At 37.1% G+C, this 232,145-nt stretch overlaps 3 protein-coding genes, 1 long non-coding RNA gene and 2 other non-coding genes across 10 annotated transcripts in view; 2 read left to right on the forward strand and 4 right to left on the reverse strand.

The window, feature by feature from the left end:
- Positions 1-32,536, reverse strand: part of IPO11 (importin 11) — a 168,794-nt gene extending 136,258 nt beyond the window's left edge. Inside the window, exons 1-5 of one of the 2 annotated variants that reach the window (XM_006206039.4) lie at positions 32,371-32,536; positions 14,587-14,730; positions 11,052-11,152; positions 5,869-5,941; positions 4,222-4,425 (exon numbers count right to left, since the gene is read on the reverse strand). In XM_006206039.4, the coding sequence (XP_006206101.2) occupies positions 4,222-4,425; positions 5,869-5,941; positions 11,052-11,152; positions 14,587-14,724 (516 nt within the window). In that variant the 5' untranslated portion in view covers positions 14,725-14,730; positions 32,371-32,536. The remainder of the gene's footprint in view (positions 1-4,221; positions 4,426-5,868; positions 5,942-11,051; positions 11,153-14,586; positions 14,731-32,370) is intronic. The other variant, XM_031675666.2, reaches the window with a different exon arrangement.
- On the reverse strand, positions 10,847-10,948 carry LOC116280120 (U6 spliceosomal RNA). The gene has a single exon (XR_004189454.2). It is a non-coding gene; the product is annotated as a U6 spliceosomal RNA (small nuclear RNA).
- TRNAA-GGC (transfer RNA alanine (anticodon GGC)) lies at positions 23,597-23,668 on the forward strand. The gene has a single exon. It is a non-coding gene; the product is annotated as a tRNA-Ala (tRNA).
- An 8,547-nt stretch (positions 32,537-41,083) lies between the features above and the next one.
- Positions 41,084-51,630, forward strand: DIMT1 (DIM1 rRNA methyltransferase and ribosome maturation factor). Its single transcript, XM_072958612.1, has 12 exons — positions 41,084-41,361; positions 41,719-41,792; positions 42,954-43,040; positions 45,069-45,130; positions 45,215-45,308; positions 45,394-45,443; positions 46,548-46,671; positions 46,810-46,902; positions 47,718-47,782; positions 48,401-48,464; positions 49,439-49,545; positions 51,089-51,630. Exons 1-12 carry the CDS (start codon positions 41,283-41,285, stop codon positions 51,129-51,131), a joined length of 942 nt encoding a protein of 313 aa, XP_072814713.1. The 5' UTR covers positions 41,084-41,282; the 3' UTR covers positions 51,132-51,630.
- Positions 51,631-52,878: 1,248 nt separating this feature from the next.
- Positions 52,879-120,209, reverse strand: KIF2A (kinesin family member 2A). 3 transcript variants are annotated; one of them, XM_072958611.1, is made up of 20 exons: positions 120,079-120,209; positions 81,072-81,166; positions 80,562-80,681; positions 78,734-78,788; positions 77,423-77,545; positions 76,760-76,860; positions 75,037-75,132; positions 73,301-73,355; positions 72,751-72,913; positions 70,545-70,635; positions 70,382-70,445; positions 69,732-69,823; positions 69,190-69,332; positions 68,665-68,869; positions 67,619-67,729; positions 66,533-66,600; positions 62,296-62,446; positions 59,328-59,429; positions 56,918-57,053; positions 52,879-54,831 (listed from the first exon to the last, which is right to left on the reverse strand). In XM_072958611.1, the coding sequence occupies exons 2-20, from the start codon at positions 81,147-81,149 to the stop codon at positions 54,746-54,748; spliced, it is 2,040 nt and encodes a 679-aa protein (XP_072814712.1). In that variant the 5' UTR covers positions 81,150-81,166; positions 120,079-120,209; the 3' UTR covers positions 52,879-54,745. The 3 variants fall into 3 exon arrangements, with proteins under 3 accessions (XP_072814712.1, XP_072814711.1, XP_072814710.1); XM_072958610.1 differs by lacking the exon at positions 120,079-120,209 and adding an exon at positions 117,168-117,500 and having other exon boundaries at positions 77,480-77,545; XM_072958609.1 differs by lacking the exon at positions 120,079-120,209 and adding an exon at positions 117,168-117,500.
- Positions 120,210-128,541: 8,332 nt separating this feature from the next.
- LOC140695676 (uncharacterized) lies at positions 128,542-212,274 on the reverse strand. Of its 2 annotated transcripts, XR_012071435.1 has the most exons (9): positions 212,211-212,274; positions 173,955-174,107; positions 171,509-171,712; positions 134,172-134,439; positions 132,118-132,243; positions 131,378-132,024; positions 130,275-130,459; positions 128,995-129,120; positions 128,542-128,688 (listed from the first exon to the last, which is right to left on the reverse strand). It is a non-coding gene; the product is annotated as an uncharacterized lncRNA (long non-coding RNA). The 2 variants fall into 2 exon arrangements; XR_012071434.1 differs by lacking the exon at positions 128,542-128,688 and having other exon boundaries at positions 128,879-129,120.
- Between the last annotated feature and the right edge of the window lie 19,871 nt (positions 212,275-232,145).

Here is a 232,145-nt window from a genome sequence, read left to right on the forward strand (position 1 = left end):
CATTTTAAATATTCCTAAACCTTTTTAGCCTCCAGACCACTGTCCTCACACTTTTCACCTAAGAAAAGTCAGCACCAAAAAATGTTTAAATCAAGGTCTTGTCATTCATCACTAATACTGGAGTAATAAATATTATACATAGACTGTAGCTGTCAAAACCTGCTTAACCTAAATCGAGTGAACAAGACAAACAATCAAAAATGTTTTTTCAACATTTCAATGGCATGAAAAAAAATGAATACTATTCTAACCTAAAACATACTTGAGACGTGACCAAATGTGACGTACTTGCCATATTTACTTTTATGGCTCAAACAAACCACTTATAAAAATTGGCTAGACGTATTAAATCACTCTTTGTACGTGTTTTAAGGATGATAAAAGTTAAATGATCATATTTGTTAAAGTAACCAGATTAAGCCCAAGATGGACTCGCTCATCCTAAGTCCCACATCAGCAAAACCAACATTTAGAACTAAGGTTATATGCTAGGCTCTCCCAGGAAAGACGTCTAGGTCAACCAGTCAGTGCCTGCCCACTCAACACAAGCTACCTGACCCCGCTCTAAGACTTTCCTGTGCTCCAAGGAAAGTAACCCTTCTTTAACCAATCAAGTAAGGCCAACCAGTCTAACTTCCTTGTTCCTGCTCACTTTAGTCTGCAAAAAATCTCTCACCTTGCACAAATCTTTGGAGCTCCTATCTGCTGGGACTGGATGCTGCCTGATCCATGAATAGTTGAATAAAAGTCTCCTCGATCAGTAAACTATCTGTGGAAAATTTTCTTTTAACATATACAAAAATAAATCTATCTTTTTATAGATGAATACCAAAGTATTTAGTAACAAAATATCATGACATCTTTTAAATTACTTTAAAATAACTTAGAAAAAGAAACAAAGCAAAAACAGGAAAATGTTAACTGCTAAATCTAGATGATAGTGTAACACAGTTAACATTTTCTCTTTTCTATATATTTAAAAAATTCGTAACAAGTAACTTTTAAAATACCTGTACATTCTTCATACTAACAAGTAGTAATCAGCTTTTTCCTCAACACAGTATTTAAATATAAATTTGTTTCCACTTAACTATGACATACATACATATCAAATTACCAAAATATATTAGGCCAGAAGCTTTGACGGGCACAAGACCTCACAATTTCTAATCAAATTGCCAATATCTCCCAACTGATATTTATTAACTTTCAATGCAGGACATTCCTAAAGACTTGCAATATCTCTTACCTTCTTACTTTTTAAGTAAACCCTAATTTCTATTTTGTTCTCGAACCTGTATTGGTACACTTCAGGCCCAGGAAGGTCACTCTGGCCCATTTTCCAAATCCCTGAAGTTCTCTAATCCTAGCAACAGCCATAAGGCTGTCTTTAGCTACTGATGCTTAGACAATGCTCTCATGCATCCAGGGTACAAACTCAGTATGAGGGAGGAGGAGGTGAAACCGTCCTTCTCTCCATTTGGGACCCTATCTTTGTTCACAGCTGCATTTCAGGCATCCAACACAGCGACTAGCAGAGTAGGAACTCGAATATTTGTCAAATGGATACACAGATGGGTCAAAAACCAAAACATAAATCAGCACTGCTTCAATAGCCCCTTTTCCTAGGACCCAGACAAGTCATTATGAACCATATAAAAAGGATAAGCACCATGCTATATTCAAAATCTCTTCTGTTTAGTGCATGGCTCCCCACCACCCACTTTTTTTTGGATCAAGCTAGTCACCTTGAGTCTTTTTTCCCTTAAAGTTCCCACCAAAAGGTTCCTCTTTCCCTCATATTTATATAAGACTAGACACACTCTTTCTCTCTCACATACACATTCTCTTAAATCCCCACATAGGTTCATAGCAGAAATGACCCTTAATATATCATAAGAGTCATTCTTTGAATAGTGTGTTTAAAAGTCAGCATGAAATTTGGCAGAGCAAGAGACAAGATCTAGAATCAACATTTATTTGGCAATTAGAATTACCCAAACAAAACCAAAAACAAGATGAATTGAACCTACTTGATGATTTGCTTATAAACACACATTTATCTTTTATATAAATTTCACTATACTATAAATATCCTGAAGGCTTGAGTTATACTATATAAGTAGCACCTTGGCATTCTCAAATTTAACCTTCATAACTTCAGCTATTTGGGCATTTTCCCTAAGGATGACATCATGAAGTTATAAGTTAATAAGGAATAAGTATGCAAATCTCTGCTACCAGACTGAATGATCTATCTTTTAATAATCAAGCCATCTCAAAGCAGCTATGTGGTTCTGTTTTGTTAGTTTATTTAGAAAACAGTAACTCATCAGGAGGACTCTCCTGAAGTAATGTAACCTTGCCTCACAGTTTCCTCTTATTCTCATCATGCAAATCTACGTATGCTGTTAGTGGGAACATTATTGACCATACATCCTTCAATTTTAAAAATTCTGCTAAATTTTAGCCTTGACTATAATAACATAATACAGTGTATAGTTTTCTTCTATGGCAGATTCTAACAGTTTACTAAATGATCTTTGAGGGTCTGTGTCTTAACGACATTCTCTATGAATGTCAAGAGACAATTTGTGTCTTTCATCTCCTTCAGCATCATATATATCTCTTGCACATAGCAGGCAATCAATACCTATTGACTGACTTTTAGGAAGAAGTAAAAATTTAAGATTAATTCCTAATATACAGCCTTAAAAAATCATAATAAAAACTGGTTAGGGAAAATGCTGTTTTTTAGATTCATACTCTAAATATTATTGAATGAAATGACGTATCAAGACCTGCTCTAGCAAAGAGGAAAAACAAACGTGACAACACCTTAAGAACTGTTAAATATGACTGAAGAGTATATAGGGGTTGTTGTATTATTCTCTCAACTAGACTATATTTGAAATTTTCTTAATTGCAAAAAATGTTTAACTAGTCATATACAAAACTGCACATCAAAGTATCTAATAAAGCCATTAGATCAACAACATAACTGTATGTCAAGAAAATACAAAAGAAAAAATAAAACTAAATGTACACAAAAAGGTCTTCTAGGAAAAAGAGTGCTTAAAAATGCAAAATCAATATTTAAATTATGCTGTAATTGAGATTTCAATCTCAAAACTTTAATGGTGTTTATATAGATTAACTTGGAATAATAAAGGATATAAATTCATAGAATCACACAATTTTAGAACTGAAAGGAAATTTTAAAGATTCATAAAGCTTAAATGTCTTGCCCAAATCCCATTGCTGCTTAGTTACAAACATTCTTCACTGGAAAACAGGTCTTCTCATAATTGTTAACCCATATTTCTAAAAACCAAGTGAAATATACTTGCTTCCAAAAAATCTTTTCTTTTTTGGTTTGGGTTACTTCATTTACTACAGCATATACCTTTGTGGTTACATACCATGTTTACAAGATATTATTTGGTTAATACATTTATAATTACATTAGAATTACCAATACTACCTTAAATTTCCTTGCTTTCATAGACTTTAGATTTTAACTGTACTTAATGTCAACTTTTATAATCATGTTTGTATTAAAATCATATGGTTTTCTAGAAAACAAATTCCCTTTGTGTCTAATCAAGCTCAATACTGTTACTGGAAAACAATTTTCTCTCTACTGTTGTTTTTGTAATTTGTCACCTCTGAGGCGAATTTCGTGTAGAGGGAAAACAAGCTATAAAAACTGTTGGGACATGTAGAGCAGTAGGGAGGGTTTTAAGTGTACACTGCACTACTCTGCCATACCAACCAGCTCAACTAGGAGCTTATGCTTTTGTTATATGGGAAAATAATTTTGTACATGAAGACCATCTTAGCATTAAAGTAAACATATTATTAAAAGGGAGATCTTACATCCATTAATTACCCAGGCATGTCAACTTTAACTTCCTAAATTTCAACTCTATATCCTCCTAAATGTTCTTTTTACCACTGAACAACGTCAGCCTCAAACTAGTCCCTTTGCCTTCATACTGCTCTCTACCAACCAATCCTCCTCACTGGCAACTGAGTGATCTCACTGGTCAGATCACTTTCCAGCTTAAAACTTTTCAGATATCTGTTATTCTGAACCCTCTGAGGTCAATTAAAAAGTATTCAGAATCCTTCAATAATATATTTAGGAGTAAAATTATGGACATTGTGATACAGGTAGCACAGTTTTCATAGTCAAATTAACTACGTTAAATCACTCACATCATAAAACAGTTTTCTATCAGCAGCCAGACGTTTAGACGCCAGAGTCTTGGTAACATGATAGAAGGTAAGTAATGCTCTGTGCTGTCGAAGATCATCTTGGACTTTCACAGATTCTATAAGAGTAGGAATCAGTTCAGGCCACTGTCTAGGACAGTCCAATCGAGCAACTTTTGCAATCAGCACTGCAATCTGAGTTGCAATCTAGAAGGAGAAAAAATTAATCTTCTGAAAAAAAGGTATGAAATTAAAGCACTCAATAAGGTATTCATTCATTGTTGGAAATTACTTCTTTGGTTAATTATACATTAGACAAAAGTGAATGAGATTTCACTGAACTGCTTAAGATAGTAGTTCTCAGTGTGGTCTATGGATCCCTAGGGGGCCTAGGATCCTTTCTGTGAGGTCCTCCCTTTCCCAACAATATTCCAGTGTGAAACTAGATTTTACCATATAACTTCGATCAAAATAATATATCACAACACAATAAATGAAGAAGGTGATATGAAAATCTAGACATCTTCTTATAAACAGCCAGACACTAAAGAAATAGGCAAAAATGCAGAACGCCACTATTCTCAATAAATATTGTTGTTTGGGGAAATAGCTAATATTCACTTTTTTAAATTCTACTTATTAACAAATAAGGGTTTTATAACTTTTTAATTAATTAAAAACTATTTTAAAATTTCTCAGTTTTAATTTCTAATACAGTAAGTATCAACAGATAGAACCCTTCAGGGTTTTATTTTAAAGCAGTATAAGGAAGTTCTAAGGACACAAAGTTTGAGAACCACTGACCTAAGAGAAGAAATGAACAACAAATATTAGGTATTTAAATAATGATATTTATTAAGATTAGTGTTTTCACAAATGCTGGTTGCCAAAACACCTAAACAATAGTTTACCCCTCAATCACCCAAACCCTCCTGCCCTACGGAGAGTAACTGTTCTCTCCATCTTCCCTCATCTCCTCATCTGAGGAACTGCAAAGGAGAGAACTTGGATCATTTAAATAAGCTGAGATAAAACTGTACTGGATACACATCAGTGTGCTTTAATACTCAAGTTAAAAGAATCAATGTAAGAAACAGTAGTAACTTGGAAAAATTAAATAATTTTTGTAAATTTAATTATTTTATTCTTAAAAGAAAAATCTCACTATAAGGGAAAGAAAAAATAAAACTGTATAATCTACTATCTACCCTCCCATACAGTGAGAACTGAAAATGTGATGAACTAAACAGAGGAAAACCTGAAGCCATCCTGCAGTTTAAAGGGGGACCAAGGAGGGGAGGGGGGTTCTAAATCACTAAAATTAATTTCTATGCAGCAAGACCACAAATATATAGAGATGTGCTTTCAATACTGGCTCACAAACTGACACAGTTACAAAAAAAATTATGCAAGTATATCTTAAAATGACTCCTGAGTTTTAAATCATTAATCGCCAAATCTAATCAACATTCTTAACAGCTACAATTGGATCTCAAAATTTAAAAACCATCAGAGATGTGTGTATAAACATCACAAATAGACATTATGTAATAAGATTTTATTTTCAATGCCAAGAAACAAAGTTAGTTTAGAAAAAGAAGCAAAATTAAGGGGAGAGAAAGAACAGTTAGCATTCATTTTCTTACTAACCTGGTTTATTGGTTCATTGAAATTGGTGATTAGCCCTGCACGCAATGTAGATTTCTCCTCCTCTGAGAGAGCACTGTAAAAAGATATACTTATTATGCAAGAGAATGCTGCCTAATAATGGATGCAGATCAGCACTACTAAGAATTTTAACACTAAAAAGCCTTTCAAACAAGGTGTCTCTAATTGTTTTTGGTAATTAAATAAAATTATTTCCACTGACACATCAACTAATTCAAAATTTCCTCACAATTGAATAAATAGGAAGCACAAAACAGTAAGGAATAGGAAATAATACAAATTAGAGTAAAGAATGTGATATTTTGATGTTTGCTTTTATTGACATAAGAACAATTGCCTACAAAAAAATTAATGACTGGCTTTAAAAAATCTATATGGGTTAATATTAGTCTTTCACTGACTTTTTTTTTTTTTTTACAAAATCTGATGAGGTTATTCTATGTGGAAAAGGATCAGGACTCAGAGACTATCTGGGATGGAAAACTTATTAGAAACCAATCAGTTTAAAATCTTTCATTTTGCATGTCAGAAAAGGATAAACACGATACTATAATTTTGATCACAAAAGAGGAAAGAAACTAGATAGCAAAAGGACAGAGATGGGCAATACTCACTGTATAAGACTGTATGAGACTATATACATTTGAATTTTGAACTATATGAATGTATTATTTATTTTAAAACTTAAATTTTAAAACCCTCATTTTAAAACCCTCTCCATTTGGGCTAAGATGGAGGAGCTGGCATTGGATGAATCACACCAAAAAAATCAGTTATACAGGTTGCATTCAATTTTAAGAAAAAGCTTTAAAACATCTGTTGAGTTGAATTGTGTCCTACCAAAAAGGTATGAGTCCTAACCCCAAACACCTATAAAGGTGACCTTATTTGGATACAGAGGCTTTGCAGATACAATCAAGTTAAAATCAGGTCATGCTGGATTAGGGTGGTCCCCAATCCAATGACTGGTGCCCTTCATAGGAAGAGGAAAATCTGGACAAAGACATCAAGGAGACACCTGAAAATAAGGCCATGTGACACTGGAGACAGAGACTGGAGTGATATTTGGAGAATAATGCACCTCAGTACTTGATGAAAAAAGTGACACAAAATCAATTAGCAGTATAGAAGACCTGAACAGCAAAATTGATAAATTGGACCGAATTGATATATAGATATATCTAACATTACAATCAACTATGGCAAAAGACACATTCGTTTCAAGTGTACATAAAACATTTACCAAAATACCATATGCTGGGATAAAATAAGACAGTACATTTTAAATAATGAAATCAGTAACAAAAAAAATATTGAAAATCCCACATGTTTGGAAATTAGGTGGTATGTATCTAATTAATCTATGGGTTTAAAAAGAAACCACAGGGGAAATTTTTAAATATTTTTAACTAAATAGTAATGAAAATATTACATATCAAGGCTTGTAAAACTGAACTAAAGCCATGATTACAAGAAAACTCTTAATGTTTTAAATGTATATAAAAGAAGAAAAACTGAAAATCAATTATACAAGCTTCCATCTCAGAAAGCTAAAGAAAAAAGACCAGCAAATTGAATTCAAAAAAGAAAGAGAAATTACATCAAGCCTTCTAAAGTACAATAAGCAAAGACAGACAAATAGGCCAACAGGATAAAAGAGAATCCAAAAACAGATCCATACATACAAAATGCCTGCTATGTAACAGGGGAACCACTGAAGTGCAATAGGGAAAAAAATACATGGTACTGTCCCTACTTCACATCCATAACTTACACAGGAATTACTTCCAGATAGATTATACACCAAAATGTGAAAAATAAAACAAAGCTTTTAGCAGAAAACATAGAGTATTTTCACAACCTTACATTGAACAAAAATTTTATAAACAGGTCCCAAAAGAATTAATTATAAAAGAAAGGTAGCTAAATTGAACTTCATTAAAATTAAAAACTTCTTTTCATCAAAAGACATCATTAAGAAAGTGAAAAGGCAAATCACAAAATAGGAGAAGATATTTTCAATATGTATATTCAACAAAGGACTTACATACAAAAAATATATATAAACCCCATAAATCAATAAGATAATCCAATTTCTTTTAAGTGTGCAAACAGCAGGCCCTTCACAAAAAAGGCTATCCAAGTGACTAAAAAATACATAAAAATGGTGCTTATTGTTTATTAGGAAAATGCAAAAAACTACCAGGGACAGCAGTATGACTAAAATAAAATAGGTTAGACCAAGTACTGCTGAGAATATGACACAAATGCCAACATTCATGTTACTGTGGAACGGCAAATTAGTACAACTAGTCTGGAAAACTAACTGACAGTATCTAATAAAGGTGAACATACATCTGACCACAAATGACAGTAAGATGAGCACTTCTGTACAATAAGACATTAAGAAGGTTTTTCAAAGAAGCATTATTTTTAACAATCAAAAACTACAAACAGCCTTAATACCCATCAACAGCAGAATAGATAAGTAACGATGGTATGTTCCTAAAATGGGATGTTATACTCATACATAAAAGAGTAAACTACTGCCCCATGCAACTACATGGAACAACCTCACAAATGTAACACTGAATAAAAGTCAGACACACAGGAGAACATGCTATATGATTTTCAGTTGTATGAAGTTCAGATATAGGTAGAACTAATCTGCAGTGACAGGCATCAGGTCTTTGAGGAGCGTGTATAGGTAGGTTACCGCGAGAGGGCAAAGGGAAGCCTCTGGGCTGATAGTACGTTCTACCTAGTTCTGAGTGGTAGTTACATGGGTGTGTTCACATTACATTCAAACTATACCCTTCGTTTATGCACTTTTTAAGTATGTTATATATTATACTTCAATAAAAGTTTTTTTTTAATCTTAAGAGTGACTTGCTCAACATTAGTAAACAAATGAGAAAATAAGATTAAGATAAAAATTTGGGGGGTGGGGTGTGAAAAATGGGTAAAGGGAGTAAAAAGGTACAACTTTCCAGTCATAAAATAAACAAGTCATGGGGATGTAATGTATAGCATGGCAACTGCAGTTAATGATAATGTACTGCATATCTGAAAGTTGCTAAGATAGTAAATCTCAAAATTCATCACAAGAAAAAAAAAACCCTGTAACTATATATGGTAACAGATGTTAACTAGACTTATGGTTGTGATCATTTCACAATATATAAAAATTCTGAATCATTATGTTGTATATCTGAAACCAATATAATATTACATGTCAATTAAACCTCAATGAAAAAAATAAACATTTAGGCAAAAGGAGTCAAAGCCCAGTGCAAGTCTATGCTTTCTCATTAAAACTGATCTCTAATCCTTTTATAACTATGCTTCACTTTCCAATTTTAATAGCTCTCTTCTATCAGCCAAATCCCTGAAATAATGTTTTCTCCTATTAGCCTTAATTCAAGCTTGAAGTTCAAGTTTTATTCTATGCCAAGAAGCCAGGTTCAACAGTTTTCATAATTTTAAATTAAGAGAATATAATAATTACCTACCAAATTACAAAAAGAGATTATGCAAAAGAATATACATATTAAAGAAAATAAGCTATTAACCTGGAAAATCCTCATGTCTTTAGCAACTCTCCAATAACAGTTAACATTCCACTTTCAATTTTATGCACATGTTATCATTAGATGAATTCAGACTATATCCCAAGTAGAAACTGGAGAGTATCTAATTAGGACCCAAAAGTGGCATTGTACATACTAATAATATATAGGCTTAAATTAATCATTCTGTGAAAATAGTGATAAGAATAGGAAGTATAAGATGGAACTTAGTTAAAAACACAAATAAGCAGATTTTTTTCAAGTGTCTTAAATTTAAATATGAATTTGATAATTAATCCTTGCTCCCTAAGTACATTCTTCTCCTTTCTAGCTTGTATCTCAATATATACTAAAAGATCCTGGGGTATAACTATGTAATACCATATGATATCTCCCTTAACTTTTAAAATTTAAACTAAATTCCAGTTCTAATTTTTTACATGAAAGTACAATCTGAACTATCTCATCATAATTTACTCTCCCATCCAAGATCATCATTTATAACCATATTCTTCAGATAACCAGTAAAACAAAGTGAATTTTAGGAGACATAAAAAATCTAATTGGCCATAGCAGTAGAAACATATGTATTACTGCACTGTTTCCTGCAACTCAATAATATATAATTTCTTATCACAAAATACTTCTTTTCTCTTAAAATTATGATTTCTAAAATAAGAGAGTTTTGCTTTATACTATAGTATTCTCTGTGTAGCCTTAAAATATTCTAGTTACTTCTAATATTATTCAAAGGTATATTTTAAATGCACTTTGAGGACTCAGTTTTTTTTTTAAGGTCTTATTAATATAAAAACTACAGAGCTGTAGTGCCACAGTGCCATCTACTGGAGAACAAAGACTATGTTACTTCTTTGGCAAAGTTTACTTATTTTCCTATCAAATTCCTGAGTCCTGACTACACATCTTTCTATCTTTAACATGTAATTAACTATTAAGAGAAATTTGTTCACTTAACCACCCACAGAGAAGTTACAACTGAACCTCATGAGATTACAAATGTATACTACCCAATTTCCACCACAGAGGCAATTATGCAGAAAGACTAGGGAATTAACTTCCAGTTGGCTCAGAAATGATCTGGGACTTCCTTCTCAATGACACTTTCCAAAATCCTAGCCTTATAAAAAAAAAAATCCTTTAAAAAAAAAAAATCAACATGAATCATTAACTGAGCATTTGTTTTATGCCCATAAAATTAGAAATCCTCAAAAACACAGACAAGAAAGTCCACAAGAAATCCACATACCTTATCCAAAGAGGAAAAAAAAACAAAATGAAAAACTCATGGAGAAAAGCAATAATATGGATATTGACTGTAATTAACTATGTAGAACACTTTTCTTCTTCAGTAGTTACGCACTTTTTTTCTTTTAAGTATCAAACACTTCACAAATTTGCATATCATCTTAGCTCAGGGAGCATGTTAATCTTCTCTGCCCCAGTTTTAGTATATGTGCTGCTGAAGTAAGCACAAATGCATTCTTTTACATACAGAATGAAGATTAACAGATAAGTCTTATTCCTTCCTGAATTTGAAAAGGATGACACAGAAAGAGGGAGAAAGATGGAACTTACTGAGGTGCTACACGTCTCCAGTAGCGATCAATTCCATTTTTAAAATATAGCACAGCAAGCCACCTAACATTTATATCCAGAGTGTGGTTTGTGAAGATATTCTGTAAATAAAAAACAAAGTATCAGAATGAACATGTAATAAGTTAAAAGTATCATTAATATACCACAATCAAGTATGGATAGATTGGGGGGGGGCGGATAATTCGGTTCATTTATTTATTTACTTATTTCTTTTTTTTTTAAGAGGAGGTACTGGGGATTGAACCCAGGACCTCAAACATGCTAATTAAGCATGTGCTCTACCACATTGAGCTATACTCTCCCCTCCAGATACATTTTTAATTAAATGCTTCATTTAAATTTTATCACTACATATATCATATTGTTATTTTCTACATATCGATAGCTCTACAATTCATGTAAGAAAGCATATCTGCTCAGGAGTATTTTAATTATGTAAGCTGAGTAATAGGTATGTGGAAATTCATTATGTACTCTACTTTTAGGTATGTGTGAAATCTATCGTAGTAAGAAATTTAAACTTGGAAACAAACAGCATCATCTACATAAACACAAAAACAAAACTAAAATAAAAAACTCTAAATTAAAAAAGAAAAAGTAGACCTATCACAGCATAGATTCAAAGAGTCTAAGGAGTCAAATACCCTGGCTTATCAATTTATGCTATGAAATAAACAATTTCAAAGTACTCCCTTATCAAAGTGATTATACTTAAAGTTTGATAGCAAAACAGTTTTAAATAATATAAAGGCAGATGTGATATGAATAATTTCAACTCAAAAATAACCATTATTCAAAAAATGCATTCACTGTGTTAATCCAAATTACAGGCAGTCCTCGCCTTGCACAGTAGTGGGACATGTAAAAATGACTGTAGATGCCAAACCATACAATATCATTTTGATAATCAAAATTACAACTGCTCTGTGACTTTTAAAATTAATCAACAGATTTATTAAAAGTGTTCTCAAAAATTTATAAATGATAGTTATAAATGTATATGGAAATTAAAAGGATAGAAAAACTAATATTTACACTATAACTTAAAATGTCACAAACACTGAGAGTTAAAGTGTTTTACTGCTTTCCAAAAAATGTTTCTAAAATAGTGAGTATCTAGAACAAAAAGGAATTATAGGAATGTTAACTGACTAAAATTGTACTACACCTCAGACCAAAACAACTCAAATTCCTAGAGCCGAACTCTTAAACAGAACCTTGTGTGGAAAAACTTCAAAATCAAAAATAATAATGCGGAAATAAGTCTTTTACTATCAAAAAATATTTACATGTTAAGTATTAAAAACTGGTATGTATCCCATAATCCTATTTTTTTTAAATCAAGTGCATACCAAAGAAAAGTTAAAAAGAAAGCAGTATAATGCCAATTTATTCCTTAAGACCCCTGACAACTGAGTTAGAATCCCTATTTCGGGTCTCTTTTGCAAAAGAAGACATGGGTTCGCTCACCACATAAATTGCATTTGATTTCAACACTTTACATGTCTACCTTCCATACTAGATTGAGTTGTGTCTCATGCATGGAGTCGAGCACAGAGCTCAGCAAAGCAGAAACTTCATAAACATCTTTTGAGCAAATGAGTGAATGAATGGAAGTAATGTGGGAATACGGTGGAAGGTGGTGGATCTCAGCATATTTCAGCTACACTTAGGAACCAAGAAAAGCCAAGCTTCAGGTGTCAATCCAAGTAGAAATATTCCATAAGTATTTTAAATAACAGACTGGAACACAAGCCTGAGATCAGGTATACAAATTAAGGAATCTCCAAACTGAAATGGACAGCTAAGGCTCAATTAGACCAAATGTGCCACAACAGTGAGTACGGGGGAAAAGGAAGAAATAAACTCAGCAGTTTTTAAATCTACTGTAATCTATTCCATATGAAAGAAATTTTACTATCCCTCTAAGAAAAGTATACTGGTAAAAATAAAAACAAAAAGGTCTAGACACTTAATATTAATAATTCATACATTGCACAAAAGTATCAAGCAAGCCTATTTTTTTTCAAGATCAAGCAGTAACTAAAATGAGAAATTCCAGAAGTGTTTTATATTTTGGCATAAAAAACAGAAGGCCAATTACAGAACACATTTATTTAAATAGACATATGAAGAGTAAAGACACTCAGAGGCTGTCTAAAGATTTACACTATGCCCAAATTTTACAAACACGATGTTCAGATTATGTATAAGACTAAGATATTTTCTTTAGAATCTTTAGAAATCAGTTTTTTATCTTTTGTTACTGTGCCAAACAACCAACTTTCATGTTATATTCAGAATATCAAGTATGATTCTAGACATTTAATTTCCCCTACAGGCACTAACTAGTATCTTCTTAAATTGAACAACTCAAACTTTTGCCATGAAGTCATAATATATATGTCAAATTCCATGGCTTTCTATTTCACAAGATACAGTAAACAGTTCTACTCCGAATTTTTGACGCAGTCACAAATGCTGAATCAGTTTTTGATCCAATTGGTAGCCTCACTGCCATGGCCAGAAATTAAATCTCAAACACTTACCAGAGTTCTCAAATTTTCAGAAGAAGAAAAGGGTAAGAAAGACCCTCTGTACAAAAAGACATCGTTTAACTGGAATGAAAGGCCACCGCTGGCATTGATAGAATAATTTTGATTAATTAACCAAAAGCTTTAAATTTCCAGAAAGATTTATTTAAAGCATACATTGTTATTTATTAAACCATTTCCCATAACACCTAGGAAAAGATCAGCTATGTTAAGAAAATTAAAATTTTAGATGTGGAAAAGAAAATGATGTTTTAAAGTGAAACACCTACACCTAGGGGGGAGGGTGTAGCTCTGTGGTAGAGTGCAGACCTAGCAGGCACGTGATCCTGGGTCCAATCCCCAGTATCTCCATTTTAAAAGATAAATAATAAATAAACCTAATTATCTCCTCCACCAAGTAATAATAATAATAATAATAATAATAATAATAATAATAATAATAATAATAATAACAACAATAACAATAATAAAAATAAAATAAAATAAAATAAAAATAAAGTGGTGTTATTAAAAAAAAACTAGACATAAAAAACAAAATGAAATAAAAGTAAAATACCCTGAGCAAGGTAGACCTGACTCTGATGCTGCAGTGGGGAGACCTGAAAGACCCTAATGATATAAATTAACTGGGGTGAGGATAAGCATGAAGGCAAAGCATGGAAGTGTACTATCTACGATCTTCAGGTCAGCATTAACATGCTAAACCAGAATACCAGCAGTGTTGCCTTCTGAGCAGATACTACCAGTACCCTATTGGGTTATTTATTCAAGCATCAACAAACATTTCTTCAACATCCTCAAAGAACCATGCCCTGAATTAATATGTGGCAATAGAAATGGTAGCCAAACATCTGGATCAATTTCACTAAACGACCAATACATGTAAGATTTTAGAACAATGAAAACAAGAGTGTCTCATTTTATTAAAAATAGCAGTGAACTATTCTAAAACAACTTACCAGTAACACTGAATAGAAACCAGGTTGTGTCTCCCACTGTTTTAATTGCTCCTCAGCTGGTTTTAACACAGCAGTATCCTGACTAGTGGCCTGTGTTAAGACCTGAAGAACGACAGTACTGGCACTATTGAGATCCATGGAAACCTGGCAATGACAAGTTAACATACCTGAATGTACATTATGCTTAAAAAATTAACAGTAATTTAAACAGAGAAAAAGCTTCAATGTTCTGAATTATTCCTATACTTCAATCATTTACCTACTCTCATGTTTCTGCTGGATTTCTATCTTTTTAATGTACCATCCATAATACTTAAATCTCTAGCAATTCAAGTCGCTTTTGCTTAAATTAACTTCTAAAGGAAACTGCTTTTTATTGTCCCATATACAGAATGTAATAATAAACTGGAAAAAAACAAAAACCAAAAAACCCCGACAAGCAAAACCCAAAGTTACTAAAGTCTGGTTAAATATCACTGCCTGCCCAAGACTCTAATCATAATGCGTTCTGTCTTAGTTTTTTTTTTTTTAAGATAAACATTATAAAAGTATTAACTACTTTATCCTTAATTAAATCAGAAGGAAGAGAAATGAGAAAGGAATGCTTTGACTGACTGCTAAGTACTTCATAATATCATTTTATGTGCCATCATTAATACATGTCGAAAACATTTTTTGAAATATAAAAGACAAATACATACCTAAGAAAACATCATGGCGGGGGGAATGAAATGAACCAACAAACAAAATATAAACCCCAAGTTAGAAAGGATCTTAAGGGTTGAATCATCTAATCCTACACCAAGTATCTGAAACCATTCTAAAAATACGAGAGCAATTTATTGAATTCTCTAGGATTCTGTTTCTAATCATATACAAAACTGTGTACAATTATATACTTAGGGAAGCATATGCAGTTGTTCACAATATACATATACAAAGTATGTAAGATTAAAATTGAAAGCTAAAAATGACCGAAAATAACTCTAGTTCTCAGTGCAGAGGTGACTGGAAATTAGCTTTGTGTTAACAGTTACCTAAAACTGAAGAATGTTCCAGATAGTAAAAGTTTAAAAGTCATTAACCTATAAGGAATATAGCCAAAGTAAATTACTTCCCTTGTTAAAGAGCTGTAAGTAATTGCAATGACTAATGAAAAGAGAATGTCTCAAATGTTGATTCAGCAAGAAATTTGACCCAACATATTACAACATTTAAGGAAATTAACAATTTTGAAGTCCATGGGAGTAAAGCAGGGCTAGGGCATAATAATTGGAAACAAGACAAAATATTACCAATTACCAATAAACTGGATTAAGATTTTAAATTAGTACTCTGTTCTTATCTATATTTTAGAGCTGACTAGGGTGGTACCTTGTAAATATATATTGTCTCCCTCACTAATTAGGTGTTTCTTGAACAATATAAGTTTCTGTGTTTGTTACCACTTAAAAATAAGTGAATGGATTTTTACTCAATTTAGAAGATTTGTTGGTAATGTATGATTTCAAAAACAGACTATATAAGAGAGATTCACTTTATGGAGGCCCTAAGAAGATACTTTAAAGAAATAGGCAGTGTGTTTTTCTGTCTAGTTGAAATACAACACAAGCCACAAAACAAGCCATGTATGTAATTTTTACCTTTTCTAGTGGCCATGTTAAGAATTAAAAAGAAACAAGTGAAATTAGCTTTATCACATTTAACTCAATGTGTTCAAAATGTTATCCTTTCAACATGTAGTCAATATTTTGAAAATACTGATTAATAGAGGTATTTTACATTTTTATACTAAGTATTCAAAATCCTGTGTATATTTTAGACTTAAGGCACATCTTACTCTGAACTAACCACATTTCAAGTACTCAATAGCCACATGTGGCTAGTAGCTCCTATGTTAGAACAATTCTAGAAAAACCCCAAAGTGCGGTCCAAGAATTGGCAACCAGCAACACCAGCACTACCTCACAGAAATGCAAAATTCTCAATGCTCTCGTCAAACCTACTCAATCAAAACAGACTGAAGGCAGGAGGCAGTGGGGCAAAAATCTTAAAGTGCTTAAAGTTTTCTAAGTAAATCTCAGTAACTGTCAAAGTATCAGAAGCACAACTTCAGAAACTCTAAAACTGAGGTACGACTTAGAAAGTCTAGCTCTACTAATGTACTGAATGACAAAACATAGTTTCAATTGTACACTCTTGTAAAAGAACGTAGACCAGCACTGATTTGCAGTTCTCTCAAGGGAACTGTCCACGGTATGAGGAGCAGACATTCACTGATTCTCCCCCAAGCAATTTAAGAGCAGCCAGCTAAAATAAAAATTAAACGTTAAAAAAGCCAGTATCTGAGCATGTATTACACATCAAGTATTGTACTAAGGGCTTTATTCATTCCTAATAATAATTCTATGTGGTACATACTATTATATAACCCCATTTTTGGGGTAGAAAACTAAAGGATCAGAGACCTTACCTTGCCAAGGTCACAATCAACTAAGTGGCAGTCCTTGGACTTGAACACCAAAGCCGTATTAGTCTTCAAATCTAATATTGCCTTCCTTGAGTGATAGAACAGACATCTCTGTAATCTTATGGGCCCAACAAGATACATGATACATGCTTAATATTTGCTGAATTAAAACGGATCAATGTTAAACAATAAAGGACTTCACACTGAATCACATGGGAGCTAATTAATTGATTTAGCCAATAATACTGCTGAAAGCATTGTTCTAGGTGCTGAGAATATAAGAGTGAACAAAATGGTGCCCTTGATTTCATGTAGTTTACATTCTAATGGAAAATGACGTATCTGTTTTAAAAAGGAAAGAAATGAAAGAAAAAAGAAAATTAAAGAGGTAATGAAATGAAGAAAATAAGATAATGTTAAAGACTATAATTGAATGTGTTACTTTAGATTGGATGTTCAGAGAAGGTTTCTCTAGTGATATTTACGAAAGACATTGAAACCCAGTAGGAGGACCCTGTGAGGCCCTCCCAGGCACAAAAGCCTTTCCGCGTCCCAATTTCTTGTTTGTAGGAAAAAGCTTTTTCAGCCTCGTGAGTTTCAAAGAGCAGATTCAAACAGTTACTAATTAGGGGAGTGAGGGAATGTGGAAAAGAGCAGGGCCCTGGTTCCCCCTCAGGGGGGATGCATAACAATCTGGTACATATCTCTAAGTTCTTCCACAGGAACTAAGGGCCCTACCCAGGTGGAGGATGTTAACTTTAGGCTAAGTACAAGCACAGAGACCCCAAACTCGTTGGAACCAGAAGGCTGATGATTGAGATTCCTGGAACACTATTCTGTTACCTCACCACCAACCATTAAGAGGAAGGTTACACACCTTGCAGCTCTCCTCCCAAAACTGCCTATAAAAATTCTTCCCCAAAAACTAATGAGGAATTCAGGATTTGGGGGCACGAGCCATCTGTTCTCCTTGCTTGGCCCTTACTTTCTCTGCTCCAAACTTTCTCTGCTCCAAACTCTGACATTTCAGTTTGGCCCCACTGTGCACTGGGCACACGAACTTGGGTTCAATAAAAACATGAGAATGACAAGAGAGACCCAGAGCTCTGGATAGGGAAAACAACTGAAAATAAGGCCTTAATATTAGAAGCAAACTTAAGAAGGCCAGTACTGATACTTACTGAGAAAAGGGGATAATACAAGATGAGGCTGGAGAAGTAGGCAGGAACAGATCACGTGGCAACTTTATAGGGGAAAATAAAGTCCTTGACTTTCATACATGTACAAAAAAGCAACCGGGAGATAGGAAGAATATGAATATAAATACATTAATGTGAATACAATAATGGAGAAATGCTCTACCAGAACTTATCCCTACCCCAACTTCAGCCCCCAAAAAGAAAAAAGCCGTATCTCTATTATGGGCCACTACGTGAAAAACAGAATCACTGACTACTGCCAACCCACAGAGCAATTTTCACCTAGAGCAAAGATTGCGCAGAGCGCTCACATACATATACACCTTCACATGTCACACTTCTCTGGATCCTCACAACAAAGCGACTGTTAAGTCCATGTACTCATCTCTATGCCCCACCATTCACCAGTTCTAATGGAAGCTGCCAGAGTTCCCCATCCCTCTAGCGTCCTGCTTCATCCAGGTCCCCTCCTCTTGCTTCTGATCCTTGCTCCCAAGAAGCCCATCCATTCTCGGAGGGAGAGCTCAGCTCATATATTTTTGGAGAACCAATTTTGTGCCAAGCACTGAGACAGTTGTTAAAATAAGAATCAAGAGTCTTTTTCTCTAACCAAAATATGGGGGATGATGAGATGGGAGGTGGAGAGAATTATTTTCATTAAAACAAACTAAAAAATAAGTTTCTAGAATACTGCTGGAATCCAGAGCACATTACCCCCACAGAAATATCTAGTGAGTAAAAAGGCTTTTCGATCTAAGAAACAAACCATCACTCATAACTTCTATTGAAAGTATTTCCAAGTACTAATTAACTTATAAGGGAAGCTTTAAGCAGGAATCAGTTCCTAAATTACAGATTAAATACATCATGAAAAACCAACAATTCAGGAATGACAGACTGATAATGAATCATTAAAATACCATATTACTAAAGCCTATTAAATTTTTTAAAGATCCCATAACAAACCTATGAAAAGCAAATCTGGCATGTGGACTAATAATCGCTATTTCACAGAGGAACAATTTACAGTTGTTAGAACAATTAGAGTTGTCCAGGGTCATGTAGAAAACTAGTACATGGCAGAGTGAGGCCTGATAACTGTAACATAAAGCGGCCTCACCACACCACCCTACTCCCAAACACCTACAAACACCATGCCCTCTCATAATAGGTTCCTGGAGAGGAAGATTCCTAAATCCATCAGAATCAAAGGACCTCATTTTCTATGTATAAAATATTCATACAGTACTCAATTGTGGGATTCCCCTGAAAGGACAACAATGGCAACAAAGAACAAGGGGAGATGTGTATAGTCATTCAAATGTAGCAGTGTGGAAATAAACTTCCTTTGAGATAAAAGATGATTACTGACTACTAGTAGTCAGTTGGAAGGGTAGTTCACTGGAAAACTAACCTTCCAATATTTTTCTTTTCGAATTAGCATACAGAAATACAATAGGGTTGCTACTGCTACTTGCACATAGTAGTGAAGCAGACACAATTAGTCTCCAAAAAAAACTGGAGACCTGAGACTGACAGAGAAAGACAGTAAAGAGGAAAAGGAGAAGAGGAGGAAGGAATGAGAAACGAAAAGCAGGGTGGAAGGCAGAAGGAGATGGAGACACAGACTAACTCGTGAAAATGGCCAGAGGTATTTCTCAAAGCACTTAACAGGATTTTCACGAGATCATCACCGGGTAGGCCTGAAGGCCAGGGATGCTAGTCTTTCACAGGGGAAGCGCTGTCTATGTGCATTGAGAAAAATCCCACACCTATGTTAGAAGAATGTATCCTTTGCCTTTCTGTGTTTCTATCAATGATCAAGACCCTGGAGACAACCAAGCTAACAGCAAAATTAAATTCGGCTAGGTTTTTTAATAAATAATGTATACACTGAGGTTGCTTTGATTTTCATTAATATGTATAGTTTAAAATCATGAGCAAGAGGAAACACTGCTTGTGAGTATTTTACTAGCTTTCAACCACACTATAAAAAAGCATTATTCAAAATCTAAATGCATACTCTTTTTTTCCCTAAGAACAATAATAGGAGAAGGTGAAAATTAAAAGGGCAGGCATTTTGCCCTTCTTACTATTTCTCAATTCAGTCAGTTCAATTTATTCATTACTGGACTTAACTGTAGTCTTTGAGTCTATTAAAGTCTAAACAACCAAGCAATATGTGACCCAGAGCTTAAAAATAACTTGTACCTTGTAAGTGGACTTTCTAAGCTTTATTCTATAAGATACCTTCCCAATTCTGGTAAAATCCAAAATCCAAAGATAATACAGATCTGCCTGTAGGTGGAAACTGACTAATTTTCATTGAAAGAAACAAGTACATACAGTACCTCTGTCTGCTACCAACAGACAAGACTCCTCAGGCCTGCATCGACTTTAATCTCGCCATGACAATTTTCTTCAGATTACTACATATCTGTGTTTGTCCTTAGTTTTAGGACATTCCACACAAGCCACTATTAAAAGTTAAAGCAGTGAGTAAGCGGACTGACTTAGAAAAAGGTGTTAGACTACAACAAAAATAGAAGAAAAAAGAATTTCGAAATCAAAAAAGGTACTCTCGGTAGTTTATTCCGTAACAGAACAGAGGTTAACAGAATTAAGTGAAAGAACAGCTGTTGGGGAATGGAATGTTCCCAGTGTGTCCACAGGTTACTTGCTAAATGCAATGAAGAAACAAACGTTTAAAATGAAGGTATCTGTCAGTCAGCTTAAACAAAAAAGCAAATTTATTATCAACAGCTGCACAACTTGAGCTTAAGTGCCTCCTGATGTGATGCAGTAAGAAGTATACAACCCATTTCTAAACACCAAAAATGATCGGCCATAATCTGATCAAGACTCTAGATCCAATTTCCAGTTTAAAGTGAGAGACAGTACTTCTGCAATGGTGGTATGAAGAGCTCCACAGATCCTCTCCTCACTGAAACAACCAGAAACTGATTTAAGTTATAAAGAGCAACTATGTATAGTCTCTGCAGAGTGTGTTTAAGGACGTACAGCAAATGGAGAAACGTTTATGCTAGAAATACTACTACACCTTGGAAAATCAGCAAGAATCCATGGTATCTGAGCCATGAATTCACTCTTGCCCCACAGTGTGACAGAAGCTATACTCCAGGCAGAAGTAGCCACGAAGATGGGGCTTCCTCTCACCTCAGCTCCCAATTGATGGCTACAGTTTCTCCCCCAGGAGGGGCAGCCAGCATCTCTCACCCACCCCAGTAGCTCTATTCCAGACAAGCACGACCAAGAAGTCTGGGGCACTCTTCCCTAACCCAGGCACCACTAATGTGGCAGCAGCTCTACCCCAGGCACATCAGGAGAAGCACAGAGGCCTCAATCGTGCCCACCCCACTTGCTGAACCAGGAACAGTAACAGTTGGAGACTTCAATACTCCACTTTCAATAATGGACAGAACAACTAGGAAAAACAACAACGAAATACGTCTTAAACAACATTAAACACAAACTAGTCCTAACACACATCCATTCAACAACAGTAGAATGCAAGCAACCTTTCTTCTCAAGCACACATGAAACATTCTCCACGACAGACCATATGCTAAGCCACAAAACATACCTCAATACATTTTAAAAAGAACGAAATCATATAAATATGTTCTAAGATCACAATTAGTAACGGAAATATGGGAAATTCACTCACACTTCCAAATTTCAAAACTTACTATAAAGCTACGGTAACCAAGATAGTGTTGGTACTGGCATAGGATAGATATACACATCAATGAAACAGATTTGAAAGTCCAGAAACAAACTCTTACATTTAAAGTCGACTGATTTTCAACAAGGATACCAGGATAATTCAAAGGAGAAAGAATAATCTTCAACAGACGGTGCTGGAACCACTGGATATTCTCATGCAAAAGAAGAGCTGAACCTCTTCCTTATATGATACACAAAAATTAACTCTAAATGGATCATAGAGCTAAGCATGAAGAGGTAACCCTATAAAACTCTTAGAAGAAAATCTAGGAGTAAATCTTCATGACCTTGGCCTAGGCAAAGCACTCTCTAATATGATACCAAAAGCACAAGCAACTGGAGTAAAAAAACAGATAAATTCACTAAATTTAAAACTTTACCAAACAACATCAGCAGGAAAGTAAAGACAATCCACAGAATGGAAGAGAATATTTGCAATTCATATATCTGATAAGAGGCTTATATCCAAAATATATAAAGCACTTTTATAACTTGATAATAAAAAGACAAAGAATCTGATTAAAAGGCAAAGGATGAGAGGAGCCTTCTCAACCTGATAAAGACTATGTGGAGAAAACCTACAGATAACACCATACTTTACGGTGAGAAACTCCAAGCTTTCCCACTAAGATCAGGTACAAAGTAAGGATGTTTCCTTCTCACTACTCCTTTTCAACATGGAACTGGAAGTCCTTGCAAATGTAATAAGAAAGAAAATAAAAGGTACACACATCAGGAAGGAAGACGTAAATCGTTGTTCAAAGATGACATGACAATATATGTAGAGTTCTTTAAAAAAATGAATCAACCAAAAACCTCCTGGAACTAACAGGCAATTTGTAGCAAGGCTGCAGGATACAAGGTTAATACACAAAAGTCAACTGCTTTCCTACATACTTACAATGAAAAAGTGGAAGTGAAAATTTAAAAGCACAGTATTCTTTGCATTAGCATCCTCAAAAGTGAAACACTTAGTTATAAAAGTAACAAAAGGGATACAAGATCTACATAAGGAAAACTACAAAACACTGATGAACAAAATCAAAGAGCAACTAAATAAACAGACATTTCATGTTTATGGATAGGAAGACTCAAAACTGTTAAGATGTCACTTCTCAACTTGATCTACAGATTCACTGCAATTTCAATCAAAATCCCAACAAGTTACCTTATGGATACAGATAATCTGATTCTAAGGTTTATATGGAGAAACTACAAAACTGGAATAGCCAACACAATGCTAAAGAATAATGAACTGGGAGGATCAACACTACTGACTTCAAGACTTACTATAAAGATAAAGTAATCAAGAAAATGATATTGGCAAAAGGACAGACAAATAGATCAATGGAACAGATAAGAAAGCCCAGAAATAGACCCTCATTAATATAGTCAACTGACCTTTTGACAAAGAAGCAAAAGCAATACAACAGAGGAAAAACAGGCCATTTAACAAATGGTTCAGGAAAAAAATGGATATCCATCTAAACAATGACTACACCCTTCACAAAAATTAACTCAAAATGGATCACAGACCTAAAATTTAAAACACAGAACTATAAAACTCCTAGAAAATAATACAGAAGAGCAGTTTAGGGGTATAGCTCAGTGGTAGAGCACGTGCTTGGCATGCACAAGGTCCTGGGTTCAAACCCCAGTGCCTTCATCAAGGAGGAAATAAATGAATATATATATATATAGAGAGAGAGAGAGAGAGAGGGAGAGAGAAAGAGGAAAACCTAGATAAACTTGGGTACGGTGATGCCTTTTTAGATACAACACCAAAGGCACAATCCATGAAAGAAATAATTGATAAATGGGACTTCACTAAAATTAAAAACTGCTCTGCAAAAGACAGTATCAAGAGAATGAGAAGACAAAGACACAGACTGGGAGAAAATATTTGCTAAAGACATATCTGATAATGCACTATTATAGTGTACAAAGTATATGAAGAACTCTCAAAACTCAACAGTAAGTAACAACCTGATCAAAAATTGGACCAAAGATCTTAACAGACACCTCATCAAAGAAGATACACAGATGTGAAAATAAGCACTTGACTATACCTCAATTATAAAAATAATAAATAAGCACTTGAAAAGATAGTCCACATCATATGTCATCAGTGAAATGCAAATTAAAATAACAAAGATATACCACTACACACCTATTAGAGTGGCCAAATGCTAGCAAGGACATAGGGCAAGAGGAACTCTCAGGTGTTGCTGGTGGAAATGCAAAATGGTACAGCCACTTTGGAAGACTGGTGGTTTATAAGAAAACAAAACATATTCTTACTATACAATCCAGCAATCGCATTCCTTGGTATTTACCCAAGGAGTTGAAAACTTTATGACCACACAGAAACCTGCACACACAAGTTTATGGCAGCTTTATTCATACCTATCAACACTTAGAAGTAACCAAGATGTACTTTAGTAGGTGAATGGATAAATAAACTGTGATACATTCAGACAATGGATATTGAATATTGAACATTACTGTCAAATAGTATCAAAATTGAATACTAAGTATTATTCAATGCTAAAAAAGTGATCTATCAAGCCATGAAAAAGGACTGACAAAAAATGCAGAGTGACTGCTATTTGGGGTGATAAAATGTTCTAAAACTGATGTAGTAATGATTGCACAACTCTGTGAATATACTAAAAACCATGGAATTGTACACTTTCAGTGGGTGAATTGTATGGTCTGTGCATTTTAGAAAAGCTGTTATTTTCTTTTAAGTGCCCTGACTATATAAATGACAATTAGTGAGAAAGGGAAAAGTGACTGAAGAAATGAAAAATACATGGCTAGACTATCAACAACTGATGTTAATTCATAGCAAGAAAGAGCATTTGTTCAAGAAAGTAAAGCAAGATGAAAAAACATAAGATTTGACATAAGCCAAGAAGGTTCCAAAGGTGCTCTTGCCATTCAAATCCACGCTGCAACCATTTAGATTCATTTCAGTTTCTCAACAGAGGCTGTTGGCAGTTTGCACAGGAAAACTCTTCTCTGTCGCATGCGTTACAGGTTGTTCAGCATCCCTGCATACAATGAGTAAATAACACTTCCAAGGGATTGTTTTGACTCCAAGATGCTTCCATGTATCTCCAAACATTGTCACATTAAAGACCCACCAGGGCTACTGAATCATTCCCTATGAGACTTCATGTAAAGATCAATCAAAGATTGATATCAAAGACTGATCTATTTTGGAATAAAATATACACAACAGAACATATATAATGAGAAGGAGAGGAGATACTTCCATGTTTTCTCTTCTCTACTCCTAAAATACCCCACCTACTCAAGAGTTTCAAAGGACCTACAAACTCCTGCTTGGTGATAGAACTCAAGTTTAAATCCTAAACCAATCAAGATTTTAAAATATTCTTAGTCTGTTTTGCAATTAGGGGAATATCTATAATGTCAAATAAAAAATACTACATAAAATATATGTAATAAAGCTAAACAAATATAAAAATGCCTAAGAATAAAAGACAAGCAGGAAACATAAGACTATAAACAGTAGTTGTGTTACCACAGTCCCAGAGGTTATGGGGATTCTAATGGTCTACACATTTTACCTTTATGATGAAAAAAACATACCTTTCTTAAAATGCCAAGAATTTTCACTTTATATGTATTCTAAATTTCCATGGCAATATTTACTTGATTTCTCTTTCCTATTCCTAAAACATCCCAACCTCTCAAGAAATCATCATGTATTTCTCTTGTCAAGCACCTACCAAGAAATCAATACATTAAACATACAGACTTAAGTAGATAATGTGATCAATAACTGCACTCTGATCATAAAAGTTCAAGAGAGAAAGCTTACAAACAGTTTTCAGTAGTAAGTGTTGATAAGCAATCATTCTGCCATATTACCTGGATTTGTGATGGCAATGTTTACCAAAAGACAATCTTCCTCAGTTAGGGGACTCTGAGTCTTATAACCGAACAGCAGTTTTAACTATTTAAATATTCATCTATTTAACTATTTAAATATTCATCTCTAAAAGGCATTTAATGTTCTTACTATTTGGTGCTTATAAGGACAAGAGTTTGAAATAGTTAACAATCTGAAAAAATGAAACCAACCCCAAATACTAACTTATTATTTACCTTCCTTTAAGCATCACATATATATACTGTATACTTCCATCATACAAAAGGAGAATAAATTTGTATTTGTTATCAATAATATCTTAATTTCACTTAATTTCATGTAAGATTCCACATCAACTTTTTTTTTTATACCAGATAACGACCTACTAGATCTACTATTTCTAAAGATGCAAAAATAAGTTGAGTAATCTGCAGTGCCACCTGATGGTTAAGAAGTAAGTAGGACATCCCAAATAGTAGGTTCCAAGTATCCTTTTCCCTCAAGAAAAATGGGCGAGGGACGTGGGGGCTGCAAGGGGCAACCCTGGAATTCTCAATGACCACTTGACTAGGATAACCATCTGCAAGGTGGCAGGACAATCCTACAGCAAGGGTTTTCAGGGTTCAAGAAGTTATGGGAAAGAATACTGAGAAAAGATTCCTGGAGGAAAGAAATGAATGAGAGCCTAAAGATTAATGTAATACATGATGGTACTGAAAACATGAAAAAGAAAACTTCGCATTGAGGCAAAATATGACAACCGAAGAACTACCTTACAGCACTATCTCTACTTTTATAATTAAATACTGCATCGTTTAAAATACTCTTTATCAAACAAAAACATAAGATGAACACATGAGTGTGTTCTGAGCTTTATACAACATAGATGACTGAATTTTTTAAAAAGTAATATTCATAAGCAATGTTTTAGAGTAAAGAAGATTGAGAAACTGTGGAACAAGAAAAGGCAGAATGATATAAAGAGAGGGATGAAATCACCTAGTGAGAAAATGTGTAGCCCACATTTAAAAGAACAAATATTCAGAAAAAGCCAGATACAAGCCACTGAGAAAGCGACACTAACAACTTTAAAGCTCCAGTTTTCCTCCTGGAAAAATAGGTACAAAAATTTGAATGGTGCAATGTATGAGCAATATAGTATTTACCATGTATTACTGGAACATTTCCTACAGAGGGATGAGAGGAAGATGTCATTCTTTGAAAGATAGCTAAATTCCTGCAAGTCAATCATGATCTATAGCCCAAATCTACAAAAAGAAGAACAGGAGGCAGAAAACATGTTCCTGGGGAATTATGAATAGGAAATATTACAAAATTGCTAAACTGCCTGGAGTCAAAAGCAAACTAGAGAAAGTAAATGTGTCAAAGACAAGAAAGAAATGAAATTCTGTGGAGACCAGAGGAAGAGTCCAAACATAATCAAAACAGAAAAGTTCTATCAGAAAACTTAAAGGGATACATTATTACTTTGAGAAAACAAAATCTTAAAACAAAGCAGCCTGCCAAAATAAATAAACCTGAATCTGACCAAGTTTCTAAACAGCTCTCCCAGTGTAGTTAGAGGGGAAGCAGGCAGAGGTTAAGATGAAATAAGACTGACCATGAGCTGGTAATTGTTAAACCTGTGTGGTGAGGAGATAAGGGTCATGATACAATTCTGTCTACTCGGTGTATGTTTTTTAGAATGGCAGCTAATGGACCACAAAATAGAAATTACTCAAGTTGCTGCTCACTGCCGACTGCCCACCACCTCTGGGAATCTTCAACTGCACTAGACAGTAAAGGCTCCCTCCTCCGCACAACTGTTCCACACATCACATACTCCTATTATTACATCTATTTCCTTGTTTACTTGAGTCTCTTCTACAAAATCACAAGTTGCTTAAAGGCAGGAATGCGTCTTAGTCATCTCTATATGCCAGTACCTAGTACGGTGTCAGGGATATAGCAAATGCTCAGTAAACGTCTGATGAACTGAACAGAGCAATAATGTGATTATGACTTCTAAGAGTGGAAAGCAGACTTTTAGAAAAGGTGAAAAAGAGGTCAAAGACACAACAATCTTTTTGGAAGTAAAGGAATTTATATCACAGTAAAGAGAGAAATACCTATAAAAGATACTACAGACGTAAACAAGAGGCTGAAGTAACTGAAAAAAAAGAATGAATAAATGAATGAACAGTTCACACAGTATCTTCGACTACTTTGAAATGGGGCATATTGGGACAACCAAATTTAACAATGCTTTTCACTGGAATATCTAATACCCTTCATTCTAATCCTGAACTCTCAATCACTTGGCTAATCCTTAGACACATCATTCATTCACTCGTTCATTCATTCAAATATTTATGAACACCTATAAATACCAGACATTATTCTAGGCACTTCAGAAACATAATGAACTAAGACAAAAAAAATCCTGCCCTTATGGAGAGTATATTCTAGTAGGTGGAGACAGAGAAATAATTGTGTAAATTACATAGTATGTAAGAAGGCAGGATACAGTGCCAGGAGCCAGCTGTGAGAGAAGTCCTATCCAATAAACCTGAATATTTGTGTATCACTAGAAGTTTTTAGTAAAATGTCACTGGTAGTCTCCAATAAGTCTTTGGCCTGTTTGGTATACATCAGAGTTCCCCATGACTTCACAATACTAATAGGGAATGTTAAGGAGCTTACTCTAAACCACAGTGACCCCCATCAAGGTGGTGCCAGCAGTGAGGCCCCAACAAGTGTCACCACCATCCTCTTTGACATCTGTTTAGCTGAAAGAAAAAAAAAAATACACACCTGTATAAAAACTACTAAAGAGGAGCAATTATGCTTATTGGTTTTAAAGTTCCTTCTCTGATGTTAAAGAAATAGGAAGGAAAAGCTATAAGCTTGATTTTGAGCAAGATACTCTTTACCAGATGGAAGTAATAGCATAGACTATAACTGATCAAATTTTAATCAAAACCTTTTGCTAACTGTTAAGGAATCATCAGTCCTCTCCAAATATAAGCATCTCTGATCAGTAGTTTCCAATAACTGGTCCAAGATATCATGTAACTTGTCTTAGAAGAATCTCATTCTTTTTGTGAGAGTTTAGCCTAAGGAGTCACTGCATTTATACACATTCATGCATTAAAATATGTATAAGCTGTATGCCCAGCAGTGCCCTCAAAATCAGGAACTGTTTCACATTTTATCACTAAACTCATGCTTTGAATCATTAAAATAATTTTCTATCACCTTGGAGCCATCCGTGTCAGCTCTCTAAACAGTAAGTTTATCTAATTTAAGCATCTTGCTCTACTGATTAAGAAACTGTGTCCCAAAAAGGTTAAAGGGATAAATTGTGACTTCTCGAGGGTCACAGGCTCATTAGTGGCATTTCTGGGAACCTGGAATTCAAGTCTCTTATCCCAACCCAATACTCTCTATTGACCACCACATTGTTCCTTTTGATAACAGTGCTGTCCACTGACACCAAATGAAATTAACTTATTTTTGCTTTCGTCTTTAGACATGAGAAGCAAAATACCAAGACTACAGCTTATCTTCCTGATAAATTTTACTACAGCAAAATTGGGCTTTGAGGGATTTGGGGAGTCATCAAAATAGAGATAGCAGTTGAAGTCATCAGGGATGAAACCCTTCAAGGAGAGAAGGCAGAGGCAGAAGAGAACAGAAGATAATACCCCAGAGTGAAATGAGCATCTACAGTGGTCAGAAAAAAGAGAAAAGTAAACCAAGGAAAGACCGACCAACACACAGAAGGAACATAAGGAGACTATTGTGTCAAGAAAATTTCAAGGAGGGCAACTAGTTAAAATGACAAATGATAAAAAAAATTCCTTAACACTTCAGAATAAAGAGATCAATGGTGACCTTCACCTTGTCAACTTCAGTGACAGCAGTGGATTCCCAGACTTTAACATATTTGGGGAAAAAAAACAAGAAGGTGGAGAAAATGAATACAAATAACTTTTTCAAGAAATTTAAGGGATATAGCTCAGGGGTCCAGTGTGCTTAGCATGCACAAAGTCCTGGGTTCAATACTCAGTACCTCCATTTAAAAAAAAGAAACAAAAGAAACTTAAGGGAAATAACAACAGATAAAACTGAAGAGAAATCTAGAATGAAAACAGTGTATTTAAGATGAATGCATTTAAATCCTGATAAGTTAATACCAGTTGAGAGTAAAAATGGAATAGCCAAGTGTGATGGACTGAACTACAATTCATATGTTGGAACCCTAACCCTCAGTATCTCCAGTCCTGAAGATAAAAATGTTTGAAGATGTGGCTAAGTTAAAATGAGGCCATCAGAGTGTCCCCTCATCCAACACAATTGGTGTTCTAATAAGAAAAAGAAACATCAGAGGTTCTAGTGTACAAAAGTACGACCATGTGAAGAGGTAGAAAGAGGGTGGTCACCTGTAACTTAAGGAGAGAAGCCTCCGAGGAAACCAATTCTGCCCTAATCTTGGTCTTGGACTTCCAGCCTCCTGAATTGCAAGAAGGTAAATTTCTGTTGTTTATCAAGTCATCTAGTCTCTGCTATTTTGTATGGCAGCCCAAGCAAACTAATACACTGACGAAACACTGTCCTTGAGGAGAAGAAAACTTGGAGAATAATGAGAGATGAACAGATAGAGGCAGACATGTACGCAGGTGAAAGAGGGCAAACAGCAGTGAAGGTCCCACCACATATGGCAACATTATCCAGGAAAGAGTAAGGAAAGAAGGAGGTGGTGGGTTAATAACGACCATGGGACACACAGGATTATTGGGTTGCCTTCCCATTAGTCAATAAACGTTTGTTGTTGAATGAATACAGAACTGTCATCCATGAATGCTGCATGAAGTGGGTTTTGCCATTCCCTAAAACACTCTGAAATTAACTGACAGTCCCCATTTGGTGCAGATAGGAAAAGAAAGGAATTGACATCAGTAACACTAAATTAAGAGAAGGTTAAGATTAAATACAAACACACACGCATAAAAATATAAGGTTAAAATCTATCTAATCAAACATAGCGCTCTCAAGGTACGAACATTTCTGAAAAAACACATGTATATATCTGGAAATATCTTCAGTATACTTTAACTGCCACAGGTTTACAAGGGTTATTTTGCATCCTGGTTTGATCCTGAATGCAAACACACTATGTCACAAAACCTAAAGATTTTTATATTAATTTCCAAGTAATCTTCAACTACCTGTTTAGAACTACCAATCGTATTACCACACTAAATTTATGTTGAGAATTTTCTTCTGCTTTAGGAAGTGTAACTAGGGCAGGCAGCCCAGCTGCCCTGGGGCTATAATACACTGCCACAAACTACTGCTATAATTAAACTGTTCCTACTATTCCCTGTACCCGGGGTTACAGGAGGGAAAAAATTCCACAATCCTATCACAACCAACACGGAGACATTTTCATTCTAATTTCACGGAAATCTTCCTCAGTGATGAAAGATTTAAGAAAAGGTGTCATGAAATGGATGACTTACATCGTAGAGTCACTCTGCCTTTAACCTGAAGCCTCTGTACTGAATAGAGAAGTATGAAATAATGTGACAGTGAAGGAATGAACTCCCTATCGAAACAAAAAAGAAAAACATTATGGCTGTAAACTGCTCTTCCTCACTCCCTTCTGAAGAAGAATCAAATCTCAAGGGCACTACCGAACTAAAAACTGAGCTCTTTAAATGGGGTGGGGAGGAGGGATGTCAATTGCAATCTTGGCACCAGGAGGCAATCTACCAGTCCTACCTATTTAGTCAAGTCACTCTGAAATACTTCCCTCGTTCACCACTATGTCATGAAAAGATTAAAAAAAAATGACAAATGCAACGGGCCTCAAAATAGTTTTGCTGAATCACAAATATCCTCAAATATACAGCTGCAGAAGTCGCTGGGCTTGAGCACTGGCGGCCATACCTTAGCGAGTAGGTCCTCTGAAAAACATGTTAACTTCCTTCATTTGTTCATTAACGGCAAGCACGGGTCTAAAGGTTATTTAAAGCACTCATAATATTGCTATTAGTAGCAATGTCGTGTGTACAATAACAATACACTAAGGATGAGCACGTTCTCTGAAAATTGGCACCACCTATCCCCCAAGGGCATATGCACCACCCCGGCCCGCAATCGGAGCCACAATGAGCACCCTACGTCCTCCTCATCTTGGCACCCAGCCCCTGCCTCCCCGCACCCTGCTTCCTACGTGACCATGCTTCCCGTTCCCGGGCTGACTGGGACAGCCCCGAGCTCCCAGGGGTTCTTAGGGTAATGGAGAGGCAAGCCTGCAGGCCGCCCTCGCCGCGCTACTGCTATCCCTGGCCTCCGGGTAGCCCCACGTTCTTCCCTCGCCTCTCCGGTCTCCGCTGCCCAGCCCACTGCTCCCTTCCTCTCGCGCGCGCACTGTGGCCCTCAGGCCAGGGCCTCACCGTTTGGTTCGGTCCGCAAAGGCCCGGCTCTCCCGCTTCCACGCCCCGACACGAAGTGGCGTCGGTTATCCGGCGCCCCACGCTTCCAGTCCACACGCCGCCGCCTACTGATGCCGAAAGCGGCTTCTAGGAACGCGCCATGTTCAGCGTCGCGGCTCCAAACGACGCGGACGCACGAATACTGCGTCACGGACACCCAGAGCGCGTGGACTCGGCAAAGGAAGAAGGCGATAGGAGAACAACGGAAGAGGAGGGAGGAGCTTTCTCTTCGAAACCAAAGGCGCCGGGTGGCTAAGGCAGCTCTGTACGCTTGCGCAGTATAGAGAGCAGGGAGTCGACGCTACGCGGTCTGTAACCATGGAAACCATAGGTCCGCTCAGCCTCAACTGTGGGAAAATCAACTGTCTCCTGCGTTGATCGAAGCTCAGATCAGAACCATTTTCCCTTTCTTATTCTAGATATCAGCTACCAAACTGCACTGCTTTACGAATCGTCTCGGTAGAGAAGAATTTTTAAATAATCCTATTTTTATCAGTCAACCCTCCCACGAATAACTTATTTTGCTGGGAGGTCTAGTCCAGAATGATAGCAAGGGTGGAAAGATTGAAAAGAAATAAATCCACTTTTCTCTGCCTCTGCTAATAGCTAGCTTAGTGATCTAAGTGTTCTTATCTTTAGGGAAAAAAAGTTGTAAGCAAATAGTTGAGTGTTCATAAGATGAATAAAAATAATAGATAACATTCATTAAGCATTTAGAACCTGCCAGATACTGTTCTAAGGTCTTGACATGAATCATGTATTTTAATCCTCAAAACAACCCTATGAGGTGCTTTTTGTTATGCCCATTTTGCAGATGAAGAAATTAATGCACAGAGTGGTCAAGAAACCTGCCTAAATTCACACAGCTACTAAGCAGCAGTTAGGTTTTGAACCAGACAATCATAAGCCCTGCATTACAAGGATGTTCATCCCACAAGAGCTGTTTTTAAAAGTAAAAACATAAAAATCACCTAAACGACCACCAAGAAAGGAATGACGAAAACATGATACATGCATATATAATAAAATACAAATTGGCCATTAAGAATTATGTTGACATGTTAACACGTTCACAATGACCCAGGAAAAGAGTGGGTTACAAAACAATATGCTCCATGTGGTTCCATTTTTGGAAATAAATATATGTCAGATGTTAACAGGGTTTGTTGGCTGGTATTGTGGGCATGTTTTATTTTCTAATTTATTTTGCTTAATTGTATCTTTTATAATTTTACTGAAAGGTAATACTTCTCAAATTTTAAACATGCAAAGAATCACGTGGCAATCTTGTTAAAATGTAAATGCTGATTCAGTTGGTCTCAGGTGGGACCTGAGATTCTTCATTTCTAATGAGTTTCCAGTTAATGCTGCTCATCCATAGATCACACTTTGTATAATAAGGCATGAGGAATATGCAATAAAGTGAAAAAATTACCTAATTTTAATTAAAATTTTAAAATTGATTTAGAAGGATCTTTTCTATTTGGAATAATGGATTTTTTGGATATCAAAGGAAAGCTGTAACTTAGAAAAACACACATACACAGATTCTGCCTACAATTTTAGGACACCAAATTAAGATGCACTTGGAGGTCCTAGCTTCAGCTACTATGAACGTAAAATCTAGTAATATACTTTTTATAATGCAAATGTGTACATCTGTATAAATAATCTCATATTTATTTTGTTATGTCAGCTGCATTTTGTTGCTATATTCTCATATTCTCAAGTTTTTTTGGAGACAAAGACAAATACTAAATTAATTTAAATTAAATCATCATTAGGTCTGTTCAGAATATTTAAAATATAAACATAAACTCAGTGCTGTCCCCAAAAAACGATTGAAAAGTAAAAAGAGAAAGCAGAAAGTTGAAGAAGCAAATGCTATAATTAAAGAAAAATTAGCTTCCCTCACCCCTGTCTCCAGTAATTTCCAAGAAACAGGTAAATAACATGCAACTCCTTTGTTTCCGTAATTATATTATGATAACTAATTTCTTCTATGTATCTCCTATGTGCCAGCTACCTTTCTAAGTGTTTTTAAGTGCCAGGCATTGAGCAGTAAACATTTCCTATAATTTAATTTATTAACCCTCATCACCACCCTATATGGGGTGTATTCTTTCCCTCATTTTACTGATTAGAAGATGATGCTCATATGAATTAAATAATTTCAGATTCTTAAATAGAGGAGCAGATTCAAGTTTAAACATATGGTTTGTAATAGGTAGAATAAAAGATAAACACATCCCAATCCCCAAAACCTGTGAATATATTACCTGTCATGACAGAAGGAACTTTGATTATACAATTAAATTAAGGATCTTGAGACAGGAAGATTATTTTGTGGGCCCAATGTATTCACAAGGGTCTTCATAAGAGGGAGACAGGAATGTCTAAGAGAGAGAAGATGTGACCAAGGAAGTAAGGTCAGAGTGACATGGGACCATAAGTCAAGGAGTGCAGGCAGCCTAGGGAAACTGGAAAAGTTAAGGGAATGAATTCTTTCCTACGGTCTCTGGAAGAAACTCAGTCCTGCAGATGATTTTAGACTTCTGACATTCAGAACTCCAAGTTAATAAATTTGTGTTGTTTTAAGCTATTGACTGTGGTAATTTTTTACAGCAGCAATATAAAACTAATAGGTGCTCCAAAGTCATAGGCTTTCCAACTTGCTACACTGCATTTGATACTGCAACTTGTGTAAAAATGGGTCTTGGGCATTAGCTGCTTATAAATTAACTCATTAGAAGCTTACCAGGTTAAAAAAAAATAAGTCTTTGAGAAATGAGTTCATCTGCTCATCAAAAATACAATTTTGTAGCAGATTGTTTTGTTTATGATTTTTTTATTGAGTTACATTTTTTTTTAAAGTGGAGGTACTGAGGATAGAACCCAGGATCTCATGCATTCTGAGCATGCACTCTTACCACTGAGCTATACCCACCCTATTTACGATTTTCTTTAAATTGAAATAATATAAATGTCTTCCCTAAGAACTGATTACATAAATTATAGTCTGTTCATACTATGGAATATTCTTCACCTGTTCAAAATGGTGATGTAGATTTATATTCATTAACCTTAAAAGATGTCTACCATATTTAACTAGGTAGGAGCAGGGAGTTAGAAGAGTTTTATACATCCAAAAAGTCTTGGAAAATATCAATATGTTAACGGAAGTGAACTCTGGGTGGTAGGTTTCCCTTTCTAAAATCTTGGTATTATCTAAAATTATTTGCCATGTTTAAGTATTAAGTAATCAAAGAAAATAATAAATAACATTATTTATAGTTTTGAAAAAGTACTGTAAGAATACCATGTACCTATGTATTTCTTAGGTTGAAACAACCTTTTTTCATATTCTACTGGTAAGAATGAAAACTGATTTAAGTGTTTTAGAATATAACATATTAATGTATATTCAGAGACTAAAATGTTCATACAGTTTGCCTAACTCCAGTTGTAGAAATCTATACTAGGGAAATAATACAAATTATAGAAAATATTTTTCATGCGTGCAGTAAAATGGGCATGGCTCTATTTTTTACAATGACGGCATAGGAATGATTTAGTAAACTCTTATACGTTCACAAGATGAAATCTTCCGTAGCAGCTTTCAGTATTGATTATCAAGATTGCATAATAACAGGAAAAGTGCTTTTTATGTTACTGTATTTTATGGAAAAAACAGCAAATTGTGTGATCTCAACTATGTAAAAATATGTGTTGCTAAAACAATAGGAGAAAAGTGTGTGTCAAAATGTTTACAGAGGTTATGCCAACATATTGCAATTATACGTAAATTTTTCATCTTCTCTTTACTGTCTGTATTTTTCAGAATTTTTGCAAGCTAAGTTTTTGGTTTTGTTATGTCGTTTATAATTTAGTTGTTCTATCTTTGGGGCCCAGGAAATGCATAGAAGAGGAAAATAAAATTAGTTTTACTTAGTACATCTCTGTCATTAATTGTTGCTTTGTACACAGTTTATTCTTAAATTTATGGTAAACAAAGATCTAATTTTTTGAACTCCATACTTTAGAATTCACTTGAACCATATATTAATTTATTAAAAAGTGAAATTGCTTAACATTGTATTTAGAAGGGCTCAGCAGTCTCTTTTGCTTTCCTGCCATTCCATCAGTGATGAGAGTAGTCATTCCTCAGTATCCGCGGGAGATTTATTCCAGGATCCCTCCTGGATACCAAAATCCCCGAACACCCAAATCCCTTACAGAAGATGGCACAATCTGCACTGGGCCCTTGGACTACACCGATGCATAATCCGCAGATATCCAGAGCCAAAGGTAACTGACTGTGATGCCAACGTTCTGTTGTTAAGTAGAGACCAGCAGAGACCACAAGAAATAGGCTGGTGTCCTGCTGTGGCAAGGGCACAGGCTTCCACCCCTACCTCTGCTGCCACCTACTTGAAGGACTTTGAGCAATACCTTTAATCTCAATGAGACTAAGTTTCTTAGACTAAGGAAAATAGGGTAATCAAGCTTGCCCTAACAACTTCCCAGAGTTTTCCGAAAAATCTAATTGTGTGGAAAGTACTTTGAAACCTATAAAATGCAATATGAAAATATAAGTACAAATATAAAAATATAATACAAAGTAGGCTCTGTGATAATTCACAAATAGAAATCTCAGTGCAATAATTTTTTTGTTGTATTTGGAAAACTTCAAACTGCTTCATTTTGTGACATGATCTATATTACTTTATGGCAATGATGAAAACATTCATCTGACAGATGCTTTTGGAAGGTATCGATTATTAGGTATTAGATTTTCACTGACAATTATTAGATAGTCACTGGCAATGCTTAAACTCAGCATGCTGGTATTAAACAGAGATCATAATCTTTTAAAATTAATTTGATTAATTTAAGATAGCATTTTAATGATCAGAAAAAAATGAGAACATTTTTTATGGAAGAATCTTATTCATAGTATTCAAGGTATATTACTTCTTTCAGCCAAATTTCGTCACATTTTTCTGTTAAGATTAAGACAGCACAGTAGAAATCAAGTCTCTAGGTACTCTGAATTGTCCTGCTTTGTAAAGGAGCACTTCATTTTAGTATTTAGATTTGAATATCGTCACAACAGTAATAATAATAGCTCATTGTTCTAATGAAATTAAACAGCTGGATATTAGTTAGATTTCAATTTGATTTTGTTTTATTTCGTCCGGGTGAATTATATTCCTTTTTCACAGGAACATGGTGTTTCAATTACTGAATCTATGTTAAAAGTGTAAAATTCAAACAATCTTAGTGTTTTTATGACTTTTGAACACACTGAAAGTCTGTGAGGAATTATACTTTATACAGGAAAGTACTCTCAATATTTTATTTTTATTCTTTACTATTTCTCTGGCACATTAAAAATGTTACCATTTCAAGAATGCTGTGAATTTTAATAAGTCTCTTCTACCAAAACAAATGCTAGTATAATTCTTTTTCAAGTTATGATATGTTTTATCGACAACAAAGCATTACAAGAATGGCAATGAATCAACTGTGCACACCCAAACTGAAAAATAATTATTTTTCATAAACAAAGGATATAAATATGAACCAGAGAAGCATAAAATTATTTTTTATAATTATAAAGCCATTCACAGCTGCAAAGATAACTCAAATACATTCCAGCATAAGTTTCATGCTCATTTCTTTAATGGAGTTCATATCCCAATATCATTCAATTCCCTAGGACTCATGGATCCATGATATATACCCAACATTGTCTCACTTCTAAATGCTGCCTTGGCACTAAGAGAAAAAAAATTTTTGGATGAAATTTGGCCAGAATAGTAAGTGATCCCAATTATTAGAACAATTTCCATGTGCTGATGAGGGTAGCCCTCCCCATCCTTTTTTACTTCTGAAGAAATTCTTAAACCAATCGTGTTCTTTTAGTGCAGAAAATAGTGAACCCCTACCTTCCATGTGCATCAGAACCTCCTAGACAGTCTGTTAAAAAAATGGAGTTGCCGAAGCCAAATCTTTTTCTGACCCAGAATGTTTGGTTTAGAATTTGGGAATATGAATTTTCATTACACGTTCTATTAGTTTGCTGGGGTTGCCATAATAAAATGACTCAGACTGTGGCTTAACTGAGAGAAATGTATTTTCTCATAGTTCTGGAGGCTTGAAGCCCAAGATCAAGGTGTCAGCAGGGTAGGCTTCTCCTGAGGCCTCTCTTCTTAGGTTGAGGGTGGCTGCCTTCTGGCTGTGTCCTCATATGGCCTTTCCTCTGTGTATACACTCCCATGGTGTCTTTTTGTGTCCAAATTTCCTCCTTTCATAAGGACACCAGTCAGACTGGAGTAGGTCACACCCTGAAGACTTCATCTTAACTTAGTTACCTCTTTTAAGGCACTATCTACAAATACAGTCACATTCTGAGGGACTAGAGGTTGTGGCTTCAACATATGAATTTGGGAGGGAGACAATCCAGCTCATAACATGGGCCCTAATGTTTGTGACACAAGTGACTCAAGGTTCATACTAGACAAACAATTTGGCCTCTAGGTAAGCTCAAACTCACCTCGGTCATTAGTCTTACGTGGCTTACTATGTGCCCTCTTCCAGGAGGGTCATGCTATTTTAGTCAAAAGTAAATTATCATTTGGGTTCCATCCTTGCGCTCCACCATACTACATAAAAAAGCTTCTCCCACCCACCCTGTTGATCTCTTTCTCCTTGGCTTTATTTTTTTCCTCACACTTATCACCTTGACATAATATCTGTTTTTCCTCACTAGAACGCAAGCACCACTGTTTCACTCATCGCTGTGCCCCCAGTGTGTGGAGCAGTGACCCAGGAAGGCGAGGTGATCGTGCATTCCTTCTGTGAAGTAACAAGCAAGGCCCCCTGCTGAGGAGCTGGGGAGGTGGCAGTGTAGGAGACCTGAGAATTAAGCAGCTTTGAAGGTCCCTTAGGGAAAAGGGGAGAGGAAGATTTGAGGGAATTCAAGAGCTGGCCAGGCAGGGATCAGAATTCAGCTAAACGTGGAGCCCATGAATGTCTCCTATCTGCCTTGTTGTGTGACGTCCAGCAGTTCGCACAGCTGGAGGGAAGAGAGAGCAAAATGGTTACCTGAGTTCCTCAGTGACCACCATAGCTCCTTGGCAAAACATTTGAGGCCCTTTACGGTAACTCCCTACTTACCTTACCTGTTTGTCAGGTATACTAAGTTTCTTTTTCCTTTTCAAACACTCTTATATCTTGGCTTTGTGGGTGCTGTTCTCTTTCAATTCCCAAACTTTCGTAGCTAACTTGTTTGTCTTTTCATTCAGCTCAAATATTATATTTTGAAAGTGTCCCCCAGTTTCCTCAAGTATTAGCCATAGTGCTATGATGATGACTCTTTTAAAGCACAGTCTTTGGAATACAGACCTAGATTAAAGATGTAGCTGTCCCTTACTGTGTGATCTTAGCAAAACATTAAACATTTTTGTTCTTCAGTTTCCTCATCTGTAAATGAACATAAAAATAAGGCCCCATTTTAGAGAACTGTTTGGAATGGTGAAATGAGATAATGGACCTTAAATACCTGGCAAATAATTGATCATCAGATGGTACTATTATTATAATTATTTGCATGTCTCCCTCTCTAGACAGAAGGTTTTTTAAAAGCAGGAATTATGTCATAGTCTTTTTTTTTTTATTCCTAATATCTGACACAGTGCCTGGCCTGTACATTCTCCAAAATTGTGGAATAAATTAGTGATTAGTGGAATGAAAGGTAGTTGAAGACGTATATGGGTATATGAATTTTTTCCTGAATTAGAATTACAGCGAAGAACGAGCAAGGCTTGGGAATGCACACAACTGTGCAGGGAAGAGTCAGCTTTGGTAATGACCCCCCTCCCCCAGTCCCACCCCCATAAAAAACATGTTTCTTCAAGGAAATAAGGTACATACAGGAACTTTAAAAACTGAGAACCATTACAGTGCCAGGCAAAACAAACATGGACCTTATATTCATGATACTTACAATCGGATACACTGTCCTATCGTAACACCCAATGCGCACCAATTACATTTACAATTTCCGACTTTTTGTCTAATTCTCTCAATGGAATAAACTTTGAGAAGACCAGTTTCCTATTTAACTTTGAATCTCCAGGCCCAGCACCTGTTTAATACACAGCTGGAGCTCAATATGTAAAGGTTTAGGAAATGAATGTCGTGGCACAGAAGGAAGGGAAGCAACTAGCAGCTCTAGTGGAAACAGACACTTACTTAAAATTACATTCTTGGAGTTCCTTTGCACAACTCAAGCGGCGGAGAACTCACTCCTCCCAAGGAGCAAGCTCCTAGTCCCAAGATCCTGGGATTCTCACCCCATAGGCTGCTGGGAAACAGGAGCGAGGGACGCGACAGAAAGAAACCTTTGGATTTCAGCGATTCCAGAACCTGGCCTGATAAAGCATGCACAGGCCTAATTGCATTACATAACTTAACCCTCCTCCATTACCTCGAGGGACCACACCAAAACCTACTTAACCTTCTCGGTACCTGTAGGGGCGACAGGCCCCGCCCCTGATTCTAAACTAGCCAATCCAAAACGCCAGAATCGGTAGCGCGGTGTCTTCTGGGATCTGTAGGCTCCCGAGGTTATTTTTTTCCTCCAGTTTATGACTACAATTCCCGGCGGCCACCGGGCTCCAAGGTCGGCCCTCTTTTTGGGGGCGGACTGCAGAGCGAACCGGGGGGCGGGTCCTCGCCCCTCCCCAACGTGGCCAGTAGGGGTGCGGGTGATGCCCGCTGGCGATTACCACGTGTTGCGGTGATTCCGGGCTGTCGTCTTTAGACCTCCCTGACTTCCCCGGCCTGTGGGCCCGCTGCTTGCAGAGATGCCGAAGATCAAGTCAGGGGCGAGCGGCCGCCGGCTCCAGCGTCAACAACAGCGCCGGGAGCTGAAGAGTGCCGGAGGTGGGGACAGCCGGGAGGGAGCTGGGGTGAGGTCGGGTCCAGACTTCCCGCCGGACCCAGCCTGGGCCGCGCGCGGGCCGCGATCTGGGCCGGGAGCGTGAGACCCGGCGGGCCCGCGCTTCCGGAGCGCTCAAGTCCCGGGCTTGCCCAGGCGCCGGTCGCAGGCCCCGCGCGCCGCCTGTGGCTTCCTTTTCAGCGAAGGGGTGGACTTACACTATGTCAGTCCCGGCTCCGAGCGTGACGTTTGGTGCCTCTCGTAGGCGTAGAAATCGTCCCCCAACTATCCTTTCTTCTCTGGGATGGTCTGATACCTGGTTTTAGTTGGGAAATTAAGGCTGTTTTCATGTTCTCTTCCAGGACTCATGTTCAACACGGGGATTGGGCAGCACATTTTGAAAAATCCTCTCATTGTTAACAGCATTATCGATAAGGTGGGTGTGGAAGAGTAGAGAGAATTGTTGGGTTATTGGTTTTATTCTTAGGAATACCTAAGCAGAGAAAGGATGGCTGACATCAAATAGATGCTGTATAAATACTTGTTGAATGAATTGAAGAATTGTGTAGGAGTCAAAAGCTGTCTTCGGTATGATTTGCTTCATTCTGTGGGTCTTGGTTTCTCCTGGCTCCGGATTCTTTTGTCCTTCGGTAGACAGTTACTTCTTAGCTTGACATGTCTGCTTGTTCAATTCCAGATTATTATTCTTCTATTCCCAGTCACTTTTTGTGGGCGCCATTTATCAGAGTCAGTTTTTATTTACTCTAGAGCCTCCAAATATGTCTAAACAGACATCTTAGTAAGTTTGTTTCCTAGAGAAACTTGTGTGGTACAAGCCGGTGCCACATGTAAACTCTGGAGTGTTCTGTGTAGGTTATTGACATTCTTTTATTGTTCTGGATGATTAGGGTGCTAGGACATGAAACAGGTGGTGCTCATTACTTTCATGGCTGCTAAGAAAGCATCCTGGGGCTGTAGAAAGAGCATTGCATAGTTAAGGGATCTCATCTTGACCGAGTGTTATTTGCAAAATGAGGGTTGGGCTAGCTTTTTAACCTTTGGGTTCATGGATTCCTTTGAGCATCTGATGAGAGGTATGGACTCAGAATACTGCAGCTGTGTGCATGCAAACACCCAGTTTTATGTACAATTTCTGGATACTCCTGCATCCCTGAAACCATACATGGATGTAGAATTAAGAAATCCTGGTACATACAACGTACTATGATTCTCAGGCAAGATCACAATCTTTACCTTTCTAGTCTGAACTTGGTGATAACAGTTGGTAACAAGATGCTGTTACAATCATTTTGAAGGTAGAAAGCAGAATACCACTCAGAAAGAACTGCTATTCCTGCTTTCCTGACTCCTAAATTTTATGACTGTTAACTATTGTCCCAGGTTAGGAAAGATATTAGATTTTCAGATGCACCTTTGCCGAGATAATTTTGTTAAGCACATAGATCATGAAGAGATCTCCTAAAAATGAAGTCAGAGTAAGATCTTCTAACTGAGCATTTTTGAACAGAAATATTCAGATGTAAATGAAATGGTGTGTTCAGATGTGCCTGTAAAGCTGAAGTGTGCTTGCTCGTAGGCTGCCTTAAGACCAACTGATGTGGTGCTGGAAGTTGGCCCTGGAACTGGCAATATGACTGTGAAGTTGCTAGAAAAGGCAAAAAAGGTAAAAAGAGGTTTTAGTGTTTGGTATCAGAAAAGACTATTTGAGCAAGCTCAAGTGGTTTACAAATATAAATCTGTTTTAATTAATTGTTTTTGTTTTACAAGTAATTCTTACCCCTTTGCTAGAAACTTTATTTTAGAAAACATGAGCAAAATGGGTGATGGGGTTCAAAAGGTACAAACTTCCAGTTATGAAATAGGTAAGTCCTGGGGATCTAATGGACAGCATGGTGACTATAGTTAACAATACTGTATATATTGTATATTCTTTTTTTTATAGTATTTTTCTTTCCTTTTTTTTTGTATTGCATATTCTTAAGAGTAGTTCTCAAAAATTTTCATCACAAGAAAAAAATTTCTAATTGTGCAATAATGGATGTTAACTAGACTTATCTTGCAATACATACAGATATCCAATCCAATCATGTTGTACACTTGAAACTAATGCTATGTGTTAATTATATCTCAATTTTTAAAAACGGATTAAAAGAAAAAGAAAATATGGGATATATCAGTCTGGAAAACAGAATCCGTATTAGATATTTCAATAAAGGGAACTTAATATCGGAAATTGGTGACATGGTTGTGAGGAGGCTAAGAGAACAAAATGGAAACACTGAGGTCACCCAAAAATAGAAACTACAATGAGCAGTTACCACCTGTAGGCTCAGGGAAACAAAGTAAGGAGGTTGGAGTTATTGGAAGCTAGAACTTGGGAGGAGGAGACCTGAAGGGCTGGAGCACAGGTCTCTGAGATCAGGGTGTCACCTGGCCTCTGGTGGTACCTTCTTTGTCTCTTGGCTGACCCAGTCTCTAATTAAATGGAACCTTTGTTGTCTTCTCTGTTGGAAATAGGCAGCACATTTTAAAGAACTTATTTGAATAGAGTTTAATGAAGAGGCTATTTCCAAAATTGGGAATGTTAAGGGAACCAGTAAGCTTTAGTGAAACACCTAGGGACTAGCAATAGCAGGAAACAGTTATCATCCGAAGGCCTCAAGGGACAAGAGGAGGGAACTTTGTTACTGGAGCCCAATAAGAGTGGGAGCCACTGAGGGGAGGGTATAGCTTAAGCGGTAGAGTACCTGCTTAGCATGCAGGAAATCCTGGGTTCAATCCCCAGTACCTCCTCTGAGAATAAATAAACCTAATTACCTCTCCCCTCACCCTGCCAAAATAAAATAAGTAAATAATATAATAAATAAATAAAATATTTTTACTGTTCTCCAAACACTAAAAAAAAAAAAGAGTGGGAGCCACTGAGCAGGGGGCATTCATAGCAGAACACAGACGCTGCCAGAGCTTCTGCAAGGCAGGGGCAGGCAGTAGGAAACACGCCCTATAATGCCTTTCAATCCCAGCCAGAAGGCAGAGGGTAATGGAGCTGGACTGCATCACCCTACAGGGTACAGAGAAAGCTGGAGAATGGATCCTGGAGCCCAACAGACTAGGCAGCACGTATGTCTACTCTGAAGACCTCGTCTTCCTGAAAGTCAGTAAAACCTCAGCTTATATTGAATAAAAATGAAGATTTCAGCCTATCTGGCATCCTTTTTCATTTACTTGGGAAGTTATCTATGCTGTGAATTCTGGATCTTAGAGCTGAGAGAAGTGATATACTCATTCTGGGAGCGGTTGCTTTGTATGCTTCTAAGAACATTTACTGTGAAGACATTGTATATTCTTCTCATCCTCTGTTGATTTATAAACCATGGAGCCGTATGAGCACAATAATTCTGTCCGTTATTTGGGTAGGACTCGCACATAGTCTGGTTGTCTACTTTCCTGGGTGGTATTTCTGTTGTTGTTCCCTTAACAACATTCCCACATTTCGTAAATAGTCTCTTCATTAAACTCTCTTCAGATAAGTTCTTTAGAATGTGCTGGTAGATACAGTTGAAGGAATATTGATGGTAGAATTGGGAAGAGAAGTTTAATGCATTTAAATCATGTAAGAGTTACTGTTGCGATAACTAAAGATTTATACTCCATACACACACCGACTTTTTTTTTTTTTTTTTTAATTTAGGTAATTGCCTGTGAACTTGACCCACGGCTAGTAGCTGAACTTCACAAAAGAGTTCAGGGCACGTGAGTATACATAATAGAATTAAAGTGCATTTCAGTCTCATGAAACAATATATTTTTTTAATTGCTTCTTTTTCTCATCATCAGACCTCTAGCTAGCAAACTTCAAGTAATGGTGGGTGATGTGCTGAAAACGGATTTGCCATTCTTTGATGCTTGTGTGGCAAACTTGCCTTATCAGGTTTGTTTTAAAATTGCAGAGGCCATTATTCTAAATGTTTCTCTAGTGTGTCTTTCCCAGAAATAACCAGTTAATTCTCTTGCAGATCTCATCTCCTTTTGTCTTCAAGCTGCTGCTGCACCGACCTTTTTTCAGGTTTGTGCCAAAAAGACCAAAGTTACTGTTAAATCTTAGAAAGATTGACAATTTAGGCCATGAAGACAGATAGCCAGTGACTAAAATTAACTCAGTTGAAAAACTACTAGAGAATTTCTTTAGAATTTAGTAGAAAATGCCAATTTGTGTGGAGGTCTCTCTCTCTCTTTCTTTTTCAATTGTCAGTTGTTTGGGGGAGGTGTGGTGTAAGTCTTGCTTCTGAGGCCAGGTGGCCTTTCCCTGTTTCCTCATCCTCCTGCCGTTAGCCCTGGTCAGACTTGTTATTACCTTGTATGTAGATTCCTACAGTGGCCTCCGAACTGGTTTCTAGTACAATCTGTACCAATGGTTTTCAAACTGCAGTTCAAAAATTCCTTAGTGGGTATAAAATAAAGTAAGTGAATCGTGACTCATCTTTTTAAAAAAATGACATGATGTAGAATATATCACAGGGCATTCAGTGCATGTGGTCCAGGTGTTTATAGTTTCATGAAACTTTTGTTTGAGTTACAGAAACACATGGACATACAGATATTTGTGGCCTTGGTTTCAGTGTCAGATGTCTTTCCTAGTGAGACTTATGTCAAAAAAGTTGGAGAGTCAAATCCCAGCCTTGAAGATCTCTTCTCCTGTTCAGGAGTCTGCAAAAAGCCTCCTGCTTGCTGAATAAACCGTCCACATTCCTTAACCTGTTAAATCAGGACGCTGATGTCACAACCTGCCTCAGCTCTTCCAGAAGGGTGTTTGCTACCCCATGAATATAGTTCGGCTACTGAGCCAATTTTGTTTGTTTGGGTTCTGTTTTCTAGATGGGATGATAGACCAGTGCTGATCTGAAGTGCTTTCTTATCTGATCATTGGGGGCTTACATGTGTAAGGGGTTAGAGGTATAGCCATCACACAGTGAAAAACAAGGCCAGCTGGATCGTTTTGTAGTGCTAAAGCTCAGGCTGAAAGTGTTCTCCCTCCTAACCAGCTGGACTGATTACCGTTACCCCAGATATTGCTTTGCTCTATTTCCCACCTGAGAAAATTAATTCAAGTTAAAATACATTTATAGTTGAAAATGACCTTTTGATTTATTCCTTTCTACTGTCTTTTCAGATGTGCTATACTTATGTTTCAAAGAGAATTTGCTCTCCGACTGGTTGCAAAACCTGGGGATAAATTATACTGCAGACTCTCAATTAATACACAGCTGTTGGCACGTGTGGACCATCTAATGAAAGTAAGTAACTGTTGTTGAAATAATATGGCTTACCTCATCCTTGAGCATCTAGCTATGCCTTTCTGTGAGGAGAGCATTTTTGATTACTCATTTAAAGTTGTTTTTGAGAGGACTCCTTGAACATTTTCTCATTAACAGGTTGGAAAGAATAACTTCAGACCACCACCCAAGGTGGAATCCAGTGTCGTAAGGATAGAACCTAAGAATCCACCACCACCTATCAATTTTCAGGTGAGGTTAAAATACTAGGTCATTCCATAAAGGAAAAAAAAAGTCCAAGCTGCGAGATGTGTGCCTATAGTACCAGAAAAATCCTGACTAAACAGGAAGATGTTAATTGTGATAGATACATCCTTGTGGTGGAGTAGATGGAATAATTTTACACATGGTAGTTGAAGACCTCAAAAGAGCATGGAAAACGTCTGCAAAAAATAAAAAAGTTAGAATGCCGTTGCACTTTGCTGAATTTAAAGCTGTGGAAAACATGTATCTATTTGAATAAGAAATGGGAAACAAGATAAAATGAAAATAGTTATGTTAGAGTAGTAGTATGGGTCACACTTTTTAATCAAAATTTTAATTTTTGCGATTTAAAAAAAGAAGAAAGCCAGATGACTTGATGTAAAACTTCACAGCAATCACGCTGGATGAAAATGTGTGTGGTGACTGGTGGCAGTGAAACGGTTTGTCAGTTACTTCTTCAGTGAGGTTTAGTTAGGTGTATTGTACAGGCTATATTCTAAATCGTATCTTTTTTGAATCATGTTTTTTGAAAATGATACTTAGATTTAAATAAATGCCACGTCCTCTGTTCAGATGTGGAACAAATATGTATTTTTTCTAATTTTTAAAATTGACGATGCACAAAAGTGGGAAAATCAAGTATACATCTTTACTTTTGCACGTGTGCCAGCCAGATAAATATTTAGAACATTTTAATCACTCCAGAAAGTTCCTTTCAGTTTTATATATTAAAACAAAATAATATGTAGCAAGTATAGGCAGAGTTTGATATTTTGTAAGAAAATATCCATCTACTGTTTCAGGAATGGGATGGCCTAGTAAGGATCACCTTTGTTAGGAAAAACAAGACATTATCTGCTGCATTTAAGTAAGTGTTCACCAATTTATAATGTTTAAAAGTTCAGTGCTTCAGATACTATGCTAAGTGCTAGAATTTCATCCTTTTCTTGAACAGATACCCTAGAGCGTAAAGATGATCCATGTCCAGACACATTTTTATCTTTTTAATTTTGTACTTTGGGGAGAATTTAATGAAGTTTCTAGAGATGGGAATTAGATCATTTGGTTTTTTTGTTGTTTGGTTTTTTTACAAAACGGGCAAAGAACAAAAACTGACCACACATCTGCCTAGTTTTCCCTTGGGAAAAATGAGGTGATGATGGACCCCTTCCATACTTTTGAAAAATTCCTGGCATTTTAACATGGAAAAATGTAACAGCAATTTGGGGCCCAAGGTCAAGAGAGGTGAAAGCCATAATGAAAAAAAAAATTTTTTTTGAGATGTTTTGTGGAGAGTGTAGAGTTCTTTAAGAATGTAAGAGATGTTTATTGGGACTTATTCTTAAAAATTAGTTGCTTTTGATTATATCATAACTTTAAATATTCAACACTTTAGTTTCTTAATTTCATCATATGGAATATAGACTTGAAGGAAATTATAATCTGATTTGGGCATAATGGTGATATCATTTCCTTATGCTCATAGGTCAAGTGCAGTACAACAGCTATTGGAAAAAAACTACAGAATTCACTGTTCAGTCCATAATACTGTAAGTAGAAAATGTTCCTGTTGTTTCAATAATTTGTTTTAAAATATCCTATTTCTTATTCTGTTTCACCTATCATCACAAGATTCTTAATTTTACATGACATAGGATCCTTAAAAGATGGTATGTCACATCTAACTAGCACAACTTGGACTCTTTAACAAGTCAGTGCTGCTGTGTATTTTGCGCAACAAATCTGAGCAACCTGAATACCCCACTCCATCCTCTTTAGCTACTGCAGCTTTTTTAGTCATAAAAAGATTCAGTTGTCATAATTTTTTAGTTTTAGGCATGTGTAACTTACTCAGCTTAAAATAATTGTGACCATCCCTTCTTGCTTGTTGCTTACTATTACAAATGTAAGCAGAGGGGACTAATAGAAACAAATTAGTTTGCATTTCTTGACTCAGGTCTTACATGGTTTAATGTACCACACTGCTACTTCTATTTTTCTTCTTTATGGATAAAGTCATTGAACATATGCCTACATAGGAAAATTTTAAGCTAGATTAAGAAAAATTTTTGGGTGAAAGATGTGAAGTATAAAATACTTAATATTCTTAAGTGTTGGAGGGGCCACCTCTGAGAAAAACTAACTAGCTGGTAAAATAAAATTTGTGCCAAGAAAATGTGTTATTTTTAAAGGCGTTAACAGTTGCTCTAAAATTTAGTTTACAGCTTTATTTTATGTGTTATGAAGTACTTTGTGAAGCCCATAACCATGAGAACGTTCAAAATTTTTAAGAAAAAGGGTGATGCACATGGTTAACTCATTCAGGGTCTTATGAGTATTTGTATGTGCTAAAGATCAACCACTGAACTCATCAGAGATCCAAGTCTTATCTGCACAAATAGGCTTTCCAAAACTACCATGAACAAACAAGGTGACTATTTTGACTTACCGAACTGAAAAAAAAGAGTCAATGTGACTTCATTAAAGATACGTTGTTCATTTATTCTGAATCTTATATTGATAGATAATACCAGAAGATTTCAGCATAGCAGATAAAATACAGCAAATCCTAACCAGCACAGGTTTTAGTGACACACGGGCCCGTTCCATGGACATAGATGACTTTATCAGGTAATTACATTTTTCTTTTCCTACATGTTTACATTTCTTTACTGTGATATCTTCAAATTAAGAGATTTAAAGACTTTTAAGCGGCATAAGGTGCTACCTGGGAGTTATTGCATAGCACTTCCACGGCATGGAATAGTATTTGGTGTAGAAGATGGAGGCTGGTTAGCTGCAGCAGAATGAACATTTTCTTTAAGAACAGTAGTAAAGAACAGTCCGAGCCTGGAGATAACCTCTGTGGCAATTTGTGCTGTGTTGTGTGTGGTCCTCCCCTCCAGCCCCCTCCCCTAACTCCCATTCACAGTCAGTCTTAATAGTTGTTTGTCTCTTCTAAGTAGCCTGTAAGGTAGAAGAGTCATAATACATATAACTGGGTCTCGTTCTTTTCTTCTTTATTGAGAATAGCTATTATCAAATAGATCTTACGTATGAAATAATATCGGTTACAGTCATATCTGGTTATCATTTCTAACTGGTTTAGTAATACAGTAACTTGTTTTGTGGTGGATTGAGGCAAGTTCTACATACCTGAACTCAAAGAAGGGTGTCATAATTATCTGGGCAATAAAGACTAAAATTTGTTTTCCTTGAATTAAGTAAATCTTATGAAAGCAGAGTAAGTGTCAATTATTATCCAGGTAATTTTAGGTTAATTATTAACCTGTATTGTTTTTAATCACTGACACTTTGACTTCCTAACTAATAAGACCATAAAATTTTGCCTGTTTAGCCAATTCATTTTTAAAGAGGCTGAAGGAAAAGAGAGAGCAAAATGTTCTAAAAGTCATTGGTTTGACTTTTCTATGTTAGAAACAGAACAGTATGTAATTAAGACAATAGCTATTTAATTGGCAGGCTAGCAGTACTATTGAGTCTTTATTAGATGTTAATCCTAGAAGTTGAATAAGTACCCATCTTTTTTAATTTATTAAGTACCCATCTTCCTTTTTCTGACATCTTAACTCATCTTCATGGTCCCTATGGGTCATCCTGAAAATAATCTCAGGTCTAAATAGAAATGTTTCATCTTATTTTCCTTCATTCTCGTTAACTTTCTTCAAGGTTACTAAACATGCAATTTGCTAACTAAGATCTGATAAGTAGCTAGGTGCCCAGAGAGAAGCAATGTGTAAGTATTTAATTTGAACCTCAGTAACATTGAGCTCAGAGAGGAAGCATGGACATGTAGCCATTCCTCTCTTCTAATTCCAAATATCTTCATGTTCATTTACCATGTTGAAATGGAACAAGTTTCGGTGTGTTCTTAGGCCAGAGAGTGTAGGTCTAAGATCATTTTATAGTTAAATTCATCATGCCTTCAGATGTACAGTCTGTGACAGAAGAGGCACCAAAATGATGTAGTTTTAATTAATATCTCTCTCATAAATGTAATTGAATAAAGTTTCTTTAGTGACTACTGTTAGGAGTGAGTGGGCCTGACAGGTTTGCAGATGTGTTTGTGTTTTAGAGTATAGGACTATGTATGCACTATTACATGCTACAAATTAACATTTCAATACCATCCCATTTCGGTTTCTTTTTTCAGATTGCTACATGGATTCAATGCAGAAGGTATCCATTTTTCTTAGGTATCTGGAAAAGAATTTTCAAACTCAAGAAAAGAATTACATTCTTAATAATTTGAGAAGATGAATTATGTATGCTTGGACACTTTGTGCTTGACTATTTTTGATTTAGTATTACTAATGCTGTCACCATTTATTACTTTGAATTTTTAAGGTAGTAAGTCTAAGTATCCAAGGTTTTTTTGGTTTTGATTGTAATATATAGCACAGGGCAGGGTCCAATTTATACCTGATAATCTTCAAGTTTAAGAGCCGCAGACACGCACAACTTTACACTTAAAAGTTATCACTTCTAAGTTTATTATATAGAGATGTTATATTTTCTGTTATATATCTGGGAGTACCTTTTTATGCTTTTAACTCTTTAGGCCTTTGTCCTTCAAGTCATAAAAACAGTTAAAATATAAGCATATTTAGTCACATATTCCGCATGCCATTTCTTGTTATTTATATGTACAGTACAGCAGTTGTTTCTTAAAATGTTATTTTGCTTCTCTCAGTCTTTCTGTTTGTCCTGTACAGTTATTATCATTGCCTACCCCTTTAGCTATCCTGTATTGTAACGGGCTACATCAGGGTCTGGGTAAGCCTGAGTGTGCTACTGCCACCGTGTGGTTCAGGCATATTACTTCTGGGCATGATTCCTTACCTGTGAAATGAGGATGCTCAACTAGAATGATATGAACTATAAGATTATACAGTTTTCTCTTGGGGAGACAGTGAGAGTTAACAGAATTTCAAAGGGTTTTGTAAGTCATAGCTGGCTTAGAAGTTAAAATCTCTGCCCTTCAATTTCAAAACAAACAAAAAATCCCAACCAGCCATTATGCCATAAATGCAGGTTCCCAGTATTCATATGACTTCTAGAATATTAAAATTTTCAGTACTTTTTCACATAACTGATGAAAAAGCTTAGTTTTAAGCTATTTTTAAAATGTTAGGTTGAGAATTTCAATAATGTCGTAAACAAGTCTTAATTAGCTACAATGTTTAAGTCATTATCAATATACTATTATTAATATCCCTTAACAAAGAATTATAGTAGCTGATTATTTATATAAGGAAATTAATAAAAATATTTTCAGTGATAGCTGGCTTTCTTTACACCTAACTTAATAGAAGGAGCGTTTCCAAATTATTTTAACAAAGGTACACTGAGTGAGCCTAGAAGGGAAGATAAGTTGTTTGCCTAAACAGATTTGTCTTTGAAATCTGGCTGCAAAGTGGTATCTTAGATAACTAAAATAATGTATATTTTAGTTACTTATTAATAGGGATATCAGCTTTCAAGTCTGATAAAGTAAATAATGTTTAACCCAGATCCAAAAAATTTAAGTTATTCTTTAAATAACATCTGCATCAAGCCACTTTTGTTACATAAATACTACATAAACTGAAGAGTAGGATTTTTTAATCTCACAAAACTACTTACTTTGCAAAGTTCACTTGTACCATCTCTATCCTTAAAGGAAATACTTAGTTTAAGATTTAAGTCAGCTTTCCCTCTTATTTCCCCATCCCCCTCTAAACTACTCAGTTTTAAGTCCTTTTTGTAGCCTTCAGATTTCCCTACCTGTAAAACGGAAGTCCTCGATTATACTACCAAGATCTTTTCTGATACCAATTTTTAATATACTTCGATTACTTATCAGAATGAAGCCATTACGGTATCAGACAGCATGTGTGAATATGAGGAGACCTTCCAGAGATAGTACCCTTCTAATTTAAATAATAAATTAAGACTAATCTGTTGTGCTTTAAAATGAGCAAATTCACGTATCTTTATTGCCCTTTGAAGGTCAGTTAGGCTCAGAAACTCCTTTTAAAACAGCCTCTGCAAAGTCAATAGCAACAGTTCCCCATTTTTCCTCTTCTCTTTGAAATAAACACAAATAGAACATATCTTACAGCTGCAAGAAAACCTGAGTCCCTTCCAAAACAAAGGTGATTGGTATTGAAGTGAATTGTGTCTAAAACTCATTCCATAGATTTCATTTATTAATAATAAGCACGTTGTGAAAACCTACATTTGTTCTAGATTTCAAGTTTACAGAGGAGTTTTTCACCACGGTGTTAGGATTTCCCACAACTACCTCGGAGTTCATAAATGAACAGTCAAGTAGGGAATTTGGCTCATGTGACTCTCTATTCACAGCTTCCCTGTAGCCCATATGAGTGAGCTGGTAGTTCCCTAGTCAATCAAAACAAGATATCCTTGGGAGATTTTTTTTTGTTAATGTACTCCTATACACTATCCTGGGAACTGAGGGAAAAATCCTAGAGAGAGAGATAAATGTAACAAAATATTTACATGTAAAGTGGCCAGTTTTCTTCCTTGGAATAGCAATCTGTAAAAATAAGTGCCACCGTTTAAAAAGTAGCATGCCCTAGACCAACTTGTTGGTGAGAATTTTGTGATTCTCACCAAATAATGGTGAAACATCACACATTAGGTAACAGGTGGAACTTGGGTTAGATCTGCCTTTTAAGGCAAAGCCAACTCTTTTTTTTTTTGTTTTTTAAGCTTAAATTTGTTTTCAAGGGAGTTATGTACTGTCTATACTTGGCTTAAACTAACAGCTCTATTATGGACTACTTTCAATGTACATGTAAATGTTCATGCATCAGAAGCCAATTTCCTTTAACAGTACATTTAAAGGGTACATTTTGGGGTGCTAATGGACACCTCAACTTAAGTAATGGTACTGGTAAAGATCAAATTGCACTATTAGTCTTGTTAATACCACACTGGAACACACACTGCATATATATGTATTATCCTAAGATAAAACTCTTCTCAGAATTTCATTACTTTTTATTATACACCAACTAGTTTATATTTTAGTTCTTTACAAAGAAAATGCTAAGAAAATTATAACCACATTATATGGTTTTAAAATCATAATTCCAGATTTCTTTACATATAAGATGGAATGGTCCAGCAGCTATGTCCACTGTCACAGACTTTAGTTCCATTCAATGATATGGCACATCCTGCAAAATTAACTAGTCACACACAAAAAAAGTCTCAATTACAGTAAAAATGTACACACAGTAAAGGTAATTTACAATGACAAAAGGAATGTAATTTATCTTGGCTGTGCTTCAGAAATTTAGGGTCAATAGCCTTAGTCAAGGCACAAAGCAGGAAGAGGTGAGCACAGCTGTCGCCAGGAGTGGGCAAGGTATGTACAACCACTGATGAGGTATGCATGCACGCAAAGGACTTAAAACTGCTCAGTCTTGCTACGAAAATTCAACTGAGTTAAAAGGAAATGCTGCGGCTTCCCCCTACTACTCACCTCTGGATCAAGTCCACAATCTTACTTCATCATATAGAAAATAAAATTGGCAAGGATCTCCAAAAGTAAATCACTATTAGGGGAAATGAAACAAAATGCTTCACTACTCCCAAATCTTGGTTGTGCCTCCTGGTCTAGAAGCATCTCGTAGACAAAGGAGTGTTTCACAAAACTGAAATGTCATTCAGGTGAAGGGACAAGACATTTTCCACAGACACTTAAAATTTCAAACTTTCAAATGGCCCTGACAGCTGAACCATTATTGTATGTTACAGTAGTGAGGGTCCTGGGGATCCTTTAACAGCAAATGCCGATTTAAAGAGCACGGGGTCTCTTCGGGTTGATTTGCTTGCTGGCCTGTTCTTCCTCTTGTAGAGCTGCACGAAAAGATTTCACTTTATCTTGGAAAAAGAAAAGAACAAGGGAATAAGTACTGCATTACACAACTGTATAGGTCCTATCAAGTCAACTCTTTTATTTCTTAACATTAACAGAAATTTTCCTTTGTTCTTTGTTGCCCAGAAACTCACAATACAATGCTCAACTACAGCAACAGATTAGTTACAGATTCCTGGAAATACTTGTTTTTTTCTGTATCTTCTACATATTTCTGTTGTATTTGGCACATTTTACAGTGTTCAGCTTTATTTGAATTCCTTTTTGCAGTGTAAACACGCTATATTTGTGTGTAAAATATGTACAGCCATGTCTGAAAGGAACACTATGAATCTACTAAACTAAAATAGACATTTCTTCTCTCAATATTAGGAGATGTCTATTCCCAGCTCCTATTTTACCTTAAAAGATTATTTGAATTTTTACGAAGAAATGTTATTTTTTTCTTCTTACCAGGGATTACAAAAGGGTATGACAGTAAAGGGGGATTACAGAACATACATTTCTTGGTCTTAAAATTGGGTCTTACCACCTATCATGTACAAATTCAGTCACATAAGAGTAAGAAATAGGTAAGTAAAAACCGGCAAAGGCAAATAACAGACAGCTGTGATGAGAAATCTTTTCTATAACAGGGGTTCTCAACAGTGATTTTTGCCCCCACCCCATCTCTAGGGACATGTGATAATGTCTACAGACATGTTTGACTGTCAGTCACAATTGGGGTGGTGCTACTGTCATTTAGTCAGTAGAAATCAAGGATATTGGTAAGTATGGTACAAAACACAGGAGACAACACCCCCAAATAGTTACCTAACTTAAAATGTGTTAACAATGCAAAGGTTACGGCTTTCAGAAGAAAAGAAAGCTATGAAGTTGGAATCTTAATTTCTTTCCCCACTTTCTAAGTACACAGATGTTTAAAAAGTTGACTTTTCTGAAATTTAGAAAGGAACTGAAAGACTTCTGGATCTGATACCTACTAATATAAAATAATTGCTCTCAAACTTCTTACATTAATACCAAAACCATCTCTGGAAGGTTAAAAAAAAAATACTTCCTAAGAAAGGATTGAATAATACGGTATGTAGAATCCTGCAAAAATTAAGGAAAGGAAGTGAACTAAGATGAAAGCTACATATTACAGAGAAAAAAATATTAGAAAGCATTGTTATCTGTCTTCTAAATAAAACACATAGAAAAAGCTGCTTGTGCATTATGGCAGATTAGAAAAATGATCAAAACACTTTAAATCAAGGCTTGAACATGAAGAACATTAAAAACACAAATTTTAGAAACCCTACATCTGCACAAACAATTCTGAATTGGCACAACGGTCACTGCTGACTCTAGGATATGATTTTAAATAACCAAGTTTAGAAAGAATCTAGTTTAAAAAGTAAGCAGCCTGTTTGGTGCTAAAAACTAGCAATTTCAATCTGGTTTCATGTTGCATTGCATGTACACACACATAAAGAAGCCTACTTGCATATAAATGAACACAGCCAATTTGCCAATGCCTAAGAAATTAGCACACATAATAAATGCTTATCTGAAGCTGCACATAGATAAGCTAATTTAAAAGCCAAGAAAAAAGACATGGCATATGGGTAAACTACATGCTCCGTATCATAAGCAAAGTAGAATCCTGAAACCTTCCCCTTGATTTTTTTTAAAACAAGTGTTCAAAGGAAAAACATGACACAAGATGCACAGAAAGGAGGCTGTAAAAAGATGACCCTAAATAGATCTAATCCAAGGAAATAATTCTGAAAAGCATTGGCCTACCAAACAAACTGAATGTGTATATAAAATTTACAAACTTGTAAAAATATATTTCCCTTCTTTAATTGTAAGGTGTCTTTATTGTCCCCAAAGACCAAAAAAAAAAAAAATGAGAGAGCACCTGAAACGTTATTGTGTTTCATTTTTAGAAAAAAGCAGAATGGCTATTATGTCTTTATACCTCTAGAAAGATGTTAAATGGTGCCCATAAATTTCACTTCAGATGTCTTCTCATAATGAAATCCTCCCACTAGATATGTACAAACATTAGGCAGATTTCAAACGCTAAAATGAAAAAAGAATTACCCCGCAGCTCAGTTAAAATGTCTATTTTTTGCTCAAGAATAGCTTCAAGTTGCGTAGCATATGAATCTACATCATAATCTACTTCTTCAGTCATCTCTAGGAGAGCCTTTTCATCTTCTAACCATCGAATAGATTCCTAAAATGACAAAAATTCTAATAAGCCTCTTTTTAACATAGGAACCAATTTACAAATTTTATGTTAAACATAATCAAACATACTGAAGACAGTATTTTCTAAAATATTAATAACCATAAAACATTTTTATTCACAGAGTAAAATTAAGAAATATTTCCTTAAATTTGAACACCAATATGACAGGCCAAACAAGATGACTTCATTTTCCTATTTTTACTCTACCTAGAGTGGGCATTTGGAGGAGGAAATGAATCAAACATGCACACACACAATATATGTGTATCAATGAACAGAGTAAGTCTCGAAACCTCAACAGCTATCCAAAACAGGGAAAGAATGGGTATAATAATAAAGCTACTGTGCCAAGTGATGAGGCCTTTGGTAGCCTAGAGCTTGTAAATCATCTGGAATTAACATACCTATCTGGGGCCTCACAGTGGTTAGGCCAGGAGACAGTCCTAATTACTGACTATAAGAAACCAATGGATAGTCAATTTTAGAAGAGTCAAATGAACCACTAAATAGTAGCTACTTACTACTATTCATAAATGCTTCAAGGAGAGTCTTCATTCTTGACAGATTTTAGATATGTGGAATTTATGAGCTTCATTTTCTAGCAATGTCATGAATCATATGGCTAATTAACAAGGTCACATTATTCTGAATTGAAGAGTTTTTGGACATAAAAATGGACACTTTCTAGCTTTTTAGGGTACATAACAATTTCACTGTTCTCAACATCAGCGCAATTTAATGGCTAATTATTAGACTGTATCACCAGGCAGAACTGGTTGACCGAGGTATAGGTACCTATTAGAAAACTATGTATGTATGGATTAACACTGCCCTCCTTAGTACTCTTCCTTCTCCTTCGGCTGTATACTTTATCTTTTAAAACAAAACCCTATCGTGAGAAACAGAAGATCACAGTTTGGAGGAATAATGAATGGAACTGTGAAAAGAGCACGGGATTGAAAGTCAGAACACCCAGTTCTGCCAACAAAGAACTTTTAGACTTCATGATAAAATGGCAGAACAGGAAATGACGATCTTTATAGGACACCTTGTTCCAAAAGGGCAGAGACAACAATTTTCTTAAATTTTAAGAGTCCTTTTTAAGAAAATTTACTGAGTTATAGTCAGTTTACAATGTTGCATCTATTTCTGCTGTAGAGCACAATTTTTCAGTCATACATGAACATACATATATCCATTTTCACATTCTTTTTCACCATGAGCTACCACAAGATCTTGTATATATTTCCCTGTGCTATACAGTATGAACTTGTTTATCTATTCTATATATATGTCAGTATCTACAAATTTCCAACTCCCAGTCTGTCCCTTCCCACCCCCTCCCCCATCAAGTGTCCTTTATTGATTTAATCTAAGTACTCAGGCCTCTAAAGAGATTTTCATAATAAGGGTTTCACTAAAACTGTAACAGTTTTAATAAACACATATCCTATTCCGAAATTATAAGAGTCCTCTTATATTTCTGAGCCTTTCATCCAGGTGCTTGAATTGCCTAGAATTGAGGAATGTTAGTGTTTGTTTACAGATAAAGATTTCTTCAACATCAGAGAAGGAATACAACTCAATAGGGGGAGTGAACCATCGTTCACTTTTTTCTCAGAGGGTATTCATAGTTCTGTAGGAAGTGGGCAGGGGTGAGGACAAGCTGACCACACAGTCTACACAAAGATGTCGAAATGTTATCCTTGCTTCCTCATAGGTATCACCCTCTAGAATATTTTTTGTTTAAAAAACCACTAAGGGGAGGATCTTACAGTAAAAGTGCTTTTAAGAGGTTGAACATACAGTGGGATGGATACCTAAGGAGTTACTGCTACAGGCAGGGATTTAACACCCCTCATCTGCCACTGACAGCTCAGATGATGCACAATCTTCCTTTTCTGCAAAGACTGACCAACTCTTCTTCAACAGCTCTGAATACCCTTTAGAAGACTTTTTTCTACTGCTGTGAAACAAACTGGCCTAACATGAAGAGGCAGTGAAGGGAAGTTCAACCTCCCTAAAAATGAGCAACTGACAAAAGCAAATAAAGAGGTAAATAAACTAGATCTTTTCACCACAGCTACAAAGAGAGGTTTGTAGCCACCAGTCATTCTATGCAAAATTTGACATGTCATATGTCCTACAAATACATATACATAAACAAGTGTTTTTTCTAGATTTAATGTGATATTCAAAGAATTATGAAAAGTTGTTAATTTCTCTAAAGAAACGTGATGAAAGTTTCTCTTACTTTACCTGGAACACTGCCCTGTGATCTTCTACAACCTGTTCTTCCATTTCTACCATTTGTGAGACAGCTTCATGGAAAGTAAACAATTGTGGAGAAACCTCTTCTTCCTTGAAAATAATTAAAAAATTATAATATAAAGTTTATATTTTTAAATGTTGTAAAAAGTAGTTTTTCTATGTCATTTACAAAAAATGCCATTTAGAAATTGAGGAAGCTTGTGGTGTTAAACACTACTAAAATACAGTATGAAAGGCAAAGCTACAATTTCTTTTTATGGGTCAAAAGTATTTAATGTCACACTCAATAAGACAACCCAAATTTTAAGCATATTAGTAAGGGATAGTTTCCATTTAGCCCAAGGTTTACTGCAGAATTACCCTGAAAAAGCAATCTCTTTTGGAATACTGCAACTTTCTGAAAATATATTTATCGCAGGCTACAAATACACTGATGTATTTCCTCAGTATTATTTACTTTTCACCTAGAAGAGAGATGTAAACGTAATAATCTTTCATGATTGTGACTATCAAATTAGTGTTCTGAAGGTCTCAACTCTTAGTACATCTTAATTTCCGAGCTGCATTTATACAATTTGCTTACCGATTTTTATATAAACTTGGACAATTCACAACTTCATCAACAAAAAACCCATCTACATATACAACACGTATTTTGGTCTTACATCAAGTCAAACCTCTATGGCCTTGCTTTCTTTTTTGAACTTCCTTCCCAACTCCAATGTCTAATGATTTATTTCCTCAAAAAGTGATGTTAGTGAGATAGAAGTTCACTTATAATTGTTTTATAAACTGTCAGTAGGAAACGCAACATTTTTCAAATAAAGTACGCAATTCTAAATATATGTGTGTATTTTGGTTAAATTAAGTCTATTACACATAGACATTTGACTCTCTCATCAATAAACTATCATCTCTAAAAGTTTATATAATCAAGTTGGCCAAAGAACCTTTTATTTTCTGAGTAGAGACATTTTATCAGGACACACAGGCATGATTCTCTCATATTCTCTCTCTTTCTGATAAACACCTTTACTCTTTTTATCTGCCACTTCCCTGTCAAGACCAAAATGCCTCTGTCTTTCCTTTGCTTCAAGATATTATGCAAGTTCCTATCACTTCCATGTACCCCACTCAGAATACCATTTTTGCCTATACAGCTACTTCTGTTCTAACGTACTTGATTACCCTCTAATTTGTCTACCTGTATTACTTTTATCTCCAGGAATGTCCTTAACACTATCCCATTTTAAGCTACCTTATTAAAACTTACTATAGCAGTGAGAATATGTATACATGCACCAACACTCAACTAAATGCTACTAATGCTGAACCATCTCAAGACAGTTCCCTGGGGAAGGAAAAGTTGAAAGAAATTTGTACTCTCTCAAATATGGAGGAGGCTGCAAGAACTCATGATGTCACGCTTTAAAGCCTCCAGATTAGTTCTGGTCACCTAGCCAACCTCTCTGAATTAAGGTCCTGCAGAGACCCAACAGCTGCAAAAATACAATGGAAGAGATCTGCTACAGGGAGTGGCTATCTTATTCTAGTTTTCCATATTTTTGGTAGGCGCTGTATCTAGGAGCAATGCAAGGTTTGCTTTAAGGATTTTAAAAGCAACTGTGGTTTCCCTCAAATCTTTTGAAGATAGGGGAAAGACTAAGGTCAGGATCTCATTTGTAGTTCTTTATCTTCAATAGTTCAAAAACCAGGTTTCTCAACTTCAATACTACAACATTTTTGGGAGGAGGAAGGCTGTCCCTATGCATTGCATGATGTGCAGCTACAACGCTAGCAGCAGCACCCCAGCTGTGACAACCAAAAATGTCTCCATACATCTCCTGGGGGTGGGAGGAGGGGCCACGCAAGTCACTCCTGGTTGAGAACTGCTTTATTATTAGAGAGTAATTTGAAACATTAACAAAAAGTAGTATAAACGTTTGCTACTTTAGAATATTTTGGACTTTGAAGCCTGCTATAAAAACATCAACTTAAGTATACTGTTTCCAAAGAACATCTCATTGTAGCTAGCAATAAATTTAGGTGATATAAGATTTGGCTTTGGAATAAGACAGACCTAGGTTTCGATCCTGCCTGACTTCAGCACTTACTATTTGTATGACCTTAGTTAAGTTACTTAATCTTTTAGAAAATCACTTAAAAAAGCAAGGATAATCAGAGTACCTACCACACTGACTTGTAAGGATTATACCACATAATAGGTAAAATGCTTAGCAAATACACGTCATACTAGCAACGAATAAGTGCTACCTTTTATCATTTTGAAAAAATGCTACTTAAGGATTCTTACAGAGAAAAGAATGACACAAAACTATGTACTTCACTTAATATAAGTGAAATAACTGTGAAAATGTGTATTACTTGTGCTTTTTTATTTCTTTATACCTCTTTGTCCTTATGCAATGCGCACCTATTATTTTTGAATAATGGGGGAATCAAAATTTTAAATTATGAAATATTACCAAACACTTCAAAAATATAGAAAGCAACCAGACTTAACAAATGTCAGTATTTTGCCATGTTTGATTTTTGATATAGTTCATGCATTCTTTTAATATATATGCATGTGTCCACAGTTAATCTTGTTTCTAAGCTCTCTATATATGATACATTGTATGTACAATTCTTAAATTTATTTTTTCTCTACATTACTTTAAAAAAATCCCCAGATTTTAATATTAGTATAAAATCTGAAAAAAAATAGTTTAGATCAGGGGTCAGCAAACTTCAGCACATATTTTGGGCTCTGAGCCATAGTCTTTGTCACTTCTATTCTAAATGAGCACGGCCATGTTTCAATGAAACTTTATTTTTAAATAGATGGGAGGCCGATAGGCTGTAGTTTGCTGAGCCGATTTAGGTAGTTTCCACCTATACTACTATGGATGAAATGACTAAGAGTAGATAATTACAACCAAATTAAATCACTCACATTTTGTTCACAAAGAAGTTTGAGGTCATCCCTCTGAGGGGAACTCCCCACACCCCACTGAGCCTCTAAGTCATCAATTTGATTTGGTGGATGATGCATTATTGGACGTACATCACCAGCAGCAGTTGGATCCACAGTCAGTTCTTTCACCCTATAAACACATAAGGGGCATCTAAAATTAACAAAGGCTAATGCAAAGGAACAAGAAAATATCAACCTAGTCAATATAAAGGTAATTCAATTAACACTAATACTGATGATGTCAGCTTTCCAGATCAAATCTAACTGAAATCTGTGGAAATACTAAAGGGATGTTTAGCTGTTTAACCTTAGGAATTTACTAAGGTATAAGTTTACAATTACTTCAAATGTAATTACTTTACATAACAAATGAGAATCAACAAAGTATATAGATTCAGTATTTCAAAATAAATAAGAGACCATTGTTGCACTTGAATTATATGGACAGGAAAATGCTAACAATGGTACCCAGATCAATACATGGATCACTGCCAAAATCAAAGAGTTTAATACACTTTGCAGATCTGGCAGTTATAATGCTCAATTAAAATAGCTACATATAACATTATATTTCTAATCTATAAAGATTATAAGATGTAAAGTTTTATCATAAAGTTCACCCATTATACTTAAATATACACATTTGGGAGAGCGTACATTTTTCTAAGTCAAGAGGATCCTTATGATTTCCTTGCAGACAAGGGAGTTTACAAGAGCATACAGAAGGAAGGTAAGCTTCTCATTTTAAATAAGACAGTTTATCTTTCAATGGTAAACATGCAAAGATGACATCATCCTTAAAAATATGAGGGGAAATAGGAAGCCTGAATCGTAAATCAACATTTTACAGCAAATAATAAAGTACATAAAAATGAAGATCATGCAGTACAACCACCACCTGCCAAATGAAATGAAAATGAAAAATAAAATGGCTCAGGACAAAAGAAGTATAAATGAAATATCTGTACATAGCACAATCCAAAAGAAACTATTAAATAAACATCTTATGTATAGAATGAAGTAGACCTGGTAATCGAAGGAGAAAAGTCGTCATACTCATAAGAAGGAGAGAGATCAGGGCGACTGCCACTACCCTGTGAGAAGGGAATGTCTGATGGACTAATTCCAAACTCCTTTACTCTGCAGCACCAAAACAGCAACAAATTAAAAGAAAATGCTCTTGTAAAGACAGCAATGCACATTTCAAGTCTTCATTTAGTACTCAGTTTAGTTTGTTCAGAAAAGGATCAACACTGTTGTGACAATGTATTTATAGAGTATTTTAAAAATAATCAATGTGAAGAGGTTTTCAAACTTCTCTGGTCTACTTATTCACTACTCTATAGTCTACTTTTCTCATGATCCTTTCCAGAAGTTTAACTAGACAATCACATAAATTTGAAATGTCCCTTATTTAACTACATGACCACTCAATCTAATTTCCTTGTGTAGTCAATACCATGAATATTCTGTTTATTAGTATTATTGAGTCTTCAACATTCTTGCCGTCTTTCCAAACAGAACATAAGAGAATTAAGTCCTAATGACATCCACTGTTTATAATGAATTAACTTCTTTTCTATGCACCTAGAATGGGATTAGCTATGAAGTATCCTTGGAACAAACAGAAAAAAGTTACTCAAATTTCTGTGTTTGGTGATTCAGGTGAAGAACCTTGGTGAAGAAAAGCCTTTAGCAATGGAATTTAAATACCGTTTGCTAATGTCTCCAGTAGTTATATTTAACCAAATCACAGTTTTCCTGACCCAATTTTTGTGATTTCCTATGTCCTCTTGGGGGCAATTCCATTTCATAACAGTAGGCAGTATTTATTAAGTACTTCCTATATGTCAGATATTATGATAAGTAATTTATAGGCATTATATTATTTAATCATTATGACAATCTTGTGATACTGTTATCACCACTTTACAGATGAGAAATTGGTTCAGAGCAAAAAAGAATCTCATCCAAGTTCATTCAGTCGGAATGTGGTATAACTGAGGTTCAAACCTAGCATTGAATACAAACCTTAAGTAATTAAACACTTCAATAATCTAATCATATTTTGTTTTTCTCATTACTTCTCTTAGGTAATGAACTAAATGAAATTACTGTTTTTATATGTCAAAAGTAGTCATATAGATCTAACTAATAATTTCTTCCACTTGGAATCTTTCTTTGACCTGTTGGTAATGACTGCTCTCAAAGGTTCAATACAGGATTCATCTGCCCTTTATCTTTTACAGTCACTTTGGAAAGCTTACCTACGCACAAGCTGACAAGCCTGAATTTCTAATACTGACTTAACTCTTTTTACTCCCAACCCCATTTCTTATCTATTTCTTTCAGAATCTCCTAATTTAGACACCCTATTAGCCCCACAGTTTCCCTCTATTTGAAACCCACTTGCCCAAGATAAACTATACTATATGCAGGAATTATATTCCTCAAATGAGCTATCAAGCAAGGTTGAAAATCTTCATTCCTAGAGATATGGAAATAAAAGACATAATTATTTGTCCCAGATGGTTGCAAATGAATCACATTACATGATAATAAATTACAATGTTTTACTTGGACCTAAAATGAACTAGAAGAATGGCCAGACACAGGATTTTTCACATTAGGGGGATTCCTTTGCAGCCAGAAGTCTGAAGACCTGGAGGGTTTTAATTCTACAACATGATAATATTCTACTACACAAAGCTATTCCTCATCTCTCCCATGAATGATTATGAAATAAAAAGCATTTTAAATTAATGATAAAAATGCCACAATATCAAAAATGTTCATTACAGAAATTGATTAAAAGTACTCTAAAGGTTTGTAGCTAGGATCTCTAATTCAAAGTTTAAAGGGGATTAAATTTTAAAGTAAAGTTCCATTACATTTTAAAAAGTCATTTAGTATCTTTGTGTGAAAGGTCAACAAGTTTACACTTTCAAGTTCAAGTTTACACACAGTTCTTAGTATGATTTTCAAAAGTCTTTTTAGTTGAAGCAGAAGCAAGATATAAAAGAGTAAAGGGTACGATGTCATTTATATGAAGTTCAAATACAGCTACCTATATTGTTCAGGGATACATTCATAGGTAGTAAAACTATTTTTAAAAAGAGAGAGAAAAAAAAAAAATGAAAATTTTCCCACACCAATCAGGACAATGGCTACCTTGGTGTAGAGATGAATGGATTTAGGCATGTTATTCAGGATTCGTGATCAAGAAGGGACATATTGGGAATTTTCTGGGGGACTGGAAATCTATTTCTCAGTGTGACAATAGGAATTTTCACTTTATAAGCATTTATTAAATTATTCACTTATGTTTTGGGTACTTTTCTGCATGCATATGCATTTCCTATTTTAATAAAAGATTAAAAATAAAATTTCTATAATTATTAAAACAAAATATAGTACAAATCCTTGTGTTTATTAGCAAAATTAAGAGAATCTCTATACTAGAAATGGAATACAAGGAGGATTTTATCTCGAAGTTAAAATCACAAATGCAGTATGTAATAACAAAAATTTAAGACTATATATATAGTCATTCAAAACAAGAGCAATGGGGACAAATCTCTGGAACAAATATAAAAATGCCCATCACAACCCCAAATTCCAAGGGCATTTCATAATTATAAGGAATAAATTGCTTTGTCTATAATGCTTTTTGTTCTTTCATATGTAATAATCCAATTGTCTACTGAAGTGTGTAACACTATTGCCTAGAGTAATACAATATAACCCATGCAGGACACCAGAAAGAACTGTGCTATTACCACTTAAACCCTAGGTTCCCCAGGTGTAACATTTAATATCAGAAATAATTTTCAGCATATAGCAAGACAATTTAAGAAATATCGACTGGCTCCTGATACTCACTTACTTTAGTGTCTTAATATAACAGGAAGAATTTGCATGATTTAAATGTAGTCAAATATTATGAAATATAACTTGGTTAAATGGAAAAATATAATCCTGTTCCAGGATAGAAATACCAACTCTAATAAAAATGTAACTGGTCTTCCCAGATTATACAACAGATTCCCAATTATTTTTAGAACATAACAAAACAATTCTTAGTATCTCAACAAATAACATGCAATTTTTTTTGAAAACTCAACAATGTAATAAAATTTACCCTATCAGATATTAAATTAAACCATTTATTGATATACTCCCCTCAAATTTCAAGATAAATAATCATTTCTCGTACCTATTTGCATATCTTAGTGTATTGAGAGTATTTTCACAGGATGCCATTCCTGGAGAGATTGTGGCAATCTATGAGGGAAAAATGCAAAAGATAAAGAAAATGTTATAAATGATGATGACAGTAATATTAACATATAGCTCATTAAGGTCTAATGTTGATATGCTTATCTAAAAAAAAAGATTTATTAGTATCTAAACTCCACAATAATTCACTACCTTATACTCATAATCAGACAGTAATTATAAACTCCAGTTAAAATATAAACAACTCTGACAGCACCAGAAAATGATCAAACATCAGGAAGAAAATGGAGGTCAACACCTAAAAGAAGGGAGTAACACTGAGTGACTGTCTAACCCCCTCTTCTAGTAACTTTTTTTGCCTAAGGGCAAACCCTGTTGCTATCACATAGAACAACTAAAACTTCCTTAGTAACCTGGAATTTCACTGGTTAATAAACTAAAGGGCAGAGTTTAGAAGTGAGCACCACAGCAGCTGGGAAGTGAAGTTGGTTCCAGAAAAGAAATCACCACAGAGAGAGAAACTCAAATTCTACATATATACTACCCACATCTCTGGCTGACCTCTGAACTAAAAGTATACAAAGTTGACTTCAAGAAACAAAGCTAAGTCTAAAAGAGCTAAACAGAGATTTCAATGTCAGGTGCTGCCCACAGCAAGGGAGACAAGTCCAGCTATATTAACTTCTTCCTAAAACAACAACAAAGAAATCAATAATCTTTAGAAGAACATAACAGAATACAAAGTGTCTGTAAGATATTCATAATGAAAATTATATAATCCCCAATTACTAGACAAACAAAGAAACAGAAAAGTGTGACCAACACTCAAGGAAAACAGTAATCAATGGAAATCAACCTCAAGAAGACTCAGATGCTGGAATTAGTAGAATGCATTTACACTGCAATATTATTCTATTAGACTGGCAGAAACTACATACTGAGTGTCACTGTATCTCTCACAATAAAAGAATTTAAATGACTGTCATTAATGTATTTTATAATTTTCCCATAGATACTATATAATAATTCACTTAGGATTAATACAAAACAAACATAAACTTACCATGCAGGTACGAGAGTTTTCACCTATGAATGAATCTCTTAACACCTGAGTGAGTTTACTTGCTCGGAAAGGAGTATGAGGTTTATTTCTACCTAAGGCTCTGATGCACTCCTGAAAATTAAAAAGCAAGTTTCACAGATTAGGCTTCTTATAAAGAGTAATCTTTTTGTTTGTTTGTTTGAAGTATAGTTGATTTACAATGCTGTATTAGTCCCTGGTATACAGCATAGTGATTCATTTATCCATACACACACACACACACATATATATATACATACATATACAAATAAATTATATATATATTCTTTTTCATTATAGGTTATTACAAGCTACTGAATATAGTTCCCTGTGCTATACAGTAGGACATTGTTGTTTATAAAGAGTAATCTTAAAGAACATATTTAAAAGATCTCTTACTATAACCCTAACATTTAAGATCTGATCAGCCCTTAAAATTCTACTAAAAGGTTGATAGCATAGTAAAGATGTTCCCATAAACCTTAATTCAAGAAAATGAAATTAAAAACAAAAACTAAAACTAAAACCAAAACCAACAAACTACTTTATTATTCCAAAAGATTGTTCTGGAGATTATGACTAACGTTTAGCAGTGACAGGCAGTAGGATAACTGCAAAAAGGTACCACAAAAGAAAAAATACAGGATGCTTTCTTGCAGTGCTGCCAACCTTTGCTTTTCTAGTCAAGGAAGAGACATTATACTGGACTAACTTTTTCCACATTTTTCACAGAAACTTTCTTAGCTTAGTTTTGTGGTTCCTTGCTCTCCTCAAAGAAAAAAGACTAAAGCCCTCTGGAGTCTCAGAATTGGCCTGCCAACTAGGAAATCTTTATTCACCCTAAAAAGAGTAATTAATATACATAAAAAATTTTCCTGGGTGCAATATAAATCTGTAACTGCAAATACAAATGACTAAATTTTGATCACTTACTAACTACACAAAACAAGTACTACCAGTTTACAGCTGAATAAATAAAATTAGAGTCACAACTGAAAGACTTTCACAATTAAATGCATTTTATTTACCTTGAGTGCTAAAAGGCTTTTATTAATTTCAGCACCTTCAAGCCTGGTTTGCCTGTCTGCACTGGAAGTATCAGCTCCTCTTTCATTGCCAGCCAAATCAATAAGAGAAAATTTGCCATGTAGTTTTCCCTTTCTTCTAAGAATAATCTGAAACACTGCATGGCTCCGAGATGAATGTGCATTAGCAGATGTTTGACCAGATGTTCTACAAAGTGATTAAGGAAATTCTGATAGGTTAAAAAGTTCAACTTATATGTTCAAACACAGTATTTTCATTTAGAAAACAAATAATTTTAAAAATCTAGTTTTCATCATTTAAACAGAAAGAGACATTTTGCGTTAACACTTAAACATAACAAAATTCATACAATTTAATCTGGCACACACTGAAAGTTTTTATGAACAATGATTTTTACCTCTAAGACACAATGAGTAACAAACTTGCTTTGATTTTATGCTATACCCGAAGTATCTAAAACTGATTATGAACTTAAGTTCCCCTTTCTTAACTAAAATGAGAGTTACCTGCAACTGTTGCCTATGTCAATGAGTTTCAGTACATCTTCAACACATTTGACCTCCCGTTCCTGTAATCCTACCACTTGAACCTGCTGTTTTCCATCTTCGAGCACTCTTAATTTTGTTTTCCTATTTAGCAAGTCAAACACCTTAAAAAAAAATCAAATTAAAAAAACTAGCTTAAAAAAAAGGGATTGTTCAATAAAAAAGTCATTTAGAGTCTGAAAATTACTTCAGAGAATTCTAATAATTTAAATAATTATTATTAGGACAATAATGCTCAATACTGAAGTTAAAGAGTTTCAAAGGGAATCTTAAAATAAAAAATCTCATACACAAAATTTTAACATACTATTCCAAATACATATAGCAATTATGTGGAGACAGTGGTTGCACAACTATGTGAATGTACTTAATTTTGCTGAATTTGTACACTTAAAAATGGTTAAAATGATAAATTTCACAGTATGTATCTTTTAACCACAATTACATATCTTTTAACCACAATACAAAAAACTAAAAAAAATTATTTTTAAGTTTCCACTTACCTTTCCACTATAAATTTCAAAAAAGGTTGCATACACTTGAAGTTCCAACTTCTTATAGTTTGGCTTCTTTAGCATTAAAAAAACATCTCGAGCTGTCAAAAATTTCATACAGAGAAAACTTATTAAGATGCAACAAATACTGTTTTTAAAAAGCAATTCAAGTTTTCTATTTTTAGAGGACTCAGTTTGATATTTACTTAGAATGATAATATCAATAATAAAAATGAAGATTAAAGTAAACAATTTTTACAAAAAAAAGTAGTAATAGTTTTTCTACATTTAAGGTTTAGATGTCACTCTCCTTCATATTCAACAAAAGACTACTACTACTTTACAAACAGCTTAAAATTATAGACGGTCATAATAAGGTCACTCTCATAATCATACCAAATGGAAATTTCCAACAAATCAGTTATTTGACAACAAACACTAAGCTCCCACAATGTGCCAGATTACAATGACACAATTAAGATTCCTGCCCAAAAAACATAGTTCTTAAGCAGTCAGATAACCAAAAACTGACATAATACATTTTAAGTATAGCATTATGGTTACCCTTAAATTCTAGATGAAACTTCCAAATCTTATTTCCAAGCCACCTGAATAATATTCAAGAATATTACAAATGAAATTCAAAAAGGACCTACTACCTGCTAATGCATAAATTCCTTTAGAACAATCTTGGTTCTTTCCTGAAAAGTCACCTCCCATTGTCTATATTTTAAAAAGAAAAAAGAATTCAGGTCATAGAATTAAGCTATAAGGAAAATAAACCAGCTTCATACCAGGACATAACTGTAATGAATTACTTACATGAGTTTTTCCACTTCCAGTCTGCCCATAAGCAAAGCATGTAGCCATTCCCCTTTCAAATATAGTTTCCACTAACGGTCTAGCTGTAAACCTTAAAAATAAAATGCACGTCAGAATGTACTGTTAACATTTAAACAAATAAGAAATAAAAGTAATATCAAGTGTTATTAATAAGCAAATCTTACACCAAGATTTTTAACAAATCAGTGGGCTCAACTGTGAGGTCACAATTGAGCCTACTGATTTGTTGAAAATTTTAAATATACCTATCCTAGAATAGCTTAAAGCTCTTTAAAACGTATTTTCAAGCAATAATCCAAAAAAACAATGATCACAATAATGGACAGGAAAAAAACAACTGACAGCAACTGAGCTAAAGACATACATAGGACACAACAGGAAAGTTTTAAAAAATAATGACAAAAGATGATAATATTAGCCAGACAAGAAAGACAGACATATATAATGAAACTCAAAAACAAACAAGCAAACAAACAAAAGAAACCCCACAAACAAAAACAACCCAACTCAACAAAGGTATCAAAAGTTTCAACAAGAACAGAATCAAGAGTGGTAATCTCAATAGAGAAAAGTTGAGAGGAAAAAAGAATCCTACACTTTATGTAAGACCATCTAAACAAGCAGAAAACAAATACATTGACTCAAATGTGAATAAGTAAACAAATTATGTTTATAAGACACTGAGTTCTAAATTGATAGTCTTGATTCAGTAAAAGGATGCCAAAAAATTACATATTGGTATAATCACTGCTAGAGGTAAAACAAAAAGATAAGGAGGGACAAGAAATACTTCACTGAGCACAGCCCTAAAAAGTATGATAGAAAACAAATCTACTTCTTAGACAGGCTTCAAAATAATATACGTTGAACACTTTATACAGCTCTGTTGATTGTTTTTTAAAAAGGCACGATTGGAGTACAGAACAAAAGCAGCAAAAAAAAGCTCTAGTCAAATAGAACTAGAAATGAGTCTGCAGGCTGATCAGGCCAAAAAAGGCTTAACCTCTCAATCCATAAAAGTTAAGGATAAGAGAAAGGCGATAGGATAAATATTGATAGAGTTAAGAAGCACAAATACAGGATGAAAATGAAACACCAAATGTTTACTAAATCTAGTACACACAGAAACATACCTTCATTTATAATGATTTCTTGAAAATGATTATAAAAGTCAGACATTTTATGAGACAAGAGTGAAAGGAGAGAAGGTAGTGAGGGGGCAGGAGAGGATTCTATTCTCAGAAAGGTAAAAAATACACAATTTATAATCCTCTTTTAAAATAAATTCTTCACAATATTTCTACCTAGCATTCACATGTTCTTTAATCTCGCCCTTTTTCTTTACAACTGTACTCCCAGTTTACTGGCTTAAGACTAACAGAGTTGTCTTATTAGTATTTTATTTATAACATCTTTAATTCTTAGCACTCTTAACTCTTTAACTTTGTTTTCCAGTCATATTTACACAAATAGAAGGCCAATGAAACATAGCATTCAACTGACAAAAGACAGTTCTATATAGAAGGAAACAGCAATGCTATTAACACTGACCTATTAAATAATTATAAGTAAATGTTCACAAAATATGTATGAAAATCTAAATTTGGATAAAAATTTGGGGCATCCATGTATAATACATGAAAGTATGAGTTGTTTGGAAGTTGAATAAGGGGACATAGAAGAATTTCATGTACTAAAACTATTCCAAAGTTTAAAAAGGTGATAAAATTATACAAATGCAAGCAGATTTACAGAAAATGTTTTCCCTTAAGTTGTCGTGCATGCTAAATAAAGACTTAAGACAAATAAGTGACTAATGTATAACAGATATTTCAAATCTTTTCACTAGTGCAGAGATTAAAAAGTAAAAAATGAAAGTCCTTTACACTTACCACATGCCATTTCTAGAGGTACAGAAAATGTGAACATTTTCTAGAAATTTCTTATCCATACAGTGTTAGATAGTATATAAGTTAATCAGCAATGAAAACTGATTTGGGGAGCATTAACAAGAACAAGTATGAATATTCATTGTAGTGTTTATTACATATTCTTCTTTGTTTAAACTCAAGGCAAAAAAAGAACATTAAACCTCTGGAGAGAGGTCAAGATCAATGTAAGATGTGGAGTGGTGATGAACACACAGTGTAAGAACAAAATCCTAATTTAAAACACATTTACCTACCTGTAAACCATTTCATTAGGAGCTGAGTCATCAAAGGCATAATCAAAACGAAATGTTTGGTTTTCTAGGTACCTTGTTAAATCTACTTTTTGTTTTGGTTCATGTACCATCACAACATCTTTACTAGGGATTGTGATTACATCAAGATCTTTCATTTGAGTTTCTGAAAGAATAAATGAAAACCAATGCCCAGTAATCTGCAAAGCATTTGAATTAATGCACAAAAATTATTTTAAGTAGTTAAGAATTTAGATAAAAGTAGTTAAGTCCTGTAAATATAAATATCCCACAAATATGCCATTCAATAACAGAATATTTCAACAACACAGGAAAAAAAAAATCAAGATTTCTGTGAAGCCCAGAGGAATGGTAAACATTCACAGAGCAATTAACAAATCAACACACCTAACCACAGAAATCTGCATAATGGTTAGGTACAACAGAAATGATTTACACTAAACTCTTCTAAACCAATCTGATTTCAGCTATTATTAAAATAAACTACAAATAGGACAAAAATCAACCCTTAATTAGAGCTCAATAAGCATACCTTTTTTATTGAGTGGTCGTTTTCTCACACAAACACATATCCTATGTTCATCAATCTAAAAGTAAAATATTTTTTTTCAGTGATTATCAATGGTATATAAAACACTGGAAAGTCAATTATGCAATATTTCCTCCTGAGGTTTTAGAAATTTATGCAAAGCATAAACAGGATAAGTAAGCTTAAGAAATAAATTACTTTGCACAAAGTTTAATAGTCATCAGACACAATTACTTCAAAAATTCTAAGTATAATTGAAACTTGCTTATTTTGCCATTTGGTAAACCATTAAGAAATAACTTCATAGACAGCACTATCATTCTTAGTAGCAATTAGGTTCATGTTAAGAAGGTGTCTTATTCAAGTTGTGCTGTATACAACAAAAGTAAAATTTCCCACCAAGTAGCATATTTTCAGTTTGATTATAGGGAAAGTTGTTAGCAAAGTTAACTAGCTATATATAAGAAACATGAATCCCAGAAGATTATTATTTAAAAACATTTTTTTTTTGGAAGGGGAGGCAATTAGGTTTGTTTATTTATTTATTTTTTAGAGGAGGTACTGGGGATTGAACCCAGGACCTTGTGTATGCTAAGCATGTGCTCTACCACTTGACCTATATACCCTTCCCGACAGAAGATTATTAACCAAAATAATTTAAACAGTTTTATAATATGCCAGTTCTGACATAAATATTTTTTCATACAATTTGTATTCCCAATACTTGCTTTGTAATGATATTTAACATAAAGCAGGAATTGGCAAAGGATGGCCTGAAAGCCTAATTCAGCCCACTACCTGCTTTTGTGAAGTTTCACTGAAACAGTCGCACCCATTCATTAATGTATTGTCTATGGCTGCTTTTCATGCTGCAAAGGCAGAACTGAGCAGCTGTAACAAAGACCATATGGTTCACAAAGCCAAAAATATCAGGCCCTTTTCTGAAAAAGTTTGCCAATCCCTGCCCTAAAATATGAACTCAGATATAGTGCATTAAACAAATGGAGGAACAGCAAGGACTAAAATGTATGAGATGCAAATATTAAAAACTGCTCTACCAAATCCTATACATCTGCCCAACACAAATGTATTTTGTGTTTGTGTGTGTGTGTGTGCACCCAATACACAATACATTCTGTATATGTTACATCAGATGGATTATTTTTCACATGTACAAATTACAAAAGTATTTTCTATCCGACAAATACTCATTCTTCAATAGGAAAGAAGTTGTATAATAAGATAGTAGAACATTTTTCAAGCACTAGATTTCTGGTCTATAGCAGTCCTCAACAACCATTACTTACTGCTAAAAGCCAGAATAACACTTATTTAAAAATAACAAATTAACTAGTAGTAAACTGGAATGATACTGGGATCTATAGCCCATGTCAAAGAGGATATAAGCTTGGGATTGAGATAAACGTCTAAGTGATGGTCAGAAAGGAAGCTGCATCTTCTGACATCACTCCTTGACTGTTGCTCTGCACCACCAAGGACATGGAGGCTGTGCATTGAAATGGGTGTATTTTGGGGAAGCATATCTAATCTGTCAAGTTATGGGAGATAAGTGTAAAGGTGGATCATTTTCTTGATTTTCCTTTGTAAAATATGGAAAATGAACACCCATAAAGAGAGGAAAAATTACAGAGTTAAACACAGTATTAACTCAGTGGCTATCAAACATATTTTTATTTATAGCATAAAAAGTTCCAGACCAATGGTTTAAAGAGTCTTACAGGATCTGCTGTTGTTAATGGTCTATAATCCAAACTTCCTCTAAAGTCTCTGATCATACACATTATTTCATAATTTGGATTTGTAGCATCAACATCCTGTAAGAAGACAAAGGGAATTCATCATTTATTATAATCATAATACTGTGGTATTTGCTGCATTTATGTTACACATGGTTTGAAAATTAAAATTAAAACTAACAGATTGTGCCCTTTGTTACAGCCAAGCCCAAACTTTAACTGGAGATATGATAGTCTGAATTCAGGATTAATAATATACCCAGGAAATCGCTTTCATATTAAAAACAATTCTTTAGTCTAAATGCACTGTTAGCTCCAAATGAAACATTTCTTATTAAAGCCACACTTAACCTATTTCAAAAATTCATTTGTTACATACATAACTTAATTATCCTAGAAAATTGAGCAGAAGAGACATACTGCTCAACCCAAACATGAATAAAAAAACTCCAGAAAAGTGTAAATTCTTAGGGGAAAAACTGATTTAATCATATTCTCCTCCCCAAATCCAAATCCAGTGTTTTAACAAAGCAGAAATATGGATTCTTTTATGTTCACTTACTATTTTTATTGACTCTATAAAAAAAAACTAAGGTATGGTATAAAACTGCCCCAATAGGATAGTAGGACACAGAATTTAAAGGAATTAGAAGGCAAGATAATTTTAAAAATCTTTAGAATTCAAATTATTGAATACTGACTGTAATCTACTTTTTTGCTTCAAAACTGCCTTCTAAGGAATAATACCAACTATGTCAACTGAGAAGCAGAATATAAAGTAAGAATTAAGAGGTCACAGAGATGTAAAAATATTATGAAGTACCCACAGAAAACAGTAGGTGGCATGTGTTAAGTACCAGTAGATCTATTTGTTTTATTATTTTTTCAAAACCCAACTGGTCATTCTCAGGTCACTTTCAGATATAAGCTGATTTATTTAGGCTGAATATTATACTGATTCCACAGTTCCACGGCACAACATCTTTATGATTAAGGGCATTTGAACATACTCCTAAGTAAGAAAACAATCCTGATGTTTTATTACAGGAAACAAGTTCTGAGAATATAATAGACACAATACGAGTACAATGGAGGAATTATATTTACAACAGCAGAATTTCTAACATGTGAAGACCCATAAAGAGATAGAAGACCAGTCTTCTACACAATTTTTCCACTGCTAATAAAGTTTCGCTACCCCCTAAGGGAACATGAGAGCGGCACTACAGAGCTACATTCTCAACATGTAGTATAAATCAAAACACAAGGAATTTCCACTCTTTCATTGTGATATGTTGAACTTATTAATCATGGAAAAACAATAAAATTTATAGTATAACCATGCATTTTAATTGGATATTCTTCTGAATGTATTTTTAGATGTTTTTAAAATGTCAAAATCTTATTATTCTTGATGTCATAATACATCCATTAGAATTCTGTAACACAATGGCTTATTATTCAAAATGGACTAAGATTTAAGACTAACTCATATCCACTAAAACTTGAAAAGCACATGGAGTAAAAATCTGTTATGATAGATAACTTATTTTCCCAAGCGTCTGTTAGTTATTTCTTAATATCAATTTAAGGAATTATACTGAAATCTTTAAATGAATGCCTAATTACTTTTTCAGAAGCTAATTACTTTCACTGACACAGTCAAATCCTTGGTGCATAAACAAAATGTGTTTCTTTTACAAACCTGGGCTCTTTTTTCTCTAAGTTCTTGCTGTTGAAGTCTCCTTTTTTCTCGTTTTTCCTGTAATTTCTCTACTTCTTTCACACAATTAGATTTTCTACGTGCTGAAAGAAATAGATGAGCTATAGAAGTATAGTTTCCTTTTCAGAGTACTGTACTTACACAAAAAATTTTTATGTTGAATTTTACCACATACACCAAAAAAAGGTACACAGTGACAAAACATGCCTATACCAAATATGTAAACTTTACTTATGAGCTGCTTTAACAAAACTAGGAACAGGACAATACACAAATAAGAGTCAAGAAAAAAGACTCTAACAAATTGATACATGTCATCTCTTGGTTTGGAATCAAAGATCTTTGAATTGGAAAGGATCAAGAAGCCTAAGAATTTCTTCTATAACATCTGTCAAATTATTATCTGGCCAGATTTTTAAATTCAAAGCAACTGAAACACTGTTATAGTTTTATATTTATAAATTTTTTCCTCCAAAATAACAAACTAAACTAACAAGCAAAAAATTTTTCCACAGTGGTAAAAAGCTGCAATCAAGTTTGCAATTAAAAATTATACTCTTTACCATTTGGGGACTTGTAAGTTGGACCAAGAGAGAATACATGTATGCCTAAAATGACTGAATCCTTGATACATGATTTACATACAAGGGGGTCCAAATTCCTTTTTTGCAGCTTGAACTGGAGATATATCTGAAACACTACCATTCTGTTGTGCAGAAGAAGACTGTTCAGGAAGTTGACTAGGCCGTGCACGTGCAGAACCAACCACTGTAAGTGACACAAAATTTTAAAATTCAGAACAAAAAATTAGTAAAGTTAAACCCTGGTAAGAGGAACAGAGATATCTAAAAAGAATTGATCCTTAAAAGTTGCATTAGTAAACTGCCAGGTTCTCTACTTATGTGTGTATAAACAAAATATATAATAATCAATTCTGTTCAGTAAACTGACAAACTAAGAGGTTTTCCAAGTAACATGTGCAGACTTAGGTTTTACCAATGTAACTATAGCTATAAAACTCAATCTGAGTAATTTATACAACAACCAAAGCCAAGCTTGATTTTAAATAATCATTTAAAAATCAAAAGTGTGCAAAATATGTATTTTATATGCATTCTCATTTTTTAAAACTTACACAATTCAGAAATACAGAAAGTAAAAACTTAAGTCCTTCAACCCTCCCTGTATTCCAAATTCCACTCTTTGCTCCTCAAATATGCAAATCCTGAATGGAGAATTTCCCACTATGAAAGTTACAAAAGTCTATAAAGGAATATTAAGTTAAATATAAACATCACATTTTACAAAGAAATATAAATTTTCACAAGGCTCAAAGGATAGTGCTTCAAGTGCTGGATTCTCCCTCTACCTTCAATCTCTTCTCCAATACCTATGCCCGTCCTGTCTCACCATCCATACATGCAGAGAAACATCACTATTAGGAAGGACCATTCTGAATTGCTGAATAGTAGAAAAGAAATTAACTACACTTTATATCACCCAGCTGAAAACATATGAGAGACCTGCAATTAACTACAATTTATACCTGGTTCAACTTGTCTTCAGCTAACTCCAAAGTAACCCATGACCCTTTCTGAAAATCTGTCAGCCAGAAAATCATGTAAAAATGTCACAATGATTAAATTTACCCTTTTGAAATCAATTAACGGACTTCCTCCCCATTCCTTTCTTTCTCATAATATTCTCTTCAAATCTGAAAAATTACTGGTTAAATAGGATGAATTAAAATTGCACATATCATGCAATTTCATATTCATCACATACCTTTATAAATCATTTTTTGATATCACTGACACTGTTGTGTTGGGAAATCAATATACCAATCTTAAAATTAGCCATGTAAAGTTTAAATAAATAATGTCGAGGCTAATGTTTACTTTTGATTCACCTTGTCAGGGCCGTAGGCAAAATTAATAGGTAAATTTTTATTTTTACCTCTATTATCTCTTGGAGGAGGATCATTCTTAACAGAAGCCACAGTCCGTCGATTCTACAAAACAGAAAATGTTCATTTCACTTTCTCTCTTTACTCCTCATATATATATGTCTATCATAATCAGCTTTTTTTAATTAAACAAAAAGTAGTTAGACACACAATAATATAAAACTAAATAGAAAAGAAGGAAAAAATAAATGGAAAAAAAGTGTAAATAATCTTCTATGAATTACCAGTAATGCAATCAATATCTAACTTTCTTTCTATGAGTATCCTACCACTGCCCCAAAATATTCAGGAATTAATATGAACAGGCACTGCTCTAAGAACTTTAACCAGGCATCGTTCTAAGGACTGTATTAATACATTTAATCTTCACAACAATGTTATGAGATCATTGTTATTGTTACGCTGGTTTCATAGATGAGGAAACTGAAGCAGAGAGGTTAAGTAATTCCATTAAAGTGTATGTTTTTTAATCATCATACTATCCTGCCAAAACCATAATTTCATCTTTGAATGTCGAAGGTAATTAATAAAATACTAGTTTTAGACAACTTACAGCCCATTTTAACTGAAACATCAAACTACTATAAAATGCACACTGTCAGGTTTATTAAAAGGTTTCATTAGACTTTCAAAGACTTCAACACAGCATAGATTAAGACAGCAAATTTTTGGTCCTATTATTTATTTACCAAGACTTCATTTTATTCAAAAAAAAGGTATTAAGAAGGGAGGGTAAAGCTCAGTGGTAGAGTATGTGCTTTAGCACACACGAGGTTCTGGGTTCAATTCCCAGTACCTCCATTAAATATAAATAAATATAAATAATAAATAAATAAATCTAATTACCCTCCTCCCAAAAAACTTTTTTAAAAAAGACAGCAAATAATACAATGGTTCTCAATGCTAACTGCACATTCAAATCAGATGGATATTATTAAAAAGATATTCTAGGGCTTCCCTTTAGAGAAAATAAAACTGAATGCTTGGGAGTGGGCCTAGGAATCAGTATTATAAAAAATTCCCCAAGTGATTCTAATGCACAGCAGAAGTTTTTAATGATAACCAAGAAAGATAAACTGCGAAGATCCTTCAAGGTTGAAAAGCCAAATATGAAAAACAGTCCGTTTACAAGTATTAATGAATGATCTTTCTAAGCAGTGACTCTCAATATGCTGAAATTAAATGAATCGAAAATCTACTCTAAGTTCATATGCTTGGTTTAAAAAGCAGAATGTTTTGTTAATATTGTTGAGTTTCTACCATGTTATATTTAAATGCTTATGTATGTCTTTCCTGTAAGATAACAAATTCCTATAGGACTATAGTCATGTCACATTTATTTTTTTAGAAGATAAAAACAATGTAGAGGAATTTCTGAATACAAAAAAACTACAGACTTAACTTTGAGGGACTACTTGATTTAAAAAGAATTGTATTTTGATACAAAGTTTTAACAGTGAGACATTTTGATAGAAAAAAACAGGAATTATCTTTTAAAATAATAAAAATAACATGCCTTCCAAGTTATATGGATTCATTCAATAAATACTAATAAGCAAAATGGCTTTGACCCATGTCTCCTAAGAAACTTAGTCTCAGAAAACAATCCTGATCAGGCATGTAATTTCTAAGATCTTACCTAATGTCAAAACTATAAACTAGACAACTTTCAATCCTTGAAAGTATGTGTAGATGGCAGAAAGAATTAAGGGTTTTTAAAAAAAAAACAAACTAATACATAAACATATTCTTCACAGCCTGTCCATTTCAAACCAAAATACACACACACAAACCCTGCTCTGAATTTGCATCACTAACCTTTACAATTTTGTTTACTTTGGCTGAAGATGTTGGAGGTGGGGGTGTTTCTGGACTGGGTTCAATTTCTTCATCAGGTACAAGGTCAGGGTTAAGTGAAAAGATGCTTTCCAGGTCAATCTGTTTTTAAAGATGCATATATTTTGAGAGCACATTTTGACAATTAACCTTTCATTTTTCAATTAAATGTATGTTGTTTATGAAATGTTAAACAATTTCAGCCTAATGAGTGATATTATCTTGAAAATTAGATTATCTAGAATTATAACCCACATATATTTTAAAGAATCTCCCTTAAGGTACAACTTTGCAATCTAGATTGTATGTTCAATCACATAAGATATGCAGGAGGAAATCTACCTTTGAGAGAAATTTTTTAATCATCTGAAAGTTTTTCAAGGAATGATAAGGAATACATGCTCTATATTAAAATTATTTACTTTCTATTTTGTTCTATATTCAAAATCTTGATTATAAGATTAGAAATAAAATTTAACCTAGTGATCATACCTCTTTGCCTTTTGTATCTCCATTTTCTATCCATTCAACAGTTACACTTTCATTGTCTTCATTTAAAGATGTTACCATTGCTTGATGTATTCGGCCTAAATGGGAATAAAATATACACTTATAAAATACCACGAATTACGGTGTTCCTAAACTCTGTCAAAAAACAATTTTATAATTTACAAACTTAAAAGACTATGATACTACTTTTCTTACAAGAGACTTCCACAGATTCTCAGGATTACGGAACACACCTTTGCCTATGGAAACATACATCAATTTGCCACTTGTCAAGACCAGGAACTCAAGAAATTGGATTAGACTGAAAATTTTATTTTCAGCATACATGAAAAGTGGTTAAACAGTGGCATGGAATGCCTGAAATTTTGTACTATTAAAACAATTCTAATCCTTAGAAAGCTTTTCTGAGCCAATACTAATTCTGGAAAACACAACAAAAATTCATAAAGCATTTTTTAATACTATACTGATATAAAATACTTTTTTCTTAAATTTCACTAGCACATAATGTACAAATTGATGATATTGTTTTAAAATTAAGGAAAGGATTCTGAGTTCAAGAAGTCTGGGAAACACTAGTCTAAAATGTTCTTTTTCTTCATGTTGCCTATTCAAATCCATTCTACCCCTTACTTTCTCTGACGATTCCAGTATTTACCGTCTATAGAGAGAAGACGTTATATATATCTTAAACTTTTCTCTCTCCTAATAGACTATGGATCTTACCTGCTAATAACTATAGATATAAATAATTACTATACATTTTTACATAACATTCCATTATTTTTTTTTATTGAAGTATAGTCAGTTATGTGTCAATTTCTGGTACACAGCACAATGTTCCAGTCATGCATATACATACCATATATTCGTTTTCATATTCTTTTTCATTAACGGTTATTATCAGATATTGTATTCTAAGTGACCACCAATAGGTTATCTGCAACTTTTTACTACTATAAACACTGCAATAAATACTACTGCACATTTTTATTATGCACTTGTTATCAAGCATCATTTGTCTCTGAGACAAATTCCTAGAAGTAGATCAACAGGTTTACACACACACACACATACATCCCATACACAAGTATAGGTATATGCATGTGTGTGTACCTATATATGTGTGTGTGTATATATATATATATATATTTTAACTTATTTCATCTGTTTTCATCTTACCTACCCATTTGATTACTAGCCAAGTAAGGATGGACTATTCATTATATATCTGCACTTTCAATATTATCTAATAAAATGCTAAGCATATGGAATTTTCATATATATTTCCTAAATGAAATACACAAGGCATTTATAATTTATCTTAGAATAATTTATAGTTCTTTAAATATCTTTTAAAAAAGACATAATATATAAAACAAAGAATATTATAATAACAAAGCATATAATATCTTTAAAGAAAATATGAATACTAATAATTTTCTAAGTATTTATGTATGAACTTACTATCACTACGTTTCCATATGGGCTCATATAAAATTTGAATAAATAAATAATCTTGTTAAAAATTCAAATACTGAAGATTTAAGTACATACTCTCAAGCAACATACTGATGCTCCTTTAAAAACTGAATATATACTGGCAATCTTTCCATGACAGCATTAAAGCCTGACATTAATTTTAACAACTGCATAGCATACCATAAAAGGAATGCATCACAGTTTATTCCTTTACCACGAGTAATTTGTTTCCAAATGTTTGCCATTAAAAGATGTTGTTCTTTGTTATCTGTACATACGTTTGAATGTTTTCATAAATAAAACTGTTGAAGGCAGAATGGGTCAAAGAAATTGAAATTTTGATAGATACTTGAAAACTGCCTTCCATTTATATTCCCACCAACAATGGGACCTATTTCTCCATATCTTCACCAAAACTGAGCATTAATTGAAATATTTTTCCAATATGATAAGCCATACCCTTATTTAAGTTACTACTTTTTTAATATAGGTCAAAGACCAGCTCATTGGTTCATTTAATATAACATACCTATGAAGTAGGTATCTTCCTTTATAAAATGAGAAAACTGAAGCTCACCATTACACAGCTAATAACTAGCACGGATTTTAACCTTAGATGCAAAAGCACATGCTATTACCACTACGCTTCTCAACTCCCCTAAATTAAGCTGATGAAGAAGTGTGTGTGGCTTAAATTCCAAATGTCCCTGTAAAAATGTATAAACCATAATAGCATAGAGTCTTAACCCTCATTATGCACCAGAAACTCCTAAGGAGCTTTTACAAAATAAAATGATGACACCTCCAGATAATGTGTTGGTTCTTAGTGTTTTCACTGCAATCACCTTGGTGTAAGCCATCAATGCCTTGATCTTGCATTACTGCGATTCTCTGCCAAGTAGTCTGCTTCTACCCTACCTGCCATACTGTCGAGTCTCCATAGAACAACCTAAACATTCTTGATAAAAACTAAGTCAGATTACACTACTCCTTTGCTCAAAATCTTCCAGTGTCTCCCCATCTCACACAAAATAAAAGCCAAAGTCTTTCCAACGGTCTTTTAATGACCTATATAACAAAGTCCTATATATCTGACCCCTCATTACCTGTGACCTTATTTATCCTTCCTTGACTATGGTAATTCTCAATTTTACTGACTGATCCCTACCTCATGCAATACTCTTCCTCCCCCAAAAAAGTTCTAAGTGGGTCAAGGACTGAAATGTGAAAGACAAATATAAAAGCAACTGAGTAAATAGTGGTGCCATTTACTCAGATAAACGGACATTAGAGGAGAAGCAGGTGTTGAGGATGGAGGGAAATGATGAGCTGGAAAATACTGGCAGGATTCAAGGGAGAGGCTTAAAAAAGGGAAATTAGATAATGCTCACTGAAATCTGATTTGAACAGAAATTAGGTAAATAACCTGTACAAACAGTATCAGCTGGGTCCTCTGGGAAGCAGATGTTGAGACAGTTAGGAGAACAAGAGGTTTACTGTGAGAGATAAAAGGAGGAAGAAACAGGACTGGGCATGGAAAACTTTCAGACCACAATACAGATCTGAAGTCTGTGAAGGAAAGGAAATACAAAGCAGGACTGAGCAGAGAAAGCCTCAGACCTCGATGTAGATCTGACAGCTTGGCCAACAAATCAGGGAGTTCCAGAGCAAAGATGCCCATTAGAGGAGGCCCACACTGGGCCAAAGTGGAAATACCCTAGAACTCACACCATGCTCAGTCACTGGCTGGAGGTTTCTCAGGAAATGCAAAGCCTCAGCTCAAAAGCACTCCCTGAAGCAGAAGTTTTTTCTCAAAGTGAGATCTAAGCAGTGTGTATATATATTGTTGCCATAGGATATGAATAAGCCAGAGACTGAGTTTAATTGGTAATGAAAGTGGAGAGTGGACTCCATAGAGTTATGAGCTTCCCAGCTATTCACCAACACAACCTAAGAGGAGCCACCACTGCTTGCATCAAGCCCCAAATTTATCACCATCTCCATAAAATGAATAGTGAGACTGAGATCCAGCAGCCACTCTTTTTCCACCTCACCACCCTTAGTAGCTTCACAACAGTAATACCCACTAGTGGGGACAAGAACATTATTACAACAAAGGTTTTGGGGAAAGTGAAGTGGTTTAATATAAGACATTGATATGATTTCATCAATAGGAAACGACACAAGGAAGATTTATTTGAACACCAGACTACCATAAACAATAACTTCTAGCAAGAAATGGAGAGGCTGTGGTTGATGTTGTTGAAGAAGGGTATAAAAAAAGGTCCCCATGCAACTCCTAACAGAAATACCACAATAATTAGAATGGGGAAAAGCACGTTCATGTTCCAAAAGGTAAGATCAACACCACCATTTCTACTGTCAGGCATCTACCACAATATTCTAACGTTCCTAAGGAGGGATAAGTGACTTAGTATACTGATAACTACACATGTGAGAAGAGACTCATATCAGTGGGACTAAATCTGTATTAGGACTATAGGTCATGATTTCACATAGACTTTAATCTCTAAAGGCTTGGAAAGATCAGCAAAGAAGATAAAGAAATCAAGGAGGTAACACCTGGTATCAGCAGTCTTCTTAACACTGGTACCTCTACAACTTCCATTACCAATGCAGACACCCAGAAAGCCTTAAACCACAAGTTAGCAGAGTCAAAATCACATGATCTATCAGCTGATCAGTTTTAGTGAAGACTAAACGCTACAGGTTTAGTAGGGCAGGACTGAGAAAATGTTAGCTTCTCTTTATCAGAGTCCAGTTTACTCATCCAACAAGAAATAAATGTGAAATTCCAGCAAAAAAATGAATAAAGGCTGGAAGTGAATGAACGAATGAAGTCTTAAGTGTTTGCTTTTTGCCAGTGGATCAGGTAACTAGAAATATCTGCAGTACTTATTTAGCATGTTTTTTTTAAACTATTTTTACCAAAAGATGTTTCTAAAAAATAATCTCTAAGACTCAATTTTCCTAATATGCCTTCAAAACTTTTTATTTGTTTTACACATGGTTCAGTTGAGATACAAATACCTCATTTTAAATTGTAAAAATTTATAATTTGATTATTTTCAGAAGTCAAATAGCAGTCACCTATTAACAAAGGAGTTACATAATAGAATAAAAAGGGAAAGATATATGAGATTTTTCAAAGGTAAAAAAATCATGATTGATAAACACCACAGAGGTATATAATAAGAAAATTCTGAGCCTGGATGACTGAGAAAACAATGCCACTAGTGGGAGAGTGAGGTACTTTATCCTAAGTCAGTTGTTAATAGTAATCATGCCCTGGTGTTAATAAGACAACCTACAGATACAGAATTATAGCTCAAGAGACAAATTAGGATTGGGTTCCTGTGACAATCTTCTCACATGACCCTCCAACCATCCCATTTTTCCAGTTTGAGAAAATTCCTGTACTCCATCCTAATTCACTATCCTTTGACTCTCTAATCTCATTGACTTGATTATGAATTATATTGTACACACATACACATTTAAAAAAATAAAAGAGCAAACACCTGTGTATTTACCATAAGCCAGGTTAAAAAACAATACCTTTGAAACCCTGTATATCTACCTCCCTAAATGAATCTGCCTCTCTCCCTCCCTTTTTCCCCTCCACCAGAAGTAACCACTACCCCATATTTGAGATAATCATACTGTGACTTTTCTTCAGTTCTATCACTTATAAATGTAACACACAAGAAATCTAAAGTTTGCCTATTTTTAAAACTGTACATAAATGGATACTTTTAAGACTTCTTTCAAGGGTTGGGAAGGGACAGACTGGGATTTCAAAATGTAGAATAGATAAACAAGATTGTACTGTATAGCACAGGGAAATACATACAGGATTTTGTGGTGGCTCACAGAGAAAGAGAATACGACAATGAATGTATGTATGTGCATGTATAACTGAAAAACTGTGCTCTACACTGGAATGTGACACAACATTGACTATAACTCAATAAAAAATGTTTAAATAAATTTAAAAAAGATTTCTTTCTTGTTGCACGACACTATTTTATGTTGCTGTATATTAACCATAGTTCACTCATTTTCACTACCTATGTCAAAATTTATTCTATTGTTGATAGACATTTGCTTTTGCTTCTCTGTTAGGAACAATGGTGCTATAAGGCATTCTTATACATGGGTACTGATAAAAATACAGAAATGTTTCTGGGATATACAGTAAGAGAAGAAATTAATGGTATGGGCATATCTAACTATTCTAGTTAGTATTACAATGTTTCCTATACTGGCTACCTGTAAAGATCTGTAATCCCACTAGCAATTACTTCATATCCACAATAATACTTAATATTTGCCAAATTTAATGTGTCCTACTGTGGTTCTAATTTGACTTAATGAAGTTATGCCTATTTCGTGTATTTTGGCCATTCGGATGTTTGTCTTTTTCCTGTTTGTTTATTACTTCTCTACAGAAATTCCCTTTATATCCTTGGTAACAACCGTCTATTAAATGTGTTACAAATACTTTCTCCAAAATTGTGGCTTATCTTTTCACTTTTTTTTATGATGTATTTGATGAATTAGTTTTTAATTTTAATGTAGTCTAATATATATGTTTTTCAATTATGGCTTTTTATGTCATAAAATTCTTTCTGAGACTCAGGTCATTAAGACAGTTTCTTACATTTTCTTCTAAAGTTTTAAAGCCTTTTATATTCAGGACCGTAAACCACTGTCATTTCAATCTTTGGGTATGGTAACACAATTACCATTTTTCCTCATGGAAAACAAATTGTTTCAGCGCCATTTCCTGAAAAGCCCTCCCTTCTACTTATCTGCAATACCACCTGTCAAACTTCAAGCATACACACATGAGCCTATTTCTTTATACTTGAACCAAAACTACAGTGTCTATTATTATTATAGCTTTGCAATAAGTCTTGCTATCTGGTAAAAGAAGTCTTCCTGCCTTATTGTTCTTTAAGTTTGTTTGATCTTAGCCTTTTGCATATCTGTATAAATTTTAGAATCAGCTTGTCAAATTCCAAAAATTAAATAAATTAACAATAAAAAAAATCCACCTGTTAGGATTCTGAATAGAGTTGCACTGAATATTTTGTTTATATTTTTACATCATTGATCAAGAGTAATGACTGGCCAGCAGGTCTTTTTGTTTGTTTTCTCATACAAACTTTACTCTGGAATAGTTAGTGTAAAAGTAGAATTATTTGAACCTCGAGTGTTTGTTACATGCTGGTTAAAACCATCTTGGTTTAGTGTTTTATTCGTGAGAAGATTCAATTTCCTTAATTATAAGATTACAGTAATCTTGTAATTATATTATAGTTTACTATCCCTGCCTGCTTTGATAATTATATTTTTCTAGGAGATTTATATTGAATTTTCACATTTTGGGCATAAACATGTTCATAATTATGTAGAATGCCTGTGGCACCTATAATGATAATCACTTTTTATCTCCAATTTTTCAACTTTTTTCCTTGATAAATATCACCTGAGATTTGTCAAGTTTGTCTTTTCTAAGAACATTTGGTTTTGTTCAGTGCCTTTATTATATGATATTAAATAATGAATGCTCTTAGTCATTATTTCTTTCTTTCAACTGACTTTGGTCATATCTTGCTGGTTCTCTTAAATTCTTCAGGTGGATGCTTATTTACCTCATTCATCTTTATCCGTTCTTCTTTCCTTATAAGCAAGCAATTAAAGCTACACACTTCTAAGAACAGCTTTAGCAGCATCTTAAAATTTTTCATGTGTAGTATTTTTTTGTTACTGTTCAGTTCAGACTATTTTCTAATTTTATGATTCTCTGAATCTAGGTGTCCTGTTTATGATTTCTAAACGTGAGCTATATGACCAAGCAGAACGGATAAAGCCACAAATAATTGATATGACTTCCCCAGTGCATGGTGGCTGAGTACTACCCCTGTATTTCTACCTTAATTACACTGACTGCCTCCCTTGGAGAAAAATTTCCTATAAACTTAGCTCCACGGAGCAAACCAGCAGAAATTTTATTAACATCTTAAAAAAGGGGAGCCACTCAAGTCTTTGTCTTTAAACAGTGAATCTGACTCTGATTCTTTTTTTTTAGGCCCCTATAATTCTTCAGGAGTCAAACTTTTGCCATCTTTGCCTGCTCAGCTCCACCTATTCCTTACTATTTGTGATCCATTCCTGTTTCATGGTGATTTTGTTCTGGAGCTCAGCTATGCCTTTTTGAAGGTTTTCTCTTATATATCTGGGGCAGATGGATGTCAGTACATGAACTCTACTGTAGTATTTTGACCAGAAGCACTGATCCACCTATAAGTCATACATCATACTCACAGAAAATGGCAGTCAGATTTGAAAACTGTAAGTTCACACTATTACATAAAGTCAACATTGCTATATAAATTAATTATAACTATTACAGTTTCAAAACTATGATTCTTTAAAAATTAAAAATGTAGAGACAGATTTAAAAGTTTCCAGCTTTATTTTAATTTATCTTTACAGTGCAGAAAATGTTATCTGTGGAGAGTGAAGTGAAAAAATAGTTGCAAAGAGTTTTGTAAAGTACAGGCAAATTCTGCAGGATGTCTCCCCAGCTATCTTCCCAGTAGAACATCTCTTGGTTTTTAATACTCAAACTTCATAGAACTTATTTTTCAATGTAAGGTATTTTGGCCATTGTTTAAATAGGGAAAGATTTATATTTGTATATGCTAAAACTCAATTTGCACTTTAAACAACAGAGTACTGAGTTGCATTCCAAATTTAACTGATAGATGGTCAGAATCACAATTAAAAAGCATGCCAAATATCTAAGTGATACAAAACATAGGCATCATACTCATTGTGAGCTACTTTCTGATACTGTATACTTGTCCTGAATGTATTCCACAGCCTTCATATTTATTTAGTCCTTATTTTGCCAAGTGTTGAATGAGTTCCAAAATAATTAAGAAAATGCTGAAAGAAAATATTGGGGATGGGCAAAAAACAATCAGAATGAAAGAAAAAAGATTTTACTGCATATGAAATGAATTTGTTATCCTTAGTTACTGTTTGTTAAACATGATAGTATTTTACTCTATGCAGGTGATCCTAGTGTCAGTTTCACATTTTGAAATTAGGGAGTTTCGGGTGATTAACATTGCAATTTTTTTTTTAATTTAAAATATAGGCAAATAGGCTCCCTGTCAACATTTTCACACACAACATGTGATTTTTTAGGAACAGATTACTGATCTTGGTGGTAGATGATTATATTGTTTAAAAACAGGATCCCTTTAGTTTCTGCTATTGAGAACAAATAGATTTAAAAAAAATCAGTCTATATTTGACCATTTTCAACCTGAAAAATGGCAATTTCATATAGTTAAACCTAAAAAAACAGAAATTTCACCCCAAATTGAGATGTCAGGATAATTTATAATACCTATCAAATCAAATACTATAAATACATAAAATATTTTGAAATCATAATCTGTATTTCAAAGCCATTTATGTTTAGTTCATTTTAAGAAATATCTTTACATCATGTTAAGCCTCAACTTTTTGTTACAGTGAAATCAAAGGGAAAATAGTTCAGATCTCAACCTTTAAAAATCTGTTAGTAAATACTAAGACAAATGATTTTTTAAAAAGAAAAAAATACCCACAAATAACTGCCGCAGTAAACAAAAATAACAAATATATAGATTCTGTATTTCAGGGCTTTCTAATCTTTAAAATTTAAGATGGTTACTTATGATTGCTATTGGGGCTACTAAAGATGCCATAAAATCTCATATATTTATTTAGCTGTCAAAAACAAGTCTTACATGTTGACAATCGCCTTTTGGTCTCTGAAAACAGAATCCTATTATATGTTTCCCAGTTCACAGCTGAAATTCACAGCAGCTGTGAGGCTAGGAAATGCCAGCAACCAATTAGGCTGGCATAAACCTTGTCTAGCATATAAAGTATAATTTGGTTGCTAATGCAGAAGGCGAGAACCAAAATAAAACATCCAAGAATACTAATAAAATATACTTACATGTATTTTAAAGTCTGAATATTCAAAATGCTAACAAATACATGTATATAATGAAAAGAATATGGTTGTAGAACATAAGGAAAAAATATGAAAAAATGGCAATCAATTATTTTCATTCAGACTCATGCTGTTTTTAAAAAGGTTGCAGCTGTTTGCGACATACCTAGGATAACAAATTCCATGTTTTTTTTCCTATTTCTAATTACCCTAATCAGAGTTGAGGTATACATGAGCATATATCGGACGAGCCTTCCTAAAAAGTAAACATTTCTATCAGTTCCTCTTCAGCTGTTTCTATTAAATTTTCTTTTCATCTTTCTAACAACAGTAAGACCTAAGCAAAAATTTCAAAATTGAAACATGTAAGAACAACACAACTAAAATGATGAGTGAAAATAAAACTTGAATTATAAGATTATTTATAATGGTGATTTGCAAACCCTTAGAAGTTAACATCTCTGTTTAAAGTTTAAGTTTAAAAGCATGTCAGAGATCAATGCTTAATAAATATATTAGCTAAAAATATTTAAATCTTTTTACACGCTTTGAAAAAAATAGTAGTTATTGATCATTCACATGCATATAGCCATGTAATGAAAACTAATATAACAATCTAGCTTATATGTTAATAAATCAAAATATACAGTTCTCTAGGGTATCTATTCTTGATAAAACGTCTAGTAACCTCCTCAGTTTTCAATCAGAATACTATTGCATAATTTGAAAGGCTTCTTATGCACTTTTTTTTGCAAGCAGGGACTAAGAGGAAAAGCAAGTATAAATATCCATACTCAAATAAATATTACTCTGAATTATAAAATATTGCACATTCAGAACAAGTTCTTGGGAGAATGATGTTGTTTCCAGAGGATAAAATACATATGCTTGCTTAATTCAAAGCAACTGGTAAATAAATCTCTGAAAGAAGCACTTTATTCCGAAGTCACTTCCTACCGGAAGAGAATCCTGGTAAGTTTTCTTAAAACATACTGATCTCAAAACTTTTGCAACTTCGTATCACACAACTGATTAAAATCTGTCTTAAGTTTCTTATTATTTCTTAAATTTTATATAAAACATTGATTTCAGTAAAATAAATCAACTGTATACATTGTTATAAGAACCAGTGCCAGTGTAGAATGCAAATTTGAGTGCATCTTTCCAAGTAGAGTCATAGAAAACATGTTATGTTAATTAACTTTTGTTGTCTAAAGAGGTTTGTTTTGAAGCTATGTTTTAAAAGAGCTACAATTCCTTTCTTCAACTTATTAAAAGGACGCTCCTTTAGGAACATGGAGACATTCTAACGGGAAAATAAAGATTTCCAAAATGCTGCCTTAAAGTAGAAAGACTAAATATGACAATCAGAGGATGTTACTAAGAGCAATATTTAGAAAATGAAAAACACACACACAGTAATATTCATACATTATTTCTTTTCTTGCCAACAACCTCAAAGCAGTTTATAATTTATTATTTATATTCTCTCCAACAGTAAATGTCAATCTGTTCCTAGATGCCAACGACCAGTAAATGAGGACAGAAAAGTATCTGGTGATTTGTTGGAGGTAATTATAGCAGATTCAGTAGAAGTCAAATTCCCAAACTCTGATATCCAGGTTTTGTTAGCTAATTGAAGCAATGATGAAAAGAATCCTTAATGAGGACTACGTAAGCGTCACACCTTCTTCAATAGCTTTGGTGGAACAAGGAGCCATTAGAGAAGGGCACAAATAATGCCTCAGCTGACACTGGTAACAGTGCTGTTGCTGTTTAGTAAATCTCTGGGGAATATGACTTTGCCAAACATAGAGACCTTTTTGTTTTGGTTTATCACATTTAAGATGTTACTGTTTATAACTAAATTAAAAAGTTCTAGCATTTCCTTTCTTAAGACTTTAAACACAAAGCTGGAATTTTGACACTAGAAGAGAAAAACAGGAATGGTACAGCTAAGAATGTTCATAAAGACAATACAACTTAAAAAATGGGACAATGTCATTGATATTGTAAACAAACTACAAATTCTCAAATTCTTACCTCATTTGTCCACTGTTTTGAAAAGGGATGTGAAAATTCAATACTGCTCAGTTTTTCTGGGCTGACAGTGAAATTTCAGAACTTGCTGGGATTTTATAGAGATGACTGAACCACACTACACATTAACAATCTGGGTAACGTTATCATTTAGAAGGGCCCGTTGTAAATTATATTTGAGAATTTCTATCCTTATTTACCCACAAAGGTAATAAGAAAAATGTTATAAAAGGGCCATGATCCCATTAAAAAGTATTAAATCACTATACTTTCCTGATACTACTCTGCATATTTGGGGCTGGGGAAAGAAAGTATTCAAGTATCCAAAGCCACTGGTAAAGGGAACATAAAAACTGAATATCTAAAATCATCATACGTTATATAATTAGGATTCTAGTTGAAACAGTGAAAATGTAAACAAACCTTACAAAAGAGCATTAAAAAACTTCATAAAGTTTATTAACTAGCTAAAATTTAATAATTAAATCTCAAAACATTTTAATTAAAACGACATTTTTCTGGGTGACAGAACATCCAAAATATATCTTTATTCATTAGTTTAACAATAAAAGATTTGCTGTCTAGAATACCAGAGTTTGACAAGTGGTGGTGCTAAAATAACACGTTGCTGATAGTCCAAAGTTTTTTAGGACATGTGCTCCCAAAGGAAGCACTAATCCAAAGTTTTGAAGAACTGCTTTTCACAGACATTCTGCTGCATATATTGAGTAATGCTATCTAATTGCTCCCTGGCTTAAATTCTTATATACTCAAAAGGGAATTCCATGCCAATACAGCTGCACTATTCTGTGACCTTTTCATAGCGACATGTCGTTATCATCTTCGCTTGTACTTAAATACATCCTAACAAGAGCTAGGGATATTTTGGAATGTTTTTCAACAGTTAACAGCAGTAACCCAGGCAATGTAGACTTATAGATATATTTTTTCCATCCTTCTATTTTCAAGCTTTCTATATTCATATGTTTTGGGCATGGTCTTATACATTCACTTATTAACAAAATTTAAACATAACTCAGAAAGTTGCCAAAAACACTATAAAATATTCAGCCATCCCTATTAGTTTTTACCTACCTTCCTTTCACTAGGGAATTTAAGGCCTAAATTCAGGTGACTGAGTGTAATAAGTGTTTTGCAGATGTGCTAACGTGAATACTAAGCAGACTGGAAACTTCAGAATCTTTCAGAAAAAAAAACTCTCACGGATAAAAAGAGGCTAAGCAAACTGAATATTTTACCATGAGATGACAGTACTGTAAAACACTTATAAGACAAACTTGCTACTGTCTATAGAAACAGCAGTATATGCCAACAGTAATAAGAAAAAGTACCTGGTATTGAAAACCTAGCCTGTCTACCTTTCCTATCTTCCAGGATAATGGGAAAGAAAAGCTTTTCTTAAAACCTTAAAGAATGTTATAAACACAATGTAAGTGATTTTCAAAAACACAAATCTCAAAAAAGTATCTTGTCACCAGAAAAGGTAGAATATGGGAAATGCCTATCCAAGCCAAATAATAATGATACATACATCTAAACATGAAAAATAAAACTGCTACAGACAAAAATGGAATTTTTATGGAAAATGCTGAGTCTTTATTAAACCATTCATCATTAAAAATGAACTTTAAAATAGTCACATTCTTTTTTTTTTTTAATGGAGGTACTGGGTATTAAACCTAGGACCTCATGCATGCCAAGCACATGCTCTACCACTGAGCTATATACTCCACCCTAATAATCACATTCTTAACTACAATACAAAATTCATTCCTTAATGCATTACTGTGTTGCTGTGGTCTTGAACAGCAGTCCAGATTCAGAGTACTTAACCCATAATTTCTTTGCTATGGATTAAACTGTGTCCCCCAACACTTGCCCCCCCCCCACCAAATTCCTATGTTGAAGTTCTAAACCCCAACTGCTTGAAGATACGGTCTTTGGAAGCTAATTAGGGCTAGATGAGGTCCTGAAGGTAGGGTCCTCATGATAGAATTTGTGACTTTGTGAAGGGGAAAAGGGAGATGTTCTCTCTCCACCATGTAAGGACACACTGAGAAGATGGCCACCTGCAAGACAGGAAGAAAGCTCTTACCAGGAATCCAAACAGCCAGCACCTTGATCTTGCAGCCTCCAGAAAGATAAGAAATAGATGTCTGTTGTTTAAGCCACTGGTCTATGGTATTTTGTTATAGCAGCCTGAGCAGACTAATATACCCTCTTTCAAATGGTTAAGAACATAATCAAGCAGTAAGAATATAAAGTAAGCCACATTCCCTGCCCCATGTGAAAATCTCAATCTTTGATTGTAATGTCACTACTTCTCCCAGGAATTTGTCATCACAAAAAATCTCTGCTCCACTCTACCTATGGAAGCCTATGATGGTAGTGCCTCTGAGCCAGGGAAATTTCTACTTTCAATGCTTGGCCAATCTGGATTAAGAGACTAGATAATCACTCCCTCAAACCTTTGTAACGATAAGGTAAAATGTGAAATAGCAAATTTGGTTTGGCTAGAGCAAAACATACACAAAGAAGAGTCACAGAAAGCACATAAACAAATATCCAGTATGTGTGGTATTAAAATCCCATGGGACAGTGTGATTAGGAATAAAGGCCTAAATCGGCTCTTTGGAAAGGGGGTAATAATGAAAAAAGGTTTGAAAAACTGATACAGATAGTATTTAAAGCAAAGAAAACAGGCGTGATCACCAAGAAAATGAGGGTAGAAGTCCTGGTCTTCAATGCACAGTCAGGGAGATGAGATACCAGCAAAGGATATTCAAGAAGTTGCCAGAGAAAAAGACAAAAATCAGAAGAGCAAAGTACTAAAAGTCAAGTGAAAAAGTTATTTTGAGGAAGAGAATGTGAATCAACTGCCAAATGCTATTAACAAATCAAGTAAAGGAAGATCAATGTCTAAAAGTAAAAGTGGGATCAAGAGTTTTTTTGCTTTTTGTTTTTCAGACAAGAGAAATAACAACATTCCAATATGCGGATGGAAATAATTCAGTGAAAAAGAAAATACTGATGTTACAGCACAAAGAGAGAACTGATGAAGTGGTAACTTTGGGCAGATGAAAGGGGATAGGATCCTCTGCACAAGTGGAGGAAACTGGCCTAAAATAGAAAGTTTATCCATGGCAAAATAAGGAAGGCAGATGGCTAAGTAAGAAAGGCAGTTACAGGCACAGATACTGGTCGCTGGATAGAGTACCAGTACCCAAGTACTGGATATTGAACCTAGGACCTCGTGCACGCCAAGAATACACTCTACCACTGAGCTATACTCCGCCCTAATAATCATATTCTTAACTACTATACAAAGTCTACCATGGTAGACTTGAAAAAGCTCTTTTCCGATTGCTCATATTTCTCAGTGATGAAATAGCAAGCAAGATCATCTACTGAGTGTGGGTGAGTAAATAAACACTAAGGATTTTATGACAAAAGTCAGCTAGGAAAGAGTGAATGGAGGTTTAAAACATATATAAGGGAGTGATCTGGGGTTTTGCCAATCAAGAGAGGGGGCAAGGGAGTTGAAGTTATATACATAAGGGAGTGCTTATAAGAAAGTAAATGAGGACATGAAGGGGAGAAAGGAATAATAAAAATAGTAGGATTATAAATCCTAGTGGGGTCAAAAGATTAGTGGAGTCAGGATACTACAAGGAATATGCTAGAAAGACAGGATGGTGACCAACAACCGGGATGCTTGAAACTGAAATTATGAAGATGTCAGGATATAGTGAGCTAAGGCCAAGGGCAAGACCACTGAAAGGAAGGAAAGAAATTCAAAGAACTGAGAGATTACGGTACTAGAAGGATCATCTACATATGAACGATGCAATTATCAAAAAAGATACGAATAGAGGAGTGAAAGAGGAGCAAAAGTCCTCAAGAAATTACGGAAGTTGGCAATGCCTATAATTTCTATCTTGGGAAACCAGGTATATGGTGCTTCCACTAACCAATATAAGGAATACAGGAAATATAGAAATGAGGAGATAAAGGCAACAAATTTCATTTTTGATGAGTTTAATTTGAAATACCAGCAGGAAATCCATGTGGTAATATCTAGAAGGCAGATCTGAAACCAAGGAGAAAGATTAGGTCATTTAAAAAAGGTTTTTATTTAAAAAAAACTTAACTCTTATGAAAATTAGCAAACATATAAATGACAAATACCTTTCATTCAGTTTAATTAATTTTAACACATAGCCAATCCTACTGTCACTCCTCCCACTACCATGACTGGATTATTCTGAAGCAAATCCCAGACATGACATCAACTCAACCATATTTATTTACTTCAGTATGTATGGAGATAAAGTTTTATGGGGTTTTCACATTCTCTGTTTTTAAAAAGAAATCCCTTCCTATAAATTCATTTTTCTTTTTTTCCTATGTTTTTGTATAGCTGGAAAGATTTTTAATAAATTGATCCACATGCATTGATCTGTTTTAATATTAAAGATATGATCATGAAAGAAACCAAACCAAAACAAATCACCTTCACCACAGTTCAAGTTTAAATTCAGTTTCCCACATGTATCTTTATGCTTGGTTTTGTGCTGTGCTTACTATGGTTCCTCTAAATCCCAGAGACATTGTATCACATATGCACACTTATACACATAATAGGCACCCTTCAACTCTGGTAACAAAGACAGCTGACTTCACTATTAGGATTCCAATATATTCCGAAGCCTTATTCATCTTGTATCAAAAAACCACAATGTCTGCTGACAAATGCTAAATCAATCTGCTCTCTATGTTAAAAGGTCAAGAGTGAGTGTTAGGATCAAGGAAGAACATACGTAAATATTTTAGGTAATAAAGGTCATGGAAAAGACTACAGAAGTAAAAAAAAAAAATCCCATAAAAGTAGATTACATCTTGAACTAGACAATGGTTTCTTAGATATAACAAAAGCACAGCAACAAAAGCAAAGATAGATAAATTGGACTTAATCAAAATTAAGACTTGTACTTCAAAGGATACTACTCAAAAAAAGAAAACCCATGCAATGGTAGAAAATATCTGCAAAGCATACAAGAAAGAAAAGTAAGGGAACGCTATTCAGCATATTTATAGAACTTTTACAACTCAGTAATGAAAAGATAAATAGACTAATTTTTCAAATAGACAAAGAATTTGAAGAGACATTTCTCTAAAGAAAATACACAAATGGCTAGTAAGTACATTCACACCTGTGAGAATAGCTATAATAAAAAAGACAGTAACAAATTTTATTACGGATGTGGAGAAGCTGGAACCCTCAAATATTACATCACTGGAGAGAGTGTAAAATGGTATAATCATGGAAAACAGTATGACAGTTCCTCGAAAAGTTAAGCATAGAGTTACCACATAACTCAGCCAATTCCACTCCTAGGTAGATATATACCCAAAAAACCAAAAAACGTATGCCTACATGGAAACTTGTAGATGGATGCTACTCATAACAGCAAAAAAACTGCAAACAATCCAAATGTCTATCAATTGACAAATGGATAAGTAAAATGGAACATTACTCGTAGAAAAGAACAGAATACTGAAACATGCTACAACATGGATAAACTGTGAGCATAGATTACGCTAAGTGAAAGAAGTTAGCCATTAAAGGTCACAGAGTGTACAATTCCACTTATATGTAATGTCCAGAACAGGCAAATCCATTGAAACAGAAAGTTTATTAGTAGATGCCAGGGACTGGAGTGAAGAGAAAATGCAGACTGCTAATGAATGAGTTTCTTTTTGGGGAGATAAAAATGTTCTGAAATTAGACAGTCATAACAGTCACACAACTCTGGGAATATACTTAATATCACTGAATTGTACACTTTAAAAAAGTGAATTTTTCCACCTGATTTTTTTCTTTACTGAAATATATGTGACATATAACATTGTATTAGTTTCAAAGGTACAACAAAATAATCTGTATATATTGTGAAATGATCACCACAATAAATTGACATCCATTACCACATACAGCTACAAATTTTTTCTTATGATGAGAACTTTTAAATCTACTGTCTTAACTTTCAAATATACAATACAGTATTAACAACTGCGTTCATCAAGTTGCATACATCCTGTGACATTTTATTTAATATGTTTGTAACTTTTAACCCCCTTTCTCTCATTTTGCCATCCTCCCATGCCTGCTGCTTCTGGTAACTACCAATCTGTTCTCTGTACCTGAGTCTGGTTTTTTGTTTTGTTTTTAGATTTCACATATAAGTGAGATCACGTAGTATTTGTTTTTCTCTGACTTACTTCAGTTAGCATAACACCCTCTGGGACCATCCATGTTGTCACAAGTGGCAAGATTTCATTCTTTTTAATACCTATATAATATTCCACTGCGTGTATACATACATACACACACACACACACACACACACACACACACACACGCAGACTCCATATCTTTATTCATCCATCCACTGATGGGCACTTACATTGATTCCATGTCTTGGCTATTGTAAATTATGCAGCAATGAACATGAAGGTGCACATTTTCTTCTGACATAGGATTTTGTTTCCTTTGGATAAATACCCAGAAGTGGAATTGCTAGATCATATGGTAGTTCTACTTTAAATTTTCTGAGGACCTTCCATACTGTTTTCCATAATAGCTGCACCAATGTACATTCCCAGCAACAATACACAAAGGTTCCCTTTTCTCTACATCCTCACCAACACATATTTCTTGACTTTCTGGTAAGAGCCATTCTAACAGGTGTGAGATATCACACTGTAGTTTTGATTTGCATTTCCCTAATAATTAGTGATGTTGAGCCATCTTTTCACATACTTGTTGGTCATCTGTATGTCATTTTGGAGAAAATGTCTATTGAGATTCTTGGCTCTTTTTTTTTTTTGCTTGAATTCTTTTTGTTTAAGATATTAACTTCTTATCTCTTTGTCTTCTAAATTTATAATTTATTTAACCATGTTATGAGTTGGAAAAATCCCAATCTATTATTTAGTAAGTCTGTTAAGTTTATTAGATTAAAAACTGTAACATTCATATTCAAATTTTTAATAAAAAAAATCACTTTCTTCTTATAATCAGACACAATACATGACATCTTGTTTTTCTATATTGATTCTCACAACACTAGAGCTTAAATATTTTTCATTTACGTATGGATCTCATAAACACTTTAAAAATTAAACCTGTTATCTTTTATGGGCCATTTAACTTCAGAAAAAAATAATCTATAGGCACAGTATCAACTTCATAATCCAAGCTAGCAAATTTTAAAAACGTATGTTGTACACTGTGTGGATAAGAGTATGAGGAATCAGGCAGTTTTGCAGATACAAAAGTAAATTCACAGACTCTTCATGGAAGCAAATTGGCAAGATCTATCAAAATTAAAGATAAACAATTTTCTGACCCAGAGATTCTACTACTAGGACTTTATCCTTCAAATATAGTCATATACATAAAAAAAGATTCAAGTTCAAGATTATTCAGTACACTACTGACTGTATAGTAGCTACAGAATCAGCAAAATCTAAATTGTGGTATATTCAATCACTAATAAGCAGCAATAGGAGCACCTAAATATATAAAACAAATACTAACACATATAAAGGGAGAAACTGATGGGAATACAATAATAGTAGGAGACTAACACCCAACTAACACCACTGGACAGATCTTCCAGACAAAAAAATCAATAAGGCAATGGAGATACTAAATGACACAATGGAACAGTTAGACTTAGTTGATATTTCAGGCCATCACATCCCCCCAAAACAGATATACATTCTTTTCAAGTACACATGGAACATTCTCTAAGACATACCACATACTGATACAAAAGAAGCCTCAACAAATTTAAGAGGATAGAAATTATTTCAAGCATCTTTTCTGACCACAAAGGCATGAAACTAGAACTAAATCACAGAAAGAAAAATGAGAAAAAAACTACTGCATGGAGACAAAACAATATTGTACTAAAAAAACCAATGGGTCAACAACAAAATGAAAGAAGAAATTAAAAAATACCTTGATACAAATGATGACAAAAACACAACCACACAAAATCTATGTGATGCAGCAAAAGCAGTCCTAAGAGGGAAGTTCACTGTAATACAGGCCTTCCTCAAAAAACAAGGACAATCTCATAAAAACAGCCTAACCTACTACTACTACCTAAAAGACTTAGAAAAAGAAGAACAAACAAAACCTAAAGTCAGCAGAAGGAAAGAAATAATAAAGATCAAAGAGGAAATCAATAAAACAGAGATTAAAAAAAAAAAAGAAAAAAAATCAAAGCAAGACCTGGTTTTTTGAAAGAGCAAACAAAACTGATAAACTTTTGACTAGGTTCACCAAGAGGAAAAGAGAAGACACAAGTAAGAAATGAAAATGGAGAAATTACAACCAACACAATAGAAATACAAAAAAATCATAAGAGAATACTATGAACAATTATATGGCAACAAATTGGACAACCTAGAAGAAATGGACAAGTTTCTAGAAATATACAGTCCACCAAAACTGAATCAAGAAATAGATAACTTGAACAGACCATTCACTAGAAGTAAAATAGAATCAGCAATTAAAAAACAAAACAAAACAAAAAAACCTCCCTGTAAACCAAAGTCTAGGACCAGATGGCTTCACTGGGGAATTCTACCAGACATACAAAGGAGAACTCATACTGATCCTTCTCAAACTCTTTTAGCAAATAGAATCCAACAACACATAAAAAAGACCATACACTATAAACAAGTTGGATTCATTCCAGGGACATAAGGATGGTTTAACACATGCACATCAATGAATGTGATAAACCACATCAACAAAAGAAAGGACAAAAATCACATGATCATCTCAATAGATGTAGAAAAAAATTCTGATAAAATTCAACACCCACTTATGATAAAATCTCTTACCAAAGTGGGTATAGAGGGAACATATCTCTACCATAATATAAGCTATTTTTTTAAAGCTATTTATGACAAATCCGCAGCCAACATAATGCCATTTGCAGCAACTCAATGGTGAAACTAAAAGCCTTCCTGCTAAAATCTGAAACAAGACAAGGAGGCCTACTCTTACCACTTCTATTCAATACAGTATTGGAAGTTCTAACCATAACAATAAGAAAAGAAAAAGAAATAAAAGTGATCCGAACTGGAAGAGAAGAGGTAAAACTGTTACTAAATGCAGATGACATAACACTATACAGAGAAAATCCTAAAGGCTCCACACAAAAACTACTAGAGCTGATAAAAGAATTCGACAAGGTAGCAAGATACAAGATAAACATGTAGAAATCAGTCACATTTCTTTACACTAACAATGAAATGTCAGAAAAGCAAAGTTAAAAAAAACAATTTATTCTCAAATCACACTAAAAAACACTCATGAATAGACCTGACCAAGGAGGTGAAAGACTTATACACGGAGAGTTCAAAACACTGATAAAGGAAATTGAAGGTGACTTAAAGAAACAGAAAGATACCCCATGCTCCTAGATTGGAAGAATCAGTAGTTAAACTGGACATACTACCCAAAGCAATCTAGATACAATGCAATCCCTACCAAATTAACCAGAATATTTTTTCACAGAACTAGAACAAATAATCCTAAAATGTATATGGAATCACAAAAGACCCAGAATTGCCAAAGCAATCCTGAGGGAAAAGAACAAACCTGGAGACATAACCCTCCGACTTGAGACAATACTACAGAGCAATAGTAACCAAAAAAGTGTAGTATTGACACAAAAACAGACATATGAATCAACAGAACAGAACAGAGAACCCAGAAATAAACCCACAGATTTATGGTCAATTAATCTTCCAACAAAGGAGGCAAAAATATACAATGGAGAAAAGATAGTCTCTTCAGCAAGTAATGTTGGGAAAGCTGGACAGCTGCATGTAAACCAATTAAGTTAGAACACTCCCTCACACCATACACAAAAATTAACTTAAAATGGCTTAAAGACTTAAACATAAGACACTATAGACCTCCTAGAAGAAAACATAGGCAAAACATCCTCTGACATAAATCTTAGCAATGTTCTCTTCTCCTAGAGCAGTCTACTCAGGAAACAAACAAAAGCAAAACAGACAAATGGGACCAAATTAAACTTAACAAGCTTTTGCACAGCAAAGGAAACTATAAACAAGAAGACAACCTACAGAATGGGAGAAAATATTTGCAAATGACATGGCTGACAAGGGATTAACTTTCAGTATATACAAACAGCTCGTAAAACTTAGTAACAAAAAATAAACAACCCAATTCAAAACTGTGCAAAAGACCTAAACAAGCAGTTCTCCAATGAAGACATACAAATGGCCGGCAGGCATGTGAAAAGACGCTCAATCACTAAATATTAAGAGAAATGCAAATTCAAACTACAATAAGGTATCACCCTCACACCAATCAGAATGGTCATCATTAAAAAGTCCACAAACTATACTGTTGGTCGGAATATAGTTTAGTGCAGCCATTATGGAAAACAGTACAGAGATCTCCTTTAAAAACTAAAAACAGACTTACCATATGATCCAGCAACCTCACTCCTGGGCATATATCTGGAGGAATGTCTAATTTGAAAAGATGCATGCACTGCCATGTTCATAGTAGCATTATTTACAACATTCAGGACATGGAAATAACCTAAATGTCCATTGACAGATGACTGGATAAAGAAGTTGTGGTATATATATCTGGTATACACATGTGTGTGTGTGTGTATATATATATATATATATATATATATATATATATATATATATATATGTGTGTGTGTGTACACACACACACACACACACACAAATATAGAATACTCAGCAATGAAAAAGAATAAAATAATGCCATTTGCAGCAACATGGATGGACCTGGAAATCGTCATTTTAAGTGAAGTAAGCCAGAAAGAGGAAGAAAAATACCATATGATATCACTCATATGTGGAACCTAAAAAAAAGACACAAATGAACTTATTTACAAAACAAACAGACTCACAGACATAGAAAATAAACTTACAGTTACCAGGGGGAAGGTGGTGGGAAAGGATAAACTGAGAGTTCAAGATTTGTAGATACTACTACATATAAAATAGATAAAACAAATTCATACTGTATAGTACAAGGAACTATATTCAATACCTTGTAGTAACCTATAATGAAAATAAAAATGAGTATGAAAAGGAATATATGTGTATGTCTGACTGAAACATTATGCTTTACACCAGAAATTGATATAACGAAAATTGACTACACTTCAATTAAAATAAATAAATAACTATAAAATTAGAAAAAAAAGAAACTAGGTAAATAAAACTTTAAAAAATAAATAAAATGCAGCTACGAAAAAGAATAAGAGTTATTTATGCATTCAAAGGTTCTCTAAGATATTGTTACTCCTCAGTGAAAATAAAATTAAGAAGCACCTGTATGTACAATATATCATCTGTAAGGAAGAGGTATACTATCACACTTATTGCTATCCAAAACAGGTAAACTTAAAAGCGTACATTAAAAGCAATGGCAGGCGAAGGCAACTGTCAGGAGAGCGTGTCTCGGCCGAGTCAATTCCCTGGACCCTGAAAAGCTACAAACTGACTACTTGTCCCTTCAATGCTCGCCATCAGGTTCCTCGGGCTGAAATAAGTCATCGTATCTCAAGCTGTGATGACAAAAGCTGTATTGAGTAGGATGTAGTCAACCAAACCAAGAACCTTGGACAAGAGACTCTGGCTGAGAACACATGGCAGTGCCCTCCTTGTGACGAAGACTGGGATAAAGATTTGTGGGAACAGACCAGCACCCCTTTCGTCTGGGGCACAACCAACTACTGTGGCAGAAACAGCCCTGCAAGCAACATAGTTATGGAACATAAGAGTAACCTGGCTTCAGGCATGAGTGGTCCCAAGTCTCTGCCGTACGTTCTGTCATAGAAAAACAATAGAAATACACAGTAACTAAATAGCTCATCAAATGCCAGACCGTAGAAGACTCTTGCTTCTTCCTGCTACAGTGGGTTCATTTTTTTCTCTTAACCTAATTATAGAAAGATAAATTGTCTGTGGCTTTCAAACTGAAAAAAATAAAAAATAAAAAAATAAAAACAATGGCATACTTTGTTATGTCATACTTTTGATGACTGGAGGATGAACACAAATCAAATTTTTTCAGAATGTCAAAATTTGAAGAGACAGATCAGTGAAAGAGCAGCACAGCTAGACATTCATTTAATCATTGGTACAGCAAATAGATAATGTATTAAGTATGTAGAGGCCTTGTGCTAGGCACCGGGGAGATGATGTAGCTCAAGTCTGACCAGAGATAATTAAATACTAAAAACTCATGAGTGATTTGGCAGAGTAAAAAGAGGACTCGGAAAACATAAAGCAGGGGACCCATCATGGTCTAGAAGTCAAGGAGGGATGAAATGTTTAAGAGACAAAAAGGAGCAAAGCAATTAGAAATGTTAGGTACAAGTCTAAGTTCAGTGTGTCTCAGATAAGTGGCAAGAAATGAGACTGGAGAGGGAGGTCAGATTGTTCAGGGTCTACAGTAAAGTTATGTTTTAAGTAGGTGATCAGGGGGTCAAATTTATACATTTGAAAGGTTAGTCTGAAAGAGTCAACAACCAAAGACAGACCTTAGGAATTTATCAGGAATTTGTTGAGCAGTATAGGCAAGACATAATTGTAGCCTAATCAAAATTATAGTAGAGGGATGGAAAAAACTTATGGACTGAAGAGGTACATGAGAATTAAGAGAACATGATGATAGGATATAAGGTTAAGACAAAACACGGAGTCAAGGAAGACAACTAGATTTCTGACTGGGGCAATAGGGTGAATGAAAGTGATGAGAAATATTGAAGAAGTAGATTTGGGAAATGGATGATGTTCAATTTTGGACATGCTGAATTTGAGGTATTTATGCTATGTTCTAGTGGAGATAATCAGTAATCCATTAGACATACAAACAGTATGTGTCTTCAGCTAGTCTGAGATGAAGAGAAGCATTTACTTCGAGAAGTACTGCAGTGTTAGGACAAAGCCTTGAAGGACACCAACATTTAGAGAATGGAGAGAAAAATCTTTTGCAAAGATTAAGAAGAAAAGGTATGAGGTATAAGAGGAAAATAAGTTTTATTTAGTTTAAATTTAGTTAAGGAATGGCTTTAATTAAACCCAAATGAATATGTATAAGGTTAAAGGCAATGCACCACTCAATAAAACTACGTCCCAACTTTTAGGGCCATGTTATTGTCCATTCTCAATATCAGCAATAACTGGAAACAAAATTAGTAAAAATGTAACCCACAAATTATCCCAAAACAGTTTCAAACAACAGTTTTATAAAAATAAAGGTCACTGAATCTAATCAGGCCCTCAAAGTCATCAATTATGTCAGCAGACTCCTAGCAAGTAGCTATAACGTATATTTTCCCGACAGTATAGCTGCTCATCTAATAAGAAGCATTCGTTCAAGTGCTAGCACATGTACTTGTCTAAACTTTTGAAAAGTCTGTGAGTAAGGAGGGCCTAAACTTAGGTAATGGCAGACAGCCTGGAATAAGATAGATTTTTTTCCCCCAAAAGAAATTATACAGGGAAATATCTCAACATAATAAAAGCTATATATGACAAACCTACAGCCAGCATAGTTCTCAACGGTGAAAAACTCAAAAGCTTCCGACTAAAATCTGGCACAAGACAAGGATGCCCACTATCACCACTCCTATTCAACACAGTCTTGGAAGTCCTAGCCACAGCAATCAGGCAAGAGAGAGAAATAAAACAGATTCAAATTGTAAAGGAAGAGGTAAAAGTGTCACTATATGCTGATGACATGCTACTATATATAGAAAACCCTAAAAGGTCCACACAAAAACTACTAGAGCTGATCGAAGAATTCAGCAAGGTAGCAGGTTACAAGATTAACATTCAAAAATCAGTTGCATTTCTTTACACTAACGATGAATTAACAGAAAAAGAAAGTAAAGAAACAATCCCCTTTAAAATAGCACCCAAAGTAATAAAATACCTAGGAGTAAATCTAACCAAGGAGGTGGAAAGACTTATATATGGAAAACTACAAAACACTGATTAAGGAAATTAAAGAAGACTTAAAAAAATGGAAAGATATCCCATGCTCCTGGATTGGAAGAATCAGTATTGTTAAGATGATCACACTGCCCAAGGCAATCTACAGATTTAATGCAATCCCTATCAAATTACCCAGGACACATTTCACAGAACTAGAACAAATTATAATAAAATTTATATGGAACCACAGAAGACCTATAATTGCCAAAGCATTACTGAAGAAAAAGAAAGAGACTGGAGGAATAACTCTCCCAGACTTCAGCAACAGAGCTACAGTCATCAAGACAGCATGGTATTGGTACAAAAACAGACATATAGACCAATGGAACAGAGTCCAGAAATGAACCCACAAACTTTTGGGGTTTTGGACCTTTGACAAAGGAGGCAAGAATATACAATGGAATAAAGACAGTCTCTTCAGCAAATGGTGTTGGGAAAACTGGACAGCAGTATGTAAAGCAATGAAGCTAGAACACTCCCTTATACCACATACAAAAATAAACTCAAAATGGATCAAAGACTTAAACACAGGACAAGATACAATAAACCTCCTAGAGGAAAATATAGGCAAAACATTATCTCACATACATCTCAAAAATGTTCTCCTAGGACAGTCTACTGAAGCAATAGAAATAAAAGCAAGAATAAACAAATGGGACCTAATGAAACTTACAAGCTTCTGCACAGCAAAGGAAACCATAAGTAAAACAAAACGACAACCCACGGAATGGGAGAAATTTTTGCAAATGAAACCGACAAAGGCTTGATCTCCAGAATATATACGCAGCTCATACAACTTAATAAGAAAAAAAACAAACAACTCAATCCAAAAATGGGCCAAAGACCTAAACAAGCAATTCTCCAAGGAAGAAATACAAATGATCAATAGGCACATGAAAAAATGCTCAACATCACTAATTATCAGAGAAAGGCAAATCAAAACTATGATGAGGTATCACCTCACACCAGTCAGAATGGCCATCATTCAAAAGCCCACAATGACAAATGCTGCAGAGGCTGTGGAGAAAAGGGAACCCTCCTACACTGCTGGTGGGAATGCAGTTTGGTGCAGCCACTGAGGAAAACAGTATGGAGATTCCTCAAAAGTCTAGGAATAGACTTACCATATGACCCAGGAATCCCACTCCTGGCCATATATCCAGAAGGAACCCTACCTCAGGATGACACCTGCACCCCAATGTTCATAGCAACACTATTTACAATAGCCAAGACATGGAAATGTCCTAATTTAGGCAGCCTAAATGTCCATCAACAGATGGCTGGATAAAGAAGATGTGGTATATTTATACAATGGAATACTATTCAGCCATAAAAACAGACAACATAATGCCATTTGCAGCAACATGGATGTTTCCGGAGAATGTTATTCTAAGTGAAGTAAGCCAGAAAGAGAAAGAAAAATACCATATGAGATCGCTCAAATGCGGAATCTTAAAAAAAAAAAAAAAACAAACAGAAACAGACTCACAGACACAGAATACAAATTTGTGGTTGCCAAGGGGGTGGGGGGTGGGAAGGGACAGACTGGGATTTCAAAATGTAGAATAGATAAACAAGATTATACTGTATAGCACGGGGCAATATATACAAGATCTTGTGGTAGCTCACAGCAAAAAAAAAATGTGACAACGAACATACATATGTTCATGTGTAACTGAAAAATTGTGCTCTACACTGGAATTTGACACAACATTATAAAATGACTATAACTCAATAAAAAAAAGTTAAAAAAAAAAGAAAAGAAATTATACAGCCAGAGTACTCACACTGACAGCAATAGCTATTTAATATTCTGTTGTAACTGACAAAACATCCTTTTTTAGGGAAAAGTCCTATATCTATTCCCTCAAAGGCATCAGATGAAGGGACTCATAATAGTCATACAACAAATGCTACTTGGAATAAAAACACCTGAAGGCAACCTATACCACAGAAAGAAAACTGAAATCATTATTTAATTAATGACTCAGTGCCTGGAATACCCATAGTACGCAAAGAACTCTAAAGGAATTACAGTGTAAAGAAACTCAGAGGCAGACAATCTATGTTCTAATCTCGTGTTTGCTACTTATGTACCACCTTGGACAAGTCAATTTCCTCACTATAAAAATATAAGCACGTTTTGACCAATAACAGTATTTCATTAGAGAGCTGTCTTTAATTAAATCCTAAGATTTACCTCACTAATTATGGCCTCGAATTTGTTTTCACTTCCTAAAAGCCAAAGAGATAAATCACTATATCCATTTCTTTTTAGCAGACCACAGTAATAACTACAGGCTTAAAAATACTACCTCCCTCCGCCAAAAATCTGCTGACATAATTGATGAATTTGGGGACCTGACTAGATTCAGTGACCTTTATTTTTATAAAACTGCTGTTTGAAATTGTTTTGGGATAATATGCAGGTTACATTTTTACTAATTTTGTTTCCAGTTATAGCTGATATATAGAATTGACTAAAACATGGCCCTAAAAGTTGGGACGTAGTTTTATTGAGTGGTACGTTGCTTTTAACCTTACATGCTCTTTCGGGTTTAATTAAAGCCATTTCTTAACTAAATTTAAAAGTAATGTTGTCTGTACTCCCAACTTACATTTTGTAAGATGACATATAGTTAGATTTTGTATCTTACAACAAGAATTCCCTGTAGTTTAACTAGAACAGGTAAAATCTTGTTTAAATTTAACACTGGCCAGTTTCAAGGATGAAGCTTCTAGCACACTGCTTGGACATTTATCATGGCATCTGAACTATAAACTCAAAATATCCATGGGCCAAAGTAAAGAGATGGGGCTAAAGTTGCTAAGCATATCTGAATCCTCTCACTGCACTACAGCTCATCTAAAAATTTTTGTCAGCAAACCCAAAGTCTCTCGTGTTGGCCAACAGACTAAGCATAACAAAGATGAAGAGCAAAAATTTACCTTCACTGCAACCCTACTGGGTTGATTCTTATTCTCAAAATTCTTATCATTAATTGGTCCATTATTTCAAGAGTAGCTTTGGAGAGGGTAACAGCTCAGTGGCAGAGTGGATGCTTAGCTTAGCATGCATGAGGTCCTGAGTTCAATCCCCAATACTTTCTTTTAAAAAAATGAGTTGCTTTGACTTTTAATGTCTAAAGTTTGCATACCACCCTACTTACGGATAGATTGTTTTAAAAGCAGTTTTAGGTTTACAGCACAACTGAGTAGAAGGTACAGAGACTTTCCATATCTCCTGCCCCTACATACTCACAGCCTCCCATACTATCAACATTCCACACTGGGTACACTTTTTACAATGAACCTATATTGATATATCATTATTACCCAAAATACAGTATTTTACATTAGGATTCACTCTTGGTGTTGTATCCTGAGTTCTGACAAATTTACAACATGTATCCACCATTACAGTATCATAAGGAATAATTTCACTGCCCTAAAAATCCACTGTGCTCTGTCTACTCATCTCTTGCTTACCCATTTTTAAGTCCTAAACTGAAAATAGCAGTTAAGATTCTAAACACTGAAATGACATTCAGAATCTTGAGGATAAAAAGGGAAGGCAAAAGCGAGGGCAGAAAAAAAATAGGCCAAAAATAAGAACAAAGGAAAAGTAAAGGAGAGCAGCCACATTTTATGAATCGAAACACTCCATGTCTTAAAGAGCCAAAGCCAGATCCTTTAAGTTCTCTGTTTTTCCTTCCCATTCCCTTCCAGGAACTCTGAGAGGATCTTGGCTAGTACACTTTAACTTGAGTTTTCTTAAGTAGGCAAAGCAGTTATAGCTTAAGTAAATTTCTAATCTACATAAAAACATTTATTTGAAGTGACTCATACCTTAGACTCAACTTACTTGTAAGATACTAGTGGCACAAACTATAAATAGCCTGAGTTGGATGCTCTTTGATATTACATTGTACACTGGCTCTACAGTCTTCTATACGGTATTCATAAATAGGATTAGCTTGATTAGACAGACTAAGGAGATTTTATAACCTACATTTAGACTTTCCAAATGTTAAATTCATTTCTATCAACACATCTGCCCTTTATTCAGCACAAGTGATACACTGCATATAACATCAATTATTTTTGTAGTGTTCTGAACCTCATCTGTTCCTTAATCATTGCTTACCCTCCTAGACTGATGTAATCTTATCCTTGCTAGCTCTCATTTTTAGTACTACTCTCCCTCTAATCTATTACTAATCACTAGCTGACTTCTATTACTGCTCTTAGGAGATTAAGTCCTCCAGAAGTTTCCAAGTGTCCTAGAAATTAATTCCAAGATGCTTTACCTTACCTTTGTTTCCAAGTCTTTAATATGGTGCCCCAGATCACCTGTCCTTCCATACGTTCCTCATCTATCACTCTCTGGTATGCCTGTTTTAAAGGCCCTTTACCTGACAGTCCTCCATTTTCAACTCAAAGGCCTCTCACATGTTGTGCCACATTCCCAGAACATCTCCTTCCCCCCAAGACAGGGCAATGTACTGGTCATCTTCCTCCAATCACTTTAACTTCACTCTCCATGAGGTCTTGTCAGATCACTCTTAGGAGATGCTACTTTTTCTAAAACAGATCACAATCCTGGGTGCACATTTTCCAGTGTATGTGAAGTTAAGTTTCACAAGGACTGGTGGTGCTGTATTTTAAGAATTCTGAGACTGAATATGGGTTCACCAGGAAAGCATATTGGTCTAAGAGATAAAGAATATTGGCCACGGGCAGAAGACAGGGACAGCATGTTATGACATGTATTTTCCATCCAGAAGACTCAAGAGCCTAAAAAGTCTAACGCTAAAAAGGGAAGCAGTAATGACGTACACACAGAATAGTATACTTCTATCAGTACTCATCACACTATATGTATCAATTATTTATTTGTTTCTGAGGGCAGGAACTGTGTGTGCCTTATTCTTTCTTGTATCTCCAACACCTATCAGAATGCCTTATATGTAAAAGGCTGTTAATATTTAATTATATTTAATTATCTCTGTAATAAAAAAACAGAAATATGAGATCACACTATTCTGTGATACAGCATAATCATTTAAGGTTTATACACTAAAATACCCTCACATCCTACTATATGCCCATTTGAATTGTAAATTTGACTGCAAGATGGTAAGAAAAATAAATAGTGCCCAAAATGAGAAAGCTCAGGACTAGGTTTAGAAGCATCACTTTTTAAAAGGGAAAACTCCTCCCTCATTTTACTCTTGGGAGATAGTAGAAAAAGTTAAACTTAAGGTTAACTAACAATGAAACCATACTTCATTTCATTTCGTGTAAGTTTTCACTAGACAAATCCCAATGACCATGAACTTGTATTCAGTTCTCCATATTAAGTACCTGGCACAGCATACACTATGTGTAATAAAGCACTTGAATATTTAATATGGTGAAGTTCTAATGTCTATTTTCACTTAGGCACTGCATTGTTAGTACCACTTTAATCAAAAGAGCTGGTATATGATGGAAGGGCAACCTTCCTGTATTTGCAACACCAGAAGAGTGAAAATTAGTTTTATCCAGAGGTTAAAAACTATTTGTATTCTCAAGCTCAGAACTATGATCTCAAAACAAATAAACACCCTAAAAGATTACTTTAGGTTACAGGACAGAGGTGTTAAAAGTTGACTAGGAAGAATGAGTCTGGATGATCTCTCAAGGAATCTTGTCCTGGATTTTACACACTTTGTGCCTCCTTTCCTATTTTGAGGTGCCCCAGCTTAACTGGCTCTTTTCTATTTTCTCTAGATTTTTTAAAAATTATGACACATAAAACAAAATGACATACAGCCTTTCCCTATAGTTCCAAAATTTCTGTCATAAGAATCAAGTGACTGGACAATGAATATAGATTTCTTTCTTTCTGTGTTGGTTCTGGAAGAAACAAGTGACTCACTATTGAAAGGGGCTTTAAAGCTTTAGATTGCTGAATCTTAATCCTTACAGTTAGTAAAATGTCAGATCAATTCGATCTTACCAATCTGGCAAATTTAAGCATTATTAATTGTAGGTCTGAGCTAAAAGGGCCTTTATATATCTCAAAAAAAAAAATCAAAGTACACAAAGTGTACAACTTTATACCATCATCAGCAAATATTTGCCAGCACTTAAAGAGAGCTAGGAGTAAAAGGGCTTAGGTTTTGGTCCAGGCCATGCCCCTTATTAATCATGTGATCTTGGCAAATAATCCAACCTCAGATTCTTCAGCTATAAAACAATGAATCTGCCACCCTTTACCCTACTTACCTCATAGGTTTCTGTGAGGATCCAATTAAATAATCTATTGGGAAAACTATGAAGGCTTAACAAAAACATAGTATGGAACCATCATCATGCTAATCACCATGTTAAAAGGAAATCATTAATCCACAATTTCCTCCATTCTACCCACTTCATAATCAAAGTCACATAACTGTACCAAAAGGAACGATATTGCTATGTGGTTCATTTTATTACCTAAATTCACAGTCTATTCTCCAAAAGTCCATATAAGAACATGTAAAGATGAACTAGTAGAAGAATAAATGTGGCAAGTAGGTAAGGTAGAGAATTAGGCCATTTAAAATCTTCTAAAGATTGTTCGCCCTAAACTCCAAGATTCCTGATAGGTCCTTTGAAATCTTCAATTTCCTCTGGATTTCAGATGCTTAATTAAAGCACTCTTTTCATCATTTAATTAAGAAACAGGAATATTTTCCTACCACAGTTTTGAGTTTTATGACTTTCTAGTTAAATATACCATAGCACTTTTTACTGCATCATTCCAATTGGGCTCTGTAACACTGCTCTGTAGTGGCTTTCCCATGAGTGAGAAGCAATTTCCCACATCTTAACTGGGCTACAGAAAGCTGTACACAGTTCCCAAATAACAGAGAATTCTTCCTTTACTGACATAGTTCTTGACAGCCTGGTTTCTATGCTAGGTAAGCAAGGTTCCCAACTGCCATAGAGAAGTTGTACAAATCTAGACAAGTCTCCTACACTGACTTGGAACTCAGTTTCCACAGCTATAAAAATGAGAGCTAGATTACCTCCAAGGATCTGGCTGGTTGAAATAGTATGATTCTCTTTAGATCACACATATCAATCCTATGACTAAGAGACCCCCAAAGAACAATCTCATCTTAGCTACAGCTTCTAAATATTCAAAACATTTCTCATCACTCTCTCAGTCCCTAAAGGATAGTCACAGCTACTGTAGAACACATAAAAAATGTTTTAACAGTGCAGATTTTAGAGTCACTGTATTCTAAAAAAGAAATTGAATAAAAAGATACTAGGAAGACACATGCAAGAAGATATATATATATGAGGGCTCATTTCCGGAAACCATTCCAATTTCACACCAGGTTATCTCCTGTGGTTAGGAACACTCTCAGGAGTCCAAGCCTAACCTCTGAGACTTCTAACCTCAGAATACCAAAAAAAAAAAAAAAAAAAAAGTCAGAAAGTCTCAGATCACTCAATTTCAACCAACTCTGAGAATCTTAAACTAAGAGCCCTGTAAAGGGGGGTGTGGGGGGTGAGGAGGACATAGTAGGGAACCAGCAGTACAGGATAAGGACAGATGGAAGAGTTTTCTTTCCATGTAAGATCTTATCTTAATGGTTAATTAAAATGTTTGAAAACCAAAGCTCAGTAATAAATGATTCACTCAAAACTATATGCAAGGAACTCTGCTAAGCACATGAGATGATACACAGATGAATTCAGGGAATTTAAAATCCCGTAATGCCCTGACTGTGGTTGAAATGAGTGTGGGTCATCTGCCATCCCTAAATTGCATTCTCCATACCACCCCTTCTGCAGTGCAGTTTGAATATAAAGTATTAGGAGAAATGTACCCAAATATTAATACTTAAGGAAATATGCTGTCTCACAAGTGACCCAGAATGACTTAGGAATTCAGAAGCTGACTGGCCATCCGGTTTTAGTAATCAGTGAAGACTTATTGGGATTAGTTTTGAGTAGGGTGTTGAAAGATGGGAATAACTCCATTTTAGTTACCTGTTTGCCCTTGGAATATATATTTTTAATATATAAGCATCACTGATGGGGAAGAAGCTGAAACAAGGACAAGGATCACCATTAGCAAGCATGCAGAAAAACATCAAGTCACCAGTTAACAGTCTAGAGCTCACTCATGTGATTTCCACTGTCTCAGGCATTATATTAGTGCTCATCCAACCACAAATTTTATTTTTGTTACAATGACCACCAGTATTTTAATCAAAACAGATATGCTGTAGAAGTGGGAGGAAACAGAACTGCTTCTTTCAAGTGAAAAAGGGAAAACTTGAGGGGAGTCTCCCAGACATCAATTTTCACTGTGAAACACCATCATCCAATGCAAATGATCATTCCCTTCTTTTCAATTTCTCTACTTATCTTTTAACTTCAGCTCTACCAAGCACCTGAGGTAGATAAATATGTACATAACTAAAAGTTAGGATGATAAACATTGTAATGATTTCCATTATCTCTCAAGGGCAAACTGCTTTGAAATGTGATTTTTGGTTACTAGCTCTTATGTAAGAGCATAAAGCTCTTAGATGTCTGGGTTTCTGGTATAGGCAGAAGGTGAAGGCAGAAAGAGTATTAAAAGTCTCTGTTCTACAACCCCAAAAGAACCAAAATTGTTTCCATCCCAATATGTTTAAATAAAAGGATGTTACCCCAGAAAATATAAAAATATCGAAACCTTTCAAATACCACAATACTTTTTCTGATAGATTCGACAGTAACACTTACAATCATAGTTAAAGGTTTAGAATGTAAAGAACTTACACATTTTACTGCATCCCCAAATTTTAAATATATAAACCCTACTTTTGCTGGTATACAGTGAACCTGCATTTACCTAAAAGAGAAATGACAGTAACAGCACTGCTTGAGAAAAATAATTTAAAGAGAAAATATAAAGAAACCTCAACCCAAGTTAAAGAGACATCCTTCCCACTGGTGTTATTAGTACCTTCTACAGCTCCAAGTGGTATAATTTATCTTCTCACATACAGGATAATAATAATGCTTCCAGTTGTTAACACAAATTATGTCAAATAAAAGGAAGGGAAAAAATCATTAGCCATATATAGGGTCTTCCAATATATCATATAGATAACATGAAAGTCAATCTAGCTTCACATAACTTGCTCAAACCTGGTAGAAACCTAGACGGTGTGGATGTGATAGCGATATTACTACTGACTAAGCTAAAGGATAATAAATAAGACATAAATAAAATACATGTTATAAGGAACACTGTAAGCCTCTAGGTATTACACATCTCTATTTCTTCCAATATTTGGATTGAAATAAAACAATTTCATTTATCTCCCTCCACACATTTTCTCCTTCACAATATAAATTATTTCTAAGCCTGGCTGCCGTTGTCTCACTCCACACCTCAAGCTAGCGATATAAAACATTTTCCCCAAAAAGAAAGGAACCTACAGAATGATACATAAGCCTAGGGCTTTTTTTTTTTTTTAATTAAGCATGTGTCTTCCACTTGTCTTAGACTTTTCTCTCGGTTACCTCTCCGGAGGGTGTGAAAATATCAACATCCGGTAGCCCACCCCCACCCTCTCAGTAGTACCTCGCAGGGACTATGCTCATCCCCCTCCTTCCCTTTCAGTCTCATCAGCTTTGGGAAGCTTACTGAATACTTCTTCCCATTGCTTCCCCACCCTTATTCATGGCTGAGCACGACAAGCTCCGCATCCTTCGTCCAAGAAAGGGACTAGTAAAAAAGGCATGCTCGAGAAATGAAAATCGAAGATACCTGACAACCAGACAGTTTAAAGCAACGGGGTTGGCCTTTCTCCCCTACCTCGACCTCGGACCGGTAGTCGGTTCCCTAAATACTGCAATCTCTAGTCTTCACGCTCTCCCCACCCCCACCCCTTCAGAGATGAGGCCGGAAAATGAAAAGGCCGGGGTGAACCGCGAGACTGGGCCATCCCTAACGAAGCCCGCTGCCCCCGCCCCCCGAGCTGGAGTCCCCGGAGAGGATGGAGATCGCGGAAGGAGCAAGGGCCCCCGGGCCGGGACCTTCCAGCGCGCCCGCTCGAAGCCCCCAGAGACGCGGCCCGGGACAGCCGGGCCCTTCCCGCCGGCCTCCCCTCAGTCCAGCCCCCCACAGGGCCCCTCCCCGCCCCGGCACTGCAGCGGCACCCGGGGCGGACCCCACGCCGGCCTCACTCGCACACACGCCACACAAAAGCGCCGCGGCCGCCGCCTTCCCGCCCCCACAGCCCCGCGGAGCAATCAATGAGGCGGCCGGCGCCGGCGTCCCCTCCGTGCACAGCCGAATGCGGGGCTCGGCCGGCAGGGGCGGTGGCGACGCTCACCATCGCTCCGCTTGATCTCCACGTAAATCCCGATCTGGATCTTGCCGAAGTTGGCCGTTGCCATCACCTCATCTGGAGCAGCGGCGGCGGGCCGAGGGAGGGGGACGGGAGGGCGGAAAAGGCGGGGAGGGGGCGGGGTAGGTGTGGGAGGGGGAGCGGTTGCCCGCGGCCGCGCCGGCCCGGGCGACAGCGTGAACGCGAGCCGGGGCCGCGAGGAGCAGCGGCGGGCTGGCAGGCAGAGGCCCCGGGCCTGCAGGCCGGCGGGAGGACGCGCACGCCGGGGCGTCGGGGTGAGGCGAGGGCCCGGGCCGAGAGGCGGCGCGGGGGAGAGTGGGAGGGCCCGCGCCGCCCGCCTGGGAGCAGACGCTGGGGCGGGCGGGGCGCCGTGCGCCTGCGCAGAGCACGCCTCCCGCGTCTCTTCCTCCTCGGCCCGCCTTTCCCCGCTGCCTCGAGGCGGCCCCGCCCAGCTCCGCGGCGGGGCTGGCAGGCGGCGGCCGCGGCGAGGCAAGCGGAGGAAGCGGAACCTCCTGCGAACCCGCGTCTAGTTTGATTTCAGAGCGCGGCCTGGAAGAGGCGGGAACCCGCACACCGGTGCCATCCTGTCTTCCAAGAATTGGCGCTGTAGCTGGAATGCATTAAGGGCCCTGTGGTTTCAGGGCTTTCCGGCTAGAGCGCGTGGCTGAGAGATGTGAATTTAGGGGCTGGCCATTGACAACATAGGCTTGGTGTTTCATTTGAGAGTGTCACCTCTATTGCTGCTTAGAGGTGGCCTACCCAAGTAACCGTCCCAAGGTTTCCCATTCCAGTTGTGGAAAAAAATAACACCTTTGATGTGTCACCTACCCCAAATCGGAATGAAGATCCGCTTTTCGTAGCCCTGACTTACAGCTCATCACCACTCAAAAAGAAACCCTGAGGTGGGGCGGCCTTGACTCTTCGGTTGTGATGCATTCGATGCTGGTGTCCTGTCTCTGCTGTAGGGTTCAAGGTTTTTTTCCCTGGCTCATGAAACCAGTAACTATGATTCAAGGACAGAGGGTAGACACAGAAAGTTGACTAAGGACTGTGCCTTTTCTGCAGTCACTTGATTAGTCTGACCACATCAGCATTTGGAGAGCAGGATTCTATCCTGGCAGAGCAGGAAGGCCATGTGGACAGGGACCATGGAAACCGTGTTTACAGCACTGTGTAAAAACGTCCAAACGTGTGACCTGTACTTCTAGTATTAGGACTTGATATGGAGGAAACATACTTACTATGCCCTGCTTTCTCTAGTCATTGTTAATCTCCCTGTAATAATAACTAAAAGCGTACATTTTAAAAATTAAAAAATTGGAAACTGGATATGTGTGTGTTAGGTGCATATGTGGAGTTTTCAACATCATACAGATAATCGAGTGAAGCAGACCCTAAAAAATCTTAAAAGATTCAGATTCCATTTTTAGCTTGAATATATTGAAGGCATACTTGTCAAAAGAACAAAGTTTCACAAATCCAGTCTAAAGTAAAAATAATGTCTATAAAAAAAACACTGGGTGGACAACTAAGAAAATAACTTCTGCTTTTACATTCTAGAAATGACTTCACTAAATCTCACTTCAGGACCTCTGTTTCAAAATAAGATTTGACCAAATCAAGATTCAGGTTTTGTTTTTTTTTTAAATATCCTTGAGAGTTTAATCTGAATTCTTTGAGCTTCTGTCTAGTAGATCTCATTCTCTGATGTTTCTATGACTGAGGTATAAAGCATCTATTTATTTGCTTGCAAATTCTTTAAAGAATGCAAAGAAATCAAGCTATACACCTATTAAATTTAAAATTACTTCATAGGATACTGTTTTATCATAGTTGGTGACACATATCTTGCACCCTGTGGGTTATATAATTTAAAAAGTCTAAACCTTTAATCCATATTCAAAGGTATTTTAAATATATATACATCATCCTACTCCATAAAATAATGTATGAGACATGCTATTTGTCAAACATAAAAACCATTCCTTTATAGGTTATACCCAAAAGGCTTGTGTTTTTTGGTTTATCCCATCCAGTATTTATTTTTCCCAAGACTTGCATCTTGGGCTTTGTATGCCACAGGTCTCCTGATGAGCAGCCATAAATAAATGCAATGTGGCTATGCTTCAGTCAACATCCTGGGTCAAGAATTCTGATTCTGACTTAGGCATCAGCAAGATGCATACCCCTAACTAGAACAGTGACTGGCATTTAATAGGCATTCAGACATCTGTTCGATGAATTAACTTGTTCAACTGCTCCAAATCTCTATTACCTCTTTGTTTTGTTTTGTTTTACCTCTTTGAACAGCCTGGAAAAGTAACTTTCATTCTCTCAACTGCAGAAACTTTTTGTGAGGGTTAAATGAAATAATAAAATATGATAGTGCTTTGATATTTATAAACTATAGTCATGTTAAAAAAAACAAAGTAAACCAGTCTATGAAAAAATAAGCTAGTATTCTACTATAATCTTCAAATCATTAATTTGAATTTTATGTCCAGTGATATAAAATTAAGCACACTTTACAATTTGGCTTTGGCCCTCATCATCTCATACTGGAGAGGATAACAAGAGTTTAACAGATCTGTCTATATTCTTTTACCCACTTGAGTCCATCCTACCTTAACAGCCATAATAATCTTGCTTAAGGATCTCTCCATTAAGTCATATCTATTAACAGTGACTACTATTGTCCTAGCCTATCCTGAGTTGATAAACTATTCCAAAAAAAAATCATAGTTGTTGTAATTGAGCCAAGCCAATATCCTTATAATGCCTAGATTTAAAAAAATTCTCTGCTTTGGGGTCATTAGTATATTAATTTTAAGAGATTATTCCGAAGACGAGGCTGTTAAACTATTGAGCAAGATTTGAGGCAGAAGCCAGCACTCACCTTAACCAGTTTTCTGCTCCTGGGAGAAGAGCAGAGGCACGACTTGGCTCCTGGTCTAGCTCAATTTCCATGTACTTGTCTACATCTTCTTACTTGAAATTTTCCATTCAATGTTTGCATCTATTCTCCATTACTTCCACAAAGTTTGTGGATCTAGGATCAAGTGGAGAAAATGGGTAAGGTTGGCAGAATCTTTCTTTGACTTTATTATCTACTTTATGCCCTGGACTGTTTTGGAGATTTCTGGTTGTCAGTGATTCCCATTCCCATTAAATTTACTCAAATTTTAATTCTAATTAAACTGGTGTAATTTCATTGAATTATATTTTAGTCTTTAAACAAATATATTAAAAACACCTGGGAGATATAAATTCCAATTTTACTTGCTCTAAAATAACTGCTTTTTTCATCTTCATAAGATCTCTCTTACTGCTTGCAAACATGTTCAGTCTCCTTTGTCTTGGAAACAAAAAAAAATCTTCCCTTGATTCCCTTTCTATTTAAATTCTATTCTATTTTTTACTTTCTCTCGCCTGTCACATCTCAAACAACTGCTCTAAATCACTACCTTGATTCTCCATCACTCATTCATTTCCTAAACCTGGATTCAACCCTCTACTGAATTGTATTTTTTTAAAGTCAAAGGTTACCCTCTAATTACCTCATTCAGTGGACCCTACCATCTTTATTTGCCTTGAATTCATTGAAGAATGGCCTACCTGTTCTCTTCCAAACAATACCTTGCCCATTTCTGCCTCAGTTTCTGCTCATATAGTAAACGATTTACTCTTCTCTTTTCTTCTCTATTTAAAGCCTTTCCATCTGGCAAGGCACAGCTGAAGTCTCTTCTTTTTGGAGCTTTCTCCACCTAATCTAATCTATAATGGCTGTCCTATCTGGGTGATTCTCCACCAGCCATGATCATCAGAAGCACCTAAGAAAGATTTTAATAAAAATACAGAAGCAAAAACCCTACTCCAGGCCTAGTGGTTTAAAATTCCAGAGGGAACTTACTGTGGTCTAATTTTTAAAAACTCATCAGGAAATTCTGAGGCGTATGTACAACTGGTTGAGAACTATTGATTATTCCCAAATTTTCATAATTCAATATTTTCTGTGCATTGGCCGCTCAGGGACTGGGTACTGAATAGACATTGATTGATTATTTTCCTAGTCCACCTTCTTCATTATAGTTCTTTCACGTACATTTTTGATAGTCTACTTATCAACTTATTTTGATAGTATACTTTCACTTATACTTTTTGATAGTGTATTGGATTATATTAATGGTAAGTTTTTGGTAGAGAGCTAATTTATGAAGTCTTTTAAGTTCCACATTGAACTTAGAGCTATATAGAAGGTATCAAATAATATAGTGTCATATTAAATTATTGAGATATTTCTAATCTTTATACTTACTAATATAATGTTTGCTTTAATTTTCATTTACATAACAAATTCCTCTAAAGTATAGGAAGTTACCAGACTTTTAGTAATTTGATGAGTATGAACTCAAAAATAACAGGAAGTGATCTTTTCACCATTTGTAGTAATATATTCAAATTAAAAATCATTTATATATGCTTACAATAATTCTTATTTATTCAGGAGCTTAGTAAACTCTTTAATAGGTTTACTTTACTCTGTGATTGATGGTGTGCTACACATCCTCATTATCTTAAGAAAACTATGACCACTGTTAGTTTTTTCAATGTATTCAGTCCAAGTCAAGTACAACTGGAGAGACTAGGTTTCCATGAAATACTTCTTGATAAAGAATAGCACTTGATATCTTTGTTGCTGTTCTGATGTAATCAACTTTACAGAAAGCAAAGTTTCCAATAAATATTAAGGCCCACAAACACATTCTATTTCCCTAATCTTTGTTAATATGAGTACTTACTTTTTGTGGCTGTTTAAATGGAAAATATATGTTATATACCATGAGTGGAGCATAGCTAGGACAAAGCAAATACATTTTACAACAGTAGAAATGTATTAAAGACATTTTTTACCTTATAAATTTATCTCTCTTAAACATATTTGTTTTGCTTGACTTCATTTCTTATGACTATTACAGTGTTTTTATAATCTATACACTTATCATTTTGATAGCTATATACTACTCCATATATTTCTAAATCATTTTTTGCTTATACATTCATTGTATTATTGGGTTATCTTCAAAATAAAATTTCAATTATGAACATCTTTGTAAAACTTTTTTTGTGGGAAAATTCCTCCAAATGAAAATATCAGGTCAAAGGGTATGAAAGTTATCACTTAAAATGCAAAAGAGAGACTATCACTTCCTTCTTAAAACCAATCACCAACTTCCTAGGATAAAATCTAAATTCTTTACATAACTATACATGATCTAGCTTTGCCACCTCTCCACCTTTGTCTGATACCACACTCCTGCTCATTCTGCTCTAGCTTCACTGAGTTCTTTTCTGTTCCTTAAATGTATCAGGCTCTTCCCCAGATCAGGATTGTGGCTCTTGCTCAACTTTTCATATGACTGTTTCTTCTCTTTCAGGTCTCAGTCACAAATCACCTGCTGAAAAAAGTCTTCCCTTACCCCCCACCTCACCCCTGCTTTACTTACTATCACATCACTCTGTTACTTAACACAGCCTGTAATAACTTGTTCCTGTATTTACTTTTTGATTTGTTTATCTCCTCCCCTACTCTAAAGTAAGCTCCTTGAGGGTACGAAACTTGTTTAATGTTCTTTGTTACCTCTTCTGCACACGGAACAGTACCTGAAACACAGATGCTCAGCAAACAAAACAAACGTTACTTTTTATTCTGCAACTTGCTATCTTTATATGAATGGAAAAGTGCTAATAACTTAAAGGTCAGAACCTTGGCAATAGGCTATCCTGTATATTTCAGGCTATAGGCAACATTCTTTTATGAAAGTTATAGACCCAGCAAGGCTAACCTAGGAAACAGAGCACAGTGTTAAAGGAACAGACCTAATATGGAATCAGATTTGTTCTTTTCTATTACAATAGATCTATCTCTGTTTTAATAGTTGGCTCTTATTTCAGTGTATCTGTGAAAAGTAAAGGAAAGTGTAAGTAAACAAGCATTTAGATAGACATTTGGGTTGTTTCCATTTTATCTCTTGCTCTTATCAACAATGTTGAATGCATTCACTTTGTATAGTTGTGTGAATATTTCTTTAGGATAACATACTAGAAATAGAATTGCTCAGCCGAAAAATAGTCACATTACAATTTTGGTAAAATTGAGCAATTTTTGATGTTGTTTTAATGTTACTTTGATGTTTGTGATGCTATACATCAATTACAGTTCACACAATATTTGAACTAAACATAATATATCATCATCATTTTTATTGTTAATCCCTGCCCTGATATACCCTCTCTCATTCCTGTAGATTTCCAGATTTCTAACCAAATTCTTGGCCTCGACATACTGCCTTATTCTGACTTCAAGCTTGTGTACAAAGCCTGCCTCAGGACTTGTTCCAGACACTTGCTCTGAATTCACATCCCAATTTTCTGTAATTTCCCAGGACTAGCTGTTTCCACACCTCCCTTGCACTCATCACTATGTCATGATTCTGTAAATCCACACCCCAGCCCAGGACTCCATAAAACAATTCCACCCACATCCTTGTCACCTACTTTTATATACATGGAACAATAGCAAACAATATAAACAATCTGTAGTTAAATGCTAAATGTGTGGTACAGGCTCTAAGTAGAGAGTAGAAGAAAGTCAGTGAGAACTAGAGCAGTCAGGAAAGATTTTTTAAATGCTCTTTATATTTTTATGTTTTGTTTATGAGCATTGAAGAAGTTCAATTTTAAAAAGGGAGTAGAGGTCAACAGGTATGACTTCCTCAAGTCCTGAAAAATGACTGCGATCTAAATAGACAGCAGAAAAGAATGCAAACAAGGCCAGAAGCAGCAGAAGCAGGATATTTTTCACATAACCACTTAGATGCAACCATTTTGATGCTAGGTAAGACAGCTCAGTTAAAATGTAAACATGATTTTTCTGAATACAAGTAATGTGTGCAACCAGACATCTATAATCTGTATTCTATCCCTAGTGCTCACTCTAAATATAGTGGACTTCTGTCTTCTACTTTATTCACTTTTATATTGCTTAACCTGTAATTTAGCATGTACTGTTTTTGTAATCAAGATTTTTTTTCCTCAAAAATGTAGGATCTCGAATGTTTACAGGAGGGAGATTGAAGAGACATATCTGATAAGAGATGTACATCTTGAAAATGACTGAAAAATCTTTAGGTGGATATAGTTATGGTGGGCTTTGAACACCATGCAGGGACGTTTACCCTTGGTGTGGGCATCTGTGGGGAACTCCTTTGAGGACAGGTATGACCTGAACTAATAGAGCAGCATCATGATGTGATGGAAGAAGTATAGACTTTGAAGTATGACTGACCTGGTTTCAAATACCAGTTTTGCTGCTTCTTATATGTATGGCCTTGTTCAAGTTACTAGTTTTTTGAAGTCAGAATTTTCTTAGTCTATAAAATGGGGGTAATACCTATGTCATAGAGCTTTTATTATGATCAAACATAATGAAGTAAGAGCTATAAAGCACTTGGCACAAAGTAGGCCCTTGATAAAGAACTGCTATAATTATTTAAGGAGTATTACAAATTTTGCCAAATAGAAAGAAGGGAGGAGACTTTTGCATCAGGACAGTCAGTGAGGAGATTCATGAGGTATGAGCTTATTCAAGTTTGAATTAGTGGGATGGAAGGGAATTAGAGAAAAGACAGACACAAGAGATGTCAAGACTGGAAAGTGATTACATACAAAATATGGAAGATAAAGGAGAGTGATATGTGGAATGCTTTGATTCTTAACAAAGGAGAAGATTGTCATTACTGGACATTAGAATTTTCCTGGGGTATAATTACATAAAGCAGGAAGTAGTCTATATTGGCATATCTATAAAATGTAGTTTGGGAAGCAAGAACCAGCAAAATGGAGGTCAAAGAATGTACAGGTGACTGATAATTTAGAAAAATATATTAAAGAATACAACTTCAGATGACAAGGTTTTGTTGGAATTTATCATTCTCGTTTACTGACACCAAGTGGTGGTACCATGAAAATTTTACAACCACATTTAATACTTATAAGACAAACTTATCTACCAGCAATAAAAGTTAAAATACATCTTCACCTAAAACCTCCTCTGGAGTTCAAATTCTTAAAATACAAAGCAAAAACCAGTTTATATAAAGCTATATGTCACTTTGTATTTTATTTCGGTAGAATGCCTAAATCAGTCACTTTAGATTTAGTGTTGTGAACATTTGTTGCTTCCTTCTGAATAATCTGTCTTCCTAGTAGTACCTTGAATTTCTCAATTATATTGTTTAAGTGGGATTGACCCCTCCTCTCACAACTCCAAGGGTAGGCCCTGATTAACTTAAGCCAGTCACTGTATTTCATCCCCCTGACCCAGTGATTCGTTCATAGATGAAAACATTCTAATAAGGTACAAAGAATGTCTGTTCTTGGAATTGGCTTGAGTTGAGGGAGCAAACTCTCACCTTTCTGCTAGAAAATGGACCTGAAGAAAGTAGCTCCAAAGTTGTGAGCAACCATTTTTATGACCACAAAGTTAGGGCCTGGTAAAAATGGATTCACCACTGAAGAAGCAGAGCCAAAAATTTGAGGGAAAGAAGCTGGGTATCATCCAAATTCTTGAGCTGCTGAGCTGAAAGAAAGCTTATCTGAGGTCAGACCTATCTGAATTTTTCTGCAACATAGTCCATAAATTCACTTCAGTGTTTCAGTTGAAGCTGGATTTTCTACTGCCTGCCACCCAAAATCCCATTAAATACAAGTGACATGGCACCTGTGGATGTCAGTATTGTCCTAAGCTCTGGAGGACACTGTCAATATTATGTGTCATGTACAGCAAATGGAGCTCAGGTTAGGGTTTGAATTTGTGCTTTGGCAGAGTTTATAGCAGAAGCTGAAGTCACTGAGGGGCAGACTTCCACTGGGATATTGAATCTTTAGTAGAATTTAAAATAATCTCCTTAGTAGATTTATTACAAGTTGGCTTCTAAAAATTATTTTCAGAAATCTCCTATCAAGCTTCATTTTACCATTTAACCAAGGACTAGGGGAAATGGGGCTAAAGATGTAAAGCAGCCTGGGGGAACAATTTTAGTTTATTTTCTAACCTTTTGATGAGAAGTATTTGTGCTACATTAAGAGATGTAAAAAATGCAAAATTTAAATTTTCATTTTGAAATCAACTCACTTGGTTTTATATAAGGTCTGAAGCCATAAGGTGCTATTTGAAACATGTCATTGAGTAAACATATATCCTAAAAATTGAACTTGAAGATTTGGGAAATCTTTTTATAGAAGCTATTTTTCTCAGAATGTAGAAGCAGTTTCCTGTAAATCATATTAGTTCTGAAGAGACTGTAGCAGGAGTGGCCCCAAGCCTTGTGGCATTTGTTAGAGCTGCTGTTGAAGTGCTAGCCAGTGCCATGGGTAAAAGGGTGATGACTAAGAAAATGGATGAAGACTCTCCGAAGAAAAGACAAATAAACCAGCAGCTGATCTCAGAGAATCCATGAAATTTTAGCTTATGGTTTTGAAATTAGCATGTAGTTGTGACAAAGGCAGTCAGGGCAGTTCAAAGAAGGAATAAATGTATCCTGCAGAAGTTTTGGGAAGTTTAGGGGGAGCACTGGCATGGCCAATTGCTGGAACTGTGACATAGCTATCGGTACCTGCCCAGGAATGAAAAGAACTTCAAAAAAAGACTTCTGAGGAACAATCAGAGGCATGTGTACACCTACTGAACGTTATATATATTAAGGAATTGTCAATTTTATTGGGTAGGAAAGCAATTTTGTGGTTCTCTTTTTTTAAAAAAGTTCTTATTTGTTAAAGAAACACACACACACAGTAGAAACTTTTATTAGAGTGGAGAGACCATGAATCCTTTAAAATACTTAATAAAGGAATTTTCAGTCCTTGCAAGTTGAAGGATGGTATATGAATGTCACAGGTCATGGAAAATGAAAGGCTTGAAAAGCACAAGAATTCTATAAATGAGTAGCAGAGACTGCTGGTGATCCTCAGCCTCCCTCATCTTAGTGTGGCCATATGATGAAGTTCTGGCCAATGGAGTGTTAGTAGAATCAATGTGCACTCTTTCAAGCAATGAAAACTTCCATGAATTTTTCTCATTTTCTATCCTCATCTGTCAGCTGAAGGACAGGACTCCTAGGAAAGGGTGAAGCCCAAAGTTGGAAGGAGTCTGGATCCCTGAATACCTGTCTCTCTCCCCACTTAACTGCAATGCACCATGGGATGAGTAAAAGGGAATTTTTTATTGGCTTAAGCCACTATAACATTTTGATATCATTTATTATAGAAGTTAGCCTGCTATGAATAATACACAAGTCACCATCAAAATTTTAGATTACTAAATGATAACTGAAAGTGGTTTAATTATGACCAGAAAAATTCTCATGGGTCATGATTCTTAGGAAGCAGACTCTGAAATTAGTATGCAGGAATTTACCCGGAAGTGGCTTTGGATCAACAAATTTGGGAGAGCACAAGAAGCTGGTCTGGACAGAGGGAGAAACTGAATAGTGATGCAGTGAAAACAAAGACCACTATAATTCCATGGATAGCTTTAGAGCTAGGATATTCTTTCAAAGTCGTCTCAAGCTGAGATGAGGGAGTAACTGTAACCCTACACATGGGTCAATTTTTGCATTTGGGTACCCCTGGAGGAGGGGAGTGGACCTTGGACAAGGGAGCTTCCATTGGCTGTGAGCCGCTCCTGAAGAGGAGTTCAGCTGTGAGCCCCTAGTAGCCAACACTCCTTTAACTGGGGAAATGAATGCCCTGGGTCTGGGAAGTGCAATACACATCCACTTCAGGAACATTCCAGAAGCTGGTTTGTGAGTGGCAGTATGCTTTTAATGAATAGGCCAAGGAGCTATTTATTGTTCATGAATAAGACTGCCTGCTGAGGCCAAAGGATTTAAGTAAAGTCTGTATTAAATGCAAAAGAGCTTGAGAAAATAATTAGTATAAAGACACCAGACGATGGTAGATGGAAGAAGGAAGAGAATCTTCCTGGAGGTTCTACCCAAGAGAGAGACCTGGCTAAAGATAACTGCATGAAATAAAACACAGCTTAATTGTTACCCTCCACTAACTTTCTTATTATCCATTTGATGATAATAATCAAGTTTCATTGAAAACCAGTTGAAGCCTATTAAAATGGTCAAGGTGGGGTTCACTGAGGAATTTAAAACTTGATTCTTAATACATTTTTAAAGAAGGTAATCTTTCTCTTAATGAATCTTTATCATCTGCTGCAGAACAATGTCATGAAAACATAGAAAATTTGTCCAAAGATAAACCACATTTAGAGCTTAAGTCTAGTGTTTTAGAACTACATTCCAAACTCTGCTTTTTTTACAGAGCCTGAATGAATGAGGGGTAGATTGATCGAGGGCAACATTGCTCCAGGCGTAACAAAAGAACTTCAGTGATGGCGTATCTACCTTTTTTCCTTGAAGTTATTAACATACTGCCCCTAAACAAAAAGAGAATATAATTAACATCTGTACACCACCATCCCTTATTAATAACTAATAATTAGTTACTGAATAATAACAACATGTATTTTGCTCATAGTCAAAGATCTTTTTACTTGTAAATATTTTTAAATGATATTCTTTATTTTTCATAAAAATGATTAGTTTGAATTATACTCAGTCATAATCCCATGACTACCTTTCTAATTCACACCATGACATTTAGATAACCTTTACCAACTCTTAAGACAAATGGTGAAAAAGCAGGAACTTGTCCAGGAGAGGAAAGCCCCCTAAGTGCTTACAGCTACAGAAGTAAATCCTCAGGCCAACTTCATGGGTGCTCAGTTGATCTAATTCACGTTTTCATTGGAGTGCTGACTTCAAAGGAAACTTCTTGAAACCTCACAAATACTGACCTCTTTCAGAAGCTGGTAATATGAAGCAAAACAAAGTTTCTAAACTCAGTTGCAATGAATTGTACTTGAGAACAGACAGTTCCTGTTAGAAGTAACTGTACCCTATCATGTAGCCCGGCAAGCCGCCCTGGATTAGCACCCTTGAGAAATTGAGGTTTGTTTTTCCTAAGTTTCCTATTCTAGGGAAAATTACTCTTCTTGATGGTCATCTCATTGGTACAAGTCACAGGCCCTACCTGTGAAATAAAGCAGCATAATCTTTAGAGGTGTGTATGTGAAATGCTAATGAATGTAAACGATAAAAAAAATGACTGAGGGTACTCCATTAAAGTATATGACCAATTCTTTTCTTATTGGATAATATAGAATATACAATAGTGAATCTGCTGCCAAAGAATTCTTTCCAAGCCATTTCTGGAATTCAGGGTCCTGAAGAGTGAATGTCTGCACAATTCTCCTTGAGAATTATCCACTTATTCACCCATTCAACAAATATTTACTGAATGCCTGCTACGTGCCAAGCGTTATTATAGGTGTGTGGGACACATTAGTGCACAATAGGAACCAAGGTTCCTATCCTTATGCTATTGGGACCTTACACCCTACTAGGGGAGAAAGAAAATAAGTAAGAAGTCATAGTAAGTAACTAAGTGACATAGCATATTAAGAGAATGAGAGATATATGGAAAAAAGAAAAAGTGGAGCAGGGTGAGGAGGATCAGGAGTGTTGGTGGGTCAGATAGTCTACAGGATTACGTAGAATAGTCAGGGCAAAGCTCTCTGAGATAGTTTTGAACAAATGAAGGAGTTTGGCTCTGTGACTATGTGGGCAAAGAGCACTGCAGCCCTAGGGAGCAGCCACACAAAGGCTCCTCTGGTTGGTTTGAGGAAGAGCAGGAGTGAGCAGAGGGAAAAGTCAGGCTGTAATGTAGGCCTTATTATAGCCAATCACTCAGAGTCGTCATGAGTTAGGCCAAAATGATCTGTCACTGGATGTGGGCCACCCTGGAATGGCTATGGCCTTGAGCAAGGTGGTTCTCTGCACATGAAGGGGCTGAGAGTGGTGGTCTGCCTACTGCCATCACTGCCAGCAGCCTTCTTTGAAGAAATTGCTAGGAGGTACGTCTCAGTATCAACCCCTGCAGCCTCCTCATTCCGAAGATCACCTGTGGTCCATGATGGCTGCTGTAATTCCAGCATCCCAATCAGCTGGAAGAAGGGAAAGAAGGAAAAGGAAATATCCTGGTAGTTGCATGCACGACTTCCACTCAGTCTATTGCTGGAACCTGATCACATTGCCATACCTAGCTTCAAGGAAAGCTAGGTTATACAGCCTTTATTTTTGGTGGCCCTGGATAGCAAACAGACAGAGAAAAAGGATGTCAAAGTAAAATTAGCAGTCTCTGCTACTGTCATGTTCCCCATTTTTGTAGGGGAGAGAATGTGGCTTCATCATATGGAAGAATGAATGAAATGCAGTCCATTTAGCTTATTCAGGATTTTTGTGCTTTGAGGTATTGGGGAATTGAGAGGCAACAAAGAAACACTGATCTCATGAAGAAGTCATAGAAAAGAACACTTGAGGGGAAAAGGGTGACATCAGCTGCACAGCAGAGGGGTTGGGCCAGTGAAGTTTGGGAATTAATACGATCAGATTTGTATCCATAGGCTGGTGGGACTGGGGATCAGTCAGATGGCATTTGTGCAGCATAAATTACTGTGGAACTGCTTCCCTCGTGACCCCTCCCTTGGCCTGCCTCTTCTGACTTTTTAGTCTTCTTTGCTGGCTCCTCAGCCCATTCTTTAAAGTTAGGATCCCTCCTGGGTCTGCCCTTAGTTCCTTTTTCTTCTCACAATGAATCATTGTGCATTCTTTTCCTTTATTAGGTCATATAACTCTCTGAGAATCTGATCTTCAACCCCAGAAAAGTGTCCATATGAATATCACCAATTTATTGCACAGAATAAACCTAATGGAGTACAAACAGTAAAGATTTCATTTTTCTCCCATCCCTGTCCTCAACTATGTTACATCAGCTTTCTTACTAGGTAGGTTCTTCATGATGTGTCAAGAAGATCCCACATTAGACTCTTTTAATCATTACAAAGCAATGGAGTCCACTTAAAATTCCAGTCACATCTCCACTTTTCCACCAGCCGAGGCTTGACCCACAGTCCAGGGACCTTCAAATTTACCTCTTTCACTTTTCCTCCCCTCTGCCTTCTGATTCACTGGGTTGGAGTTCACTAGGAGGGAGGGTAGAATTACCTTGTGTAACTGGTCTCCCTCTGGCTCTGTCTGGACCTGTCCTCTATGGCTGGACTCTGCCTGGTGATGGCCTCTGCCTTGTAGTTGGTGAGTGAGGTTTTCTCCAGGTACTTCTCAGAGTCCTCTTGGCCCCCTTGGATGCTAAGGACTTCTTTCGGCCTATACTCCTGTTATGGACTGAAAGTTTGTGTCTCCCCACCCTCCAAATATGTGTGTTGAAATTCTAACACCCAAAATGAGGGCATTAAGAGGTGGGGCATTTGAGAAGTGACTGGTAAAAGTGGAGCCCTCATGAGTGGGACTGTACCCTTGTAAAAGACACTCTGGAGAACTGCACCCCTTCCACCAGGTGAGGATGTAATGTGTGGATGGCCAGCTTTGAATCAGGAAGCAAGTCCTCACCAGATGTGGAATCTGCCAGTCCCTTAATATTGGACTTTCCAAGATCTTCCAGCCTTCAGAACTGTGGGAAACAAATTTCTGTTGTTCATAAGCCACCCAGTCCAAGTATTCTGTTACAGCAGCCTGAACAGACTAAGCTGCCTCCCAAGACCTTCTCTGAAAGAACATGACCTCTTTCAGCCGGTGGCTGCCTTACAGCTTCTGCTTTGCCTTCTGTCCTCAAGGCTCCTTCAGTATTCCATTTTCTACAAGTAATTGTAGAAATACATACAACATTTGAATTCTACAGGCAGGCAGATTTCAAAGGAAGGAGAAAGAATGGGTTGAATTGCACATACCTCAATTTCTTCCTTCAAATTCATCATCAGATGCCTCTCTCCTCTGTAGAAGGCAGTCAGTAGTGAGAAAAAAGACTCTAATGGAAATGTTACTTTAATGGAAGTTCCAAGGCATGAAAACATCAGCTGTGAGGGGAAAATGTTCCTGATTAATAGTTTACTTGTAACTACCTACTATACAATTATACTTAAATACGTCACACAGGCATACTGAACTTAAAATCTATCATACAGAGCTCATTATTTTTAAATACATTCCAACCTCAGAATCTGTATTTCCATTTGTATCCTTTTATCTAACCAGCTACCTATTTACTTGAAAAAAGTCTGGGAATCATCTTGGATCCCCCTTGGCCTCCCTACCATCCCACTCAATCATCAGGTTTTGTATTTTAGGTTTTAATTCTCTCCAGGGTCAATATTTCTATTGCTTTAAGTTGAGGCTACTACTACCTCTCATTTGGATTATTACAACCACCTTCTAGTTAATCTCTATCTAGATTTACCTTCTTCAAGTCCATTTTGCCATACTGCATCTAGATTAATCTTTCTAAAATTCATATCTCATGAAATGATACTCCTGCCTAAAACCTTCCAGCAGCTCCTCACTGTACTATGGTGTTTGTCAAAGTGCGGTCTCTTTGACTAGAATCATTTGGATGGCATATTAGAAAAGCAGATTCCTAGGCCCCATCAGAGACATTTTTAACTTGTATTTTTAGAAAGTGGTTTTTATGCATAAAATTTGGGGGGATGGTAATCTGTAAGATGGCATTTAGGGGTATACAAGCCCCCTCGGTATTTGGCCTCTCTTACCTATTTCATTTTCCTTTTCACCACTACCTCTGCCATTTGTGTTCTAGGCAACATGCATGCTTTCTTTCTTTTTTTTCAATTTGTAATTACTTATTTATTCTTTTTGGAAACATGTTTTCTATCGAGCCATTTCATACTTCTTTGTCTTTGAATATGCTGATTCCTTAGCTTGGAGCATAGTTTTCCCTTAACTGTCTTCCATCTTATGAAAACATTTTATCCTTAAAAACCTTATTACTCTCTCTCTCTCTCCACACACACACATGATCAATCAATCAATCAATCAATCATCCATATCTCTCTATATATGGACTTGTACAACTGTGGAAGCTAGTTAAGCAGTCTCTTTAGGACTGTTGTCTCTGTGTCTGCTGATATGCAAGGGAAGAAGGATGTAAAGTGGGAAAGATGACTAAAGACAGGCTGGAATCCATAAGCTTCAGATGTGATCCCACAAGGACCAATGACAACCTGTATTCATTCTTGTTGCCTCTGACCTTGGTGATGAGGGTATCCTGCAGAAACTGGGGCTCTTTGGCATGGAGATAAATATACACACTTGGACCAGGAGTTGGAGCTGAAGAATGATCCAGGGGAAGATATAGCATATAAGAAGGTGAATTCTAGGAAATATTCCACCCAGCCAAGTTGATAAATTAAAAAACTATCACACATTGGATAACCTAGCTTAGGCAGGATGGTCTCATTGGTGAGATATCTGCACAGCGACTAAGGTGAGGGATTTGGCCAAGAGAATAAATGAGATGACCAAGATGTGCAAAGGCCCTGAGGCAATAACATCAGGATGGAGGACTCTGGAGAAAAGTCAAATACCTAAGCCAAAAGAAGGACAAGGTCCAGCTGAGTGTCAGGAATAGTTTGCACTAACATCCTAACACTATCATGTCTTCCTTCTGCCATTTTGTTTCTCTCTGTGTTAACTTCATTCTTCTTTGCCTAAGACTGCTTTCCTTCACCTAGTGGAAATACTTAAGCATTTAAGTTTTACATTTTATAAGTTCATTCATCAAAGAGAATCTGTCTTTATATTTTCTGTGATAGTCCATCAAAAAAATTGGGAGGAAATTACTTATTGGCCTTACTTGGTTTAGTTATCCATCCTTGAATCAATTATGTAGTACCAAAGGATGGGGTATGGTATTAATGATCTGTTTCTTCACAACAAATTACCCTAAAATTTAGCAGCTTTAAACAGCAACAACTACCTAGTTTCTCACAATTTCTGTGCAATAGGAATTTAGTAGCAGCTCAGCTGGGTGGTTCTATCTTGGGCAGAGGCTGGAGGCATTTCTGATGAAGTTGCAGTCAAGATGTCAGCTGGAGCAGCAATGATCAGAAGGCTTGACTAAGCTGAAGGCTCCACTTCCAAGGGGACTTATTTACATTCCTGCTAAGTTCACATGGAGGCCTCGGTTCCACACCACGTGGACATCTTCATAGGGTTGCTTGAATGTTCTTAAGACATGTTCCCCCAGTGAGAGTGATCTAAAAGAGCAAGGCAGAAGCTATAATATTTTCTTTTTAAAAAATCTTTTGTTAACTAAAATTTATTTTTATCTTTTATTGAGGTATAATATATAGTAACATATATTACATAGTTGTAATATTTTCTGTGACCTAGACATGGAAGTCATACTCTGCTTTCTCTTAGTATTGTAATAGTTACACAGGTAAGCCTTATTCGGTGTGGGAGGGGACTACACAAGTGTGTGAATGACTGGAGGTGAGATTCACCGGGGGCAATTTGCGGGGCTGGATACCAAGGGTACTGTGATTTGCACAGCTTGCATTAGGTTTCTAGCCTATGTGGCCAGAGTGGAGATAATATATGAGATCATGTAAGAACATTCAACTCCCGTGGGTGAAGAGAAGAGGCACTAAATAGATGGAAAACATGAAGAAGAAATAGCTAGAAAAATTGGGGGAAGAATGCTGGAGAAAAAATAAGTGTCAATTACTAGTCAGAATGTTAAAAAAAAACTCCCTTGTTCATACTTTGCATGCACTTCTGTGCATACTACATTGCAATCATTCATTTACAAATATTTCTCTTCTGCTAGATTATGAGATCTCCTTCATCTCTGAGTCTACATCACCAAGTATGCTGTCTGGCACAATACAGACAACTAAATATATGTGAACTGAACTGAACTAAACAGATAGAGGACATGAGCCAAGTTCTTAAATAATTAAAGGTATGGTTAGGATGAACACAAAATTAACATCAAATCTCAGATTAGAAGGCATTTATTGATACTTGAAAGACAAGCTCTTTGGATGAAATGAGTTAAAAGTTTATGAAATTTATATCTTCAAAAGGTAGAACAGACTGAAGTATAAGTAATTTAAGTATTAAATACATAAAAATTTATTGAATAAGTGAATGTTAGGACTTTTTGTTGGTTCTAGGAATAGGGACCCAGCTCACGCTAACTTAACAATAAAAGGAGGGTAGATTTATTGGAAAGTAACTGGAGTAATTAGTGGAATCCAAGAGGCACCAGATGTTCAAGAATAGAGCTGCTAACTGTAGCACAAAAGGAAACCCAGGATTCTTCTCCTTATCTCCCTTATCTCTGCTTTCTCCCCACATCTTTCACTTTCTCAGTGCAGATCAGCTTTCTTGTTTGCAATCTAAGTGTCAGTAGGAACAGTTCTCAAGTTAGCATTTATAGAGCAGCTACTTAGCAAGAGATGATCTGTTCCTCTTAGCTCCAGTTTTTAAATTCCTGGGAAGTGAGCAATAGACTCATTTAAGGTCAGGTACCCACTCACAAGGCTAATTGATCATGCCTAGGGGCAGTGTCATATTATAGAAATATTGCAAAACCTGTTGCATCCCTAGAGAATGGATAAAAGGATGGGGGTAATTTCTGGAAGATAGTTGCTCAGTAGACAAAACAATAGGTATCTGCTCAGTGAAGGTTTAGATAAGTGAAGGGATGACATATTTGTTATAAAACACGAAGTTCGTTCAAGGTTCAACACAGTCTCTGGAGTTCGACATGAAATCACAAGATAGACTCAGTGTCACTGTAAGAAATGGTTGGCTGGAATCTTGATCTGAGACAGGGTAACATTTCTCATGTTCTAGTCACTTTTATTACAACATCATCCTGGCTAGGGTGAAAACACTGTCTTCATTGCTACATCTAATGAAAAGGGTTTAATTAAGATTTTAATTTCCTTTGCTGACATGTTGAGGAAGGTGTCAGATGAGATTAGCTATAGATTACAGCTTTAACTACATTATTTAGCTATAAAGGAAGATTCAGATGGCTTTTATAACACCTACCTCCTTCTAAGATTTTGGTGACAACAGTAGTAGATTTGCTAATAACTGACTTCAGCATCTGGGAGTTTAATGCCTATGTTTAAACTCAAAAAAATTTAATGCTACCTACTCTTTTGTTTCATGTACTTTGGCAAAAAAGAAAGTATCTCTAAAAGGTTTTAAGGCTGCTATTACAAATGTTGCTATTATAGTAAAGTAGAAAATGTGAAGCTATTGAATGTGAATGTATGGAACAATATATTCTTGATCTAGTTTTTAAAAGGAAGAGAAAGTATGATCAGAGTGAAGTTACCTCTGTAAAACATTGCTGTCTTAGTCTGTTTGGGCTGCTATAACAAAATACCAGAGACTGGTAGCCTATAAACAACAGAAATGTATTTCTCATAGTTCTGAAGGCTGGGAAGTCCAATATCAAGGCACTAGCAAATTCAGTACCTGGTGAGAGGTGGCTTCTTCGATGGCTGTCCTTTTGTCACAATCTCACACAGCAGATGGGGCCAGGGAGCCTTCAGGGTCTCTTTTATAAAGGCACTACTAACTCCATGTATAGGAGCTTTACCTTCATGACCTAATTATCTCCCAGAGACCCCCTCACCTCTTAATAGGAAGTTAGAATTTCAAAGTATTTCAACATATGAATTTGGGAAGAACATGAACTTCAAACCATAGCAGTTTCTATCAAGTGCCTGGCTTCTAATTATCAGGGATATTGTGTGTGTGTGTGTGTGTGTGTGTGTGTGTGTGTGTGTGTGTCTGTCTGTGTGTGTGTGTGTGTTGTGGGGAAAGGACTGGGAAGAATGAAGACTATTCTTAGATCCTTTCTTCAATGGCCCTCAAACAAAAGCTTTGTTTCATTGTTTGTCATATACTACATTCACCACTTTTTTGACAGTACCGCTGAAGCCAGCATTAGAACCAGGGAAACATGACCTCCACAACAGCAGTGTTTCCTGCTCATCCCCGCCTTTGTGTGGGCTGAGGGCAGAGGAAGCATATACCAACCTCCTTCACTGCTTGTGGACTTTTCTTGCTCATTTTTCCCTTGGGCTTCCATAGATCCTGACTTCTGGCCTTTATACATTGCTAGGACCATGATTAATGCCATTAGCTCTTTCTATCAGGTCTAGCCTTTGTCTACAGTCTTGTTATTCATTCATTTGGTTTCTACTGAGGTTCAAATTTTGGTGTAATGATCTTCTCTGTTAAACTCATCAATGCCAACATTTACTGCTCATTGTAATTATGATTCTATTTCCTTGAAATAATCAATGGTCAACTCCTACAAGTGACTTCTATGAACTTTGGCAGATTTACACTTACTTCTATCTTCTTTCTTTTCAGGTATTTTATTATCAAAATGTCTCACATTTTGTAAAATCGGTGTATTCTTGCCACTTGTGAATATAATTTTTAGAAATGAATGAAAGACAAAGTAAATGTGCTCTAAGCTTCTGGGTGACTAATTCACCCAGTGTCTGTAGTCTAGGTGTCTGTAGTCTAGACGAGAAAGATGATAAAGCTTTTGTCGGTCATACAGAGAGATAGGACCCAAAGGGAAGTAGGACCATTAAATTCTGAAAGACTCCACACAAAGATGGGGAGACAAAGTCCCAAACAAAACTGGAATTCACTTGTTTGGACCTGCCCAGTATTAGTCATATGTCAGCCTGATTATATAGTAATCAGAAGCTTAGAAGTAACAAATTACATAGAGCTAAGAAATCTCTCAAATGGATTTGTCCCTAAATTCATGGCTTTCATTGTGTCATTATTTTTGTAGCACTCATGTTGCGATTTAAATTAATACCTTCCTATGTCCTATGTTTCCTTTTTAAACTTATTCTCCCAAATTCCTCCAAAATACTTTTGAGTTAGGAGTTTGTGCATGGAACAAAGTAAGTTCCAACAGACATTTGTTAAATGAATGAACATAAATAGGACAGAATAATAGATGCCTTTATTGAAGGCTTCTTAACTTATTTTGTGTCTGGACTTCCTTGGTAGTCTAATGAAGCCTACTGACTTACCTCAGAATAAGGTTTTTAATGCATAAAATAAAATACATAGGATTACAAAGGAAATCACATATACTGAACAAATAAAGTATTTCTGAAAATTGAGATAAAGTGATACATGGATTTCTTTATCAACCCATTACATTAAATGATCATGTCCCATAACTACCATAATTTTCAAATGCATAGTGATGAATATAATGATATTTTGAGATGTCGGCAATGACTATAATGAGGTTTGAAAACATGTGAAATTTCTATTAGTGACAGTATGTGTGCTAAGGCTGCGATCTCCTGATGTTGTCAGCATCTGCTCCATGACCCTGGGTCTGTGTCCTCTCTTACCTGGGACCCAAAGTAACCCTACTTGTACTCGGCATTTCTGAAAGTCTCTCAGGAAAGCTGACCCTTCAGACTTCTTTGCTTTTCATCTCCTGCAAGCAACTTCCAGAAGTTCCCCCTTTCCTACCCTCTTCAGAGGAATAAGTGATACTTTAGACAAGTGAAGGGATGCTTATTAACCACCTTCCCTCTGCCCCCCAATCAACAACAACTTAAAGACATAGTTCTGGTTTTGTCTTTCACCCTGTGTGGTTTCAATTCCTCGGATAACAACATCACATTATTTATTTGGGATTTCCTTCCAGACATTCTGGTTTTGGAATTTTGAAATTTGTATTGATTGTCTTTCTGTGCTTATTGACATCATAACCCAGAAGGTGTGTTGCCTGATATACATCAGTCTGTCACCCATCTGGCTGAAATGATGGTCCCAGCTGCTCCTGAACCTACTGAACAGTCACCTACATCTTAATACCAAAAGTCAAGGAGTCAGTAGGTTGCAGCTATATTTTAGGGTGACGCTCAAAACAAACCCTTTTGTCTAAGACCTGACCCCACCTTAAATATTATAGGTATTTCCTGGGTTCAATCCTGAGCACTCTTCTCATAATCTCCAATAATTCCCAGGCTTGGTTACTCTGGGTCCTTCACTCTATTCCATTGATTCCTTCTCTGGAGAACTGGATCCTGCATTTTGTGTTCTCTTTCTGTTGGTTGGAGTCCTATTCTGAATAGACAGAGTGATGGTTAATTTTATGTCAACTTGGCTAGGCTATGGTACCCAGTTCTTTGGTCAAATATCAAGCCAGATGGTGCTGTGAAGGTATTTTTAAGATGTGATTAACATTTAAATCAGTATACTTTGAGTAAAGCAGGTTATCCTCTATAATGTGTGGGTGGGCTTCATCTAATCAGCTGAAGGCCTTAAGCGAAAAGACTGAAAAAGGAGCTCTGTCTCTAGACTGCATTATGGGTCTCTAACCTGCTGGTCCCTCCGTGTATTTCACACTTGCCAGTTGCCACAGTTGCGTGAGCCACTTCCTTAATCTCTCCTAGTCCTAATAGTTCTATTTCTCCAGAGAACCTGACTAATACAGATTCATTGTCCTGAACCCCCTGACTTTGAGTTTTGCTCTTTGTTTGGGCTTCACCCACTGTCATGTGATTTTGACCTGTCCCCACCAATATCTACACCTGACTGTCCCAAACATGACTTTTCCCATTTCTTGGAACACTGGACATTTTATTTCCCAGCAGCCCTTGCTGGCACCAGCTCTGCAGCAGGATCAGTTTTCTCCTAACCTTCTCCCATCATTTCTGGTTCTCTTCTGTCTTCTTTCCAGACAACATGGATGAGGTCCCAGAAAGTCTAGTACTTGAGTCTGGTTATGAGAGAAATCTTGTTCCTTCTAAACATAGCTCTAAATGTTCTAAGCATATCATTAGTCCCAGCTATTAAAACATAGATATTTTCCTTGATAAATGAATAGATTCATAATCTGGTTCTCAGTCCATTTCTTACGAGTTTGATTAGTGGGAGGTAGTCATCCAGAAACAGTGCAATTCTGATTGTATGAATGAAATTGAATTTTCATGCCAGCAAAGTTGAGTTGGTGAATTAAGTAAAGGTATCTGTATTAGCTTCCTAGGGCTTCTATAACAAATTACCTCAAATTCTGTGGGTTAAACAACAGAAAATTCATTCTCCCACAGTTCAGGAGGCCAGAAGCCCTCAAATCAAAGACTTCTCTCCAGAGGCTTTAAGGGCAATTCCTTCCTTGCCTCTTCCAGCTTATCGTGGCCGTCAGCATTCCTTAGCATCCTTGGCTTTGGTCTCATCACTTCAGTCTTTGTCTCCATCTTCACATCACCTTCTCCTCTGTGTATCTGTGCCAATTTCCCTCTGTATTTCTCTTACAAGGACACTTGTGTCAGCATTCAGGGCCCACTCAGATAATCCAGTGTAACTCATCCAAAGGCAGCAGTCACAGGTTCTGGAGATTAGGACATGGGCAGATCTCCAGGGAGTCATTTTCAACCTACCACAGTGTCCTTTTGCAACAGCCAACTCTCTCTTTGACTTCTCTTAATTTCAAGAGCAGTTTCTTAAAAAGTTCTGTGTGAAAAATGCAGGTGGAGTTATTTTAAATGGGTCAGTATAACATGGAAATTGCACATTCCACAGAATAAGAGTGGGAAATACCATATCAAGAATGTTACATCCACATTCTTCGCAGATTTCTTTGCAGATTCAATGATATGAGGCAGAGAGTATGTAAAAAATCGACCTTCATAGAGCTTACCATGCAAAATGCATCAAAGAAAGCCCAAGAGCAAAAAGTGAACATCATTTGACTTCTGATGACCCTAATTATTCACAAGATAATGAAATCCAAATGTATAATTTCATATTCATGATAGGACAGACAGATGCTCTAGTAAAATGGATGTTTGCAACACTACTAATATGTTGGCTTGTAGCGCAAGAAAGCAGTCAGATCCAGTTGTGACTTACTAATAATTGGCAAAAAGACTTCCTACAGCATTTTTCTTAAGAATATTTTAATCATCAGTGAAGCTTTTGCTCAATAAATATTTGCTGGATGAATGGATGGATTTCTTGAGCACCGTGATATTGCTAGAAGCTGTGATGGGACAGTCTGTGCTTTCTCTCACTGTTACAAGGTGGACAGCGAAAGTGTTTTGAGAAGGAACTTTTCCACACCAGTAGGAATCTATTTTAGGAAATCTAATACCATTCATAGCTTCAATTTTCCAAAGTATTCTCTCCTGGATGGGTAACCTCCATGGGAGAATCAGAGTCATTCCTATCGGATTTTAGTCCTCATGTCAATAACTGAGAAATAAACTTGTTCTTCAGAGGATTACTGATGAATTTGAGTATTAACATGTCACACTTAACCAGTGACATTTACCTAGTGAAAAATACCAATTGTATCAATACATATGATTGTACTCAATGAAAGTTATGGCTTTGCCTTAAAATATTACTTTAAAATGTTTTGAACTTAAAAGTCTGACTTCTATATCCCATTTTTTCTATATCCCATTTTTTTTTGTTTTTAATCACTTTTATTTTTTTAAACATTTTTTATTGAGCTATAATAATTTTACAATGTGTCAAATTCCAGTGTAGAGCACAAGTTATACATGAACATACATACATTCATGGTCACATTTTTTTTTGCTGTGAGCTACCACAAGATCTTGTATATATTTCCCTGTGCTATACAGTATAAACTTGCTTATCTATTCTACATCTATATCCCATTTTTATTGATTGATGCCTGTACTGGTGGGTTCTCTTAACTTTTGGTGGTGTGCATTATAGACCGCTTCAATCTTAAGGGGAAAGTTATTTTCCTGTACAGATCCTTTCCGTAGAAGATTGCTTTGGTGATTAGAGGGTGCTGGTTGAGATACTGAACAAGCACGTCAAATGTTTTTCTAAGAGTAGAAGCAGTGGCACTTTAGGCGATATTACTAGTGAGTAACTGCTCTAGCTAAGCTGTCACAGATGTTTGTCTTCATTGGTGGCTATTTTGGGTTCACACTATCAGCAGGAACCAGAAATGTGTTTCTGTTTTGACCCTCAATTTTAGCAGAAAATGTACATGAAGAAGCATATGACAGGGCAAAATAGGATTAGAAAATACCAGTAGTAACAATGTAATCTTAACTTAACATGCTTAACTAAAGATATTTCCCTATTTTAAAATATCCCTGAGCCTTTTTTTTTAATACTACAATAAAAGTGCACTCTCAAACATTTTTTAGTTTAGGGAAGACACAAATGGTAGTCTGTGTTGCACAGGCATTCTTGGAACTCAACATAAACAGTGTGTAGGAGAAATTATATTCTCTTTACATTAGGCCAAGTGACTTGCCTACTAGTCAGGTTTTTAAAGAATGAGACAGACTACATTTTTCCTTCTTGCATTGAAGCATATTCAACAATGCTATTAAACATGATGGTGATTTTTAAACAATCTAGCATGTTTTTTAATATTTTATTTTTGTTGTCATCTGAATTTGTATTTAAGAAAGGAATATTTTCTTAGAGTGTAATTCATTTTTATAAGTCTCAGAACATCAAAAACATCTGAGATGATAAAAGCAAAGAGATACTTTTTTTGTTCTCTTATTTTTAATTATTTTATGCATCAAAACTCCTTTGATTTTCTTTTTTTTTTTTGAGTTTATCTAAAGATAATATGCACACTCAGGCACTAAGGAGAGTTGTAAATATGTCCACATTCATAGCTCCCATTAAAAAAGAGAAATCTCTGACAAAGGTTATGGTGTTCTAAATTTTCCTACCAAGAAGAAAAATTCTATGTATCCCAAATTCATGTCAATTACCTATTATAAAAGCCTTGTGAAGCTAAGTATCTTGTGAATCCACATCTTCATCTCCTTCCCTCTAAAGCTATATTTATATCTGTGTCTATATAGCATGTGATATACTGACAGACTCTTCATATTTGTTATATCAGCAGTTCAAACTTCTGCTTATATTTAAGCTGCCCAGACTGCCAACTGAATGGTTAGTCCTGTCACTTCAGGTTAATGTGCAAGGTGGAGTTAAGGGGATCCAGCTAGGGATAGCAAAGTACCAGGGCACTCAACACACTCAGATGATTATTTTCTCAAAAATAGATTCTTCACCCTTGAAAATATGTGTGATGCTTTGTGTCCAAAAACTATGCACAGTGAGATGTTGACAGTTTGGGACTCACTGAATTAAACAATGCTTCTCTACTGAAAAAGAAAAAAAGATTCTTCGTTGCTATCATACTAGGTTGAAATGATATGTTTATAAGATTGTATACTACAATCATTGTCATGAATCTTTCCAGCTGTCTCTCCAATATAAAAATATACCTCCAAATCAGGAAAATAAAAAGTATTATAGAAAGAATATGGACTTTGGATTTGAATCCCAGATCTGTCCCCTTTTTCTGGCCTCTTAGTAATTTTAATTAATGTTTGTGAGCCTCTGTTTTGCCATCTTTATAATAGAGATAGTATCATCTTTTATAAGTTAAATTAGAAAAAATGTATATAAAATGCTTATCAGAATATCTCATATATCAAGTCTGCTATAAATACTGTTTTCCTACCTTTTAAAGACCTGAATTAAATTAAAATAACTTTAGATAGTCTAATAAAGCAAAAGTCCTTTATGTACATTATCACAGTCGTTCAGATAAACGTAGACTCCTAAAAGAAGTATGTTTGGGTCTATTAGCAACTTAGCTAGGATCTCTAAGTCACTTAAACTTTTGCCTTTAATAATAGCATAATATAAATAAAAACAACAGTGGCATGGCAATAATAATAGGCATTTATTAGGCAATATGGACCATGCATTTTGTTACACGTACTATTGTTCAATTCTTACAGCAATCTCACGAAGCAAATACTACTATTATCCTCATTTTAGGAGGGTTCAGTAACTTGCTCAAGGTCACACAATCAGCAAGGCTGGGGCTTGAACTCAGGTCTATATGACTTCAAGATGTGCACCTGAATTAACGTGTGGCAGTGGAAGCAGAGAGAGGTGGATTAGCTGAAGAAGTATTAAGAGTTAAAATTCCTGGCTGTTTGGATGGGGGCCTACGGGAGAGAGTCAAGTCAAGGCACATAGGCACATCACTAGTGGTGCCCTTCCAGGTAGAACAGCTGCAAGTAACAAAAATCCTTATGAGTTTACTTATTGTCAGGCTCCAGCGGTGACCCACAGAATCCAAAGCCAGGAATGCAGCGCTGTAGGAGCACAGGAAGTATTTCCTTCTCTTCTCTGAACATCTGTTTCACTTGTCTGTGCAGATGGGCTTCCTTGGCTCCCACTCCACATGGAACAATTCATTGCTGGCCCACAGCTCCCAAATTTGCATACTTCAGGTTCAGCTACACAAAGAAACATTCTCTCTGTCTCTCCTGATTCAAAGGCAATCAAGCTGACCCAGTTGGAGTCAGGCGCCCCCAGTCCAAGAAACTGTTGCCAGGGCTGCAGAGTTATGTAACACAAACGTGGCTCCTGGGAGACAATGCAGGGCGAGGGAGCAGTCCTCAGAGAAGAGGGTCTAGGCAGACAACTTCCTGTGTGGCCACCACAGTGCCATTCACTAAGAGGGAGTGTCTAAGTGTCCTAGGCAGTGGTGGTATCAAGGAGGCAGTGAACTGGGGCCTTTACTCTGGAAATGTTTATCTTACTTATGGTGAAAAGTTTGCATTAATAATGAGTCAGAAATAGCTTTAAATATCAAGAGGCTTTCTGTCTTAAAAACATGCTTTGGTACAGAGCCTAATATCTGTTCCTGGGTGTCAACTGTATCAACTCTTCATTATCATCAAAGATAAGACAACATCCATCCTGCATTTCCCCCTCCTAAATGTAGATTGGCTCTAGAAGGTTTGAAGTTCAGGTAACAGGGCACTGTGGTGTAATGGGGTATTCAAAATGTTAGTTTTTGAGGAAAATTTAATGGATGTGGTAATTTTGAAAACTTGCCGTTTCATAGTTTTAAGCTTTTTTTTTTTTTACTTTCTAAGAATTGAGGCTTAAGCTTACTTGTGGAACAGACTGTTCCTTTATTTTGGGAAAACTTGTACTACAAGGCAAATTAGTATCTTTCCTACTGTTCTTGGGGAAAAAAAACTTAATCAGAGGAGTTATTCAGGAACAGATACATCCATTAGAGCAGCTCTATTTAGTAAAATAAACTGGATGCACCTTTTAGGAAACTTATGTTTCCACTACTGATATTTTCCTTGGAAATGGGTTTAGGCCTCCATTCCGATCCTCTTCTGGCCTACGACTCTCCTCAGGGCGAGGAGTCCACAGGGCCAGAGGAAAGCTATCCTCCCACTTCCTGACCGCATTCTGGGTATCAAGGACCCCTTAATTCTCTGCTCAGACTACTCTGACCCAGCTCCCAGGGTCTGTGCAGGCCCTTTTACTAAGTCTGATTTCCTGAGAAGGCTTGCAGGCCCAGGGATGTACAGACAGAGTTTAAAGGGGTAAACTGAAGTGATCATTGTGAGGTCCCTTGCAGCACAGGATGGAGCTGAGTTGAAGGAGAAAGCGGTGAGCCAGGGGACTCCATTTTTACCCTTGCCCTGGGCACCACAATGTTAGGGGTGGGGCTGCCCTCAGAGCAGTAGTTCTCACACTTTAACATATAGAAGAATTACTGGAAGGCCTTGTTAAAAATACAGATTCCTTGGGCCCTATCAACAGAAATTCTTATACAATTGGGTCTGGCACAGGGTCCAAAAATCAGTATTTTAACAAGTCCTTCAGGGACTTAGAAGTTGGGAAACACTCTTTTGAAAAATTTTTTCTTCAATTTGAATTTAGAAGCCCTGTGCTTATTTATTTTTTCTTGTTCTTGCAGAGTTAATTTGTACCACCATGTGAATATGTGTTTTTTATCCAAGAATTTTCCCTCTGGATATCAGCAGTAGAACCCTCCAAAAGCATAGGGAATACACTTAGGGCTGACATTTAACTCTTGCTGGGGGAGAGACCTCAGGCAGGCTTGTTGTGACACAGCTTGGTGGATCATGGGAAATGTGCTGATAGGAGATAACCATGGTTTTGGTGCCTTTTGGAGGCTACGGTGTAAGAACAGTGCCCCCTTGAAGAGAATGGATCATCTAGGGAAGAAGTCAGCCCCATGGCAGAAAATGAGTGCTTGGCAGGTGAGCCCTAGGTTGGGGCAGAAAAGAATCTCTGTTCTCTCTTTTAAACTTGACAGTTTGCCCAGAAATCTAAATTGTAGAAATACTTGGATCATTCTTAGAGGTGGAAGTGAGCTGGCCTCCACACAAGGGAATAGAATGTATCCTCTTGGGGGTGCACCCCCTGGTCTCTAATTGCAGCTTCGAATGGGAAGTGTAAGAATTTGGTGGGTTGTTTTTTTCCCTCTCATTCTTCCTAACCTCGGGAAATTGGGCAGAATCAAAGAGGAAATTGGTGTTCTCTTTGCTTGAGGGCAGAGGAGTGATAGGGAGGGCTCATCAGTGCCCAGGACAGTGCCATTCTCAACAGGCCATTATCACTCAGGTGGCAGCAAGGTGGGAAGATAAAGAGGCCAAATACAAAGATTAGTCCTGAGCAGATCTGAGACTATTTGGGAAACTGAGGGGTAGCACTATTTGGGTAATTTTGAAGAGATCTAGTTTCTAGCAACTAAGGTGAAATAGTTTGTGACCTTGTAAACTGGCCTGACCTTATGTAGTAATCACAGGCTGAGGCCAGGGACTTTTGGGCCATATTCATGGTCTTTTTGAATGTCTCTTTGGTATTTTTATGCTCGGACCACATTCTGATGGGAAAAATACTTTATGCTGGTTCCACCTGGACCTCTAAATAGGACAATTCAGTTCTGTACTTCGTAGAGGCTACAGCAAGATTTCTACAGTAAAAAAAAAAAAAAAAAAAAAAAAAAGACTTCTGACACTACAGTAAAACTTCTACAGTGAAAAAGAAGTGTCCCAACAACATGTTTTTCTATTGGAAATAGTAATGGCTAGAAACTCATTCCCAGAGGTAGAGATGCTATGGAAAGCATAAGAAGGTTTTTAGGACAATTAGAAAAGGGAAAACATTACCATAAAAAGGAGGTTGATGGGAAAGATGAAAATGAAAGGGGGGAAATTGAAGTCTGAGTAACAGGTTCAAAATTTCATTATTATCCAGGCCTTAATCGAACAGTCTATAGTTAATCAGAAGGGAATTAAAACCTGAGGGTCTGGAAATCCCCCAGTATTCTAAGGGATGGGGGACTGGAAATTTATATAACTAAGCTGGAAGTACAGGTTTAGGAAGCCCAGAAGATGTAGAGATAAAAATCTGACCATAAACTTAAGCATAACCCAATATTCACTGGCTTAATCTTAGAAGAGGCACCCATACTTTGTGCTTCTATGACAAGTAGTTTTGGGGGGTACCTCTGTTCTCTTTGCTTGAGTAAATAAATGTGCAACCCCAGGAAGATGTAGAAATAATGAACTGATAAATCAAACCCTATAGTTTAATATTTTTATATTAAATTTAAGAACAAGCTTAGTAACTAGGCTTGTAAGCAAGTCACTTCTATATATTCTGTTTGTATTTTAGGCTGAAGAGGATTTAAACTTCTAAATTTAAAGATCTGGTTTATTAGATATAAAAAAATCACTTAGAAAAAGATTTTGCTTGTTTTTCTATACGACTTGTCAAGTGAGTTTTTTGTCATTATAATTTAGGATGTCTAAGAGAATCTAATTAATTAAATGTATAAATAAAATACTTATAAGAGTGAGCTGTCAAATGTAAGTGATATTTGAGCATCAATCAAAGAAGTAGAAGTGACTGTTTTTATATTGGTATAAAAATTTATAAAGAAATATAGATTTTAAAAGGTATATTTTAATAAATTGAATATTAATAAAAATATAAGTAAGTATAAATTTTTGTACACAAAATTTCCTTTGGATAATAAAAGCTTACTTGGACCTCGAGTAGTACATCCTGGCTCCACTACTTCCTTGCTTGTGACTCTGAGCAAGTTACTCAATCTCATTGTTTCTTTTTCCTCACTGTAATATGGAGATAATAGTAGCGGTATTTCACGGGGTTGTTATGATACTTAAATGAGATATAAAAGTAAAACACTTAGAATAGTGTTTGGTATATACTTGGTGTTCAATAATAGAACATTATTCTATGAATTCTAAAACTAAAAAATCTCAGTGTACAATAAATAAATATAGCCCCACATCTCCACTGTGGCAGTGGAAAAAGTTCTGGTTAAGGGCCTTGATGATGGAGGGACCAGGATGACTCTGGTTTGCAGCACTTGAAGCCTCCCCATTTTTCTCCTCAGCAGTTACTTGGCTTTTGAAACTCAACCATTGTAAAATTCTTTTATTTGAATAGTCTGAACTCATCTGCACCGTAATAACAAACTCCTTAAAAGAAAAGCCAAGATACACGACTCTGCAGGGGTATTTGTACATGGTGGTGATGCAGTCACCATAAGTGAACCTGTAAGATGTATGAATGATAAAAATATTTGATTTTACAGGTAAAGTTAAGGATTTCTGCTTTGTTCACTGAAAAGAGATAATTGGGTTAAAGCAAGTGATTACTACAGTGAACTGTATGGCAAAATCGAGTGTGGAAACTGTGTGTCAAAGTTGAATTCTGCTCTGATGTAACAGGAGACATGGGCAAGCTGTATTCATGGCTCATTCTCTCCTGTACAAGAAGGGTAGAGAGTGAGCAGAAAGGAACTTGAATATTAAAGAGCCACATCCTACATTCTACCTACATCAGAAAACTCTGTGTTCCACCAGATATTGGAACTACATGAAGGAGGGAGATGGGTTACTATCAGATATCAAATAGCAAATTAAACTTGCTGTTTGTGCAGTAGTGAATACTGCGCTGTAGTATTGCATTGTATTAAGCCCAAAGAAGGTAAGAATGGAGCTAGCACATATCTGTGGTTAAAAGACCTATGGAATGTGAGAATCATGAACTCTGTCAATGGATTGTTGCTTCTTATTTTGACTTAGTAGTCGATCTGTTATTACAAAATCAAAGAATCAGATGACACTTCACCTCTTTCAAGTCTCCCTGACCCTTCAAATACAACTTCTCAACAAGACCTATTTGATTTCGCTTTTCATAAAGACTCCCAGGGAAGAGATTTTATAATTTCCCTTGTTAGCACTTTCATAGCTGTCAGCTCACATCACCAGGAAAGATTTCCTGGTGTCTCTTAGGAAATCCCCTTAAAATTAATGAGTAACTAAACCTTGCTCCTGAGTGGGAGGGAAAGATAATGGAATATGAGTCTGCTGAACCGAAGGTGAATGGAGCCTCAGTTTGTTACTTGATGTCTGAGCTTCCCGAAGTGGTGAGGTCACCTCTGTAGGTGAATCACAGACTAGGAGGAGGTGTGATTGGTTCCTGGCCCAGTCCCTTTGTTTCAGGAAGAGTCAGATGGAACTGTGCCAGGGAGTACTGCTGTCAAACATAACAGAACCTCAGTGCACTCTGGAACCCTTAAGAAAATTTGATTCAGCTGTGATGTAGTATTTATCATTAAAAAAATTTCACTGTATAGTAAAGAGTCCTTAAGGGATACTTCCTTATTTTTAAATATATATGTGGTATATATAAAAATGTAATATTTATATATTCAATTTTTAATGACTACATCGAAAGTGTAACATAGTTTAAAATAGAACAGCTTATTAAAAAGTCAGGTTGCTAAGGGGAGGATATAGCTCAAGTGGTAGACCACATGCTTAGCATGCACAAGGTCCTGGGTTCAATCCCCAGTACTTCCTCTAAAAATAAATAAATAAACTCAATTACCTTCCCCCACCCCAAAAAAATCAGGTTGCCGAGTCAGGGTCAGGGCAGATGGGACTGTTTTAGAAATGGCTGAAGTGGTGACATCATATGTCATGGCTATTAAGGCAAGGAAAATAAGGAAATACTCTAACGTATCTTCAAGTGGAAGCTACTCAAGAAAAAAAAGGTCAGATATGAATAGAGATCGAAAATGAAGTTAAATTCAGATTAGATAACTCCTGGTGACTTGGTTAGTGGCAAAGAAGTGTTAAACAGCTATTTAAATACAGGAGAAAAATCTCCAAGAGAATTACTGCAGTGTCTAAGCTGGGGATCAGGGAATTATGGAATGGGTCAGACCAGGAAAACTGGGGGGCAGAAATCTATTCTAGTAAAAAGCCTTAGAACAAGGCCAAGGGATAGGAGATTTGAGCAGCACTGGTTGGAGTGGAGTGAGGAAAAAGGATAGGCAAGATCTACGTATCAAGAGCATAGCTCCAATTCAAGTCCCAAGTTGGGGTTTCATTCCTAGTAAAAGCAGTGAAGACAACAGCCAAAAGTTCCAAGTGGCAGAAAATCAGCACAGATCCAGACAAGTAGGAGAGGGCTGCTCTGGTCTTAAGGTGCTTTGGTGCAAATTAGTAAAAGCCACCCATTCTTCCTGGGAGATGGTGCTCAATGTCAGTTTTCAAGGGTTGTTGAGTGAACTGTAGGCTGGATGTCAGCCCCCAACAACCAGGATCCACACAGAGGACCCATCTGCACAAATGCACATAGTGGCTCTGCAAGAATGGTTGTATCAGTGCATCACTGCATCACTGCATCACTGCTTCTCACCCCAGGAGCCCACTACACATCCGCTGATTCAGAGTTCCTGGGGTAGGGTACTGGAATCTGTATTTGCTCCCTTAAAAATACATATTATATTTATATACTAACTATTGTGTGTGTGTGTGTGTGTGTGTGTGTATACATATATATGTAGGCAAAAGTAGCACTTGCCTATTGAAGGTAAAATGAAACAAGAATATGCATGAAGACAAACCTGAAAGCCTATCTTCTCCTTTCTACCTGACCCCCAACTTCCTAAGATTAGTCACTTTTTATAGATTTTCTTTGTGCATATAGCATGGATTCTTATTATCTATATTAATGTTTCATATGGGGTAAAAATTGTGAAGTAGTATTCACAAAGTTTCCCTATGCATTTCCTGCTCCTCCCATCATGAAAAAAAGAATGTTTGCCTACTTAGAACTCAGGCTTTTGGTTGTGGCAATGAAGAAAATGAGTTAAAATAGACATAGAACTTTAAGGAGCCTGAGATGTTTGCATCAATCAGGATCCTGGCAGGAGACAGATGGGACACTCAAGCTGGGGCACTGAGTACTTAATTGAAGGACTGTTTACCAAGGGGTGAGCAAGGTTTAAAGAAGTTACCCCAGGGCTAGTAACACTTGAGAGCTGCTACCCCCTCCAGCTTCATGGGGCAAGGAGTGGGGACTACTACTGGAACACAGGCTGACAACTCAGCAGGGAGGGATGTGAGGGGATAAAGAACTTGACCTCACTCTCTTCCCTTCCTTCCATTTCCTGCCAAGGCTCTCCACTGGGCTGGCCCAACTGGAAGCCAGAAGGCAAAGGGGCCTGGTGATGTCATCCACTTAGGTCAGTCTCAGAGCAGGCCACAGAGCAGGAAAGAGAAGGGGACTGGAGGGGCAACCGGAGGATATCCAGCACAACATGTTTCTGAAAATACATATCTTAGAGGGCAGGAGGAGGGATGGAAAACGCTGCCAGAGCCCTACAAGGAAAAAGAGGGGTGGGGCTATTTAGAGGAAGCAGAAGATCCTTGAGTTCTGTCACTATGCTGTTGCTCTGGGTGTGTGTGTGTGTGTGTGTGTGAGATGTAAAAGGGATTTTTAAAGAAATTTACAGGGGTAGGGTATAGCTCAGTGGTAGAGTGCCTGCTTAGCATGCACAAGGTCCTGGGTTCAATCTCCAGTACCTCCATCAGATAAACAAACAAACAAACAAATCTAGTTATCTCCCCCACCAAAAAATAAATAATTAAAATTAAAAAATAAAATTACTACTGGGGGGTGTGTTTCTTTTACAAATATTTCAGTTTTGTTGGAATGCTAGTTTATTTTTCTCCCTTCAAATATGTACAGAGATTTTTATACAAAGAGGTTCATAATGGCACATTCTTGGATGCAGAGAAAAAAGACTTTAATAAAGAGATATACAAAAATGTTAATTTATTTAATCTCTAGAGAATGGGATTGTAGTTGATTTTTATTTCTTATTTTGTGCTTTTTAGCATTTCCCAAACTTTTGGCCACAAACATGCATTATTTTGCAGTAACTCAGGCTTGATTTTAGGCCCTTTTCCTTTATTTATACTCTCCCGAGGTGATCTCAACCATTCTCATGGGTTTAAATATCATCTATATGCTGAAACTCTTACTTTCATATTTTCAGCCCTGACTTCTCTCCTGACATCCAACTGCTCCCTGATGTCACCCTTGGATTGTCTAGTAGACATCTCACAGTCAGTGTGACTGAAGCAGAAGTCTTGACTTACCCCTCTCCCTCTGATTGCCTGATCTCTCTTTTCCAGGACTGAGTGTTTAAAAAATATATTTTGCCTACTCAATCTACACAGTACAAAATATAAAAGGCACAAAAGGTTAATCATTAATCAGTACAAAAGATGTGCCTGTCCTAACCCAGGGTTTGTTTCCCTGTTCCCTGTCTACTCAGATTTCCTCCCCTAAAATATTGTCTGAGTTTTTATCTTATTTGTGCACACAAATATATGTGAATATACATTTTAAATTGTACATAAAAGCATCTTTTATCCACTACTCAGCATTCTATATTTTTCTCTTAACAACCCCTGTTGGAGATAACTCTATACCAGTACAGATAGAGCTGTTCATTCTTTTTAATACCTGCATACCATTCCATTTTGTGAATAGGGCTAATTTTTTTAAAACAAGACCTTACTCTGAGGCTAGATTCTTTACATTCCAGTTATATTATGTATAATAAAAATTGTAATAAAAATTGTACCATATCAGGATTACTATCATACAGTTGTCTTTTTTTAACCTGTCAATATATTGTAGGAATTCTTCCATATTAGTACACACAAAACCACCACTTTCTTTTAACCACAGCCTTTATTATAATATGGCTGCACCATAATTCATCCAACCACACCTTTGCTTACAAGCACTCGGTTTTCACCAGTCTTTTGCTTTCACAAGCAACTGTGTGATGGACATCTCCCTTCAATTCCCTGTGGCAATGCTCACCACACCTTGTTTCTTTTTCTCCAGAGCACACAGCTAGTCTACATTTCCCAGGCTCCCTTCCAGGTAAATAGGGCAAGTTCTTGTTAGATATACTTCTGGCAAGACAATGTGGGTTGAGTGTGTGATATTTTTCACTTCTAGACCTGGACCATAAACATCTCCCACACACTCTCTTTCTCCAACTTCCAGCTTAATAGAGGGGACTCCAAAGACCTAGAGAAGGGTGGAGTCACCAGACAGTTCTCTGAATGACTCTGTGAGCAGAGTCCCACTCTTGACTTACATTGGACTGTGATATGAGCACAAAGTACACACTTACTTTATTGAACCCCTGAGATTTGAGAGGTTATTTTTCACTTTAGTTTGTCTATCCTAAATAATACATGCTTCTACAAGTATTTTTGTTAAGTGAATTTTAAGGATCACTAAGCCTAAATAGCCTAAACATTTTAAATTTGACATTTATTGTCAGTTTGTTTTCCAAAAATGTACATTAGCTTACACTCCCTCCAAAACAGCATGAAATAGTCAAGGAGTAAAAAAAATTAAAGCTTTTAAATTAAAACCACCAGCCTGACGAGCTGTGGATTCCAAGGGGCTAACTGCTGTATATTCAGTGGTGCCCCTCTTACAGTGTCATGGAGTCCATATGTACCAATAGAAGAATCTTTCCCAGCTTGGACTCAAACAGGAAATTGTATTTCTACTCCTTCTGCCTCTAGCAGGCTTCAGAACTCATCCTATCATCCTAGCACAGACAGAAGAGTGAGTCAGGAGCAGAGAGCCCTCAGAGCACTAGGAGCTGCAGGACTGAGTGAATAGACAGAGAAACCGTTCCAACAGAACAGCTCACCGGCAGCAGACATTTTGCAGAAATGTCCTGGTGAAAGCAATGTTTCTTTAGAAATCAATTGATGAGGACTTCATCCGAATTTGTTCAAAATTCAGATTAAAAAATAGACAACCAGAAGCAAGTATTGATTAATTACTTTCTACAATGGGCATTGGCCAGTACAATTCAAGAAAGTAATCATTCTGCAGAAAAGAAATAATCAGCAGAAACTTTTCCAATACATAAAGGAAAAGAGAACTAGACCAGAGCAGACTCCATTCCCTGCTCAACATCTGCCAGAAAGATTTATTAAATCCTAGTGAGAAAAAGTAGAAGTTAAAATTCGAATCCTAAATGTATATATATATATATATATATATTTTCTAAAATTGACTATACTGCAAACTGTATATCAGTCTTATTTTCTTAGTATGGATTGGATTCTCAATTAATCCTATAGTTACCTTTAATAAAACCCCATGTTAATTCTTATTGATATTCTTATGAGAGTGGGATCACATGCAGTCCTAACGGACAAAGTGCAGGTATGATTTTGGTGCTCAGAATGGGCATTTTAGATCAACCACATGCCTTTAAAAGTGGTGTCTTGAAAAGACATGTTTCTGCTGAGGGCATTGCATTTTTCATAGGTTGTCAGCTTTTGGGGAGGTCTGGCAAAAGTGTTAGCTCCCAGTCAGAGGCAGTCTGGAACTCAAGGATATGAAATTAACTTATTAGTGGCACAGTTCTGGGATGCCCAGAAATTGCTGTTCTGTACAGGAAAAAGCTGGGGCATTGAGATGGTTGAAGAACAATGGAAAAGTCTGATTTGACATTAAGCTACCAACCTGGGGTTCCTTACTTTCCCAGGTTAACAATAGTACTAAACTCAGAGGCTGAGGAAGGAGGACTTTAGATAGCTCTAATTGTACACGTTGGAGGATTTGAGGGATAGGAGTCCTGCCGGAGTACACTCGTGTCTTATTATTTATTTTTGTATCATTTCATTCCTTTATTTATTTAACACAACTTCACTCAGTATCTACTATGTGCTGATCACGTGCTTCAGAGAATACAATGGCGAACAAAGCGGACCTGGTCCTTACTCTCAGGGAACTTAAGAGTTTCATATGGTTGTCCAAGAATGATGACCAAATTGTTTGGTGCCTGGAATGGCATATGGGCGCTGACTATCAGAACAGACCCCAGCCATTATGTTGTACCAGTGTGTACAACCAAGTATCATCTCTGAACTCTATTAAATTTATTAATTTGTTTTATTATAAATAAATATATATACATATATATAAATGTGTAGTACTTTCTGGAAGACTGGAGAAAAGCAGGATTTTGATTTCCAATCCTCAATTAGCTATACGTAACTGTACTGGTACTGTGGAAGTTAAACATGTATTCTACCTTCCTCTTTTATTGCAAGCCCCTAATTTCTGCAGGTAATCCATCTTCTTCCACTCTGCTTTGTGCTTCATGAAGCCAGTCACTGTAATTATTTCCATTGCTACTGATTGGTTTAGGAGTAACTATGTGACTCAGTTCTGACCACTGAGACTTGAGACACTGGCTGGGAGGTTTCTGAGACAAGTTCCCTTCTTTTTAGAAAGAGACACAGAACAGATATAGTTGTTCATATGTGGCAACCATCTTGCAACCATGAGACAGGTAGCCTGAAGACAAAGTCAACACGGGAGGGATGTCACAGCACAAGGCTAGGGTGTACCTGCAGCCTTGATGAGATACCAAGCAACTAAATGGAACAGCTCTGGAGCTGCCTGTCTGTGGACTTCCTACAACATGAGGCAATAAATGTCTATTGTTTTAGGTCCTCAAGTCAAGCTTCCTGTTACTTTCAGTTAAAAGCCTGATACTTTCCTGAGAAGAGTCACTACAGATCATTTGATTACAGTGACTGGATAGGAAGTGAATGGTTATAAGAAGGAAATGAAAGGTTTCCTTCAGAACCTGTCACAAAATTGTAAGCAGGAGTGAAAAAAACTTTCATTGTTTGCTAGGAAAAGCTTCAAGAGGTTTCCATGACTTTTAGGAATTCTGAAGATGACAGTGAGTGTGTGTGTGTGTGTGCATGCGCGCGTGTGCTGTGTATTCATAACTTTAAATCTCATGGAGAGTTCCTTCCATGCTTTTGTTTTTATCAGTAAATGAATGTTTCAAAGGCACTGTAGTTATTATTTCTCGAAAGGGCACTAGATGAAGGAATGAGCCGTGGGCATATGCTAAATGCTTTACGTAAGTTATCTTCATTGTTCTTCAAAAGAACCCCATGAAGTAGGTTCTATTATCATTCCCATTTTGCCTAAAAAGACATTATGGCTGAGAGAGTTTATGTAACTTGCCTAAAGTCCCAAGTAAGAAGTGAAAACTGAGGTCTGAACCTGAGGTCTGTGTGACTCCAAACCCCAGGCACTGAAGCCTTATGCTGGGCACAAGGACATATAGGCCACTTTCCAGAATCTTCCTTTGGTTGTGTTCCTTCACAGACCCAGCCACAATGCCTGGAGGTTCCCTTGTTAGCTGTGCAAACAGCCAAGCTGGTTACACAATAAAGGAGAGAGGCCAATTCTGGCATTAATTTTAGGGAAAACCACACATGTCTTTGATGTTTTCATTGTGCATGAGAACAGAGTCAGTGATCTGACAGCTGCTGGCAGCCCTCATCAAATATGCAGAATATTAAGGCAGCTTTATCTAAGCTTCTAATTACAGCTGGCACAGAGGAAATTTATTTTGCAAAGGAGGAGATGTCAAATGGTATAAATGCAACATATAACCAAATAAGATTGCCTCATTCTATTTTCTCAGGGCTGTCCGGTAACAGAGCACTTATTGGAAGAGTGTTTGTTAAATGATGTTCCTCTCAACTTATGTTACCCAAACTTTGTTTTAAATATTATTGGAATAGCTCAACTACCTTATTATCTGCTGCTTCAATTTATTTCTTTTTTCTTCAGATATAAAATATTCAACACTTAATTCCAAAAACAAATGTAATCATGACATTCTTTTCTGGTCCAGATTTTTACACTCACATAACCAATGTGTTGGGACTATAATTTAATGTCTTTTACTATCAAAAATTGTTTCATATTTGTAACAGAGAAATGGCTTTATAATGCCAATCAGGGGCAAAGCACTAATAGTTGGCTACTTCAAATACCATTATCATAGCAGGATTAGGCTCTGCTTCACATGTTTGGTCAAAGATGCTACAAGCTATTTGAGGCTGCAAGCTGTGTGAGGCTGGGACGAATGCGCACTGCCTAGATTTCCTTCAAGGAAGGGCTATTGCCCAGTTGTGGGAGAGCACTCTAGCCATTTGCTCTTCAGGGTCTGCCCCAGCTGTAGAGACCCCCTCCCGATGTCATGCCCTTCCAGCGACTGAGTGAGCCTGGTTTGGGAGACTCTGAGAGGCAAATCTCCCTCTGCTCCACCTTCCTCCTTCTCTTCCCCTTTAGTGTTGATCTCCCAAAAACATCTTACACCCCAGATTCCATTTTGTCATTTCCCAGCATCTGCTTCTAGAGAATCCAACCTATGACACCAAGCAAAGTGAATGACGTTAAAACAGTCCTATTTTGTGGGGAGATGATCTTTCAGCCATCATTTGAGTAGACTATATGTTGAGTTAAAGTCCATTGATGTCTTTTGTTATTAAATTACCACATTAAAATTTATCAATATTATATACCAGAAATTTAATTGTTCTCAACACACTGAAATGCTTTGCTAAAACAATACACCTTTTTCTTCTCTTTCAGCCTTCCTTGACTTCAGTGTATCATCTGACACTCTAAGCCTCTCTCTCCTTCAACTTTTTCCCTTTCATTTAAAAGAAATGACTGCTCTGTTATACTTTGTGCTTGTTGCCTGCCTTATGATGCTGGACCTCAAGATTCTGTCCTTGGCTTTGCTCTTTGACCTGTACTCACTTTTCCCAGATGACCCATCACATGGCTTCAACATCTGCTAATACGCTGGTTACGTCCATTTTTGAGTTTATGGTTCAGACCTCGTTGCTGAGCTCCAGAACCACACAGTTTCCTCAGACAAGAATAGCCCAAATCCTTCCTTTCATAACACCACAAAATGAAAATAACCAACAATGGCAACCTGTTCACCATCCAATAGTCTTGTATCAATGAACAGCACCACTACTCACCCTGTGATCTTAGCTTGAAATCTGGGAGAAAACCTACACTATCTCCCACAAATTCTCCATATTCAAGCAGTCCCAACACCTCAGATTCTCTCTTCTAAATAACTTGAGTCATCTCACCTCTTTCTTTCCACTGTCTTTTTTCTCCCTCCATGGGTGGCTTAATGTCTCCAATATTGTCCTATAGCCCTTCTCCTTAAACCTCTTCTTTTTTTCTCTAACATCTGATCATGCTATGTTGCTGCTGAAAATCTTCTCATGGCTGCCAGCCTAACATACAAGGCCCTTAATGACGCGGGCTTTATCTGGCTAGTCTCGTTGTCTACCATTCGTCAGTGTCTACCCTGAGCCCTAGGCATAAATGCATCAGGCACGGCCGTGCTCTGGTGCCTTAGCCAGATGCGGTTCCCTCTATCCTCTGCAAGAATATCCTTTCTGTTCTCATTCATCTTCTCTTCAGCCAGCTCTTCCTCATCCTTCAAAACTCAGGTCCTGCTGAGACCACCTTTGGGAAGATCTTCCCAGATCCCCCTGGCACCTGAGCATATATCTGTCAAGACCTTTGTCATATGTGAAGGAACTTGGTTTATTCAAACTGGTCTACAAAACTCCTTGAGAATAGGGGTTGTATCTTATTGGAGTTCATGTCAGGATATACAGCATAGTGCCTGTCACAAAGTAGGCTTCATAATGTGTTTGTGAGATGACTGGAAATGAAGTTGTATACAAATGTAATTACTTTTCAGTGAACCATTGTAATAGTGGATTTCTAAAATGCACATGCACATATTGACATTTTGTCATGTTGATCCTGGGCACATTTTAGAAAAGGTTTTTATCAATACCATATATTACACACACACACAGATTACCAAGATTTACATTGGCCTTTACTTTAAAAATTATCTGTAACAAAATTACTGATATATAAATTATATATAATGTAAAATTATTTTCATATAATTTTATAGTGTATATTTATTCTATACATATATAGAATATAAATTATTTACATACAAATTATATAACATTTATATAAAATATACGTTATTTTATATATTTTAATGTTTATTACATAGTTTTATAGAAATTTCTATAGCTATATAATGTTATAAATATATTTATATATAAATTACAGATAACTTTATATATATAATCTAAAGTTATTTTAATGTAGCTTTGAAAGGAAAAGCCAGGGTAGATGTTGCTAATGAGGACTTCTGAGTAGGTGTAGTGTTTTTCATGGAGTAGCTGACACATAATTTCTGCCTCTTCAAACTGATTGTCAACATATGGGTAAATAACAATCTGCTGACTTTGAAAAATTAGTTATAATCCATTTCACATAATGCATGCAAAGCACAGCAGGCAATGGCCCATAATTGAAGGATTAGTTTGGGGCCTTAGGGTGGTTTTTAAAATTCACAGGCTGATAGAATGTTACACCCCATATGGACCCAGAATATTCTCATCAGGGAGTTTCCAGCACTCCCTCTCCTCCTACAGAGTACGACATGTACCGGGTACCAAGAGAGGGAGAAACTCTCCATCCATCAGTACAACAGCTGGAGATCTTCCCTGATGATAAGGTGAGCAGGAGGCTGAAAATGCCTTAGAAGAATCTGAATTGGGCCTGAAATGGAACAAATCTGTAAAACCACTTAGGTCAGTTCTAATTTTTCTGCTATCAAAGGCACACTGCAGAGTTTTTTTTTCTCACAGCTGAACCTTGCATCCTGCTAACACTGCGCTACGCACACTGCTTCTCTCACGTCTTAATGGCTTGCCAGCGTGAAATGACGCTGCCATGTGACTGTTACATCCTTTACATCTCTTCGCTGACTTCCTCTCTTTACTCCCACCTGTCTGCATCGATCTATACCACTTCCTTTAAACTTCTGCGCCTGCTTTTTATCTCCTGTCATTGCTTTCCTCTCCTGTTTGTCTTGGTCTTGTATGATCCTTTCTGAATCTCTCACAACGGATCTCTCCAAGCCCTTTTCACTGGTCTAATCCTAGCAGCACAGGCTGGCACAGGCTGGGAAGGAGGAGAAAAGAAACTCTTCTTACTAATCTGCATGGTTTCTTTCTGCTCCTGGGTAGGGGTGCAAGTGTTTTTATGAACTGTTCTCATTAGTATGAAATGCCTAACAAAGCAGTGATTTGGCAAGCCTGAAGTCACACACTGGGACTCATAGCAACTTGCTTCTACTAGCAACATGAGGATTAGAAACACTTCCTTGCCAAGTGGCTTTGAATCAGCCAGAAGTGGGGGAACAATGAGTTTGGATGTCCTTTGATGAGGGTGACAAAGCTTTAGAGCATTTGTTAATTGCCCAGTCCTTTGTTTGTAGAGGCAAAATAGACACACATACATTAAAAATGTTTCTTGGTTACTTATTACGCTTTATGTTATTTTTAGTAAGAAAGCCTGAGTTTGCAAGTGAAGCTTATAAATCATGTCAGACATCTTTGCAAAATGAAGCTAAAAGATGATTTTCAAAGAATCAAAAATAGCATATTTCTACAGTGACTTATAGCTGCATCAGGAATGCATTTGATGTTTTTAAAAAGGAATAATTGACTAAAATTTTAAGTATCTGCTTTCCCTGAGCAATGGAAAGAAATGGTAAAAGTTATGCTGCGTATGTGTGGGGGATGGAGGTGGGGTCTAAACTGGAAATGAAATTTCTTGAAGGAAATCTACAAAACGGGCCAAGCACACATGGATTGTGTGACTTCATTTAGTTGGAGAAGGAATGCTGACCATGCTGATCTCAGATGTCTTCCCCTAGGAGAGATGATCTCTCTTCTCTTGGAATGGCTATAGCCCTGAAAGTCTGTTCCACCCTTTGGCACTTATGCTATCCTGTAATATTATCTCTTTTAGAAATGTTTTATCTCATAACAATTCTTTTTATGCATCTAATTTACTGAGGATCTCCATTCATTCCAGGTTGCCCGAGGCAGTTCTAATTTATGCCTGTTGCCATGGTAAAATTATTAATAGTGCCCCCTTTCACTCTTAAGTGTCCTGGTTTGGATGGTAACTTATAAGGTTACCACAGTTTTACCTCAACTAAACTGAAATCTCCTGTATCAGTCAAGGTTTTAACAAGAAAGAGCACACTCTACAGGGATTTTAAAGAGATCTCGATGAAAAGATTATTTACGGAAGCTTGTGGTCAGGGTTAAGGGAATTAAGAAAAGATTGAAATATAAGGCCTGAAACAAAGGGAGGAGACGATGTTATGGCAGCTTAGGTGAGAGGCAGAAACTTAGAAGAGAGCAGCCCCAGAGAACCCACAGTCCTGGGAGGACTCAACACTGCAGACCTGGCCAAGAAAGAGAAGCAATTACCTACCACTCTGTCCTCCTATCATTGGTCTCCTGACTGTGCCTTCTACTGGTTGAACCCAAATAGAAGTCAAGGGCAAAGGAGCCCTGGTGAGAAAGTTGGAAGGTGTTAGCTTCCCTCAGAGAAAGGGCAGAGAAAGGCAGAGGATGGATTGAGGGAGTCAGGGAATCAGGGGTCTGTGGGACCTGGCTAACAGGGATACAGCTCCTTAAACAGAGTCTCTTTGTCTTAAGTCGATTAAAAAACATCTGTGGGCACACATGTGACATACTGCAGGAAAAGCCCTGACGAGAAAGATTTGGTAGCTCCTTTAAGGAATATACTTCTTTTGCTAGGGAAATAAGAAATAAACAAGAAAAAGTTAAACAAGACTGAAGCAAAATAACAGTTGAGAATATGATCCAAGAGGTGATTGTTGGATTAACGCTTATAGACCCTAGATGTTAAGAGTTCAAAGGATGAAGGATTACAATGAACTGGAAGAATCTGTAAAAGAATTTATGGAAAAGGAAAGGTTTTCAGTGGTACAAAAATCCAAGCCACCTTGACACTGGCAAAAAGGAGAGGCAGGCCTTTGGGTGAACGGTATGACAAAAGCACAGCTGTCAACTTGAAACACATCTTCCCCTACTAGGAAAGCTTGAGATCCTTTGGAGATTTTCAAAAATTTCAAAATTGTCCCAGGAAATTACCTATGGAATTGTCTAAAGGGAATTAATTGGGTTGTAAGAGATATGAGTTATAAATGGCCATTTATTAATTTCTTCAGCAAACATTTATTGAGGAGTTGGTATTTGTCAGGCACTGTGTTGGATCTGCTGATGCCAAGGAAAGTAAGACATTGTCTTTTCCCTAAAGGAAAGAGAATTGAAAATGTAGCCCAGGAAGCAAGTCATTATTTTGCCCTGTGATTGCAGAAGTATGCAGAAGTATGCAGACATAGGATATCATGTAAATGAGACCCAGGCAGAAAAGGTGGGGGTAATTAAGGAAGACTTCCTGGAAGAGGTAGTACAATCTGAGTTCTTAAGGGCAGGCAAGAGTTTTGCATTTGTGTATCCATTTATTTATATCCATGCTGCAGTGTTCTAAAGAAGAAAGTAAGATGACTGGCTTAAGCAACACATAGCAGAATATAAAGAAAATTAGATAAAACACGGAGTGATCTTATTTGCCATTTATACACACTGTCATGTTTGATTTCAGAACAGCATTATAAGGTTTTAATTTTATCCTCATTTATTGATGAGGAAGCCAAGTCTTGCTGGTAAAAAACATTGCCCAAAGCACAGTCCTGACAGGCAGTGGCAGCAGAACAGAACTAGGCTATTCTGACACTAGAGTCTGTGATTTCTAGTATAAGAGATGAGTTTGTGGCTTAACTCCCCTGCATAGAGCTTGTGGCCTGAAGGTGCTTCACAGGGTAGTAAAGGATAGCTGTGCAGTTTGAGGGACTGAAGAGTAAGTCAGTGAAGGGACTGGGAAAGGTGGGCCAAGCAAAAGAATCCATGTGTTCAAAGTAAGAGGGGTGTGACAGGGCATCGCTTGTTGGAAGGAAGTAATAGCTCATTATGACAGGAAAAATTCTTAGTAGAAGAGTGGTGAGAGATGGGGCTGGAGGGGAAGCAGAGGCCAAATCTGAAGGGCTTGGTTTATTCCTTCACCTGAAGGCAGTGGAAGCTTTGGGAGGAGCTTAAGCAGGGAGTGACACAACCAGCTCAGAATTTTAAAAAGCTCCGTAGGTCAGCAATGTGGGCCCCTGTGGGTCAGGACAAGACTGGAGGCAGGGAGGGGACTCAGGAGGCTTGCTGCAGTCGTTGCACAGGAAGATGATGACAACGGGAAAGGAGGGGTTAGAATTGGGAGCTATTAGGGAGAAACCATTAGACAGAAGTGGGCACCTGGATTTGGGGGAAAAGGAGACAAAATCTTCCTTGAGCAGCTAGCTGGGTGATAGCATTCATGAAAAAGGAATCCTGTAGAATAATTTTGAATTTGGGGGCAATGAGTTTGCATAATGATGGCCAAGAGTAACTAATAAAGAAAATGAGCTTAGCTTTTTTACCTTCCTATTCTGTCTAGTTGCTTAGTTTATTGTTGCCTTAGAAAAAATATGAGAGCCCCAGAGAAAATATTGGTTGTCAACAAAAGTTAAATGTATTTTTTTATTTTGATAAGGCTTATTGTTTTTATTGCAAAGGTAATATATATGCAGAAAATTTAGAAAATACAGACACAAAAAAATTGTTGCTGTTACCCAGATACAATCTTACTATGACTTGTAACATTTTGGTGTATACCTTTTCAGGTTTTAAAAAAATATGTATTTTTTCCCCTAAAAATTTGAGTAATGTTCTCATGATTTAAATAAGTCATGCACATCTTTCAATAATATTAATGATTCTATTAGATCATTTTGGAGACTGCATGGTATTCCATTTATGAATGTGCTGTATTTTATTGAACTGTGTTCCTGTTGTAGACATTTAAGTTGTTTCCAGCTTTTTACTATTATAAACAACACAGCAATAAAGTAATTAGGATGCAAATTTCCTAATTAACCTTTGACTTTTTCATGGTACAATTTAGATTATGAAATCAAGTTTGGGCATGCTTTGCTTTTATAAAGTGGTTGTACAAAGAAGAGTTATTTTTAAAATGCTCCGAGAGAAATATACAATGTCCCTTTTAATTCTCAAGAGAATTAAATATATTGAAGGAAAATAAACTGATATAAATGTGTATCAGAGGAAAATAATTATAAAGGAAATTGATGAGGTCATTAAGAAGGAAGTATGGAAACTGTCTGCGAGTTGAGTCACCCTCTATTTTCAGCCAGGATATAGACCATGTTTCCTAATGGGATTCCTTTGCTTTAATGGCTTTTTCAATGTTTCCCCAAGGAGCAAAAAGATGTGATCAACTTTTCAAAATGATCTAGGAATTGATCAACCTTGTGAAAAACTGCAATCATAGTTAAATTCAACTTCCTTTTCATTGTGTATGATGACTCTTTGGCATATATCTTTTAAAGTTTTTGCTTAATTTAGAAGCAATCCTTGGAGCCAGACAATATATTATAGGCTCTTTTTCTGGACTGATCATTGTCCTCCTCAGAATCCTGAGTAACTGCACTCTGTGCTGGGTGCCCTTGTCAGGGATCTAGCCGTCACATACCTGAAATTCCTCTTCCTTAATGAAGATGATGCAGACCACTCAAAGAGATACTTCTGGCTTGCCTGGACAAGGCTAGGCTCTTGGTACTAGCACAAAAGGAATCTAGGAGGCCAGTGATAAAGGAGTGGTCTCTGTCCAGACACCAGAATGCCCAGATTCCCCCAAAGTGTCTGGAAAATCATTCGTAACTGAAAATCATTCAAGACATCTTGGCTGGATGCGGATAACATCTCACCATTCTCAGCACCTGTTTTCTACCGCAAATACCTTTTACTCTAAAAATAAAATGAATAGATAATATAGTAACCCTACACATACTATTAAAAGATGATGGCCTAAGAAAGGAGAAATTAAAGAAAGCAATTTATAATAAAGAAACACATGTTGTAGTCAGATGCTGGCACTTATGGAATCACCATGATGGTGACAGCCACAAATGCAGACTGATACTGGCATGTTGTATTAATAACTCAAATCCTGCACGTGGCATCACCATTGCTGATGTGATTTTCCAAAATGAGAAACAATTCTGAGCAAAGGTTTGAGTGAGACAATGTCTAATCTTCCTTGCATTTATGTGGTAGTTGCATTCCTAGAAAATTCAGTGCATTTAAAACCATTCAAAAATACTTTGTGCTTTATGTGTAAAAGAAAGTTAGATTTTAGGCTCAGATCTCTGTAAACAGATTTTTTACCTAGGAATGACATCCAAAGCTCTTCTCTGACATGAGATAGCTCTTTCGTTGTATGACTGATCACAAATTGTTGGAGATCTCTAATCCTAGGACCCTGAACTGTTATACTCCATTCATTGTGCAAACCAAAAACACCCACGAAATTACAGAATGTCCCCTTAGAGGGGTTTATTTCCCCCATCTTCACCCCAACTATGGCTTTTACAGATTCTGACTCTTCTTGACTTAGAAGGATTTGCCTCTGAGGTGGAGAGAACTAGGTCAACCTGAATTACCTCATGGTTTTTCAAAAATTGTGGTAAAAGATATATATGATAAAATTTGCAGTTTTAACCATTTTAAGTGTACAGCTCAGTGGCATTAAGTATATTCACACTGTGGTGCAGCCATCACTGGCATCCATTGCTATGTTTCCATCTTTTCCTCCTGACTTTTTAAAAAGAAATGTAGTGTGTTTTATTTCTAGTTTTCTTAGGTCTTCTCAGTGGTGCCTACTTTGAGCATTGGTCTGTTTCCTGATTCTGATCAGGCCAGATCTGTGACTCAAGTTTTTTCAAGTTGGCCATGCACTGACCTCTGTCTGTGCTGACCACACTCCTGCCCCCCGTCATGTGGTAACCACACAGCTTCCCTACTCTCAAAGGCCTTGGCCTCCAGAGCTTGACTGCTGTGTCCAAGGCTGAGTAACCCCATTCCTCATCAATCTCCACTCCAGAAGATTCACTCCTCCCTTGGTACATCATTTCAATTAATTCAGTCATTTGAGACCTCCTCATATTCAACCTCACGTTCCTGCTTTGTCTGTCTACACCTCTCTATCTGAAATCATGCCCTGTTAGGGCTGCATAGTCAGTAGAAGAGGCAACTTGGCATTGTGGGAAAAGCACCAAACCTGGACTCAAAAAGCGTGCTAACTCCAGTTTTGTCACGTACTAGCTGAGTGACCAAGTTCAAGAGCTTTCACTGCTCCAAAGCTTTATTTCCTTATTTGAAAACAAGGGGGACTGGTCGCCAGACACTCTCCAGCTTTAAAAAATACAAGTTTCTAAATGACACCTGCACCCCAATGTTCATAGCAGCACTATTTACAATAGCCAAGACATGGAGATGGCCTAAGTGTCCATCAACAGATGACTGGATAAAGAAGCTGTGGTATATTTATACAATAGAATACTACTGAGCCATAAAAACTGACAACATAACGCCATTTGCAGCAACATGGATGTTCCTGGAGAATGTCATTCTAAGTGAAGTAAGCCAGTAAAAGAAAGAAAAATACCATATGAGATCGCTCATATGTGGAATCTTTAAAAAAAAAACCCACAAATACAAAACAGAAACAGACTCATAGACATAGAATACAAACTTGTGGTTGCCAAGGGGGCAGGGGTGGGAAGGGACAGACTGGGATTTCAAAATGTAGACTAGATAAACAAGATTATACTGTATAGCACAGGGAAATATATACAAGATCTTATGGTAGCTCACATCAAAAAAAATGTGACAATGAGAGTATGTATGTTCATGTATAACTGAAAAATTGTGCTCTACACTGGAATTTGACACAAGATTGTAAAATGACTATAATTCAATTTAAAAAATGTTAAAAAAAATACAAGTTTCTAAATTATTTTCCGTAAAAGATAATATCTGCTTTACCTACTTCACAGGACTGTTGTGTCAAATGTAATTGAAATTGTAAAAGTAGAAAGCATGATTAGATGGATCTGACTGTAATAAAACATGTTTATACATGCTTTTTAAATGACAAAATACACAATGAAACAAACTACAAATTGGAATTCTAAAAACATAGGTCTGGATAGTATAGCCTGCAAACCCGGGTATGGTTTGCTTTATTTAGTTGGGATCTGGTGCTTAATAAATGCTTGTTAAAACAATGTATGTGCTCCAGAAAAGTTATGTGAAACTTCAATTTTGGGGTATTTAGGAGACTGCAACCAATAATTAGTATGAGAAAAGTTGGAAGTCCACAGAGAAGTCAGTCCTCTAGTGTAAGCAGATGTGTGAGGTTGATTTATGCCTGCTGCTGTGAGAACACAGCTTGTCTTCATCAGCCTTGAAGAACATTATCCTAAAAGGGGGCCTGACTGTGATATTTTTCTATGAAAAGAGAGGCTACCACCCAAAGGAGCTGTGATAGGAAAGCAGAGGAGTTACTCTATTATCAAATGTTCTACTCCTGTTTACAGAGCCCCTTTGATATTTAAGGCTGGATGTTTCAGTCATGGACCCAGCCAGCACTGTGCTGAGCTATATGGGAGTCTGAGGCAAAAGAAAGAATGTGCGCTACATATGTTCTCCTAGAGCAGTCTACCCAGGCAATAGAAATAAAAGCAAAAATAAACAAATGGGACCTAATTAAACTTATAAGCTTTTCAACAGCAAAGGAAACTATAAACAAAATGAAAAGACAATCTATGGAATGGGAGAAAATATTTGCAAACGACACGACTGACAAGGGCTCAATTTCCAGAATATACAAACAGCGCATACAACTCAATAACAAAAAAAAAAACCAATCCAAAAATGGGCAGAAGACCTAAACAAACATTTCTCCAATGAAGACATACAAATGGCCAATAGGCACATGAGAAAAATGCTCAGTATTGCTATTAGAGAAATGCAAATCAAAACTACAATGAGGTATCACCTTATACCAGTCAGAATGGGCATCATTATAAAGTCCACAAATGATAAATGCTGGAGAGAGTGTGGAGAAAAGGGAACCCTCCTACATTGTTGGTGAGAATGTAGTTTAGCGCAGCCATAAAATAGTATGGAGATTCCTTTAAAAACTAAAAACAGACTTACCATATCATCCCGCAATTCCACTCCTGGGCATATATCTGGAGGAAACTCTAATTCAAAAAGATACATGCACCTCAGTGTTTGTAGCAGCACTATTTACAATAGCTAAGACATGGAAACAACCTCAATGTCCATTGACAGATGACTGGATAAAGAAGTTGTGATTTTATATATATATATATATATATATATATATATATATATATATATATATATATGGTATATATACACACACACACATACACACACACATGCACAGTATATATAAATAAAAAAGAATAAAATAATGCCATCTGCAGCAACATGGATGGACCTGGAGATTGTCATACTAAATGAAGTAAGCCAGAAAGAGAAAGAAAAATACCATATGATATCACTTATATGTGGAATCTAAAAAAAAGACACAAATGAACTTGTTTACAAAACAGAAACAGACTCATAGACATAGAAAACAAATTTGTGGTTACCAGAGGGGGAAGAGGGGATGCAGGGATAAGTTGGGAGTTTGGGATTTGCAGATACTAACTGCTATATATAAAATAGATAAACAGCAAAGTCCTACTGTGTAGCACAGGGAACTATATTCAATACCTTGCAACAGCGTATAATGAAAAAGAATATGAAAAGGAATATATATGTATAACTGAATCACTATGCTGTACACCAGAAATGAAAACAACATTGTAAATTGACTATACTTCAATTAAAAAAATGAGTATGTGCTGCATATAAACTGGATAATGGCTTTCATGAAAATATTATCGATGAGTTTGCTTTTATTAAAGCTGGTAAAGTGAAATGATTATAAATTCTGTTTTCAGTACAAATAAAATATTTCAGCTTAAAATAATGCAAACTTAAAATACAGTTCAAATACATCTATTTTTCAATGTTTTAGTGTTTTTAACTACTCCAATGTTCTGGAAAAAATCGTATGTGTCGAAGGTAATGTTACCTAGCCCTGATTATAATTAAATAGTGAAACAGCCACAAAAGCGTGTATATCAGTGCACATTTTTCCTTCTGCCTTAGCCTCCAATGTGGCTTGGTGTAGGTCTATCAGCTCTTGTTTTTATTTAAAACTTTGTTATTTTGTTCACCGTGGATTTTTCAGCATTAAGTTAGATTCTTTAAAGTTAATCGCGTTAAAATATTATTTATCTTGATTACTGAGTTTTTGTTTCCCCTTAAATTTTGTGTATGAAGTGAGTACTTCAGTTGCTACACCCCAGACCTGGCCTTGGTCCCACCTTCAATCCCAAGCAACTGTAATACAAAATGTACCACAGGAGCCGTGATCACCACGGTAGAGGAGACACTCAAATCCAACCAATTTCCCCACAGGCCAGGTGAGACCAGGAAGCAACATGTCACAAGCTGGGGAGAAACATGAACTTTGGGGGTCAGTTTTCAGAATAAAATCCTAGTTTGTTTCTTTACCACTCCACGTGAGCCTGTTTTCTTATCTCTAAAAGTGGTGAATACATTTTTATAGAGAGTTAACCGAGATAGCTTACGTAAAGCATATGGACTCTATAAATGTTAACTTTTCCTCATCTTTATTTTAGAGATAGTAAATTGACTCACAAACATTAAGTTGCCCAAAGACATGTTCCCAGAAGACTAGGGTTATACATAATTCCTAGTCAAACTGCCCAAGAGAACGTGGATGTGCAGGTCTGAAACAGAGGCGGGATGCAGAACCCTTCAGTCCCACCAAAACAACACACAGCAACACAGGAACTCTGAGTTCCATCTCCTCTTTCTGCCTCTACAAATATTTATTAGTAAGAGATGGGATTCCAAAAGATTAGAGGAAGGCAAGGAACTTGAGCAGTTTTTCAAAATATGAGGCAGCTTGAAAATAGGAATTGGATATGTTTATTAATTGTACACACTTTGGTAAAATCCTTATGATGATTTAGATCTTATTTTATTTTAGAGGCTGATTCTGTAGAATAAATTGAAATTCTCATAGTGATGGCTGAAAGTCTTACATCTCTCCTAGGGATGATTAGCTGTGTTCACTATGAAACTGTGCATGTATATATTTGGGACATTTTATAATAAAAAATACTTTATAATGAGTAAATTGCATGTCCAACAACAAAAGAATGATTATATAAATTATGGCATATTATAGACTATTGTGCTGTCGTTAAAATGTATTTTCAGTGATTAATTATGGGGAAAAGGTTCATGACAAAAGGTAAAATGAAGAAAACTGGGACATAAAACTGTATAACATGAATATCACTTTGTAAAATTAAAAAATATGTTCACATCTGCAGAGAAAATAAGATATCAAAACATTAGTAATTAGTGGTGGGATTATAGGTGCTTTTTAATTAAAAAAATCCTTACATAGATTTTTTTCTAAAAATGTCTTTAGTGAGGAAGTATTGTTTTTTCTATAGTTAATAAGTATTTTAAAACACAATTTCTGTGGTGGACTTTAAGTGACATCCAAAACAGACCTGCTCCATTTATTTTGGAGAAAATAAATTTCGCCACAACATTGTAAAATGATTATAAATCAATAAAAAATGTTTAAAAAAATAAATAAATAAATAAAAGAAAATAAATTTCGCAATTAGAAAACCCCAATGTATGTTTAAATAGTCATACTAACCTTCAGGTTAAGAAAATTTTCAGTCACCTTTGTCCCCTCATTTAATTATAGTTCATAATGTCGAAAAGAGTTTTATTTCTGGTGCCACAGTGCTGCGACAGTTTTTGATAATTTGTTCTTACATGTTTTTACCTCAAGAATATAAGAAAAGTTAAGAGCAAAAGTACATAATGGAACATTGTATGTAGGGAGAAAAACTAGCTGATTACACACTCAGAAAAAGAGGAATAGCACATTTCTCATTTGCAACAGCAATAAATAGAACAAAAGCTTTGGTTTGTTTCCCAGCTAGGATGTTAAAAAAGACATTTGATATGGAATGGCATATACTCCCTTCTTGATCTATTTCCTAACACCCTCTTCCTTATAAATGAATGTTTTCCAGTCATTTTGCTGATATGAATATTTCTTTATGCTCTTACAGTGATCTGTCCCCTTAAAACTAGACGGGAAGTAGACATGGGCATAATTGTTGCACATCACCTCTTTCCTGGAAGTGCCTTTCCCCGTCTATACAGCTACTGCAGAAATGGCCGGGTTCTTATGTAGCTGCTGCCTTATCTCAGTAGATTGGTCCAGCGGGTAGGAACTCCACACAACTTGAGTCAAGGGCTTCTGAACTTATCCTCTGCTGGAGAAAACTTTAGATGCAAATATTGGAAACTGTTGTAAGTTGAATTGTGTCCCCTGCAAAAAGATATGTTGAAGCTCTAACCTCCTATTAACTCAGAATGTGACCTTATGTGGAAATAGGGTCTTTACAGAAGTAACAAGTTAAAATGAGATCATTAGGGTAGACCTGAATCAATATGACTGGTGTCCTTATAAAACAGAGAAAGTTGGACACAGAGAAAGACACACACAGAAGGAGGACAATGTGAAGGCATACAGGGAGAAGATGGCCAGATGACTAGAGTGACACATGTACAAGCCAAAGGACACCAAGGACTGTCAGCAAACTCCAGAAGCTAGATGGGGCAAGGAAGGATTCTCTCCTAGAGCTGTCAGAGAGAGCATGGCCTTGCCAACACCTTTATCTTGAACTGCTAATCTCCAGAACTGTGAGACAATACATTTCTATTAAGTCATCCAGTTTTGGGAATGTTGTTATGGCAGCCCTGGGAATAACACAATGTTGCTTCCCATTATGTGGAGAGAACTAATGAGAGAGTAGGCAGTGTTTTGCAGAATGTAATGTTGCAAAAGTCACAGAAAGTCTTAATAACTTTTGGTTGTTGGCTTTGAGTCCTTTCTTAGGATTAGCTGCATAGCTGTCCTTCCTGTGTGTTGGTCATTTATTCAGTCCTTCCTTGGATCTCATGAACTAATCACCTCCCCTTTGGTTTAAGTTAATTGAGTTGGGTTTCTGGCATTCACAATGTGAGAGTAACTAATGAAGAAGCATCCTGAGTGTCTAAGGAGCCCAGGAATGTGACATCTTTGAACAAAGATGATATCAAACTTCTTTGGGTATTGTCCACCTGAAAGTCAAGGTTCTCCTTTTCTAATGCTATAAAACACTTAGATATTATATTTCCTCCCATAAGATCAGAAAAAATTTACTTGCAGGAAATACGTCTTTATTATATGGATGCAGGCAGGTCTTATGCATCTAAGCTTTTTATGTATTTGCTATTTGTTCCTTTACATTGTCTTCTAACTTTCAAAATCATAGCTGCCAAAACCTAAGAAAAATTATGGGAGAAATAAATTTTTGTTCAACGATAGAAAACCCACCATGTGTCATGCATTGAGCCAGGTGCTAGATTACAATTATGAGCAAGACTAAATCTCTGTCTTCAATGAGTTTATAATCTAGTAGTTGGGGGAGAAGTAAGTAGGCAATTGAAATACAGTAGCTGTAAGTGCTCTGATTTGAGTGCCATGTAAAACTACGGGTCATCTAATCAGTGTGGAGGGGAAAGAGGTTTCCCCTGAAAAGAAGATATCTGAACTGAGATCTGAAAGTTCACAGATTTAATCAGATTTAGGGATGTGGGTTTAGGGAGTAGAGGGGGAAGACATTCTAGACTGAAGCAAAAACATTTCAGAAAGTCCTGGAGGCAAGAGAGAACACAGAATTTCAAGTAAGTCAGAATGGCTAGGCTACAGAGTGCAAAAGATGAGACAGCAATAAACTGGAGATGGATCAAGAAATGCCTTTTATGCCACCCAAGAGTTTGGCTTTAGACTGAGGGCAATGGGGAACAGGTTTTGAGCAGGAGGGTAAGAAAAAAAATCAGATTTGAGTTTTTAAAATGCTTAGAAGTCCAATTAAGAAGCCTGTGATGTGATGCAGGTTTGAACAGATGGCTGCTTCCTTGACAAAAGTGGTGGCAATAGAGGTGGACAGGAACGTACTAGATCAAGAGAAACTGAGGGTGGAATTGATGGGATTGGGTCATGGATTGGATGTGAGGGAGAGAAAGTAAAAGATGATAAGTGTCTGGTTTAGGTTTTCTGCTGGATGCAAGTACCAGTCACTGAGAGATGAGGTCATTGCTGAGTGTGAGGGCTGCAGCACAAGCAGTGGAGATGTTCATCAGGGGGTTAGATATATAGCACTGGTGCTCACCGGGGGAATCTGGCAACTTGCGTGTTGACTAAATATAGTTAATAACTGACACTGTGGCTAAGATTACACAGGGGGAATGGATGAGATTTCCAAAGGAGACTTATTATGTATGAAAATAATGGAAGTGAGGACAGATCTCCAGGAAACTTCAACACTTCAAAGACCATTTTTGGAAGCTGTTCCAAGTAAACAGCCTGGTTTCTGGAACTCCACACTATGAAACACAGGTCCCCATGAAGGGTGGCATCCTACGGCACTGTCACACATCCTGTGAGTGAAGCAGATATTACAACAACAATGGAAAATCTACAAATTAGAAAGAAAAAATAATCTCCCAGCATCCCACCACTGTACCCATTTGTTTTTCTCTGGTTCATCTGGGTTTCTCCACGGAGCTCATAGTTGATGCTGATCACACCTCAGGGTTCACCTTTGGCCTTTGTTTTGGTCAAAAGATGAGTTTATATCATTCTTGAGGCAAACACACGCTGAGACTTGAGGGGCCACCTGCATTTTGGGTTGAGACAGAGCCTTAGAGAGACCCCTGATCAATCCATTGTGGAACAAATATTAATATTGAACATCCCTGCTAGCTGTCTGAGGTTTCTTATTTCAGGCCCCCTTAAGGCTGTTATTTCCTGGGCTTATATTTAAAACCAAAGCCCACATTTATTTTTGAGAAAGAACAGAATTAAAATTCAGCAGACAGTTGTTCATGCTGTATAAATAAATTCCTCCTCAGAAAGTGAAGTAATCCTTTTCCTCAGGGATTACAGAACTGCCTACAATCACTGTTGTCATCACATCGAGAGCTCAGTCTTTGTGGCATCTCTACTTTCCTGAAGGAGGAAGTCAGTAGCTATTATCTAAATGTATGTCATATACGTGGATTTTTACTACTAACTCTGAATGTTTTGGGATATACAAGTAAACGTTTCTTGATCTGTAATCTCCCTAAAGTGAACGTAAAATACGCCGTGATCTGAACTGAAGAATAGCATGCATGGTTAAATTAGCAAAGACAGCAAATACTGCAGCAAATATTGTCCTCTGGTAATCTTCTGACACCAAATGAGGTTTCTTGTTATTTCGTGCCTTTCCCACCCATTTTTAACAGTGATAGGATTCCTAACTCTCTTTTATGTTGTCATGTTGGGGACCTAATTTGATCAAGAATAGTATTTTTTCACACACTTTTCCTCTGAATAATAGGGCAGCCACCTAACTGGTCCTGATCTATTATTTGGACACTACTAAGCAAACACTCGGCTTTTTATTTTTATTTTTTGGCCTCAGGAATCTGCTCATGTGTCAGATTTTGGTGGGTGCTTTCAACACAAAGCGGAGGTAACTCAATTACCTTTGACACTCCTGAACATGTGGGAATGTCATCCCAGACAGGCTTCTGGCTGCCATGTACTCTGGAAACTGAATCATAACACACTCAGTGACAGTGTTTATTCTCATGGAAATAATGTAATAATTAAAGATTGCATTCCTCGGTCAGGGACATTTGGTCAAATACTCCAAAACATTATTAAATAAAATACATGACAATATAAGTTTCTAAACCAATAAAAAATAGTAAAAATTTTCTCTAGCGCCTATAAATTGGGCCTACTTTGTTGTTACCTTGATTACACTAGGGACCCTAATGATGTATAAAATGTACTAATAGTACACAAAAATGTAACTTCAATGTGGTGTAAATTTGCTCTAAAACTAATATACTCGTGATAATAAACAATAAACATTTAACTAAGAACAATTTTGCTTCTTTCTCAGAATAGAAAAGCTTTTTGGTAGCATTCGGGAAGGCTCAGATTTCTTTAAAACATCTGTCTAGGGAAATTTGAACTAATTTCTCTTTTATTTCCCTCTTGTAAAAATTCCCTTAGCAAGCAAATGTATTCAAAACCATCCAATTGATCTTAAACCGTATTTTATAAAAATATCCTGGAGTTTTTCCTTTTTGTCCTATAGTCTGAAAGTGCTGAGGTGAGGTGTCTGAATGGTGCACAGACATGAAGGGAATTGGGAAATTAGGAACAGCCGAGCTTAGAGAGGGACCATAGTCTGGCTTTCCAGTAGCACAGTAGGTATGTGGGAGGTGGGGTTTGGCTTCATCCTTTCTGTTTTCTGACCTTATTTCCAAGGACACAGTGTAAAAAATGAAGACTTTCTGGAGCTTATTTAAAACTAAAATAAAAATTAAAGAACGACACTAAGATATTAGCTTCATGGTAAGTTCATAGCTTGGCACTCTTCCTCTTCAAAACCAAAAAATTTCTTCAAAGCAAACCACCCATCCCAAATTCAGACACACTCCATCCTTCCATTTCCCCCAGAGCCGTCTGGTCATATCAGTTCAATGTCATACTTGCTGAGGCCATAAACACCCAGGCACAAATATGGGCAGAAGACCCATTCAATTCACCTGATGCAACCCTTCTGAGATTGTCTTTTTCCAAGGACATTTAACCAAGTCATAGGAGAATTTAACTTTCTCTTTCCTCATATCTTCTCTTATCTGTTTACCTATTCTCCTCAAATCTCCTAACCCAGTCGTGGAGAGAACTCTCAGCACAAACTAAGTATACTACATGTATTATTGCATTTAATCCCCATGTGAGTTAGAGATTTTTAATTTCACTTTACAGTTAAGAAAACTAAGGCTCTGCAGAGTTCATTAACTTGCCCAAGATCACACAGCTAGTAGGTGATAAGGCTGTGATTCTAACTTGAATGTCTTGCTTAAAGCCCACTTCACAGTAAGATCATCCTACTTGGCCACTGAGTGTTCTCATGAGGCACATCTGGCTTCTGAGATGTCTCTCCCTCCCATAGCAACTCACGCTTGGGATCTTGCCTGATACTCTTCACTGCATTCAAACTTAACCCTCACTCATTCAACCAATTTTATTGGAAAACCTCTATGTGCAGGAAAGGCCACTTTGAAACCAGAGCTCTCCCAAGTGAACCAAAGGCTTCTTAGAAACAACATTCTAATCTGGATTGCTATGGAAGAAACTCAAAAAGCCCTCATCCCCTCCACTTCTATTCTTGGATGGGTTTGGTCTCTAGCTGGTTCAGAAATTCTTATCCTCATTTAGACTCTCTGAGGGAGTGGCTCATTCCAGTGCAGCCCCACCTCATTCTGCCCATAGCAGGCTTCCCTGCTGGCTCCACTCCCCACAGGCTTGCACCGAGAGGGGACAGCTGTGGGGCCCACTCTGCGTAGAGGCAAGCATGCGTGTCCCCAGACAGGACATGTCCTCATCCTCTGGAAAACCTAATGGCTGCTTTCCTGCTTTAGTCACATTCTTTAGCTAAACCTTTTGAGGATGACTAAGACATTCTGTGTCCTGAAATTGGGAGTGGTTTTAAAAAGTGACCTCAACTGTTAGATTCCAATGATCTAAGCTTCCAACCCCATGCAGCAAAGAAGTCTTTCCCTTGGTCTACGTTTTTCCTCCTTCCATTTTCAAACATGATGTACCTTATTTGTATTCAAAGTGGCTCAAATTTCAAGTACCATTCATTAGGGATGTTGATCCCTAAATACATATATGCCTGTGTCTACATATTCAGATAGTGAGTGGGAGGGAGGCAAGAGATGTCAAATTCACAGCTTGTTTTCCTCCATTCCTTTTCATCAGACTCTGTTCTATTCTCTCTTCAGACACCTGTTTCTCCTTTTATTTTTCCAGTTGACAATAGTAAGTGTTACCTCAGAATCTAGAGCTAACCTCTAAGTAAGTGCTCCTTGGCTGAGAGTACCTTTAATACCCAATCAATAACAACCGGTCTCAGCGTCAAGTTGTGGGTGATGGTGGACGTAGGACATTGTCACCGCGCGGGGAGTACCCCACCCATAGATAAGTGGGAAAGCTACTGATGAGAGATCCTTCCCCCAGAATGGCTCTTTCAAAATCATGTCAGAGTACTTATAATTTCCATCTTTAATTACTTCTCCTTCTTTTTTATTTCAAAGCCAACTTTCCCCATGCTGGTATTCAAGAAAATATTAACAAGCGCTCAATGCTCGAATACATTTGGAAAACGGGGTTAAACTAAGCTAAGTAGTTTTTTAAGCTGCCGGCTGCCGGGAGGCTTTACCATGTGAATATGCATTATCATTGTTCACAAAGGGGTTTGTCATGTGTAGCATTTCCCAGTTATTTGACCATGGAACCTCTTTTTTCATAGCAGGCCTATTAATAGCTCCTGGAACAGAATTCCAATAATCATAGCATGGCGAACACTGAAGGTCTTTGTCAAAAGCTTTGAAAGTCCTTGACAAAGCTGCATGTATTGTCCATAAGAGGTAATGCAGTTGACCACCATTATCCAAGAATAAGTTGGCTGAAATTAGCTAGTGGGTCACTTGGCAGGGCTTCCTCTGCTTGATTTTGAATACTTGTTCCATAATTGCTATGTGACTGAGGGCTGATGCTCCTTCCTCCTCTGTGATTCATAGCCCCCACTTTACAAGCTCATGGGGGCATCAGAGGAAATGTCTGTAGAACCCCAGCAACAGCCACTCTCTCAGTCCCTAGTCCCCACAGCAAAACAATATAAGAAGCTTTGTCTATTTTAGACATTCTCTGGCTTAAAAGGAGGAAAGATTTTCCTTACTAACCTAATTGAACTTAATCCCCATCTACATCTCCTCATAGCTTCACACCTCTGAAAAACATGGCCTTAATCAGAAACGACAGCTAAATAATGGGCAGAGCAGAGAATTAGAAGGAAAAATGCTGAAGGATATTCTGTATTAAAATTTCCTGGGCAGTTTGAAAGAGGTGTTTGATGCAGAGAACTCTCACAGGGGTGGTTGCGTGAAGGCAGAATCAATGTACCATGGCTTAGATTTTGTAGAAATCTTTTCAGCCGGCAGTGAAGGCAAACTGCTCATTGACGTTCCATCCTCCGCTGCGTCTTGACCAGCTCTGCAGGCACGGAGACAGGTGATTAAGAAGAAACTTGGGGCTCTGCCCTGAGATGCGGAACGGACTCTCAGCAGGCCTCCACACACACTTTAAAAATTAAATTCTTGAAGATCATCTGAGTGCTATGCTGTATGTGAACATAACTCTTAAGAGTCTGTAAAGCACTTTCTTTCCTCAATTGATTAAAAAAATAATTTTATTCTGTTTAAAAAATTTTAATTTTTACTTATTTATTTTGTTATAATATAACAGTATATTAGTTTTGGGTGTACAATATAATGATCTGATATTTGTATAGATTGCAAAATGATCACCACAGTAAGTTTAATTAACATCCATCAATATACATAGTTATTTTTTTTCTTATGATGAGAACATTTAAGATTTACACTTTCAGTAACTTTCAAATATATAATATAGTATTACTGAAATAGTCACCACGTTGTACATTACATCCCCATGACTTGTCTATTTTATAACTGCAAGTTTGTACCTTTTGACCACCTTCACCCGTTTGGCACACCCCACTAACCCCTGCTTCTGGCAACCACCAATCTGTTCTCTGTATTTATGAGTTCAAGGTTTTTTCTAGATTTTCTAGATAAGTGAGATCATATGGTAAGACTTTATTTTTTAGAGCAGTTTTCGGTTTACAGAAAAACTTCCCAGAAAGTACAAAGGGTTACCACATACCCATCCCTTCTCCCTGCAAAGCTTCTCCTATTATTAACATCTTGCGTTAGTGTGGTCTGTTTGTTATAATTGATGAACCAATATTGGTACATTCTTACTAAGCAAAGTCCATGGTTTACATTAGGGTTCACTTTTTGAGTTACGTACTTCTATGGGCTCTGACAGATATATGATGTCATGTGTTCACCATTACAGTATCATACAGAATAGTTTCACTGCCTTAAAAATATCCTGTTCTCCATCTATTCATTCCTGAGTTCCTGGCAACCACTGGTCTTTTTCTTATATAGTTTTGCCTTTTCTACAATGTCATATTGTTAGCCAAATTGATTTTAATGTCCTTGACAACCCTGTAGTTGGGTAACTTTTACTACTTCCATCACAGAGGAGACAAAGTCATTGAGGTGAAGTGACATATTTGAGTTCCCACAAATTGAGAGTGCCAAAGCCAGGACTAGAACCAGGCAAGAGCATGAATAGCTGCTGATCTCAGAAAGGGGTTAATTGCTGAGGAGGTGGACTGCCAGCTCGCAGGAGGCCTCTCAGCCCAGGCACCTTAGTTCCTAATGGTAGCTAGAAGGAGGAAGAGTGCACATTTTCAAAGGAGACTGGACGTCTGATATTGGCGAGATGAGGCTCAGAGGTGACTTCAGAGACACTGGGTCCAGTGCCCCACAATTAAGAAGAAAGGCCAGCCCCTGCCAGGCTGACTCAGAGGGCATACTGAGTCATCTTGTGTGTCCTCTCTGCTGCTACTTACGGGCTCCCAGTTGCTGACATTTGTTGGTTAAATGCTCACACAACCAGTTTTGCCTAAAGCAGTATCGCTATGGGGTGTTGAGAATAAACAGGGTGACAGGTGTTGTGGGAGAGTCATTTTAAAAAGTCTTAGTAGCTGATTCTTTTTTTAAAGCTCTCTATGCTTGAAATACAAGTATTCTGAAAGAAAACAAAAGCCAAGACCCTTCCCGTACAGAGCTGCTGGATGTTAAGACTCTTTGGGCTGCTGGTGTTGGCAGAGGCACGGGTCAATATTATTGAAGTTGTTGATGAGAACAGTGCAGGAAATGAAGGGAAGGAGGTGATGAGAGAAAAAGACTGAAATGTAGTCACTTAGGCAACTTAGGTGTGTTTATTACTGTAAAGAGATGACAACACCACCACCCCCATCAGTCTGAGTCTGACAGACTGAGTAGACAGACTGCTCATGCAAATAGAGTGACTGAGGAAGGATTAGTGAAAGGGCTCTAGGAAGGTGTGGGCAGGAGTAAGGGAAACATCCCAGAGCTAGCCACTCAGGGATCCATTACCACTCCCAGGTCTAAAGAGGCGAGGGGAGGGCGCAGCTACTAGAACCCAGAGAGAGACCTGTAGTTTAGCAAAAGGTTTCCTGACTCCTCTGGGTCCTTTTGTCTAGAAAAGCAGATCCACAGGGAGGGAGCTGTGGATCTCATCCTCTTATCTGCTGCCGGTGACTCCCAGTGGCCAAACTCCCGTAAGATGGAGAGTAAGAAAGCCCACATGATGCAATCCGTGAAGGTCAGCATTCTGAGCAGGGAAGACAAGTACAGGGAGTGGATCAAGAGGCCTGCGCACCAGACATCTTCAGCTACAGGGAAGAGGCTGTGTTAACACTCTAGGGTTGGATGGACAGTGCCAGAAATGTTGTTGAAATCTGTTTTCTTTAGTTTATATTAATAGCAAATATATTATTAACTTATTAAAATATTAATTTGAAATGTATTGAGCATACAGTTTAAACTTTACATATCCCTTGGTTCCTGAAAATTCTAAAGTGCCTTTTTAGAAGGGTATGTCTCTTACAAACCCCTACTGAAAATCACTAAGAAGTAAGACAAGGGAAGATTGTGTTAAAGTTGAGTGGATATATATGGAAAGCTTAGTTAAAAAGCCATTGAATAGTTGAAATAATAAAAAGAGGGTCCCAGTTTACACCTAGGCTGAGCTTACATTTTCCCATTAATTCATTCAGCAAACATGGACTGTACTTCTGTTTTGTGACAGCAAAAGGGCCTATAATGATGTGTCTCTTTCTGATAGCCCAGTGCCCACCTGGGCCCCCAGCCACCGTTGGCAGGACTGCTGCTAGGTGGTGAGAGAAAGCCTCCCTGAGGCGGTGACATCTGAGCAGACAGCTAAAAGAAATGAAAGACCCAGCCAAGAAGGTCCGGGGAAGAGCAGAGGGAATGGAAGCTCAAAGGCCCTGAGGGTTGCTTGAAGAACAGCAAGGGTGGAGGCCAGCAGTGCTGGAGGGCTGATTGAAGGGCCAGCCAGGCTTCCAGACCACAGATAGAAATCTGGATCTTATCCTGAGGGTGATGGGTAGTAATCGGAAGGCTCTGAGCAGGCAAGTGAAACGGCAGAATTTATTTTTCAAAAAATCACTCTAGCTTGGGTAGACTGCCTTCGGAGGACATTTTTGAGATGTATGTCAGATAATGTTTTGCCTATATTTTCTTCTAGGAGGTTTATTGTATCTTGTCTTGTGTGTAAACCTTTGATCCATTTTGAGTTTATTTTTGTGTGTGGTGTAAGGGAGTGTTCTAGCTTCATTGATTAACAAGCTGCTGTCCAGTTTTCCCAACACCATTTGCTGAAGAGACTGTCTTTATTCCATTGTATATTCTTGCCTCCTTTGTCGAAGATTAGTTGACCAAAAGTTCTAGCTGCTTTGTGGAGAACTGATTTCAGAGAAATCAAAGCAAGGAAACTGGTTAGGAGGTTTTTGCAATGGCCTAACCACGGGATGACGGTGGGCAGTAGAGGTGGTGAAGGGTGGTTGGCATGAATACACTTTATATGGATATTCATACTCTCCTTTTTAATCATGGATACTTTAGTTTCCTTAACTAATTTTCTTTTGTGGAAGGAATTCAAGGAACTTATATTAGTTAGAGTTCAGCTACTAGTGTCTAACTTAGCTAGTTTCAAATTCACTCAGGAAACTAATTAAAAAGATAGATTTCCCAAACTTAAGAATCAATATTGTTAAAATGGTTACACTGTCCAAGGCAATCTACAGATTTATTGCAATCCCTATCAAATTACCCAGGACATATTTCACAGAACTAGAACAAATCATAATTAAATTTATATGGAACCATCGAAGACCTAGAATTGCTAAAGCATTACTGAAGAGAAAGAAAGAGGCTGGAGGAATAACTCTCCCAGACTTCAGACAATACTATAGAGCCACAGTAATCAAGACAGCATGGTATTGGTACCAAAACAGACATATAGACCAATGGAACAGAATAGAGAGCCCAGAAATGAACCCACAAACTTTTGGTCAACTAATCTTCGACAAAGGAGGCAAGAATATACAATGGAATAAAGACAGTCTCTTCAGCAAATGGTGTTGGGAAAACTGGACAGCAGCATGTAAATCAATGAAGCTAGAACACTCCCTTACACCATACACAAAAATAAACTCAAAATGGATCAAAGACTTAAACACAAGACAAGATACAATAAACCTCCTAGAAGAAAATATAGGCAAAACATTATCTGACATACATCTCAAAAATGTTCTCCAGAACAGTCTACTCAAGCAATAGAAATAAAAGCAAGAATAAACAAATGGGACCTAATGAAACTTACAAGCTTCTGCACAGCAAAGGAAACCGTAAGTAAAACAAATCGACAACCCACGGAATGGGAGAAAATTTTTTACAAATGAAACCGACAAAGGCTTGATCTCCAGAATATATAAGCAGCTCATACAACTCAATAAGAAACAACCAAACAACTCAATCCAAAAATGGGCAGAAGACCTAAACAAGCAATTCTCCAAGAAAGACATACAAATGATCAATAGGCACATGAAGACACCTGCACCCCAATGTTCATAGCAGCACTATTTACAATAGCCAAAACATGGAAACAGCCTAAATGTCCATCAATAGGTGACTGGATAAAGAAGAGGTGGTATATTTATACAATGGAATACTACTCAGCCATAAAAACCGACAACATAACGCCATTTGCAGCAACATGGATGCTCCTGGAGAATGTCATTCTAAGCGAAGTAAGCCAGAAAGAGAAAGAAAAATACCATATGAGATCGCTCATACGTGGAATCTAAAAAACAAACAAACAAACAACAACAAAGCATAAATACAGGACAGAAATAGACTCATAGACAGAGAATACAGGTTGTGGTTGCCAGGGGGATGAAGGGTGGGAATGGATAGACTGGGATTTCTCAAAATTGTAGAATAGATAAACAAGATTATGCTGTATAGCACAGGGAAATATACACAAAACGTTATGGTAGCTCACAGAGAAAAAAATGTGACAATGAGTGTGTATATGTCCATGTATGACTGAAAAATTGTGCTGAACACTGGAATTTGACACAACATTGTAAAATGATTATAAATCAATAAAAAATGTTTTTTTAAAAAAAGATGTACCCAAATGGCATTCACTGATACCTGTTTTAAAGATTTCTATTATCACTAAAATTAACTATATTTTAAGGCTCTGATACTTTAAGCCTAATGCACTAAAAAAAAAGGCACATGAAAAAATGCTCAGTATCACTGATTATCAGAGAAATGCAAATCAAAACTACAATGAGGTACCACCTCACACCAGTCAGAATGGCCATCATTCAAAAATCCACAAATGACAAATGCTGGAGAGGCTGTGGAGAAAAGGGAACACTCCTACACTGCTGGTGGGAATGCAGTTTGGTGCAGCCACTGTGGAAAACAGTATGGAGATTCCTCAAAAGACTAGGAATAGACTTACCATATGACCCAGGAATCCCACTCCTGGGCATATATCCAAAAGGAACCCTACCTCAGGATGACACCTGCACCCTAGTGTTCATAGCAGCACAATTTACAATAGCCAAGACATGGAGATGGCCTAACTGTCCATCAACAGATGACTGGATAAAGAAGCTGTGGTATATTTATACAATGGAATACTACTCAGCCATAAAAACCGACAACATAACGCCATTTGCAGCAACATGGATGCTCCTGGAGAATGTCATTCTAAGCGAAGTAAGCCAGAAAGAGAAAGAAAAATACCATATGAGATTGCTCATACGTGGAATCTAAAAAACAAACAAACAACAACAAAGCATAAATACAAAACAGAAACAGACTGACAGACATAGAATACAAACTTGTGGTTGCCAAGGGGGTGGAGGGTGGGAAAGGATAGACGGGATTTCCAAATTGTAGAACAGATAAACAAGATTATACTGTATAGCACAGGGAAATATACACAAGACCTTATGGCAGCTCACAGAGAAAAAAATGTGACAATGAATATATACATATGTTCATGTATAACTGAAAAAATTGTGCTCTACACTGGAATTTGACACAACATTGTAAAATGATTATAAATCAATAAAAAATGTTTAAAAAAAAAGAAAAGAAAAAAAGATAGATTTCCCAACCTCATACCCCAAAGATTCTGATTCTATGAAGCCTAGAAACCTGCATTTTTGTGACTCAGACTCTGAGAATTATGGTAAGCACTTAGCAGCATTCCCTAGTGGTGGATATCTGAAAGTGCAACGTTAATACATGCAAAACACTTTCAATTTTTCATATGTACTTGTTACAGACAAAGTAATCTTTTTTGTTTATAATAGAGTTAGTTTTATGGGAATAAACAAATGGGGTGGAAACTCCTTCTTCTCCAGTGATTATCTGGAGAGAACTTTCAGAAGTATTAAGATAAAAAATAATTGAAACTTTGTAAGTAGTCATTACTTGGCTATTGCAATGTCAGAGAGCAGTAATAGCTCTAAACCCACAGCCTAGCTGCTTATTAGGGTGCTATAACATTAGAGTAATTGCAACTGTGGAGATAAAATAGAAAGATAGTGGCTTTTTCCAAAAGTCTTAAAAAGCCAACACTTACATAGACAGCCGAGCTACACTAGCCATGGAAAAGTAGCAGTACCATCCCCATGGGTGTGTATTTCTTTTAAACGTTGCTTTAAGTCAGCATGAGTAAGTTTCTTACTGAGAATTTTGTTAGTTTGTCATTTTGGGTTGGAAATTTCTCCTCTAAAGCTCCAACTAAGACTAGCCACCATGCCATGCTGTGTCTTTGCTTGACTACTCAGATCCCTGTCTCCCCTGCCCCGTGGAGTAGAACAGAGGGCAGCTCAGTGTTTGAGAGCTCTGGCCATGTGAGGAGAGAATACTCCAGGGAAGTCTGCATGGGAGCACTGTTTATATACTCTGGTTGGCTGGAAGGAGCCTCTGGCTTCATTGTGTATTTGTTGGTTTGTTTGCTTGTTTCTATTTAATGATTATTCTCAGAATTCTACATAAACATTCATCCTGCATTTTCACCCCACCCCCACTCCCCACCCCCACTCCCTCCAAATTATCTCTCGTTCAACATAGCCTCATATTTGAGTTGGAAAATCATCTAGTATATATTTGTTACATTCTAGACAAAGTAACTGAAGTGTGAGTAGAGCAACTGCTCTAAGGCTAAATAAAGGGATAGCTGTCCAGCTGGAGTGAGAGCCCAGGACTAGCTGTGGTGGCCGTGGTGGCCACTGTGCTTTCTGGGACCAACCAGCCCCATAGCATCTGCTTGTCCTGTCCTTCCTCCATCCCTATAAATGTGACCCCTCTCCTCACCTGCACACACACACTTTTAGCCTCTCATGGTTTTCTTCTTTCTGCCAATCTCCTTCCCCCTTCCTACCTTGCCAAGCTGGCAAAATACGAAAAATTAGGGAAATCAAACCTTAAAAAAACCTTTACTTTAAATAACAAACCCAAATGAAAACTCAGCTTTCCAACCTTCATCAACTAAATTATGCAGTGTTTACTTGTGTTACCTCATCTTGATTTATTTTTGTAGGTTAAGCCTCTAAAAAAAAATAAAAGGTTTATTTGTTACAATCCAAAGGAGAAGAACTTGAAGGAGGAAATAGAACTCAAAAGGAAAGCTGAGCTGAAAGATCGCATAACTAACTAAGGGAACATGAAATACAAATCTGGACATGCCCACATGTATTTTTCCATTTAGAAACAAACCTAAGAAGCCAGTGGTGCGTTCATTTGTTTTTCCCTCAAGACACGCTGGCCAGGTCTTAGCTATGCAAGGATTTAAGTGTAGTAAGCGTTTGTCTGCCCTCTAGTGGTCCTTGCAGATGCATACGTGTCTATGTGTCCAGTGCGGCGCTTAGTTGTCCAGGGACACATGCTTGAAAAATTCACTATTAGAAGGAATGCCTCAGCTGCTTTCCAGTAAATACAGTAGGTGGAGACACACACTGGAAAACTGGAACACAGTCAACCTTGTTTTTATTTGGCTCTTAGAAGATTGCTAGGCACTTAGAGTTATTAAAACTAACTTTGACCATAATTTATTTGTAATGTTTCATATTTCCTGCTTGTTTTTAATTCTTGAAAAATGTTAAGATCTGCATATTTAAAGAACATGCAGTTTCTAAATCCATGCCTCACCCCCACTCATTTATATTAAATACCTACTGTGTACAGAGAGCTGGGGTGAGGTGAGGGCGCAAAGGTTAGTGAAACAGATCCTGTCCTTAAAACTCACCCTCTGATTGTGAGAGAAGACATATTCGGACATAATTACAATACATGACAGTGGTAATATAAACAGAGTTTACATTGTATAATGCTACATACTTAATATATATTATGTATTATTATACACACATACACACACACACACAGAGCAACTATGGGCCAGGCCCTGTGTTAGGTATGTCCATTTTTCATTTAATAGTTACCACAATGGTATCTTTTAACATTAGAGAAAGGGAGGCTCAGAAAGATTAAATAGCTTGCCCTAGTTCACATACCTATGAAATGGCAAAACTGGAATTTGAATTCAGATTTTCTGATTTCATCTGTATTATAGTTAACTTCAACAGACTTTTACTGAGAGTCTACAGTGTGCCAGGTAATGTGCTACCAGCTGGAGGTGCATAGATGGGAGACGCCATCACTGGTCTCAGGTGAAAGGGTGTAGGTGGCCGGGCAGGTGGAGAAATGATTAGACTACATTATGATATGTGCAATCACGGAACTATGTGCAAAATGCCTTCTGAGCAACGTAGCAAAGGTGATTCACTGTTCATACGTTGTCACATTTTCCGTCATGCAACCCTGTCACTTGGCCATGATTAAACTGACCAGAAACCTGTAACTTGGCCAAAGGCAATCATCTTTAGGCTTAACAACAGCTCTGGGAGGCATAATATCATAATTCTCCTCAACTGATGATCTCTTAGTTTCCAGTGTGAGAAATCCAGAAAGCAACAGAACCAGAGTTGAATTAGGAAGAAATAAAAGTAGAAGTATAAACTGGTCAGAAGCAAAAGCAGAGTTGGAGAAAAAGTGAAGCTGAACTGGGAGTCAGGCATAGTTGCAGGAGTGAGCAGCCAAGGGGCCCTCTTCTTAGGGGAGCATGTTTTTGCTGTTACTTCCTTAGCGACATTCCAGGGCTCCACAGAGTTGGGCTGTGTGACTGCTTAGACAGATGCCCACGCTTCCTCACTGCCTCAAGTGTCCTTACAATCACCCACGTCGCTCTGAGGTCAGCCAAGACTGACCCTGGCAACAGGAAAGAGCCCAGGTCCTGCAGTACTGGAGTGGTCCAGGAGAGGCAGTGAGAAAGTATGGCTGGATGGGTGGACTCAGCAAAGTCTTCACCTGGAAATGATGCTCAAAGTGAGTATTGAGTGACAACTAGCAGTTGCCAAGAAGAGAAAAGTGCAGTGGGTGCCCCAGTAGTTTAGTGTTCACTCCAGTACTGAACGTGACCAGTGGCAAAACTTTAATGCTATGGTTCTTTTTCCAGTGTAATGACTCCAGAAATTTTCCCTTCAATTACCCTGGCTTTGAGACAGGGGAGTGGGAAAGGGGAATTTTCTCTTTCACGGAGGTACTAAATTCTGAAGCCTGGTAGCTCTGACCACATGGTGTGGCTTCAAACATTGGCATTATCTTCTCAACTAGGATACCTATGCCTTTAGGAATATGTGGTTGGGGCCAGGGGACAGTGCAACACTATAGGAGATATATATGTATTAGAGCAACAACTGTACTTTTTTTCATAGTGGTTGCACAGTGCTCAAGGGTTTTTCAGTTTCTCCACATCCTTGCCCATTCTTGTTAATTTCTGCTTTTGTGTGTGTGTGGGGGGGAGTAAAAGCTATCCTAATAGCATGTGAGGTGACATGTAGGTTGATTCTAAAGTGCAAATTCTCCTTGGAGTGGTGAGGGTATCTGGGAACTTTCATGCCTTCTGGTAAACTTTGATTTTAGTGACCAGCTGAGATCTCTCACTAAATGCATATCATTTTGATGTAGAGAAAGATGTTTTAGGACCCTCGAAGGAGATTCTAGATCTCCTCAAAGATCATAAAGTGCTCAAGCAGGAGTCCCCAGGAGTGGAGGCTGCCTGAGAAATCCCACATTTTTCTATTTCAGTTGTTTTGACTCTGAAAACATTTTTATTGAATGAATACAAACATTTTCATCAGAATTATTCCAACATTGCTGAGAATATAATTAAGAAATTACTTTCTGAAAACAGCTCCTTTGAATTAATTGAATTCTTTGATAAAATTTCTTACTGTTCAGGCAAACACTTTTTTATTTCACTGAAATAATTTAGATTTAATTCAATGATCATATTTTGTGTCCATATTAAATTTTCTCTACTTTACCTTCAGCAATTTTGAATTTTCTTTCATGGTCATTTTCTACCAAGTCTAATTTGCCTGGGTCAGGTTTTGCAGGTATAATTTTTGACAAGAGGATTTGATTCTTTAGTCAACTTCTAAACTCAATAACAGATTTTGCCGTGTACGGTTTTTGCCTCTGTCAGTTTTATTTTGTGTTATTTCTACAAAGTGTAATTCTAACTGAGTCAATTTTTGTACTTTTGAGAATGATCAACACAATGAGATTCTTCAGTCAGTTTTTTGTTAATATCAAACTTAACATATATGGTTTTAGTTATACATTTGATTCTGCATGGGTTATTTGTACTATGTTTAATTTTTTTTCTGGTAACAAGTTCAAACTGTACTTGAAGTCAAAATATCAAAGTCATAACATCTTGTTTTCATTCAAAGCTGTTCTGATTAAAAAATTTAAAAATGTAGTATCCTCATGTCCTCAGGAGGCACAGGTTTCATGGGTGAATTACTGGTTTAGAAGTGAGAAGTTCCAGCGTTTGTCCTCATTTCTCCCTTACCATTCCGTGTCTATAGTCTAATAGTCCTAATCTAGAAGTGAAGATATTTAAATATGTGATTTCTAAATCCCCTTGCAACTCTGGCCGTGTGTGATTTAAATTTCTATCTGTAGGGTTGTCCTATTTGACCAGTACATTGCTCCTTGCTTTGATGCCTCCCCAGTCGCCCTATCCCCTATTGACCAGTGCCTCCAGACAACCAGCCAGCCTGTACTCCCTCAGACCTGGACAAGAGTCTCTAACCTTCCCACACATTTCTGAATCTTATTTCCCTCCCCAGTTGTGGCTCTTGACATGCTCCAGAGCTCTGTCATCCTTAGGTTTTTCTGAGTCTAATCCACACTCTCTGATTGAACACCTGCCGACCTGGGCTCGGAGCAGCCTTCTGTGACTCTGACCTCCATCTGCCTAGAAGCTACAGGGTTATCAGTGACCATACTGAGCCTTGCCTTTCTCTGTCCCCACTCCTCAGTCAGCCTTACTCCCACCACGTCTCTCTTTCTGTCAGGCATGGAGAAGAATCCTAATGTGGGTGTGATTTAAGGTAGACCATCCTTGGGGAGTGAGGTGGGATGGGACTCAAGGCCATCCTAGGCAGAAAGGAGAGATCATATCACTTAGGGATTCCTACCTGTATCAGGCTCCCAGCAGGAAACCAAAGGAATGCTCATATTCAATTAATGTGACTCTTTACAAAGGTGTGGGCAGTGTGTAAGTAATTCACAAAGGACAATGCAGTACCACGGATTCAGTTAAACTCCTGAGCTCACAAAGACATGGGAGGGATCCGTTACTGGACCCTGGCAGGAGAGAATCACACAGAGATCACTGCAAGGCCTTCTTGCAGGGAAGGAGCCAGAGGCATGAATTCCCCAGATCCCTTTCTGCCTCCCTCCCTCTCATCTCCTGTCAGAGATCCCTGATTGGCAGAATCCAGTTGGAGTCAGAGGGCAAGGGAGTCCACTGATGAAACCCCTACAAGTCATGTCTCCAGGCAGAGACTGGGGTGAGGAGGGTGGAGAGCGACTCTGGCATTGGCTGCTCTTCTTACCTGGTCACATATGTCCCAGTAAAAGCAGGTTAAGAGGAGACTCAGAGAAGACTTACAGGAAAGGGAGGGTCAGCATACTTGCTTCATCTTGGATGAGCAATGAGTTGAATGCATGTGACCTTTGTTAATTCCAGCTGATGTCACTGGAATTGTCACCTCTTTCCCTGCCACTTGCTTTCTGAGCCCTGATCCTGGTCCTGCTGTGGTTCTGGATCAACAGAAGCCTGGACTGGACTGGTTAGCTCACTTTGCTCTGAGCTGAGACCAGCCTCTTAGGAGTTGGCTACACTATGCTGGTCCCTGGGAAGCCTCTGAAGAGTTGGCCACAGGAGGAGATATGAGGAGGGCAGTATGGAAGCCCTTGGATATCCAAGCGGGGTGGAGGGAGTTCTAAACATAGAGGAGAGAGTGTTGTAAGGGTGCTAATGGCAGACTCAGCCAAGGGGCAGACCTGCGGTTATGTAAGAAGGCCTTACACTGTGATCAGCATCAGTAGAGCACTCTGATGTGCTTTACATGGAATGATGCCACCTTCATTGCCTGAAATGCGGGGTACTGACTGAAGTTCTGTTGGGATTGCGGGGATGGTGCGAACACTCTCCCTCCAGAGTCCTGCTGCAGGGTTTTACCACTGAACATCACATTTCTGCTGTAAACACCACTGCAAATGGTCAGTCTTAACCTGAGCTTAACTTGTAGAGAGGGAAGGAGAGAGGGGGGGAGAGAGAGAGAGAGAGAGAAAGAGAGTCTGATTCTTTAACTCACTTGCCTATGGATGAGTTGGTTTTGGTGCTCACGTCTGATTCAATCAATGATTCTTATTTGTGGGGGGGTGGGTGGTGGGGAGGGGTGCCCATGAGCAGCAGGTGCAGAGTAGGCTATGGACTGAGCAAGAACTTAGAAACACGTCTATTGCAATCATACTTTGCTTCTTGTCAGTGAAACAATATATATTTAACATATTCTCTTGCGAATATTAACATTCAATATAATACAGGCCTGTGGCAAGTAATCTTTCTTTCATTATATACAGTGGGCAGGGCCTGAAAAGAAAGGCATGGGTTGGTCAGAAGAGGGAAGAGAGATCAGAAAGTCATGTGAAGGAGATGACCTCACCCCTCTTACTTGAAGATGGAGCATTCAACTTGATCAGCATCATGGGTTCCAAGAATTCATCAGAAGGAAGAAGGGAAGTGAAAGGAAAAGAGAGAACAGAGAGAAGATAAATATAACCAATAAGAGAAAGCCCTTCTAGGAAGAACTGTATTGTGAAGTTATTTCCTGAGGGAAAAAAATCTTCTGAGAAGTCTGAAGCACACTCTCCCCTTTCATTCTGTGATTTTTTTTCTCTCCCCTATAAAAAAGTCTGTTAATTTTGTATTAAAAACAAAATATATTTCTTTTTCTTGACTACTCTATAATTGTATAGGAATGCGTATCATTTCCTCCCCATAATTTTGAGAATTTTTTTGAAGACAGTGACATATTCTGACTCTTTAAGAACAAAACAATTCAATTTAAAAGCCACTGAATGACAGCAATCAAAGTTCTGAAGTGATGCAGTTCTCTTCAGCACTTGTTCGAAATGTCATTAGAAAACCAACATATAGCGGGTTGTTATGGCAACTGGAATACTAGAATTTATAACATCACTGTAATTAATGTTATCAAAACGTTATTAATCTTTCAACATCACTCATATTCTCTAAAGGAACAGCAGTTCTGGCTCTTGTAGGATTTTTCAATAGTGTAATCTGTTGCAGCTTTCTTCACATTTTATTTTTTTTCAAATACATTGTACTCTGACTTTGCTTTAGTGAAATTAGCTATTGTTTCTACTCCTTTACTCATTCTATTTTGGCTGTATTTTTTGATAAAACTTGAAATATAATGGGAAAAAAGGGATTACAGTTAAAAAACAGAAAAAAAAGCCCAAAGATAAAATATTTATATATTTAAATGTAGAGAATCTGAGAAAAATATTAAAATATTTTACATACAGATTTGTAGTATTAACTCATATTTGCATAGCACTTAATAATCTTTAAAGCAATTTTTTATATATTATTTAACAACCCTGAGAACAAGTAATATTTTTTGGGGTGCCTATTATGTGACAGTTAATGTGATCCACATACATGAATTTTTTTAGATCTCGTAATAACATGCAAGACAGGTATGGCTTAAAGATATGTCTCCACAACTCAACAACAAGAACAAAAAAGCCTGATTAAAAAATAGGCAAAGGGCTTAAACAGACATTTCTTCAAAGATGATGTATACAAATCATGAACAAGGACATGAAAAGATGCTCAATATTACTAATCATTAGAGAAACACAAATAATATCATGTCACATCCATTTAAAAGAAAACAGAAAATAATGAGTGTTAGGGAGGAGGTGGAGAAATTGGAAACCCTGTGCACTGTTGGTGGGAATGTAAAATGGTACAGCAGCCACTATGGAAAACAGTATGGTGGTTGTTAAAAGAATTAAAAATAGAATTGGCATATGATCCAGCAATTCCATTTCTGGGTATATAACCAAAAGAATTGAAAGCAGGGTCTTGAAGAGATATTTGACACTCATGTGTATAGAAGCATTGTTCACAACCATCAAGAGGTAGAAGAAACCCAAGTGCCCACACATGGATGAGTGGATAAACAAACTGCAGTATGTACATACAATGGAATATTACTCATCTTTAAACAGGAAGGAAATCCTGTTACAAGCTACAATGTGGGTGAATCTAGAAGACATTATGCTAAGTGAAATAAGCCAGATACAAAAAGACAAACACTATCTGATTTCACTTACAGGAGCTATCTAAAGTAGACAAACTCACAGAAACAGAGAGTAGAATGGTATTTGCCAGGAGCTGGGAGGAAAGGGAAGTAGGGAGTTGTTTAATGGCTACAGAGTTTAGTTTTGCAAGTTCAAAGAGTTCTATAGCTCTAAATTGATAACAGTGTAAATATACTTAGCACTACTGAATTGTACATTTAAAACTGGTTAAGGTGGTAAATTGAATGTCATGCATGTGTGTGTGTCTTCACTGAGTTTACATATCAAGAATGAGGGGGCGTAAGGCAAGGTTACAAAGGGAGAGCTTTCTGCCTGTAGAATACACACTCACTTTCCACAACACCAGGGAATTCTTATCTTCATTTTAGGGATGACAAAGCTGATTCTGTGAGAGATTATGTAACTTGCCCATAGTTATGCTGCTATACCAGAGTTTAGATTATAAGTCTTAGTACAATACTCTTTTGCGTGATGCCTTATTGCTTTTCTGTTTAGATAATGCATTTTGTAAAATTTGAATAGGTTAATATATAAATTTGAATAAAGTAACCAAGTAGAATGTACCCCAGTGTGGAGAAAATATGTTAGGCACATAAAGTAGAATCAGCTTCTTAGGTTTTTAGTTGAGGATTTCAGATTTTAAATGAGATGGTGGTTTAAAAACTTTCTTCAATAAATCATTAAACTGTTGAGAAAATAACTATTTGTAAGAGCAAAAGTACTCAGTAATGTCACATTTTTGTTTACTGTGTCACATTTTCAGGGCACTTTCACACACACCAGTCCACGTGGCCTCTTCACCCTGTAGTCACTTGCTCACTCAGTATTGGTTGTAAATTAAACATAGTCACATCTCTAAAGACAGCATCAACATTTTGCAGCTAAGATGTCAAAGGTAACTGGAAAGATAACGGGGTTTCCACTCTAGGCCCTTGGCAGGTGAACTGCAAAACTGATGGCTTATCTTGGTTTCCTGCCAAACTCCCAGCATCCCCTCTCTCATGTGTCTCGCAGGAACCAGGGCTCTCCTGTTGTGCTCAGACATGCCTACCCACACCTATGTTTTTCTCCAAAATAATTCCCCTTTCCCTCTAATCATAACTCTTTCTGTGACTCTGAAAAACAGGGAATCATACATTTTCCACTATTTTTTTGAAAAGTGCAGTTAATTTCCAGTTGATAAAGGAAAGCCCTTTTTACAGAAGAATGTCAGCTTAAAAATATAGCAGAAAGACTGAATTAGAAAATCTCCATTGTACAAACCTCTAGTGACACATTGAACACTGAAACCAATAAGAGAAAGGCTGTAACAGTATATTCTCAAAGTGTCAAAGTAACTCCCCAGAGATTATTTGCTAGTTGCAAAGAGAGAACCAGGCTTTTAGAGCGGAGATATCTGGCTATCACTACCTTAACCAAGTGGTCAAGTTTCTTGTTTTAATAGTGGAAAACCAATACTATATGTCCCTGATATAATGCAATATGAGAAACGCAGTGTCACTTATGAAGTATTCTTGTTAGAAATATCTCACTTGATCCTAATCAAACCTACAGAGTCAATTTACAGTTTATGAGAAATTCAGGGCACAGAAAACAAATTGAGCAACACCAAGAAGAAACAATCAGACAAATCTAGAGTATGACCCCATCTATAAAACACTGATTTGATTTCTTCTAAAGACCAATGTCTTTAAAATTAAAAGTTTGGGAGGGGCTGCTCTAAATCAGAAGAGACCGAAAGGACAGAACAGTCAAATACAACCTTGATTGGATCCTGGTTAAAAAGAAAAAAAAAAAAACTACGCAAGATATCGTTGGGATAATCAGAGAAAGTCAAATATGATCTGGGATTAAACAATATCAGGGAATTATTATTAATTTTATTGGGTGTGGGTCTAGGCCAACTATCAACGTATTGCTTCAGATTCAACTCACTCTTCAGTACTTGCTCCGCAATACCAGAGTAGACTCTTTTTAAGCATTTCTCCTTCACTGTAAGTATAACGTTAAACTCTGCAATAATAGAAAGCACAGGAGGAAAACTGCAGGAGGAAGGGGGCTTCTCTTCCTGGTTTCTGAATGTGTGTTTTGTTTTTTGTTCCAGGTGTCCAATTGGTCAGTGGTGCATGTGTGTCTGGGGACACTAGGTGGCACACTGACTCAGCTGCATACCCAGAGTGCACAGTGAGCTCCCGATCTTGTGCCTGCACAGTCATATGACTTTCTCTGATACATCTGTTCTCCATTCCGGGATCTTGGGGCCCCTAGGGTTTCTTTCTGCCTGCCTGGAGACTGTCGGCCAGCTCTAGCCTAGAAAATCCAGCAGACTTTTCTGTCATCCATTGCCTGCAATCATACCTTCTCCAATGAGATCTGAATTCCTTTTCCAAGTGTGTCCTCCCCTTGGTATTCTCTTTTAGCTCCAGAGGAGTCTTTAGAGTTCCTCTACACCTTCATAGTTACTCTTAATGTTTCTTAATAATTCCCGATATTAAATTTCATCTTTTAAATAACCACATGGTTTCTGTTACCTGACTGGACCCAGACAGGTATAGTATATACTGGTATTGTGGTCATCTGGGAAAAGGTTCTTATTTTTAGGAGATGCTTGCTGAAATATTTAGAAGAGGTCACACTGTCTGAAATTTATTTCAAATGATCCAACAATATATATGTATGTATACTGATCTATCTGTATACATGAATGTATGAGGATATATGAATAAAACCAATAGAGAGAAATACAGAGTGTTAGCAATTATTCAATATAAAGAGAATGCCTTTATGGTATCCATTTTTCAAATGTTGAGAGGAAATCCTCTCCTTCCTTCAGTACCCTTGTTTAGCGGGAAGAGGGAGAGATTCTTTTATTATTTTTTGGTAGGAGTGGTTGGAAGACTTAGCCCAGTTTCTTAACCCTGGCTGTGCATCAGAATATTCTGGGAAGCTTTGAAAATTATGGATGCTCAGAACCCACAAAACTTTGTGAATCAGAATCTCTAGGATCTGGTTATTTCACAAGGACTTAGAATTCTAAGAAGAAGCTTATCCATCATTAGGGTAAGGGTAGAGTTGATAGCTAAAGTCTTCAAGGGTTTTGGGAAGTTGTATTTGTTTGTTCTAAAATATTGATATGCTTTCTTAAGGGGGCATGCCAGAAGTTAAAGAAAGGGATGTCGTTATAAAAAGCTCTTCCCCATGAAGCTGAATGTCCTCTGAAAGCCACTGATCCAAATGGATCTCTCACTGACAGTGTATGTGGCTGAAAATCTGAGCAGTGCTGCTCACAGTAGTGTTCTTTTTGTTGTCCCATCCTATTCTGTCCTCAGCAGCATCCCAGTAGAAATATCCAGTGGTCCAGTATTAGTCAGGACCAACCTCCTTTTGTAGTAAAGATGCAGAGGGAAGCCAGTAGTCACACTGATCAGCAAGATACAGACTGGCACTTGCTATCAAATTGATACTTCTCACATCTACCTTTCATTAGCCCAACATTTTCCACTAACAAAACTACAAATATTTCAACATCTTATTTCTACATTCACCCTTTTGTCCATCCATTTATTCACTCATTCATGCATTCATACATTAGTGTAGTGGACACTGTTGATTCCCTGTCCAGATGCCCCTTGGATTTCTTTTACCAGTTTCTATAGCTTTGTTACTAATGGCTGATGTTTGTTTCCTCCTTCAGAGGATTTCTCTTGAGCTTTAAGAACTGAGAGGCAGGAGTGCCTGGCAGTTTACAACCCCCTGGGTGGCCCATGACTGACTGATGAGGGAGTACAAAGCTCAGCTCCCTTGCCTCTGGGCAACAGTTACTCTGAGCTGGAGCTGTGCAGTCTAGAGCTTCCTGCAGGAATCGGCTGAGGCTGGGAACTTCCCTGTCTCTCTTACTCCCGGGCCACTTTTATAGTGAATCATTTGCACACTTACGCTTGCTTTGGGGTCTGCTTAAAGAACCTGACCTAAGACAAATATTTACTTTTATTTGTTACAAATATTTACAGGGTATCTGCTAAGTGCCAAGCCCCATTCTAGGTGTTGAGGATACAGCAGAAAATAAAACAAATCCTGTTTTTAAAGAGCTTTCTTTCTAGGAGGGGTAGACAGACAGACACATGATAAATACATGGGTCTGATGATAATAAATGCTATGGAGAAATATAATGCAGGGTGTGGGGGATAGAGGGATGGCAGTGATGGCAAGGTGCTGTTTGAAATAGGGGGATCACAGAAAGCCTTTGACAAAATGGTGTTCGAGCAGAGGTCCTGAATGGAGTGAGAGTGAGGCATTTGGATATTTAAGGCAGGAACATTCCTAGGCGAGGGAACAGGTTTTATAAAGGTCCTGAGGCAGAAATGTGTTTAGTGAGTTTGAGTAACAGCTTGGAGGCCGTGTGTTTCCAGCAGAGGGACAGAGGCAGAGAGTGATGGGACATGAGGCCTAAGAGGGCAGAGGAGGAGGAGCTGGTGTCAGGTCCTGTGGGGTCTTCTTGTTCACTGTGCTGACTTTGGCTTTTACTCTGAATGGGCTGGGGACCCACCGGAGGGTATAAGTAGAGGATCAGTGTAATTTGATTTTCATTTAAAAAGGGTCATTCTGGTTGCTGTGTTTAGAATAGATGCGAGGAGCAGAGAGAAAGCCGAGAGAGATAAACTGGAAGGCTGATGGGCAAAAATCCAGTGAGAAATAACTGGGCTTAGGACCCAGGTGGTGATGGCTGGGGTGGAGAGAAGGGGTCAGCTTCTGGATATATGTTTCAAGGCAGAGCTGATGGCTGGAGGTGTGATGTGAGAGAAAAAGATGTCATTTTTGACTCCAGGGCGTCGTCCTAAGCAACTAGAAGAAGGGCTCATTTATTGGCTTAGGAGAGGTTGAGGGACCAGTTAATTTGTTTCCTTTATGCCAGTGGTTCAAACTCATAATTTTATTTAAAAAGGCTAGCCTTCAAAAAATGATGCACAAATCTAAAGGTAAATGACACAGATTAAAAAAATTGATTTGATTACATAAACACCTCAAACTTCTATATTGTGAGAAAGAACTTGCAAGATAAATGAAAACTTAAAAAAGTATCTTAAACCTACTTGACATGGAATTTATATCCTTATTATTTAAAGAAATCTTACAAATATATGAAAAAATGTGTATCTTCAAAAGAAAAAAGGGAAAATATATAAATAGGTAAATTTTAAACTTACAAACATTAAAAAATTGATTACACATAGTTTCAGTGAAGGTTCAGAGAAATGAAATATTCAATAATTCATGATTGGAAATTCATAGTACTTTTGAAGCAATGAGACAATATGTGTCAATATTCAAACTCTTTGGACCCATTTATTTCACTTCTAGAAATTTAAGGTAAAAATTATCTGTTACATGTCAAAATATTACGATGTATCCGAAGGGTGAAATTTTAATAATCATAAAATTATAATTTGATATTTGTGAAAAACAGTAAAAATATTATGTGGGGTATGGTCTGTATATTCATAGAAAAAGAGGTAAAAATAGTTAAAGTGCTAACAATAGGAATATGAGGCTGGAGGAACATTTTTATTTGCTGCTTTGAGCTTTACTGTGTTTTCAGTACTTTTACTTATAGTGGATATTTATTTTCTTTAATCAGTGAAATGAATCCTTTAATAATGTTCTCAGGAAAAACTATCTTCCTGCTCTCTCTCCCCATCTCCAGTTCAACCCCTCACCTCTCCTAGGGCTGAGGGCTTGACTCTACTCATCTCTTGCACTCAATCTTATGGAACTCCTAAGCACGTGGAAACCGACTGTCTGATATTTTCAACCCTTCTACACACTCTCTTGGACCCCTGGTGCAGAAATCTTTTCCCCCACTTTTTGGCTAGCTTCCACTAGAGAAGCTAAAAAGTCTGGAAGGCACTTTGCTGCCCCCCCTTGAGTCCAGGGTACAGCACATGTTTCAGGTTCCATCAAACAGACACACCTGCACTAGACTTGGCTTTGGAAGCTGGAGATGCACATAAGTGGAGACCACAGGAACCTGTTCTCACGGAGCCACTGTTGGCAACAGTGAATCCAGTTTCCAGAGGTGACAGCAGTGGTTCCAAAAGTGGGTAGTGTACTTGGCAGTTATCCTTGGTGGTGTCCAGCAATGGTGTCCCATAGACTTGGTGTTGGCAGTGTGAGCCAAGTAAAGTGTCTAGCAGCTGAGATGCTGGCGTCTTCACAGGACAAATTCTGTGCAGAGAGATAGAGAACCTTGTTTCTGGCAGTGAGGCTTCCAAGAGGTTCTCTGGCCCTGCTGGAGATTCTGTGAGCCAATTATCTTTTAATAACTTCCTTTTCTAAATACAGTATCCAAGAGTTGGTTCACAGGTATTGAAATTAAAAACTCTGATGGATACACTTGTTTCCTGCTTTTTAATGTTGTCTTCCTCAAAATCTCATCAACTGAGGTCATTCTCTTTCATATTCCACCAGTAGAGGAGAAGGGGTAACTTCTCTGCCACACTGAGACCACTATCACAGTCCCTTCACTTCAATTCCATGGTAACAGCATTCACTTAAGCTCGTTACTGTTGCTATTGACTTCCAGAATCACTTTTGTATCCAGCTTCTTGCTTTCATTCCCCAAAAGTCTACATTCTCATTGATGATTCACTGTACTTTTCTCAACTTCAATGGCCTTTGTCAGGAAATGGTTTTGAGTGAATCAAGAAGACACTGAGGTGGGAGGGACAGGTGTGAAGCGTGCTCTGAAATGGAATGTGTCTATCTACAAGATAATACCCCCATTAGTGTAAGTATTAACACTCAACCAAAGGAGCTGAAACTAGAGAAAGATGGTAGGAAAGGGACTTTAGATACCTGACCAGCAATAAAAAGCTGTACGGGACAGCCTTTAGGATCTGGGTTTGAAATCAAGGTATATCACAACCATTGTAAAAGGGAATAGGCCCATTCCACTGATTTAACAGTAAAGACCAGTACATTTGTTATTTTGTTACCCTCTGAAATTCTAGCAACAAAGTCCCTTAGAAACCCTCACATGAAACTGTATGCTTGTTTAGGAGCAGAGGCCAGGAAAAGAAATCTCAAGAATGTACTGTTTTGCAATAAAGGAGAGAAATTCAGGTAAAAAAAGCTGATGGAAATGGAATGGACCTCATGGAGTAAACCAGGAACAGTCCTCAGGTTTGGAGGCATAGTCTGCAGGTGCACACGTGAGGGAGGACTCTGACATCATAATCTGTTTGCCCCTCCAGCCAACCATAGGCATGTTCCCTCCCCATGTTAGAGGAGACATATAGCTAGATATGAGTAGAGAAAGGGGGGAATGGGCCAAATGGCAGGAAACCATATAGCTTGTAAACAATAGGGGTCCTTGGGCAGGCAGAGAAAAGCAGGAACCTGCCTACTGATAAGAAACCATCTTTGGGTGCGATAAGTGTCCTGGAGGCAGACAAAGAAAGGTGGGAATCTCTGGCAACTGAATATAACCTTTTGCTCATTATGCCCTCATTACAATAAAATTAGCCTTGCAGATTAGAAATATCCATCATGCACCAACACCATGACACCTCCAATCCAGACTAAGTAAAGACAAAAATCCCTCCTTCCCTCGAGAAGGTGGAGCTGGGATAAAAATTAGGGAATAGGACTTCAAACCTCTCCCGCTCCATGAATATTCTGTCTATTCATTTTTACTCCCCATACAATCAGCTTGCCAAAGAAACGCAGGGTAGCTACTCACCTAAGTCTGCCTGCTCTCCTCTTGAGAGTGTCCTGTCGCTTTGTAAATGCTCGCTTTGCTTTCTTGACTTTGGTGTCTCATCTCTGAATTCTTTCTGCGATGAGACAAGAACCTACTCCCCGGTAACACTCAGATTTTTCCATTGTTCAGACCTGTTCTAGCTCCAGGGACTCAAGCTCAGAGCTCCTTCTTTTCTCCCCAGTGCAATGCCCCTATTCTCCATTTCTTCCATAAAAATCTTCCTTATCTTCTATAGACTCAGATTACATTTCCCAAACCCTTTCTTGACCTTGACAATAATTTTGAGTCTCTTAATTCCTCTCTTTTCTCCCTCCTTATTATGCTTCTTTGGCATGCACTTGCTTCCTTTACCAAATCTTGTCTAGAAGGCTAATGGTTTTGGAGCTACTTTGAATCTGCAGGATTTCTCTCTGCTTGTTACCCATGCTGAACCTCATCTTTGAGTTATTTCTATTGTCTGCTTTCAGTTTATGTTGCTGCACCAAAAATAGTTGTTGGAAAAGGCATGAAAACATATTAACTGGATTCCATTTTGTCTATTTGACGCTTTTCTTTCAGACTTTTTTCTATACATATACTAATATACACATGTAGCATTTTTAACTTATTATTTATTTATTTATTTTTTACAAAAAATGGGATTATAAGTATTGCTCTGGCTTTTCTTGAGAATGTCTCCTGGGCATATTTCCATGTCATTACATGCATACTACTTCATTCTTTCTTGAACAGCTGCACAGCATTTCATTGTATGAGTGTATGTACTTTATTTTCCCAATTTCATATTTAGGTTGCTATTTTAGACAATGCTGCACTAAATAACCATGTGCATGTATCTTTTTGCACCTGTGTTTTTCTGTAGGATAATTTCCCAGTAGTGGAACTGCTAGTTTAAAGGATCTGTGCATTTAAAATGCTGATAGATATTGCTACGTTGCTCTCCAAAAAAGTTATCCCAGTTTATACTGTTACCCAATATGAATGAGAGTATGGTTCTGCTCCAAATTAATGCTAGCCTTACCTGGATTCTCAATGTACCTTGGGATTCCTACTATTCATTTTTCATTGGTTCTTTATTTTACTGCCTAAATAGCATTGCCAGGCCCTTTCTATTTCTGAGACTCCTAATTTAATCCTGCCCTTCTGATTTCAGGAACTGACCTAACCTTCTCCTCTGCTCGTCAATGTGATTGCTGTTCATCCTCTTGCTTGCTGCCTCATGAGCTGGAGACTGCTGCTGCAGTACCACACATTATTTCTGCATTAGGAAAAGTGGGGAAGGATGGTGCTAGAGGAGTATATCCCTTTGATCAGGAAAGTAAAGCCCTCTTAGAAGGCCCTAGTAGACTTTCCCTTACATCTTTTTAGACACAACTGGGTCCCATGGCCATTTCTAGCTGCAATAGGAAACTGGGATATTTAGTATCTAGCAAAGGAGAACAACATTGTCATGAATATGTGAACCAATTTTGACTTACTGCTTTCGCCTAGGCATGCTGCCACCCAGAATCAAATGAAGGCTCTGCTAGTACGGAAGAACAGAAGAATGGATATTGAGAAGTAACCCACAATATTTCAAACTGACAGAAAGATAAGCTTCATTACAGTAGCAAAAAAAGAATCTTTTACATAGTTAAGTTATTATAGCTCATTCTGATTAGGATAGCTTTAAATTATATATGTACATTTTTTTTTGCCAAAGGTGTTATTTAATAAAGCCTAAAGGAAAACTGAGAGCAAAAGCAGTGAGTTTTTTGAAGTGTTTATCTTACGCTCCTGACTGAAGAGATAAATTTAGTGGTTGTTTCTCAGGTAACTAAACTTTGCTGTCGAGCTTAGCTTTTTATGTATTTAATTTGCCTTTAAACCTGGATTCTGTGCAAAGTTCCATAACTGCTTTAAAATATGGGCTTTATTAGGGACGTGAAAGCTGAGACTGCAGTAATATTTTCTCCTTAATAACTCATCACAAGATACCGGGAGTGGGGGATGGGAACTCAGAGCACTCAGATACCCACATTGGGAAGAGACAAGGCCAAGACGCTGTTCTTTTTTCATAACCCTGAAAATAATTGAGGTTCTGCAAAGAAGAACTTGATTCTTTTGTCCTCAAAATCCATTGGCTTTGAATAGTGTAAAAGGGTTTTCAGGGGTGTGTTGTGCTTTCCTGCTCACTGGCTGGTTGTTATTTTGGAGGCAGGGGATTGTTTCTAAATTTCATTTCAAAAGATACTCGGGATGGAGTTGATAAATGAATGCTGCACTGAGGTCCACTTTTAGGAGGATGTTATGGTTAGTTCTTCAGGCTGAACACACGATTAACCCTTCACACTTCACAAATCTGTATCTGTGATTTTACTGAGGAGTCAGGTTAGTTAAGGTTCTCCAGAGAAATAGAATCAACAGGACATTATTAGGCTATGGAGACAGACACAAAGAGTCCCGGCTGCTCACCCCAATCTTCCCTCCCTTCACTCGAGGTCAGATGGCATCGTGGTCTGACAGCTCTCAGCCTTCCTCAGCTCACTCTCCAATTTCTCTCGCACCAACATTTCCTCTAATAAAATTCCTGTATATTTAATCCAGTCTTGACATTTGCTTCTCTGAAGATCCAGACAAACACAGTGATACCTGTTTCTACTTCTTCCCCCAAGTAATCTACGAGTGTGAGTATTTTGTCTCACCTTTGTCAGCATTTGATAGTTTCAAAATCTGTGCTACTTTGAAAAATGCAGAGCGTGTGAGGAAGAGAAGCCTCAGATTCTACTTCAGGGAGAGGAGATGGATTTCCTGCTTTACAGACAGGAAACAGGAATACGTCTTTCCTTTGGAATTTTTCTAAAAATGTTGTCCAGATTCTAATTTATTTATTTTTAGCATAGAATCCTATTTCAGGTATGTTATGGTTAAGTGGAATTGTGGGGCTGATTTGAGATTTTAACTACCTGGATGATATTATTTTGGGAAAAAGCATTTGAAATTCCAAACAGTTGGTTCATAACTACCTATGTACACATACTAGAAACTGGGGTGGCCCATTTTTATATGTAGTCTATAAATGTGGTAGAGTATAAAACATGGAGAAATAATAACACATTTTCATAACAAACTAAGAGAAAAAATAAAGTGTGATGATTGAGATCATTCTTGGTAGCAGCTTCATATGCCAATGAATTGCTATCTATTTATGCTGAGAAGCATTTTGTTCAAGCAAATCTACACAGACCCAGTAAAACAGATTTAAAAAAAAAACGACACTGCTCTGGCTTCAGCAGAGATGGAGGTTGGAGCTGGTGTGCTCAGCTCACTCCACCTGATGGTAGCTGCAGGAGCACTTCATGGAACCTCTGGGTCTACAGAACACACTCTAGAAACACTGTGAGAGACCACTCTGTGCCGTGGGCTGCTAAGTAAATCCAACATTCATGCTCAGACATAGGTACAAGAATACCTGATGTTAGGGGAGAATGGTGGGCACCACCCAGAAAAGCTAATACTTTAAATGTGTCATACTAGTGTGTGGATTCTTCCTAATCAGATGCCATATATGCTGGTCCTTGCCCTCTTGGCTTTCAGATTCATTTATTGCCCTTCTCTGCTCTGTGTGTTACTCAGGAGGTGAATCCCTGCAGGCTCTGTTTTCTGGGGTTCCTGTCAGGTTCGGCCATCAGGAGGCCGAGGCAGGAGTTTGGGGCAGAGACGGAAGGAGAAGGAAGAGCATTTCTTTTCCCCTCTCCCACTCCCCACCCTCCCACACATCCTCTCCCCATCTTGGGTGATGTGTCTGGCCGGGGCCATGGCTTTCTGTGGCTCCAACTACCCTAGACTGTTCTGGCCTCTGTTACAAGCACAAAAAATCTGAGAAGCATTTACAAGAGAAAAATCTTAAAACTGAGAAACTGCTGTCCATTCACTTAGGATTCTTTCCCCTGAGAATTAGGTGGAGAAATATCATTTTTCTGTTTTTAGCAGTGGAATGCTCATTTCCCAAAGAAGCATGGTCTGAAAGCCATGGCATCACTGAAACAAATTTAATGCTTTGACTTCATGAGCCTCTGGATTATAAGGCAAGACTATGTTGAGGATCATCTCAGCTGGAATTTGGGGCTGTTTGGAACCTCCCCCAGAGCAGCGGTGGTCTGGTGTCCCAGAAATAGGCGAGCCTGCAGCACTGCTGCAGCTCTCCCTGCCCTCCAGCGTCTCCTTCCCCGGGAATACGGCACATGATGGTTCCCTCCAGTGCTCATAGCCTTGAGCATAAAACATAACCACCTTTACATTTTCCCTAGTTTATAAATGGGATGTGTATTAATTTAATCTCTTGATTCTGGGAAGGGTGGGGATTAAAATGCCAACGCAGTCAGCTTTAATGTCTCAAGATGCTGAGAGCTTTTAAGGAAAAGGTAGGAAGGGATTGGTTTCCTAGCTAAACAAGTGCATCTGAAAAGGAAAGATCACAGTCACTGCATGAGGAAGGATTTTCCCCCCTCTTTCATATAGAATCCTTATTCTGAATGTCATTTATGAAATTGGCTGGAAAGGCCATATGCTAATTTCCTTTTTTCCACATAGGTATCATGACATGGATAAAATCTTCTAAGATTCCGTGAAATGGACTTCTCTTTGTCTTCTTGTAAGTTAACTGAGGACCTCCAAGGCTCATAGTTACTGAGCAGGTAGGTAGTCCTGGCCGTGGTGACAGAAAGTTCTGTAAATTTTCAGAAACCTTCCCTTGGGACTAGACTTCTTCTTGCTTATTTTTAACTGGTGAGAATTAGAGAAAAAAAATCCTCTTAATTTTGGTGAGAGAGACCAAATCGAAACTGCTGGTGTCATTTTTGCCTGCTCAGTGTTGCCCTAATCTAGGTCCTAAAAACTTTCAGTCTGTGGCCTAGTCCCTGAACCAAGAGAATCAAACTTGGAGTCAAAGAGGCAACTTCTCTCCACCGTATGGGCCCGTGGAATCTGAAATGACCCTGTGGACCTGGGCGTGGGGTGGCCCACGTAGCTACAGCCTTTTTGCTTACTCCTACCATCTGTCCTAGGTCTGGCTAGGATTCTGCTCTGGTGCCTGGTGGTTACCCTAACTCTGCTGAAACCAGAGCCTGCTCTGAGTAGCTTTTTGTCCAGGGCTGGCCTTACCAAGCCTTGCCTGCTCTCTCTCCCTGGTTGACTGAGGTATTGCTTCAAGCAGATGAATACCTTTCCTGCTCATTTCCAAAGCAAGATACTGCTGTACACCCAGAAATCAGTGTACACTATTGACCCGGGACGCCTACTTGCCAGGTTCCAATCCACAGCTCAAATTCTGTGGATATCAGTTCTCCCTGAGATATTGTAATGTAGACTGCTGTCCCCTCTTCTGGGGACACATCCTGTAACGGAATCAGTTCCCTCCTGGCCCCAGCCTCAGTCATAACCTCTTCCTTCCAGACTAAGATTAGGTTCCCGGCATAAGCTTCCAGGCTAAGGCCACTCCATTCCTGACAACTGAGTCTTGATATTCAGGCAGTCAGAAAGAGATATAATATCCAGCTTGATTTGCACTGGTAATACATTTATATATGTATATAAGTCTCCATATGTGTGCATATTTTAGAAATGGAAATACCTTTTTTTTCCTGATAAAATGAGATTATGGTAAAAAAAATTTAAACACAGAGAATGTGAAAGTTCCCCCTACCACAAATTACACCACTGATGAACAATGTTAACAGCATAGAATGATATAATCCTCTCAGACCTTTTTTATGGAAGTATAAACCTAAATTTATATTATATATATTTAAATAAATATAAAATACATATTTAAGACATAAATTGGATTATATTTTCTGCAATCTGCTTTTCATTTGAACTTTATCATTTATTGTTGGACATCATCCTGACCTCATTTCAAATCTGGACTTGCTTTGGCTTAACTTCCGAGTAGCCTGTGATTTAAGTACAAAAGAATAATTCTTCCTCTCTTTTTATAGCCTTTTGGGGGGGTGTGTTTGTTAAATTATTTATAGTGATAGGTTTTACAGAAATAGATGTTTTTTATTGAGACCATCAAAATCTTCAGTGCCTTAATGATTCTGCTGATTAAGTGGAAAACACATGAGGGCATGTCAACCTGTCAAGCAAAAGAAAATGCTATCTCTCCCTAATGTAAATGGATTATATAAAGGCCTCATCTCCCACTGAAGCAAGTTATGGTGTTTCATGCTCTAAAGGCCAGGTAGGTATTACTTTGCACCGTTCTTGTAGAATGTTGAACTTTTAAGACGAAGAACCAAATTTTAAAACTGTCATAAATCTGAGTCTGGCTTTCAGAAGGCAAGAATGCTATTTTTAGTGTGTCTGGATTGCAGTCTTTCCCTTTGGTAGTTGATGATGACTGCACAGTAAGAATGAAAAATGAAACTTCTGGAGATTGGATAGCTAAGGAGATTGAAAATAACACCCAGACAGTGGAGGCTTTGGGTCACTAATTTGAATTCAGCTCAGACCAGTGATGACTACAAATTGTTCTGTCTGACGGCAGTGAGGCTTGCAGAAAATAACATTCCTCATCTTTATCTGTGTTAATCATGTCTGTGTGATTGTTGGAGTCAGGTTTGCTGGTTTTCGATTGTAATCCCCTAGAGGGTAGGGACCATATCTGCATAATGCACTTTTTACACCTTCACTGGGTGAGTGCTGATTAGATGATTTTGATAAGGGGTATGAAGAAATGCTTTTTCTCAGATGAGCTGGCTGGTGTGAAATCGTGGCTACCAAACATTCCTGTGAAATATGAGAGTGACATCCCTTCCAGTTTGTTCTGGGTGGCCTTGGGAGTAGTCTAGTCTCACACAATGACAAATAGTCTCCCTTTATAGTCCTGTCAGCAAACACTGCAGCTCATACCCTGAAATTTAAAGATACATCTCTTTTCTTTTCTCTGATTTGCACACATCTACTGGGGTCCAGCTTGACACCCTCCTTTTCCTTGATCATTCAGCACACCTTGATTGTAACAAATTATTACAAATTCTGTTTATTTTCCCTGTTAAGTGTTACCTTACATTGATATTGATCTTTTTGTGACTGTGTCCTATCTCCCTATGTAGAGGCAACCTCTCTGAGGGTCAAGATCATGTCTTAACATCTTTTTATAACCTCCCCAGCTACTAGTAAAATGTTAGCAATCGTAGATTTTATTAATAACAATTGCTGAAAAACCGAGTAAAAGTCTTACAAGTTTGCATAGTCTTTTATATTAACTGTTATTGTATAAGTTATGCTTGTTTTCTGACTCTTTTAATATTATATTACTAGTGTTAGGAAGATGGTGCCTGTATAGTCATGCAGGCTGTACACTGCATAACTCCAGAGGGGCCTATTTACATAGACAATGGCTGTGGTGATTGCCTCTAATGGCTCTGAAAAACGGAGGTCAAAGAATGATAGCACTAGTGCTCAAAAATAAAACATATATCAGTAACTGCAAAAGGTTAGGCAGGTAAGAACAAGTTACTAACACACTTGTTTTTGGACCAAAACCAAATATGGTAGGCGTAACATTTTTCAACGAGTGTCCACTACTTCCACTCTGCTTTGCCCATTCCAAAGAAAATTTCTTTTTTCCCTTGTTTCCTTGAAAGCTCAGTTTATTCCTGTCCTTAGCCCTCTAAATAGAGTTTAGCTTTTGTCAACCCAGGTCTTGAGCTTTGTCATGCAGAATCAGGACATTCTACTGGAACAAACAGGATTCAAGAGCAGGGAGGATAAGAGAAGGAAAAACAATGTAGGATCCTGATCGCTGGGGATGGTGGGGAGGTTGAGAAAGTAAGAAGCTCTAGACCAAGGTAGGCTGGGAGAGAGAGGAGAGGACAAGGTACTTTAGGAAGTGCTGCAGAGAGGAATGAATGGCTTACATGGCAAGACAGGCTAGGCTCTGCTGTAGTTGCAAGGTGCAAACAACTAAATCTCCTTGGCATCACATAACAAAAGTTCATTTCCTACTGAAAGTCGGGTGCTGGTATCACCAGACTCATGTGGGCCGGAGTCCTTCATGTGGTGACTTAGTGGCTTAAGCTGCTTTGATCTGATGACTCTGCTATCATAAGTATGGCAGGGGAGGAGAGGGCATGGGGAACTCACAACCACACTTCCAAGCTTTAGCCAGGAAGAGACTTTTGCCTGAAGCCCATTGCCTGGACTGGCCAGTCTGACTGCAAGGGGGCTGGGAAACAGTCTTGCATGGGCCTGGAAGGTGAAAAATGGATATAGGTGAGCTCTGCTAATATCTGCCCTGGGCTCTTCAAAAACCTTCAGAGGACTGGAACTGCTTTTACTTTTAGTGGCTGGACAGTGTCTCTCATAGGCGATACCTCTCTGAGACTGGGCCACAAAGGCCTTGGAATTAATTTGCCTTATACTGAAAAAAGGCAACTGTATATAATAAAACTTCCTTAGGAGTTTCTAAAAAACAAAGTTGTCATTTTGCTAAGTACTATAAGAGCTTTTGAAATTTTTTATCTGCTTGCTCTCTCTTTTTCCCTTTAGTGAGAAAATATTCACAAATGCAATTACTCCCATGACTTATTCAGAGGAAGTTTTAAATTTGGTTTTATTTCCTTTACTTCCTTGATATTCACTTTATTAGGTATCTTAAGATGGAGAAAAGGTTATAAATTCCCTTCAGTGTCATTAAAAAGAAGCCTGCCTAGAATGACATAAATGTGATGGTCATTCATGATTCCTTCGAGCTTTATGACTCTTCCAGAAAAGAAAAAGTCTATTCTGCAAAGCCATAGGAGAAACAAACCTGGTCTAACGTGATTTCTTAGCAAGTGTATTTCAGTAGAGGACAAAAGATTATAGAAGCACATAAAGTTTTTTTTTTTGAAAATAGGATAAATTAGGAAACAACTTTAGGTCTTTCTGCAATTTTCTCAACAAAGGCAACTATATTTTAAGAGAGATCATCTGATTATTTGTGTCTCAACAACATTTCAACAGTTTCAACAGGTGGTACACACCATTAACAACAACTAAAAACCCAGTTGCCATCAATGAGAGCAAGAGAAGGCAGGATTCAATACTTCAGTATGCAATTACATTTTCTGCATAATTAGTCATAAATTGAGCATCCAAACATAGATGCATGCGTAATTAATTATGACTTATTTAAAAGCACTCAGGTTGTGACACTTTGTTCTTCATTTCCTGCAAATCAAATTACTGAAGTTTTCATTTCATTTCAAAATAATTATCCTTGCTTTATTTTTTTTTAAATTTCAGCTGAGATATAGGGTTGATTACAGCCTAAATAACTGATGCAGTAAAGTAAATACCAGTGAAGGAAGGCTGGGGAGGGATGATAATTGAAGGCATAAGATTGCAGAGGGTTAGAACTTGTTCTGAAGCTGAAACGTGGAAGCTGAGGATGGGGCTGGCAGGGCTAATGAAGGGAAGATTTTCACTGTGGTTTTGATTGGGTTATTATGGCCAAGAAAACACACAAGAAGAGGAAAAAAGCCTAATGATTAAATGATTAAAAATCTGGGGATGAAGCTAACGTTGCCATCTTTTAAAACACGTTCATCTGAAATATTCTGTCAACTAATGAATGTTTTATTTTTAGCAGATTTAGATTGTGTGGATTCCAGTTTGTGTCTCTTTCCTAACAGGGTCCATTGATCTTTGGAGGAAAGTTGCGATATATTGCCTGGACATGTGTTTTGGCCACATTACTGCCTTTTCTAAATGTTATGTGATGACCCCTAGATAACTACGTCTACCAAAAGGGCTTTTAACAATTGGCAAGTGCCTCTTCTGGCATGGTCAGTCATGAAGCTGAGTGATTTATATCTACTAGGCTTCTCTGTATATAGACCCCAGGCCAATACTTCTTAATCTTTCACATTAAGTATCCCTCATAGTATGGACATCAAATTTACATCTCTGGCCGTCTGGGGCCATATTCTAACCTCACCTCCTCAGAAAATAGGAAAATTCTTACTTTTTAATGTTAGAAATTCATGTGAATTTTAAAATTCTACAACGTACCTATGTCTGTTTTAACATTAAAAGACTTTTAAATCACAAACTGTAGGAAAACATGAAAATGTCTTCTACCTAACTTAGTGGTTAATGAGTGAGATCTTTTCCAAAGAGTCTCTCCACAGGGGAGAACCCTGATGAGTGATGGAGATCCAGCACAGCACATCAGTTTGGGTGTCCAGGAAGTTTCCTTCCTCTTAGTATTTCAGATCCAATCTCATAAATATCCGGACAGTTATATCTGCAGACTTTTCAGAGTTTTATAAGCTATGCTGATGCTCTGAGATAGGGTTCAGGGCACTTTCATGCCACTGTTGGTGACATCTCACTAATTACAACTTCTCACTGAGAGCTGCTGTGATGTGGCTAGCCAAAGTCATCTGACCCGTTTTTACCACCTCGCTGAACCCAGTAAGATCAAGGGGCGGATGCTTTGGGGTGAGGCATTCTTGGTGAATAGTATACTGTTATAGTCAGATTGCATAATGGTTTTGATGTACCTCACTGCTCCCATGACACTGTTGGTCACAGATGCAATTTGCACATGTCCTTGTACGGCTGCCTCCCCATCCCTCCCCACACCCTGCTGTCAATAGTAGTTTCAGTTTTTTAAAAAGTCATATTATCTACTTAGAAAAACAACTACACGACAAAATCCTTTATCTCTACGCTTCCTTTGAAAGTAAAAAGAACTGGGTTAACTTCAGTTACTCAGTTATCTACATGTGTGTTCCGATCATATTAAAGTTGTGTAAAACGACGGACTTGGAACAGGGCAACGCACCCATCTCCACTTTAGTTAAGAGACTTCCCAGATGATTCTCTTCCATTCTGTTTCCCCCTGGGTCGGGGAAAAGACTTCCCTTCTCATCCTCAAACACACCCTTGGGGTTCAAGTCACCCACCTTCAGTTCTGGAGGATTAGCAATGCCCAGGACTCTCCTGTGATTATCCTCAGCTACTGGGGTCAGCTCACCTTTACGACCCTTCTGTCCATGGCAAAGCCCATGAACAATTCCCGACAAATAAAAATAGAATCTGGGTAATAAAATGAAGTCTTACCTTTTTAAAGTATCCTTTATGCTTGGTCTCCTTTCATTTGCTCACAGAGGGCCGAGTGTCGAGGCCTCGCCCTGGGCAGTTCTGACTGGAGCTCCCAGTGAGAAACAGCTGCGCGCGCCCGCCAGGCCGCTCAGCTTGGGGCTGCGCTGAGCGCGACCCTCAGTCAAGATGGCGGAGGCGGGCCGTGTGCACAGACGCGGCGCCGGGCACCGCGCCCTGGCGCCTGAGCGGCGCAGCCGTGCCGGCTCCGCCGGCTCTTCCCTTCTGCCCTCCCCGCGGCAAGACCCACGTAAAGGAGCCCGGCCCACAGCCTGTCGGGAGAGTGTGGACTCCGGAGCCTGAGTTCCAACCTCTCCTTCCATCAAAGAAAGAAGTTTTCCTTTGCTTTAGAACTGAACTTGGTCTCACTTTATTGACTCCAACGACACTGGGCAGGAGGACCTTTGCTGCGAACCAACTTGGGAGAATCGGTAACACTTCCATCCTCTCCCTTATCCTCTAGACAGAATGCCCTTTTTGTTTTTCCCACTTTGAAGGCTCCTGGGTGTCCTCCCTCTTTTCCAACTTAAATTCTCCTCCCAGGAGAAGAATTTCCTTTCCTACCCCTTCTCCCTCTAGCCTTTAGTTGGAGGGACTTTATGCATAGACTTCTTTTAGTCCTATTCTCAAGCTAGCATCTTCGTTGAATTTTGTTTCTCCTTCCGTTTTGGCTAGAAGAAGGAAAAACCAGCCTTGAGTATCATTGGGAAACCAGGGAAGAACAGAATCTAAACGCAGATTAAGATTTCAAGGTGTAATCCTGCCACAGTACAGATTTACCTCAAATTTCTCCTGTTAATTTTTATTTTTTAGTAAATTTTTATTCTTTTTTGGTGGGGGGTAATTAGGTTTATTTATTTTTATATATTTATTTTCTTTACTTTTAATTTTAAGGTGACTTTGAAACTAACTTTGACGGAAGTCTTAAGTAAATCTTCCTTTGAAAATGCTGACGGTGGGGAAGGTATAGTTCGAGTGGTAGAGTGCGTGCTCAGCATGCACAAGGTCCTGGGTTCAATCCCCAGTACCTCCTCTAAAAATAAATAAGTAAAGCTAGTTACCACCCCCCAAAATTAAAAAATAATAATAGTAAAAAATAAAATAAAAATTAAAAAAAAAGAAAATGCTAACCATGATCTCACCTTTATCTGTTCACCCTTTTCTTTTTGACATTTTTATTGATTTATAATCATTTTACAATGTTGTGCCAAATTCCAGTGTTCAGCACAATTTTTCAGTCATTCATGGACATATACACACTCATTGTCACATTTTTTTCTCTGTGATTTATCATAACATTTTGTGTACATTTCCCTGTGCTATACAGTGTAATCTTGTTTATCTATTCTACAATTTTGAAATCCCAGTCTATCCCTTCCCACCCTCTACCCCCCGGTAACCACAAGTCTGTATTCTCTGTCCATGAGTCTTTAGATTCCACATATGAGCGATCTCATATGGTATTTTTCTTTCTCTTTCTGGCTTACTTCACTTAGAATGACATTCTCTAGGAGCATCCATGTCGCTGCAAATGGCGTTATGTTGTCGGTTTTTATGGCTGAGTAGTATTCCATTGTATAAATATACCACCTCTTCTTTATCCAGTCACCTATTGATGGACATTTAGGCTGTTTCCATGTTTTGGCTATTGTAAATAGTGCTGCTATGAACATTGGAGTGCAGGTGTCATCCTGAAGTAGATTTCCTTCTGGATATAAGCCCAGGAGTGGGATTCCTGGGTCATATGGTAAGTCTATTCCTAGTCTTTTGAGGAATCTCCACACTGTTTTCCATAGTGGCTGCACCAAACTGCATTCCCACCAGCAGTGTAGGAGGGTTCTCCTTTCTCCACAGCCTCTCCAGCATTTGTCATTTTTGGATTTTTGAATGACGGCCATTCTGACTGGTGTGCGGTGATACCTCATTGTAGTTTTGATTTGCATTTCTGTGATAATTAGTGACATTTAGCATTTTTTCACGTGCTTTTTGATCATTTGTAGGTCTTCCTTGGAGAATTGCTTGTTTAGGTCTTCTGCCCATTTTTGGATTGGGTTGTTTATTTTTTTCTTATTGAGTCGTATGAGCTGCTTGTATATTTTGGAGATCAAGCCTTTGTCGGTTTCACTTGCAAAAATTTTCTCCCATTCCGTAGGTTTTCTTCTTGTTTTATTTCTGGTTTCCTTTGCTGTGCAGAAGCTTGTAAGTTTCATTAGGTCCCATTTGTTTATTCTTGCTTTTATTTCTTCTAGGAGAAAATTTTTGAAATGTATGTCAGATAATGTTTTGCCTATGTTTTCCTCTAGGAGGTTTATTGTATCTTGTCTTATGTTTAAGTCTTTAATCCATTTTGAGTTGATTTTTGTATATGGTGTAAGGATGTGTTCTAGCTTCATTGTTTTACATGCTGCTGTCCAGTTTTCCCAACACCATTTGCTGAAGAGACTATCTTTATTCCATTGTATATTCTTGCCTCCTTTGTCGAAGATTAGTTGACCAAAGGTTTGTGGGTTCATTTCTGGGCTCTCTATTCTGTTCCATTGGTCCATATGTCTGTTTTGGTACCAATACCATGCTGTCTTGATGACTGTAGCTCTATAGTATTGTCTGAAGTCTGGGAGAGTTATTCCTCCAGCCTCTTTCTTTCTCTTCAGTAATGCTTTAGCAATTCTAGGTCTTTGATGGTTCCATATAAATTTTATTATGATTTGTCCTAGTTCTGTGAAATATGTCCTGGGTAATTGGATAGGGATTGCATTAAATCTGTAGATTGCCTTGGGCAGTGTGACCATTTTAACAATATTGATTCTTCCAACCCAAGAGCATGGAATATCTTTCCATTTTTTAAAGTCTTCTTTAATTTCCTTCATCAATGGTTTATAGTTTTCTGTGTATAATTCTTTCACCTCCTTGGTTAGATTTATTCCCAGATATTTTATTACTTTGGGTGCTATTTTAAAGGGGATTGTTTCTTTACTTTCTTTTTCTGTTGATTTATCATTAGTGTAAAGAAATGCAACTGATTTTTGAACATTAATTTTGTAACCTGCTACCTTGCTGAATTCTTCGATCAGCTCTAGTAGCTTTTGTGTGGACCTTTTAGGGTTTTCTATATATAGTAACATGTCATCAGCATATAATGATACTTTTACCTCTTCTTTTCCAATTTGGATTCCTTTTATTTCTTTCTTTTGCCTGATTGCTGTGGCTAGGACTTCCAGGACTATGTTGAATAGGAGTGGTGATAGTGGGCATCCTTGTCTTGTCCCAGATTTTAGTGGGAAGCTTTTGAGTTTTTCACCGTTGAGAACTATGCTGGCTGTAGGTTTGTCATATATAGCTTTTATTATGTTGAGATATGTTCCCTCTATACCCACTTTGGCGAGAGTTTTTATCATAAATGGGTGTTGAATTTTATCAAATGCTTTTTCTGCATCGATTGAGATGATCATGTGGTTTTTGTCCTTTCTCTTGTTGATGTGATGTATTACATTGATTGATTTGCGTATGTTGAACCAGCCTTGTGTCCCTGGGATGAACCCCACTTGGTCATGATGTATAATCTTTTTTATGTGTTGTTGGATTCTATTTGCTAAAATTTTGGTGAGGATTTTGGCATCTATGTTCATCAGTGATATTGGCCTATAATTCTCTTTTTTTGTAGTGTCTTTGCCTGGTTTTGGTATCAGGGTGATGGTGGCTTCATAGAATGAGTTTGGGAGTACACCCTTTTCTTTATCTGTAGCCTTTCTCAATATTCCTAGGACTTGGCTGAACATAGTTTGGAAACCTCTAGAGAAAGTCTTTAGGGTTCCTTGGAGCTCTGAAAAAATGGTTGGTGACTCTTTCTTTTGGATAGGAAGGACACTGCTCTTTCTTGCCCTCGATCAGTTTTTTGGAGAATAGTTATTTGGTCATTCCTTTTGCTACAGTGCACCAGTTTCCCAGTGCTTGGTGTGAAAATATAGGCCTCCTCTCTTTTCTGAATTGGAGGTCACGTATTGGCCAGGGTTTTTTTAAAATTGCTAATGGGGAGGACAATTTCACAGGAGGAGAATGACAGGGAGGAAGGCTTCTGAGTTAGTCAGCCAAAGAGCACTGGTGTGGGAACTGCTCTCCAGCCTTGTGTGTGGATGCAGTTCAGTGGTGGGCTTTTGCATTGCAAAGTCAGGACCTTGGATGTCTGGATCTAGACAAGGGCAAGACCGCATCAAGGTTTTTCTCTAATAATAAGAGCCCTTCACACCCTGTTGATTCAAATCAAAGGGATCCACATCCGTTTTCACATCTCACTGATTATTTTGTATAAGGTGCTGCATGTTCATTTAGGCTCAAAATTGCATCCATATATTTTCAGCTTTCCATGATCTCTTTTGCTTCATTTGCTCTTCTGAAATATTTCCAATTATCTGGGTGCTCAATTGTTCGTGAAGTGGTCGCTAAGTTTATGTTGAAAAGACATTTTTCGAAAAAAAGATTTATCATCATCATCATCATCATCATCATCATCATCATGTTATATGCTGATTTCAGAAAGACCTGACTGTTTACACTCATTGAGATATTTAATGATTTTCCTCTTTCCAAACTGCAATAATCTCTCTTTCAAATCTTTTAGCAATTTTTCTTTTGTGGTTGACGAGGTCTTAGCTGATGAGTTGCACCAAGAGAGTATTGTATCAGATCAGCCCATACCTGGAGAGCTTGACTGAAGCAATTAGATGCAGGGACACCTAGCTAAGCCTTTAGTTCATAGACCAAGGTGTGGTAAGTATCCTTTGGGGATGGTGGCATCAATCAGAAATGAAGCTGCCATTCCAGGCTGAGGGTCTAGGGGTATCTCTTTCAGCCTCTACTTACAGTCTTCGGACAGCCTGCATTTCTTTACATAGTAAACAGAGCTGCCTGAAAAGAACTCATACTCTCTCACTGTCTTAGAGAAAACTATGGTCAGATTCACCCTAGTTGATAGGTAGGATCCATGGTATTTCATTATTTGTCAGGTCAATTGATGCTGGACACAAGGGGAGGATCCGAGTGATAGCACTGACTTCAGAATATATAGCAAGCTTGGATCCTGCAGTGGTCAGGGTCACTGCTAGCGCAGAGTGCCTTTGGGCAAATTACAAAAAAGCTACCCCTTTGTGCAAATGAATTACAAAAAAAACACCCCTTCTTTAGGGTGGATGCAGCCCATCCCTGACCCTTTTCTTTTCTTTTTTTTTTTTTTTGGTAAATAAAACAGTTAAACTTTATTTAATACCAGATGTTTCCCAAGTTTCTTTTTTGCATAATGCACAGAAACTTTTGGGACAATGTATGGTTTAAAAACATTCCACCAACAATTTGTTAAGAGTTTGATTTGATCCTCCTCAGACTCTATCCACCAGGTACTTTCTGCAGTGTACAATGCACACCCTGGAGGGTGTGCCACAAGATACCACAAACAGGAGGCCAGAAGCCAGATAGGTCGAAAGGAGTGGAGAAGGGAGTAGTAACAGATTCCTCCCGATAATAGTACTGGGGGATGAGAGGGTGGGAGGGGGTTGAATTTGGGATGGTGTTGTGAACCATGATAGTAGCAACGAATGTTTTCCTCCTTTTACAAAACTTGCTTGGAATGCGAATTTTGGAACCTGAAACAAGACATTCATTCCTTGGTGCCTCTGCTGTCCACATCTGTCCTCTTAACATTCCCTAGGCCTAAAGGGTCATGGCTATTGAATACAATCACATCCTTTATATATTAGACACTATTTATGCTTTAAAAAATAGATTCCTGCAAATAAAATTCAAAGCAAGATTTGTAAAATTTCTCTCTATTTTTTTACCTGTAGAACTCCATTTCTTGATTTTCTTCTTTTTCAGTTCTCCCGACTCTTTATACCCAACTCAGGTCGTACCATCTGCTAAATCTCCCTCTGATCACTCCAATTCCACAGTAGACTTTGCTGAACGTCCATTATGCTCTGATCTATACCATACACGTACTGTCCTTACATTGTTTTATGTGTTTAAATGTTTTCCTTCCACAAAGTTATCAGTTTCCTGAGGGCAAGGACTGCATGAATTGTGGTTACATCTCCTATGTGTCTTGCAAGTAGGAAGTACTCATTAAAGCTTTAAGCTCCTCGTTTGACCAGGGCTGGAATGGAAAACCCCAATACACAATTTTCAATTACCTGTGATAAACTGAGAAAGTGATATATTATAGAAAATAAAACCAACACACAACACTAAAAATCTTGCAGTCAGTTGTTTCCACTTGTAACATTGTGAAGCCCTCACTCAGAGCTTCTGATGTGCTGCTAACCTGACCTGCTGGTGTATCAACTTAGCTCCTTTGCCAGAAGTCTAACTGGAATGCTAATGAATAGTAAAAGAATGGAAAGAAGATGGAAGGACGGTGAAGGAAGAGACATCAGAGGCCTGGATAATTCATCAAGCAGGGAGCGACCAAGTGACAAAACTGATCTGCTTATGAATGTTTCAGAATTTATATAGTAAAACGGTGGTTGTGTAGAAATTTAGGGGATAGATCATTCTGGGCAGCTAGGCTTGCTGCACGGTTGGGGACTAGCCTTTTCATTATGAAAACCTGTTTATTTTAATCATTTGGGGTATAAATATTTTTGTAAGTGTGTTATAGACTTTAGTAGACATTTTAGAGTGACTGATTAACTTGCAAACAATTCCTCTTCTTTGGAAGTTACTAGTTATCTATTAATGTTACTAGTTACGTCTGCATAATAAATTATTCCAAAATGTCAAGGCTTAAAACAACTAACATTTATCATCTCACAGTTGCATCGAGGTATGACTTAGCTGGGTATCTGTGGCTTAAGGTCTCATCTGAAAGTGTGAGAGATCCACTGCCAAGCTCAGTTATGTGGTTTTTGGCAGATCTTGGTCCCTTGTCACAAGGGCCTTTGCATGGCACTGGCTCAGGACAAGGCATCAGGCATACCCAGAGCAAGTGATTTAAGAGATCACATGTGCCTAAGATGGAAGCCAAAGTCTTTTTAAAAATCTGATCTTGGAAGTGATAGCTTACCACTATTTTCTATTTTATTCTTTTTTTTTTGTGGGGAGGCAATTAGGTTTATTTATTTACTTATTTATTTAATGGAGGCACTGGGAATTGAACCACAACCTTGCGCATACTAAGCACTCTACCACTGAGCTATACCCTCCCCACTTACTTTATTCTTTAACAGTGAGTCAGTCAAGAGCAAGGGATCACACAATGGTGTGAATACCAGCAGTCTGCCAAACACAGGCCCTTGGTAGCCACATTTATTTTGCTTGCCTGTCGGCTAGTTGATTGGAACAGGGGGTGGAGAAAAATCATCTCTTCCTGGAATTTGAGGGAAACCAAGGGAGAGCTAGCCAGTCTTTGCATATGTCTAGTCCTGAAATATAAAACTTTTGGAGATGGGAGTGTCTATCTTGCAACCTCCCTGTTGCCTGGGGAGAGGAGGAACGACTCTACTCAGATTATAAAGTAGATGTGCATAGAGAAGCAGTGATAAGATGGGAGTAGAGAGTGTTCTCTGGCTTCCCATCTGCTCTTCTGCCTTTGGGTTTCATGAAATATCTCTGCAGCCTTTTAATAGCCATTTCCCCTGACTCCTCCATGAGAGTCTCAACTTAGTCATGTTGGTTCAGATACCTGCACACAGAGAATCCTTCTTTACCATCTTAAATGTAATATAATAAAAAGAAAATTTTACTTGCTACAAATATTAATTTCAGTAATACGTAGTGAATGCCTACTCTGTGCAAAGCAGTGTCCCAGACAATGGGAAACAGTGGTGAACAAGTTGGGTAAGATCCCTGCCCTGATGTATCTTATTATCTAGCTCAATCATGTTTATAATCTGATGGATTAGAACCTTAAGATTTACTAAGACATGTGAAGCTGTTTATTTACCTCTGCATCAGATAATTCCATTGTTTTTGCTGCTTTTTAGATTTGATTTCTATATTTTATGTTTTCCTTGTTGGCTTCAGTTTTGTTTGTTTGTTTGTTTTGTTCTTGTGGAGGAGGGGTATATTTCATTGTGGACCTAGATATGAGGCATTCAACATTGTTAGAATTGTGTGTAAGGTAAGAGTAAGTAGTTTGGAGAGTTGTCTACATACCTTCATTTATCTGTTTTGGGGCTCAGTAGCCTTTCTTGCCTGCTTCCTTGTTTTTATCCGTGTCCTAGATAAGTGAGATTTCTGGAGACATTCCAATGCCTTTAAAGAAGTCATAATGAGAGGTTATGCACTTATTTCAGTGACCTGTCAAATCTTGAAACACTTTGAAGGTATATAATCACTTTGATAGTATCACACCTAATTAACAGGAAATTGAATTCCTGTTCAGCAAATATTCACTCTCTTCCCTCTCTCCCCTGGTGGTGAAGTATACGTCCCTACTTCACTGATTTTTGGTTTGGCCATGCAATTTGCTTTGGTCAATGAAATCTGGGTGGCTGTATTACAAGCAAAGGCTTTACATTTGCATGTGAGATTTGGCTTAGCCTCTTGCATTTTTGTGATTGTGCAGAGAAGAGCATGCCCCAGACAGTCCCTGCCTCTTCAGCCTGGACCCCAGATTGAAACATGTGGAGCAGATACAAACCTAACCTGAACCCTGGAGCCGAGTGCCTTAACCCTCTGCCTGAAACAGAGCCACACCAGCTATCTTCAACCCTGGAGTGAGAAAAGAACATGCTTGCTGCCGTAAACCATTGCTACACAACATTATTGCAGTAATGGCTGTCTACTATACTTATTAAGTTGAGAGGGGCAAAATAATAGAGTATTGCAGTAGACAGAACAGCCCCCAAGGAAGCCCATGTCCCAATCCTGGAACCTGTGAATATGTTACCCTACATGTTAAAGGGACTTTGCACATATGATTAAGTTAAGGATCTTGAGATGGGGAGATGATCCTGGATTATTCTGGTGAGTCCAATGTAATCTCCAGGGGTCCTTATAAGAGGCAGGTGGGAGAGTTAGAGTTAGAGAAGGAGATGTAACAACAGAAGCAGGGGTCAGAGTGATGAAGCCGTGAGGCAAGGAATGAGGGCAGGCTCTAGAAGCTGTGCAAGGAGAGCTTTCAGATGGCAACATCATTGATGACACTTGGTTTTAGTTCTATAAGCTCTATTCAGACTTCTGACTCTAAAGTGGTAAGGTAATAAGTCTGTATTGGTTTAGGCCACTAAGTTGTAGTAATTTCTTACAGCAGCAACAGGAAACTAATACAAATGTGTAAAGATTAAATGGATAATTACTATTTCTCTTCCTGTTAAAGGAAAATATTTATATTTAGAATAATACACAATGAAATCATCCTAATATTGTATTCAGAAAGTATCCTTTCCAAAGTTGGTCACCTCAGTGTATTTCCATTAAGTTTTCATTTAATAATTGAGGAATCCAGATGGTGGCATTATTTTCTAAGCAGACTGTGATAATCTCACAGGAGAATAAACATGTAATACACAATAAATGCTTTAAAATATGAATTAACTGCATATGGGTGAGGGCAGGGTAAAGTCTGTCCAAATTACTACTAAAAAATATAAAGTGTTTCATAAGAAATGCAGATTTACTACTTTTAAGTAACACAAGTAACTAAAATTACGTTAATGAAGAGCTAGTAGGGGTTCCAAGCTCTTGATGCTTTAAAAATATACCTACTATACTTATATATATATATATAAAATAAATATATATAAAGAAAAAATATATATATACCCACCTATATCCTAACTGTAGAGATTTGGGTTCAGAAAAGACAAAAGGGTTAGGTTTTGGGGAATCTGTGCTTTTTTCTCTTTTAAAAACAGTTTATAATTTGCAGATATACATGAAAGTCCAAAATAGTTTCTCACTTTCAGGAGATTACATACTCTCACCTAGATTTGCCAATTATTACCATTTTGCTATATTTACTTTATGTGTTTTAAAAAACTTTTTATCATGAAAAACTTCAAAGGCAACGGTACAGGCTCCCAGTACAGTGAGCCCCACGTCCCTCCGCTGAGTTCCAATAATCACCACCTCTCGCCGAGCTTATTTCACCAGTACTTATCTCCCCTCTCTCCACCTCCACTGGCTTTATTTAAAAGCAAATCCCAGGTATATCTTTTCTAAAGAAATATTTCAGTCTGCATTGTGAAATGATAGAGGAGTCTTTTAAAACACATAACCACAGTGAGAGCATCACACCTAATAAAGCTGACAATTTAAAAATATGTTCACCGAACCGGTTCAGATTATGTATAATCTATATTTTTAATAAACTCCGCAGGAGAGTTCCTGCTCCTCTGTGGCGGTGAATCACTGCTTTGAGCACTATTTTATAATGTGGAAGTACATGGGAAGTTTTTGGAGGTTTGAAGATGCTCAAACTCAGTTTGTTCTTATACCTGTTTCATACATGGATATTGAATGTTTGTTGATACTTAATTTTTTAATTGATCAATTATTAAATGCTTACCAGATCTTATGGGAGTGTAGAGAACGAGTGAGAAGCATGGTTTCTGATCTCCAGGAAATTACAAGGTGAAACAAAGAAAGAAGAACCGAACAGAAAAAGAACATAGTTTGAAGCGGAGGTGACCATGGGTGCCTTGGGTGGGGACCAGGAGGCAGAACATACACAGTTGCCAGAGGTGGGCGCAGCCTGGCATCCTGGATAGGTAAGTCCAGCTAGTAGAATACAGAAACCAGGTCAGAGCCAGGCAGTGGTTTAGGAGCCAGGCTGTGAACAAGCAAGAGGAGAAATTCCAGTGGAGAGACTGGAAATCTAACAAACGCTAGCTAGGAGGTTGGCTCCAGCATCATCCCCTACCGACAGTGGTCGGAGCTCTTGCCACTGTGCACACATTCACACTGAATAGAGACACAGCGTGTATATTATGTACATCTCCCGCCAAGACAGGAAGTGATCTCTGGGTGGGCTGGAAGTGGCATCCTTGACTGGATCCCTGGCTGGACAGGGTACAGGGCTGAGGAAAAGTTCCCTCACCCTGGCCGTCATCGGAAACAACTGTAGGCACACCTTCTTTTCATGAGGTGTTTCTGACCCTCTAACTGGGTGGTTCTGCTCTTTAGGGGGCATACAGAAGGCAGCCACACTGAAGAGCATCTGCTTTGTCTGTTCTCTGGGCTCTACCCCTCATTGTGCCTGGCTGCCCATCTCAGAGAATAAAAGATGCTCACATGACAAATGCACTCTGGGAAATGAAGGTGCAGGAACAGGACACCCATGGGCACTGCTTCACTTACTGTAGCAGTTTCTGGACAAGCTCCTGGTGACTGAACCGGGATCACATCACGGGGGTCACAGGGAGAGGCAGGATCAGAACTCAGAACCTCCAAATCTAAGACCTCATGGGACCCCAGTTCATTCCTTTCTAAATATAAAATTGAAGTAATTACTGATCAAAAGTGCCACTGAGATGAATAATGAGAAGCTAATAATTGTTTTCCCTCCCTTTTAAAGAAATACACCACACTCAGACGCCCATTTACAGATATTTTCAGTTAAAATGTCACATAATATTTGTTGTATCAGCAGGAGAATGGAAATTGAGTTGGCAGTGAAGCACTGCAGTGACAACTGTTACCTTGGAAACTGTAGTAAGCAATCATAATTACAATTAGCAAGAATTACACAAAGTATACATAAATATCCACGTGCCAGAGATGAGTGTCACGTACATCAGACAGCAGAGTAAATGGTGGGACTGTCGTTTCTTTCTCTTTGACATGTCCTTGTAGAGATTTAGGTTCTGTTAAGAAATATTGCAACCTCTTTGAATTTAGGTTAATCTATTTCCTTATGTGCTGGCTTTGGGGCTTGTAACATAATGACATTTGACATCTAGCAGATTACATGGAAGCGTCAACTGACCCTTAGTGGAAGTATGACCAGTCTTGAATGACTTTTAAACAAAGCCTGATCTCAGAAGAAAATAAGGCAAATGTAAATAATACACAGGGCTTCAGCACAATTACAGGGGGTGCTCTGGGGAAAAGTGCTGCAATGCAGAAGGGATGGTTAAAGCGTGCAATTTAATCACTCATTGTAGCTTGACTCTTGGTTTCTTCTTTATTGCCGTGGACGTGTCCCCTTTGATTCAGACTTCCCTGTCAAAATCACGAAGGAAATCTGAGGAAGAGTGAGCTATAGAATTGTTCTCACTCGAACACAGCCAGGCGTGTCCTGTCTTCTGTGAATTCTTTTGTGAACAAGGGAGAAAAGAAGTTAAGTCAGGAGAGTGTGCAGGTCTGTATTTCTATACACATGTGGGGACAAAGCTTTGAAGGTAAATATATCTTCATAGCAAAACCATTGTTGTTTTCAGGGCCACAGGGCATGCCAGAAACTCCGTCCTCCTACACACAGTAGAGTTTTCTGTTCAGCTTGTCTGAGCATGTTGGCTGCCTGGGGCTTTCTGGGCAAACATGCGTTGTGAATGGTTGCCATGATGTGAAGGGCAGCAGGGGGAAGAAACGTTGACATGCTTCTTTTGAGAGCAGAGGTCTTGACCTGAGCTTGAAAGAAGTCTGCTAAAGTGAATAATGGAAAGTGACCTTGACACAGACACTGAAATAATTGGAAGAACTCTTGTTGCAGGCAGCGGTATCTGCATGGAGAGTGGAAGGGGTGGAGGGATGGTGGAGAGAATGAGGACAGTGGATGCCCAGCAAACTGCCCTCCCTCTCTAGATCGCATCAAGTCCTGCCTGTGTGCTTCCCGCAGGACCCCTATTCTCTCAGCAGCAAATGCTAAGTCATACATCGTGCCCTGCTCTGACCTGTGCATTAGGGACTCATGCCTGCTATCTGGATGATTCTGCTCTTTAGAAGGGGCAGTATCTGCTGGAACAAAAGGCAGCCATGGTGTTGTGCCTCCTCTTCCTCAGGTCCCCACCCCTCATCACTCCAGGCTGCCTGTCTCAGAGAATGAAAGGTGGCTGGCATTATGAGGGGGGGATCCCAGCCATCACAACCATGTTACAAAGCTGACAAGCAAAGAGTCAGTTTCCCCCTTTCACAACACAAGGCACGGTAGGGAAGGAAACTTGTTTCAGTTAAAATGAGAACTTCATCTACTACTTTCTGCTGTAACTGAGTTGTAGTTGCTTATTTGAAGCCCAACACTGTGCTGTTTCCTAAAAGAGACAAAAGATGGACGTCAGCGCTTCTTCCTTGAAAAGAACTTACGATCTGGTTGGGAAGAAGGGGTTAGGAAACCCAAACAATTAGTAAAGCATATGGTACCTACTGGCTGCTGTCAAGTGTGAAAGTGTCGAGCCCCATGGAGTTCAGCAAGAGGGAGAGAGAGTGGTAAGGGCTGAGATCACTGGGAAAGGCTTCATGAAGGCGGCTCCTGGGAAGGCCTTGCACATTGCAGAACAGTAGAGAAAGACAGTGTTTGTGCATGTGGAGGGGAGGGGAGTGGGGCTGGGAAGTGCCAGGAGAAAGCCTATTTGGGGAAGTTGCCATGGGGACTAGAACAGAGCTCACGACTGCCATCACTGAAGAGTTTCCTGGTCTGTGTGAACGAGGGCCCGGACATTGTCTCTGGGCTTGGAATGCTCTCTAAGGCTCTCCTTCCTGTTAAAAGTCTCCATCCAGAGATGGAGGAGTCTGACCTTGAGTCTGACTTCAGCAATCTGACCGTCTCAGGGGCTCTTCTGTCTTGACTTCCCTATTGTTTTCTTTTCCTTCTCTTCCCTTCCCTCTTTCCTACACCTCCTTTATTAACACAAGAACACAGTGGTTAACTATAGAGTACATGACCCTGGGATATAAGAGCGTATAACCATGATGTTCCTTAAATAATGGCACTGAGCCAACATAAGGTACTGAATCCTCTGGAAAATAACACTGGAATGCCAACAACTGAGGATCTAATATATCCCTAGTACCTTATCATTTTAAAACTTGTGTTTATTAGGGAAATACATCCACGTGGTAAAAAAGAAAAAACACATAGAACAGAAGAGTTGTTCCTTTCTCCATTGCAGTCTGTTCTTCAGAAGTGATCTCTTATGTCAGGCCTTTGAGTTCAAGTCTTCTAATGATTACCTCTATACCTCTAAATAATGTGCTCCTATTACTTGGTTTTTTTAAAAAAATTTTAGGTAATAAACGATGACTCAACCATGAAAGACCAAGACTTATTTCACTTGTATTATAGTCCACCCTTCCACCTTTGGAGTATTTGGTCTTCATGTTGTTTGCTTTTGAGTTATTTTATTAGGTAACATTGTGATATTTGATACTACATTTATCACTCTCTAGTTTCCAATTTATCCTCTTCATTACTTAGGTCTAGTCCACTCCTCCTTTGCCACCTCCCACCTCATCTCAGCCATGTCTTAACTTTTACACTGCAAAGATGGTTAACATTTTATATTTGTCTTGAAACCATATTTAATTCTTATGAGCTTTTGCTATAGATTGAAAACCAAAGAACAGAATTGATATTATTATGACCATATGAACATCGCACATGGCAAAGCTAAGTCGTGTGTTAGGATTGCACTTCCTTCTTTGTGAGCCCAGTGCAATGTCCTGTGGGCCACTCAAGATACAATGGTTGTAGCTCCCAAGGTCAAACGATTTCTTTTTCCTTACATTGCAGTAATTGCCTAAAGTCATAGAATGCTTCATAATTAAACCATGAATTTTGTCAAACGTCTTTTGATTGTTGCTTTTACTGCCTTTTTTCCCCTGGGGTTTCTAATGGACTTGTATTGCTCATTTATATTGAAAAGAAAAGGATTTCGTCTGTCCTGTTTCGTCTTCTGCTTGGTCACCACGTACAGGTCTGGGGTACATTTCCTGCAGTTTAACTCCAGGGTGAGTAGGCCTAGAGTCGCTTCTCAGGTCAGAATGAGGAGGACAAACCTCTGGGCAAAGCATCCAACATAAAAATTTAGTTTCTTCTAATCAATATTTATTCAGTTTCCTTAAAGAGTTTTCTTAAAAATCTCAAAATTTTTGTCACAGATAAATGCTGGGCTCCCTGTAGCAAGAGGGGAGAATAAAGGGGAGATGGTACTCCCTAATACACCTGTTTTGTTCATAGACCGTCATAGAATCCTCTTGTTAGTGCAATGGTCACCTGTCTCAAATGCCAGCTCTGAGCTTGGAGCCTTGCCGGGAAACTCTGGGCAGACTAGGTTTCACCTCCTCTGCAGCCTCCTAAACCAGATGTTTTGGGATGTGTTCCCATATCACAGTTTCATCTGTCACCATGCTCCTATCCTCCCTCCATCTTCCAGAAATTCGTTGAAATGTCTCATCCATTAATTATCCACTTTTCCATTCTTTTCAGGGGTTCAGAAAATGAGTGGATATAAAATTAGTTCACCCTCTTGAACAGGAAAAGTCAGACTTCTGTTTATGGCACCATTTTTGTTTCTGTCTTACCTCGAAAACACTCAAGTATTAATATTAGTTTTCTATTTGCTGCTATAAAAAATTACCCCAATGTAGTAGCTTAAGACAACACACATTTATTCTTGACAATTCTGGAGGCTGAGAGTCTGCAATGAATCTTACAGGGCCAAAACCAAGGTGTAAAATCAGTGTCTGGTTCCTTTTGGAAGCCCCACGACAGAGTCTGGTTTACCTCTTCCAGTTTTCTGGTGGCTGCTGGCATTCCTTGGCTCCTGGCTGCATCATTCCAACTTCTTGCTTCTGGGATCACATTCCTACTTCTGTAGGCCAGTCTCCTTCCACCTTCCCCATATAAGGATACCTGTGATTAATTTAGGGCCTGCCTAAATAATCCAGGATCATCTCCCTGTCTCAAGATCCTTAATCACACCTACAAAGTCCCTTTTGCTATGTAAGGTAGCATCTACAGGTTCTGGGTATAAGGACCTGGATATCTTCGGGGAACATTTCTCTGCCTCCTGTAGTCTTCCTTGATGTCTCCCTGTTACCACACATATCCAATCACTAATTAAGTCCCATGGATTGACTAGTCTGTCTGCTCTCAATGCTGAATGCACATTAGAATTATCTAGAGAGCTTTAAAAAAAAATACCATGGTCCTACCTAAACAAATTAGAAGTTCTGGGGAGTTAGATCTGGGCGTTATTAATTTTTTGTTTTCTTGGTAAAATTTCAAACCTAGGGAAAACTTTTAAGAAATACAAATACAAATAACTCACATATACCCTTGATTCACTGTTACATTTTGCACCATTTTCTTTATCATTCTCTTTTTATTTTTATTTTTTGAACTCTTTGAGAGTAAGTCCTTCTCCCCCAATGTATGTACTTCCTAAGAATAAGAACATTCTCTTTCATAACCACAGTGCCATTACAAAATCGGAATCTAACATAGATACAATGCATTTTACTTTTCCACCAAGAATATATGTGATGATATCAGGATTGCAGCCCCTGCTTTTTTATTGTTTCGATTTGCCTAGAATATCTTTGCCCACTTTAAAAACTTTTAGCCTTTATGAATTACTTTGTATCAAGTGTGTTTCTTAAATAGAGCATATGGTTGGGTCTCACTTTGTGAGCCAGATAGAGAACCTTTTAGCAAACGACTTAAGCCTTATACATCTTTACTGATAAAGTTTAGTCACAACTCTGCCATGTTATTTTATGTTGTTATTATTATTATGTTTTATGTTATGTTTGCTATGTTTCTGTAAGTAATTTGTTTTCTTTTTAAATTATTTTGGGATTTAGGGTGATATATATTTTTGTTTTAGAGATTATCTTCCTACTTATAGCTTTTAAAAATGCCCTTAGTCACACCCATTAGGGTGGCTTCCATCAATAAAACAGAAAATAGACAAATAAAAGTGTTGTCAGGGATATGGGAGGTCTTAACTCTTACGCATTGTTGATGGGATTGTAAAATGGTGCAACTGCTATGGAAAACAGTATGGTGGTTCCTCAAAAAATTAAAAATTGGACTACTGTGTGATCCAGCAATCCTACTTTTGGATATATATTCAAAAGAATTAGAAGCAGGGTCTTGAAGAGATATTTGCATATCCATGTTCATAGTAGCACTATTTGCAATAGCCAGGAGGTGGAAGCAACTCAGATGTCCGACAGATGAATGGCTAAACAAAATGTGATATGTATCATATACAATGGAATACTATGCAGCCTCAAAAAGGAATGAAATTCTGTCACATCCTATAAAATAGATGAACCTTGAGGATATTATGCTAAGTAAAATAAGCCAGGCACAAAAGGACAAGTACTGTATGATTCTGCTTATATGAGGGTCTAAAGTAGTCAAATTCATAGATGTAGAGAGTAGAATGGTGTTTACCAGGGCCTGGGAGCAAAGGGGAGTTATTGTCCAATGGGTACAGAATTTCAGTTATGCAACGATGAAAACGTTCTAAAGATCTCTTTCACAACAATGTAAACTTACTTAACACTATTGAACTGTACACTTAAAAATGGTTAAGATGGTAAATTTTATGATATCTGTGTTTACCACAATAAAAAAATGCCCTTAGCTCTCTGTTTTTAATTTAACTTTATCTCATTTCTTTTTAGTGTAAGCTCAGATGGGATCCTTTTGTTTCCACCTACTGTGTATATAATAAGTCAATGAGGTTATGCATTAGGAGTTTTAAAAATATCTCCAGGTGGTTCTACTATGCAGCTAGAGCTGATAATCCCTGTGCAGCTCTCCCATCCTCCATTCTCTCCCAGTCTTACATCACCATCCTATTCCAGGTTTCATCACTCCTCACAAAGTGTAAAACGTAAACTTTCCTCTCTGGCTTTTCCCAGACTGTCTATTCAGTCCTCTCTATATACTGTACCCAGAGTAATCTTGCAAAAGTTCCACACTTTGTCATGTTCTCCCCTCTTAAAGCTGTCAATGTCTCAAATTTGGAATAGATGAATTGATTTGAGCCCCAGCCAGGTCACCTACCAGGTATGTGACCTTTGGTAAGTAATTTAAGGGGCCAAGACAGTTGTTGGAACTTAACAGATGTTCAATGAACATCCTTCCATTCTTCCTTTGCTAAGTTCTGGTATCCCATAGTTCCTGTCTGTCCACGTACTCCCTCCACCGACCCTCCTGACCTCCCCCATCAACTCTCACAGCCATCTTGGGGTTTTAAAACCAGACTTACTGTTTGACACCAAATTCAAGTACCACCTCTTGCCTAAAACACTTCAGCCAGAAATGATCCTGCTCTCCTCCAAGCATCCATGGCACTTTATCATGTGGAGCCTTTTAGTGACTGTTTATTTACTTGTGCTCTGCCTTTTTACAAAAATGTAAATAAAGTTAATTAAATGAAAGCAGAAACCCAAGGACAGGCGAAGGAGGGAACAGGTTGAGCACTCCCCATCAGAGAATTGAGGAATTACATCATTTGCTTTGAAAATATTAGCATTGCTTGAACACTTACGGTCACTTAAGAACACTTGCCCCTTGTATTGTTTGGCAAGTTATACATTGTAGACTGAATGCTCGTTGAGGGCAAGGTCTGTGTCTTAAGCATCTCTGTCCTTGGTACAATGTTAGAAAGCAGCAAGATCTATCTATCTAATAATAGCTGACACATACTGAATGCTTGTTATGTACTTGGCCCGATTCTAAGTGCTTTACCTTAAATCGGCACAGTAGCCGTATGAAGTAGATCCCATTATTAGCTTCATTTTTCTAATCTTACAGTCTCTGAAACTGAGGTGCAGAGAACTGAAGTAGCCTGTCCAAGTCTGCACAGCAAGCCTGTAGCCAAGGCTGAGCTGGGGTATGAATCAAACAGCCTGTCTTCAGAACTCATGCTACACTACCCGCTACTGCCTGTCACTAATGGACTAACAAAATAACGTCATCTAATTATATGCCTGCAACTATAATTGTTCACATTCTGTTCCCAGATGTAGACCATATTGATATTTTCTGTTTCACTGAATTTCTAAGCAAATGAACGTCAATAACCCCCTTAGTGTTGACCAGGTGGACTGGAGTGCCCTTTGGGGTCAGCACCTCTGCATTATAAAGCTCACCCTGCCACCTACTTGATGTGTGGCCTTGAACAAGTCACTTAACCTTTCTTGTTTCTCATCTACAACTTCTATCATCGGGCATTTACATAGGGTTTGTTGCCATAGTAATACAAAATAACACTGACCTATCCCTCAGCAGTGAGTGTCATGGGGGATAGCTAATTTACAGCTGTGAAGAGCTTTCAACATATGAACTGCTAAACATCAGCGAGGTTGTAAAGAGGATTTAAAACACCATCAGCTTGTGGAGCGTGCCCATCTGATGCCCATCATTATATGTTTAACTATTAGCATTACTACTTATAATAAACTTTTATGAGGTACTTTAGGTGGTTGAAGTGTTTTTATGAGAGCTAATTAGTTGTTCCAACCAGTTCTATGAGGTAGGTCTGTATTTTTATCATCCCTGTTTTGGAAATTACATTAAATTGGTGTATGTGTCATTAAAAGAATCTTAAACTTCTAGATATTTAAAAGCATTCTGTGGAGCCAATTCTCATACAGCCATCACCCCTACCACAAGGCTCCAGTGGTGGGGCAATGGGACAGTGGATTCTGCATGTGGTTCCCAGTGTATATAACACTGGCAAAGCTTTTTATTTTTGGTTGTTTTGATGTTTGCACATTAACTATGTGGTGATTCTTGTGCTAGGTTCATTTATGTATCAGTCAGGGTGCATTTCAGGAAATGGAGCCCATTGTAGATTTTTAAAACAAATTTAAGACAAGACATTGGGTTACACATATTTTGGATGGGCTATAACAGCAAATAGGAGGATTTGGTGCGGGGAGAGCGATCAAAAAGGAGAGGTCATACCCGGAAACCAACAGCTTCAGGAATCAGTCCCCTTTCCA

This window comes from Vicugna pacos, chromosome 3 (assembly GCF_048564905.1).
Source record: "Vicugna pacos chromosome 3, VicPac4, whole genome shotgun sequence".
Lineage (NCBI taxonomy): Eukaryota > Metazoa > Chordata > Mammalia > Artiodactyla > Camelidae > Vicugna > Vicugna pacos.

Excerpts from the sequence above, each read along its gene's own strand:
- DIMT1 (XM_072958612.1), top strand. The coding sequence starts at position 41,283 with ATGCCGAAGATCAAGTCAGGGGCGAGCGGCCGCCGGCTCCAGCGTCAA. Across the intron at positions 41,793-42,953 it reads TTAACAGCATTATCGATAAG|GCTGCCTTAAGACCAACTGA; the intron begins GTGGGTGTGGAA and ends GCTTGCTCGTAG. Across the intron at positions 46,903-47,717 it reads CACCACCTATCAATTTTCAG|GAATGGGATGGCCTAGTAAG; the intron begins GTGAGGTTAAAA and ends CTACTGTTTCAG.
- KIF2A (XM_072958609.1), bottom strand. The coding sequence starts at position 117,231 with ATGGCAACGGCCAACTTCGGCAAGATCCAGATCGGGATTTACGTGGAG. Across the intron at positions 59,430-62,295 it reads AACTTCTTTGTGAACAAAAT|GAAGAAGAGGTTTCTCCACA; the intron begins GTGAGTGATTTA and ends ATTATTTTCAAG. Across the intron at positions 57,054-59,327 it reads ATCACAGGGCAGTGTTCCAG|GAATCTATTCGATGGTTAGA; the intron begins GTAAAGTAAGAG and ends TTGTCATTTTAG.